We start from the raw sequence: 235,165 nt of genomic DNA on the forward strand, positions 1-235,165 counted from the left end.
CCCTTGAGTGGTACAAGAACAATAATGTGGTATTTGTACCAAGAGAGGCAAATCCTCCAAACTGCCCGGAGCTAAGGCCAGTGGAGAGATATTGGGCTCTTGTTAAAAGAGAATTGAAGAGTACAAAAAAGGTGTCCAAAAGTGTGGTAGATTTTAAACGGAGATGGACTACATGTTCGAGCAAAGTGACAGAAAGCACTATAAAAACGTTAATGGAAGGGTTTCCGAAAAAGGTTCAAAATTTCATCACTAGTGATTAAAACTATAAAAATAATTTTTTTTGTAAATTGTAATAATAATTTCAATCAAATAAAAAAAAAATTAAAGCTGTAAGTTTAGTGGTTTCTTTTTTATAAACATATATGTATGTTAAGAATTTTTCGATCTCACTCCTTATTAGTGGTAGGGCAAACATATTTGCTAGTCGTATTACACGTAACGTTTAGAAGTAACCGTATGAGACATTTTCAGATTTTGTAATAGACATACAGTGATGGACTTAAGTATAGGCAGAACAGCAATTTTGTATTTAAAGATTGCATTAAAAGCAGAAATAATATTTTTTGTATTGAAACTACTATTAATCTATTTAAGGTTGCTACATATTTTAAGATACCAGCAGTTTTATTCATGTAGAAAGATGAGTTAGTCCGATGGCAGATAAAAAGTACAAAAAGATCTAAAATACGATGGACAAAAGTATAGGCACATTTTTTTGGGATCAGGTACTGTTCACAGACGAAAGTAAATTTAATATTTTCTGAAATGAAACTGATGAAGGCAAAAATGTTTTACAAACAGTAAAGTATGGTGGATTAATTAAAGAAGCAATCTTTCCCAATCATTCTGATGGGAATATTTTTGAAAAAAGCTCCTTGCATATGCGGGCGACATCATCGTAAAGTTTGATAGTGAGAAATGCTGCGACGAAATAGTTGTTACCGGTAGAAGTAAGTTCGAGGTATTATTCGAATTCTTTAGTGGAGGAATACACCCAATAGGATTAAAGTCTAGTTGAAGATGATTCCAGAAATGTCACACCCCAAAATAGCATCATTTTTGTTTTTTTGTATATTTGGTCGCCAATTGAAAACCGGTCAAAATGTGTCAAATATCATTAATTTATAGATTTGACTTCTGGGATATTGGAACCGATGTCCCAGAAGACAAATCTATAAATGAAATCCACCTAATGAAAAATTTTGTTAAACAAAGAAACATCAATATTGTTATTTATAAATAGTAGGCGGATTTTGCTGCATTTATTATTAAACAAATCAAAATATGACCCGAAAATATAAATCATATGCACTTATATTTTTGTCAATTTAATTAACAATGGATCGCTACATTTTCTAACAATTTTACTAACAATTAAATAGAGGGTCTTTCATTAATAGCTTCCTATCTTTAAATTTAAATGAAACAAAGTGTGTGTAAGATATCATGAACATTTTTTATTCGTTTGAAAGGCATATCGATGCCATTATATTGGATATAACATCATGCAAAAGTCCGCCCGCTGTGGTTGCGCTAGATGGAGCGCATCCGAAATGTCCAACGACACAATATAATTTGTTCAAAAAAGATACGAAATTTTTGTCCAATATTTCGCAATTTTAAGTTTATTTTGGGAAAATATTTATATTTTTTAATTTTAATCTATAAAAGTCCTTTCTGTGATATAAATTCGGTGCCGATAACAGTGTATGTGGAAACGTAGCTTTAATGGAGAAAACTGTACGATATTTTTTCCAATTTTTTATTTGTTTTTGTTTATTCATATCATCTACAAATAATTCTTATAGATTACTTACATTTAATTAATTAATTGTACAACATAAATAAGTTCAATTTAAATCTATTATAGCTGACATTAAAATATAATATAGGAGAAATACTATTACATAAATTCAAGCATCTTGTAATTGGCTCATTTAAAGCATAATTTGTCCTATGTAAAGTGTCCTCAAAAATGCGGTTTCTCCTCATATCTCTCGGCGTATTAAATAATGTAAAATGTTCACAAATTTCGGTACATAATATTTGACAACAAGATCTGCGATCATCCAATGTTTGAAGACCAAAAAATATTAATGTATTCTTTAAAGAGCTGCAACAAAAATATATACAGTGTTGGAAAAAATAATAGAAACGAATGCTTTTTTTTCAATCTTTGTATGTATATCAGTCAAGTTTAGTTTTGTTAAACAAAATTTATCAGACATACAGCATAAGAAAATACATAATCATTCCTATTTTCATTTATATTTTAATACATTATATGACTAAAAATGTAAAGAGTCAATCACCCTTATTCTGTTAGGCGTCATCAACATCGTCGTCAATTTTGAGTCAACATCACTTTAACACAACGTCAATGCTAATTTTGTATTCCCTAACAGTCTTATGACGAAGTGCCTGTTTATCGATACATACAACACACATATCTAATAACTGAGTCAGCTTATTCATTTTCTTTACTTTTTTTTGGCAAAATTATTTGTAATAAATAAAAATATTGTTATAAATAATTAAAATAAAATGATTTTCATTCCGATTCGGATTCCAGTGACCAAGAAACTAATAGTGGAAAGAAGATTTGTACCGTTCGATAGGAATTTCACTTTTTTTTTGTAGTGGACGAACTTTTTTAAGGGGTTTTGAGAATTGGTTTTTGATGGTTCTGTTGCTGATAGTGTTGATATTATTATTCGCCCTTATACAGGTTGTCGTCGTCGTTTTTGAGTCGACATCACTTTCTGTCGACGTCGACGTCACCTCGACACTATTTTGGTATTCTGTAACCGTATTGTGTCGACGTCGACTGTTTATCGAAAAATGCAATAACACAAAACACACATCTCTAATATTTAAGTCAGCTGATTCATTTTGTTTTATATTTAACAAAAAAAAACTTTTATTTCTATTTTAAATTGTGATACGAGCGTTATTTTTTAAAAATGTTTTATGTTTATGATTCAAAAAAAATAAAGAAAACTTAATTTTCAAAGAAAACAACTCCGGCAAAATTCTGATATCTTAAAACTTCCAGATAATAAGTGAGAAAAAAAATCAAAATATGATACCTCCATATTGCTTATTATATTTTTTCAAAAGATTTGAATGCTACTTTCGACTAAAAAAGGCAGCCTTTAAGAATGTTCTGGAAACAATATCGCTTATTGAAAGATGGAATTAAATCATCATATATTTGAAAACAATAAAATTGACAACAACATTAAGATTTCTGGCACAGGGTTCGTATCAGGTTAGTGTTGGAAACGATTTTAGTTTGGGTTTGTCGCAACCTGCCATTTCTGGCCGAAACTCTGGATGCTTTAGAAATGAGAGTTTTTGGAAACAGAACTGGTTCTTTTCCTTTTCGGAGTACAATATTCTTGTTGAGGATTTGAGCTTGAAGATACTGAATCCACCTTATTTCGCGATGAAGGTCCAGGTATCTCTTGTTCAATGGGGGCATCTATTGTGTCCAATTCAATAACGTCAGACGACACTCCTTCCAAAAATCTTGCCAACTGTTTAAATCTACCGCCACCTGTAGCATTACACTCACTTCTGTTAGTTACCATTTTTTTTTTAATTTAAATTTTAAATCTCTCCATACCTAAAAAATATATATTTATGATATAAACTAATAATATAAACTAATAATTTCCATACATTTTGTCATCCATCGGAAAGTCTCCTAGGTGGGCCAAGAGCATTTAACACTTTGGTCATATCTTCTCATTGAACTTTAAAATTGCTTGGAACATTTCCTCGATTAAATCCTCATGCAAGAGATGGATTTTTACGCAACCCCTCAACAAGTTTTTTAAATTGGTAAGAATTTGTTACTTTAATTTTTGAATTTTTTTCCATTTTGTAATATTTTTTGATTTTAAAAAAACAAATAGTCGTCACCAAAAATGACGACGACAAAATCAGTATCGACACAATACAATATCGACGCCGTATTGACTTATACCATGTTCAAACGACGGCATTATTCGTCATTCAACCCCCAATTACGAACTGAATTACATGATTCGCCATACAAAATTTCAAGTGCGAATTACCTTGTTCGTACGTAATTCAGTTTGAATTACCTTATGAATTACGAACGAATGACTGTCATCTCTAATTTTTATCGATTATTTATGTATAATAATCAGCTGTCCAAACAAAAATGTCAAAAAAAAAACAAAATAAAGAAAAAGATTTTTGTATTAAATAAATAAATTAAAAGAAATAAAAAGTCTGATTAAAGTTAAATTCATTTGTGGAAGTAGCAGCTCTGCCATTCTTTCAGCCTCTAATAAAGCCTGCTCGCTGACCTGGTCCCACTTGCTTGCACTTTTTCTTTTTTCTAATAATGAAAATAATAATTAAATTATATTTGTTTAATTAATAATGCTACAATTTTATGTTTTTACTTACCTTTTTTATCCATTGCCAAATTACAAATTTAAAATTCGCACCAAACAAACAAAAAAACAAAACATGTAAACAGAAGAAAAAAACAAGAAGAAGAAATAAATAAATGTCAAACTGAATTACGAATGTTGTCGTGTAAACAGGTTGATTCGCAATCGTAATTCAAAACGCGAATTAAGTAATTCAGACTGCCGTGGAAACATGGCATTACAGAATACCAAATGTGTGTCGACAGTCATCGATAGCAGTCAATAACGACAAACAGAATACCAATTTTAAATTGTCGACTTGCGTCGACGACGACAACCAGAATAAGGGCGATTGTTGTAGCAACAGTGTTTGCTGAGTTGAAAGCCACCAAAAATGGCGTCGACAAAATGACGTCAATGTTTCTCACAGAATACCAAACAAATGTTGACAGTCATCGATAAGTGGCAATATTGACAACGAGAATACGGATTTACAACAAATGATTAAAAACGGCGTTGTGTTGTGTCGACGACGCCTAACAGAATAAGGGTGAATATTTTTACTGGAAAAAATAATAGAAACGCGTAAAAGGATTCAACTTTTAGAGGCATATCTTTATATTTTTTGTTAAAAAACTATCTTATATTAATATTTTGTTGCTCTACCTTTGTTTTTCACAACTTCATTGCATCTGCCGCTCATGGAATCAACCAATTTATATGCAAATGTCCTTGTCAATGTCAAATCACTCTTCCTAGATTTGTTCCAAATATTTTTCGGACTGAAACCCTCTAGCTTCTTCTTGAGCCCTCCCCAAAGGTGTTCCATTGGGTTAAGGTCTAGTGACTGCGAACGCCATTCTATAAGAGGTACTTTGTTGACAGCAAAAAAGTATTTTGCCAATTTTGAGGAGTGCATCTGACCATTGTCCTGCTGAAACTCCCATCTGAAGGGCATCTCTTCCTCAGAAAATGGAAGCATTATGATTTGCAATATATTTACGTAGTCCAGCGTGCATATTTTGTTCTTAATCCAATATATTGGACCGACACTAGAAGAGGAAAAATACCCCCATATCATGATGGATCCACCGCCATCATGATATGGGATGGGAAACATTATGATAGGCGCCCAGACAACAAGGCATATTATTCAAAATACACCAAGAAGACCGTAAAACAAGGCGGTGGATCCATCATGATATGGGGGTGTTTCTCCTCTTCTGCTGTCGGTCCCATATATTGGATTAAGAACAAAATATGCATCCTGGACTACGTAAATATATTGCAAATCATAATTGAAATTTCGGTAGAAAAAAAGAAGATACGAATATTCTTGACATTTTAAATTTAAGAGAGTAGTCGCAAAAGGAAAGAGCTTTGAAATTGTTTTTTAGCAGGCGAAGTTCAACAACAGTTTGTAGAGCGGGATGGCAAATGAACTTAAAAAATTGTACCATACAGTATTAAAAATTTTACTTTTTCGGTAACAATTTTACTAAAATACATTTTTGCAAATATTTACAAAAATGGTCAAATTAAATATAGCTACCAGATTGATCATAATTTCGGCTTACTCAATATTGTTCTATAAACAGGCTAATAAATGTGAAATATCATAATTTTAGCTCTGCGTCGTATAAACATATTAGTTAGTTAATTATCCGTTTCAGATAATTTTAAGAATTTTGCCATCGATTTAGAGCATATTTTTGTATATCTTCCATAACATGTTCTTGAAAACATGATGTTTTGACTTTAAGCTTTAACATTTTATTAAGAAAGTTTAAAAAGTGATCTTAGAGTAGAGCATATTCAATTCGACATAACTAAACGATTGTAGTTTTTTATTTGCATTTTTTCAATACGTATTATCAGAATTTCATATTTCAAACACAGCTGTAAAGGGTTTCCAATATGTTGCATATGTAATTGAATTGTATACGTACACAAAGTTGTTAAAAAAGTTAATATATTTTTTGATAACATATGTATATTTATTTTAATAAAAAGTTACACGTTACTAAGAAATTTACAATAAATAATTATTAAATTGTATGTTAAGAAATTTTCTGCGGAACAATTGTGTAACCCTTTAACTTTTACAACATCTTTAATTACAAAGTTAACCCTTTCTTGCACGCTGTTGACAACAGGCAACATTTATTTTTAAATCTTAAAAAAATTACAAAAAGTATCTTTTTTTTGGAAACTTGAACCTTTTTCGATAACATATGTATGTACTAAGCCTTTCTTTCGGCCCGAACACAAAGCCTATTAAAATTGGACAAAATCGGTGTATGATTTCACCTAGCTCGACTCAAATAACTCTTATGAATTCCCTTATCGTAATACCAAACTTTATGAGGATCGGTCTATAATCTGTCATACCACCACTTACGAAATATACTTTTAAGCGAATAAGAGCTAGTTTCTGGGATAAAGATGCACTATATTATTCGTTTAAACCAAGATTGAACTAAAAATTGTGTGTTTACTTATTGTTTATTTACTATATAATCTAGGTTTCTCTTAATCATTGGTGAGTTAACCCTAAGTATAAAATGCCAAAGCACAAACAGATGAAAAATAAAATTAACAATTCAGCACAGCAGCTCTTTGTTTTGATTTGCTTTATTAACATCAATATAATTTTGAATATACATTATTGGTTAATTCACAAGGTCTCTTATCATGTCATAACTAATGTCCTAATGTCATAACCAGGGAAACCAAAATATGAAAATGCATGTTTTTTCTGGTGAGTCTAATGAGCACATGGATAAGATATTTACACGTTTCAGAACTATTTAAGAATTTTGGCATCGATTTGATAGTGCATATTTTTGCATATTTTACCCTTAAATGCATATTTTTGCATATATTTGTTTTAAGAGCATATTTATGTAATTTTTTTGCGTTTTTAGAGCATATTTTACTGTTTAATAGCATATTTTGACTTTATCAAACAAATTTTGTCTTACTTATTTTTCGCTATTGTGTTTGTTTAAAATTCAAAATTGAAAAAAAGATGGATTTTCACCAAAAAAAAAAAATTTTAAAAACAAAAATTTTATTTTTAAAATTTAAAAAAAACAATTCGAAAAATTTTTTTTCCAAAAAATTAAAAAACTGAAAAAAAATTTTGTTCAGCTAAAAATATTCAAATTTTTTATTTTGAAGTATAATTTGGTGAAGGGTATATAAGATTCGAAACAGCCGAATATAGCTCTCTTACTTGTTTTAATATAAAATAAGCACTATTTTAATAATAGCGCCATCTAAATATCAACTTTTAGTTCTAATTCAAACTTAACCGTTCTAAGTGTTAAAAAAATATTTGGTTAATTCACAAGTTCTCTTATCATGTCATATTGTCATAATGTCCTAATATTTCACAATGGTTTTTATTGCTTTTCAAGCAAAAAATGTCCTAAAATTATACTACTCTGTATGCTATGTTTATTGTGTTATCGTAACCAACCAGAAAAGATCTGCGCCTAAGAGTCAGTTAAGCCGAGCTGCCGAGTCGTGATATATTGGAACATTATGACAATATTACTGAGATAAGATAAGAGACCTTGTGAATTGACCAATTGTCTTTTAAATTTGCTCCTATAACACCAGTTGATGTTGAAAGAACATTTTCTATGTATAAAAATGTTTTCAGATCCAATAGACAACGATTTATGTTACTTTACCTTTTTAGAAATGAATTGTATTAGCGGTATTCACAATGTAGAGTACTTGGCCTAGTAAAAAAGCAGAAGAGTTATTTATTCACAAACATTTAAATTTCTAATGTATTTTGTTTTTATTTTTTGGATATTGTGCTTTTTTATTACATTGCCAGTCCAAGTACTCTACATTGTGAATACCGCTATTGATTTTTTTTAAATAAAAGTATATTTTTTGGTTAAAAATTTGTTTTTTTAAGAGCATATTTTTTAAATTTTAAGATCATATTTTAAAGTTTTTACTGCATATTTAAAGCGCTTAAAACGCTTTTTTTAGAGCATATTTCCGGTTTCCCTGGTCATAACTAATGTCCTAATATTTCACAATGGTTTTTATTGCTTTTCAAGCAAAACATGTCCTAAAATAATACTACTCTGTATGCTATGTTTATTGTGTTATCGTAACCAACCAGAAGAGACCTGCGCCGAATGCCTAAGAGTCAGTTAAGCCGAGCTGCCGAGGACATTATGACAATATGACTGATAAGAGACCTTGTGAATTGACCATATACTATATACTTTACTGTCACTATTTATTTTACAAAGCTTTTTCTTATAAAATTTAAAGTATTGCCATATTTACATATATTAAAAATTTTGAGAAATAAACATGTGATTTGACTGAAAAGTATGGCAATGCTAACAAAATTAATCCATTAGTGAGAAACACAATAATTGGTTAAATCCCGACTAAATATGTTTGATGTTTAATATAACATCGTGTTAAGCTACGTTTAACTGACATGTAAGACACTAGCTCTAAATCTATTAAATTATACTAAAAGTAACATTTAAATTTTTGAAATACACAGCAAAACCACAGAACACCCAAACCAATCTTAATTTTGTTTGTAGTATTCAATGGTGTAGTCCGTTTTAAAATATATAGTCAAAATCAGGCTAATTTTGTATTGTCTATTGTTAATTTTAATTATATTTTATGTTCTGTGTACGGTGCAGAATGTTGTAACTCGAAATTGTACTTTCTGCAATAATGAACTTAGAAACCAGGGGAATATTTCTTTACACCAATAGTACTTTTCGAATATTTTATAATAATTAATTTGGTGCATATGATTCCGCATGAAGTGAGAACGCACAATTGAAGACTAAGTGCTTTTTTATTAGCATTTTTTTACTTTTCTATTACAATAAACTTAGAAACGTGAAATTCGATACATGTGATCCTCAATAAGTGAGAATCCACAAAGTTGTATTAATTTTTTTTATCTATTTCGCCTATATCTCGATTACTTAGTCATTTACATAGGCTATATGGATATCAAATTAAAAACACTGTGGTCTAGTGTTTTAAAAAGTTTTTATTTTTAAAATAATTTGGCAGCTCGTTAACTCTTAGATATATACTAATGAAAAAATCACAAAAAATTCAGTTCTTATCCGAAAGTTATGAAACTGATTATGTGAAATTTCATTAGGATATCTCCACGAATCATAAAATAAGGGATCCACTTAAAGAACTTAATGGTATATCTTGAAAATTGTCGAAATCGTGCTTACACACGTTCAAATTATGTCAACAATTCTGACCAAAGCAATCGTATGAGAGAATGATTGGCTTTTTTCATTAAACATTTCCAAGTTTACTGCGTCCATATTACTAAATAAGTATTTATAAATATATTATATTAAAAAAACCTCTAACCAAATCAAATTGGGCATTGAAGGGTTAAGAAGAGGAGAGCTAAGAGCGAGATAATAAAAATAAAAAAATACACACATATCGTCACCTAAAATGCAAAATAACGAAACATCACTTTTCATAAGTTTCTAGGAGAAGCAAATAACGATATAAAATTAAAACTACTTGAGATATTGGAACAAAATTTTCAAATCTGAATTACATTGACTCTAGAATATATTTTATGAAAATAAACTAATTTTTTCAAATCACACTTTAATATATGTGGCTTACGTTTTTTTGAATTGTTATTTTCTGAAACAAAAAAACGTATCATCAATATAAATTTTTATGAAAAAATAAAAACTTAAATAAAAATATTTTTTTTTATTTTAAATAAAAGCAGTTAATATATATATTCTGCAAATTACCTTCTGTATGTGTAAGATGTGGAGATATTCATAAAAGTGAAGAATGTCCCCACTCAAAAACAGATAATACAAGAAAATGTAGTAACTGTGGTCAAAATCACACCGCAAACCTTTATATACGGCTTCTAACTTTCCAAGCCTTCCTGATGCTTCTAGTGCTCAATATAGAAATTGAATGTACTACTCGTTTCTGAAACACATTTTACCATAAAGAACTGTTTCAGAATTAACGGCAACTATACTTATGATACAAAACATCCAAGTGGTAGTGCTTGTGATGGAACAGCTATATTAGTGAGAAAGGATATTAGGCATTTCCCAATGCCAGAATATAAAACGGACCACATCCAGGCCACATCTATAAATATACCTGATGGTAGAGTTACAATATCTTGAATATATTCTCCTCCTAGGTATAATATTAATCGAGAGCAGTTTCTCGAATATTTTAGGACTCTAGGTCCAAGATTTATAGCAGCTGGTGATTACAATGCAAAACATACATTTTGGGGCTCTCGCCTTATTAGTCCTAGAGGGAGGCAACTGTGAGAAGCAATATCGTCTAACAGACTAGATGCCATATCTAGTGGCCAACCTACTTATTGGCCTACAGACCTCAAAAAGATTCCCGATCTAATTGACTTCGCTGTAATCAAGAATATAAAACGAGAATTTATTTCAGTGATCCCTTCGCTGGACCTCTCGTCAGACCACTCGCCTACAGTTTTAACGTTATTAGAAGTTACAAGTAAATTGCAAAACTCTTAATCTTGTTTCCCTAACAAGAAAACGAACTGGTTAAAGTATAAAATGTATGATTGTATTTCATATTCATTGAAAAATGAATATGAAATACAATCCGCTGTCGATATATTTACAGACATTTTAACAAACGCCGTTAAAGTGTCCACGCTCCCAGTCACCCTGGGGAATTACAGACATTCAAAATTTCCTTAAAACATTGAGTCTCTTATCAAAGAAAAGAGAACACTCAGACGTCAATGGCAACAATCGCGATCTCCGAACGTAAAGGCTAAACTTAATCAGTGCCAAAGAAGACTTCACGTCGCCTTACAAATTAATAAAGAATCTAACCAAAGAAATTATCTTAAAAACTTAGACCCTAAGAAAACAGAATATAGTCTCTGGAAAGCTGTGAAAAATATGCAATACCCTATTGTATATGAGTCGCCCATACGCCTTCAGAACGGATAATGGGCAAAAAATACTTAGAAAAAATCGAAGCATTTGCCAATCACTTGGAGAATGTATTTACCCCAAATGATACAAATTCATATATTAGAGATAATGTCATAAATAATGTGGTGCCAGCCCCACTAAAATTCCGGTTCTCTACCGTGGAGACGACAATCAAAGGTCTTAAGGCTGGAAAATCACCTGGTATAGATAAAATTACTACCACGATGATAAGTAATCTGCCCAACTCAGCACTGAGAATTATTTTGTTCATATTTAACTCAAAAATTACCACCTGCGAACGTACATAAACTGCTTAAAAATTACATACAAGAAAGATCTTTTCAAATCAGATCAAAGGATGTGATCTCAACACGTCGAAAAATATCCGCTCGTGTACCACAGGGAAGCATTCTAGGGCCGTTCCTATATATTTTATATACTGCAGTTATGCCTACGAGCGCACTGACACATCTACATTTGCGGATGATACCGCTTTTTTAAGTACATATGAAAACCCCGCAATAGCTTCTGAACAACTCCAGTCTCACATCGGCGATTTGGAAAAATGGCTGGACAAATGGAAAATTAAGGTCAATGCAACAAAATGTATTCACGTTACATTTACTTTAAGACGAGCAAGTTGCCCTTCCATACAGATAAATAATATCAAAATCCAAGAACAGAGCCATATGAGATATCTCCGTATCCATCTTGATCGCCGTTTAACATGGTCCCACCATATTGCAAAGAATGCAGTCAGCACTGTTAAGGACAATTACAGGTGCCCAATGGTACATTCGCAATAGTAATATTCATAGGAATCCCAATGTCCCCATAATACGCGATGAGATCAAACTCTCCAGACTAAAATACATTTCAAAACTAATGGATCATCCAAACCCCCTTGCCAGGGAGTTGCTGTCATTTGATGGTCATAGACGACTGAGGCGATTGGAAACACTGGATCTGGCCAGATAATCATTTAACGAGCACTCATGTTGGACAATGCAGCGGCAATAACAACTTTAGTTTTAGTTTAGGTAAAGATTTGAATACTTATTGTAAATTTCTAAAAAGAAACAAAGATAAATATACACAGAAAAAAGTTTCAACATAAATAATCACCCTTATTCTACTTGGCGTCGTCGACATCGTCGTCAATATTGAGTCAAAAAATGGTATGTGTTTCTCCGAAATTGATAACAATTGGTAACTTTTGACAGAATTTTATACTTTTATAAGTCGGGTTAAAGTAAAAAACGCTGTCAAAAGTTACCAATTGTTATCGATATCGGCGTAACATCTACCATTTTTTGACTCAATATTGACGACGATGTCGACGACGCCAAGTAGAATAAGGGTGATTATGATTTGATTTCATGATTTCAATTCATAAAATTTTTTCATATTTTATGTCATAGAATAAACACATAGAACGGAAGGAGAGAGTATTATATATGGAAAAATTACTCTCTTTTCACACATACAGGTGATACAATAACAAAATACATGCAATACATTCTCATGAATTAGGTTTTTGACAACAGACTTAGGTTTTTGCCTCTCAGTTACCTATCTAGTTGTCTATGTTTTATGTTTTCAAATTAAATCTAGACGGCATAGACAATAACTAGATAGGTAACTGAGAGGCAAAAACCTAAGTCTGTTGTCAAAAACCTAATTCATGAGAATGTATTGCATGTATTTTGTTATTGTATCACCTGTATGTGTGAAAAGAGAGTAATTTTTCAATATATAATACTCTCTCCTTCCCTTCTTGTTATTCTTTGCTAGACGGCTTGAAAAATATAATATCAATTTTCATTTAAATTTTTATGTTTTTATGTTGAAAAATGTTTGAAATTTTCTTGGAAAATTTTTTATTTATTTTTATGATTTTCAGCTACAAAATGAGAAAATATGCGCGAAATTGATTGAATTTGTTTAAGGGGATGATATGCTTAATGTTTATGGATATTTTATTATATTTAACTATATTTTTTAAGTTTCAGATATTGTTGATTCATCTTAAAATATTGGTCAATATATGGCTATTATGCAAATAGTTATGAATTAATTCATTAGATAATGCAATTTATTATAAAATATTATTAAATTTATGCAAAAAAGCTAAAATTTCCGTCATGAACAATTTTATAATATTTATGAACATATTATTATTCTGAATGAAAAAGTTTGGGAAAAAAAGTCATGTTCGATTAATAATATTTATTACAAAATTCATTCCAATTATGAATTTCTTTTTTCTGTGTATATATATATACAATTTTAATTTTATAAGAACCTTTTGTAAACTAAAAAAGGTTCTTCATTAAATTTTCATTAAGATTGGAAAAAATATTCGATTGCAACAAATTTATTAAAAAAACAATTAGGATACTATGTACCTAAAATAAGACAAAAACGATTTATTAATTAATTACTCAAAGCGTACACGTTATTGTGTTCAAGAAAATCATACGGTTGATGATACTTTAGTTTCAGTATTGGTTAAAACTTTTTTTGATAGTAAACATTTGTACACATATGTAATATGATGTAGTGAATCGTAATCAATAATAAAATTAATTTCGAAATTTTTGATGATACGTTGTTTTGCATTTTAGGTGACGATATTATATTAAATAAATAAGGAATAAAATGCATTTTGAATGTAAAATTCATTAAGGAAAGCAAATCATTATCGTCATACGTCAAAGCTACGAGTATAACGGCCACCGAACGCTGGCTTGTTGAAGAGTTGATGTAGACCGAAACAAATTTATTCATTCAGTGAGCTCAAATAGGATGGACGTGCCAATCTGATCGATTACAACAAATTAAAGTTCTGATTCATTTACATATTGATTTTGCCAAAAAGCATTTCTAAATAATTATATTTTTTATTTGAATTCTATAAATCTCAACACAACCATTCGAGTGTTATTGGAAAAGCAAAACTTAAAATATTAATCAGTTCTTCTTATCACTTAGCTAAATGTGTAAACTTTTCATATATAAACAGTGAAATTCAAAAGCAGTTGTATTCAAATCATTATTAGAATCTTTAAATATGTACATACGTACATACATATATGTTTACATATATATGCATTCGTTTGTTAAGTGCACTCTGTAAAATATAAAATATTAATTCAATTATATAATAATATTACACTCGTAGCTTGTAATAATAATAACAAAAAAATTGTATTGACAATAACATATACGTAACTCCTACGCGCAAATAATATTTAAAATTATTAATCTGTTCAAACGCTTAAATTTCATTGTAAAATTTAAAAAATAAACAAATAATAACCAAAATGTCTATAAAACATTTAAGTGTTGTAATATTTATTGCCATCAATATATTTTGTCGTACGATATTTGTCGGTGGTTTCGTTCAATTTAAGTTTGGTAAGTGTTCAAAATAAATATCAACTAATCTTTTTTTAGAAGTTATGTTCAAGTTCGATATTATTAGGGCCTCCAAAAATATCGCTTTAGATACCAGCTGTAGTTGGAGAGCATACTGACTTTGAACTAACCTCACTCAGCCATTTTCCAACCGATTTTCAAAGTTCAATATACATATATGGGGGATTTTGAAATCGAAGTCTTCCGATCGGGATGAAATTTGCACCAAAGTTAGTTCTATTGGAGTTACAAAACATTTATTTTGATATACTATATCCCACTCGCATCCCAGTAAGAGACCAAATAGGTCTTAAAGGAAAAGACATAAGCTTTGTTTCTTTTTTTTCAATTTTTATTTTTTATTTATTGAATCTTCATTACGTAATGAACTAACAACAAGTATTTCAAATCTTATATCTAATAATTATAAATTAATTAGTCCAGCCAGTGCCGGACGAAAAATTGTTTATTCATTGTCTTTGGATTAGGTATGCTGTGTCCCTCCTTCTTAATCGAGTGTGGCCAGGGTTATCTAATATGTTGTACATTTTTCAGTTTTTAAAAGGGGCACGTTTAGATCTTTGTATATTCGGTTTTTTGATATACCAGGGAAAAACTGTGATCATTCTTAAAAACTTGTTTTGGCGTCTTTGGATCTTTTAAATTTTGACTCAATTTATATATTAAACCAGCATGCAATACCTTGAGAAATGTCGATGAAGAGTGCGGAACAATATTTCTTTTCTTCAAACGCTTTTCTCACAATATTTACAAGTCTATGGTGTTTTCTTCTAAATCCAAATTGATAATTCGGAATACAATTGTTTTCAGTTAACATCGGGTACAACTTGTTCATAAGTATCTTCTCAAATAGCTTTGATATATTAGACAATAAAAAGAATTATTTTTATTGCTATCCGGGGTAGTTCCATAAGCATCTTGTTACTGATCATGTCAATACCAGGCGCTTTCTTGGAGTTTAAATCAACAGTAGCCTTTTCGATCTCCCGAATATCAAAACGTAGGGGTACGGCTGCTCCAAAATGGGGTACAAGAGGTGGCAACTCAATTGCTTCGTTTGATGTGTTCGGTGTAAATACTTTTTTCAAGTGATTAACAAACAGATTCCCTTTTTCAGTATCATTTCTTGCCCAACCAACACTTGAATTTCGCAAGGGGGGCTTACATATGACAGGTCGCCATAATGAGTAATCCAATTGCGGGGTTGCGTCCAGGCTTTCTAAATATTTATTCAATGATTCCATTTTTCGAAATTCCAAGAGCTTTTTAAGTCTTTTTATGCAATCTTTAAGCTTCGATTTGAGTTGGGGGATGCACAGATTGCCACTCTCTTCGAACTCTTCTTTTTTCATTTAAGAGCCGTTCGACATCTGCAGAATAAATTCTATTATATCTGATTTGTCGGGGGGTTTGGGTAGCATGTTGAGCAGCCTGTTTGAGATTTTTATCGAAATTGATAAGAGAGTAAGCGATGTTTTCTGGTGTTCTTAGCGGTATGTTTTCCGAGCAATGTGTACTGAGATATTTTTTATATTGGAGCCAATTAATTCTTGTGCCTGTCATCGCTAAGTTACCAGTCGGGGATACAATTTCTCGGGGGCTCAATAAAGTAACAATAGTGGGTCACTATTGTTACTTTATTTCATCACGCTAAAATCAATAACATCCTGTATTTTTCGTGGGTCAGTAGGCCAGTTGGTAGGTTGGCTGCTCGAAATCACATTCAAACCCATTTTAGAAATTGTATCAAACAAAACACGACCTTTAGGGGTAATCAGTCGTGATCCCCAGAATGTGTGCTTAGCATTTGATTTAAAAAATCTATTATATTGACTTTCTGCAATTGAAAATCTAGGGGGTGAGTATATCGATGAAATCACTAAGTTTCGACGAAAATCTTCAAGACAGATTGTAATAGCTTGAAGATAATCTTCGCAAAGATCACACATTAACTAGTGTTTGATTCGAGCTTTAATTAAAATTGCCGCATGCTCTACCTCTGGGATCTTTGGTATCATATATTACGTATCCATTTATTCGAAATGAACTTCCGGACGTCAAATGAGTTTCAGAAACCAGCATTACATCAATTTGTTGGTTTCTTAAAAAAATATTCGTGTTTGTGTTGGTGTATACCGTTTGCATTCCAGAAACATATTTTCAAACAGTTCATGGCTTATTTAGGATAGCTTGTAATAACATTGATTGCATTTTAAGCATTTCCTGCATCATATTACTCATAGAGTTGGTAAAATTGTTAACCGATTTCACTAGGGTCTCTATTGTAGCTTCCAGTCGACTAAAATTAGAAGTGGAATGTTGGCCTGCAAATTCCACATTGATATTAGGGTTATTTTCTTTTCCTATTAGTGGGTTTTGAGCATAAGTTTGATTCATTTTTAGAACACTAGATTATGAACCCTTATTATTCATGGTTTGTGAGATTTGGGGGTAATGGGTATCAACTAGGTTCTGTGATTGCACAGGATAAATACCAGGTTTCTGTGTTAATGTTCTTTTAACTATAGAATATACTGGGCATCCTCTGTAATTTGCTGTGTGATTTCCGCCACAATTGCTGCATTTTTTTACTTTTGAGTCGTTTTTGGATTTATCGCATTGGGTAGAACCGTGCAGTTCTCCACAAACCACGCAAACGGGGTTTGTGGACACTGGACGGGTCCTGATCTCTTATGTGGCTCTTCTAACATAATTTTACGATGCAATAAATATTTTAAATTGTAAATTGGGTGTGTTTCATTTTTCTTGAGATTAACATCACCTGGTTCTAGTTCAATTCTAAACAGTGGTTGGGGAATTTTCTCGCGATTTCTAATGTTGACTACATTTTTTATTTTAAACCTGTTATATTCCAAAGCAGCTTTTATATCTTCAGGATCTACACAAGAGTCAATACCCTTAACAACAAAAGGGTTTTTGATTTCGAAAAAAAATGTCAAACATTTGTTTTATTTTTTTTTTTCGAAAAATTGGAGAAATAGCCACATAAACTATTTGGGTCACATTTAGCTAAGAACAATAGGTAATAAGTTACATGGATGAGAAAACAGACCTGCTTGGCCAAAATGTAAATTTTTGACCCCTCTAACTCAGAGAGTTCTCCACCGATCTTGTTGAAAAACTGTGTCTGAATTACTATCCACCTTGGTGCAAATATCATCCCGATCGGAAGACATAGATTTCAAAAGTTGGTTCACTTGACATGAAATCCCCCATATATATGTATATGTATATAATAATATATAAATTACCCACATTTTACAACTCTACAGTGTTTTGTCTCTAGGCATCGATGATTGGTGACCTATATCATATTCTTCAACTCGCAGATTATATTTTAACTTAATTTATCATGTTATTAATAATAGTTATTTAATTTATTTCGCTTTTAGATCCCATAGTTATAAGTAAATTTGAGTTTGATACTATTAATTCGATAACTCCACACGAATGGTTGGATTTTGCAAAGCGTGGCTGTGAATCGAATGAACAAGAAAAAAGGTTTGATTTTAAAACTACATACCTATTACGTATTATTTCACTTTTCTTGATTAATTTTGTTTCTAGTTTGGAAACAAATCTTGTTGCATCAAATGTTGTGGTTCAAAATGGCACAATATCTCACAGTCAGCTTTTAGACACTCTGCCAAGTGTTGAAGCGCAAAAAGATAGCGAAGTAGCAGATGAAATTTTGAAAGCCAGTTTATATATTTACAATTCGAAATGTGCTCCGCAAAGTATTTCTGGAGAGCATTGTGAAACTATATTGAGTGATATTGATCTTCCGAAGGACAGTGAACTAGCACACAAATGTCAAAGCATCGTAAATGGTCGAAATAATGGAGACTATGCATTAAGGCGTCTGTTGCCGCGCCATTATAAGGACGGTTTTTATAAGGTTTAAGATCATAAATAAATAAACATTTTTATTGTTTTTTTTTTAATTTTATTATCCCTTATATTCTTATAGATGTTCTCGGATATTTTGCCACAACCGCTTGCAATAAGCCATGCACTTGGAGGAAATCCAACGAAAGAGAAAAGGGAGTTTTTGGACGACTTCCAGAGAAATCTAGCTGTAGTCCAATGGTCACAATTTGTGGCTAATGATTTGAATAAACCTGTGGTCACAACAATGAGTAAGTCGAAGATTATTATACATACTTATCTTAATCGGTGTAAAACAAAATTACACTGTCCAACCAATTGAGACTTTTTGATTGGAACAGAATAGCGACCCTATAATTCTGAAAGGGCATGTTGAGTAGATCATTTTTGTAGAATAAACGTATGTCCACCTGGTCTGATTTTTTTTTTACAGTTGGTCAAAGTTTTCTTTTTTTGAGTTAATGTCTAATAGAATCGTAATCTACATACATATATATAATTTTCATTACATGGGTCCTGGGGCACATAGTGGTTGTGGAAATTCGTTTCTACACTGAAAGAAAAACGCTTCGTAACCCCAATGAAACTTTTACGTTAACCTGTTTACGTTAATGCAATGAAAAGTTTCGTTAATGATATGAAATTTTACGTTGTATTTACGAAAATTACGTTAATATTACGATTCAGGCAAAATGAGTATTTTTTGGCATTTCGTAGAGTCATTGATGCTACGAAACTTTTTACGTTAATATTACGTAAAACTTTAAGTTGAGATTCAATGTATAAATTGAATAACGAATGTGTCCCAAATTAATTGTTTGGAATAAAAAAGGTTTATTTGGCAAATCCTAATTGTTTTTGTGTAAATATAGTAATATTTGTATGAAATACAGCACACCTTAAAAATTCAATGAAATATTTACGTAGCCATAATGAATTTTTTGTTTTCCATTTTTTTGGATTAAATATTGAAAAATAAAAAAAATAAATTATATAAAACAAAATTATATATAAAGGAATCGAATTAATGTAGTTTTTAATATTTAAATTGCTTAGTTCTTGTTATTTTGCTAATATAACAAATTGTCATTAATGAGACGAAAAACGCCAAAAATTATGTCATTTTACATTAATATTTTAAACAAGTTTTTTAACAATCACGTAATTATGACGAACGTTTAATGAAACCATGTCATTAAATTAATGAACTTGTAATCCATGCAACGTAATGTGTCATTGCATTTCTTTGCAAACAAATCATAACGGGACTTTATGGCAAACATATTTTTAATGAAAATTTGTAGTAAATACAATGATTTTATCATTAATTTAACGTAATGTGTCATTCAATAAAAAAAAAAAAATAAGTATTTAATATAATAATAGTAAATACAACGATTCGGATATCAATACAACGTAAAGTTGCGTTGTATTGAACGTTTCTTAAAGAAATAACGGGACACAAGAGAATGTTGATGCTGACGGACACAAAGAAAAATAAAATACAGTTGGAACATAATGTGGCACGTTTAAAAAAAATACAACAACAACATAAATTGCATCATCTTCTGTTTTTGAGAGTTTCTTTTTATTTAATTTTAGTTTATTTTAAACAGTCAACAAGTGAAGAGTTGTTGTGATAAAAATATAATTGATTTATTTGTTGTTTATAAAAAGTTGAAATTGTGATCAAAATCTAATTTGGTAATAAATAATTTGAAGTGTTTTTTGTGCAAAAATGGATTGAGGAGGATTTATTTCAATCAATTGAGGAAGTGGTTTTCGATTCAAGTGGATCAATGACTCATAAGAAAGGTAAGCTATTATTAATACATCAAAAGGAAAATTTATGATACCCATTAAAGAATACGTTTAAATTTTATTTTTAGATGAAGAAACTCAAAAAACACGTTACAATATCTACTAACTTCTTGGGGCCTAAATCACCTCATAAACTTTTTTCAAGGTAAACATTATTAATAATTATATAAAAATTTAAACAAACTATTAAAATATTTTTTTTTAGAATAAAACATCACAATTTCCATAATGTCTGCTAATGACTTATTTGAAATTACTCAGCAAATAAAAATTGGCTACAAGATCGTTTTTAAGTATAATTTAGAAAAGTGGAGGGAGAAAAACATGTCTCAACAAATTTTGAGTGACTCTCAGGAATCCAAAAACGTTTCATCACCATTTTTCACTATCTCAATCTTCCTGCAACGAAAATTTTTTTTACTGATATTTAATTATTTTTCATTTTAGCGGTATTCACAATGTAGAGTACTTGGCCTGGTAATGTAGTAAAAGAGCACAATATAAAAAAAATAAAAACGAAATACATTAGAAATTGAAATGTTTGTCAATAAAAAGCTTTTCTGCTTTTTTACTAGGCCAAGTACTCTACATTGTGAATACCGCTTAAATTTTTTGTATTTATTTATACAAATGCGAAGTATGTATATTGAAATCGAATTTAAATATAAAAAGTATTTAAAAAGTATTAATACATATGTACATTTAGATTAAAATCCTAATAAATTGTAATTATAAATAACTTATTTTTGTTCATTATTATTATGAAAGGAATCGTTTTTGGAATGAAATCTTTTATTAAAATAATGATTAAGATTAATATGATATATTTCATTTCATTAATGAAGGAGCACATTCTATTTACGAAACAATGTAGGAAAATCAATGACAAAATTCATTTTTGAAATGTAAAAACATCGTTCCATTTATGTAGGATATAATTATATTAATGAAGCAATGTCATTAAACCAATGTCAACATTCATTGCATATATGATAAAGTTTCTTAACATCAATGAAACATGTCGTTATACTATTAATGCAAAATCGTTAAATTAATGATTTTTTTCATATTAGTATTGAAAGAGATTCATTAATTTAATGAAACCCTTTCATTATATTGACGAAATTGTATCATTGGTTTAATGATATTTGACATTGTAAACACGTATGGTGACGTTATTTATATATTCTATAGTAATGACATTATTTCATTATATTTACGAAAATTTTGAGATTAATGAAACATTTTTCGTTAATGCAATGACACCGGTAATAGGACTGATTTCAAGAACAAAATCATTAATATAACGTAGAAAAACGTTGTATTTACGAAGGTTTTTCTTTCAGTGTACTCGAAAATCAATTTTTTAATTTAGTGTCTTTTTTAAAATATAATTCTGTATAGATTTGGATTCCGTTATAACCGTAAATTAAAACCTATTATGTAAATTTAACATTGTTTATGTAAATTTTTAACATTATAGCTACTTTTTACGTGGTTTGTATGTCCCAATATGTTTGTATGTCATAATATTGCAGAGGGAAATTAGTTTGATTTCGATATTTATTGAGATACACATGGTGTATCTTATATTATTACAGGCGGAATTTTTTAATGCGGTTATTTTTTTTGAAAGGTGACTTTTTTAACCTTATTTTGGTATATTAATTTGTTTATTAGGTTGCACATAGATCTGGAGTATAGTTTTTTTGAAATAAGTTTTAGCACTTTCTAAACCTTTTGTGACCAATAAAAATTTAGAAAATTTTTTAATTAAATAATTTATTTTTAATGTGCTTATATTTCACACTCAACACTTTTCAAGATTTCGTTTTATACTTATTTTAAGTCTGTATTAAAAAAAATTTTATAATATAAATAAATTTTATAATTTTATAATATAAATTTTGCATTAAACGAGCAAGTTATGGTAAAATAAATTGATTGCAAATATTTCGCAACATATTGGATTAATTTCGATTTTTAAAATTTTTCTCAACACTTTTCAATATTTTGTTTTATTCTTAATTAAAGTCTGTATTAAAAATTAGAACCAAAACATGATAGGAATATATATTTTTTTTAATTTACGAAAAATATTTTATTTTTGTTTCATTGCGGTGTAACGTGTAGTAGGTTTTTCAAAAAACAGAAGTCCACATAAGTATATTTCAAGCGTTTATTTCCACATTGCAGTACCAAAAATGTCATCGCAAGATTTTAGTTTTGGCTTGGGTTGCGGCGGAATGTAGTTATGATGTATAGAAAATTGATAGTTATTTTCTTAAGAATTATTAGCCATAATTTAAATAAGAACATTTTTTTTTTGCAATTTGCATATGATATTTATAACAAAAAATTGAGTACTTATTATATTGTATAATATAAAAGCCTTTCTGAGTCCATCTTTTTGTCGAATAATTAAAAATTTTTATAATAAAAAGTAGAATTTTTTTAGAAAAGTTTATACAGATACAACAACAAAATACATTGATTAGCATGTATTTTGTTGTTGCAACAGTTAGGTTTTTGACAATTACCCTATGAAATGAGCATAACTGAGTTTTACTCTACAGGTAATGGATCTCCAATTGAATGTTGTAATATACAAAATTATAAACTATCGCCTCGTTATCATCACCCTGCATGCGAGCCACTGATAAGTAAGGATAATGCAAATCGTTATGGCCCTGACACCTGCTTAAATTATGTACGTAGCGCTTTGGCAGTGGGACATAGGTGTACATTTGCAGCTCCAGAACAGGTGAGTTTTAACATAAATGAAACAGCCAACTAAAACATTTGAATGTTTTTAAAATTAGTTAAATCAAGGTACTGCTAAACTGGATTTATCGCAATTATATGGTTTTAACGAAAAGTCTCAAAATCGCATGCGGTTGAAACAAAAAGGACTTCTTAAATCCACCAGCTTAGGAAAATCGCAAGATTCATTATTACCAATGGCTGAAGAAGACACAAATTGGTTTTGCGCACTGATCCCAGACGGTGGCTCAAATTCAACTTGTTTTATGGCTGGTGATTCACGTGTTAACAGCGATCCTTTTGCCATTATAATTCATACCATTATGATGCGTAATCACAATCGAATTGCCAAAGAGTTAAATATCCAACATCCAGATTGGAATGATGATCAATTGTTTCAAAAGGCTAAATCCATTAATATTGATATTTATCATCGAATTGTTATTGATGAATGGTTGCCAGTTGTTTTGGGTACTTCGATGACCAACGAAATAAAAATGATTAAAAGCAGATCTGTAAATAATGAATCGCTACATCAAATATCTAATGAATATGCCATAGCTGCATCAAGATTCTACCTTTCGATGATGCCAAACGAACTCCGTAACTATGCCATGGATACGGGATCTGAATATTCAAAGGATGAGAGGTATGTTGTCAAAGCTGTAATCATAATAAAAGCGAGATCAATGTGCATTCGAAGCAGAAAGATGATTATTCAAATTAGCTGATATCAAGAAAAAAATATATAAAATATTAGAGTAGCTTTATTTTGGAAGGCCTTGCTCATTAGATAAACTTTGCACAGTAGGAGGATTTAAAAAAAGAATAATTTATCTAATTTTGACGTTATATCGTCAGCTAAAAATAGAATGCTAACAAATTGTGTATATGTGTGCCTTGATGCGCTGTACCAATATCCATCAAAAACTCAATTTTGAATTTTTTGGTTGTTACGTCCTTTTGCATTTCAGGTAACGATATGTAGGTCACAAGGTCATAAAGTGGGAATTGACACACGGTTCCAATTTTCTGTTTTCGATCCGATTTTAAACATTTTACTATATATGAAATTTAACGAGATATTCGCAATTTTACGTTAAAATCAGAGACCGAAAATAACGGGTTCACTTTAATTTCAATGGTAAATTCTCATTCGCAGCAATTTAAAAATAATTTTTTGTGATATATCACTGAGAGAGTGATTTATTCGAGAACATTTTAGGTTTGGGGTTAAGAGAAACAGAAAAGAAACAAACACAAATAATCTGGATGAGTGATTTATAATTTATTTTTTTCGTAAAGGTCAGCTTGTGACTTTTATTTGCGAACATGAAAAATAAATCGCAAAAATCCATTTGATGAATGCAAATTTATCGAAAGATTAATAACAATTTAAATAAAAAATCTCATTTCTGTTACTCAGACTTCATTACTTCATACTTATCATATTATTTCCATAATTAGTTAAAAATTACTAGTAATATGTTATTGTATGTAAATAAAAGAGAAAGTAACAGTTATTAGGAACAAGAACAAATGAATTGTTTATCTCACACCAAACCATTAAAAAACAATAAAAACGAATAAAGTCATACCAAACCATTTAAATAGAAATCATTTTATAACTGTTATTTTCAGTGATTTATTTTTATCATAAAAATATAAATCACAATTTGGGTTTTTTGGTATATGGACGAGTTATTTTCGCTTAAAATACAATATTTTGACCTACCCCAGTCTTGTTTACTGCTAATAGTGGAAATATCTTTTTGAATTCTAAACAAACTTTGAACTAAAAAATTATATTTAAATGTTATCTGTTATCTGTAAAATTATTATAAACGAAGGACCTGAGTATTCCAAATTCGACGATTTTTATGAAAATTTCCAGTTTGAGCCTAATTTTGTCTAATCCCATAGTTGAAATAAAAAAATGAAAACCTGTTAAGTACCTTAATATCTTTTGAAAAAATTTGCAAAGAATATTTTTGCCTCGCTTTTTAAAATATATATATTCCCCTCGATCTTATAAGGAGCATAGGTCCTCAACAAACTTCTTCCATTCAGATCTGTTCATAGCAATAGTTTTTACTTCACTCCAGCTTTTATGCATTTTTCTAGCCTAGCTATCGATTTGCCTTCGCCATGTATGTGCTGGTCGGCCTCTTCTGCGACTCCCCGGAGGGTTCCAGTCGATAGTATTCCTGGCAGGAATGGAATGGTGGCTTACGGAGTGTGTGTCCAATCCAGTTCTACTTTCTTCTCTGTATTCTACACACAACGGTATTTGATGTGTTTCAGCCCAGAGATTGTTGTGTGAGATGGTTCGTGGCCAGAAGAACTCTTCGGAGACATTTATTTACGAAAACTTGCAAAGTGTTGAAGTCTCGAGAGGCAGCGCTCGATGTTTCACAGCCATAGAATAGAGTTGATTTTACGTTAGTGTTGAAAATGTTAATTTTAACACGAAGAACGACATAGAAGACGATTTTCATACTTTGCTGAGCTGGCCAAAAGATTGTGTGGCTTTTTTTATTCGGCTTACAATATCTTCACTAGATCCCCCAGTTCGTTTTAAAACAGCTCCGAGGTAACAGAAAGTTTCAACATCTTCCAATATTTCATCATTTATTAGAAAGGGATTCAAGTTTCCAGAATTTATTCGCATATCAGATTTTCAGACTTATTATGACTGAGAACGTGAGGAGAACATTTCAGAGAAGTGTGTAGCCCAGAGTTCAAGTTGTTCGTCTTTAGAGGTGATTAGTGTGCCGGAGTTATCCCTTATTTGTTTGGTAGAGGCTGAAGTGCTGTAACTTATTTTTAAAATATAGCCAAAAAAAATTTTCTTGGGAATTGCAGTATTTTAATAACAAATTTATTATTTCCAATTTAGAATACCAAAAATTCTATATGTATGTATGTAACTGTAAAATTACCAAGGTTGGCTACCGATTCATTTGCATTTACATCGAAAATGTTGAAAAATACATCGAAATGTCTACAAATTGCTTGAGTAAAAGTTCATTTTGTAAATATAAGAAAATTACAGCAAATTTAATAAATAAACCTTTTAACCCAGATATGCCGACTATACTACATGTAGTACACCTTTTAAATTCAGGTTTCTGCGTTTACTGTGCTTTAAATTTTCAAATCTACTTGTTGTTGTGCTTCAGAATATAACGGCCAACAAAGCATCCGTTGATGAGTTTTGTCTAGGGTAATTGCTTATGGGTATTTTTTTAGATCAAATATTTCAGTTTTGTGAAATTGGAAGAGGTGTGAAGATGTCATGTAATCGGTGAGAAAAATATTTATATGCATAATTTATAGCTGTTGCGTTCCTATGGTTTTTTAATTATAATAGTTATAAAAACAAATTCGTAGCAAAGTATATTTGAAAAACCAATTTATATGTGATTTTAGTTGATATATTTGCTGACATACTACAATAAAATGAAAACAATCACCCTTATCGTAGTTGTCGTAAACGTCTTACGCCTACGACTGTTTCGTACTAGATTAAAGATAAAATGCAAACTGTTTCTTTAATCTAGTACGAAACTGTCGTAGGCGTATGACGTTAACGCCAACCACGATAAGGGTGAATAACTTATTTTTTTCCATATTTTTAACATTAAATGAGATAATAAATGCTTTAGAGGAAAGTGATGAAGTGTTTTTGCAAAATTCTTACGACATCTCAATTACGACCACCCAAGGTGCGAACAACTACGTCACAAATAAAGATTCTGGAGAAGAAGATCAAGTGAATTTTTAAAACATACCAACCCTATTATTAAATGTTGAGGCTAGGCTTTATCGAAATTCTGATTCTACTGATTCGGATAGTTAAGACGAAATAACATTTGCGTTATTGCAACGTGCCAAGAAACTTAAATGTATTTTAAGTCATTTGCGGCTTGAAACCAAATAAATTTATAAATGTGTCAAAACATCCTAGACAGCAAAATTCACTAGACAGTCCCAGCATTTCTAGGAGACAGTTCCGAACTAGTGACTTTACCTATCATTTAGGGTGACAACTAGTTACATAACTAACTACGTGACTTGATATTTAACGCATTGGATTCCCATACCGGTTGCATAGAGTAAGTTACCGTACGTACTAACTGGCTACTTGATAAGCTACATAACTATTTATTTTAACATTTACGGGTTCTAATTGCCATCAAATAGTCAGTTAAAAAGACATCTCATAGATCGTCCAATAACCGATTGCTTGTAAACAAATCTTCATCCGATAACTCTCCAATAGATTACTTCTGTTAAAATAACTACTTTTTAAAGTGCAGTACAAAATAAACCTTTAAAGTGACTTCAATATAGGTTACTAATAGACACTAAAGTGACTATTGACTTCATGCTATGTTACATGGGATATCAGTATACTTAAGCAAAAATAAAAATAAACTGTTTGAGAATCATATCAACACAATTTGTATAAAACCAGTTTGTACGATTTACTCACAAACCGCTTAAAGTGACTACACTCCAGATTACTTAGAGACACTTAAGTGTCAATTGTCTTCACGCTAGATTACTTGGGATGTATAAAGTAACCAATTGTCTTCTCTCTGCACTACAAAGTGTACACACGTGTCAAATGAGCAAAATATATAAATTGGAGTCAGCCAAGTGATAAGACATTTGTGATAATTACTGTCTTTAAGGGATTCATTGACTACTTGCTTAACTGCTGGGATGTTATATATTGTCGTGTTTTTATCAATTGGGATATTCACACGGTCTACTATTTGGTCGTATTGTCATAATGTCCTAATATATTATTATAGTTTAATCAAATTTTTGTTGTGTTTGAAACAAAAAAGTTCTAAACTAATAAGACTATTTGAACTATGTTTATTGTTTTGTCATAAAATAATACTTTTTTTTGTTTAAAACACAACAACAGCTGTTATAATATATTAGGACATTATGACAATATGACTAATAGAAGACCGTGTGAATACCCCAAATGTGTATTTTGAAATACAACACTGTGTAAGTGCAAAATAGAGAAAAATCATAACAAAATAAGTTTCATCAAATTAAACATATTTATTATGATTTAAAAATATATTAAATTGATATAAATATAGTTAAAAACAAAAATTCTATAAACTAATAGAGGTTATGTCACACGCAATTACATATGTACGTGTGAAAGTGAAAATTTTGAATCGTATGTATATCGTGAATTTTGACATACACATGGAATTCCATATTATGTCGAATACATGACCAAATACATATGGAATACACACCGTGTGATCCCCTATAACTTAGTAGAATATAAACTGATAGAATAAATAAACTAAGGCCTTTCGAATGGCATATATGATATTTAAGTAACCTTGGGAAATCTGTGAGTATTTGCTTAGCAAACATATATATTTTTAATTGTTTCACCAAAAAAACAACACCAAATTCGGAAAATTGTGAAAAAAAGCAATTAAAAATGTATATGTTTGCTAAAGAAATACACAATAAATGAAATCAAAAATTAGTATTTTATAATTTAAATTATTTATAGAATATTGGCAACGGTATTTTAGCGGTTACAGTAGTTGAAGGTATTTCGGTAACGGTAGCTTTAAAAAACTGAAAAAAAATTATCGCATAATACAACTGAAAACATCACTGAGACACAATAACAATTAATTAATTATTGTGCTATTTACTAAATACTAGGATCGCCTGGTGGCCGAAATTCGACCAAATTCGAAAGATTTTTTTCACATCTAGAGAAAAAACCTTTTAAACCATATATGGTTCATCAATATTGGTGGACAATAACATACTTAAAAGTGTACCACAAAAAAAGTGTGGCCTATTTATATATAAGATTTCAAAGCATTCCGATTTTGGTGAGAAATAATATTAATAACAAAACTATACAAATAAAAGTGTCTGTAAAGATGAATTCGTGCAAAACATCTTTTTAATATAATTTATTTCAGAAAAATAAGTATTTTGGAATTCCCTGCGTAATTCTGCAAACATAAAAATAAGTTAAGCTCAATTAAGAGCTTAACTTTCACTGCTGAAAGTTAAAATACTACGAAAATGTTGGCTGTTGAGTATTAAATATTATTTTTATCTAATTCCAGTTCAAATAAAATTGATACGAATATCTTCATTCTGAAAGACGAAATTTATTCTCCAAGCATTGAATACACATCCAATAAACTGGACCAAATTTTATATTCCGTATTAATGCAACAGGCTATGAAATTGGATGCAAGTTATGTTGAAAGTGTAAGTTAACAAATAATTAGCTATTTTACAAATTGTACTCAATAAATATTTACATTGCATACGTATGAACTTTTTTAATTATCTTCCAAAGTTGTCTTCTGATTTGGCGAACAATAAACGACCTACACATTCCGATCTCTTAGCGTTTGATATACAGCGTGGTCGAGATCATGGACTACAACCATATTTTAAATATTTGGAAATATGCAATAATGTTAAAATAAATAATTGGAAAGACTTACAAACATTTATAAAGCCAGAGGTATGTATTTACACAAATTATGGCGATTATTTTTCTTATTTTCGAAAAAGTTTCTGCCAGAACAATAAAATTTAAAAAACAAATAGTTTTTTTTACTTAATTAAATAACTTAATAAGAATATAAGAATTTTTTTATTTTGTAGGACTTGTCTAAATTAAAAAATGCATATTCGAACTGGCGCGATATCGATTTGATTGTTGGCGGTATTTCAGAAATGTCTGCAAGGAATGCGACAGTAGGACCAACATTTCAGTGCATCATTGGTAAGTTTCTTTTTTTTAATTTAGATACATACACTCCGCAAAATATCGTTTTTGTCATAACTCGGGAACTATTGCTGAAATCATAAAACAAATCGCCGTGTACTTTATTTTAATTGCAAAAAAAAACTTTTCTAAAATTAAAATATTGGGTTCCATTATTCCTACTAAAAAATTACGGTACTTCCAAAAATTAAGTTTCATTCAAACTATATTAATATAAGACCAAACAAACAGAGGTGTTCTAAACATTTAAAATATTCTAATATTAAGCATTTAATTATTAGCTATCAAAAATTGTTGAATGGCAATGTAGCATATAACTGTGTTTTTAATTGCGGTAGACTTCTAAAGCAAAATACATACATATCTAAAATTGTACTTGTTTTGATAGATGTGAAAGATATATTTTGTCTAGACTTTGGGAGTTACTACGTGTTTTGTAGAATAACTTAAAACCTATTAAACATATCTTGATAAAAATTGGTTAGCATATCGTCCATCATTACTGATGCTTTAGTCGATAATAACGTGTATAATATGTTTACGCGGGCATTTGTGCGGCCCATAGAATTTCTTCACCGGCTTCACACTGCAGCCACACGATCAAGTTTTCCTTGATAGTCTTTTACATATACTGTTTGTCAAAATTTATACAAATTTAAAGCTGTGACGTAGGCTGCACGCAACTTGAAAACAATTTTAGTGCAAATTGTGCAAAAAATGTAATCAGCTTGATTGAAAATTGAAACACGAACTTGAATGAGAAATTGAATGCAAGTTCGTTTCAATTCTTAAAAGTGTGAGTGTATTAGTAAAAAAGTGTGAGTGTATTAAAACTTGATCGTGTAACCCCCAAGTTAATTCAAAACTTATTTTATGCGTTGCCTACTTTGGACCAGCTATCAGGCAGTCTAACACAAAAATTACCCTTTTTAAAATAACTAGTCACGTTGCTAGATATGTAACAAATTATATTATAGCTAAAATCACTAGTTCGGGGCAGTCTCCTAGAACTGTTGGTTTACTCGTAATTTGTTTTTTATTTAAATTAGCGGTATTCACAATGTAGAGTACTTGGTCTGGTAATGTAAATAGCTTTTCTGCTCTTTTACTAGGCCAAGTACCTACTCTACATTATGAATACCGCTATTGTGTTTTGCCATACAAATATATTTAAAAAAAATCAAATTAATACCAAATTCAAATTAAACACATATTCAATAAAATATCTCTCACGGCCATTTTCACAATGTACGATTATTTCATTTTTAACGGAAAATTAACTAACTGTCGGTTGACCGAAGTTTGTTCGGTTATATTTAACAGCAACTTTGTTGTTAAATAGTGTCAGTTAAAAATTAATCGTACATTGTGAAATTCAGATTAACCTAACTTGATCGTACATTGTGAAAATGGCCGTAAGGGTTACTAAATAATTTGTTATGTATCTCAATCTGAAAAATTAATAAATAGATCTTGATACTTATGATTTATGGGTCCAAAATGGCCCACTGGCGAATTTTGCGCTAAAATTTTTTTAAACAGAAATTCTTTAAGGAATTTAAGGAATAAACTCGTATTAATGACATTTTAATAAAATGAAAACATATAATTTAGATAAATTTCCATGATAGTATAATGCCTCTAAGTTATTTTTTGGTTTATTATTAGAGTTTTTCACGGGAATTCCCGGGACAGAAAATCCCGAGAATTTCGCAAAATTTTCAATCCCGAAATCCCGGGAAATTTTTCCTTAGTTTTATGTGATTTTTTTGAACTTGTCTTTCTGTAAAAGAAGCTTAAAGCTCCAAAACATGTGCCGAAGATTCATACAACAAAAAAGATTTAACCCAAATAGACCAATAACAAGTACATTATTAAAAATTATTCCAAAAACTCGTGAATGTTCAGGGCTGTCACAGAATTCCATTCCGATCGAAAGTGGAATTATTTCAGTACTTGCTTTTTCACAAAGAGTAAAACGAAAATGTTTGGAATAAAACCACCTTCCATGGAATTGAATTTTGTTTAATATTATTGGATCTGTCTGTATGTAAGTCTGCTTTTACATACAGCAAGTTTACTTGAACAAGTCTCTTCGATTCCCTTTTAATCTTGCTCGACTGTTTACACACAGCAAGTCTGTGTTCAATTTTGTATGTCAAAACCTAATAGACGCCATAATGAAAATGAGAAAACAAAAGAGAATTGAAGAGACTTGCCAGTACAAGGAAGTGTGTACCCCTCTTCTTTCTTCTTGCCTCTCTCTCCTAAACTCTCTAAAATCTAGACTTGCACAAGAAAACTTACCCTGTGTAAAAGCATACTAATTATACCCTTCAGCTTCGTGAGAAGGGTATATATAAGTTTGTCATTCCGTTTGTAATTTCTACATTTTTCATTTCCGACCCTATAAAGTATATATATTCTGGATCCTTATAGATAGCGGAGTCGATTAAGCCATGTCCGTCTGTCTGTCTGTCTGTCTGTCCGTCTGTCTGTCTGTCTGTCTGTTGAAATCAATTTTCTGAAGGCCCCAGATATCTCCGGGATCCAAATCTTCAACAATTCTGTCAGACATACTTTCGAGAATTTTGCTATTTAAAATCAGCAAAATCCGTCCATAAATAACGGAGATATGAGCAAAAATCCGAGACAACCTCTGAAAATTTCATCAAAAAACACAATGTATTGCATGCTTTGACAAAAAAACAACAAAACGTATGTTTGGATGTGCAAGTTTTGTGTATTTTGTTTTTTTTTTGTGTTTTGTTTCTTTTGGCGTTGTTGTTGTTTTTTATACAACTAAACGTTTGTTTGGTTGTGTGTTGGTTTTTTTTACAAAAAAGCAACAAATCGTATGTTTGGATGTGCATGCGTTGCGTATTTTGTTTTTCTTTTGTGTTTTGTTTCTTTTGGCGTTGTTGTTTTTTATACAATTAAACGTATGTTTGGATGTGTGTTGGTTTCATTGGCTTGTGTATTTTGTTTTTTCTTTTGGTGTTTTGTTTCGTTTGGCGTTGTTGTTGTTTGTTGTGTTCTTGATAAATTTAGGATGCTGTACGCTGAAAGTGGGCAATGTACATACATATATACTAATTATAAGAAATAATAATGCATCCACAACAAAGGTGAAGGGTATATAAGATTCGGCATAGCCGAATATAGCACTTTTACTTGTTTTTTATTAATAAGCAAAACATTGTCAATTCAAAATTAAAAAATAAATAAATATTTATTTCTTTTGAAAGTAAATTTTTAATTAGGCTTAAGTTCATTTTTATTATAATTTATTTGTAATAATTCAAAGAATATTCAGTGATATTCTTTGAATTATTACAAATAAATTATAATAAAAATGAACTTAAGCCTAATTAAAAATTTACTTTCAAATTATATATATAAAAAGTTCGAATAATTACCAAAAATCTATAAATATTTATTTCTTGTGAATTAACAGAATTAATTGGAATCTAATGAAGGTTGAACCAAATCTAATGTAAATTTAAGCCATTCCGATACAAATGACAAATGGTTTGTATATAACAAAATTAAAAATCGAGTCAGTTTATCTCTTTATAATTCTGAATAATTTGTTCTAGGCGGGAATTCCCGGGATCCTTGGAAATTTCAAAATGAATCCCGATTTCCCGGGAAATGAAAAAGTGCGGGAAAAGAAAAACTCTATTTACTATGGTCATGAGAAATATGCAGTTAATAACACTACAAATAAGGAAATTCGTATCTCAAAAAGGCTATTGAACAATTTTTGGAACCTTTTTTTAAAATTGATTCATAAAAAGTTTATTTCCAAAACTTATACGAAATGTTTTATAAAACAATTTCATTCAATACTTATTTAGAGACAATTTTTATAAATTAACTTGATACAAATGTTTGGTTTTTTGTGAACAATTTATGTCAATATCTAATTTATAGCATGTACCTAATTGTCGAACAAAAGGCAAAGTCAAATTCGATTGAAATTGGACATTTCTGTACGAAGATTAGGAAATAGTGAAAGCGAATTTTTTAAAAAAAACCTCTAGGATTTCATTCAACATGTTGTTTGAGTCATCGTGCACGCAGGATAATGAAACCTAAATCAAGTTTGTTTCGCTTATAAAACGTAGTTCAAAAATTCTCCAATTTTAAATGAAACTTCTTTCTTAAAGTATCATCATCAAGTGATTATTTTAATTCAAATAATTTAATTTTGATTGCAAAATTTTAGTGAGGCTGGTAATTTTCAATTCAGCTCTAAACTTCAACAAAATTATAATGTACTACCCCAATCTATGGTGGGGGACCATAAAACGTAGGAGTTCCGGTATGAAGGTCGATTGGCAGTTCTTTCTAGGCGCTAGCCATAGGTTGTATTGGCTTTATGTCTTGAACTATGCCAACGGGGGAATGGAATGAGTATTGGATCTTATAGAATGTGTAAACAGGTCTTTTAGAAGGCTTACAAAGTGAAGCGCTAGCCATTTTTTCGGCATTGTGGATTTGTATACATGTACTGGAATATGTATTTTGAGTCTGTGTTAGTAATAACTTTGAACGCGCATAACTCCTAAATACTGAACCGATTTGAATAAAATATATATTGAGCACAACTGTAAATAAATACCTTTCAAATGATATATTTTTTGGCAAAATTTATTGTATACTCTGAGCGTAAATAAGGGCCACAAAAAATCGGCTTGACTATTAATTATATAGACAGCAAAAAACATCAAATGATTTTTAATTGTATTGTTTGGAATTCTGATAAATTCCGGGTAAAGAAAAACGCTATTGTAACTATAATTATGTAGTGTAAACATGTACATTAGGGACGTAACTAATTTTGGGTTAATTTTTGGCGTACCACACCGTATAAGTAATGAAAATCATTTTTTAAGGTCATTTGGAATCAAAAACATCACGCCAACACCAATTTCTAAAATAAACCAAATTTTTTTTCAAGTTTTTAATTTTTTATTTTAGATATTGTTTAAAGAAATAAGTTTTTAATTTATAGTTCTTGGAGATAATGCACGTTCCGCGCAATTGTTGCTACTTGATTTAATTCCGAATGCACATACAATTTTTGTAAAGTGAAACAAACAGTGATTTACAAATTCGATCTATTTGAAAAGTTTCTAAGGTCAAAACAGGGGTACGTGTTACTGTTAGAAATCCTTCACTTTTCTTTAAAATAGGTATCAACTTCTCTGAAAAATTTTATAAATAATTACAACATTTTTTTTGTAAGTTTGTGGGATACTTCCCTAATTAAAAATATTTAATGAAAACATTATTGCGTTTGGTGCCTGAACTTTCCACGTAAATCCTTTTAAGGACTACCCTAATTGGTATGCCTTTGTGAATATGATTATGTCTGTATTTTTTCCCATTGATTTATGGATGACTTCAATTAAATCAACATGTTAATTATTTCATTTATTTTCCAACAATATTGATGTTAATATTGTGACTGTGCGAATTCAGTACATATGTACGATTACATGCATATTTACTTACTACAAGTCTAAGGTCTTTGAATTTTAACTGTTTGATTAAGATTGTTGTATAAGTATCGCGGATATGATGAAAAATACCCATATCTGTATGAATTTGTATGTGACCACGTCGCGTTTTGTATATTGAATTAAACAGCCACGGACGTAATGAGTGCATAAACCTACATAAGTATGTACTAGGGTATTCATTCGAGTAATGATCGTTCGATTAATCGAACAATTTCTTACGAATAATTATTCCAACAATTTAAAAATTACCATTTTCGAATAACGAATAATTCGAACAATTCTATGTAGACTAATCGAATAAAACGAATAAATGTTCATATATATTTAAATTTATTAAATTGCTTAATTCATAAAAATAATTTTCATAATTCCTAATTTAAATAAGTAATAATGACTTACAAAAATTGTATTGTATCTAAAATTCGACAAATAACTAAAGATAAAGGGAGTCTTTCGATCACTGTAGATGAGTGGTCCGATAGCTCCTTCTATAAATATATAAATATTACTAATATTTTTTATGTTATTCGACCTGTGCACTGTGCATTTTAACATATCATAAGGACAAGTTGTTGTGTTTTAATATTTTGAAAAATTGTTACTCATTATTATACTTCCTGAAGATGTTATCCGATGGATAATGAAATATCGAAATAAATAAAATAAATTTTAAAAAAGGACCTCGAGCTTGATTATTTTAATATTGAATAAATATTACTGCAACAAGTTACAATGTCTTTCAAAATGTTTAATTAAACCATTGAAAATAAAAGGTACGGAATAAAATTGTTGTTATTTAGTAAAAAAAAAAGTCTGAATGATTTTAGAATTGATTTCGAAACAGACATTTTAGGGTCTAAGTATGACGAGGCGGCCGTGGTGTGAACATATGCTGGCGAAATATTAGCAGAATCGCAATTAATAATCAAAATATTAACTTAAATTAAATTAAAATGGTGTTGAAAGTGATGGCGAATGTGATTTTGAAACGGTAGTCGAAAGTGATATTTAGGATGACATTTACAATGATTACGTTGAAATAGACGAAGGCCATGATCTTAAAATATATATAAGTGATGTTATTAACCGCGTATGTAAGTGTATTGTTACGAAATTGTACTTGAAGTCAAATATAACGATTTTAACGGCTGATTTAAAGTTGCGTAATGCTTTCAAATAGCAGTATCTCTGTGGGCATTATTAACATTGAATAAAAGCTTTCAGTTGACCATTGATCGTAAGTATGGCAACGCTGTTTGCTGCGACCGTATATTCGAATTCTAATATTCAGTTAAAGAACATTGTAGAAAGTACACCACAGATGGCGTATGTATTAGAAAGCTCTAGAATATACGAGCTTTGATAGTTAAAGAGCAATCTAGAGTGCAGATGGCAGTGTTATAAATAGTGGCAGAGGTTGCAGTCGTGAGTGCGTTTATCAGAGACGCTATTCGAATAAACATCAACTGAGTGCCTTAAAGTGTGCTTTATTTTTCAAGTGAATTCGTGTACATTATAAAGTGTGTCTGTATTTCTGCGAATTTATAAACGTGTATAAAAAACATTGAGTGACTATTTAATTCTGTTGTTGTACATTTTAAATAAATAAAGAGTTGTTACAATTTTCAAACTACTAAACGGCTTTTATTTGCAATCAAAAGTATCCGGTTTATTTAAAGGAAATAAACCAACGTTTTGAAAATGTTAAAACGTAACAATATTTACTTACGTTTTGTTGCAAGAAAAACATGGAGTTCGTCTTATACATGATATTAAACATCATTGAACATCTTTTTCTAAAATGGTAATATACTTTTTGCATATTTATAAATGCGTCAATTATGCACTTCGATGACTTCAAATTAGCCACGTTCACTGACAGTGATATCAAACTTGGGACAGATTTGTGTAATTCCCTAAGATCACTTAATTAAGATTAAGATAGAGCAATAATACAATTTGTTATAAATAGGGGACGGATTTATATGCAAATGTATGTATTTTATTTTATTGATAATGCATATTTTGTTATATTTTACTCCAAAATACATATTTATATGCATATTATACCAATTTTTAATAAAAATATTATTTTTGTCGGGCAATATATTGGCTTAACAAAAATATTTTTGTCGAATTTGTTATAGAACTAGCATCAAATGTTGTCGACTATCTGTTTTCGATATCGGGAAACTGGCAGTAAGTCTCCTATATCAGGAATAAAAATGATCAATCTTTTTTCAAAATAGTTCAGAGTTTTTTTAAGTATCAAAATTTTATTAATTGTATCAAAAACATTCATAGTTGTTTTCATTGTAATTTCAATTTGTAAGAGATTTCGTTACAGAAAGATTTTGAAACAACAAAACTAAAACGCAATAATGAAACATTTATGCATATAACAATCAAGCTACTCTTCATAAATATAAATTCCAAAAAAATATTGTATTTATTCACTTGTAAATGTACAAAATTTTACTTTCCGTACAAACGAGATATGTTCATAATGACTGAATATGGGCATTATGAAAATATCACAAATTAAAAATTCAATAAGTCAAAAATAGTAGCTAAAAATAATGCGATCACACAATCTCCCATGAGGTATTGGTGAGTACTAAGTATGTGAACAAAAAAAATGTTATTTTGATAAACGTGACGTATCCTGTAAACAAGAACTACATGTAGTACAGTGTTCATCGAATTAATGAACGACATAAAAAATTTCTTAATACATTTACATATATTGTACTTGAATTCAGGATCATGTCCATAGCTCCAAAACGGAAACTAACGTGTTTGCTAGTCAATTGTTTTATAGATTGTTCGGGAGGGAATCTGATCAGAATATTTCTGATGAAAATTTAATGGTGGACTTTGTTATCGAATATTATAGTATTTGTTATAGTATTTTTAACATTATCAATATTTGAATAGTTAATTTTAACCTTATTTTTTTTTATTTAACAATAAAATATTAAAAAACCTACATAAAAACTTCATTTTTTACATTAAAAAAATTTAAATTATTCGAATAATTCGATTAATTTTAAAGGTGTAATCGAATTATTCGAACAAGTTAAAATCTCTTATTCGAATTATTCGTTTTATTCGAACAAGAGAAAAATCGAATAATTTGAATACCCTAGTATGTACACTAGGGTGGTCCAAAAATATGTTATGGATGTTCTCAACTAAAATAAAAGTTAAATTCATTCCAAGATAGCGTTTCTCAAAATGCTTGTCCTGAGTTCAGTAATTGTTGAGCCAAGCAGTGGCGGACAATTACTCAATATTACTTATATTCCATAATGACATCGATAGGTCTTTCAAACGATTAGAAAATGTAGATGATGGGATGCGCTTAATGAGAGACCCTGCATAGCAAACATTTTACTTGTTGTTTGTTTTATGCGATAAATGAAAAATTAGTGTTATTAAGTACATAATTCAAATAATATTATGTACTTAATTCTGTCAAAATTTGAAAAAACTTTTAATTTTTGCCAAACAAAATACGAAACTTTGAATATTTTTAGATTTGGATGAGAATTAGGATATGGCTTGAAAGCGCCTTTCAGATACCTTTCACATGATACTAATATTTCATATGTTTCCTTTACGAGAAATATTAAAAAACATTAAAGAATGACCTTTTTATCATTTGATCCAGCTCACCAAATACTGATGCAACGACAAAAATTTTAAGAAATGGTCCCCTCAAACAAACTATACTTTAAATTTAGTTGGAAACATCTACATCATATTTTTCCTTCATACAAATGGGGCCACTCTAATATGTATCTACACTGTAGATTCTACAGTAACCGCGATGATAATTATGAAAAAGAAAGGACAGACAGATAGATAAACAAACACTTCTCACTGAATGCATTATACGTAAGTAGTGTTGCCAGTTTAGGAGATTTGTCCCTTAATAGTGGATTTTTTTGGCAAATGTGGATACAGTTTTTGGTTTGGGGATCTGAGGATTCGTTCGGATTTAAAGCAATTTTTGGGATACAAATGTTTAATTTTTTTCAGCTTTTAATTTTCTAATCTATTTGATTCATATTATATCAAATCTGCTGGAAAGTCTAAAATCTAATTTAATAATTCCCATTATTCACTGGAGCAATTACTTTGCTGGATAATCTTTATTCCTACAAAGATGCCGCGGGTCAAAAACATTCAAGAAGCTTGCTTGAAATAAGGTTCAAGTATGTTTTGTGTACGAACAAGTAACTCTAGCGTTGAACTTTTTTTGAGTAATGGAACCATGAACACAAAATTTTTTCGTCCGGCACTGGCTGGACTAATTAAATAATAATATTAGATATAAGATTTGAACCACTTATTGTTAGTTCATTAAATAATGAAGATACAATAAATAAATGATGAAAAAAAAAAAATGGATATTACCAAAACAATAATCTGCAATATAAATTATTAAAAGCTTTTCTTAGATTGAATATACTTACTAAGTATTAAAAATAATTCAGTTTACTTTTTAAAATAAATGCAATGTAAAACAAAATTTCGGAAACTAAAATTTGCCGGACTTTGATAATGAAATATGGGCAATTCCACGAGAAATTGCCCAAAAACCATTGAAACTTTTTTTCAATATGATTTGAATAGGAGAAAACACTAAAATATTATTATGTGAAAGTATTTAGAGCTTATTACAACCTTTTAATGGCAAAAGTATTAGTTTAAACTGACTATATTTAATTTTTTAATTTAATTGGCGTGTTTTAGGCTAAAATTGCGGCGAAAACTAAGCTCCCAATTAGTATGATATCAAATGGTTTATTGAAAACGAATGTAATTTTGAAAATTACATTCGTTTTAAATTTTCTATTAATTTTTTTGTTTTTTGGAAACTGATTAATATTATTAATTATTTAGGGTCGAGTTTAGTAAATTGATTTCCTTAGAAATTCAATTTATTTTATTAAATTTTCATAATTCTAAAGAATTCTGAAAAAGTTATATTTAGACACACGGCAGAATGGAATGGATTTTCGGGGTTAACGCCTCTCACGATTCGAAAATTTTCGCATATTTCTACATGTACCTCAAAATGACTTCCGTTTTATTTCACTCGATATTTTGGACAACAATGTTTCGAAAGAACCTTTTAGTATTTTCAAATATAGTACAACATAAACACCAAATTATTTTTCAGATACTCTTATTTTTGCAAAATGTATTCCACTCTATAGGCGTACAAATGTCACGTACGATGATATGGAATTGCCCATATTTGATTTGGTTAATATTGACAATAGTATTTTAATGTTAAATAAAAAATATGAAAGAATTTCATAAAAAATAAATTGAATATAATTAATACCGGATGTTTTTAATTGTATACCATGCCTTTGCCATTGAAAATATAAAAAATATCTTTCGAATTTAAAAAAAAACTTGAAACTTTTCTCTAGCATAACAGTTTTTTAGATATTCGAAAACAACAATTTACTTTCTATGTTTTGATACCAAGCATTTGCGTTCAATTGTGCTCAACTATGAAGGGTAACAAAATAACTAAAAAATTTGAGAATCTCACTATTATTGTTCTATATAATTGTTATGGGACAGTGGAGTGGTACACTGTTTTGATCCCATCCATTTCTATATCTTTTATGTGCAATGCTAACAAAATAACTCATCCATAAGCCGAGAGCAACATAATATGGTAAGTCCTTCATCATATAAATGGTTGTCACAAACATATACTTCTATAATGTAACCATATATATGGTTGATACAATCATGTGGATCGTAAATTTACCATATTATGGTTACCACAATCATGTAAATAGTTACTGTGACTATAATATTGTTAAAAATCTTGTAACAATATTGAAATGGTTACAGTAAACATGCTCAACTACATTTTGTCTATGCGTGTAGATGAAAAAAGAAGTGGAAATTTATTTTAGATAACAAATTGGTAATTGGGGATATAAAAACGAAAATTGAGGATGATGACTAAAAAATACTGGCAGCTCTGTATGTATACATGAAACTCTGCGCTGACGAATTCGTTAGCCACTAAGAGCATGATAACCGCCTAAATATCAACTTTGAATTTTATTTTGACTGCCGAAGTTTATATGAAAATATCAGTGATAGATGATCAATTGATAATATTCATTTCTATCATTCATTACGAAAAAAATATATTATTCTTATTATTAGCTAGTGTACAATTGCTACTTTTGAAGCTGTAGTGATGTTTTTTTTCGATTTCATTTTCAATATTGTTAACTAACAATTTAACGCATTGTCTGTCGTCTTAATTCTTGTTCGTGACTATTAATAGTATTTTTTTGTAAGAGACCAAGTTGGTTTACCCAATTGCCACCTGTACCGCAGCAAATGAAATTGTTGATGTTTAGTATGTTGACAATTTTAACCGTTTTGTTCTAAATATACATAAGTAAGTCTGTCTACCCTTTGTGGTAACTATTACAAGTGTATCCTATTGACACCAACATTTTGTTAATAACGTAATAGATTTTGATGAAGAAATCGAGTTGAATATTCTGACTAGGGCATAAGTGGGTACTTTTTTCAAAAGTATTTTTTCCCTATTTTATATTGTGGACTTTTATTTAAATTTTTTTTTCAAATAAAAATTGTTGCGCCGACATTAAATTTCGAAACCAGGTTGTTCGGTTAGAATCAGAAATCTAAACAGTTTGACTACATCACTACGTTAACTTTAATGGTAACAATGTGTCTAAAAATTTGACAACATTCATTTGAAAGATTGTACATTTATGTAGAATTTAAGACGACACTTCAGATTGCCTTATATACAGGGCATGAATATTTTTATATTTATTTTTCTATCTATGGATTGGTACAAATGTTAATAAAAACATTCATAGTACTTTTTTTACTCACAACTGATCTAGTTGATACAGGCAAAAGTCCACTACTACAGTTGCACAATTTTTGTGGGCTATAAGCGAATTAGGACTATAACCGAATATCTTTTTAAACCACTTTATGGATTATAACTGAATCCTGATATAATACACATTTTGGACTATATACAAATTATGTACTTTCTGCAATAAAACCACTTTTTTAAACAAAATAAAAATTTATTTAAAATATAATCAAATATTTATTTAAATAAAATCAATAGTTAAAACAAAAACCTTTACATATTATTATTTATTGTAATTCGAATGCTTCAAAAGCTTATTGTAATAAAAAACAAAAAAACTTAAAGTATGAGATCCATTTTAGGTCTTTGGATGACTAAATCAAACAGAAGATAGATATCAATTTCTAAATGAAATATAAATTGCGAATTGTTGAACGTTTTTAAAAGAATTCCGTAATCTTCGATTTTTTTTTAAAAAAATGATTTTACAATAAATGATTCTATTTTTCCGAAGCCACATCGTCCAAAATATCACCATCACTCATGATTCCATGACAAATAAGTTCGTCATCAGAGTGGACTATATGAAATTTTTTTCTATACAATATTAGTTATGCATGCAAAGAAAATTTGGCCTTTAAACGAAAATGGACTATAGGCAAAGTGGACTTTAGAACACATAATTTGTATGAAATTTTAAAAAAAAAACCTGCAAGTGAATAGGACTGTTTTGGCTTACATCCGTTTTTGGCCTTTAAGCGGAATGGACTATAAGCGAAAAGTACTGTATTCACTATGTAGAGTACTTGGCCTGGTAATGTAGTAAAAGAGCACAATATCAAAAAAATAAAAACAAAATACATTTGAAATTGAAATGTTTGTCAATAAATAGCTTGTCTGATTTTTTACTAGACCAAGTATTCTACATTGTGAATACCGCTATTGTTTTTATGTTTTCGAAATAAAAAGTGAAGAGATTTTATTGATATCAATTTGATACATTGTGACTAGTCTCGATTGAAAATGATTGCAACTAACGGAGGGTTAATGTGTTTTTATGTACAAAACATTGGACGAGCTCTTAAAAAATAGATTTGTTCCGGACGGGTCTAATTTTGTTCTTCAGGACCATTATTTATCTAATTTAGAAAATGTAAATCGATTTCCGGCACGGGTTCTCGCTATCCGCAATTTTGCATAAGTTATTTTTAGATATTAATGAACAAAGCTTTGTTCACATTTCAAAGTGAGATCCATCGAAAGCAAATCTATTTGTTAAGGTCCGGTCTAATATACATACATATGTACATACTATGTATCTATTTATGTATGTGGCAGTAAGCATACAGGTGGACATTGTATGTACGAGTAGGTACTTAAATACCTAGTAAATATAAAATGTAGTTTAATGAAAGAATAATAAAAACAAGACGATTAAAGAAACAAAAAATTAAATTAATACTCGCATTTCGTCAATACTTAATGACCAACATACGAATAAATTAAACTCTTTTTGTTCGATTTTGAATGTTTTTCAATTCTCGTGTTTCTATCATTCGTGTTACAGTTTAGTGCAATACTAACAACAACCAAAATAACAACGATTATTCCAAAAAAAAAAATCTTTACAAAAAATTAAAACTACTTAATAGATGAATGGAAGTTGTCATTACACATTTAATCCATATTTATTGACACACTTGGATCCACACACACTTACATTAATGTATATTAGGGGGGCATAAATATAGTTGTCGATGTGCCCAATTAAAATGAAAGTTCGCCTCTTTAAAAAAGATATAATTTTTACAAGTTTTACCTGCTGTATGTGATACTGAATTTGCATCTTGTTCCTTAATTACACTATGCTACACCAAAAATATGCTGTGGTTCTGATAATTATCAGTACTTTTTTATTAGCAAATGTAGTAAAATAAAATAATGATATTCCCGGGTTTCATACAAATAAAAGCTTGTGTGTTCTTTTTTTAAACATAGCTGCAAGTTTTTTTTTGGGGAGTATTCAGACTTTAAACTACCGTAATTCAGCCACTTTTCAACCGATTTTGGGGGCTGCATATTGAGTGCCGGACTATGCAATTTGTATGTTATCGATGACAAAATGGACATTTTGTCTATCTCATCATTTTGAAGCCAAATTTAGAGCAAAGTGCGAAAAGTGGGTACAGAAAACATCTTTTCCTTTTATCAAGACTACGAACCCAAGCTCACATCAGGTGTTGCAAATCTTTGGTTGGTCCATAACTGTCCCAAACTTGCACAGAGCCTAGACTTTAATGCAATTGAGCATCTTTGGGAGGAATTAACTAGGAGAGTGCATCAAATAAAATTTAACACGTTGGTTCAGATAAAAGAGTCCTTACTGGAAGCATGGACCTCAAAAGAGCCAAATGTATGCCAAAACATGGTAAAATCGATTCAAAAGCGATTACAGGTCATTCGAGACAACAAAGAATATGCAACTAAATATTTATCGCCCACTTTTGAATAATTATTTTACTCTGTCCGATTTTGTGTTTGACCCAAAAAATTGATTTATTTTGGTTTTTATGCAAAAGTTTACGGTTTCAATTATGGAAATTTAAGTTTTTGTTATTTTTTAGAGATATAGGTATGTGGAGTGTAAATAGAAGCGAAAAAAAACAAATTTTTTTGGTACATCCTTTTATGTTTTAAGCACTTTTATATCAGACAAACTCTTGTCCGATTTTACGTTTGAGTCACTGTACATACATATTTATGATGTTTTGAAGTTTAAACTTCAAAACATCATAAATATGATGTTCCCGAGGACGGGCTCGGGAATCTTCTCAGATGAGCTGGACCTTTTGATGTCTCTTCGATTACCCGATACTTGTACGGTTTTCCGGGCAGAGATTTATGCCATCGATACAGCCGCGAGAAGAATCCCGGAACTGAAACTCTAAAATTCGACTATACATATCTACTTGGACAGCCTTGCATCAATCAAGGCTCTCAACTCTCAACGTCGAGTTAATATGGGTTCCAGGACATGAGCGCATCCGCGGAAATGAAGTATCTGATGCATGCGCAACCAACTGGTCGTCCCTGAACGTATCTCTCGCGCAAAGGGATGTTCACACCCCCTTGGTGACAGTATCGAAATTGATAGATGAATAGGCTTTGAGCGAGACGGAACTCAGGTGGTCAAATATCATCACTTGTAGAATATCCAGAATGCTCTGGCTCAATCTGACAGAGTATAGAACTAAAGTACCAGCTGGTTCCCAAGGGGACCACAGGAATCACATAGTCAACGAAATTAAGGATGGAACTTATTGTCACTTTATGTATGAATTTTCAGCATAATAGGGTTTTTACACTAGCGCACATCTAACATCTACCATCAATTTGCAAAGATGTTAACATCTTCCCTTAAGAATTACACAGGGCTGAGTGCCAACATCTTTCTACATCTTTAAAAAATGTTCATATCGCATTTCGTTCCACCTAACATCTTTCGATTATTTTAGTGTCACCACTAATAAAATGGCATTTACATATATTAAAAAGAATGTAACAAATATTTGTATAATAATGAAGCGACATTTTATTTGTTTGAAATGTGCTTGTGAAATTATTTTCTTATTTAATTTGATAGTATAAAAAAGAAAACCAGTCTCAATTCATTTTGTTTTCATAAAAACAATATGATTTTTAATATTTTTTCAATTTTACTGATGGTAGATGTTGCAAGTGTGCACAAATCTTTCAAGTTTTCAACATCTTCCATACGTTTCGCCAAAATCTACGTAAGTGTAAAAACCCTATAAGGGAATAGTATTTCTAAGGGTACCACAATGGGCCACAAGGCCTCCGAGTGAACTCGCTAACTTGCGAGCAACCCACGTAACCTAACCTGACTGATATGTTTCTTAACATTTTATTTTATCCACTGTGTTGCAGATATAGCTATGGAGCGGATTTTCATACATATGCAGTAACTGTTGTTACCAGTGAATTTTGAAATATATAAAAGAACGACATTTAACAGTTTGTTGAAATACGTAAAAGAACGACATTAAAAGTACCTGTTACTTTCTCCATTTGTTACCAGTGATTTTTCAAAAACGTTACCAGTGAATGTTGAAAAATATTAAGGAAAGATATTTAACAGTATGTGAAAAAATATGAAAGAACGACTTAAATGTACCTGTTACTTGCTATATTCAGTAACTGTTGTTACCAGTGATTTTTCAATCACAGGTATGGAAATATCGCTCATCTCTAGTGGAAACATATATTTAAAGTGGGGTCAGACGGCATGTATTGCTTGTGTTTTGTGTCATATATTGGGACATTTTTCCATATGTAAACATATACATACCGTGTTATCCATATGAAACTTTGTGTATGTAAAATACATGTGTATTACTCGTGACATTTTTGGCAATTAGAGCATGTTCTATTTTCGTGTGTATAACAGAGTTGTATTTTGAAATACAACACTGTGTGAGTGCAAAATAAAAAAAACAAAACAAAAAAGAGTAAAGAAAAATCATAACAAAATAAATTTCATTGCATTAAATATATATATTGTGATTTAAAAATGTTTTAAATAAATATATTGTTAAAAACAACAAACATATAAACTAATAGAGGTTATGTCACATGCAATTACATATGTACGTTTGAACGTGGAAATTATGAATCATGTGTATAACGTGAATTTTGACATACACATGGAATTCCATATGTATCGAATACATGTCCCAATACACAAGCAATACATGCCGTCTGACCCCCCTATTAGTCAGCCAGCAAGTACCATTGGAGCCAAGGCATAACTACTTATTATTTGACTGAAACACTACTTATCTTTGTTCGAGATTTTTAAAAAATTCATGGGTCAAGCTTACAAATGTACTTACAATCAGTTGAGAAATAAGTAGTAAATTCACAACAAGAATATGTAGCTAAAAAAAACACAAAAAATATTGCCTTGTGTGGGAATCGAACAGTCACATTATTTGCTGCTCCATGTACGAGTTATTTTATTGTAAGTTAACAATAGTTTTAACATCAACATATAAATGAATATGATATGAATAAAAAAATTAATGGCTTTGACAGGTGGCGAACCACTAACCTCCCGTTTTCCAGTCAAACACACTAGATAGCTGTGCTAAATGCAAAAGTTCATTACCAGCCTGTATAAAAATAAGTACTTATTCTAGTAAATAAAATAATGTGCTGGGTAACCACCACACCTTACAAAAGAATGCATGAAATAACTAGTTGTCATTACAAAAATTCACAAAATTTTTGCTGGGTAAGTATGACAACATTAACTGAGGAACCGCAGAACAAAAGGTACTTTTTTGAAAATTTAAAAATTTTGGGAAAATTTATGTTTTCTAGAAGATTTCAACCCAAATATTATAAAAATACCAAAAATTCAATTTGGAAAAAAAATCGAAAAAGTACCTTTTGTCTGCGGCTCCTCAACTGTGAAGCAGCTTTATAAAGCTCTGGGTGATCATTGTAGAAATAAATATTCAGGTGATATTTATTCTTATGAATTATAAAAGTGTATTTGGATAACTGTTGTTGTGTATATTTTAATAAATAAAGAGTATACTCTTTATATACTATAGTTACAGTTTTTAAACTACTTGGATCTTTTATTTGTAATTTAAATGAACCCGGTTTATTTAAAGGAAATAAACCACCGTTTTTAATAGGTAAAAACTAGCAATACCTATTTTCCAATAAATTTTTCATTATAACTAAATGATCTAACCAACTTTGTTTACAAAATCTTTTAAGTAAAATTTCTTTCCATGCAAACGTATTATCAAACTTAGTTTTATAATCGATATAAACCGATTTATGTTTTGGAAAACGGTATTTTATAGTTAAAAGAAAATTTTTTGTGAAGCAGTCTAATGTGTGTACTATATACAGTCTGTTCCATAAAAAGACCATTTATTAAATTGAAACATACATATAATTCATATGTATGTAAGTACTTATGTCACAGTTAATGATCACGTACTTACTACAATTTGTTGTAATCTCTTTAACACTCCTTTAATATGTCCAAAACTAATTATTTGCAATAATTTAACTGCAATTAATAATATCAACTGTAGATTTGTATTTAAGATATTTCCAGACACAGTATTGGTACTAATATTTTTCAAAATAAAACTATTATTGATGTTGTAAGTTCTTTCCTGGGGAAAATAATCCGGTTGATACAGCTTTTGCTGAGTTGGCAATATTTGGCCACATTTGAACCTTGACACCAGGGATGGTAAAATTATTTCGATCGTACTTTTTTATATGTAAAGTTTTATTAAGTTAAATAAAATTAAAAACGTTCAATATAAAAAATTCTCAAAAATACGTTAATTTATTCAAATATTGTACAAACAATAAAATATTGGCATATTACTCGATATTTATAAATTCATCCACTTTTTCTTTAAATCTTCCCATTAAAGATTTTATAGTTGCTTCCGTTACCTTCTTGGACGATGTGGTCAACTTGCGCTTAAAATCGGACATATGCTGGGTTACCTTTCCTGGATTCTTTAATTCTGTTTTTACAAGAGCCCCAATACCTTTCTAGACAGTTGCTTTCTGTGGTACAAAATTTACATTATTGTTTGAATACCACAAAGGGCCTTTTTTCCAAATCGGGCCTGAAATATGAAAGCACTCTGTGCTGTTTTAAGAAAGTTGAAATCCGTTTTTGTAGACACTCCGTAACACAGAGAAAACAGATTCGTAGTAGCAACCGAATTTGTTGCCAATCGAGTGATTCTATTAATTCGCTTCTCCATTTCATTCTAAGATCATACAAATTTATTTTTCATAATTTAACCCTCCGTTAGTCGCAATGTATCAAATTGATATCAATAAAAAAGGCGCGTTTGAAAATAATTTAAAAGAGTAATAAAAAAAATAGCAGTAAAAATATTATTTTATCAAAAAATAGCTTAAATTTAGGGTGATTAAAAAATTTACAATAAAAAAATGTTTGCCTGTATCAACCAGATCAGTTGAGAGTAACGGAGTGTTAATGTACGAGATTTTTTAAAGACATTCTCTAGATGATTTGCATTATCAGGCACTTGAAATGTATGTCTATTTAAGATGGCTCAAAAAGATGTTACCGATTTTTTTAATTAAAATAAGAGTATAGCTTATTTTAAAAACTAATTACAAAACGCTGCACAGAGGGGCCAAACATACTAATTTTGCGGATTAATTGAAAATACAAATTTCAAGTATCGTGAAAACTGAAAGTGCCAGCTTAAAGAGAACAAAATTCTATATCAGCAGGCAAAAAATTAATGTGAAATATTAAAAGGTATTTTTATAGTCACGTGTTGAAATTACATATTGTGAGAAAAAAAACAAAAAAATTGATAAAAAAAAATAAAAAATTACGCAAATAAATACTATTTGTGATAGGTAATTTAATAAAATTAACAAATCTAATTATGCAACCATCAAGTTCAGGTATTTATTGATATGTTTTGGTTAAATTTAAATTTTAATTATTTGTGGAAGTGGCTTTGATATTAGTTTTTATATTGAAAGTGCAAAAAAAAAATGGATTTTGTCAGTTCAAATGGACATAAAGTTATTAGCTGGGCTCAGCTGGGCAGAGAATTTAATATAATTTAAAAGCCTGGACAGTTAGGCGTAGTTTCAGAAAAAATTAGGTTGCGCATCGCTGCGCCTCATAAGTCATATGTAAATTAGTAAAAGCTTCACCCTTTAAGTCTACCATCAAAAAGCACTTTGCGATTCTGATAAACGTTTTATTGCTGTCGTTGTTGTTGTTGTTGTTATTGTAATTGTTTTTTTTTTTTATAAGAGATGTGCAAGTGTTGTGATTAATAATACGAGAGTCACGTGTGAGTCAGGCCTGGACGTGGTTATATTCTTGTATTATAATGAGATAAACAATAATAAACTTTTACAAATTACTTTTCTTTATTTCAGTTTAGTTTTCCATCCGTTGATTTTCTAATCGTGAATGAATAACACGCGGAATTTTAACAATTTAACTCTCATGCACTCACGCTTGTATATGCTTGTTTAAAAGTTGTTTTTTTGTGATTAATTCGTTTTTTCTTGTGGTTAATACGAAGTCATCCGATAGCAGGCAATTTAGCGAGAATTTTAAAGTTTTATATCGGGAGCCAGTTATCACTCACGTTCAGATCTGTAGTTTTTATATTGTCTCATTTCAAATATTGTGTTGTATTAATTTCAAAGCAGTGCATTTAAACTTTGCAAGTCTTTTAGTGGCAGGAGTTGCGAAAGATCTCTATTATTCAACCTCCCATTACTAGTAATATAATGATATCTTCTTAAAACAATATGGTAGTTTTTTTTTATCAATAACATGCATAAATTTAGTGTGTCTCACTGATGTAGTTCTATAGATATAGGAGAATTAATAATTCATTTGTATGGGGGGAACCCGATTCCACCCTCGTATAATCTTCCGATTTTCGCGTAACGTGTAGTTTGTTTTCAGAGTTACCCGCAGCAAATTTAGTGTGTATAACTATTGTAGTTCTATAGATATAGCACAGTTAATAATTATTTTATATGGTGGGTAATTGACTTCCCCCTCCTATATCTCTAAAATTTTGTTACAATATGCGGATTAGTGTAAGGGCTACCCACGTAAAATTTTGCGAGCGTTGCTATTATTGTTGTTGAGATATTAATAAATCCGTAAAAAAGATGCATTTGACCCCACTGTGCGCTGTATTAATATTTGATTTTGATTAAACTGATTTTTCACTTATAAATAAATATTTTTCACCATAAAACCTATTTATAACCAACAAATTAATTCTAAATTCCTCTTTAAAATAATAAAATTAACAATATATGTTGGCTTCTACTTAAAAAGTTAAAAAATATTATTGTATTTCAGGTGAACAGTTTTCAAAATTGAAACAATGGCATCAAAGTGAAATCGACCAAACTGATTTGGATTTATCCAAATGGAAAACTACATCAGCTGCTGATCTACTTTGTCTTAATTCAAACCTGCAACGAGTGCCTTTAAATATTTTCAAGATATCATCAAAAACGTAAGTACTTGGATTATAATTTAAGTATATATATATATTTTCATATATTATTTATTGTATCTTCACAAAATAATGTGAACTATCAATAATTTGTTCAAATCTTAAATCTAAATATAAATTTTTATTTATGTACGTCCCACCACAGTTGGACGAAAAATGATATTTAATTTATAGATCCTATCATCAGCGCAGGTCTGTTGGATTCCTTCTTCTTAGTCGGATGTAGCCATTACTTCTCATTAATGTTCGTGCAAGTGGGTTAGGGTGAACTTCTAACTTTTTCAAATATGACTCCGCTTGTTTTTTTATTACATTTTTCACCAGGAAGACACCTAGGTCCTTATGAATGTTAATATTTCTCACATACCAAGGCGCTGCTGTTATCATTCTTAATATTTTATTTTGGAATCATTGAATTTTTTCAATATTAGAAGCTGAGGCCGGCCCCATAATTTAATTCCATAGCACCATATGGGTTATATTATTGAGCTGTACAGCAAAAGTTTACAATCTAAACTCAATCTCGAGTTTTTACCAATTAGACAGTAAATTTGTAGTAATTTTAACTTCATTTGAGTCAATTTCGTATCTATATGCTTTTTCCAGGTAAGACGTCGGTCTAGATGCAGACCTATATATTTAACTTCAGTTTGTTGAGGTATTATATGATTATTTATTAGGATTGGAGGGCACGATTCTCTACGCAATGTGAATGTAAGATGTATACATTTTTGCTCGTTTACTTTTATTCTCCATTGATTTAACCACCTTTCTATGTCGGGTATATGGTCTCATAAAAGTACAGATGCTTCTTGGGGGTTTTCATGAATGGCTAGTATAGCTGTGCCATCAGCTGGTTCGACTGTTTGTAGGCATATCACAAATATATAAAAAAAATATAGGAAGGGACCCGGTATACTTCCTTGGGGAACGCCTGCTTCAATAGGCTGTGGTGAACTTATGAAGTCTCCGTCTTTAAGAACGAACTTTCGGTGACTTAAATAACTTTCTAGATGCTTATGTGTGTTTACTGGTAAATATTGTTTTATTTTTATCGATAATCCTTCATGCCATACTTTGTCGAAGGCTTGCGAAACGTCGATGAAGAGTGCAGAACAATATTTTTTTCTTCAAATGTCTTGGATATGATATCTACCAACCTGTGAGTTTGTTCAATGGTGTTATGTTTTTCTCGAAAACCGAATTGATGAGTTGGAATATAATCAAAATTATTCACTATCGGCTTTAACTTGTGCATTAACAGTCTTTCGAATAGCTTTGATATATTCGACAATAGGCTAATGGGTCTATATGATTCTACTTTAGTGTGATCTTTTCCCAACTTAGGTATCATTGTAACTAAAGAAACCTTCCATTCAAGGCGTAATATAGCATTAAAAATAAATAGGATTGTTCTTAATGCAATTTGGGGTAGCTCGAGGAGTATCTTGTTACTGATTTTATCAATACCAGGTGATTTTTTGGAGTTTAAATCAACAATAGCCTTGTTAATCTCTGAAATCTCAAAACGAAGTGGATCAGTTGCAGTAATATGGGGTAGTAAGTAGGTGGTAACTCTATTATGTCGTTTGACTCGTTTGGGGAAAATACATTCTTTAGATGACTAACAAACAGGTTTCCTTTTTCAGTATCGTTTCACGCTCAGCCTCCACTAGAATTACGTAGAGGAGGTCTGCTCATAACAGGTCTTTTTAATTTTTTTGTAGCTCGCCATAGAGAGTAATTTGAGTTCTCCAGATATTTATTAATTGAGTCAGTTTTGCGTTTGTGAAGACGCATACTGAGGCGTTTGCTACATTTTCTAAGCTCTGTTTTAAGTTAAGGGGATCTGTAGAGTTGCCACTCTCGACGAACTCTTCTGTTTTCAGCTAATAACTGTTCAATGTCTGCAGAATAGAGTCTATTGTATCTTATTTGTTGGGTTATTTGAGTGGCGTGTTCAAGGCTTATCGCTCTGACGCTATGCGCTCATTGCGTGGCATCGCACAGTGCGGCCAACGCCACCTTTGTTCGGCCAAAAGTCGAAAAAATGTACAAAATGATCCACAAATTGGTATATGGGGGTTTTTGCGGTCGCTAATTACGAATCCATTATCAGAATTTGCAAATTAAAAATGGGCGACCTAATATGGCGTCATATGTTTTAATTTTTTAACGCTTATCGCTCTGACGCTAGCCGCTCATTGCGTGGCATCACACAGTGCGGCCAAAGGCGCTCATTGCGTGGCTTGGGCCTTAGGGTGTTTTTTGACAACATATACCTCATTCAGGGTGTATACAAAGTTAATTTTTTTCGCAATAATTTGGCCAGTACACCATTATTTTAACTGTTGCTCTATTTTACTTGAACGATCTGTTGAAATAGTTGAATTATTTTATTGAAATTATTTTACTTGAAAAACTAAAATATGTAAAAGTTTTTTGTTAATGAACATACCTAAGGCCTCTGATACACGGTTGTCATGTCTTACAACATTGTCAGAAAAATGTTCAATAAATGGTTAACAACCATATATTTCAACATAAGTTCACATGGTTGTGTTAACCATTTTCTGAGCATTTTTCTGACAATCTGACAACCGTGTACACTAGGGTATTGACCCACGTACGTGGTAAAAAAACGTGGTAAAGCATATAGCAAATTCGTAATCTACGGAAAATTCTATGAACTTTTTCAGAAGAAACCATGGTTCTAAAATCAAAATCGAGCTTCCGGTTTTTTACGAGAAGATTTGGAGCTCAAGACCTCTTTTGCTAGGAGACCTCGGGTATGTTCAATTTTAAAAATAATAATATTTCTTCGTTTGTGTTCCGATTTCAAAAAAAATTACATATATATAGAATCTTCTCGTCGAGTACTACATATAACATCTCGTAGTTTTATACATCTTCTTAGAAATTTTTTAGATAACTTAAAAAGAATAAAAGCACCTTTTTCCCAAAAAAATAACGAAAAATCGCCTTTTTTAATTTTTTGAAATTTAAGCATAACTTTGGACTCAGTCATTATTTTTAATCAATTTTTTCTTTATGTTATATATACATTTCATGTTAGTCCTATAAATTAAAAATAGAGAAAATCGGAAAATATTTGAAACCGCGGTCATCAAAAAACTGGAGTAGGGTGGGTAAAAATGTTAAAAATGTATTATTCAAATGCCAATATCTCTTACGCTATAAGAGATAATTGATAGCTACGAGATGTTATATGTAGTACTCGAAATCGGAACACAAACGAAGAAATATTATTATTTTTAAAATTGAACATACCAGAGGTCTCCTAGCAAAAGAGGTCTTGAGCTCCAAATCTTCTCGTAAAAAATCGGAAGCTCGATTTTGATTTTAGAACCATGGTTTCTTCTGGAAAAGTTCTTAGAATTTTCCGTAGATTAGGAATTTGCTATACGCTTAGTAGTCAAAAAAATTGACCCACCCTAGTGTACACGTAGCTTAATACTATTAATTTATTTATCAAACATTTATATCGTCGCACAGAGGGGCCAAACATACTAATTTTGCGGATTAATTGAAAAAACAAATTTCAAGTATCGTGAAAACTGAAAGTGCCAGCTTAAAGAGCACAAAATTCTACATCAGCAGGCAAAAAATTAATGTGAAATATTAAAAGGTATTTTTATAGTCACGTGTTGAAATTACATATTGTGAGAAAAAAACCTAAAAAATTGATAAAAAAAAATAAAAAATTACGCAAATAAATACTATTTGTGATAGGTAATTTAAAAAAATTAACAAATCTAATTATGCAAACATCAAGTTCAGGCATTTATTGATATGTTTTGGTTAAATTTAAATTTGAATTATTTGTGGAAGTGGCTTTGATATTAGTTTTTATATTGGAAGTGCAAAAAAAAAATGGATTTTGTCAGTTAAAATGGACATAAAGTTATTAGCTGGGCTCAGCTGGGCAAAGAATTTAATATAATTTAAAAGCCTGGACAGTTAGGCGTTGTTTCAGAAAAAATTAGGTTGCGCATCGCTGCGCCTCATAAGTTATATGTAAATTAGTAAAAGCTTCACCCTTTAAGTCTACCATCAAAAAGCACTTTGCGATTCTGATAAACGTTTTATTGCTGTCGTTGTCGTTGTTGTTGTTGTTGTTATTATCATTGTTTTTTTTTTGTTTTATAAGAGATGTGCAAGTGTTGTGATTAATAATACGAGAGTCACGTGTGAGTCAGGCCTGGACGTGGCTATATTCTTGTATTATAATGAGATAAATAATAATAAACTTTTACCAATTACTTTCCTTTATTTCAGTTTAGTTTTCCATCCATTGATTTTCTAATCGTGAATGAATAGCACGCGGAATTTTAACAATTTAACTCTCATGCACTCACGCTTGTATATGCTTGTTTAAAAGTTTTTTTTTTTGATTAATTCGAAGTTTTTTCTTGTGGTTAATACGAAGTCATCCGATAGCAGGCAATTTAGATTAATAAAAAAATCATGTTAGTGAGCGCGATCGCGAGAATTTTAAAGTTTTATATCGGGAGCCAGTTATCACTCACGTTCAGATCTGTAGTTTTTATATTATCTTATTTCAAATATTGTGTGGTATAAATTTCAAAGCAGTGCATTTAAACTTTGCAAGTCTTTTAGTGGCAGGAGTTGGGAAAGATCTCTATTATTCAACCACCCATTACTAGTTAATATAATGATATCATCTTAAAACAATATGGTATTCATATTCATTTGTATGAGGGGAACCCGATTCCACCCTCGTATACCCTTCCGATTTTCGCGGAACGTGTAGTTTGTTTTTAGAGTTACCTGCAGCAAATTTAGTGTGCATAACTATTGTAATTCTATAGATATAGCACAGTTAATAATTATTTTATATGGTGGGTAATTGACTTCCCCCTCCTATATCCCTAAAATTTTGTTACAATATGCGGATTGGTCTAAGGGCTACCGACGTAAAATTTTGCGAGCGTCGCTATTATTGTTGTTGAGATATTAATAAATCCGTAAAAAATGGGCATTTGACCCCACTGTGCGTCGTTGCGACATCAAAAATCATGTATTTTTTAGCTTTTCAAGAAACTAAGAAAACTTTTTTTACTGTTTTTCTTTATTTTTATTTGAAAGCCATGAAAAAATACACATTCATCTTATTGAAAATTTTTGAATTAACGGCACATTTGAGAATATTTTAGCATGTAAACGATCAATTATGTGACCGAAATAATTTTTTTTAAAAATTCCTCATGAGTCCTTTTGCTGTCGCAATGACGATTTGAATTTTCATGTTATTTTTTTTTTTATTTTCAGAAATCCATTGGTTGAATGTTCGGAGCACTTAAAATCAAAATAAATCTTCAATAAATTTGAGGGATTTATGAAATTGCTGATCTATTTCTTTAAATTTAATATTACTATATATATATATTGTTACTATATTACCAGAATTTGATTTTCAATAAATGAAATTTAAATTATGTATCGTCCCCTCAATAAAACAATAGTGTATCAGCATATATACCATTATTTTTTGATTGCATAATAATTCAAAATTTGGTGAAATTCTTCTTCCACAAAGTGGGTCAAAAGATCAATTGAAATATAACTTTTGTTCTAGATGTCTACTAACACTAAAAAATGGCAAAAAAAATTATACACTATTGTTTTATTAAGGGGACGATATATCGTCAGCTGAAATGCAAACGGACGTATGTACACAAAAATTCAAAATCGAGTTTTTGATTGATTATGGTTCTTTTTATCAACTACATGATCACGCGATCAAAAATTGGTTAAAGAAATTCAAAAGGACGTTTGACTTTATTGATTGTATTTTTGTTTTGATGCTCCTGTAAAAAAAATAAAAGTTTAGTTACGTTCGTTTGCATTTAGGGTGACGATATATTTATAGACATTATAAATATTTTACAACAGCACTACAACAAGATGGTTTGATTTTTAAAATGTGGGAAGATAAAAGGTAAATTGTAGTAAACTGTCTTTTATTTAGAGGTGCTTTGCTGGTTTTTACCGTGTGATATCTTATTAGCAGTGCAACCAAAAATATGCTGTAAAAAATGTTTTCTTTGGCACTCACTGTGGTTGCAAATCAAAATCTAGGTGGACAAAATTATTTCACACCACCTCCACTTGAGATGATCATGCCCAAATTGCTCGTACAGAATGTCCAACGTGTTACGTAGCGCCGTCCTGTTAGAACCAACTGTCGCTGATGTACAATTCAGGCCAAAAGAAGTTGGTAATCATCTATCTATAGCGCTCGTCGTTTACGCCTGCCCAACGCACAGTGGTATAGAAACAAAAGAGGGAAATAAATCTGTAATTTGTAAACACTTAGTCCGATCTGAATGAAATTTGACATGCGCAAATAAGAAGTGTTTCCGAAGTGTGTAACGTGCATAACCCAAAAACTTGAAATGAATGGCAGATGTTGAGGTGGAATCATTCTTGAAACGGGCACGCTTTTACACCGGCCTTATAACTCGTCGATAATGGGGGGGTTCACGGTTTCACTAGTCCAATTGCCACACGGTTACACTTTAAACAAATTTTATTATTATGCGTGCTCACAGAGTCTAAAGACATATCCAAACAACAACTATAAATCGATTTAATTTAATTATTTCATTACTAGATAGACTGTAATGTATTTGCCCACCCTACCATGATCATAAACATAATTATTCCGCAAATCTTCATCAATTTATGATCCCTTTAAAAAAAACTCTACAACAACTGTATTTCCTTGATTAAACAAACAAACAGATTGAATTTAAGTTTAGGCATACATATTTAATAAATAAAATTAAATCGATAATGAAAATATAAAATGAAATTCAAATATATAAATAATACTCATTAAGAACTAATAATTTAAAAAAAAATGAAATGCAAAAAAAATGTGTTTCACAGTTAAAACCAAAACATAAAATAAAAATTATAAAATAAAGTTGGGTTCCAGTTAAAATAAGTGAATTGAAATTTAATAGAATAACATGCGTTTAATTAAAAAGATCCAATTTGACCGATAAAACAAATAAATAAAAAAAAAGATCAAAATTTTAGCTGGTCACCCCAAACAAAAAAAATGAATTTAGTAACATCATTAAGTAAACACAATAAAATAAAATGTAAGTGAAAGAATAATAAAACAAAACAAAACTCACTTATTCCAGCGCTCACATATCCAAAGATCTTTGTTGATGTTGAAGCTGAAGATTATCCTTCTCTTACATTCATATGTTAAGAGTGATGTTGCTGAATGAAATGTTTATAAACAAATTAACAGTGTAATATGTTGATACAAATAGTTAACATTGAAGAACTTTCAAAGCACTTTTAAAACTTAAGAATATTTAACATGAGCAAAAGTCAATAAAATAAGAACTTTTCTTTGTATTTCGAATGTTAATAACATTAAAATTTATAAAAATATGCATGCAAAACGTAATACACAAAATTTAAAGACTTTTGCTTTTGCTAATTATTACACTAAAACAACAAAAAAAATAGAATAAAAAAACATAAGAACAAAAGTTGATAAATAACAACAGTTAAATGATTTTTTCCGATTTAACAAAAAAAACACGTTCTTTTTAAGTTTTATGATTGAATTAATTAATTGTTAACAGAAACATAAATTGACACATTTTAAACTAACTATTTTTAACACTTTTCTTTTAAAATATTATCATGTGGAGATTACTGATATATACAAATTTTTAATTTCTCTCTTTCTTTAAATTTTCCTTTAGTATAACATATTAATATCATTTTTTTTCTTTTAAAACTTTTTAATATTTTTCTTTTTAGCACTTTTGATTTTTAAAACAATTCTAATTGGCGTTCAACTTTAAATTTTAATATTATATATCACTTAAATATATTTGAACTATATTTACATATGTTCCTATTTTTTTATTGCTGCACTTCACTTAATCAATTGTTTTGCCATCACTTGCTCTAATTAGACTGAAGAATATTAAATAAATTGTGACCAGTAGAGATTACCATATTGTTGGTGTCATAAAAATAAATGTTGAAGAGAGGATTAAATTAAAGCTTCTTCTTCACCACAGAATCACCAAGAGGAATTTATCAATTTGTTATTGTGTATTAGGTGCCAAATCTAGATTTACAAGAATAAAAGATACCCAATAAGAATTTATATAAAAGAGCAATTAAATAATTAAAATATTACCCTATTGAGATGGCACCAGGGAGTAAAAAGCTTTGAAATTAGGTTCAATTGCATTAAAGTCTATTGGAATTGGGCTTTCTGCAATTATAATGCTCAGATCTATGCTTTATTTATGATGCTTAATTTTGTATCTGGGAAATCCAATCTTAAAGCACTTTTACCAATGTAAATGAAAGCTAATTAAATACATTAATACAAAATAATGCATTTTGGACCAAGTTTCATACTTACAATTTGGGCAAATAATAGAAAATATCGTGGTTATAATTGTTAAGATAAACACTTTATGTTGCTTCAATTTTAATTTTAATAGACGCTTATCCTGAAGTATAATGGCGGACAAATAGCATTTTTCCTACCAAGAAAGCTCGGTTTAGACTCCAAATCTTGGCGCGGAAAATGGTTAGCATTTTCGCTTCAAAAAGGGAATACCAAAATTGAAAATAAAAAAACAGGTAAACGTCAAACAACAGATAGCTCAATAAGTGTGGTAAAAATATCTTTACCTATAGATGGCGTCTACTCATCAACGAAAAGAGCGTTAGCATTGTAGACAATTCAAAAAGAAAAAAAATTAAGCAAAACAAAAAAAAAAAAATACAAATACAAGCTCATTACAAATCTCCCCCGCCAAAATCTGACTTTACAGGTAAATAACCAAAAAAAAAAAGGCAGATCGAGCTTGCAAAAATGAGCTGGTTACAAAGAACTGCATTTATTGGCGAATGTCTTTTGCATGATACCTTCCCAGTAATGTTCCCTTCAAATCTTCTAGCTCATAATAACTATTACCAAGTTTTCGTCTTATGCGGGCCTTTAGAAAAGTTGGGGCTAGTTTTGAGTTATATCCCTGTTCAAAATTGCTCTGTCTAAAGTTTCTACGAAACACTTCCTGGCCAACATCATACGATATTTCCCTAGTTCTGAGATTATAAGTTCTTTCGTTTCTTTCAAATTGTTTATCTATAATTTCAGCAGCTCTTTTAGCCATAATTTGTATGGAATCGTCCTTATCAAATGCTACACCTCTGTCATCCAGCATTTCTAGTTGTCGCAATAAAGTGTATGTTGAACCATTTGTGACCATATGCTGCCCAAATGCAAGATAATAAGGCGATGTTCCAATTGATGAATGAACTGCAGATCGCAAAGCACATGAAATGCTACTAAGTTGTTGATCCCAATCCTTCTGATCACATCTTACATATGATTTAATGGCAGCGAGTATGGATCTGTTTACCCTTTCTGACGCATTAGCTTGTGGTGCGTGAACAGCAGTATATATGTGTTTAACTCCATATCGCTGTAAAAATTTATTGAATTCATTTGACCTGAACTGTGATCCATTATCAGAAACCACTGCTTCTGGAACTCCAAATGTATGAAACAGCTCACTTTCCATATATTTTATAGTAACATCAGCTGTAAATTTCTTTACTGATTTCAAGAAACAAAATTTCGAAAAATGATCTAGTACGATAAATATACCAATATTTCCAGAGCGTGATCTGGGATATGGTCCTAGGAAATCGATATAAAGTTTCTGGAAAAATCTTGGGGTATTCATAATCTTTCCCATTGGTGGCTTCAAGGACATATTGGGGTGTTTTGATGCTTTACAGATTTCACAACTATTCACATAATTCCTAACGTCAACAACCAAATTTGGCCAATAGTAGAATCTACGAATTCTTTCCACGGTTTTGTTAATTCCACCATGAGCTGACATTGGGCTATCATGCGCCTTTTTTAATAATTCTGGAACCATTTCGCGTGGTATCCATAGCTTCCATGCTAGGTCATCTCTCACCTTTTCTCCAGTTGCATGTGTTGTACGTCTGTAAAGGTATCCATCTATTATTCGAAGATCTGGTGTTTTTTCTATAGTCATTCCTATCTTTGCTAATAGACCCTTATATTCATCAGATTGAAAAGTTGTTGAATTCAGATCTACAAATAACCCACTATCGTTATCAAATTCATTCAAATTGTCAATTTCCAATGCGGATAAGTCATCTGTATTGGCCCGTGAAAGGGTATCCGGAACTATGTTCTGTATACCACGCCTATGCTGAATGCTGAATTTATAACCCTGCAATTTTAAAGCCCATCGAGCCAGCCTTGTACTGAGATCATTTTGGGACATGAGCCACTTCAGCGATGCGTGATCAGTGATTACAGTAAACTCATGCCCTTCAACATATGCTCTGAATTTTTTAATACTTAACAAAGCTGCTAAGCATTCTTGTTCGGTGACTGAGTAATTACGTTGGGCTTGATTGAGTTTCTTTGACATGAAGGCAATTGGAATCTCTTCGCCCTCCGCTGTTTTCTGCACCAAGACACTTCCTATACCAGTTCTACTCGCATCACAATGTATGAAAAACGGTTGTGAAAAGTCTGGACTATGTAGAACTGGAGCTGTACTCAAATGGGTCTTTAAAACTTCAAAAGCTTTCTGAGCTTCATCGGTCCAAATAAATTTTCTTTTTCCTTTCAACAAATCAGTTATTGGTGTAGTAACAGCAGCATAGTTGCGGATAAACTTCCGGTACCATCCTGTCATTCCCAAAAATCTACGGACTTGTTTAACGGATCTGGGGACTGGAAAATTTGTTATTGCGGATATTTTATCCGGATCTGTGCGTATTACCCCATTTCCGACTACATGACCTAAATATCTAACCTCATTGACGCAAAAGTGACTTTTTTCAATGTTAATTGTTAGTCCTGCCTCCCTTATTTTCCTAGCTATGGTGCTTAGAACCTCAAGATGCCTTTCAAAAGTTTCCGATATAATAAGCAAATCGTCAAGATAGACGAACACTTCCATCCTGAGAGCCGGAGGTATAACCTTGTCCATCAAACGTGACATGGTTTGTGGAGCATTACATAGCCCAAAAGGCATGACTGTGAAGTGGTATAATGGTCTCCCAGGAACGGTAAATGCCGTCTTATCTTTAGATCCTGAATCTAGGGGAATCTGCCAAAAAGCATCTTTGAGGTCCAAGCTCGTTATAAACTCCGCTTTTGGTAACCTACTCAATATGCCATCAATATGTGGTAGTGGGTAAGCATCTCCTACAGTGAGCGCATTCAATTTTCGGCTATCTAGACAGAGTCTGTTTTTTCCAGGTTTTCGATGAAGAACTACAGGAGATGACCAAGCACTGTTGGATTCCTCAATTACCCCAAGAGCTATCATCCGATCAAGTTCCTCATATATTAGTTTCTCAACTGCTGGGGATACAGGAAAATGTCGCTGTTTTACAGGTCTTGCATCTCCAGTGTCAATAACATGAGATAACATATTCGTCCTACCTAAGCCTTTCTTCGTAAATGAAGGAAACATATTAACAACACATTCAAGGCGTTGTTTTTGAATTGAGCTAAGAGTAAGCTGACCATCCAATTCATTGAGCTCATGAAAAGATTCAGGCTGCACCATTACCGATGGAAGTAAATCAAATGATTCCCAGAAATCAATTCCAAGAAAAAGATCTTTTTCAAGACTTGGGATAATGAAAATGGTTAAGGGTTTTTCCACACCTTTAAAAGAAATTTTCGTATCAACAAATCCAACAATCCGCTGGCTATTTCCATCCGCCGTCTTTACAGATGAGTTTAACTTCTTATACGGATAACCCGCGTCCATATATCTTTCGGCGGCCTTAGACCCCAAACAACTAATAGACGCTCGCGTGTCCATCAAACCTAAGAATTTATTTCCAAAAAGCACTACTTCTGCATATGGCCTAATGTCACCTGGTTTATTTAAAACGGAACAAATTATTTTCTTTCTAGAGCGCTTTACTTTTTGCCAGAATGATTTAATACGTTTCCCAGAACGGTTGGACTTACTGCTGCTATTGTTGTTAATATCGTCTTCACTATCACTAATAATATGTCGACGTATTTCGAAATATTCCTTTAAACGTTCATGAAATGGTTTAAAATGTGTCAACAATATATATTTCTGGTCGGGAATTTTAATCTCATTTTCATTTATTTTTTTGTTGTTTTCAGAAATTAATAAAATATCAGAGGGAGTTTCTAATTCGCTCCTGTAATAGTTTGATCCTGTGATTTCTGTGCACTTCGTAGTGCACTCGCTTTCCCGTTTTTTGGATTACATTTCTTGCAATTTGGTTTATAAGTATCAGGTAAACCGCAGCCGTAACAAAAAATAGTGCGCTCAGATAGGCAGTTCTGATATCCATGACCTGATTTCCTACAATTCCAACAGGTAAAACTAAGCGCAGAAATATCAGGATTATCTACATTTGATTCATCTAAAATCTCATCACAAAAATCGTTCCCCAGTTCAGCAATTCGTCGTTGAGATCCAAATGGACGTGTTACATAAGTGTTATGCTTTCTACGCATATCTTGAATAAAGGACTCACGTCGTCTACAGGTGTCGCGTAAATGCTCAACGGAATAAATTTGCATGTTAAGCATTTCATGTTGGATTTCCGGGAGCAAATTGCGTCGCAAAATTTCAACTAACGTTTTATCAGGTAGAGGTTCGTTAAGACGGTCAGTCAAGTGAACTATTGACTCATAGAAACTATCGAACGTTTCATTTGGTTTCTGCTTCCGGTCCCTAATTAGTTCGCCAATATCAACATCCGTGCGTGAATCACGGTACTGTTGCCTCAATGCATTACACAAGCCAGGCCAGGTTATGGATGGAACAGATCTATGGAATCGCCAGAACCAGTCACTAGCTTTTCCATCAAAAAGTGAACTGGCATTACGACAAAGCAGATCATAATTTCCCTGTAGAGTTTGGATTGTTAAGGCCTCTATCCTATAAATAAAATTTTCAACAGATAAACTGTTGGGCCCCCCACAAAATTTTATCTTCCAGTTTGAGATAATCTGCAAGACCTTATCTGGCCTAACATTAAGATCAGATGGATAAGTTCCATGTGATGAAGTTGAGTTAGGCCCTGTGTTAGGCGGAATAGGATCTATCTGACCCCGCAGATTACCATCACCATTATTCCCATTTGAATCTAATCCTAAAAGTTCCCTAAATGCACGCTCTTCTACAGCAGGAAGAGTCTGCATTCCATGAGGTGGAGTTGGCTGTAATGCGGGCTGGGGAGCAGGTGTTTGTGGAATAGCGGGAGTTATAAGATTTAAACGTGAGAGACTCGTCTGTATATTCGTTTCTACTAATTTAGCAATCTGATTACTTAAGGATGAAAACAACTGAGCCTGTTGAGCGGAAACCAAGGACGATACCATTTCCTGCAGAGATTCAGAAGTAATGTTAGTTGGTAATACTGACAAATTTTGATTTGAAGTCTCAGCCATATTGGCGGTAGAAGTATTTATTGAAGTATTGTTTTGATCCATATTTGGTTCTTTTTCCGCAGAGGTTTTATTTTGTGATCTTGTCGTAGATTGTGTATCATTCACTATTCTGGCATTACATATAGGACAGTATGGTCTCACTTTTAAAATTTTCGATAAACAGCTCTTATGAAATACATGACCACAGATAGTAATATGCATATAAGATCTGATGGTAATAGCACTTTGACATGCGTCACAATTAGGAGTTTTATCAGAAATAGCAATAGGCTCAGGATTTTCAGAAACCTGATCCTTACTTGACATTTTGACAAATAAAATTTTTAAAAACAATTTCAAGACAAAAAAATATGCTAACGCAATAAGTACTCAGTTACGATATAAATGAAAATCAATTAGAAACAAAATAATAGCGGAGTTGTTTTGATACAGTAATTCCAAAAAAAGGAAAATGTATTATCTTTTCGAACGGCTATAAGTAAAATAAATCAATTCCAAAGACACAAGAAAAATTTAAGTTTAGCTAATGAAATGCAAAAAAAAAATATTGATTGAAGTACACAGTAAAAAAAATTGAGAGGTAAATAAAAATATGTAAATTGTTCTGTTTGTTGTTTTTTTCTTGGAATACATTGTGTAGAAAAATATAAATTAAATTTAATAATTCATTGTTGTGTAATTCTTAGATATGTCCAGAACTCAGTATTCTGCTTTGGATAGCTCATCTTATAAAGCAATATTTCCATTCTCAGCAATAAGATAAAAAAAAACTAATTTATATAATGCTAACTGTGGACAGATTTAGATTATTCTTCCAAAAACTGTATTCCAAACAGATTGCATGACAGAAAAAAAAACTGTGAAGAAAATTGAGTATTGAGGATTTATCGGTTGAATATGAAAATTTTCAATTGAATCATAAACAAATTCCAAACAAAATCTCAAAACTCATAAAAGATTACAAAATGTAATAATAGGAGCCGAACACGTTCAATCACTATTTAAATGATTGTGAGAAGATGTTATTACCAAAAATTGCCTACATGTTCGGGCCCCACGTTGGGCGCCATAATTTGTAACGTGCATAACCCAAAAACTTGAAATGAATGGCAGATGTTGAGGTGGAATCATTCTTGAAACGGGCACGCTTTTACACCGGCCTTATAACTCGTCGATAATGGGGGGGTTCACGGTTTCACTAGTCCAATTGCCACACGGTTACACTTTAAACAAATTTTATTATTATGCGTGCTCACAGAGTCTAAAGACATATCCAAACAACAACTATAAATCGATTTAATTTAATTATTTCATTACTAGATAGACTGTAATGTATTTGCCCACCCTACCATGATCATAAACATAATTATTCCGCAAATCTTCATCAATTTATGATCCCTTTAAAAAAAACTCTACAACAACTGTATTTCCTTGATTAAACAAACAAACAGATTGAATTTAAGTTTAGGCATACATATTTAATAAATAAAATTAAATCGATAATGAAAATATAAAATGAAATTCAAATATATAAATAATACTCATTAAGAACTAATAATTTAAAAAAAAATGAAATGCAAAAAAAATGTGTTTCACAGTTAAAACCAAAACATAAAATAAAAATTATAAAATAAAGTTGGGTTCCAGTTAAAATAAGTGAATTGAAATTTAATAGAATAACATGCGTTTAATTAAAAAGATCCAATTTGACCGATAAAACAAATAAATAAAAAAAAAGATCAAAATTTTAGCTGGTCACCCCAAACAAAAAAAATGAATTTAGTAACATCATTAAGTAAACACAATAAAATAAAATGTAAGTGAAAGAATAATAAAACAAAACAAAACTCACTTATTCCAGCGCTCACATATCCAAAGATCTTTGTTGATGTTGAAGCTGAAGATTATCCTTCTCTTACATTCATATGTTAAGAGTGATGTTGCTGAATGAAATGTTTATAAACAAATTAACAGTGTAATATGTTGATACAAATAGTTAACATTGAAGAACTTTCAAAGCACTTTTAAAACTTAAGAATATTTAACATGAGCAAAAGTCAATAAAATAAGAACTTTTCTTTGTATTTCGAATGTTAATAACATTAAAATTTATAAAAATATGCATGCAAAACGTAATACACAAAATTTAAAGACTTTTGCTTTTGCTAATTATTACACTAAAACAACAAAAAAAATAGAATAAAAAAACATAAGAACAAAAGTTGATAAATAACAACAGTTAAATGATTTTTTCCGATTTAACAAAAAAAACACGTTCTTTTTAAGTTTTATGATTGAATTAATTAATTGTTAACAGAAACATAAATTGACACATTTTAAACTAACTATTTTTAACACTTTTCTTTTAAAATATTATCATGTGGAGATTACTGATATATACAAATTTTTAATTTCTCTCTTTCTTTAAATTTTCCTTTAGTATAACATATTAATATCATTTTTTTTCTTTTAAAACTTTTTAATATTTTTCTTTTTAGCACTTTTGATTTTTAAAACAATTCTAATTGGCGTTCAACTTTAAATTTTAATATTATATATCACTTAAATATATTTGAACTATATTTACATATGTTCCTATTTTTTTATTGCTGCACTTCACTTAATCAATTGTTTTGCCATCACTTGCTCTAATTAGACTGAAGAATATTAAATAAATTGTGACCAGTAGAGATTACCATATTGTTGGTGTCATAAAAATAAATGTTGAAGAGAGGATTAAATTAAAGCTTCTTCTTCACCACAGAATCACCAAGAGGAATTTATCAATTTGTTATTGTGTATTAGGTGCCAAATCTAGATTTACAAGAATAAAAGATACCCAATAAGAATTTATATAAAAGAGCAATTAAATAATTAAAATATTACCCTATTGAGATGGCACCAGGGAGTAAAAAGCTTTGAAATTAGGTTCAATTGCATTAAAGTCTATTGGAATTGGGCTTTCTGCAATTATAATGCTCAGATCTATGCTTTATTTATGATGCTTAATTTTGTATCTGGGAAATCCAATCTTAAAGCACTTTTACCAATGTAAATGAAAGCTAATTAAATACATTAATACAAAATAATGCATTTTGGACCAAGTTTCATACTTACAATTTGGGCAAATAATAGAAAATATCGTGGTTATAATTGTTAAGATAAACACTTTATGTTGCTTCAATTTTAATTTTAATAGACGCTTATCCTGAAGTATAATGGCGGACAAATAGCATTTTTCCTACCAAGAAAGCTCGGTTTAGACTCCAAATCTTGGCGCGGAAAATGGTTAGCATTTTCGCTTCAAAAAGGGAATACCAAAATTGAAAATAAAAAAACAGGTAAACGTCAAACAACAGATAGCTCAATAAGTGTGGTAAAAATATCTTTACCTATAGATGGCGTCTACTCATCAACGAAAAGAGCGTTAGCATTGTAGACAATTCAAAAAGAAAAAAAAATTAAGCAAAACAAAAAAAAAAAAATACAAATACAAGCTCATTACAAGTGTTACCAGAGGTGTCCTACTTTGGGGACCCCTGGCCGCACTCCTGGTGAGCCCATGAGGTCAAAATTCAAAACTTAAACTCAAAAACACTTCCTTTTTGCGCATGTCGAATTTCATTCAAATCGCTTTTGTATCTCATGTGGATTGGTATCGTCCCAAATTCGACAATATTATTTGCAACAACAAGCACTAGAGCATTTGACAGCTCGAGCCTCTAAACATGTGAAGAACAAAATATTCATCTGTACTAGGGTATTCAATCGATTAATCGTTAATCGGTTAACCCATTAATTTTGAACGGTTAACTGTTCGAATAATTTAAAATTGCCGATTTTCAAATAACAAATAAACCGATTAATTTGTGTCGATTAGCCGATTAGCCGATTAACCGAAATTCCTTTTTTTTTGCACTTTAAACAATTTTTTTGTATTTACATATTTTTCCCTTAATTAGCGAGTATGTATAACAACTGACATATTTAATTTACATGTCTTTGAAACTTTGTTTGTATTTACATGTATAGACGAAACTTTTTTTTTGAAATGAGTCTTTTATCATAACTAAACTATTAAATTAATCAAAATCTAAAACAATCCGAAAAGGAATATTCTTTATCATGCTGATTTCTGAAACATCTACAATCAGCGAGAGTGTTTTTTTCCAAGAAAAGTTTTATTAAATCTAAAGAAAAAAATCGTTTAAATTACATATATTCTTTTTATAAAAAATTATTTCAGAAGATCTCACTAAAACCCTAAAAAATTCACATATAGCTCATTTGCTACAACAATGTCATAATTAAAAAAAAAGTCATTTCGAGAAAAACATGAATTTTAATTTTGATGTTTACAACAAAAAAACCCTCTCACACAAAAAATAATTGACTTTTTTTGAAAACTGATAAAACTATATCAAATATTATAGAACAGCGCATATTTTATATTACTCAGTTCAAAAAACACCGAATTTGAGTTATGACGTTGTTGCAGAAAAAATGCTTATTTGCTGTTTTTTTTTGTTTTTGCACACAAAATTCGTTGTTGTATTTTCAATTTAAAATTAAAATAGAAATTATTCGGTTAATCGAATAATTTTAAATTAACCGATTATTAACCAAATAAATCTAAACCTGGATTAATATTTGCTCGATTAACCGATTAAACCAGAAACCCGATTAATTGAATACCCTAATCTGTACTATCGACATAATCTTAAATTGAATACAGTACAGATACATTTGGCAGCACTGGTACCCCACATTTTTCTTATTTAACACTCAATTTAGAATCAATTCAATATGTCCGTCCGTATTTTGTAAGTGTTTTTATCTACTAAAAGTTATAAATTGCTTAAAGTATTCTTTGAAATGCATATTAAGAGTTTAGGGTGGGCTGCTTTTTATAAACAAATAAATGGCTTAAGGTAGGATCACACGATTGCCGCAATGCACCAATTATTGGTCTATTTTATACGTCAATCGTGTGATTTCACAACTTATTGGCTCATATGTCAAACCACAACAATATTGTGCTTATTTGGCCCAATCAAATGCAACCCTGGTACGGCAATCATGTGAATGCTTGATAGGCAACATGCACCAATAAAAAAGTTAAAAATACACCAATATTTATTGTGTTCTAGTGCGGCAATCAAAGAAGACAATTAGCGCCAATATTAATTTTTGTAAATGAAATATTGTTTTTGTGAGCCACTCTATGACCCACATACATCTTTTAACATTTCTTTATTAATTTTTTTATATGATAATTAAGGCCGACGCAATTTTCTTTTTTTATTTAACAAATATTTTTTTCAAAAACAGATTGGTTTTACATTTATGTAAACAAAACAAAATTTAACATCTAGCACAACAGCTGTTTCTCTGAGTTGCCGTAAACTAGAACAATCGTGTGACTGAAATGCGACAATTATTGCCACTAAATCGCTTTGCGCCAATTTACGACAATCAAATTTATATAAAATGAAGCAATCATGTGACTGCAGAGAATTTGATTGGGACAATTTCTTTATTGGGCCCCAATTCAGCACAATAAAAATTGTATTAAATTGGTTCATTGCGGCAATCGTGTGATCCTACCTTAAAGGTTAATTTTAATTTTGATGTTTACAACAAAAAAACCCTCTCACACAAAAAATAATTGACTTTTTTTGAAAACTGATAAAACTATATCAAAGATTATAGAACAGCGCATATTTTATATTACTCAGTTCAAAAAACACCGAATTTGAGTTATGACGTTGTTGCAGAAAATATGCGATATGTTTACAAAAATTATCTCAAATAGCTTATTTGTTGTTTTTTTTTTGTTTTTGCACACAAAATTCGTTGTTGTATTTTCAATTTAAAAATAGAAATCATTCGATTAATCGAATAATTTTAAATTAACCGATTATTAACCAAATAAATCTAAACCTGGATTAATTATTTGCTCGATTAACCGATTAAACCAGAAACCCGATTAATTGAATACCCTAATCTGTACTATCGACATAATCTTAAATTGAATACAGTATGATACATTTGGCAGCACTGGTACCCCACATTTTTCTTATTTAACACTCAATTTAGAATCAATTCAATATGTCCGTCCGTATTTTGTAAGTTTTTTTATCTACTAAAAGTTATAAAATGCTTAAAGTATTCTTTGAAATGCATATTAAGAGCTTAGGGTGGGCTGCTTTTTATAAACAAATAAATGGCTTATATATAAATCATTTTATTTCCCATTGTTACGTCAACTTAAATCACAAATGATTCAACGAAAAAACAAATAATGTTAAAAATGTTGATTGTTCTTTAATGAAAATTAATATTTAAGTATTTATTTAATGCTTTAAAGAAAATGTTGGCTTGAAAACTGCTACAACTAATAAAAAGATAAATATTAAACGAAATTAATTCTATTTAATTTTGTTTAAGAAAATCATGTACATGATGATACTTTAGTTTCAATTTTGGTTATAACTTGGTTATTTTTGATAGTAAAAGTTTAACATTTTGTACACTTATGTAATAGGTATGTGGTGTATCGTAATCAATAATAAAATAAATTTCGAATTTTTGTATGATACGTTGTTTTGCATTTTAGGCGACGATATGTAGATTAGATTATGTATATGTATTAGGACGTTTCACTTTGAAATCTTTATAATTTTATTGAAATGGTAAATTTTGACTTATAACATCCATTCAATAATCTAGACGACAGATGTACAATTTCTTTTTTTTAGTGTTGTCAAGATTCTGACTAGTTAAGATACAACAATACTCGAAACTTCAATGAAATATCGGTTAAATGCAATTGATCAAATTCAGAATTATGACGACCAGGCAAATTTATTTTCCTAATATTTATGCTAATGACCCTATAGCTGATGCTCAACTGCGAACGTTTAACATTATTTTTCTTCAATAAGAAGAAAGCCACGACTAATTCCAATGAAATCAAAAGCAGATCCCAAAGTGTATGATAGCGACAATTTTGATTAAATTGTATTTTTGGTTTTGTAAACTGAATTGGAAATTTGTTATCACTTTATTAACATTTTTTTTTGGGTGTATAAAAACTATTGTTTAGTTTTCATATTTAGGTATAATTAACAAAAATGGTTTAAATAGGTGAAATTTTATTCATAATTGGGCTGAATATGTTTACTTTTAATAGACTTTTTTCCCACCATTTGTGAGTGTTGGTGTTTGTCTAAGCTATGTTATTTTTACAAGTAAATTTTGAGTGTTTGTAATTCCCATTCGCTCTATAGTTTTATTTGTATAATATCTTTAACTTTGCTAGAGAGAATAACATTAAATTTCAGTAATTTATTAATAATATTTTAATTGGGAATTTAGTACCTTAGAACTAAAACCTATTAAAATAGACTTTGTATTTCTAAAAATAAATTTTAATAATAATATGATTACTTTGGATCATAATCTGATTTCATAGGATCATAATATGATTTAATTGGGTCATAAATATGATTACTTTGTGTAATATTATGATTGATTTATATCATAATTTGATTATTTCAGAACATGTTATGATTAATTTGTATCATAATTTGATTAATTCAGAACATATTATGATATTTAATGATACTAATAATGATCATAATATGTTTTGGACTACAAGCATAAATCTGATCATAATGTGTTGCTCTTAGTTTATGGTTACCACAACCAGTTTTTTTCTCTGCGTGTAGTTGTGAAATTGATCATTGTGGAGAATATCAAGCCTTCATGTGTAAAGGGGATAATTATTGATATTTGTTATCCATTCCCTTCCAAATCCACGAACAAATATATACTACGTTTATACGTAGCCTATTCGCCAATAAAAATTATTTGTAATTAACTAACTCACTGTTTATAAGTCACTTTGGTTACGGAAAATTCTTGTTTTTATGAGATACCGGATGGTAAACTTCAATAATTTGGTAGCAATGTTATTGGTAAAAATATGATAAATTTTTAATTTTTTTAAATGCGAAAATTAAATAATCTAAATGTCTTGTTTGTCTTGCAATAAAATTAATATAAAAATGCAATGAAACATTTAAAAAACGTCTTAATAAACTAAAAACATTAAAACATATGGCAATGTTTAAAATGTTATTTGCAAATAGTGTTGTTAATCAGGAATTGTTTTCGTGAGTTAGCTATTCGCAAATAAAAAAATAATTCACGGTTTATGCGGTAAATTTTTCTAATTTCAATATTTTTACCCTACACCACCATAGCACATAGGTCTGGCGAACCACTTTTTTTGGCCAAAACTCAAAACTCTTTTTCCTATATTTGTTGTTAGGATGTAGTAGCAAACACTTCAGATAATCAAAAAAAATATTTTGTTTTTACAAACTTCAATTAACCGTTATTCTATGAAGGGAGAAAGTTCAATGTTTTAAGTGCAGTGGTAAACTGAAACACGTGGTGTAATTTTTTGTTTTCTTTGAGTCACATATTACACGAAAATAAATAAACTTTTTAAGTCAGTTAGTTATGGATATTAATGACGATGGAAAGTAGTTAAATTTTTAATAGTGAAATATTCAATAAAAATTATGGTAATAAGAAATTACATAAAAAACTTTCATAACCTAAAAATCAGTGATTTTAACTTTTTATAAAAAAAAAATAGTATATAACTTATATAATTTCAACCGATTTCAACGAACCAAAAACGCACAAAATTACAGTGATATTTTGTGCTTAGGAATCATCCATAACTTTCTGCTAGTTTTTGCTTATTTTTAAGAAATCAATTTTTGTTTCAGGATACTTTTACTTCAAAAATTGTGATTTACTCAGAATTTGGCAGAGTGGAAGTAAAAAACAAAAAAAAAATTAAATTATTAAAAACTTAAAAAAAATTATGTTTTTTGTTATTAATTGTATCATTTGTATGAATTTATGTATATAAGTGAATATTTTAGTTTTGGCCAAAAAAAGTGGGTCGCCAGACCTATGTGCATAGTGGGGAGGGTATTATGCGTTTGTGCTGATGTGTGTAACGCCCAAAAATATTAGTCTAACACCCACCTTAAAGTAAACCGATCGACTTAGAATCACTTTCTGAGTAGATTAAACGATGTCCGTCCGTCTGGCTGGCTGTCCATGTAAACCTTGTGCGCAGAGTACAGGTCGCAATTTTGAAGATATTTCTATAAAATTTGGTACATATAATTTTTTCGGTCCAAGGACGAAGCCTATTAAAACTGGCTGAAATCGGTCCATTATTTCACCTAGCCCCCACACAAATGTCCTCCCGAAATTGAACTTTACGTTCATAAATGTTTAATTTATACATGTATCTACATAAAATTCGCTCCAAATAAGTTTTATATACACAAAATTCATGTCACCAAATTTTGTTACGATCGGTCCATAATTAGTCATAGCTCCCATATAGACCCGCTTCCGAAAATCAGTATAACGTGCATAAATCGCTTAAAAATGTTGGTAATTCAACATAGTAAACTTTCATATAGACATAAATCACACGACCTAATTTCATGGTGATCGGTCCATAATTGGTCATAGCTCCCATATAAGGCCTACTTCCGAAAATCACTCAAAAATATAAATTATTGAAATTTTAAAAGAAAAATGTTGTTTCTCTTTTACTTAGTGTAAAAATACTTTCTTACATGTTTTATTTGCGAATAAGCCGTGCGTATAAACGTTTCTATTGGGTCATGAACTGGGGATAAGGACCAGTTACAACACCATCAAGTATAGATTCTGCTTTTGCGTTAATTTGATTTACTATTCACACGTTTGATTCTGATAACGAGGGTCGTTCAGAAGTCATTTAAAGTTTATGAACAGTTAATTTTTTTGGTTATTTTATTTTCCGTTTGAAATTTTACATTTAATTTCCAAACTATTACATCTTTAAATTTCAAAATTTTAACATTTTTTTTTTAAATTTTAAATTTAATATACTTTCGATTATTAAAATTAAATAGTTTTATTATCGCATGGTCACCCTAAAGAATTAGAATATTTTAAACTGTGAAAATTAATATTTTATACAAAACTTAATACTATAATTAATAACTATGTTCCACCATAAATTCTAAATTGCGTATGAATTAGTATATTACTTATGTAGGTAATAAAATTTCCATACGCATACACACTCAAAATTGACACTTATATCGTAGTTGAAATCAAAAATTTAATAAATTTTATTACACAAATCATCTGCCACCGGGTGCCTGCTGACATCGATGGAACCATAATGTACGTAAGTTATATTGTTAATTTCATTTGTATTTCCACCACTTAACATTCAGTTTATTTAAAAATTTCGTATAATATTGAAATTCATTTGTTTTCAATAAGGGTACTCATTTAAACGCTTAAGTTTCCCATTTGTGCAAATGGGCAAATTTGCGCGACATGTTTCATGAACCCACCTTTTCAATTTTGTGCAAGTTTATACAGAAAATTTATATTTGTCAAATAAAAATACATAAATTCAACAAAAGCTTTAATAATTTTTTTTCAAATTGTATAAATTTTAATTTTAAAATGTTGAATGAAAGTTAAATCTTTGGAACAAACGGTGGTATACATAGTTTGGAGGACTTTGTTTATGTTCTAGCTGTTGGTTAATGTTTTCATACACAATGTCATTTAATACAATCATTCTGTTCCAAAGTTACACAATTTTCACATGCACAACATTTTTATATTTTATTTGATTTTAATTTCTTATAAATAAAAGTAAACAAAAGCAGCTGATTCATCAAATGCACAATAAATTCAAGTTTGCGAGTCTAAATTGTCGCGCAAACTTATCGGAGTTGTGCAAACGAATTTCCATACATTTTTTGACATTTCATTTGCGAGAGTGTAAAAATGCACAGATTGCACAGATTGCGAGGCTTTTAAGCGTTTACATGAGGACCCTTAATATAATTTATTAAAATAATGGAAATTTAAATACTTTTACTTACATATCGCTCATTTGCTGCAACAACGTCATAACTCAAAATCCGGGTGTTTTGAACTGAGTAATACAAAATATGCGCCGTTTTTTAGTCTTTAATATAGTTTTATCAGTTTTAAAAAAGTCAATTATCTTTTGTATGAGAGTGTTTTTTTGTTGTAAACGTCAAAATGAAAATTCGTGTTTCCTCGTATATTTGACAAGTAAAAATTTGAGTTAAATACAGATTCGAAATATATTAGTATCTACTATTTAAATCATGGTTTATTTCAGAAATCGCATGATTTGTTAACAATTTATTTAGGAAATAGTAAAATGTCATAAAACATTCAAAGTCGTTTTTCTCGAAACGACTTTTTTTGAATTATGACGTTGTTGCAGCAAATGAGCGATATATTTATGTTACGTTTATAAACAAATATACTTACAAACTTATATGTAAATACCCTATATACTGTGACTAGACACGTTCAGAATGCATTGATATGTTCACAAGAGTTGTTCAACTTTACCGTACCTACAACTTTGCTAAATATTGTTATTGAAAAATTAGGAGTCCCTGGAAGTTATTCTAAAAAAAGTAAAAAAAAAATTTCTTCCTATATTTTTTCAACAAAAGTGCACAAAAAGCTATTTTTTGGTAAAAAATTTTAACAAAATTTATTTGGCGGACTCTTAGCTATATTATTGCCATATAAAGTTAAGCCGTATCACAAAGTCTGAATTAGCTGTTAACCAAAAACTGATGACACCTTTTTTAGAGGCCCCACTGATTTTCAGAAACTTTGGGGGCCCATAAAAAAAATCGGTCACCACTCTACTACCACTTTGGTAGTAGAGTGGAACCTATACTGTCATGATCTTGTGTTTTTCCAAAAGTCTTCATTTGTTGTACGGTGTTATGGACCGATCATAATATAATTTGGTGACTTGAATTCCGTATATATAAAACTTATTTGGAGCAAAATTTGTGTAGATACCTATATAAATTAATTTGTATGGGGGCTAGGTGAAATAATGGACCGATTTCAGCCAGTTCCATTCAAATTATATGGTATAAATATGTTTTTTATTGTGAAATTTTTTTAAACACGTATGAAACACAGCAATACATTAAAACCTTGTATGTTTTTCCAGAATGTCATATCGTTGTATTGAGTGCCAGTACATAATACAATTATGTCTTCTTAATTCGAAAATTCGAGTTATTTTGTTTTAACATAAAAAAATAATCTTAAAACATGCAAATTTGAGTTTTTTAATGGTTACATCAACAAAAAACATGCAAAATATGTACAGAGTACAGATGGATTTAATTATTGTATTGAGTGTGAGAGTGTAAATTTACTTATTTACATAATTTTAATAAATATTTCATAATATTTGCTATTTATTTTTTTTATAATTAAGTACTTACATGCATATTAATGTGATGTAGTACATTTACAAGTTGTCGTGTAAACTGCTATTAATTACATCTGCAGCGATATAAATAGCTATAAAAAAGCTATGATGTTTAAGAAATATTAATATCAGTTAAAATTCTCCTGCATATACACACATACATACTTTTTTAATAAACAACACTACTGATGTGCTACATTTTGATAATAAAGTTTCATGTTTGCAGAGATATCATTGAATAACAGACACATAATTACTGGGGTTGACATTGGACTAATCGATTAATAAATATAATTTTGATTCGAATAAATAAAATTTTTCAGTTTAGAATATACTGAGTAATTTCAATAATTTATTTTCGGAAGTTGGTCTTATATGGGAGCTATGACTAATTATGTACCGATCATTTCATGACATGACTTCCATATATACATATAAAACTTATTAGTGGCGAAATTTATGTAGATACCTATATAAATTAAACAGTTATGACCGATAAAGTCCAATTTCGGGAGGACATTTGTATGGGGGCTAGGTTTAATAATGGACCGATGTCAGCCAGTTTCAATAGGCTTCGTCATTGCGCTGAAACAAAAGTATGTACCAAATTTTTTTTGCGCACAAGGTTTACATGGCCAGCCATCCAGACGGACGGACATACGGACATCATTTAATCGACACAAAAAGTGATTCTGAGCGATGTTTCCATCGGCTTGTCAACCATCAAACTCAATTCTTCTCAAAAAGCTGCTTGTATATTTTCTGTATGAATGTAGTAAAAATTCAAAGCACCTAATCCAACAATTTAAAGTTGTACAAATATTAAACGTGCAGCTGAATTTTATTTATTTGTTACAGGAAGGAACTAGCAAGAAAAAAAAAGAATTCACTCAATCATAACCATGTTTGCAAAAATAAAAAAAAATCCTTACATATCCTTTTCTGTCTTTTTACTATTTAGAAATTTACATTCAGATTTAAATTTTACTTATTGTACTGACATTCAGCTGTAGAATACATTTTGTTTCGTTTGATTTGCTTGATTACAAAATCTTTGACACGTGTTTAACGGAAGCCCCTACTAGTCGATCTTTCCTACGGTAGTGTGCCATTCGTCTGAAGGTCTCATTCAAACTAAAATTATGAAGGGCATTTGAGGCAAGGGGCCTTACTATGAACATTTTTCAACTCCTAGGGTATTCATTTAACCAACACAATGACAGCACAAAGGGCATTTGGCCGCACTGTGCCATGGTACGTAGCACAGTGGTTCAGAATCGTATTTTTTGGCAATAATTCGGTATCTCGGGAACTATTAGAGATATTATTACGAAATTTCACATGGTTGGAGCTGAGGTGTTTTCGAGTTGATTTACAGTTGTTCAGCTTCCTAGGGGTAGTGGGGGCCAGTACGTGGACCCTTAAATTTGGAACCTCGGTCTCATATTTTTTAAAAAATCGCATAGTTGCCTGAAAATGTGCAGCATTGGATTAGTATTTTCCAATATTATGGGAGCACAATAATTGTGAAAGTCTTAAGCACGGATGTATTCCTTACCATTAGAAAGAAAATTGTAAATTCGAGAGTCTTTAAGATTTGTCTAAAAAACTTTCAAATCTTATTTATGGAAAATATTTTTTAATCTATTATAAATTCTATAGATATGTAGTACATATTTTAAAACAACGAAAACTGTTCAGTCATTCACAAATAAAAAAAGAATATTGTGAAACATTGTTTGTATTTGTTGGGAATTCCATAATTTTGTCAGAACACATATTTGTGGGAGATTAATTTATTATAACTGTTTTTGAAATATAAAATATCAATACAATATTTGCATTTGTTACATTTTTACTTTTTAAATTGCAAATAAAAAGCGCCAAGTAGTTTAAAAATCATAACCAGCTTTTATTTATTAAAATTTACGCAACAGCAGTTTAAATAGTTACTTTGTGTTTTTATAAAAATATACTTTTATAATTTACAACAATACACACACTTAAATTACTAAAGCTACATATTTCGAGTATTAACTAGCGGAGACACTCGAATGTTTTTTTTAAAACTGCTTCACATTTAATGTTGTCATATTCCGCAACAATGTTAATAACAGCGTGCCATCAACATTGTTTAGAAGTCTCCACCAGTGTAAATATTGATAACACGATGAGTGCTGAGACCAGCCGTTATAAAACATTAAATTCAAATCGTTAATGAAATTTCAAAATACATATTATCATAAATACAAAGTGCTATTAAGTACATAGTTCCTTCATATAGTGTATAAGTCTTTAAATTTAGTAATAGTGACACTACAAGAATTAACTTTGAAAATAATAATTATGTTGTTTAAAGTAAACTTAAAACGAATACCAAATTATAGGCTTCCTTGAAATTCAAGTTTTGGTATAATCTGTTATTCCCCGTAATAATACTGTTATTTCCTGTTATGAACCAATATTTCGTTGAAAGATGTTGAATCCTTTTATTTAGACAAATTGTATCAGTACTAAGATCATTATTTTTAATCGATTGTAAGTAACTGTTTAATTCTTTAAATTTTCAACGGAACACTATAAACGTTACGATTGTTTACTTTAAAATTATGAATTTAGCAATAAAGTATTAATTAATTTATTTATCTATTTATGAATTTTCATCTTACATATTTAAACTATTTACGAGTACATTCTTTAACGTACAAACCTTTAACTCACATTTTAAAATATCCAATACAATTTGTTATTGAGCAAAATATTTCTATAGTTTCGCTTTTATTATAAATATTGCGATAAGATACTGAGTATAATTTAATGATTATAATTCTAGTTAAAGATAATAGAAATTTATAAGTTCATACTGATTTAAATGACACCTTACAATACTCGTACATTAGTAAGTGCTTTGTTTTCCAATAGTACATTTGATTTTATACAATAGAAAAGAGCGACTTTATGGAAAATTTTTAAATAGTGGCCATTAACTAGCTAGTGTTCCACAATTAGGGTTTTTTTGTCGGTAATCTCGGGAATGTACAGATCAAAAAATGTGAAAATGTCTTTTTTACAGTGTTTTTTTTTATTATATTCTCGGCAATAATGGGCCGATTATTATAAGTTAATTGGTACATTATAATTATATATTTCGAGAATTCCTGGTTACAAAAAATTGCCCGATTCCTGGAAATCAAACCCTACCCACAATAAATTTTGAATTAAACATACCAAACACATGTCCGGTATAGCTCATACATAGTTTGGAAAATAACAATTATTTTAATATCTTGGTATATTTATCATATGAATTGATAAGTTTTGTTTTTTCTTTTTTTGCGTTTTGATAAGAATTCACCTGTTGAAAAAATCCTAAAAGAAAATATTGACAACAGTTCGATTTTTGACAGTGACCGTGTAAGAATAAAAAAGGCGAAAAATTAACCTATGAATTGATAAGTTTTGTTTTTTCTTTTTTTGCGTTTTGATAAGAATTCACCTGTTGAAAAAATCCTAAAAGAAAATATTGACAACAGTTCGATTTTTGACAGTGACCGTGTAAGAATAAAAAAGGCGAAACGTGCATAAATTGTTTTATTTTTCTCGATTAACATTCTCCAATAATAACTACTAATAGTTTTTTTGTATTAAACTTATTTAAATAGGTAAAATAATATAGTTATACTTACGAGTACTCGCATGTAAATATGTATGTTTAAGCGGATTCAGAAACTGAAAATATATTTGCCGAACATAAGCAAATAAAAAGTTGTGAATTATTGTATTTATTACTTCATTGTTAAAGAATTTTATAATATTCCTATTATATGCCATTGTGAACTTTTTCAAAAGCTCAAAGTGACAAAAATTAACCTTATCTAAGAATACATATATTCAAACATTCATATACATACATATTTGTAGAATGAGAATTATTTGGTAACCATTTATAAATAAGTGTAAATGTATCTGTAAATGATAAAGAGATACAATAAACTGTTTTCACGTATAACAAAACAAAAATAAACCAAATACAAATCAAAGTATTCAGTTTAGAAAACAATATAAAACAATAATATTCGATATAATAGGTGGTAAAAATTTAATATGACAGCAATTCACAAATTCATAGCTTTAAGCTTACACATATGTAGTTGTTAGAAATTACCATGGGAAATGCAACAAAACTGCAATTTCTTGATAAAAGCTGTTTTTTGTATAAAAAGTAAGAAAGTGTTATTGATCATGTCCAACAAAAAACACAAAAAGATTCGAAGAAATGTATGTGTTATTAAATGATATTCAAAAGTCGGTATAATATCGGTGATATTATGATCTGAATACATAAATATGGACTGGACCTCTTAAATTTTGTCAAATTTACATGATCTATTCAAATTTAATTTAGTAGCTTTAAAATGTTTTTCGGAAATGGCCATATATATAAGACCCTTTACCAATTCCTATACGTTCTTGTACCAATCGAAGGTTACTTGTCAATTTATAATAAATCAAAGTGAATCTGAAGTGTTCTATTAGTTCTAAACTAATAACACTATTTGAACTATGTTTATTGTTTTGTCACAAAATACTTTTTTTTGTTTAAAACACAACAACAACTATTATAATATATTAGGACATTATGACAATATGACTAATAGCAGACTATAACGATATCAAAAAGATATCATCTAGGTGATATAAACTATCATAAACGATAGTATTTTCGGACTAAAATGTACCTTTTGTCATAATACATATATTATTTCCATGAAATAAAGCTATCCTAATTTATTTCATCATAATTTCCAATAAAAACGATTGTAAAATCGCCATACTACAAATTCTATTCTGAATGCTATTTAATACCAAAAGTGATATTATTTATCATTATACTATATACTTATTTCGCTAAAATAATACAAAAACTAGAAAAGGAAACATAACAAATCATATTTTTTATCACATGTACATATTGTGTTGCAAATATTTGAAAGTTTTAAATATTGCATACAGGTCAATTCACCATAAAACACAATTTAAATTACTTAATAATCATTTTGTTTTCATATTTCGTATGTTGTTTGAAAAATTGTAATTTTTTCAGGTTGAAGGTTTTTTTAAATGTTTGTGTTTTATTTATTTACATACATAAGTATTTCATTTTTCAAAAATAAAATATGATATCATAATCGCTCCCATAAGGTAATACATATTGTTTTCGCTATCATATAGTTTTCTGGTTTATTGGGTATGAACAATTCAGAAGTCAGTTTATTTCTTAAAGAGAAGCAAGGTGTTGTCTGTCCCTTTTGTCTCTACCCACCCATGACCTATGCTACCAATTGTATGTTTTGAATAGCCCACTGTATTCCTAATTTTTGGTACCTACATTTTTCTTGGAATTATTTAAAATTGCATACTCGTATTTACAATGAACATACTTATTTATTTTATAAACGATACATACATATGTATGTATGTGAAAATATGTTATTTTATTCACTCTAAAAAATGCATGTAAATTTATAAAGTATGTAAGTTTTCATGCAAAATTACAGAAAACGCGTAAATTTTACGCTTATCCAAATTATTTACATACTTTTATCTGGAAAAATACATAAAAATATAGTATTTTGAATGTTTCAAAACATGTTTATAATATAATAGGTATTTTAACTTTCAAATTAATCTGAGTAAATATAATTTTTACACACAAAGTGTGTAATCGTACTAACTTTGAATGAGTAAAGGCCCAACTATAATATGCATAAGCTAGCTTAATGTAATGTCAAAACCGAACGAAAAGTCTGTCATATGCTTAAGAAAATCCGAAGAAACCTTTAGGTGGCCATAATGTACTTAAGAGCATTAAAAAAAATGTATCCCAATTTGCACGTTTGTGTGCAATACGTAATTAACAAAATACGTATTTCTAATTATTTTATGAAAATAAATTAATTTTCTTCTTTTTAATTTTTTCTTTATTTTCTTTGTATAAAATAAACAAACAGCTGATACCGTATGGAATGTGCGACCAGATTCGTGATTTTTACTTTTATTTTTCTATAAAGTATGAAATATTTAGTTGATTTTTATTTATTATATTTCCTTTAGCTTAAGTTTGATTTAGAATTTCGTTAGCTGAAACTTTTCGTACTCCATTTGATTTTTCTGAATTAGAATAGGCGTTTTTTGAATGCACCTGGTCCCCTCGGTATCAAAAATTATTATTTTTTTTTAATTTAAAATACTTGGTGTAAAGTTAGCTATTAAAAAACTATATATTCTTTATACATCTTCTTAGAAATTTGTTTAGATAACTTAAAAAGAATAAAAGCACCTTTTTCCCAAAAAAATAACGAAAAACCTTTTTTAATTTTTTGAAATTTAAGCATAACTTTGGACTCAGTCATTATTTTTAATCACTTTTTTCTTTATGTTATATATACATTTCATGTTAGTCCTATAAATTAAAAATTGAGAAAATCGGTAAATATTTGAAACCGCGGTCATCAAAAAACTGGAGTAGGGTGGGTAAAAATTTAAAAATGTATTATTCAAATGCCAATATCTCTTACGCTATAAGAGATAATTGATAGCTACGAGAAATCGGAAACACAACGAAGAAATAGTATTATTTTTAAAATTGAACATACCCGAGATTTCCTAGCAAAAGAGGTCTTGAGCTCCAAATCTTCTCGTAAAAAACCGAAGCTCGATTTTGATTTTAGAACCATGGTTTCTTCTGGATTACGAATTTGCTATACGCTTAGTAGTCAAACAAATTGACCCACCTTATAGATAGCGGAGTCAATTAAGCCAAGCCGTCTGTCTGTTGAAATCAATTTTCTGAATACCCCTGATATATTCGGGATCCAAATCTTCAATAATTTTGTCAGACATGCTTTCGAAAAGTTTGCTATTTAAAATCAGAAAAATCGGTCCACAAATGGCTGAGATATGAGGAAAAAACCAGGACAACCTAGATTTTTGACCTATATCTGCATTACTAAGTCATTAATATAGACAATATGGATATCTAATGATAGATATTTCAAAAACCTTTGCAACGACGTATATAAGACCATAGTAAGTTGGACCTACAATGGGTCAAAATCGGAAAAAATATTTTTTAATCCGAATTTTTTTTTCACCAAAAAAAAATTTAAAATACAAAATTTTTTTTTTAAATTTAAAAAAATTCGAAAAAAAATTTTTCCAAAAAATGAAAAAACAGCAAAAAAAATAAATTTTGTTCACCTAAAAATATTTACAATTTTTATTTTGAAGTATAATTTGGTGAAGGGTATTTAAGATTCGGCACAGCCGAATATACCTCTTTTACTTGTTTTACATACAATGTTTAGGCACAACATGCAATTTTACCCTAATTATAGTAGGAGAAAAGTTACCTACTATAAGTAGAGTAAAATTATTCGAAAATTTATTAGAGTGTAATATGCAATTTTGTATTCATTTTCTTAACAATAAAGTAATTAACAACATATAAAATGTGTAATAGTTATGTTTTGACTGAGTGACAATGTTGAAATTCATAAAGTTTTAAATCATATTTTTTTATTCACCAAATATCTTGTTGCGTAGTCCGCAGGCCTGTTTTCGAAGGAGCTTGATGTTTTGATTGATTAGTTTTATAGTAGTCAACGCATTGTCAACTCATTGGATTTACATACTGGTTACGTAGCGTCAGTTACTTTACTAGCGACCTAACTGGTTATTTTAATATATACGGGTGCTAATTGACCTCAAACAGTCAGCTGTTAAGCAAGTAGTCAATTTATCCCTTATAGACAGTAAGTGTGTTCGCGTACTTTCCAGTAAAAATGATCCAGTAACTTTAATTTACCGCATAAAAATACATTTACTTTCAATCTATAAAAATATCCAAATAAGTACGCGAACCACAATTTGTAAAAATAAGTTGTATTTAATTATAAATCAATTTAAAACATTTGTTTTATGTTATTTTACTTCTTTTCTTTGCAAGACTTGTAAATTGTGTTAATTTTTAACATTTTTGTTTGGTTTACATTTGCAACAATGTGTTTTAAACATATTTTTTATGTTGATATCTTTTACTGGACAAAAAATGTCCAGTAAAAAATATCATGTTCTCTATCTACGAACTGTCACTTTTAACACTCTCTTGAACTCTCGTTACAAGTTTTTAACGGAATCCCGTGATAATTTGTACAAATTATTACAAATTATCGAGTACGCGAACACAACTAGTAATTGTCACTAATGTTCTATCACTTGGCTTCTACAATTTATATATAGTGCAGAGAGAAGACAATTGGCTACTTTATACATCCCAAGTAATCTAGCGTTAAAACAATTGTCATTTAAGTAATCTATAGTGTAGTCACTTTAAACGTTTTGTGAGTAATTCGTACAAAATGGTTTTATACAAATTGTGTTGATATAATTCTCATACAGTTTATTTTTATTTTTGCTTTAGTATACTGATATCCCATGTAAAATATCGTGAAGTCAATAGCAATTTTAGTGTCTCTTAACCTATAGTTAGTCAGTGTAAACGTTTATTTTGTACTGCACTTTAGAAAGTAGTTATTTTACCCACCAGAAGCACTCTATTAGAGAGTTGTCGAAGGAAGGTTTGTTTACAAGCAATCATTTATTGGACTGTCTATGATATGTCTTTTTAGCTGACTATTTGAGGTCAATTAGAACAAGGTCGCTATTTAACCAGTATGTGAATCCAATGCATTGACTACTTTGGACCAGCTAGACAGTCTCATTGTAATCAAAATGAGATATCGGTCATAAAAATGGATGGATTATTTTCGAATTTATTCACAATTAATTGAATCGCTTATTTTCAGAAAATTGTATGTGTGTACAAGAGTGCACATTTTACATGTGTTCTGTTTTTGTTAAAATTTTCTTTACAATAACAAAACACATGTAAAATTTACACTCAAAGTACTCTCTTGTAATCACATACAATTTTTGAAAATGAGTGAATTCACTTAATTGTGAATAAATTCGAAAATAATTCATCGATTTTTATGGTAGGTATCTCATTTTGTTCCTATTACATGTGGCTTTGCGATAAATCATTAAATCTGAACCATTTCTGCCATTATCGATTTTTCATGATTTTTTAAAACAAAAAAATTTGCTATTTTCACGTACAAAATATATTTTATTATTCAATTTGTTATTATAACTCCGAAACTACTGAGCCGATTGAAACGCAATATATGTATATGTGAAAATTTGTACATAGCATGGGGAAAATGTTCTCAAAATTCAATCAATCCAAAGATGAACATTAACTACTCAATTTTATGTATATCAAACAAAAAAGTAAAATTTTTGTGAAAATTATCGAATTCACGTAATTGTGAATAAATTGGAAAATAATCAATCGATTTTTATGATCGATATCTCATTTTGTTGCTATTATATTCGGCTTTGCGACAAAGTAATATACCTGAACAAGTTCTTTCGTTTTCATGAGTTTTTAAAAACATAAACATATTTTCACTTAAAAAATATATTTTTTGCTTCAATTTGTTATTATAACTCCGAATCTACTGAACCGATTAAAACGCAATATATAAACAGAATAAAGGTTATGTAAATTTTGACCCTTTTGAGTTATCATATTTGTACTGCTGGAACCACAATACATCAAAATTGTGTAGTAGTTTAAAAAGCGTCTAAAATTTTTCGATTTGGTTGCCCTGTGTTATTTTTTCTAGTTTCCGCTCTATGTGTATTTCTCTATGTATTTAAAATTCAATTAAGTACAGTTCCCAGAACTTTCCCTATACAAAAAACGATGTACATTTCCGAAAAAGCATCTGAAAATTTAATTTTCATTATGAATGCATTTTCTGAAAACAAAAACTTTTTAAATTATAAAGAAAGAATATTTAAAGATACACTGAATGTTATTTTTCTTGATTTTTAAACACACTTAAATCGCGAAAATTTAATAAAAATATAAAGGGAAATGATCGAATATAGTAAAAATCAAAAGACACAAGCTAAAATATTTGTTTTGTCTGTGAAAATCGAAGTTACTATTTTTAATGCTTCAATGGAATATTAAAAAATGTATAAAATAATTGATTTAAATTACATACATACTATGTACATAGTATTTGTGTAAGCAAATTATGGGATATATTGGAGAATACAATAATTTATCTAATTCTTTTAATTATTTTCATGATATTTGTAGCAGAACACACGCTGCCAACAATGGTATTGAACGGCTACGATAATGGCAACACGAAGCCAAATGGACAACAAAGCTCATCTGATATTAAACCAACTTATGCCCTGGAGCATTTGGCAACATTTAAAATAAAAAATGAAGCCGAAATTAGAAGACCAAAGGATAAATTGAAAACGCTTGTGGAATTGGACAAAACCGGTGGCGTCTGGCCAATGAAAATGTACATGTGTTTTAGTGGACAATGGCTTGTTATGTTGGACAGCGACATGAAAGAAATTGAAAATTTTCCTGGAGCCCTAATAACAGAACCTACAGCTTTCATAAGTGAAGATCCAATGGAAATCTACAATAATATTTTGATATTTACCGTGCCAGGTATTTCACTTGGAAATGCTGAAATGCACGTTTTCCAGGTAAGATACCATACATTGTTCTAATCAATGCAATCACAATTTATTTTTAATACCTCCAGGTGAGTGATGTTTCTGCAGTTCACATGGTTGAGGATTTAAGGACTCTTAGTACGGGCAAAATGGTAACCATAGATCGCAACAAGACGCCTATTAAATTGCCAAAAGCAGACAAATCAATGCAACCTGTTAGGGATCAATATGGCATTGCTGTTGCGGCGGCCGAAGTGGCAGCGGAAAAAAATGCCCATGACCAAGAGCAAATAGCTAAAGATATACAAGTTTTAAATCATTGTTTCGAGGACATTGAACGTTTTGTTGTTCGCCTGCAATATGCTGTGGAAGCATTGCGTGAACTAGATCTTCGCAAAAATGAACACAACAGCCATGGAGAGGGTCTTCTCGTAACCCGCTCTCGTCCACCCACCGAAAGCGAATTTATAGATATTTTGGCAAAACACAAATTGGCCTTCAACTATGTTACCAAATTGGAAAACCACTTTCAAGACCCTTCCGAGCCCATACACAATTCGTTTGTTTCTCTGCAAACAATTGTTAATGTGTGCAACGATGTTTATATCGGTGCGAAAATTGTAGAAAACGTTGTCGATCCATTGTTAAGACGCGAAACGGTTACATTCCTCAATGCACATTTGAACGATAGAGAATTGGAATTTTGGAAATCGCTAGGACCAAATTGGACTCAATCCAAGGATCAGTTTAGCAATCACAAGAGTGCATATCATCCTACATTTTACGATGAGTGGTCACCCGATTGGGTTGTAGACGAGGAAGTAGCATTCATTCCACCACCAACTACATACACACAATCCACAAACGGTTCCGGATCTCCAGGCCTTGGCTACAACGCAACATGGTTGACACGTTTGCAGTCGAGAAATGTCAAGATTGCCGAAGTCATCTATAACAAAGTCGCCAACAATGATAAAGAATTGAACGTCACGAAAGGTGAACATCTTGAGGTAAGCGTTAACGCTATCCACACAGTCACACATTCTTAACAATTGATTGATAATTTTGTTTTTATTGTCTTATCAAAACATACAAACCTACATACATACATATATACTACATACACATAATATACATATGGAGTTAGATAATCGATGATTCACGCAACTGGTGGAAGGCACGCAATGCTGCTGGAAATATTGGCTATGTACCACACACTATTTTGTCTCCGATGAATTTTGATCAACACTCTAGTTATGTAGGCCGTGACACTGATTCCTTAAGTTCATCTGTTTTTGAACACGGTAAGAAAGATATATTTTTTTTGTTTGCCATTCTGTTTATTCAAAAATACAAATATGTAGTATTGATTGGTACCATTGGATTAATTATCTGTTGCTCAAACGTTGTTCAGATAAGAATCCTTTGCTCTTATTTGAGTGCTGTTAGTTCTATTTATAAACCGAAATATAAAAAAAAATTCATTTTAAAGTAAGTGAAAATTATAAGGTCAGTGCTACACGCAGAGAAAAAATATAGTTGTGAATGTTTACTATAACCATTTCAACATTGTCACAATTTTTTTAACAGTATTATAGTCACAGTAACTATTTACATGATTGTGCAAACCATAATATGGTTAATTTACAATTAACATGATTGTATCAACCATATATATGGTTACAGTAAACAAGTATATGTTTGTGACAATACTATGGTTACCACAATCATGTAAATAGTTACTGTGACTATAATACTGTTAAAAACTTGTAACAATATTGAAATGGTTACAGTAAACATGCTCAACTATGTATATTTTTTCTCTGCGTGCAATTTAGGATACTCTGTTATAAGGTGAAACGTATCCCAGAGAGAGCGTTCTGCATCGATGCATGTGATGGTCTGGCCAGATTTCAGGAGCTCATAATAGATAGCACCATTTTTCTTCCACCAAATACAGACCATTACATTAGCGCCAGCTGGTAAAATCGTCATTCAAGGTCTCTCGTTTTCAATTCGTATGGTATCCAATTTCCCTGATTTTGGATGAATCCTGCTGCTCGCAAACGTTTTGAAATTGCTGTTTGAGTAGCTCCCAATGATTTTACAAGCTCTTGTTGAAATTTACAACAATCTTAAAACTTTTTTTGCTGGTCAGGATAATATTTGTCTTGCGTGCCAGAATCACTATTTCTAAATTGAACAAACCATCTCTTGCACGTTGAAACAGATGGAACACATTCACCATTAAATTTGGTGAGCATTGAGCGGCACCTTTTTCGACATTTTTGAAAAAAACAAAAAAAAAAACTTTGTTGTTTACACTATAATGTTCAATAACTATGTAAATGAGGAAAAATGACAGATATATATGTACCCTTAAAAATGGCATATGGGCAATTCCACGAGAATGACTACCACTTCCGAAACATCTGTCACGTACGGTATGTCACGTACGATATTAAATTTTATTTATTATAAAATCATCCAAAGATTGTTTTTATTTAAATATGACGGATTGTAAAGGAAAAATATTTCGTTAAGTGTAAGAAATTAAAAGAAAACATAACGCATTTAGCTCAAAATTACTTCCATTTTATGTCACGTACGATATACCCTTATTTCGCTCGATATTTTGAATAACAATGTTTCGAAAGAACTTTTTATTTTTTTTAAATATAGTAGTACCCTTTGAATGGAACATAACATAAGAACAGAAAATCTTATTTTTGCAAAATCTATTCCACTCTATATTCGTACAAATGTCACGTACGATGATATGGAATTGCCCATATACGTTATGAAAAACAAAAACCGCTTTCAAAAGATACCGCATCTATTGTAAATCCAGCATTTTTAAATCATACACAAAATAATTTAATTATGATTTTAGAATAATATTGTAATATTGTTTAATGTACAACTCCAGCAAAATTATTTTCTTAATTCGGTTATAAACACGAAACTAAATTAATCACTTGTACGTTTCTATTCCTATTAACAGTTGCAGTAATTTTTTAGAATTTTAACTATAGTTAATAATATTATTTATCTGTTTTAAATGTGATTTAAAGCGAATGAGTTTAAGTTTTTACCAACTAAGGATCAATACATAAAGCTTTTTCTAATGAGATTTTAATTAGTTATTTATGTTGATACAATATTCCTAAGTGCTATTTGTTCTCAATGCCAACATATTTATCATTTATAAAATATTTGCAAGCGGTCCTTAGATGGGAGATATGAAAAATAATGGACCGATCGGTACCAAATTTAGTAATCGGAGATTAAATATATTAGTAGCTTAGTATAGCTACCAATATATTTAAGAATCAATTCTAACCAAGTTCATCTTTGGTACAATATGCCAAATTTCAATGAATTATCTTCCAAATTACGACCAGTAATTTGCTTACAATTGTCACTCCAATTAAACTTTGGTTTAGATTTAACTTAGGAGGACTTCTTAAATACTTATTTTCTATTTAATATTTTATTTGAAACAATTTACTTGTTTTGATGAGCAGATTTATTTAATATTTCACGATAATGGGAAAAGTCCGGTAAATTACGAATCCTAGAGCAAACGGATATTAAATACCCTATTGTGTAAAATATAGTTGATAATAATTTTGTGAATATTATTTCAAAGTTTATCAACATATTTTGTCTGAGACATTTTCAGATCATCAACAAAATGCCAACAATCGCAATACTTTAAGTACGTATGTTGCCCCATCCGAGCGAGATGCGCCATTGCAACAAGCTAATCCTGCCAGAACATCGATGCCAAGATCTTATAGTATGCCAAATGTGCCGATACCACCACCAATGCCCCCACCATCGGATCCAAATACTCCAAGTGGAACATTGAAACGTAACATGGCCGTAACTGGCACTATGGCAGGTAGGAAATTGACATATCATTTATAATTAAACATGCTCTACTCAAAATCTATTTTTTTTAGCTATGCGAGCCCGTAATGATTGTGATACCGATGATGAAGCTCTGATGCTACAAAGTACAATAAATGATGAGTTAAAATTTACTCTAATGCAGCGAGAAAAACGCAAAGATTTGGAAATTCTTAAAACTCCTCTAATTTACATCAATCAACATTCCAGCCCTAGAGAAGTAGACGAATGGTTGCGCGGAAAGGGTTTCTCAGATGTTATCGTTAAAAAACTTCATGGCCTTAATGGTGAGGAATTATTTGCCCTATCGCCCCATGTCATAGAAGGATATTTTGGCCAAAAAGAAAGCCGTCGTCTAATATCACAAATAGTTTTGCAGAAAAATATCTGTGAGGTACGTGAACAAACAACCTTCTCAAAACTTATTAATGGTAACAGCTTCAAATTAATTTTCCTTTCTTTTCTTCACTTGGTTTAGTACAAAACGATTCGTTCATCTGAACTGTCGGCCAAATTGGCAAAAGCTAGACAAAAAGCTGATAATAAGGGTTTCGATCCAAATGAAGTATTTTAATTTGTTCTTAAACAAACACATTTTCAAAAAAATAAACCATGGATTATTTAATAATTATTTTACTTATAATTTCATATCATTTTAAAGTCTATTCTTGTATTTGCTTAAATAAAAATTATTATCTTTGAATTGCCCTGTTTTATGCACATACTTACACTGTAATAACATTTTCATTACGGTAATTGAATATATTAACCGAACGGTTCAGTTGAATCCATTAAGTAAAAGTTCTCCAAATCAGACCTGGAAAATGTCATTCCGAATTACATAAATTAATATGTATTCATCATGTATTCTCTGTGTATGTATGCGAAATTTTACTGGGTTTACTATTAATTTAATTCTATTTATTTAATAATTTGTACTGATTTTATTTCATAATTAAAATAAAATATAAAGTTATTTTAAAATAAGATTATTCGTAAAAATTTATTATTATTGGGATTACCACGATACCTTATATTGTTGTGTGATGGGGAATACAACATTTATTTTAATAAGTTTTTGTTATTCAACAACTATCTTTCAAGTGGTTAAAATATACTTAATTGTTGTATAATAATATTATTGGATAAATTCACTGAAATTTATTGTTGGGGGATAAGCACAATTAAATTGGGTTCGATATAGCTTTTGAACATTTTTTGCAAATATCAAAATGGCCCTAGCATAATCGAATAGACCATTGAAAGTTATTTAAACAAATGGTATTACTTTATCGAGGTTGTCAAAAAAAGTTCACCCACAAAACGCAGTAAAATTTGGAGATAATTTTTTTTATTTTTTTATCCATAAATATAACCCTGGCTCGAATCTATATTTAAAATTTTCTCTAGAAAATTAGACTTATTTAAAATGTTTAAACAGTTTTGTTTAGATAGGGAATTTTTTAAGATATAGAAAAAACTATCATTATTTACCCAATTTTCAATCGATTTCCGGCACAGGTTCTGTTATCTTCTCAAGGACTATTTATATTTTAAATTTCAGCTCATTCGGATCATAAATGAATTTTTGGGGATTTTTTAAAAATTTTGAGACCCGAGGTGACTAACTTTGAGGGGGCACAAACTGGCCCGTATTACCCCTAGGAAAACACCTCAGCTCTAACCATGTGAAATTTTGTAATAATATCTCCAATAGTTCCCGAGATACCGAATTATTTCCAAAAAAAAAGTTTCTAAACCACTGTGCTTCGTTAGCAAAAGTTTAATGATTTCTTGCGAGCTTAAATTTTCTGACATTCTGGGTGGTAGGAACAAAAATCTGTTGGATAAATATACTTGAGGTCAATGGCCATTATAGCAAAACATTGGTCTTCCCGAGACAAAAACATTGATATATCAATACTTTAAGATCCGACTGTAAATTGCAAAGATATAACAAAAAATGTAAAAAGGCGACGTTCGGCAAAAAAAATAAATTTTTTTTTGAAAATGTCTTGCAGAACTGCATTTTGTTAGGGGCTGTACGGCGAATTTTGTTTTTGAGGTACAGTCTAATGTACATATCGCACTGGTTCCTCTAAAGAGAGTCAACTCAAAAAAATGTTCAGTAGAAGCAAAAAACTATTTTTTTAATACATTACAATGAAACAACTGTACGGATACAACTGTATTTTTTGGCGAAAGATTAGAGAAAATGATAGCAGATTTTTACAGTGAGTAGATATGACCACTGCTCATCGATTTCTTGCAAACAGTGAAAATTGGAAATTTTTGAGTTAACGCTCTTTAGAGGAACCAGTGCGTATGTATTTTTGAACACAATTTATTAATTTTTATTTTATTTGTTTCAAACAGTTACTGTCAAACAGTTACTACCAAACGTTCGATTTGGAGTACAGAATGTGGATTATTTTTATCATGAATGTATTATAAACATGGTTAAACCAAATATAATGAACTGTGGGCTAATTACCGCAGTCGAACACGATCGAATACTTATCAGAACGTGCAAGTTTTTTATTTTTCTGAAATTTCTTCACCAAATTTTATAAACTTATTTAAATAGAGAGCATATTGGTTATAATAACTTATTTTACTCAACTTTTAGTTACATTACAGGAGAAGGAAAAAAACTCAATAATATCAGAAAGTGAAATTGAAAAATGTGTAATATATCAAAAAATATATTTAAAAGAGTAGTTTGTTATAATATAAACCAAAAAAATATGCATTCCACTTTAAATGAGTTAGGGGTTTTTTTATAATTACTGTAAATCTGTTATTCGTCAACATAGGAAACTGAATATTTTAAGGGAGGTCTATTTGAGTTGTCTACCAGAATATTTAAAAAACCCGATTTTGAAAAAAAAAAACAAGATACGAGATACGACCTTTCTAGCCATCTATATATTCCAGTACTATTATGTCCATTCGAATACCCAGAAATATTAAAAATTTATTATGGGTATCCATAATTGCAATGAAATATTTATCATTACATAAAGGTATTATAGTGAATATGGGTACAAAATCATTTAACTAAATCTTCCGCCGCACAGTGGTATGAGAAAAAAAAGGAATATAGAATCTCCTCATCGTTGGTGATTTGAGAATATCTTTTTGGACTTTATTTTTCTTGCGGTTGCCCTTTGTAGGGAAGTTGGTATGTTTAGGGCAGTAGGGTACTGTAACTTTTACTCTGACTGCCTAAGAGGTCGATGATCTGTCAAAATTTTGTTTGTTCAGAAGGATACGAATGAGACAGTCTAAACATAGTATGTAATAAACCATTTGACTTTGAGAGGTCGTATTGGATCAGGGTTGTCGCATATATATATAAGTATATAGCATGTAAGTACATTTTTAAGTATAGTTTACACATTATATCCAACTAGCATATTCACTCATAGATACAAACATATGTATGTACACCCAGCAGTTCTAGGAGACAGTACCGAACTAGTGATTTTACCCATCATTTAGGGTGGGAGCTAGTTACTTCAATATCCACGTGACTAGCCATTTTGATTACAATGGGACTGTCCAATAGCTGGTCCAAAGTAAGCAACGCATTGAATTCACATACTGGTTACATAGCGTCAGTTACCTTGCTAGCTTTGTAACTGGTTACTTGATCAGCTACTTGACTAGTTATTTTAACACGTGCATGTCCTAAGCAGGGGGTCAATTGACCCTTTTGATTACAATGTGACTATCGGATTGCTGATCGAAAGTAGTCAACGCTTCTGGTGGGTAAAATAAAGTGCAGTACAAAAAAAGTTTGAAGTGACTTTACCATAGGTTACTAAGAGACACTAAAGTGACTATTGACTTCATGCTATGTTACATGGGATATCAGTATACTTAAGCAAAAATAAAAATAAACTGTATGAGAATTATATTAACACAATTTGTAAAAAAAAAACAGTTTGTACGAATTACTCACAAAACGTTTAAAATGACTACACTCCAGATTACTTAGAGACACTTAAGTGACAATTGTCTTCACGTTAGAATACTTGGGATGCATAAAGTACCCAAATGTATTCTGTCTGCACTACAAAGTGTACACACGTGTGAAATGACCAAAATATATAAAATGGAGTCAGCCAAGTGATAAGACATTTGTGACAATTACTGTCGTTAAGGGATACATTGACTACTTGCTTAACTGCTGGGCACACATTCGTATACGTATTTATATCGGTATCTTCCGTAATTAACTTGTAGAAAATATTACAATAACAGTGTATGTATGTATATTATCGCACGACAGATTACATTCATCATGGTCATTACAAAAGTCATGGTGACATAAGAAATCAACAATTTTCCAAGATGTCGTTGATGAGCAAGTTATGAAAAGTTGACAGGCAGCTATGATAACCACAATGACGACGACAACAATAAGCGTTAAAAGCAAAAACATGTTGCACTCAATTAAAATACAACAATTAATTAGCTGCTACTAAAGGATTGACGCGTGAGTATTTTAAAAACAAAAGAAATTCATACAAAACAACCAACGATCCGTACTACTACTACCAGCAGCATATCAGCCATCTACGGGAACGAAAAATAGTAAAAAAAAAATAAAGCTTTAAGTTAAGAAAATAATTAATGAAATTTCACAAAGTTAAGAAAACTAAAACGCGATGTGTACACTATTAAAATGCTACTTTTGCTGAAAATAGCTTCAATGAAAATGTGTTGTTCAAGAATTTTTCAACATTTTTCCAATTTTTCACATAAATGCAGACTAGTGCATTACATATGTACATTAGACATATAACTAATTTTGGCGAAATTTTTGGCATACCACGACGTGATGGCCAATGTTGTATAAGTAATGAAAATCATTTTTTTAGGTCATTTGGAATCAAAAACATCACGCATCAATACCAAATTCTAAAATAAACCAAACTTTTTTATCTCTGAAAATTTATATAATTTTTTTTTTCATATTTTACTTATTGTATCTTCACAAAATAATGTGAACTATCAATAAATTGTTCAAATCTTAAATCTAAATATTAATTTTTATTTACGTCCCACCACAGTTGGACGAAAAATGATGTTTAATTTATAGATCCTATCATCAGCGCAGGTCTGTTGGATTCCTTCTTCTTAGTCGGATGTAGCCATTATTTCTTATTAATGTTCGTGCAAGTGGGTTAGGGTGAACTTCTAACTTGTTCAAATATGACTCCGCTTGTTTTTTATTTAATTTTTCAGCAGGAAGATACCTAGGTCCTTATGAATGTTAATATTTCTCACATACCAGGGCGCTGCTGTTATCATTCTTAATATTTTATTTTGGAATCTTTGAATTTTTTCAATATTAGAAGCTGAGGCCGTGCCCCATAATTTAATTCCATAGCACCATATGGGTTTTATTATTGAGCTGTACAGCAAAAGTTTGCAATCTAAACTCAATCTCGAGTTTTTACCAATTAGCCAGTAAATTTGTAGTAATTTTAACTTCATTTGAGTCAATTTCGTATCTATATGCTTTTTCCAGGTAAGACGTCGGTCTAGATGCATATTTAACTTCAGTTTGTTGAGGTATTATATGATTATTTATTAGGATTGGAGGGCACGATTCTCTACGCAATGTGAAAGTGAGATGTATACAGTTTTGCTCGTTTACTTTTATTCTCCATTGTTTTAACCACCTTTCTATGTCGAGTATATGGTCTTGTAAAAGTACAGATGCTTCTTGGTAGTTCGAATGGCTAGTATAGCTGTGTCATCAGCAAATGTTGATAATGTTTTCATGGTAATTAATTTTTGTAAATGATTGAAAAATGTAAAATTCATGTTCAGCATTCAAAAATTAGTAAGAAAACATGAATTGCAAGAAGAAATTATTCCAAAAAATTATTTGAAAAGATAGAGTCTTTTGCATTCGGAAAAAATTAATTGTATAACATAGAGAAATAACAAAAATGCAAATAAAACAGCAAAAGACAATGGCCCATAATCATAGTCAAACACTAAAGTCGGTTCTTTTTAGAAACAACTTTAAAATAAAAACCTGCTTTTAATTATTTTGCAACTATAGTCAAAATTAAAGTATGTTTTAAATTGAACCGACTTTAACTGGGTGCCACCGCAAATGTAGAAAATGTTTTCATACAATATATAACAAAATACAGACAAGTGGCAACGCTGAACAGCTGACATACAAAATTAAAAAAAAAACCAAAAAGGTAAACAATAAAAGTAACCGGGACAACTAAAGAAAAAAAATTGTTTGTTGTGGAAAAATGAAATATATAAGATGAATATCATAATTAGAATATTTTGGTACTAATTTTATTGATAACTGTGCAATAATTGCAAAATCTCTACCAATATCTTGTAACTTAAACATTTTTTACATTCTGCCGAACTGTTTTACTTGGTGAAGAACAGCTGATGCTGTTGTTAAACGAGTTAATAACAGCTTCAGCTAGTTTTATATTTAAAGTCGACTTCAACGTCAGAAGTATACTTTAACTTGTCTATGATAGACCTAAAGTCCACTCTTGAGTAAAGTCGAGTTTAATTCTCTTAAAGTATTCTTTATTTCTGACTATGATTATGGGCCAATATGTTTGTAAGAAATTCACACCATAGATGAGTACTGTTTTACTGAACATTTTACTATCAAAAAGTAATTTTCGAGAATATCAAAGATAGTGGGTTTTGAATATAGGACTGTTTTGTAAAACAGCAGAATGCCATTTTTATCAACTTTTTCGTTCTTCAAAATGGTACTTTTTGAATTTTCTATAATATTGAACCTATTTCACTTTGATTTCAAACTTGATGGGGGTTCAATTGTGGAAAATTGGTACTTTATCTTCTAATTGTACGTTTTATTATATTAAATTATTTTACTTATGTACATAATAGTTGGCAATAGTACTATTTCCTTATTGTAATAGTACTTTTGGAATATTTTATAATAAACCTAAAAATTAGACACACATAATTCTGAATGAGTTAGAATTCGCCAAAGGTGACTTTAGTGGTACATTTCTTTTGCATTTTCAATAATAATGGGCCCAGAAATATGAAATTAGGCATTCATGATGCTCAGTGGGAATAGAAAATGTGGGTCTTTATGGTACTTTTTTAATTCAAATAATACGTTTCGAATGAACTAAAATCCATATTACAATGAACCAATAAACTTGAAACTAGGGACATGTTATCCTGAATTATTAATTCACAAAGGGAAACTTCGCCATCCCAATTCTTCTAATTGGGATGGCGAAGCGCACCGGATCAACCAGTATTCCATACTTTTATTACATATTTGAAAACAACTAAGTATTTGTTAAAAATACTTTGCATTCATTTTTTTAAATTAAATAAATAAACAGTCATTTGAATTTTAATTGTCAGGAAATACTTGGATGAATCTTTGGATGATAAGGTTTGTTTCTCATTTCTAAATTTTGAATTTTTCTACTGAAAATAGATTAAAAGTCGGTTTCGGTTTTAGGCCTTAAAAACCGCGGTTTCGGTTTCGATTAAAACCGAACACGAAACTCTAATTGGATATATGTCTGAACGTTTAGGTCACCCGTGTTATTACTATTGTGGTGGGTGTTTTCATTTCATATGTAGCTTAATTGAATTCCATACGTCCAAATTGACATTATAGTCAATGCTTAAGTACGCCGTATATCTAGATGAGTACCAAGCTATGGGACACAATCAGAATGCGGTATATTAACATTTTTTAGTGTGACCGATAGACAATTTCATCTTCTTAGAGCGGATGTAACAGCTTACTTTTACTCATTCTCCAGTTAAATTGTTGTCTGTTCAATGGTACCAAACTGGGATAATGGGGGAATATTTTCACGAATATCTTCCATAAATAAGGAAGTAGGCTAATAGGTCTATATAAATATGGTTAAATATTTACCCGGTTTTAGTATCATTATTATTTGGAAAACTTTCTATTAGCACATTCTACTATGTTCTCTATGTAGCTTTAAGAATATATTAAGAAAATATTTTAGACAAACTGAGATATATTTGGGGTACTTCTTCAAACTCGAAAACTTCTCTGCTACGTCTGAGTGAAATTTCATGCTAATCGGATCAGCTAATTAGAAATGGCAGATTTATGTTTTGATTTTGCTCCACTGTGTACCGGTGGCTTAATTTGCCTTCTAAAGGAAGAAATTTGTGATTTCTCATTTCTCTGTTTATGCGATTCTCTTCTAAATGAAGTCTCCGTACTGCTGTGGACAGCCTCAGCTTTGCGGCTTTGATACCATTATCTTCTAAATCCGAATTTGAAATAAACGTACATATTAGGTGTTGTAGGGATTAGGATGTTCCAGATCCGAAGTTATCAATGACATAAAGTCACTTACATTTTTATCTAAATATTTTTCACACTGTAAATTAGGATTTATGTGGATATGACTACTGATATATTTCCTATATTTTAGCAAATTTGTTTTAAAGTACAAAGTGTTCTTAGAAAATCTTGGCATGTTAGATACATATTTCGCATTAAGTATCTATTACAGGAGAGAATGGTCAGAAGATATACGTATTATAATATATTTCTGTGGATATTGAATTTCGACTAATATTCCTAGATATGGTGAAGTCTATTAAGATCACGAATTTATCTAGGATCAGTTGGTCAAAAAGTTGGATTTCACGAAATCTAAGCTATTTTTGCGATCAACTAGAACTTTGTACAGCTGTCTACCTCTGGGATTCATCGAGAATATAAAAAATTCAAAGTTTATTCTTCAGTTGGGATTTCAAGACGAATAGATGTTGCTTGCATATAATGCTCATTTAGGGCGTAGTGTCTCAATCGGTCTCTAATTATGATACCAGTGCCGCACAGTGGTTTAGAAACTTTTTTTTTGGAAATAATTCAGTATCTAGGGAACTACTGGAGATATTCTTACGAAATTTCATATGGTTTCGGTATTTGAAAATAAAAAATGTGAAAAAGTCTAATGCCATTGATTTAAGGACATGAGTCTATATTGTTAAAATTTTACATTAATTCAAATTTTATATTTTTATTTGTGGAAAATCACCATATTGTAATTTTTTTAGTTTTAAAATTATTTAATTTTACTAAAATATCAATCCTCAAGTCCTAAGGTTTTCAACAATATCAAATACTTATATAAAAATCCTTTATTTACTCCTCAGAAGTTCCACAAACCTTGCCCCTTTAACAAATTTGTCATATAAAAATTCTATATAGTCCCGAAGAAATTTTTTTTCTACAAAAGAAAAAAATATATGGGCTTTTTTTGGGACAAAACGTAAAAAATACGGCCCTTTTTACAAGTTGTAACTTTGGATGCGTACAACTTTTTATAGGCAAGAGATAACTATTATTAACTATTGTTTTTATTTTATTTACTCCCAGTAACACGAAGTCTGGTTATATGTTAGCTAATAGTTATACTGACAGTTTTCATATAAAAATAATTTTAACCGACAGTATAACTATTAGTTAAGGCATAACCAGACTTCGAGGTGACCAACTTTGAGGGGCTACGCACTGGCCCCCATTAGCGGTAGGAAGCTGAACAAACGTAAATCAACTCAAAAACACCTCAGCTCAAACCATATGGAATTTCGTAACAATATCTCCAATAGTTCCTAAGATACTGAATTATTTCCAATAAAAAAGTTTCTAAACCACTTTGTGCCGTCATGCATGGTTTGTGTAATTGAATGAATAACTTCATATACAGAGAGCCTCAAAATGGAGTAAACACCAGTGAATTTTTTAAGATCATGAAAATCATTATAGTCCGACTTAAATCAACAAACCGAAACTTTTAAATTTTAATCGATGAATACGATTTTAGGTTTTCATTATCTTAAAAAAAATCAAATAATTTGTGGTGTTTACTCACTTTTGAGCAGGGTATTCATTCGACTAATGATCGTTCGATTAATCGAACAATTTCTTACGAATAATTATTCGAATAATTTAAAAATGGCCATTTTCGAATAACGAATAATTCGAACAATTTTATGTAGAATAATCGAATAAAACGAATAAATGTTCATATATATTTAAATTTATTAAATTTGCTTAAAATTTTAGATAATTCCACAATATAGATTTGATGCAAAAAGGGTTAGTCCGATATTATTGAAGTAAACTTAAAAAATTTACATAATCGTTAATCTCTTTATATATGTTGCGTTTTAATCGGCTCAGTAGTTTCGGAGTTATAATAACAAATTGAAGCAAAAAATATATTTTTTATGTAAAAATATCCAATTTTTTTGTTTTAAAAAAATCATGAAAAATCGAAAACAGCAAAAACAGCAAAAATTGTTTAGATTTATTGCTTTATCGCAAAGCCACATGTAATAGGAACAAAATGAGATATCGATCATAAAAATCGATGGATTATTTTCGAATTTATTCACAATTAAGTGAATTCTCTTATTTTCAGAAAATTGTGTGTGCGTACAAGCGTGTACTTCGAGTGTACATTTTACATGCTTTGCGACAAAGTAATAAACCTAAACAAGTTCTGCCGTTTTCAATTTTTCATGTGTTTTTTAAAACACTTCAATAATATCGGACTAACCCTTTTTGAGTTAACATAAATATGTGGAGAAACATTTAAAAAAAATTCACAATTTTAGAAAAAAAAAAATTTTAAAAAATTTTACCATTTTTGTACTACTGGAACCACAATACATAAAATTGTGTAGTGGTTTAAAAAGCCTCCAAAATTTTTTCGATTTTGTTGCCCTGTGTAATAAGTATGTATACAGCAAATTAAACATCCCTTGTGTATGGGGTCAATAGATAATGGGCCGAAATGGAACCGCAAAAGAAACGAGTTTATATTAATTTTTTGTAACAAACAATTGCATTAAGGTAAGTTGGTATGGCATGTAGGAAAAAAAACTCTAACAAAATTCTGTGTGAAAACTTTATTTAGCAGTAAGTTTAGTAGTGTGTGTAATTAAAACTATTTTAATGTAAAAATTACCGACATTTACAAAAAATGTTAAATTCTTTATTAAAAACAAAATTGCAAAGTAAACAGAATCATGAACAAAGCTTACTCTCTTGCGCATACACACATCCAAACTCCCTATAGATTGCAAGTCCGTAAAGCTCTTTTACAGTGCTGGCCAAAATATTCATACGGCTAGATCTCAATTGCTCACAAGAATCTGTGTTAACTGTGTTACGTTTTTAATTGTTTGTTTTATTCAATGTATTGGTTACGAGTATTTATGTTCATACTATGTATCTGTACTCGAAGTATTTTTCATTGATGGCTCCTGTTGAATTCAGTGAATTCATAAAAAAAACAAAAAAAAAACATACACAGTTAAAAGATAACCAAACCAAAACAAAAAGAAACGGATTACTGGTTGTGAGTGAGTGAGTGAATGAATGAGTGCCGGTATTTGATGTTTCCAACACAATGCTGCAGAGCTGCGAATGATTTTTGCGCTTGCGCACAGACAGCACAACAACATACTACAAGTATCCATTCGTTCATTCATTTAATCGGTTGGGCCAAGTGCTGCAACGGATATAAATAACCACAAATCTAAATCAAAAAGTTAGTTCGTCGTTGTAACTATTGGAACTCAGTGCCTTGTCAAGAGCCTTTTAATTACATTATACATATATTTGCCTTTTTTAATACAGTTTTGAATTTTTTTGGATTAACATCGATCGATTGATACATTTTTTCCAATTAGACCAAAAAGAAGTGTTTTAATTTTTCAGTTTTGAAAATGTTACGCTTGAAATTGTTAACGTGTATGTAAAATTATTGTTGCATGGAATATTGAATTCGTTCGTATGATTCGTTGAAAGTGAAAAAAAGTAATCCACCTTAAAAAAAAATACTTACCTATAAATAAATGTACGGACGTATGTATATTAAATGAATTTAATTAAATATTCCTAAAACGAGTTAAAAAAAATATAACAAAAACTAAAGAAAACAAAATAAATTCATAAATAAACATAAATAAATATACAATATACTCGTACTCGTACTCAGTTACTACTTAGTTTAAAAATATTACAATAACTCTGTTTTATTTCTATGTAATAAATACAATTCACATTTGTTGTAATACTTTACAAGGAAGTGTAACACTGTTGTTTTTGTTGTTTTTATATCACAAGTGAACAACAAATATTTTATAAACAATTTGATCGTTTAAAACAAAGAAATTGTTCAATTCAAATAAATATTGAATTTAAAAAATTATTAAAAAGAGGAAATTCTTTTTAAATAACCGTATGCACATACAAACGAATTAATTTGTTGCATTTTACGCCACTGAACGATTTCAAATTGAAAGCAAAAAAGGTAAGTAGGTGTCATAAATAACACTAAATAACACATTTACAATAGACACATGTCAAAAAACAGTTCTAAGCCTATAAATTACTTTTTGAATTGGTTCTGGCGTTCTAGAGATAATCAGCCCAATTATGAAAAAAAAATCCCCGGGAGTTTTTTTCCTTTTCTTTTTTTTAACATAGAATTTGAATAGGCAAAATGAGAAAAGGGAAAAAAACTCCCAGGGAATTTTTTTCATAATTGGACTGAATACCTTTAAAAAAATTCATATGACCGAAATTACCTCCACATTATTTTTTTTAATCTGCTCAATAGTTACAGAGATATTCTGGAAGTTGTGACAAACAAATTTTTTCAATCTAAATTTAAAAACGTATGATTTTTAAAAATTCCTTCTGTTAGATTTCTGAAATTATTATTTTTATTTAAAATGAAACGAGGCATATTTCATTAGAATTGAAATTTTGCTAAATATAGCGAATTAAATATAGATAATTTTTAATTCGCTTACAATTTTATAATTTTTTTTGCCATTTATTTGTATGCTATATAAATAAGTATCTAAATGTCCTTCAAGTTCCAAATAATTTTTTTTTGCCCTTTTCATGATTTGTATGCTATATAAGGATCTAAATGTCCTTCAAGCAGAGAAGCAAGCCGTATCGGCGCAGCTGACGGCTAGCCGCTCAGCCGAATTTTTTCAACAAGCCACGCCGCCGCCGAATTATTCGGCTGGTTGTCGGCTAAATTGCTAGCCGATTCCCATTTTGTTCTATCGTATTTTATTTAATATTAAGTTACAAATTTATTATTTAATTAATTTTTGGTTCTTTTTTAATATCAGTGAATACTAACGAAAATCGGTATTTAATTGAATTAGCGGCAGTGTTACCATATATATGTATTTATCTTATTTTTACTGTTTTGTGTGAAGCTTAATTAAGATATACATATAAAATCTGAACACATCTATTATTGTCAGGAACCGTAACAATTATTACTTTTTTCATTAAAGTCATATTTTTTCCAAAAGAAATAACTTGTTTTTTGATTTATTGGTTTTGTAATTAATTTTAAATAAATAAAAATATTTTTATTTCAGTATTTATTAGAGTATTCAATCGATTAACCGTTAATCGGTTAACCGATTAATTTTGGACGGTTAACTGTTCGAATAATTTAAAATTGCCGATTTTCAAATAACAAATAAACCGATTAATTTGTGTCGATTAACCGATTAACCGAAATTCCTTTTTTTTTGCACTTTAACATACCTATTTTATTGTATTTATTTTTCCATTTCAATTCAAATACAAATTTCAAATTAAAATTATATATTTTTTCGAACATCCAAGAAAAATTTTTAGTGAGAATGACAACTGACTTATTTAATTTACATGTATTTGAAACTTTGTTTGCTTAACGAAATTAAACGAAACTATCAAAAGTATTCAATATCTAAAACAATCCAAAAAGGACACCCACCAATGGTATAACGAAAGATTTGATATGCTTAGAAAAAACTAAAAAAAAACTGAGATATTGGATATTTTTTATCATGCTTTCGATTTCTCCAACATCTACAATCAGCGAGAGAGTTTTTTCCAAATCAATTTTTATTAAATCTAAAGAAACAAAAACGTTTAAAAGGAAAAATATTAAATTATATTCTTTTTTAAAAAAATTATTTCAGAAGATCTCACTAAAATCCTAAAAAAAACTCAAATGTGTATACAAAAAGGATCTCAAATACCATATTTGCTATTATTTTTTGGTTGAATTGTTATGTTTTGTTTGTTTTTTATATTTCTGTACACAAAATTCGTGGTTGTATTTTCAATTTAAAATTCAATTCGTTTAATCGAATAGTGTTGCTCATAAGCCGCCGCCGAAATTTTTGAATCGGCTTTCTTCTCTGCCTTCAAGTTCCAAAATATTCTATAGTAAACGACTAAAATCTGGCGATGGATCGATTTTAAAATTCTCGAAAATTCGAATCATTCGGAAATTAGAAACAGCGTATAAAAACACATCAGAGCGTTTTTATTTTTTGATTTTAACACTGAAGAAATGTCCTTATAGATTTTGTATTACTAAGTCATTAATATAGACAATATAGATATATAATGATAGATGTTTCAAAAACCTTTGCAACGATGAATATGACGCCATAGTAAGTCGAACCTACAATTTCGCGTGATTCGCGTTCGTATTCGCATTTGGTGGCATTTTTGTAAATTTTCAGTCCAACAAAAATTTGTAAACCAATTTTATTCTTAGAAAAAATTCCAAAACCCTTGTTAGTTACTAATTTGATTTAACTTATGAATGAAATGAAATAAGTTCTTTTATTTACATTTAAATATAATAAGGACCTTGAAAGCCAACATTAGATAAAATCTAATTAAAATAAAAAAGAAAACATTTAAATAAAACCGTTATTTTTATGAATTCACTGTTATTTTTATTAAAAGTGGAATGGGGCGAGTTATTCAAAATATTTTTGTTAAATAGATTTCTCATGGAATTTTCATGAAAACTTTTTATCATAGATTGAAAATATTAAAGAAATTTTATAGTACAATGTTGCACCTTATTAACCGCGGCCTACTTGTTTTATCGAACGATATGAAAAATTGGTATATACTGGAATGTATTCCATTCTTCGCGTACACCAAATCATTCGATTCGGAGTACACCACTGTGAATTAAAATTTTAAAATCAGACCCGGTATGGAAAATAAATTTTGTTCATAATTTTTTTTTCGGCGATATTTCTTGTGTATTCTTCTTGTTTGGCCGGAGACCAGTCCGAATTGGCATTCTTGAGTTATAAGTAGTAACTAACATGACTTTCTTTTATATATATGTAGATTAATAAATTAATAATAAATAATAATAATATTAAATAATTAATAAATTTAAAAAATACTACATTTCTGTTGAAAATATATGTACATACATACATATGTACAAAAATTAAACAAAACAATTATATGGACCAGATATGTATTTCATATGAGTAAATATTAAAATAAAATTCTTGGTCAACTCCGAGTACTTAACAAATGTTCCGCATTTATTTTACAGAATTTCTGCTGATTTTTGTATCGCTCAATAATAACGAATCATAAGGATCAATTTATTAAAATTGATGTCCTACAATCATTCTATCTGCTGGCTGCTAAACTTGTGGTCAAATATAAACTGTAAAACTTGTGGTCAAATATATTATAATAGTTGTTGTTGTGTTTTAAACAAAAAAAAGTATTTTGTGACAAAACAATAAACATAGTTCAAATAGAGTTATTTGTTTAGAACTTTTTTGTTTGAAACACAACAAAATTTTGTTTAAACTATCATAATATATTAGGACATTATGACAATATGACCAAATAGTAGACCGTGTGAATACCCCAATAAGTTAATATTATTTGGAACATGTCATTATTTAGCAACAAAGGCCAAATCTATCGTAATGATTGATTTATTATTTCATCAGCCCTCCAACAAATATCCTTTAAAACTAAGGCTTTACAAATTCTAGATTTCATTTACACAATTACTCACGTCTTTCAAAAATTACTTTAACGCCTTTACATAATTGTAACTGGTCTGATTTTAAAATTGATATAATAAAAAATATTTAAATATTTGAAACGAAATTTCTTTAATTTAACTGACATTAATTATAATAAAATTTAGATTTTTATTGGATTAAAATACAAGATAATATTAAGTACGTTTGAAAATCCCGCAAGTTGAATAACAGAACTGATATTTAAGTTCTTCAAAAACTTTTAGTTTCTATAAAATTTAACACCAAACAGAAATGTTTTTTAGAGATTAAAAAGCTAGATTCAATTTTGCCAATCTCCTTCAAAAATATAATAGTTTTATAAACAAATATTCACATATCAAAACGCTTCAATTTAAGACAAAAAGTGAAAGTACTTATGACCTTTCTCTGTCAGTTTAATTTTTTAATATCAAGTAATTAACATAAAATTCAAGGAGTGACCATTAAAAAATCTACACGTTTTAAATTATCATAAAATATCAAAGTTTAACAAAACTGCCAGTCATCCTTCAAAAAAAACTAACTTTTTGTTTTCTCATCAGTATTGTGTTTGACATGTACATATGTATTATGTTTTTGAGATTAAAGAAGCATGCAATCTTTCTTTAAAATTTAAAGTTTAAATAATAAATAACTTAACACTTTCAAACTTAAAAGATAAATACAAATTTGGTTAGAGTTCGGTACTATTATGGTGGTGTAATGCATAGTAAACAAAATGTTTACTAGAGAAAAAATAAAATAAAAGTTGAATAAATATTTGTCAACAAACAGAAAATTGTATGTTATTCGTAGTCATCACTTCTATAAATATTAATTCAATGTGAGTATAATTTAATGATTTATTTTTCTCTAACTTTAAATAAGAAACGATGATAAATAATAAACTCAAAATATTTTGTTCTATTAAAATTAAGACAAGCCATAGTTCAAAATAATTACTAAATATTCTATTTATTATGAATTTAAAAAAAAAATAAGTTTTGATAATACTAAATGTCGGACTTGGTCCTTGGTTATTAATATTTAATTTTGTTAAACAAGTAAAATTTTTAATTTAATTATTTCGGTCTATGAAGACTGTCATACATATTTCATATTTAATAAAAATATTTTTTTTATAAATAAATCGTACATCAAGGTCAGTTTTCTGGTGCAGCTGAGTTGTTGTTTGTCATCATTGATTGCATTTATCTTTTACATTTTTAAGTCATAAAATTATAAATTTATAATATTAAAATAATCATCAACTTTTTTGTTAAACATTTCTTTTGAAATGTTTGTGTATTATTATACAACATATTATGGACTCTTTTTATTATTATTTTTAATTTAGTTTTTTGTTTTATTTTATTTGAAAACCTTTTACATGTTTAAAGGCAATTTAGTTTCTTTTTGCAACATAAACAAAACACATAAATAAATAAATATTTACTCTTAATGATCGACCAGTTACTAAATCGAATTTGAATATCCAATTGCATACACTGACCTAATATTTTTTTATTTTCGTGCAAAGTTTGACTGGATAAAAAAAGCACATTTTATTTTAGAAATGTTTTAATTCGTTCGTATCATGAAGATTCTACTACAGTAGGTCTTTAGTTATCTGAAAACAGTGTAATTACCTTAATTTTTTCACATTTAACTACTATAATGTATTTACATATAACAATGATGTATTATTTTTTTGTTTTTAATAATATTTATGTCTACATTTTGTTAATTACATAATTTGCCATACAAAATAAATACAAATTGTAACAATCGGTCTGTCGTCTTAATTTGGAATTTATTACTTCTCTTTTATTTAAAAAAAAAACCATCTGAGAAAAACAATTAAAAAAAATGAAAGTTTCAAACTTTCTGTCATGGTAGTACGATCGAACGAACGAACAAACGATCTGAACTATCTCATTCACTGTACCATGGCAAAACGTGTGTGTGATTAAAGACATGTGTAGGTTTGGTGTTGGATTGTATATGTAAATAAGGTCAAATGCCAACAAATAGTCAAACAATGAAATAAAGGGTGTTTCTTAAGCCCAATAGAACTTGAAATTTTAAAAAATAACAAACAATTAACTTTCTTGTGTTATTTTTTACAATTTCAAGTTCTATGAAAATGATTTCGGATATATATCTGCCGCGGTTGTTCTTGACGACCAATTTTGGGCCACTTTTTCTGGAATTGACATGGCCCCATAGAAAATAATGGAGAGGTGTCATATCGCATGACCTTTGAGGCCAATTGACAGGTCCATTCCTCGAAATCAAGTTATCGCCAACTTTGAATTTCAATAAATCGATGGTTGCGGTCGCCGTATGGCACGTAACGCCATCTTGTTGAAAGCACATCTCGCCCAGATCAATGTTATCAATATTTTCAAACAAAACATCATTGATCATGGTGCATTAACGATCTCTATTGACCGAAATTTTTTGAAGAAATAAGGTATGGTGATGCCAAATGGTGCATGTATGTTGGATGTAATGGAATCTTTTGTGGATTGGTCCCACTCCATTTATTAACAAACCCATTAAGCCAAAACTGAGCCTCATCGTCGTCTATAAGTTGGCCGAATCAACAACCGATTTTCAAAGTAAATTTGGATAATTTGGTAGAGTTGTTAAAGCGTCAATCTATTCATGATGATTTGCCAGAGTATACTGATCATAAATGTAAAAAAGTGAGCAGTTAATCCTTTCGTAAGTTATATCTGGCTTAAAAAAACACCCTTTACCAAGAAAAACAGCAGTCATGAGAATTTAAGAAAAACGACCAAATATACATAAGTCTAGATACGAGTATTACAAAGTTTGTAATACAAACCCATATTCGTATATATGTTTCGGCTGTTTGTTAGTACCACACCTTTATTTGTATTTAAATGTTACGAATTTAACATTTTTCATTTTTCATTATTTGTTTATTTTTTATTTCAGTTTAATTTATAGCCTTTCAACGAGTTTTAATTGCAATGATTTTGTAATAAGACTTAAACCTCATCCAATATTAAACGGCAGAAAATAAACAATTTTAATCGTATCATTAGTAATTGATTTAATAAAGAAAATGTTATAAAATATTACATTCATCTCTTAGTTTAAAGTCAATTTAACGCTTAATAAAATTATAATTTTTATACCCTTCACCTTCGTGAGAAGGGTATATACAAGTTTGTCATTTCGTTTTTAATTTCCACAATATAATTTTCCGGCACTATAAAGTATATATTCTGGATCCTTATAGATAGCGGAGTCGATTAAGCCATGTCCGTCTATCTGTCTGTATGTCTGTTGAAATCAACATTCCGAAGCCCCCAAATAACTTCCATACACGATTCATACATCAATATCTCCGGAATTCTTCCGGCTCGGTTGCTATTTAAAATCCGTCCACAAATGGGTGAGATATAAAAAACCAACTTGGTTTTTTGACCTATTTTTCACTTGTATCTGGATTACTAAGTCATTAACAACTTTGGAAAAAAAAATTTGTTTGCCTAAAAATGTTTAAAATTTTTATTTTGAAGTATAATTTGGTGAAGCGTATACAAGTTTCAGCACAGCCTAATATAGCTCTCTTACTTGTTTTTTTTTATAATAAAGTATATATTCAGAATTCTTATAGTTACTGACGACAATTTATCGCATATGGGCAATTCCATTCCTTGTACGTGAAATTTGTACGCCTATAGAGTAGAGTAGGCTTTGCAAAAATTAAGTTAGCGTCACACATAGGGATGACAGATTCAGATTCGCAAATAGCTGGACATTTGGCTTTAAAAAGCTGGACAAATCAAAAAAAAAAACTGGACATTAAAAAAAATTACTGAGAAAATGTTAATTTTGGTTTTGTGTAAATAATTATTTTCAAATATATTTTTAACTATTGTAATCAAAATATATTTGTATTACACTGTGAGACAATGAAAAAAACTTGGAAAACGACCTAACGTGGGTATAGGTCTTGTTGATAAACTACCTCTAATTCAGAAGTTATTCGAAAAAAGCGTTTTCAGTGATGTTCGTCAACATAACGAACAGTAACTCAATTAGTTTTTGTCCGATTTTAATTTTTTAATGGGTTTAGAATAAAAAACTGATTACGCTTTAAATGAATTTTATGCTTACATTTTATGAAAGTTTAATTCTTTGCCTTTCCGTAACTGTTTAAAATTTGTTTCATAATAACTTAAAATTTCGAGGGCGTTTAAAAATCTTTGAAAACGGTATTTGCATGTCCTCACTTGTTCGCTTTTCAAGTTTAAGGTTTTATTAGCTACTAAAAAAAACCTTAAAATAAAAGATGAGAAAAGGTAAATTTTTATACTTTTTCTGAAATTTAGGCGCCTCGAAAATTATTTTTTTGGAAATTCTTTTTTCTCATGCCAAAAACTATCGAAAAATCGATGGCACAATATCGATTGCAACATAGAAAGAATTAAAAGTAATAAATTAAATACTAAAAACAATTCAATTCAAACCTTTAGCTCAAACCAGGTCCAATGATATTCGGTTTCTTTCTATAGTATAGAGATTGTTTAAAATAGGAAAAACTCTATCACAAATAGCGTTGCTTATTGGTATTGAAAATACGATACATACAACTTTTCTGAAATTCTCGAAATCATTATTTTCACCTTTGATAAACAAAATGGAACCATATCATTTGACAAATTTCTTGGTATTTGTTTATAAGCTTCACGAAGGAGCAGTAATCGATACATATTTTATAGTTATCTAGTTCTTCAGATATTTCAAGCTTTTTGTAAATCTTCCCAAGAAAATTGGACGTTTTATAAATTTAAAAATGCTACTTTTTAAAAAAGAGGAGTCATCACCAAAGTCGTAACGATTTTCTAAATACCTAACTGCTATTTTTAAAAAGTCTTCTAATTCCGTCTTAAAAGTTTTATATTCATTAAGCGACATTTTTTTCAAAATGCTGTTAACTTTGGTGCCAAAAAATGTGTTATGTATTCCATATTTGAGGCTATTCATAAGTACGGTCATTAAATCGTGCAAATCTAAAACTGTACAAGAGTCAATCTCATGAGTTGTAAATTCCTGCATTAGGTTTTGCATAAAATATAAAAATGCTAACTTAGGATGATTCAAAATAAAAAATTTAGTTACAGAGTAGGGTTCCTAATTTCTCAGACTATTTTCATTGCCGAGAATAATAAAAAAATCTATTTCATAATGTTCATAAATATAAAAAAACAAGTAAGAGAGCTTTATTCGGCTGTGCCGAATCTTATATACCCTTCACCAAATTATACTTAAAAATATTTTTTTTAAATACTTTTATTTAACAAAATTGTTTTAAAATTTTTTTTCCAAATTGTTTTTAAATTTTTCCAAATTTTTTTTTTTAATTTTTAAACATTTTTTTTAAGAAAACAAATTTTAAAAAATATTTTTCCCGATTTTGACCCATTGTAGGTCCAACTTAGCCTTAAATACATCGTTGCAATGAACTTTGAAATATCTATCATTAGATATCCATATTGTCTATATTAATGACTTAGTAATCCAGATATAGATCAAAAATAGGCCTAAAATCGAGGTTGTCCCGGTTTTTTCCATATGTCGATTTTAAATAGCAACGACTTTAAATAGCAAGATGTATGAATCATGTATTTATGTTATTTGGGGGCTACGGAAAGTTGATTTCAACATACAGGCGGACATGGCTAGATCGACTTCGCTATCTATAACGATCGCTATATAGCCACTCATGGCAAAGGGTATACACATAACCAATATTCCAACTTTTGGATTTAGAGTTGTACATATTCACAATCCGGTTGAAAGCAATAAGGTGCTAATTTTGAAGCCAACATGTACAGGTTTTCACCAGGCACAATTCTTCCAACAAAATTTTCAATATTCTAATACAAAAAAATATAATTACTATCAATAAATCTTAAACAAATTTGAGTATCAAGATGTATGAGATAAGTTTAAATAAATATGTATGTATATTTGTCAATTGGAAATAAATTCCTATGTAAAATCTTCAAATTAAAAATCTAAGTTAAATCTACAAACTCTGTAAAGATCTTTTCGAATCAGAATTCGAATCAACATGAAATTTTCAGAATTAAGCTTTAAGTCAACTTATGTTATGTTTCAAATGAAAATTTAAAACAGACTGTTATTAAATTTTCCACCAATATAATGATTCCGACATAGTTGTCAACATACAAAAAAATCAAAAATACTTTTCCAACATATGCTGAATTTAACAAATAAATTTAGTTACATAAAATTCCATATATTTTTTTTAGCACATTTATATTCAAAACACCCACGTGAAGAAAATACTTATAATGTTTTTGCGAAGCCTGTAAGATACAAACACTACCGCATGAATTGTCTTAAAAAGTGAAAATTGTCTGAGATTTTTGCATCTAATCACTTCAGAGATGAATGAATGAATGAATGAATGAATGTTGGAATGTGTGAGTATTTCTTCGGTGTCTATCTGATAAATTCATAACATATGAATTTATACCCCATATAAAACTAAATTACTTGCATTTTTTTACATACAAAAATTGTTCATATAATCGTAAAATTTCAACAAAAAATAAACAATTTAAAATAAATAGATTTAAAAGTTAAAGAGAAAGGATCATTTCGGGTGATAACGAAAGAAACGGTTTGCAAAAAATAAAACGCATATTTATGTGCAGCTACATAATAGATACATAATACATTCATGAATTACATATGTACATATGTATATGTATGCATATTTAATTATTTTAACTTTTCGTTAAATTTTAGCAATTTTAAATAGATATGTATATGAAACTAAGAGTATGTGTTTTATTGTTTTCTTGTTACACCTGAGCTTTTTACAATTTAACGACTCTAAACACTAATTTACTTTTGAATAACTTTATATTATTTGAACCTTATGGTTATAATTAATATGATTAATTAGATTTAATAGTTTAACGACACCATCAGTCATGATTAGTGTCTTATAGCAGTGTGAATACCCTACATTATTTCATACACACACGTACACTGTCTTCGCTACATGTTCAAGACAACATGTTGCAATATTAAGATTCCAAATCTTCAAATCTACACAAAGTCAGCATGGGCATTATCATTTAGCATTTTTGGATTTTATCAATAAAAATTTGGTAGACATTTTACTGAAGCTAAATAACAAACTACATACATATGTTCTTTTTCACTATGACGGACTGATACTCTGTTTCACTATACTGGTTTCGCTGGATAAATTAATTTAGATTAAACATTTTGGTTATTATATTTTTGAGCAAACATGTTTTTACATAGGGCATTTATGACGTTAATTAAGCAGCTACAGTTTTATTTAGAATTTTCCATTGACAACATAAATAATAAATTCAAAAATTTGTGCTGAATACTTGTTTAGCTTTTTTAAAACCATTATCGTTTCAACAAGATCATTATTTGATCTGATCTAAAGTAATTATTTTATTAAATTACTGCCACCTTGATACATTTTTGTAATTGCCGCGATCATGTTTAAAATATCATTTTTTTTGTTTGTTAAGTTTAATATCAATTGGCAAAGAGTTGTGGGGTGAGTATATAAATATGTAGTACTAATGTATGAAATTACATATTTTTGAATTCTTGATGTTGCTAATCAATAAGTAATTATCATCTTAGACTTATAATTTTCTAAATCGATTTCACTGCACGAAAAACTGTCATATGATAACACTAAATATGTTTCATCTGTTTATGGGACAGTAGAGCAAAACATGACTATTGGATCAATAACTGGCCTCTGAGAGAAAACATGACGGTTGGAAAACAAAATGTTATAAACCCGCCTTTCCAGAGATACGATCATTTTGCCTACATTACACATCAAAGGAAATGTTTAAAATTATGATTCCCAGAAAAACTTGAATCGTTTTGATCTTAGATAAATTTTATTTTGCGCTACACTATGCATAATTTTGTATTTTATTAAATTCCATTTTAAATGAGTTTCGCTCTAATTGTTTGATAAATTGAGTAATAAAATAGCAATTATAATTTGACATATTTATCTTATTAATTTAAAATACATATATCGCTCATTATCATCAAGAGTGTCGTAACTCAAAATTTGCAATTTTTGAAGTTAGTTCTAGAAAGAAATTTCCTTGACTAGACTCTTATAGATCTAATCTATTTACTAAAATTCCCGTTGTCTTCCAAATTTTTTTTACCTCCAGTAACACGAAGTCTGGTTATGTATTAACTAATAGTTAAACTGACAGTTTTTATACAAAAATATGTTTAACCGACAATATAACTATTAGTTACGACATAACCAGGCTTCGTGTTAATGGGGGTTAAACGTTTATTATAATATTGTTCCTGCCCTTAATGTCTAGGCCTTACAATAAGTAATTAAATCTTATAACTAAACAATTATTGTTCTCTCAGTGGAGAATTATATTTGGTATATTAGAGTGGTAAATCAGCTCTACGCTGCTTTGATCTGTCTTGCGTTACTGTACATAAGTAGCCTTGCGAGCGGGTTCGAAAGCTTCTCGAGTTTTTCTAAATTCGTCCTTGACCAAAGTTACATCTAAGTCTTTGTGGATGTTCTAAGAATGTACTAAGAATTTTAGATTGTGCCCTCTGTATGAGATCTATACTGGTATTACTTGTTGTTCCCCATAATTGGATTCCGTATGTCCAAATTGGTTTGAAGACCGTCTTATACAGGATGACTTTGCAGTTAAGGCTTAATTTCGATTGATGGTGGATTAGCCAGTGTAAATTAGAAGCTTTTAGTTTCATGTGGAGCCACTTGGCTTTTATGTGCCGACGCCAAGTAAGACGTCTATATAAATGAATGCCAAGGTATGTAACGTGATCAGATTGTGGGATGTTCACACTGTTTAGTGTCACTGGTGGACAATTTCCTCTCCTAAGTGGAAACGTTATGTGCTTGCTTTTGATTTCATTCACTTGTATTCTCCAATTATTTTTAACCACGTCTCCACGTGCCTGAGATAATTGTCAAGGTTTCTAGATGCTACATTTAAGTCCACATGAGAACTAAGAATTGCAGTGTCATCTGCAAAAGGTGGAAATGGTTAATTCTTCGGACTCGGGCAAGTCTGAGGTGTATAATAAGTACAGGGTTGGTCCTAGAACACTTCCCTAAGGTACACCAGCATTGATCGCATAGTCGCTTGTCACATAATCGCCGCATTTTATCCTAAACAAGCTATCCGATAGGTAAGACTCTAGTATTTTGTGTGTACTAGAATGCAGTAGACCTTTACGCCAAACCTTGTCAAAAGCCTGGGCAACATCTAGAAATATTGCCGAACAGTACTTTTTTAGTTCGAAAGATTTTCGTATCTCTCCAGTTAGACGGTTAACTTGCTCAATTGTTCCGTGTTGCTTACGGAATCCGAATTGATGATCTGGGATAATGTTTTGACTATTTAAGAATGTTAAAATTTTCCCTTGTATTATTCTCTCAAATAGTTTAGACAAACAAGGCAATAAGCTAATAGGCCTGTAGAATGAAGCCAATGTCAAATCCATTCCTGGCTTTTTTATAATTTGGGAGATTTTCCAATCATTCCAATCATAGAGACAAGATCGCATTGAATAATACTGTGAGCACAATAATTGTTACATCTGGTAAGTTTCCAATCATGGAAGGTGTAATTAAATCATATCCTGGAGATTTTTTTAGTTTAAATTGATTTGATTGAAATTGATTATTTCGGAGTCTGTTTCTATGCGAACAGGTAAATCCCCCAATACAAAATTATTTTTGGGGGGTTTGGTTGGAACACATTACTTAAGTGTTCAGCAAAAACTACGGCTTTATCCTTTGCACTACGTGCCTAGGTACTATCAGATTTTCTTATCGGACTTTGACCCTCTACCGGTGGCTTAATGTCCTTAGCTGCCTTCCAAAGGGAGAAGTTTGTGTGCTTAGTACTCGTTAAACTTTCAATATAGTTTCGATATCTACGATCCTCTTCAGACTGAAGGGCTCTTTTTAGTTTTTTTACTTGCAGCCTCTGCCTAGCTGCGGGGAAACTGTTGTGTTGCCAATCTCTTCTACATCTCCTCTTTTCGAGGAGGACTCTATCAATTTCTACATTAGAAATACACATTTTTGGTTTAGGAAGAATTTGGCACTTAGAGTGATCTAAGGCCGAAAAGATTAGAGACTTGAAGTCTCTGATACAATCGTTGATATTCAGTGTGGATATGGCTGCTGATGTATTTCCTATATTTCAACCAATCAATCTTAAATAATGAAGCTTCCGTATGAGACGATTGATGTTGGCCGAAATAGTGCAGTATAACGGGAGAATGGTCAGAAGATAGTCTTCCAAATGAAATTTATTTTACATGTAGACGTGATTTTTATCGAGCATATTAATGGAAACATTTTTTGGAGTTATGCCTTTTTGTAGCACGTATTTTGTATAAACTAATTAAAACGGTGTCCTTATTTCCAAACAAAATTAATAATTCCTTTCATTTTGATCAATAAATTTTGTATTTCTGTGTTACATTTCAATTTCAAGTCAGCATTTAAAAACATGTGTTACAAATCGATGCATACATGTACGTATTAATTTCTAATAGCAATATCAATTTAAATACATAATAGCGTACTTAAAGTATGAAACAGAAGCACTTACTATTGATATATGATTGCTTTATGTGTCTACATGTGGTTTCATTTCAAAGTCAAGGTCTGTGCCACATACAACTAAACAAAACAGAGAAAAATAATGGAAGACAACAAATCCAAGAAAATAAATTAATTTTATCCAGTGAAACTGAAATACAGACAGACCGAAAAACAGACAAACACCCAGATCACTAATTACCACATTTACTTCTAATTTGATCGTGTGTATTACTCTTTCTTCAGGTTTTTTCCTCTCATGAAATTCATCATTCATTGCAAGTTGTATTATATTGGTTGGTAACAAACATATCAGCAGATAGATAGACATGTGTACAATACAAATGTGGATACCCAGATCTTTACTATTGGGAGTTACACTACAATTCGTTGGCATTAAAAACTTAATTAAAACTTTATTAACTATTATTATTTTAAATTATATTTCATTACTTGTGGTTGTTTTAGGTTTTTATTTTCTTATTATACAATTATTCACTCTAATGGGGTATCTCCTCTGGAAACGTAGCAAGAGAAAAATATATGTATTGTACATTCATTTACAGTTTCATTGACGATTTTATTATTTGTTAACTTTACCTTGAATTTTAAGGAAATAGATTACGCTATAACTGCACTACATAGATCGTTAAAAATAGGTTAAGTAAATAAACAATAATATTTTTGCTAATAACAAACAATTACATCTTAAACTATCAAGGCTATGAGAATTAATGTTAATTTGTCCATTAGTATTATTGGGTTTATTATGAACATTCATTTTAAGTTCTAATAAATAAATAATAAAAAAAAATCTTTAAAGTTTTTATGATTCCACATTAAAATGTAATTCATTATAACGGAAATTATAAGCAATAAACAAATGTTAATGATAAATTTGTATTATCTGGTAAAATCTGTTCATAGATTTATTAGACACTCAAATGAATTTTTAATAATCAATTTAGTTAGAATCAACTATGATTGTTGTTAGTTTAGATCAATCTATAAATCTATAGAGAAAAGCTGGACTTTTAAGTTAAGAAATAGGTTTAAAAAGGGAGTTGTATAAGTTATCTATCAAATAATTACCAAAAAATCTATAAAGTTATCATCGACTTTATTTTAATTTACAGGTTCTCGTGGGTTTTCTAAATATGTGGTATTTATCAAATTTGATTTCTTGATTAATAGATCGACGAACTATTTACATCTAAAAATATTTATTTTGATGGTTCTGTATTAAACACACCCATTTGCACTCACTTGTCTTTTTCAGAAAATTATATTTTCTATGATTCCCGTTAATGTAATATGCGACAATATTTTTGGTTCCTAGTCTTCAGCGTAAACGATTTTAATGTGAAATGAAAGTCGATTAGTTGGCAAAAAATATCCCTGTGTGTTTTTGCAAATTTGTTTGGAATTTTATTTTAATAGACTCTAGAAGATAGTATATTTTTAGCTAAAACCACTGTATGTTTGAAATGTTTAAACTAGAACATTTCATTGTCGATTTTTCAAAAGATATAAAGTATAAACTAGGGGTAAAAACTTAACAAAATAAACGTTGTGAATACAAGAACAATGATCTAATGTTTTATTATTTTGAGAAAGTTTTTTTTTTGAGTTAATTTCTAGTTTCCGCTCTATGGGTATTTCTCTATGGTTCAAATCAAATAAATTTATTTAAAATTTAATTTTTTTTTGGATGAAACGAATGCATTCAATAATTTTAATTCATGATGAATTCATTCAAATTTTAATTCAATTCATATGTATTTTGAACAAACTGAATAGATTTAAGAATTTTAATTCATGATGAATCCATTTATATTTTGATTCAATTCATTGTTTTGGTAAAATTACTGCAAGATTGAATTCATTCAAATTTCATTAATCAACATTTCTGATTAACCATCAATTAATTTGAATTGAGATTTTTAAAATTTTAATATTAATTAAAAGAACAAAAAAAAAGTTTCACAAAATTCAAGTAATTTATTTGAAATTATACAAATTTGCTTTAACAATCAAAATCAAAAATAATCACTTAATTACACTGTGCTAGTTGAAAAAACTGATAAGCTGGGCACCCGGTGGGTTAAACTAATTCGGGTACGCTGAATTCAGTTAGCTCTTATTTTCGAGATATACCGTTATTTCGAAAATGAAGGAGGTTGCATAACATATATTCGCGTAACTCAAAAACGGTTTAGTTTTTGGAATAAACTGAAAAAAACGAAATTCCGCAATAAAATTACCTTTAAGTAATCTTCGTAATCCTTTTAGAAATATTAATTTCTTTGACTGCATTTTCCAATTTTTTATGCCGTTTTAAAAAACAAAAAATTCGAAATTTTCCTAAAAAAAACTTATTTTTGTTTGCCAAAAAAAATTATATTTCTAAAACAACTGCGCAGATTAAAAAAGGTTTTAGACTTTCTTAAAGGTAATTCTATTGCGGAATTTCGGTTTTTAGTTTATTTAATAAGCTAAACCGTTTTTGAGTAACGCGAATATATATTGTGCAACCATCTCCATTTTCGAAATAACGGTATATCTCGAAAATACTTGCTGACCTTAAAAAACGGTTGGCACCACTGAATTCACCGGGTGCCCTACTTGACAGTTTTTTTCAACTAGCACAGTGTTATTAATATGAACAATCAAAATGTTTGATTAATTAAATAATTGATTAATCGGAGTTAGATTAATCGCACATCCCTAATAACTATGTACTTAATAAATATTTACTTTATACGTATGTATGAATATGTATGTATTTAATTATATATTGTAATATATATTAGACATGTGCTAATCGTCTGTCATTAAATATTCTACCACGTGGCACGAGTAATTTATGAATCAATATTTCACTTAACTTTCAACATTTAAATATAATAACGTAAAATAATACATACATATGAATGTATATAGTAAAATATCATTACAAATCATTATTACTATTAAATTTATTGCAAATATTTACTAAACAACAAATAAAATAATTATTACAAATTAACGTAACTCCACCATTCATTCATAAATTTGTTTGAAACATGGAAACGACCGACAAACATCGGACAGACTATTTAATCTGGTACTAGATTGTGTGAGTGTAACTTGTTTAGTGATCAAATGCATGCAAACTTGAATACATAAATGATGTATTTATTACCAGTTTCCTCTTGTAATTGTTGATAGTTGTACTACAACAGCAATACATTAAACAAAAAAAACGTGCTGCAATCGCCACAATTATGACATCACAAGCATGTTGCATCCAAATCAAAAATTATGGTTGAGGTGCTTGCACAAACATGTAGATACTAAATGCATACATAGATACATTTGTATTGTATGGATATAGTAGAAGGTGGAAGTAGAGTTTGTTATTGTTTTTCTCATTTAGTAATAGTAACAATGCATAACAACAACAACAAAAACATATCAAAACAAATAGTTTACCATTGACCATAACCTCGCCTTTAATGGCCACAGTGGCGGCAGCAATTGCAAAAACAGAAAATGAGAAACAAAACAGGTTGATTGGCTGGCATTTAGATGGTCCACACAAAGTCTGTGTACACAAACTAATATAATCTTGATTATCACAAAAGCTACTACAATTCATTAACCTGTCGGTAAATTAAAAAAAAAACATACATGGATGTCCTCACTTGCTACGTACAACTGTTTATATTCCAGAGTTGCCTCATTTGGTATATGGTTGAAGCCAGTTAGAGACGATCCATATATTCCAAATTACTAGACCTCCATAATAGAGTATATAAATAACTAGTTTTTCGGAAAACTCGTTTTCGGGTTAATCGAAAAATTGCATTTTTTAAATACATACCCGGTTATGAATACGGGTTTAGCTGAAAAAATCGCATTTTCATTATATGCAGTATTATTTCAGTTTTTTATTATATTTACTAGAAAACATTTTTTGAATTAACAATTAAAATTTTCGCCATAGATCATAAAATCTATTCCAGATCGGGAAAATTTGTCAAAAGTATTACCGAATATAAAATCTCAAAGGATATCTAAATATTCTTTATAATAAAATTGATTGTTAAAAGAAAATACAATTATTTATTGCGAAGTCATTTGGAATCGGTATTGGAACCGAAAATGGTATGTTAATGAATAGGGGGCGGATTGATATGCAAATGCATGCTTTTTCTCGATTGTCCAAATACAATGCAGACTAATTACACAGGGCAACAAAATCGAAAAAATTTTAGAGGCTTTTTAAACCACTACACAATTTTAATGTATTGTGGTTAGAGTGTCCAAAAAAACCGGTTTCCGGTTTAACCGAAAAAGTGTGTTTTTGAAAAAACCGGTTTCGATTACTGTCTTTTAAATAAACCGGTTAAGCGGTTTCGGTTTTTGTCTTCAAAAAAACCGGTTAACCGGTTTATATTAAATTTTTATTTAATGGAAATTTAGCATTTTTGAAATCTTTATGCAATTATTTTATATATTTTAAGAAATGTTGTCAATTGCTAAAATTTTCTATAAAATAAATCAATATTTTTAAAAATGGTATCAAAGTTTTTCATAAATATGTTTGAATGAGCTTTAGAAAATATATTTCATTTAAACCGGTTAACCGTCTTACAAAAACCGGTTTGTCAGAAAACCGAAAAGTTAAGAAAACCGAAACCTGAAAAAACCGGTTGACCAGTTTTCGGTTTTGGATACTCTAATTTTGGTTGCAGTAGTATAAATATGGTTCAAATTTAAAATTCTATGGAGAGGTTTTTTTAAAAAAATGTTAAGTGAAATTGTGAATTTTTTAGACGTTTATCCACATAATTAATGATAATTTAAAAATGGTAAGTCCGATATTATTAAAGTAAACTTAGAAAAATTATAATTTACATAACCTTTTATCCGTTTATATATTGCGTTTTAATCGGTTCAGTAGTTTCGAAATTATAGTAACAAATTGAATATATTTTTTACGTGAAAATAGATAATTGTTTTTGTTTTGAAAAACTCATGAAAAATCGAAGACGGCAGAAATTGAGTTAGACCCCTTTCACACTAGGCAATTTAGTTGCGCAAGTCTCTTGTATGTGTAGATGCCAGAGGTATTGTCGGGTTAAGGGGAAGAAAATTTTGCATGCTGTTTTGTTGCTGGGCAAGAGACTTGCGCAACTAAATTGCTTGATTTCTCGATCATATCGATCATAAAAATCTATTGATTATTTTCGAATTTATTCACAATTAAGTGAATTCGCTCATTTTCACAAAATTTTAGTTTTTTGTTTGATATACTATATAAAATTGAGTAGCTAGTGTTCTTTTTTCGATTGATTGAATTTTGAAACATTTTCCCCATGCTATGTACAAATTTGCAAATGTCACACATTTTGTTCAGAATGGTTTCAATTCCGTAGTTTTTATTCCGATCGATTTCGTTTTAGGTTCTTCAGATTCCGTGTAATTTATTAATTCCAAAAATATTTCATAATTCTGTATTTCTGAATCGAAAACTGAAGGTGGTTTCATTCCGAAAAAAAATTTCGTTTTACTTTTTCTGAAGAAGCAAAATACGGAATTAATTTTACTTTCTCATCGGAATGGAATTCTGTGACAGGCCTGAAATGTTGCGTTTCAATCGCCTCAGTAGTTTCCGAGTTATAATAAGTAAGGAAGTATGGTCGGTCAAGCCTGACCATATAATACCCTACACCAAGTAAATGAGCAAAAACATTTTTATTTTAAAATATCAATCATTTATTTGGGAGCTGTGACCAATTTATATGGGAGCTGTGACCAATTATTGACCGTTCACCATGAAATTAGGTCGAGTGATTTATGTCTATATGAAAGTTATTTATATTAAATTTTGTGTATATACCAACATTTTCAAGAGATTTATGCACGTTAATGTGATTTTCGGAAGCGGGTCTATATGGGAGCTATGACTAATTATGGATCGATCGTAACAAAATTTGGTGACATAAATTTTGTATATATAAAACTTATTTGGAGCGAAATTTGTGTAGTTACATAAGTAAATAAATTAAACATTTATGACCGATAAAGTCCAATTTCGAGAGGACATTTGTATGGGGGCTAGGTGAAATAATGGACCGATTTCAGCCAGTTTCAATAGGCTTGGTCCTTGGACCAAGTCGATCTAAGTCGATCGGTATACTTTAAGGTGGGTGTTAGACCAATATTCTTGGGCGTTACAAACATCTGCACAAACGCATTATACGCATATATTTTTTACGTGAAAATACCAAATTTGTTTGTTTTAAAAAAAAATCATTTATTGCTTTATCGCAAAGCCACATGTAATAACAACAAAGTGAGATATCGATCATAAGATTCGATGGATTATTTTCTTCTCATTTTCACGTGTACTTTTTGTGAAAATTTTACACGTGTTTTTGTTTTTGTTACAATATTCCATTGTTCATTATTTTATGTTTCTGCACCAAAATACAAGAAGAGCATATTTTTAACATTTTTAGATCATATTTTGTTTTTGAAGCATATTTTAGGCGCATATTTTCCAATAATAAATGCATGGAAATCTGCCATCTAGTAATGAAATAGTTAGCAATAGAACAAAATATTCGGTCTTAAAACTATTTCAATGTAAATCAAAATTATGCAAACAATCGGCTTTAAAGTGATTTCAATGTAAAATTGGTAACACTGGTGTCGACACACACATTCAAAAACAAACGAAAAGTTAACTTTTAATGCGATGAAAAATTTAATTTAGCTTGAAGTTGTTGATGATGATCATTAATATTTGTTATTACAGCTTATTTGCTTGAGTGTGTGTTTGTTTGTTTGCATTTCTTGCAGCACAACAAGTGCAACAAGATTATGAACGTGTTGTAATTGACGTATATTTACAATTGTTGTTGGCTTTTGTTGATTTTGTTGTTGCTGCTAATGTTGTTGGAATTTCAATTGATTGGGGAAACACTTTCATAGATGAATGCAACATTTGATTTGATATTCTGCTGCTGCTGTTGCATTTAGGAATTCGAAATACAAGACACGCAAACATTTAAAGTCATACTACAATACAAATAATAACTACAGAATGGTGGCGTTAAAACGAACGAAATGGAAAATCATAATTGAGATACATACCAACCAACATCACACAATTTGCCTCATTATTAAAATAAACAAATTTGGATGAAATTGTATAGCTAATTAATTGCGAACATATTTTTCGGACATATAAACGGGCCTCCCTAATGTATATGACACCATTTGGTGTCAATAGCTTACCAAACCTTTATGGGCAAAATCGTACACTTAACTTTTCATCATTATTTTTACCCTTATTTAATAAGAAACTTGAAACTGTCCCTCATTGATCTTATTAGTTGCACTGCATTTTTTCCTCACCCCTTTTGTTCACATAACATAATAGTTTTTTTTAATACTGATTAACAATTTTAGTGTATTTGTGCTCTTCGAAGTTGAACTCACTCACTAATTATTTCATTAATAAAATTTTGTTATGCAAGTTAAGCAGAAAATTTAAAATGTCTTAAGTTTTTTTTATATTTTTATTAAGCTGTAAAATCTATTTGCTTTATGAGCCAAGAAATTAAAACAAAATGTCATTTTAACTGCAGCAACAAAAACACTGTAAAAAAATTGTGGTTTGTGGTTATTAACTGTTAATTGCTGCAATAATATAAATAAAATTTCTGTTAATTTGACGAAAAGTGAAATATTTAGTATTTAACAGGAAGAAATTTCAGTTATGATTCATTTAAAGAGCGTCCGTATACATTTGTTTTGACAATAAAATAGAAACGATAACGATAACCCCCATTAACATCAAGTCTGGTTAAATGCTAACTTATTGTTTAACACATAATCAGACTTCGTGTTAATGGGGGTAAGTAGAATAACTATAAATAAATATTTTAACTAAAATACAGGTTTTATTGATTTCCAAAAGTTTTTTTCTATTTGAGAACCTAGTTCAGGATTGTTGCAAATCATTTAATTTTAAAATTGATTTTAAAATTAGACTTTAAACTTTTTGTCACTGAGTCTATTTTGTTAATTTAGGTAGATACATATGTTTTATATACATATATCGTATGTAAACTAGATTTAAAAGTTTATCCAACTATTTATCAAATGGAAATCCATTACACTTGTGATTTTTTTCAAGTGTAATTATTATTATTATTGTAAACAATAATATGTTTTAATGTTTTAATTTAATTAGTTACGGTGGTGATTACTCATCATCAACAAAAAATTTAATAATTTTAGTTTCATTTTAGTAATTTTATTTCAAAATCAACACATACAAAATATTACTGCTGCTACTTTAACCAACAACAAGTGGCAATGACAAATATTGCTAATAAATATGTATTCGAATGTTAGTGTGATTAAAAAGGTACCACCAACATGTAGCTGTTTATGTTGTTGATGGATTTTTGTTTTTATACCCTACACCTCCATAGAGGGGAGGCTACATTGAGTTAGTGCTGAAGATATTTCGATAAGATTAGGACGAAGCCTATTGATAATTATCAATAATTATAACTTTGAGATCAGGGTATACTTTCCGGCTGTTTCTTTTGACCCTAAAGTGAGTGTAGTAAAAATAATAATTGACATGTACCTCGAAAACTAGACGTGATGGATACCACATACGTTTGGAACATTTAATCTATGAATCATTACCTATTCATTCCACCTAACAGGGTACCAAAATCGTGTATCGTTGTGTAATCGTTGAAATCGGTATATTACTTCACCAAGCCCCCATAGAAATATCGTCCCAAAATAGTATTTTTTGCCATAAATATCTGGTTCATATGGATGTCTACACAAATTGCACCATAAATAAGTTTTATATAAAAAGAAATTACATTTAAAAAATAAATTAGATAATTGACAATAGCTCTAGGGTTTTTATCCCGGGAATTCCCGGTACAAATTTCCCGGGAATTTAGCCAATTTTTCACCATCCGATTCCCGGTATTTTTAGTCGGGAATCCCGGGAATTAAAAACTGACGAAACTACAAAGAAAATAAGTTGAAAAGGTTTTTTACAATTTTTCGATTATATCTCGGCAGTAATAGACCGCTTAAAAAGCCGTACATAAAATGTATTTTTTCATAAACTGTATGTTTTTCTGTTTTTACTGATACAGCTTCTAATTAGTTATTATCTGTGTTAAAATATAATTTAGAATTTTAACACATTACTTGGTAATGAAAGTTTGTTCTGGGAGGGTAATTTGAAATATGAGAAACTAAAAAAATTGGAGGTATGTATTTTATTACAATTTTTTTACGAATATCTGAAAAGATTGTATTGGAAAAAGTCATAATTTTGACAATTTATTTTCCTGAATACGTACTGCTGCTGCTTATCTAATAAAATGTGTTGGTAACAATGACAGAGCAGATATTGTATTATTTATGGCATTTTCTTTTCTGGCATAAATGATGCCTTTATTCTGCCTTTTACCCTTTTCTGTGTTCTTTTCTAAAACAAATGTAGTTTGGTAAGGGTATAACGTGTTCTTTTCAAATAATGTTGCCCTAAAACCCCAAAGATATGCTACAGGTTTCACCCTCAATTTTATCAAAGGGTTAGAAATGCTGCACTTTTTAAACAGCAAAATGTATAGTTTTACAACATTTAGAAGGTAAATAAAAGAAAATTGCATAAATGGTAATGGTTTTTGTTCTATTGTGATCGTTAAAAATGTAAAACATTATGAGGGTATGGGTAACTTTTAATAAATGGTACAAAATATATTGGCAACATTTTGTCTCAGAAAAGAAAACGCCATTAAATTCATAACCATCTTGATTTGGTGAATGAATACCCATCCAGTCGTAAAGTAGGTCTGTGTTGATTAACAACTCGCGCTTCATTGCAATTATTTTTTAAGTGCAATCAGGCCCGTTTGTGGTGTTTTCTTTTCTGACACAAAATGTTGCCTATATATTTTGCTTCCATAAAAAGTAGTGCATTTCGAACCCTTTGATAAAATTGAGGGTGAAACATGTAGCATATATTCAGGGTTTTAGGGTAACATTATTAGAAAAGATCACGACCAAACTACATTTTTTTCAGAAAAGAACAAAAGAAGGGTAAAGGCAGAATAAATGCATCATTTATGCCAGAAAAGTAAACACAATTAGTTTTTTTGCCTTCGACAATTTTGCGTCTCACTCTGGCACGTGTGTTATGATAGGCTTCGTATAACGGTTCCTGTTTTACGCCGTTTGCACCAACCGCGTGTCTTTTAATTTTATAAACCCTGGTGGAGACCATTAAAAACTCTTCGTTACTGGTGGAGTACCAATTAAAACTCATATCGCGAAGTCTTTTAAGCGTTCCAGCTTCCTATATGAAGATATAGGTCGACTAGGGACTTACTTAAATCGTGTGGGATACCCTGGCGTTTTGGTTACGTACCATTGCCAACAATTTTGAGAATTCAAAATAAAATGAACACCCATCAATCTAATAATTTGGTCATTTTCATCTTTATTTGTAAAAGCTTTTATAGTTTGTAAATAATAAGAGATTAAATGTAGACTTTATGTATTAATTCTTAATTCCATTTTCGAAATCATAATAAATTGTATCTTTAAACGATTCAGTTAATGAATTAATTCCTATGTACTTCAAATGCATTGAATTCCTTTCCTTTGAGAATTCATTATTTATAGAATTTATTACTTATTGAATCATTACAAATTTCTTGAATTCAAATTTATTACGAAATAGTTTAAAAATTTGTCTTCAATTTAAATCTATTACAAAAAGAATTAAGGCTCAATTATTTTTGTAAATAATTAAAAGCAAAACAAAACTGAATGAAGAAAATCATTCTAACACAATTTGTAGTAGATTTGAATTAACAAAAATTTAATCATTCAATGTTAAATTAATTATGTTCAAAATGAATTCAATTTAAATAATAGCGTTTGAATGAAGCTAAAGAATTAGATGCTGGGAAAGGATTTATAGAATAAAATGCTGACTTTTTTAATTAAGAATTAAGATTTATTTCTGATATATAGTTATAATAACACTAACTTTTTTCATTAAATTCGGCTATAATATGCCTCATTTACATTATAATTATATATTTCGGGAATAGCCAGGTATCCGGAAACGTAAAAAAATGTCCCTACATAGCTCCCATATAAGGCCCACTTCCTAAAATCCCTTTAACCAGCATACATCTCTTAAAAATTCAACAGAAATAAGTTTCATGTAGAAATAAATATCTTAATCTAATATCATGGCGATCGGTCCATAATTTGTCCCAGCTCCCATAAAAGGCCCACCTCCGAAAATCACTTTAACGAGCATAAATATCATAAAAAATTTTAAATCCTTATAAAATTTAATAAAAATAAGTTTCATGTAGAAAGAAATCACGCGACCAAATTCCGAAAATCACTCACGAAAAAAAATTATTAAAATTCTTAAGGGAAATCGAATTTGTTCATTTATTCATTGTAGGGTATTATATGGTCGGGCTTCACTGGCTATACTTTCTTACTTGTTGTTTTTTGATATTGAATTGTTGTAACACTAATGGATGTAGTTTGAGCAGTTTACAATGGAAACCAAGATAATTTTCTGCAACAGCACCAACAACTCTTAATGAAACTATGACGATATTGTCTGCAGATAACAGGAAACAATTTCATGAATTTGTCTTTTTTTGTTACGCTCCTTTCTACCATTGCATTGGATAAAACCACGTAAAATATTTGAAATTTTTACGACTAATTTTATTTTCTATTATTTACCAAATATGTAGAAATTTTTTTGTTTTTTTAATAAATTAGCATAAACCGCGAAATTTTCTTGAACGAAATGAATATGCATTCATTTTTATGGATGGAAAGCAGAAATAAAATTAATTATACATACATATGTATCGGTAAAAGTAAATACATACATACACATCTATACATAAATATATGGAAGTTTTATAAAAATATTTAATTGTAACAGACGAGGGATTTAAAATTCAGTATTATTGTATATTATGGCGGTTCGATTTAAAAATCGCCCAACTGACAAGGAAAATCGTAGTCTAGGGATCAAAATAAGAAACTTTGCCCAAGGAACCATACCTCTAAAATGAATTCTGATGTTCCTTATTTTGACCCAAAGGACAAATCATAATTTCAAATGAAAAAATAGATAAAACATGTCTAAAATTTTTTAATTAAAAAAGCAAACTCGTTATTTGAAAAAAAATTAGAATGTAATATTTGGCTGTGCCGAATGAAAGATGGAAGAAAATAGATAAATATGGCCGCACATACATATATCCTGTACCGATGTTTTTAAACTTCAATGCAAAATACTCCTGGGAAAACCATACTAAATTAAACTTCGGAATCGGTGGAGAATATATTGACAATTGAATATATGGATCTCAAATTCTAATTTAAACAAATTACACGAGCCGTCGCTGGCAAGAATACAATATGGAATTTGAATGTGTCCTTGTTGCAAATAATGAAAAAATTCAAACACAAATTTAAAGATATAATTTGAGAATGGGAATAATTGTGGAAGATGTACATACATATGTATATAAGGTAACAAATAAGTTTTATACATATGTATATACGGAAGTCATGTCACCTAATTTTATAATAATCGGTCCATAGTTAGTCATAGCTCTCACATAAGACCCACATCCGAAAATCAATTTAATGAGCATAAATTATGGTATCAACATAGAACTCAACAGAAATAAGTTTCATATAGTCATTAATCATACGACTAATTGACTTTCGAGATATGTATATTTTTGAGAAGGTACTCCCGCGACTTTTTTGATATTCTTCAACAATTTAAATTACATATATAAACAATATAAAATTGAGTTTGAAACACTCGTATGTACTTTCAAACACAATTTTTATTCAACCGATTTGTTATTAAATTTTGCACATACATAAGTACCATGAGAATTATAAATTCATTTAATATTTCTTCTTTAATTTCTTTCAGCTTCAAACATAAAACTTATTGCGCTAATAGTTAATTGATATTCCAGTCCTTTTTGGTTTTTAAGGGTAAGTACTGACAGAAAATAATGTAAGACATTTGGTCATTTCACAAGGCCTACTATCATGTGATAAGTTCGCGTACTTGATAATTTGTAATAATTTGTACAAATTATCACTGGAAGTTACTGAATTCCGTTCGTTTACTTTTAAAAAACTTGTAACTAGAGAGCAAGAGAGTGTTAAAAGTGACAGTTCGTAGATAGAGAACATGATATTTTTTACTGGACATTTTTTGTCCAGTAAAAATATCAACAAATATCAAAACAAACGTTTTAAATTGATTGATAATAGTTGTGTTCGCGTACTTGATAATTTGTAATAATTTGTACAAATTATCACTGGAAGTTACGGGATTCCGTTCGTTTACTTTTAAAAACTTGTAACTAGAGAGCAAGAGAGTGTTAAAAGTGACAGTTCTTAGATAGAGAACATGCTATTTTTTACTGGACATTTTTTGTCCAGTAAAAAATATCGACATAAAAAACGTTTAAAACATATGGTTGCAAATGCAAACAAAACTAAAAAGTTGAAAATTAATACAATTTACAAGTTTTGCAAAGAAAAGAAGTAAAATAGCCCAAAACAAACGTTTTAAATTAATTTATAATAAAATACAACTTATTTTTACAAATTGTTGTTCGCGTACTTTTTTTTGTTACTTTTCAGATTGAGAGTAATTTATGCTCTCAATCTCTTACTCTCTAAAATAAAGTTACTGGATATTTTTTACTGAAAAGTACGCGAACACACCTATTGTTGTAGTTACGCTGCCACCTTGTTAATACATCTTGCAGAGGAGTATTATTTTAGGACATTTTTAGCTTAAAAAGCATTAACAACATTTTTAAACCATTGTGAAATATTAGGACATTTTGACAATATGACATGATAGGAGGGAGACCTTGTGAATTGATCAATTGTATGATTAACAACTGAAGAATTTTAATTTTATATAAATAGGAATATAAATTTTAAAGTATTTTTGTCATTTTGAAATAACATCATATACCTAGTGATCAGCACAATTCATTTTATTCAATGTCAAATAATAAAAAACAGTGGAATTGATATTTGCTTCCCAAATTTGTTAATTAAATTCTTTATGAACAATAAAGTTTTGGTTTTACAAAATTAAAAAATGGAAAAAGAGAATGATTACATTTTTTGGGGAGAATTTTCAAAATTTAATGAAATCCTAAAAAAATAAATAGATAAAATAAACTACGGAATCAGAACCATTCCGAACGGAATGGGTGACAGCCCTGTATGTATTTCTATATGAATTAAAACATGTTGTAAATATCGTACTAAATTTTGAGTGAGGATGAATTTTTAGGTAGAAAAGCCATTTATTTCATTAAGCCAACGATATGTACTTATTTCTTTTTTTTTCATTCGAAATTATTGTTTTATACCTTGTTAGAAACATAATTTTCTCTAGAAGCTTAGGTTTATTGGAAATGTTTAATAAACAGTATTCAAATAGGGAATTTTTTTAAGATATCGAGAAAAGTACCATTATTTACGAAATTTTACAACTTTCAATCGATTTCCAGCACGTGTTCTAATTATCCGATTGCACTTAAATTTTGCAGTAGTTAGTTTTAGCTGCTAATGAACAAAATAAGACCCATCCAAAGCCAATCTATTTTTTAAGGGCATGTCTAATGTACATACAGTGGTTGACAAAACAATGGAAACTTTTCCAAATATTCCATATGTAGCTCAAAATTTAAAATATTTTTTTAAAATAAAAAATTTTTTTTTTTAGTATATTACTTGTATAGTTTTATTAACTGAAAAACAAACAACATAATTAATTATATTCTGAAAAAAGGGAACAAAATTAAAAATATTCACTATTTCGCTACTTACAAAACAATGGAAACTTTTAAACTTCTGCAAGAAAGAAATGTAAACGAAAATAATATTTAAAAGAACGATATAAAAAGCATCCTGTTTACAGTTATTTTATTTTATTTTTTAATTCTGGTAATTTTTCACAATTTCTTTTTCTAGTTTTTCGCATAATTGTTTTTTTTTCAAAGTTAAGGAAAATGGCTAAAGTTAAGATTTGTGAAGACTTAAAAAATAAAATAATTAACGATTTTAACGCTGATTTTAAACAAAAAAGTATCTGTGACAAATATTCAATAAATAAATCAGCAGTTTCAAAAATTATAAAGAAATTTCGTGAGACCGGTTCTGTAAAAACTCAACATTTAGGTGGAAGACCTCGTAAGTCTACTTATAGACAAGATAATTTAATAACGAGAGAGTTCAAGAAATTCCCAAAAATAACTCCTCAAGAGGTTGTTAATAGCCTACAATTAGAAATAAGTACCCGAACAGTTAGTCACAGGGCAAATGAGGCTGGTCTTGGTTGCTATCCTCTGAAAAAAACACTCATTTCTAAAAAGAACCGTTCTGCTCGTCTACAATTTTCCAGGGATCATTTAAACTGGTCGATACAGAAATGGAATACTGTCCTCTTTTCCGACGAATCCAAATACAATTTAAGAGGCAGTGATGAGAGAACATTTGTAAGACGACCAAAGGGAAAAAGATTAGATCAAAAGTACACAAATAAGACTGTAAAGTTTGGCGGTGACAATATTATGGTATGGGGATGTTTTTCAGGGCAAGGTATGTGCCCAATTCATATTATCCAACGAGGTACGTGTTTTGAAGTGGCCTGCCCAATCGCCAGATCTCAATCCCATAGAAAATCTATGGGAAATTGTAGATCGTAAAATAAGGACCCAAAATTACACCAAGAAGGAAGATTTATCGGAGGCGGTTATAAGGGAATGCCAAAATATTTCAAAGCAGGCCATTGACTCTTTAATTGGTTCAATGCATCGTCGATGTGTAGCAGTTATAAAAAATAAGGGATACCCAACAAAATATTGAGTTATTGCAAAGTTTAGACCATATTTGTTAAAATAATACCTCAGTTTCCATTGTTTTGTCAATGCCGTAATAAAGAAATCTTTTAATTTTTTTTTCTCATTTTTAGAATTTATGTCCTTTGTTTTTTGTTAAATTAAGTTAATAAAAGTATACAAATAAAATACTACAAAAATGTTAAAATTTTTTAAAAAATTATTTCAGATTTTAGACCACTAATGAAATATTTGGAAAAGTTTCCATTTTTTTGTCAACCACTGTATGTATACATATGTATATTTATATTTTAATTTTATGCTTTATTTTTTATTCATATATTTTGTAAATCACAATAGATTTTTTAACATTATTCATAGTGACATAGGTAAATGTTGAATACAGACATAATTAACGAAAAACAAACCAAGCATTAAATTAACAATCTATAAAAGTTGTTTGCACTCGTGTTGATTTATTAAAGTCAAATGTACAAAAGACAAAAACAAAAATGACTGGAATTGATTATGTGTTGGAAAATTAAGACATTTTATAGATGAAAATAAGAAACAAGAAAAAAAATTATCAAATATTGAACAAACAAAACAAGAAAACAATGGCATGTACGAGTACTTACAAACATTCGAGTAAGTACTTGTCAAACTACTGCAGTTTGCAAATTTATTCCAAGAACATATGTATGTAAGTGTGTACAATAGGCTGGGTCGATTTGTATGGACGATCAATACGTAAAAAATCGTATAGCAGAAACGCAATCTACGGAAAATACTAAGAAAGTTTCCTCAAGAAACCATAGGTCTAAAATCAAATCCTATATTGCGCATTTCGTCTTTTATACAATAAAAAAAACTATTAAAAAAAATTAATACTGAATTTTCATTGGATAAAAGACGAAATGCGCAATATAGGATTTGATTTTAGACCTATGGTTTCTTGAGCAAACTTTCTTAGAATTTTCCGTAGAAAGCGTTTCTGCTATACGATTTTTCGTGAAAAAAAATCGACCCACCCTAATGTACAACCATAGATACATACATATATATTTATATATATATATATTTATTTGGATTTTAAGAGACACAATGAAAACAAGATTCAGATCAAGCTACACCATAAAAAGATTGCACTATTTATTGGAGGTAAATGTATGTACATACATATGTATGTATGATCAATATTGCGAGTAAAACTAAAAAAGTAAAAACAAATAATGACCATTAAAGGTACCATAACTTTATAGATATGTTCACAAAAAATACATAAATTCATATAATAAATAAGAATAAAATAATTTTTTACTCCAAATCCAAAACATGTCCGATTATTATAAAGAAAAATAAATAATAAATAGCAATTAATTTATAAAATTTATTCTTTCGAAAAGTTCATTACATTGGATTTGGGGTTTTAATCATTGAAAATACCGAAAACCAACCAAGTAAATATGTACATACATATGTATCTACAAAAATAAAATGCAACTATTTTCAATAAACATTGACTACCGAATTCTATTATAGTTTAAGGCTATTGCTACTGAATATGGGTGAATAGCACTTAATGTATTTACAGATAAATTTACTTTTATATATACCCCATAAACATTCAGTTTGGATTATTTTTGCAGTACAACTCGGCATAAGATTTGTCATCTAATTAATAATCTAATCTAACAACTGGGAAAAACGTTTCAGTTACACTACTCGACAGCCAAAAAGGACGCTGTCAAATTAAAATCAGAAATACAGAATTATGAAATATTTTTGGAATTAATAAATTACACGGAATCTAAAGAACCTAAAACGAAATCGATCGAAATAAAAACTACGAAATTCAAACCATTCCGAACAAAATGTGTTACAGACCTGTATATTCGATAGATTCATGCATTCAAATATTATCGGGAACAAAATATATGAGTACAAATTTGTAGAAACTGATTCTTACAGAAACTCTTATATTAATATCGTACGTGACAGAAAGGTTTTCATAAAGTAATATTATTAGAGTCCAACCGAACATTCGATTTCGGTTGCAAATAAGTAACACTAGAATACGGTATTTGATAAAAATTCGAAATATAATACTAAAACGTATATTTTATTGTAAAATGTCTAAACATCCTGTATACAGGTTCCGATATTAATTGTACATTTGAAAAATTTTGAGTTGTTTCGGAATAGGCGGAATAATGATTTTTGTTGACCGATTGATTTCGTTGGTTAATGTGAAAACTTTTTCGCTGTGAGAGTTACAGAAACTAATCGCAGCCACTCTACGTTAATTTGTTTTAAATAATGGTTCTTAACTCAATCATTATGTATCGAATCTAAATGTTTCTTGGTTTACATAATATGAATTTAGGATTTGGTTTATGGTTATTTAAAAAAAAAAACTTTACCTTAAAAATGAAAACAACTCAACTAACCAGATTTGCTTTTCTGTGACAGAAATCTTAAAGAATTTATTCCCTATTCATATTTTGAAGCTATCTTCAAAACATGAATGAAATTTTTCTCAACACTATTAAAAATATCTTATGAACTTAAGGGCCTAAATGCGAACGAACATTTTCTTTCTTATTTAATATTGAAAACAATAAAAAAAATTCAAATTTATTTCTTATAAAATAAGAAAGAAAATGTTCGCTCGCATTTAGTGAGCCAGGCCCTAAATATTTGAAAACATCGTTTTTGTATACATATGTCAAATATTTTAATATCCTATTTACAGTTTTAGGTATTCACTAAATATGTACTCTGTTATTATCAGTTTTATCTCAAGATCGTGGAATTAAATTGCATAATTATACATGGAATTGAAAAATTCTCATTTTCAGTTTAATGCCAGTAGCTTTTAACACACCTAACTAATGTATTTACGTTTTGTTAATACTGCAGAAACTAGACAATTTTGTGATTAATATTTCGTATTGATATTGCAATTTTAAATATTTCATAAAATATTTAAAAAATAACTCGTAAAAATTCGAAAATAAATGCAAAATAGTCTAGTTGTTGTTGTAGCAGCAGTGTCTGCTGAGTTGACAGCCATTAGCCGAGTGAACTCGGGTCATTCCGGTGCGTAGAACCGGCTGTCGTGAGAATGTAATAATAAATAGTCTAGTAAATATATTTACTGTCTCAAAAACTGCAAACAAATAAGAAAATTTGTCGTTTTCAATTAATTCCATAAAATTGTACTCGATTAAGAGCTTAACTTCCGTAGATTTTAAATTCATTAATGGTTTTCAAAACAATTAAATTCCACGTTCTTGAGACAAAACTGCTAAAAACTGGAGCAAATTCCAGCACTCGTAATCGAAATAAATTCGAGTAAAAACTAGTTCGTTATCGAACACATTCATTATAATTTGCTATACATTTTATTCCACATCAAATAAGAGAATCCCAAAAAGTATTCGATCGTGTTCGACTGCGATAATTAGCCCGCAGGTTTTTTACTGAAAACCTAAAAGTGGAAATATCTCGAAAACTACCCGTAAAATTTTAAAATGTTTGACATATTTGTAATCAACATCCCAAAATGATTCAAAAAATGTATTTTTACCGAGGAGCCCTTTTTGGCTGTCGTGTAGTTTTATTTTTACTAGTTCTAGAGAACGAACTCGAATGAAACTATATATTCAATTTATGTTTTTCTTACGAGGACTATGGTTGGTTCCATGTACATGTAGGAATATATATGCACATACACACGTATTTATTAAGTTACTTACTAGCTACAGCAAATTAGTAAGAAATAAAAACATAAACTGCCAGTCCGTAGCATTGGTTAGAAAAATAAATATATGTACATTTACGTACTATAAATAAAAAACATTTATTAAAGCAGATTCGTACAGACCCCAAATCGTGATGTGTCAAGCGGTTGTAAACAGCTACAATAACAAAAAATATAAATGAAAAGAACACAGTCTCGACATTAAACCATTTTTAAAGACAAATAAATACGTATAGACAATTATGTGAATAAAAATGTATGTCTGAATCCGTATGACGTTGTTTGTTGTTTTTCTAGCTTTAAACTCAGTGGATGTTCATAAAGAGCTTGTTGATCTGCCTCCATGAGACGCTGTTAAAAAAAATGTGTTTGTTTTTTTTTCGTTTTATTAATTTGCGATAACCCCGATTCAATTGAATATAGCAAATAAATGATTTGTTTGTTATTATTGTAATTGTAATTATTTGTGGGATAGAAAAATAAAGTAAATGAATTATTCCATAACGGTTTTTACGATTTTGAAATTGATGTGATATAGACAAAATAGAAACCAGTTTCAAAAATGGTTTGTGTATCTCCATTAACATCGCATTTGTACAATTGTTAAAAACTATTTTTAAATGTATGCGACAGACACATTACACATGCCGTCCTTCTGTGCCAAGTAGTAAAGCATAACAATAATTCAAAATTAAACAAGACATATTTAGATTAAAAAACTCTAATCATTTATTTATCAGTTTAGCTCGGCTAACATTGATAATCTATTTGATGGAATTGAAATTATTAAGGCTTTTAAATATTTAATTGAACAATTTGAATGTTTTTCAAATTCTCCTTATAACGTTCCAAAACACTGTCGACTTCTTCGGCAATAAATTCATCAACTTGATCACTGGCACGGCCTGTGAATGTTCTAGCATCCAAAATAGTGTCCAAATGATCGAGTATGGGAGCGAAGTAAGGATCCTTACGGACACGTTCTACTAAGTCGTTGTCCTTGCCATGTTGTTTTACTTGAGCGCCTGCTTCATGCGAAAGTACACGAATTTTTTCGTGGCACACCTGGCGATCACCACCAGCCTTGACCATGGCCATAATAATATTTTCGGTTGACATGAACGGCAACTCTTGAGAAATGTGACGTTCAATAACCTTTGGGTAGACCACCATGCCCTGAGAAATGTTCAGCAATGTAAGAAGTGCAGCATCGGCCGATAGGAACGACTCGGGCAAAGTCAAACGACGATTAGCCGAATCATCTAAAGTACGTTCCAGCCATTGTGTAGCATGCGTATTGGCGGCGTTAGAGAATAAGGTGATGAGGTGACGAGCCAAGGCACAACAACGTTCCGAACGCATAGGATTTCTTTTGTAAGGCATGGCCGATGAACCAATCTGTGTTGTTTCAAAGGGTTCTTCAAGTTCCTTGCGCGAAGCTAAGATTCTCAAATCTGAGCACATTTTATGAATACTTGTTCCCAAACTTGCCAACGCACCAATAACTTCAACATCCACTTTACGACTGTAGGTTTGGCCGGTTACTCCATACGGCTTTTGGAAACCCGCTAATTTGGTCACAAGCAGATCCAGCTGCTTAACTTTTTCACCATCCCCATTGAAAAGTTGCAAGAAAGATGCCTGCGTACCAGTGGTGCCCTTAACACCACGACAACGCAAATCTTCACGGCAACGGCGTAAGGCGCGTTCATCCATGACTAAATCCTGAATCCAGAGACAGGCACGTTTGCCAACTGTGGTCAATTGGGCGGGTTGCAAGTGAGTAAATCCCAAAGTTGGTTGAGATTTGTATTTCAAAGCAAACTCTTTAAGGCAATAAATTACCGAAGCCACACGAGGCAGAAGAAGATCCAAGGCATCGCGCAATATCAAGAGATCAGTATTATCGCCCACATAACAGGAGGTGGCACCCAAATGAATAATGGGAGCAGCCAAGGGACATTGTTTAGCAAATACATGTACATGAGCCATTACATCGTGGCGTGTTAAACGTTCCTCGGCGGCAGCTGCTTCAAAATCGATATCCTTGACATTGCTCTTCATTTGAGCAAGCTGCGCATCGGTGATATCCAAACCCAAAGTCTGTCAAATAAAATTAAAATTTCAGTACCGTGTTTTCGCAACTCATTTTGTGTTCACATGTACCATGTACTACATACCTTTTCAGCTTCGGCTAGCCAAATCCAAAGTTGTCTCCAGGTTGAGAATTTGTGTTGATCACTGAACAAATATTGCATTTCTTTGCTGGCATAACGCGTGCTAAGCGGCGATTTGTAACCTTCATAACTGTTCATTTTTACGGATTTTTCTTTTTAAACCAACTACAAACTTTAACTTGAACACAGTTTGATAATTAAAATGCAACTGGCAAATTTGCGTAATTACAATTTTACCGAATTACTTAATCAGCAGGCGGCACAAATAATTCACAAATCAAAATGTGATAAGAAATCCCACCAGCAAATAAATGCAAAATAGAAATAGCAAAAAACAAGTTAAACTTGTGCTTTATGCTGATGAAAAAGCAACTTGGGAAATTTAATACAATCAGCTGTATTGAATAGATGTAAGCACATGTGTTTAGTGTTGTTTGTATTTTTTTAGGTCCTCATCCCCAGTTAATGTTTTTGTATCCCCAAGATTCCTCAACAAGATGTTGCTAGAGCCAATTATGAAGTGGTCTTTATATAGAAGCCATAACCAATCGTGAAACGATCGTCATAAAATCGTGTTGAAGTGAGATTTTTAATTATGTCAAGCTTTCTTGAGCCAGTAATTACTAAAAAAGTTTAGAGATCTTTTAGCTATAAATTAAACGATGAAAAAAAAAATTGGAAAACGTCACAGCGTGGGTTATAGATTTTGCTGAGTACATAACAAATTGTGTTTAAAAATTTCAGAAACACCCTCAAATTCAGAATTTATTCTAAAAAACCGTTTTCAGTGATGTTCATCAACTTATTGACCTGTATTTTTTTCGGCTTGAACATAGCCGCCGTTTATAATAAAAGTTCCTTAGTATTTTCGTAAAATTTTCAGAATTTCAATTTTTAATTATTTAGAATTTGAGTAGTTACTCTATAGTCGTGAAATTGAGTCGGCGCAGGTCTCTGCCTGTAACTCATTCAGTTTTTGTCCCATTTTACATTTTTTAACGGATTTGGAAAAAAAAACTGATTACATATTAAAATGTCGTGCATTTTTTGATACATTTTTAAGTTTTGGTTTTGTTAAGAATATCTAACAACGTTTTTGATTTCAGTCGCTTTTCATTGCTTATATTGATATGAAATAATACTTAATTAGTACGAGTTATATATTTATAAATGTTATTTGGTATTATTAATTATTCTTCTTCTAGATTATATTCGTGCGGAATAAATGAAAATTTGCAACATCTAATATTATGAAAATTATAGCTGATTACGTTATTTTTAGTTAGGAAAAAATCCTCTATTTGGGGATAAATTCTCTACACTGGCAGCACTGCATGTGGTTGACGTGTGCGTGTGTGTTTGTTGGTATGAAATTGTAAACAGACAAGCACTGAACACACCCCACGGAAAATAAACAATCAACCAAAATGTGTTTAGTAAGCATTCATAAATTCAAATATTTAATAATAATAATACGTTATATATTATTACATAAACGTACATACATACATACTCACATATTTAGCGGTTTTGCAAAAGGGGGAACAAAAAACAACGTGTTATTTGGTAGATATGTTTGTATAAAATCATATTGCTTTATTTTACTGGTCTTTTCTGTTTTTAGAAAGGCATTTAAGATTTAATCAACTATTTTTATTAACAAAAATGCACCGACCAGTGTTGTTTTTACAATTTCAACTTCTATGTTGACCGCGTTTGGAATGTTTAAATGGAATCTGTGCGTGCATGTTCCTACGGTGTATGCTTATAAGTAGCAATATATGTATGTTTATATACATAATACACATTTATTTATAAGTAATGTATAAATGTAAAGTAATTCGCAGTAAAATCTTATAACTACTTATTTATTTATTTTCTTATAAAATATGTATACTGAACTCACTTCAAACTAGAACATTGTTCTGTAGACCAAACATTTAGCCTTGTGTTTTGTAGAAATTTTTTTAATTTATAGCTACAAAAGTTTGATAATTTTGTAAGTTATTGAAAACACAAGTCTAATCACTTTTCAAATAATTATATACTTACATATGTATGTATGTACATATTTTTTGCTTGTTTTATTTTTTGGCCCAGGTATTAAAAGAATAAATATTCATTATCATCTTTTAGCAAAACGTGTATTAATTAGATTTAGCGTTCATTTAAATAAATTAAACGTACTGAAAATTACAGTTGTGTGTTCCAAATTAACACATTTTTATGGGCACCTGTAAATTAGAAAGCTAATAAAATTGCAATTTATTGCTAAACAAAACAAAAAATTCCAACAAGTTTGCCGTTCAATTTTATAACATTTATTTATTTTGGCTTGAACGAATTAAAAACTCCTTCTTCATATTCAACATTTAGTACATTATTTCAAGTGCTTTTTGTGTCCTTAAATTGAATATGGAAAGATCATTCATTGTCATTCAGTTATTTAGACATATAATTGTAGAAAAATACTATTATTTTAGTAACAGTTATATCAAACGAGTTATTTTAACAGTAACAAGTTATTTGCGGTAGATGAAGCCCACCGGAATACTCAAACACATACATATGTACATTAGGGATATAACTATTGACAATTTTTGCAAATATGCAAATTGGCATAGCAAAGTCGAATAGAGCATTTAAAAATATAAAAAACCACGAAATAAGAAATCCTATGTTGTAGTTTAGTTCAAGGAAAAATTAAACAAGTATTTATATGAATTATGAACAATTCATATTCAAAACTAAAATGATCAGTTGTCCATTTCATACCACTTCACAATTTCTTTTATTGCTACATTTTAAATTACACTTGAAAGTGTGCAATAAATAAATTAAAACCTGACAGGATTATTGCGTCGAACGACTAAAAAGCTATATTACATAGTTGCGGCTACAAAAATTACCCATAGTCAATAACATTTATGTACTTACACAACACATTCAATTTATGTACAAGTTTTTAAAAAATGTATAAAGAGGAAAACAAGATTTTTTATAATCTAAAATAATGTTTAAATTTTATAGATTCGATTTGATGTTAATCTTTCAGGTAACACTTTTTGTGTATATTTAAATTTTAAAATAGCTGAATAAATATAAGCTAAAACTTATTATTTCACAAATTAAATTATACAGATACTTTTTAATGCTACGAAATTTTCGTTCGTCCTTTAAATCAGCAAATTACAAATTTTTTGAAGGACTTACTATTGAATTCAGTTTTTAGAACTTTCACGAAGGATCTTTGATTGACAAAGAATACTGCATTCCCGCAATTTTATATATGTAGTTCTGTGGATGTGCCTCGTTTGTCCGTCTGTCGTTAATGAGGACTCATCAGTGGCATATACATATTAAGGTGGACCTTATTTGTTTATTTTCGTTTTGTGTGAGGTTAGGATAAAAAAAATTGACAAAAGTTTAGAGGGTTAAAGTTCGTGAGAACATTTACAAGGGGAAAAAATCTATTTTTTCAGTTTTTGTAAAAATATTGCAATTCAATAATTACTTTTGCAATTTAATATAAAATAATCGAAATGTGTACATAATTGTCGTTGTAATGAGCTATAAAATACAAAAATTGGTTAAAAAATGTTAAAGTTATTAAAAATTGCCCAGGTCATTACGTGTCTCAGGCCACTAGAACAAGAAATGTAGAAACAAAATTAACATATTTTGACAAATATTTAATTTTTACTTAAAATACATATATCCATAGTTACTTGTATGCTAGTTTTTGTCTTCGTAGGATAACGTGAACCTATTCGCAGGTATGACCAAACAAATTGAATTTTATTTAACGGCAGTTTCAAAATTCCATTTTCAAATTTTTAAAAATTTTGTTAAACAAATTTCAGAATTAAAAATAAGTAAAACCTATAGAGAATATTATAAGCCAGATAATTCTAAATATACTCAGAGCGTTTTACTAAAATCGGACAACTTTAACCCTTAAATTGTGAAGGTCAAAGGTAAAATTTTGGAAGTTCTAAATGAATGATAGCGAAATATTATATATATATATAAAGTTATATAATATAAAGTTGTGAAAAATATAACTTAGAAAAGGTTAGATTTACAATAACAGTGAAAAAATACATTAAACGAAGCTTAATTACATATATCTTTCCCACGACAGCCGGTTCTACGCACCGGAATGACAAGAGTTCACTCGGTCAAAGGCTGTCAACTCAGCAATCACTGCTGCTACAACAACATATATCTGTTTTTAACAGTTGGCTTTGCGTCTAACTTGGTTAAGGGAACCACATACACTGGTCAAGAATCAAATATAAAATCACCAAAATATTGGCTTCAAAATATAGCACCTTATAACTTTCTACCGAAATGTGATTGAGTAATATTGAGTCGTTTATACATCTCTAAATCCTAAAGTTGCAATTTGTGGTGAGAAACTAAAAAAAAAAAAAACTGATAAATAATAGACCTTGAATTGTGAAATTTTGCAATTTTGTCAAAAAAAAAAAAATAAACACTTAAGAATTAATGTACAGTTTACTACACATATTGTTGTTTTTTGCATATTTTGTAGTTTTTTGCTATAAAAATTATACGGAATGAGCCAAAAATTGAATATGAAATCCATCGAAATTCATCAGACCTAAATCGTTTTTCATCACATGCCTGAATATGTCATTATTTTATACTGTTGGCCAGTACTGCAATCATTTCACCACCGGGATTAAATTTCAAATTTGATAACATTTCTTTAAAACTCAGTAAAATGTTATGTATTTATAGGTGGATTTTAATGAAACTTAGTTAATTTAATTTTAGTGTTGAAATTGTGGCATATTGAAATCACTAAAGACAAAATAAATCGAATAAATCTATCGAATTCTTATCCTTTAGAGGAATTCATAAATTTTTTGAATTTAATTAACAAAATATTAAAAAGTTTTAATTTGAAAATGGTCTAAATTTATATTCCTTGACTACAAATTGAATTGAATAAACGTTATCCTAGTTACACAATAATTTATAACAGACTTATTATGAATCTTAAGAAAGTGAGAATAACGAGCCCTTGCGCCAAATTATTGTAAGCTACATTTTCTAATTTTTTTTATTGCTAAAATTAAAATTTTATGAACCGACTGATGTTTTAGCGTTCTCAGAATATCAAAATTGTTAATAACTTCAAAATTATAGGGTGTAAGATTTTATCGTAAGTCAATGTTTAAATTTTACAGTTAACGAATTTTATCCTAAGCGATACACCGTGGTATAGAAAAAAAAGAGGGAAATAAATCTGTAACTTCTAAATGGTTAGATTGGTTTGAATGAAATTTCACATGCGCAAAGAAGAAGTGTTCTCGAGTTTAAGTTCTGATGGTGGACCTCACGGGCACACAAGCGGCGCGACTAAGGGTTATTAAAGTAGGACACCTCGGGTATGTTACATTTTTAAAACGATACTATTTCTTCGTTTGTGTTCCGATTTCAAAAAAATTACACATATAGAATCTACAAAAAACCTCATCGTAGCTATCAATTATCTCTTATAGCTTAGGAGATATTCTCATTTGAAAATTAAATTTTAAACATTTTTACCCACCCTAGTCCAGTTTTCCTTTATTGGACTAACAACATATGAATGTATGTGTCAAATAGAAAAAGAATTGTTTAAAAATAATGACTAAGTCCAAAGTTATATGCATTTGAATTAAAAAAATTTAAAAAATGCGATTTTTCGCTAATTTTTTTCCGAAAAAAAGAACATTTTTCTTTTTAAGTTTTCGCAAAAAATTTCTAAGAGGATGTATAAGGAATTTATACTTTCTGAAAGAGTTTTCATAAAATATTTAAAATAAAAAAAAATTTAAATTGTTGTTACCGAGGGGACCAGGTCCATTCAAAAAACCGATTTTAGATGGCTTAATATCTTCTTAATTTTTGTAAAGCGTTCTGATAACCCCGACCCTGGTATTGATATTATAGCCAAAAAACTAAAAATTTCCATTTTTCAACACTATTTTGGGAATTGTGGGTACACAATTTAACTTTAACTTCATTTATAAAATTCAAAATTCGTTTTTATTTTTCCATTTTAAATAGAAAAATCTACATAACTGTGAAAATATATTAAAAGCTATTCATAAATAAAAATTTAATTTCAATTTGAAAAATTTGTTTCGATGCAAAAATTCAATAAACAAATTTTTTTGTAATATTTTTCAAAAATAGACAAATAATAGCTTGAACGAAATTATATTATATCGCATCATAACATTTTTAATTCTATGTAAAAATTTCAAAATAATCAAAAAACCTTCTCCTGTAAAATGTGTGTTTTGTCGCTTACGATAATTTGGCGCTAAGGGCTCGATATGTACATATGTATGTATATTGAAATATAAAGTATCCTATAACCAGCAACCATTTTTATATAGCTTTTTTCTTTACATTTGTATAATAGAGAAAAAACCTAAAGATATTTAAAACCCTAAAACATAGGGCAACATAGAGACGAGACGGAATTGTCAAAAACCTAAGTCTGTTGTCAAAAACCTATCTCTTGCAACAACAAAATACATGCTAGTCAATGTATTTTGTTGTTGTATCAGAAATATTATTTGTTGTATTTTTGTTTGACAAATCGGAGTGTCTCGTCTCTATGTATAATTCTCTATGCCCTAAAATCTTAAAAGGAAAAAAATCCCATATCCCGAGACCCGTTTGGCATTCCTAAAATATTAAAAATCTATGATCCATGTTTATTCGAAAATAAATTTGATAACATAAAATAATGACTGATTGTTAAATTCGTTTGTATGTGTACGGATGTTGTCGTTATATAATATCTATTAATTAAAAACCTCCTAGTTATACATACATAAATACTTCTGCAATATACATTTTGTATGTTTGACACAAATTTGAATACTTTTATTACCGATTTGTTACGAAATTGTGCATTATGAAAATTTTAAATAAAAAATTATCACTGCACATTCAAGGCATTATAGCGAATATAGTTTTTAATTAAAATGAAAAATTAGTTAAAAATTTAGATAATATCCCAAAATTTTACATCCTAAAAAACAATTTTTTTTATAAATAAATTTTTAGGTAGTCATCAGTCTTAGTTTTTAATACACATTTAAATCTAACTACAGCAATGTAAATACTTCATTTGACGTTTTTAAAATATTGCGAATTTTGTATTTACGTGATTTACAGCGTTTTTGGTGAAAATATCTTTAATTTTTTTTTAAAAACACTAGTATTTTACAGAAAAAAATAAATTTTTACAAACATATAGATTTATTTCTACATTATATATCCAGGAATTGCCTATGTTGCGAATTTGAATACCAAAGTAAGCAAAATACAATTGGAGAACAGTGTTGTAATTGATTTTCGCTGATCTTTTAACATATATTCGTCACAAATGTAACAAAACATATTAGGATCTTTAACACAGCATCTCATCTTACTAGCCATAATGAAATAATATAACAACTGAAATTATATTTATAAAAAAACAGGTGTAAAACATTCAAGTTACGAACATTTATATAGCTTTTTTAATATGAAATACATATGAAAAATACTGTAAAACTTTGAGTTATTTGCCAAATAGTTTAGTATATTTTCAGCGAATTTTCAATATTTTTATATAAATTAGTTTACTGATAAGTTTTTACTGTATATAGTGAAAAAAATTTTAACCCTTTTACCATAGGTCAAACTTATAAGGATGAAACTGAAAAAGGTAATTTTCAACATCCTTTCGATATCACCAATATATCCTGAAACTTAGATAAACAAAATTGATTTCAAAGAAAAGATAATTTTGTGTAGAATACCAGTACAAAGATGCGTTTTTAATTTTAGTCTCCATTTATGAAATAACCCAACAAAAAGAGAAAAAAATACAGAATAACCAAAAAATTTAAAATCGCGATATCTTAAAAATAAGAGCTCCTCAAAAAAAACTAAATATAGTTTTGACTATGTAATGTCCCATACATGTTTTATAAAAAACATTTTCCGCGGCACCAAACCAAATTGTCAATTTTGTTCCTCTGTGTTATCATTAAATAAATATTAACAATTATTGTTGTTGTTTTGCTTTCATAACAATAAGAATTAAAGTATCAAATAATATCTGTTCAACTATGTATTTTGAAAAGAAATCAACAAATAATTGTAAAAACATAAAGCGGGAAATTTACAATTTAAAACAAGTAAGATCGTAATTATATTCGGCTGTAACGAATTTTATATACCAACCATCAACTGACAGATTTTTGTACATTTTGTATAAAAACATTTATTTTTCTGAAATTTTGCCTATTTAGACTTAGACATTTATATATAATAGATCCCTAAAAATATCAACTTTTTGGAGGTTTTCTCCAATTTGATTTGACTTGACGGATATTGCCCATTTTCAATACCAAACATATCTTATCGACAGCGAATATTTGAGAATAATTCCAAGTCCTTCCCTGTAGGTCCTTTGTGCCTTCAATAGTCAGACAGACACCCCTACGAACATAGCTAGATCGTCTAAGAATTTTGTAAGGACTCAAAATATACATATGTACATATGTATATTTTGTTACAAACGGAATGACAAAATCATTCCATCATTTTGGCGGTGGTTATAAAAATTATGTTTAGAGTACTTTAACTTCATTTATTATTGCAAACTCATGTGTGTACTTTGTGAGAATGTACATTTATTAATCACATGACACTTTTGAGAGCAAAATCAAATTGAGCCCACATTCCAACATGAGTACATTTCATAAAAAAGGCCTCTAGAGCATGAGTTACCTAGAAATATGTATGTATGTACTAATCTTACGATTACATATGTATATACATACATACCGAGACTACGTAGTACATAATGTTGTAAAACTGGTGCAATGTCTATCGGTCATTAGAAATAAATAGAAATGTTGACATATGTGTAATACAAAAAAAAAAAAACTACAGACAAAATTTAAAAAAAAGGCAGAAAAACAACATACATACTTGCTAAATTACAAAGTGCTAGATACATATGTAGGTACATTTTATGTATGTACAATGTAGATAAATACTTAATTATATGTACATACTCGTACAAGAATATTTATTCTATAGTAAATGAATTAGTTAGATAAACATAAATACCCAACTCATACCTGTTTAATTTCAACACATAAAATATTGCAGAATATTTGAAATAGTGAAATTTTTAGTTAGAAATAGTTAATGTGCCATAATAACATTAATATTAAATAAATTTACATTGCGTAGAACTGCACACATACATTCTTATTAATTATACAGTATCTTATTAATTATTTAATAAGAAAATTATGAATAGAAGTAGTTTAGTAAGTCCCGATATATAAGTAAAGGGTATTTTTTTATAGAGGTGAAGATGTTTAAATTTTAATAAAACGTTATTAATAATTGGTTTTATTAATTAGATAATTTTATTTACTTTTTACTCAGGCAATAGTGTTAGATTTTTTTTATATATTTTTTTTTAAAGATTATGCCTTATTTAGTAAAAAAAATAGCAAAAAGTTTAAATAAAATATTTTATAAAAAAATTTTCACAAAAGAAACAATTTTCATGTCCATTTAAAAAATTCCGATCGGAACGTAATTTGCACATTTGTTAGTCCTATTTGATAGTAATTTAGTAATTAATTCCAAATTTGACACTTTGACCAAACAGGTGTTTTTTCTCATCCCAGTTACCTCCAAATTCAAAACTTAAACTCAGCTACACCTCCTCTATAGCCATGGGTAATTTTATTAAAATCCGACAATAGGTTTAGAATTTACAGATTTATTTCCATTTTTTTCATTTATTTCCATTATTTTCATTTATTTCCATTTTTTATTTTCCGCCACAGTGCAGCTCGAGTCTTTTCATAAAATCTTAATTTAAAGAAAGGCGAAATAAGGCAAATATGCGCAAAATTTTTTTTGTTAAAATAAAAGCCTAAATGTTGTACTTTTTTTATTATTTAGTTTAAAAACAAACCACTACAAAAATATTTAAATTTGGAACATTTAGAAAAAAAAATACTTTTCCAAAAAAAATCTAAATAAAAGATTCTTATTCATATACTCAAATATCTGAAATTGCTGGTTCATCATCAAAAGTTAGCTTTTAAATGTTTTAAACAAAAAAAAAAATATTTTAATTGTGTTTAATTTAAATTTTTATTACTTTATCTAAAAATACGAAAAATTTATCCACTTTGACAGTATACTGCAGAAAAAGTATGCAACCTTGAATAATGATTTTAGCTATTCTTTATGCAGAATTTTGTCTACTTTGACCCAGTACCAAATTTCATAATTAAATATTAATTCTAAAAAATCAATCAAGCGCCACTTTGAACATGATTCAACCCAACGTGCGCCGCAAAGCGGCTCTGAACTTAATTTCATCGGCCAAAAGTCCAACTTTTTGTTAACACTGATATCTAATTTGTTAATGCCATTTAATAGTCAATATATTGAAACTAAGGTAGCAAAAAAAAAAAAATAGATAAAAATATTGGCAATTGTGGGCGTGGCATGCTGTTAAAGACAAATATTTTATGTTATTTTATAAAAAATGTGATTTTTGTAAATATGATAAGAAGTAAATTATCATTACTCACAAACTATTATCGATAATTGCCTTTAAGAACTAGTATGATGTATCACTGTACCGTTTATATCTGCTGTGTTATTAATTTTATTCTCAGGAACTATATTCTAGTACATTTTTTTTTTTAATTTTAGTGGATTAGAATTCTTTAGGGTCAAGGCAAAATTGTCTGAACAAAACAATTTTGTCATAACGAAGCAATCATACTAAAAAATGGAGACTATACCATTTTATTTAACCAATCATTTTGTCGTTTACCATGACAAAAATGTATCAGGTATTGACATAGGGTTAAATGTCAATAAATGTCAACCCTGGGTATCTCTGATATATACATACCCTTAATAAAATCTAATTCGTACATTTTTAGAATTTGTTGAACAAATCTTAATAAGTTTAAAATTGAAAAGTATTGATTTAAAAAAATTTAACTTTTTCGATTTTTGGTTCCCCCAATAAATAATTTGTTCCCAGTCACCTAAAAAATTAGTCTAAAGTTTGCAAGCATTTCTCAAATTCCAAATTTCACTTTTTGAAAATTTTATTAAACAAAATTTAAAAAAAGGATTAGCATTATTATTCAAATTGTTGAAATAACTCTTTGTTACTTTGTCCAACTGATTACCAATTTGTAATTCTTTTGTGATACAAAAAATGGTTTGTTTAAACATTCGATTGACAATATATTCATTCGGTTGTGGCAATAAAACTTGTTTTATAAGAGTATTTTCAATATTTTTTTTTTTGACAAATTCTAGTATGAAAATAACCACTCTGCAGTAATTCATGCTACATATTTAAGTATGTTGAATAAAATGCTATCTATCTAACACATATTAATTTAAGTAACGTTTTTATTTTCTTTCTGGCATGTTTACTTAGTTGTAATTACAACTAACCTTAATCAATTGCTGCACAATGTTTAGTGTGGAAATCATTTCTTTCATACCGGTTGTTAGGCCCACTTTTTCTTTCAAAAACTTGATTTGGTTTGTGTCACTAAGTTGTTAATGAATTTCATTATTAACATTATTTTCCTGTGATCATAACACAATTTTACGCAGATGCAGTTTATAATCCAGTCGTATTTTACATCGTTTCTGGTCGAATAAATTTTAATATTTATGTATGCATTTATTTCAACATTTTAAGTTAAGTGAAAACAAATGTATTAAAAGAAACTGTATGATACTAACCACAAGTTTCTATATCCCAAGCGAGTACTTTGAGTGAAAATGTAACATGTGTTATGTTATTGTAACAAAAAACTAAAAATTGGCAAATTCTTTTGTGTGTAAATTTCCATAAGGAAAAGTATGGCACTTTTTTGAATACATATTTTAAATTTTTTATAAAAATGTATCGAATTATTTTAGTCAAAATTAACCATTAAAATTTAAATTGGTAAAAATTTAACTTTTTATCTTTGACCCCGTCGCAAAGTGGTATGAGAAAAAAAAGAGGGAAATAAATCTGTAACTTCTAAACGGTTAGTCCGATTTGAATAACATTTCACATGCGCAAAGATGATGTGTTGTTTTGAATTTGCACCTCATGGGCCCACCAAGAGCGACGCCAGAGGTCTCCAAAGTAGGAAACCTCGGGTATGTTAAATTTTAAAAATTATCCTATTTCTTCGTTTGTATTCTGATTTTAAAAAATTTATGTCTGATTTTAAAAAACATAAAACCTCTAGCTATCAATTATCTCTTATAACTTAGGAGATATTCGCATTTGAAAATTAAATTTTTAAAATTTTTACCCACCCTACTCCAGTTTTTTAATGACCGCGGTTCCAAATATTTCCCGATTTTCTCCATTTTTTTATAGGACTAACAATAAATGTATGTATCAAACATATGTATGTTAAAAAAATTTAAAAATGCAATTTTTCGCTATTTTTTTGGAAAAAAGTACTTTTATTCTTTTTAAGTTATCTAAAAAATTTCTAAGAGGATGTATAATGAATTTGTATTTTTTGAAAAACTAACTTTACATCAAATATTTTAAATAAAAAATATTTGATGTAAAGTTCATTAAAAAAAAATTTTTTTTATGTAAAATTCAACTTTAGAGCAAAAATTCTCAAATCGCATAGTCGATATCAAAATATAGTAACCTATTTTAGATGGCCCAATATGTTCTTAATTATTTTGTAAAGGGTTCCCATAACCTCGACCCTGGTATGGATATTATAGCCAAAAAACTAAAAATTCCCATTTTTGAGATTTTTTAACACTTTTTTTGGGAATTGTCGGATTGCTGTAAATAAATTTCAAAATTTGTTTTTATTTTTCCATTTTAAATAGAATGCTGCATAACTGTGAAATTTCACTAAAAACTATTATAAAAACATAAATAAAAATTTAATTTCAATTTGAAAAATTCAATAAAAACCATTTTTTGTCATATTTTTCAAAAAAGTATTCCATGAATTTTTTAATTGTCAAAAGTTATATACATTATTGAAAAGTAGACAAAATCCTCTATCCATTGATATACAATATGTAGCCCTTATGTTTTTTCGTGGCAAATGAATTAGGGAAAACTTATAAACTCGCAGAGAATATCATTCAAATAGGACTAACCGTTTAGAAGTTACAGATTTATTTCCCACTTTTTTTTCTCATACCACTGTACGTCGGGTAACAAAAATAACATTTTTCCCGAAACTTACCAACATTTTGTTTGGTTTTTTTTACAAATCATTTTCATTGAAGTTTTTTCATTTACAAAATATTATTTATACTTAATTTTGCATAAAAAATTCTTAAAAATCAAAGTTTTGCAATATGCTAAAAGCTTACAGCATAATTTACTGTCAAATGTCAATTCAAAAGCATTTTAATGTTTTAACATAAATGTAACTAACGTAGTCCAGATGGTTGATCTTTAAATTAATTTATATAAATAACAATGTGTAATACCTATCAATGACTTAATAAATATGTATTTATGTATCTTAAATATTTACTAAAAAACATTTCGCCACTGATGTAATTAATTGAATAATAATATAAGCTTTTGACATTATATGTTTGTTTATTCGAATATTTGTTAATAAATATTTCTTAATGCAATGTATACATGTAAGTATCTATGTGTATTCGCTTTTGGCAAACTATACAATATTTTCGAATTCAAAATTGTGGCTAGACAGAAAAATTAAGAAGATTTCGTCAAAAAATTCAAATGGCAATAAATAATAAAATTTGTAGTTTAGCTTTTTGTTAAATTCAAGTTAAGTTTACATCTTGTTTAAATATGTAAGTACATTTTCATGTTTTTTAAGACTTTAAAGTGAAGAACATTTGTACATTATGTATATTTTACATACAATGTAAGTTTAATTTTAACATATGAATATCTAGTCATCTCTACTTAATCAAATAATTTATGTAATTGTTTCACTCCAAATAATGAATTTCATGTGACAAGACCTCATTTTATAAGAATCAAATACAAATTTGTTTATTTTCCAATAATTTCAATAAATCAGCAATTAAAATTATTTATAATAAGATTTGAAAAAATGCGTGATTACATTTATATACATATGGGCAATTTCACGATAATCGCTACCACGACTGAAAACTCAAAAACCCTTGAAACTTTTTTTCAAGATGATTTGAATAGAAGAAAATAATAAAATGTTACTGTGTGAAAGTATTTAGATCATATTACAAAATTTTAAAGACAAAAATAATAGTTTAAACTGATTGGCCCATAATCATAGTCAAACACTAAAGTCGGTTCTTTTTAGAAACAACTTTAAAATAAAAACCTGCTTTTAATTATTTTGCAACTATAGTCAAAATTAAAGTATGTTTTAAATTGAACCGACTTTAACTGGGTGCCACCGCAAATGTAGATAATGTTTTCATGCAATATACAACAAAATACAGACAAGTGGCAACGCTGAACAGCTGACATACAAAATTAAAAAAAAACCAAAAAGGTAAACAATAAAAGTAACCGGGACAACTAAAGAAAAAAATTGTTTGTTGTGGAAAAATTAAATATATAAGATGAATATCATAATTAGAATATTTTGGTACTAATTTTATTGATAACTGTGCAATAATTGCAAAATCTCTACCAATATCTGGTAACTTAAACATTTTTTACATTCTGCCGAACTTTTTTACTTGGTGAAGAACAGCTGATGCTGTTCTTAAACGAGTTAATAACAGCTTCAGCTAGTTTTATATTTAAAGTCGACTTCAACGTCAGAAGTATACTTTAACTTGTCTATGATAGACCTAAAGTCCACTCTTGAGTAAAGTCGACTTCGTGAAAAAAATCGACCCACCCTAATGTATGAAGATTAGAATGTTTTTTTAATTTTTCTTAAAGTTCGCTGTATAAATTGGCTGAAATTATTAAGTCAGCAAAAAGTTAAATTTGCCATTTTATGCAATTATCCTCTTGTCGCAAAAGAGCGAAATACTTCACCACCTAAAAATGTGTTTTGACCCATTAAATTAATGACAGAGGTTTAGTTCCCAAATGTCTACTGTTCTAAACAAAGTATACCAAGTAGTCCAACTCTCAATTTTTTAAAATTACTCTCCCACATATACGGGTACCGTGTGAATTCAACACCCTTGTGAGAGAATTGAACACATCAAAATACTTGAAATTTTAACTACTATTTACCGACTAAATAAAGACCGAACCACGTATTACACTTCTACACAATATTTTACGAATTTTTTGAACACTTTGCTGGACACTTTTATTCCCGAAACCCGTTAATTTTGCTCAAATGAAAAAAATATTTTTTTATTAATTTTTGACACATAATTTTCTTTGTGGTGAATTTAATTTATTGAACAGAGTTTCAATTTTTGTTATTGGAAATAGAAGAAAATTGAAATAAATTAAAATTTAAACATTTTTATAGAACTCTGTTTGTCTGGTGAAAATTAAAAAGGCACCAACACATGTACATTTTTGTTACTAACACATATTTAGACTTAGGTACTTTTTCACTAACACATGCTTAGAGTTAGGTACTGCTGTCAAAGAGTTGGACTACTTGTTATACTTTGGTTCTAAACATAGTTCTATTACAAAATACATATATTAACAATTGCCATCCATAGTTCCAAACAAAGTATAACAAGTAGTCCAACTCTTTGACAGCAGTACCTAACTCTAAGCATGTGTTAGTGAAAAAGTACCTAAGTCTAAATATGTGTTAGTAACAAAAATGTACATGTGTTGGTGCCTTTTTAATTTTCACCAGACAAACAGAGTTCTATAAAAATGTTTAAATTTTAATTTATTTCAATTTTCTTCTATTTCCAATACCAAAAATTGAAACTCTGTTCAATAAATTAAATTCACCACAAAGAAAATTATGTGTCAAAAATTAATAAAAAAATATTTTTTTCATTTGAGCAAAATTAACGGGTTTCGGGAATAAAAGTGTCCAGCAAAGTGTTCAAAAAATTCGTAAAATATTGTGTAGAAGTGTAATACGTGGTTCGGTCTTTATTTAGTCGGTAAATAGTAGTTAAAATTTCAAGTATTTTGATGTGTTCAATTCTCTCACAAGGGTGTTGAATTCACACCAGTGTTGCCACTTCATGTGTAATTACACATATTGTGTGTAATTTTAACTTTTATGTGTAGCCCATGTGTAATTGATTGCATGTGTAATCCATGTGTAATTTTAAATTCCATTTATATCCAAAAATGGATTATTCAATGTTTCTTAAATTTACCTCACCACATTCGGATAAAGTATAAAACATCATCACTATTTAGTCGTGACACTTTAAAGTATCTTTCAGTCCTCCAGCACTCTGTTGCTGAAGAGTTAAAACACTGGATCAAAAATGTCTTCCATTTACACTAAAATATTTAAAAATATATACCTCTAAATGTATTCATATTTATCTTCTTTATATATGTATATAATTCTTCTGTTAGTAACTAAACTCCTTCTTAACGGCTGGACCGATTTCGATGAAATTTGTTGTGTGTGTTTGAGTGGGTCAATGGATAGTTTATATTCACAATTGACCTATATAGGAACAATAGGCATGGCACCTCCCATACAAATTAAAAATTTATTATTGCATATGTGGAGTACTATTATAGTGGGAGTCTTCAAACTTTGTGTGAGCTTTGACAGAACAACGTTTGCAGGGACAGCTAGCTAGTTATATTATATGTTTTGTTACTCAGTATATTGGAACATAGAGGTTTAACATAGAGGTTTACAGATAAATACGATAACAAATGGACGCTTGAGATAGTTTGATTTGTCTAAAATTAGTAATTAGTAAAATTGTTGTTTAAATTAAAGACATTTAATTTCAACAAGGACAAAATATTAAATAAAACAAATATTATTCATATAAAGTCTGTTCAATAACTACACATTTTTACGAATTATTACTGGAAAAGCGTTTATTTACTCTAAAAACTTTCAAAAAATAAAAAAAAAGCTTAGGAATTTTTGAGAGAAAAATATTTTACAATTGTTGTTAGTTATTTTTTCTACTTGTAAGAATTATCCAGTATGAAATGCTGCAACTGTTATGTGTTTATGTTATTGTATGCCTATTTTAAATGCAAATTAAAATTGACTTACTAGTATTTAGTATTTTTTAATTTTCAACTAAAATTTTTAAAATATAAACGTTAAAAAAATTATAAGTTTGTTGATTTACATGTTTTTACTCGAAATGTGTTTTTATACATTTTCCTATTTTTGAGTATTTGATAGACAAATTCTATAAATTTTTTACCCGTAGATATTGATTTGAAGTTAGTGTCAAATTTCCGTTTAGGTAAATTTGTCTGCAGAGTATTTTACACCGTATATACCTATTTGTAGAAATAACGGGCTTATTTGGTATCGGCATATTGACGGATCACAATCATTAATTAAATTAGATAATTTCACGAAAAAAATACAGATTGCTGACTTTTATACCCATAGTTATCCAATTCCTGGATAAATTGAAATCACTGCAAGTGAAAATAATCCACAATTTTGTCCATTGTCACTAAAATGGTCGTATTTGCTCCAACCATCCCAGAGTCCACTGCATTGGCGTAGATGCCCACCCCAGATAAAAATTTGGAAAGTCGCAGAGAGATTTTTTTGGATTTGGTTTTTGGAATACTTTTGGAATCTATAGCTGGTTTTCATGAAAAAAAATTCATTTAGCGGCCTAATACAAAATTAAATCAAAACAAAATAAGATTTTGAATAAAAAGATATGTTGTAAACTTCTTAATCATTTTAAAAGTAGCTAAAATAGCAATTTGACGTTATTTTTAGACGGAAAATCACAAAGCTTCACATAAATTATTTGTCGTTAGCTGCTATTTTGGGCAGTAAACTGTAAATGCACTTACCAGCATCAATGAGCAGGTAAGTACATTAAGGTTAACTGCATTTTTAACTTACCTGCACAAAATATCGTGTAAAGTTGGTTGTGCAGGTAAGTCAAAATTACTGTATATATATGTATACAATATTCCATTTTTAAATATAGAGAGTTTAGATATAAATAAATCTTTTCAACTCAAAAATATTATTTTGTCTAACTAATATAATAAGGAACAAATAACCGTTTAGGTCAAGAGGAAAATTAAAAAACCCCATTTAAATATACATATAAAAAAAAAATTATAAAAATATTTTTTAAAATAAATTAGCAGTTTTAAATGTTGAAAATTAAGTTATGTTATCAAACTGAATTTTTGCGATATTTTAGTTTTGTTTTAATAAAAAATAATTTTTTTTTTATAAAATTTTTTTTTACTTACACTTGCCCACCCCAGAATAATAGTCTAGCTACGCTTATGGTCCACTGTGACTAACATTTTGAATTCATGAATGTACTATTTTAAAAATCTTGTATTCACAAAAGAACCACCTTTTGACAAATTCATAGATCATGAAAATTTATTTACATGTGTAATTTTTTGTCGAATGTGTAATTTAGGTATGGGGCATGTGTAGTTTATAATTTTCTTGGTGGCAACACTGATTCACACGGTACCCGTATATGTGGGAGAGTAATTTTAAAAAATTGAGAGTTGGACTACTTGGTATACTTTGGTTCCAAATGTGTTAATAAAATTGATATTTGTGTAGTTCATTATCAGGTGGTGACTATGATGCAATTTTATTGGTCAATCAATCTATTGAATAAAAGGAGTACAGTTCCATATTAATATATTTTTTTGCGATTATTAGCTATTTCTTTTATTGGAAAAATTTACCAAATATGGAAAAATTATTAATAATACGAAATGTTAGCTAACATATTTACACGAATGTTGTACATGTGTTTGTACACTAATGATCTTGTTGAATTTATTTTTTTAGATACAAATTGACACCAATAATCAATTTATTATATTTGGTGCAAGACTTATAATTTATATCGTCCCCTTAATAAAACAATAGTGTATAATTTTTTTGCTATTTCGAAATAATTGAGTTTAAAATTTTTGTGTTAGTAGATATCTAGAACAAAATTAATAATATCAATTGATCTTTTGACCCACTTTGTGGAAGTAGAATTTCACCAGATTTTGACCACATATAGAATCAGTTATTTAGATTCTTAAAAAAAATAATGGTGTATATGCTTATACATTATTGTTTTATTGAGGGGACGATATATATTGCATTTATTTTGAAAACAAAAATAATTCTAAAACCAGAATTGCATTTAATATTCGAATAATTACATTATTGTCAAATAAAATTAATGGAAAAATATGTATGTAAAAACAACTTGTTGCAAACTCAAAAGTGATGAGAATGAATTACATAGAACGGAAGGTGAGAGAAATTCAATCACTCTCTTTTTACACATATTGTGATTAGAGTTTTTCTTTTCCCGCACTTTTTCATTTGGAATAATTTTAATAATGAAATTGTTATTGGTCTATTTGGGTTAAATCTTTTTTGTTGTATGAATCTTCTGCATTTGTTTTGGAGTTTTAAGTATTTTTTGAAAAGTCAAGTCCAAAAAACATCATATAAAACTAAGGAAAATAATTCGCGGGAATTCTCGCATAATTTCGGGATTGAAAATTTTGCGAATTCTCGGGAATCTCAGTTACCAATCTAATTGTCAACCATGATAAATAATAATAGTGAGGAAAATAATATTTCAAAATATACGTTATGGAAATTTCATATTATAAATTTTGTTAAACAAATTCTAAAAATTTAATTTTTTTCTCCTGAATTTTAATAAAGCAAATTCAGAATATTATTACTTAATCCATAGAAAATATATACTGAAGATTTTACTATACATATAGAACTAGGTTTAGAATATATAATGGAATTAAAATATATGGAAATTTCGACCTCAAGTTCATCTTTTAAACATTTCAATTAGACAAGCATGATATCTGAATACACCAAACTAGTTTGTTAGTTGTAGTACATACAATATTTTATTTGAATAACAAAAAAAAAAACAAGTAAGAGAGCTTATTCGGCTGTGCCGAATCATATTTACCTTTCACCAAATTATACTTCAAAATAAAAATTTTAAATATTTTTAGGTAAACAAAATTTATTTTTTTCCAAAGCTGTTTTTTTATTTTTTCCGATTTTGACCCCTTGTAGGGTCCAACATACTATGGTTTTATATACGTCATTGCAAAGGTCTATCATTAGATATCCATATTGTCTATATTAATGACTTGGTAATTAAAGATATAGGTAAAAACAAGTAAGAAAGTATGGTCGGTCAAGCCCGACCATATAATACCCTACACCAAGTAAATGAGTAAAAATATTTTTCTTTTAAAATATCAATAATTTATATTTTTGAGTGATTTTCGGAAGTGGGTCTTATATGGGAGCTATGACCAATTATGGACCGATCACCATAAAATTAGGTCGTGTTATTTATGTCTATATTAAAGTTAACTATGTTGAATTTTGTGTATATACCAACATTTTTAAGCGATTTATGCACGTTAAAGTGATTTTCGGAAGCGGGTCTTATATGGGAGCTATGACTAATTATGCACCGATCGTAATAAAATTTGGTGACATGAATTTCGTATGTATAAAAGTTATTTGGAGCGAAATTTGTGTAGATACATATATAAATAAACATTTATGACCGATAAAGTCCAATTTCGGGAGGACATTTGTATGGGGGCTATATGAAATAATGGACCGATTTCAGCCAGTTTCAATAGGGTTCGTCCTTGGGCCGAAAAAATTATATGTACCAAATTTTATCGAAATATATTCAAAATTGCGACCTGTACTTTGCGCACAAGGTTTACATGGACAGCCAGCCAGCCAACCAGACGGACGGACGGACGGACATCGTTTAATCGACTCAGAAAGTGATTCTAAGTCGATCGGTATACTTTAAGGTGGGTGCTAGACTAATATTTTTGGACGTTACAAACATCTGCACAAACGCATTATACCCTCCCCACTATGGTGGTGTAGGGTATAAATAGGTCAAAAATCGAGATTGTCATTTGTGGACCGATTTTCCCGATTTTAAATAGCAACCGAGCCGGAAGAATTCAGGAGATATTGATGTATGAATCGTGTAAGTTATTTGGGGGCTTCGGAAAGTTGAAAACTGCAAACATTTTTTTCAACTTTTAAAATTTATTCAGAACAAAGGTTCTAAAGAATCAATTCTTAATTCCATTTTCGAAATCTAAATAAATTTTATCTCTTATCCATTCCGTTAACGAATTCATTATGAATTAACTAATATTCTTAATTCCTTTGTACTTCACATCTGATTAAAGTATTAGATTTGAATTAACAAAAATTTAATCATTCAAAGGTTGAATAAAGCTAAAGAATTAGATGTTGGGAATGAATGGCTGACATTTTTAAATTCCGAATTAAGATTTCAGAGAATCAAGCTCAAATTGAATTAATTAATTCGAAGCTCTGGTTCATAATATTTTTTTTTTTGATTAATAAAATATTTTATATAAAAGAAAATTTCTCGAGAGGTATTCATCAACTTTGTGATAAAGAAAGAGAAAAAATAAGGTATTTGCAAAAATAAATTAAAGTCAAGGTAAAAAACGAAAATTTCAAAATTTAAACGTAAATATCTTTTAAACTTTAAGGGATAACTTATGCCCGTAATTTCAACAAATAGATATCTACGGTGTTAATTACCCAGCAGATAAATTTACCTAAAAGGTAACTTTACATTAATTTCAAATCAATTTCTACGGGTAAAAACTACCAAATATTTTTACTCCGTAAGTAACTAAGCACTGGTAGATACCTATTTATTGAAATTACGGGCATTAGTGGAATAAAAAGGAATTTCTGGACTTCTCACTTGCTTTATCACAAAGTTTCACTCACTGAAATCTGTCCATATTTGTTAAGGTATTTACAGACGACAATATTGTTTATTAATACATACATAGGGCCTTTTCAGAAATGCATCACTGCGCTGCATTTGATGCGCATCTGTGATTAGTTTGCGATGCTCATGCAAATCAGCTGATGCTGATGCGCAGACAATGCATCAGCCATTTTTGAGATGTTTGTTTGATGGGTTTTTGCGCATCATATGTTTCACTGTTGCTTTTTAGAACTCATGACATTTGCAGTGTTGGCAACTTTTGCATTTTAGAATGTACTGCGCATCAGATGCAGCGCAGTGATGCATTTCCGAAAAGGCCCATACATACATATAAAAATTAAAATATTATTGAAATCATTCGGCATATCAAGAAATCGTTTCGAATAATAATTTTCAAAATATATTATTTTTAGTTTATTGTTATTTTTCTGTAAATTTTTTTTTATTTTGTTGCCTTATTTTTATTTAGTTTTTGAATGGTTTTAAATAATTTTTAATAACGATCGTAAATCAAAAAAAATCATTTGCATTTTTTGAAAGTTTAATACAATTTTTGTTTAGACGACGAAATTGTATTATGATACTTGACTTTTTGACAATTTCTGTACCAAAAAATTCACAGTTGTTTTAATATAAAAAATGATGTAAAATTAAAATCAGAAATACAGAATTATGAAATATTCTTGGAATTAATAAATTACACGGAATCTGAAGAACCAAAACCGAAATTGATCGGAATGAAAGCTACTGAATTTAAACCATTCCGAACAAAATGTGTGACAGGCCTGTATATATACAAACATACATTCGTCTTAAGGTCCTTAAGAAACTCTTTCGCAATACAACCATGTCCGTATAAAGATTATACCATTGTCCACAATGCGAGTCCAGTTAGCATTGCCCAAATTGGCTGAAATTTTCAGCACTAATGTTTTAGAGCAAAAGGCATTTTGTTTAAACAATCGGCGGCCACTCTAATTTATAGTTGTATGTTGTATGTTGTAATTTATAAATAAATAACGACAGCATATTGATGGAATGAATGAACGAATGGGTGCACATGGCATTTTGTTCGACTCTCATAATTATTCCATACAAATACGCGTCCAACGAATTAATAATGTGAAGAAATATCGTCGATTGAATACTTTGAGATAAACTGTATAAATGAACTCGTATAAAAAAAACAAAAGTTAATAAATACATGATTTCCAAATGCTTTGTTACATTTTTTCTTCGCCAATAAATTATTAACAACAATATTATAACAATTATGTATTGTGATCTTGTTTTTTTTTTATTTAATTTTTTTGTTTTGTTTAATTAAAAGTATGTACTTAAAAAATTTGCTCATATTAAGTTTTTTTATTAGACAAATAACTGCCACCAACTAGATTTAATAAGCGGTGGTAGTGAGTTAAAAGTGTGTAATTATTTTTTGTTTTTCAATTTGGGTATTTTTATTTTGATTTAATGTTTTTCTCTTTTAATTAGTTTTGTCAATATATGATTGTAGTAACTGGTTTTATGGTCAACTAAAATGACCCAATTTGTAAACAGTTCCACTTTATGTTTTTTTTTGTTTTGTTGCTTTACAAAAATATCACATGGTTAGTTTTTTAACTACGGTGTAATTTTTTTTATGTTAAACAAATGATACACCCAGTTGTACTTATCTGAAATGCATTTTAAATCAAACGTTAAGTGTTTTTTTAAATATATTTAGGAAATATTAAGCTAATATCAATGTCTTTTACAATTGTAATATTCAAATAAATAGCAAGATATATGTATTAATGTTAAAATGAATGGTATGAATTGGTTTTATCTTTATTTGTCCATTAGTATAATTTTATATTCATACATAAGTACTGTGGGGAAATATGATATCCCCATATCTTGCTGAAGCTCCCCAGAGAAATAGTTAACATTCAACATAATTAAAAAACAAGTGGCGCTTCAATCAAAAGCTGTTTTTCTTTACAAATTTTAAAAACATTTCTTTATGTTTTTGGCATTGTATATTTTTTTAATTCCATTTGTTTGAAACTAAAAGGAAAATTTGATAATGTATTTGATGTGAAAAATGTTTAATTTTATTATTATTTGAATTAAATAAATAACACGGTGCTACAGTGAAAAAAAAATGCTTCAGGGGAGGCGCTATGGCGGCTCAAAGTAGGTTACCTTCGACATGTAAAATTGTTAAACACGTGCCATTTTTTTGATTCCCATCCGTGATTTTTATATTTTTAAAAGTCTCAAAAATTACGAAAAAAAAATGAAACTCTTTTGCCTATCCATAATTGTTTAACATTTTGTATTAAAATGTATTAAATGTGTCAGCTAGAGGTACTAAAGTACTACAACGTACCCTAAAATAGTTTTTTCAAAATAACTCAACATTTTGAGGGTGTTTCAAAATCTTTGAAAACGGTTTTAGTATCGGTCGCTTTTCAAGTTCTGACAAAAAGTATTATTTTATAGCAGAGTTTAATTAAGTTTTAAAGCAAAAACTAAACCCCATTTTCTCAATCTCTGGTTATCAGTTTACGTAACGATACACTTCCAACAAAAAAATAACCAGAGATTTTTAGAAATATTTTTTAATTTACCTACACAGAAAAAATTAAAATTCGTATTCAATCACAAAATTTGTAAAACCAAACAAATTTTTTACTGAAATAGGACCTATCACAAAAATTGTAAAATCAAACATAACAAATCGTAATTTATTTATTGAAAAAAAAAACATTTTTTTTTTATTAAATTATTTGTACTATTATTGAAAGAGAGTATTTGAAAATAATTTAAATTTCAAACAATTAATTTTATAAAAACAATGAACAAAATGTTTGGTTTTAAATTTTTTTTCCATTAAAAAATTATTTTTATTTTTATTTTGGTTTCTTTCTTTAAACAAATAAAAAATAACAATTATTTATAAATGACATGTTTTTTAATGATACATAATTCCTTACAATACATTTATCATGTTACAAAACAAAAATATCATTCGCAGATTCCTAACAGATTGACTTCCAACATTATTGTCTTTCCAACATTAGTCCATCTGGAAATTGCGAAAGTTTTTATTAGAAATTTGGATAAAATTCAATTAATTAATAAAAAAAATACTCACATTGTGTCCCAGTTGTTTTTGGTTGTCTAATTTCTGCCAGAGATTCCGGTTTGTTATGTTGGAACGGCCATGTCTTTAAATAAAATTATAATGTAAATAGTTTATATTGCAACAATAATTTACACAACTTACCTCCAGAAAACGACTAAAACTCCTAAAATCTTTGAAGAATCACAAAATATGTTGACAATATGAGAAAACCGATATTTTATTTTCATTTTACAAAATTTGTACTTTCAGTTATTTTCTTTTTTGTTGTCAAAATTTACTTTTATGAACTATTTTTGAAAATAGGAAAAACAATGAAAAATGTTTATTGAACCAAATAAAATTGTTTATGAAATACAATTTAAAACCAAATAAAGTTTTGTTTGGAGAAAAAATAGTAATAATTTTTTCTGTGTAAATAAGGAAAATTTTAAAAACAAATGAAAATTTTGGGTATTTTATGAATTATAATGATTCAAGTGTGGTTTTCAAAAAATTTCCAAGCTAAACCATAGTAATTCACTAATCGACTTAAGTTTTAAAAGAAATTGTACAGAGATGCAAATAAATCTTAAATTTTTTAAGAGTTCCCTTGATTTTAGGATAAAGTTTGTTAAAAGCTTACTATTTTACATTCAGTTTTAAAAACTTTCACGAAGAATCTTGGATGTGCCTCAGCAAAATGTGTTGGGATAAAAGTATCTCGTTTTCCGCATACAAAATTAATTAAGGGCTCAATCAATTGTTTAATATTTTTCAACTTTAGGTATTTTGCAATTTTTTTTATTAGCTATTTTGTCAAAATCATAAACACTTAAGAAATAATAAACAATAGAGGTTTCATAGATTTTAAAAATTAATGGGCCATAATCATAGTCAAACACTAAAGTCGGTTCTTTTTAAAAACAACTTTAAATTAAAAACCCGCATTATATTATTTCCCAACTATTGTCAAAATTAAAGCATGTTTTAAATTGAACCGACTTTAACTGGGTGCCACGTCAAATGTAGAAAATGTTTTCATACAATATACAACAAAATACAGACAAGTGGCACCGCTGAACAGCTGACATACAAAATTAAAAAAATAAACCAAAAGGTAAACAATAAAAGTAACCGGGACAACTAAAGAAAAAAAGTTGTTTGTGGTGGAAAAATGTAAAAGATAAGATTAATATCATATTTAGAATATTTTGGTACTAATTTTATTGATAACTGTTCAATAATTGCAAAATCTCTGCCAAATTCTTGCAACTTAATTTTTTTTACTTTTTGCAGAACTGTTTTACATGGCGAAGAACAGCTGATGCTGTTGTTAAATTAGTTAATAACAGCTTCAGCTTGTTTTATATTAACAGTCGACTTTAACGTCAAAAATATACTTTAACTTGTCTATGGTAGACCTAAAGTCCACTCTTAAGTAAAAACGACTTTATTTCTATTAAAATATACTTTATTTCTGACTATGATTATGGGCCATTGGCCATGTGTTTGGTTGCTTTAATGGTTAATAGAATTACCAGGATCCCGGTAAACTTCAATAATTTCCGTTTTTTCATGAAATAGAAAAGTCCGATAAAATAACTATTCCAGTCCTTCGCATTTTTGTGACATTTGACCTCCAATACTTCAAGTAGGGAATAGTTGATTTATGATACGTGTCTCGTATACGAGTGGCTTTAATCGTCTTATTTATCATCTTATAAGGAGGAATGTCTAAGCTTATTTTACCCTTCACCTTTGTGACAAGGGTATATATAAGAAAAATCAGGTTTAAATTTATCAAATGATAAATAATCAGCCTAATTATGAATAAAAAATTCCCCGGGAGTTTTTCCCATTGAATTTGAATAGGAAAAATGGGAAAATGGGAAAAGGTAAAAAACTCCCGGGGAATATTTTATTCACAATTGGGCTGAATATCAATAATTGCGGAACTGTTTCATCATTTCGATTCTTGATCGATGATCTACTCTTTGCTTTAATTGATAAAAACGCACAAATGCTAGTTTCACAAAAAAACTGTATTAAAGCGATTTTAGACGATTTTTTTCAGATGCACTTTGGAAATGTTTGTTGTCGTCTTTCGGACGACATCGCAATTGTTAAAATCAGATTTTATTGCAAAGTTATACGATCCTGAACATGTTCAAATTAAGATGGCTACAACATAAGAGTCGTATAAGATATGGGTCTCACTTATAATGCAGATAATAGAATACAAGATTTGAATTTTTGCAAAAGCGAATAACAATAATTAAAAATTATATTTTCTGGTTGATGAAATTAGATTATATTATAAATATGGAATATAAGTATTTTCTAATGAAAATAATTTTTTAATTTCAGCATTTATGGATAACCTTCGATGTTGTTTTGTTGAAAATCCTGCTCAGATCTAATCAATCCTGGGTGATTAGAGCTGAGCATAATGATTAGTCTGTCCTTATGGTCCAGACCAAATATGACAGATACTAGACCTATATAGAAGTAGTTAGTATTAGTTTAATAATAAGTATGGTTATGGACCCTACTCCTGACTCGTGAGGAAGAAGACGAGTTAGAAACTGTGAAGCATTCTATGGGGCCGTTTCGACAATTCCACTATCGATTAGTTTGTATGTCAGAGAATATTTTCTGCTTCATCAGGGGAATACAATGACTAATGGTATATAATAGGGTATTTGTGGAATGCTTTTTGATTCTGGTAGAGAATCATTTCTAACGCCCTGCAACAAACAGCAGCCCCATAGAATAGAATACTTAATAAAAATTAATGTGAATAGTGTTCAATAGGAGTTTTTAAAATTACCTTCAGTTAAGCAGTTAAGGAATTTAATAAATTTGTAACCTTTATTTTGTGTTGTTTCTTTTTATTTGATTACTTCATTAAATAAATTAACAACGAGTATGAAATACTAGAGTGTGGCACTGAACTTTATTTAACTTTTTAATATTATTTTTGTATGTTTTTGTTCAACAAGTTGCATGTTTTTAAGTTTAATTTAATATTAACCAATTAGCAAATGGTAAATGTGTTTTAAATATCTATTGAAAGGAAGTCAAATTAATAAATTATTAGTATATACTAAATAGTGGCATAAATATTTGCTTTATTAAATTCATTTAAAAAACAAATAATATCATTTAAAATCGTCCAAGGTTTTAAGTCATTGTTGCATATTTTCAACAATTACTCCGCGGTTTAATGGAAAATTTTTAATAATCCAATTCGAAAGAATTGATCAGAATTATTATTTTGTTTGTTGGTTTTAAAATTTAAAACAAACATTAAAATATTTGTTTATTGCTGCAAATAATTAAACAAAGAAACAATAAAATTTCAAGATATTGATTTTAATTGCAATTAGGTGGGTGACTAACAGCAAACCAATTGTGATTTAATCAAAGACAATTAACATAAATCTATTAACAAATACCGTATTTTGAACACAGAATTCGTTGTGGTCAAGGTCGTGTAAATTGTTTTTAAATAATCACTTTATTTATTTGCTTAATATTCGTACATATATAAATATTAACTTTGAATCGCTGATTTCAAATAAATAATTTACTTAACGGCTAATATTGACAACAATAGCAGCCGGCCGGTCATACATGATTTATTTTAATGGTGCAGAGTTAGAACAAAATTTAATAAATTAAATTAAATGTCAAACATGCACTTGCAAACAAAAAAGACGATCATACTGGAATTAGTACATTCTGCGACATATATAAATTATACAAATTTATATTGCCTTGGAGTTGTATATTTTTTTTTCAAATTAACGTTAATTTTATTAAACAGGAATTATACTTGTTGCTGGATTGAAATACGATCATGTTTGAACAATTGTGGAATTGTGGCGTGTGTTAGTGCACTTTAAATTAAAGCAATCCATTCCGGAATCACTTTATGTAAATATTAAAATACAGATGTAGTATATTGTACCTATAGATAACAATATATGTATGTACATATGAATATTTTTAAAGCAGTCGCCTTAACAACATTTATTCACGAATCAAATTGGAACACCTTGAAATATAATTGAACACTTTGCAAATAGACTTTACCCTACACATCAGTAAAGGCATCCTGCGAAATATAATTCCTTTTTATGAAAATTCAACCAAATTAAATATTCAAACAAATGTTTACTCGCAATTAATTTTAAAATCAATTCCATTTTAACTTAATTTACATATGTTATTGATTTTTAATAAATCTGTTTTGAAAAACTGAAAAAATTGTTTTCCTTTGAAAATAAATATATTAACTTCAGAGCTTATGCAGCATTGTATTTTAATACCAAGTGTAACACTAATTCGAGCCGCACTATTCAAAATAAAATATTAACCTGTAGTTAGCGCAAATCAAAGGCGTTGATTTAAAATTATCTCAAACGCAACCTTAATTTTAAAATATTGTCGTTTAACATCTCTCAATAAAGTTAAGTAAATGTTTATGCAAATGATGATCGTTTAAATATTAAGAAAACATATTAAATTGTTTTTTAGTTTATAAATAATATTTTATTAATCTCTATCAGTCCAATTATGAATAAAAATTCTGGTGGAGTTTTTTCCCTTTTCTTATTTTTAACATTGAATTTGAATAGGAAAAATGGGAAAAGGGTAAAAATCTCCCGGGTAATTTTTATTCATAATTGGGTATATATTGCTATAAAAAATTTAATGGGTTAATTGATATCAGTTTAACATAAAAACTACTTTAAATAAAAGAAAAGCGACTGATTCACTTTATATTGAGAAGAACGGTTATCCCTTGATCCAAAATATTGGGGGATACATGATATTTTTTGTGAGACGGCCTAACGTGCATATTTTGTATTGAATACGGAAATGCGCAAACAAACTTTATACAAACTCTTGAACGATTTGAATTTCTGTAAAACAAATTATGGTCTTAAAAATCAACGTGTGAACGTAGCATAAGTGTTGGCAAATGTTGCAATGTGATAAATATGTTTGAAACTGCTTAAATTGCAAATAACAACCAGATTTGCTGTTCTCTAACTAAAAACTATTGCAAATTAATAAAAATTGTTATTGAAAAAGTAGTTTTTTATTACTAATGTTTGCTTCAATTATTTATGTTGCAAATGAACACAAAAAAAAATTTCCCCGGAATACTTACTATAATAGTCGCTATAGGCGAATATTTAATATTATTGCAATTGACAATTGAATATTGACCACAATGAAACACAAATTCCCAACGCCCTCGTGGATAGAAATTAGAACATTAGTTGTGCATGATTTCTTTGTTTTACTAGTAACATTTGACAACAGCGCTTATTTAAAATACAGAATGAATTTTTTTTTATTATTTTGTTTTTTACCTTTATCATGTTGCAAGGCTACAGCTGCAATATTTAATCTCATACCCAAACATAAATGCATTCACACAAATATGTACATAGACATTATTATTATTATTTTAATGTTGGCTTTATTGTTGGTTTTTATTTGTTTTTTATTTATTTAATAATTAAGAAAAACTTACTACTACCGTGTTCACAGTAAAAAAATTACACATATTGAAATTGAATTTAAATTTAAATTGTTTAATGTCGTGATATTATATATTCATATACATATTTATGTACAATACATTTTACATAGAATGTACATGCATGTATACATACATACATACATAAGTAAGAAATATAGGAGTAAAATAAAAAAAAAATTTCTTAGTGTAAAATATTCTAATATTTCTTGATTATTTAATAATTACTACTACTATATGACAATTAATTAAATTAATAGTTTTGAAAATTATTTTTTATTTTTTTACAAAATACATCAGAATATTACATCCTGCCAAAGATTAAATTCAATTGTCAAAAACCTTTATTTCATTTTATTTCCTGTACTATTATTAAACTTCCGATCTTGCTTCACATTATCACATATCTTTAGTTAAACTCCTTCTTTCATATACATACATAACACAGTGCAACACGAAAAAATATAACCATATACGGACACCACTACGTGATAAATTGCCAAAAAAGTCATGCACTTTTTTATGGGCCCCCAAAGATTTGGGGCCTCGGTGTCATTTTTGCAAAAAAAGTGATAATTTTCTCAGGCTCATATCTTGCAAACCGTTCGGAATTTTATATCCTCTCTGAGGTAAAGTTGTAGTCCTTGTCATATATTGTGAACATATAAAATCAAAAAACTTCATCTTCAAGATTAAAATCGCAAACACTTTAAAATATTCGATTTTTCTTTACCTTTTTTCCCTGTTCAGGTCCATAGGTGGCAAACCGTTCAAAATTAAAGAAAACAATCCACTACAAAAATGTACCTAAGATCTCAATAAACAACTTTCTAGAACATATGAACTTCCTAGGAATGATTCTTAACACCGTTTAGGTATATCAATATAAGTTAGTAAGAAAAAAGGAATTAAGCATACTTTTTTGTAGTTACTTACATCTTCATAAAATACTGTTAAGATGGAAATGACCTGATTTTATTAACATTTCTAAAATTTACATTTATTTTTATTACTGATTTATACGTAAACCAGGGTAGCGCCTTTTTGCATTTTTGATACTCCATTTAAAAAACGTAATGCTGAAAATTTGAGCAAAATCGGATAACGTTTAGAGGTTGCACATTTTATTTAAGATTTCGAGCTTTGGTTCATATTAGTAATATTATAAAACAAATTTGTATTCTATTTTATTTGACTTTTTTTATTATGTTTAAATATTATAATCTATTGAGCTTTTAGGTCACTTTTTTATTATATTAATAAAAATTACCTAAAGCTCAATAAATTATAACATTTAAACATTATAAAACAAATAAATTTTGAAAAATTAAATAAAAAATTCTGTATTTTCAATTAAAAAAAATGGTCCTGATTCTAATAAGTGCTAAATGAGGATGTAAATCCAAAACTGTTATATATATTGTGGGGACCGATTTGAAATTGGCGTATTTCGAGAAAATTTAGTTTTTAATCAAACATTTTTTGAAATTATTTCTTAAAAATTCATAAATAAACATTAAATTCTAATTTTTACAACAATTCTTATACAGTACCATTTATTTATTTCAAATGAAAATATTGAACTTAAAATTTTTAAATTCAAAATATAATCTTAGGGATGTTTAGATAATTTGCTGATTTTAAATAAACACGTTGCAAAAAGTTTTAAATAAATTTATAACAATATTACGGGCAGAGATTCCAATTAATTAATTTATTAAATTATAGACTTAATTCAGAATTAAAAAAATATGTCAGCAATTCATAAAACCAATACCAATTAACCAAATTATTTAACTTTATTGAATTAATACGTAGTAAAATTCACTCAACCTTTACTCCCCGTCTATACCGGATAATTTTTTATCATGATTAACGTCAAAATGGTTGTCAAGATAAAAAAATTATCAAGTATAGTTTCTACATTAAACATGTGTATTTTTTCGATTCCCGTAATATGAAAGGATTTAGGGGCACGTGATAAAACAAAAATCTTTAATATATTCAAAAATTTACGGTTCATATAAAAACACACTATAAATTTATATGTTCAATACAGGTACTACATACATATGGGCAATTCCATATCATCGTACGTGACATTTGTACGTCTATAGAGTGGAATAGATTTTGCAAAAATAAGAGTATCTGAAAAATAATTTGGTCTTTATGTTTCATTCAGAGGGTACTATATTTTAAAATAATAAAAAGTTCTTTCGAAACATTGTTGTCCAAAATATCGAGCGAAATAAGGGTATATCGTACGTGACATAAAACGGAACTCATTTTGAGGTACATGTATAAATATGCGAAAATTTTCGAATCGTGAAAGGCGTTATGTTTTCTTTTAATTTCTTACACTATACGAAATATTTTTCCTTTACAATCCGTCATATTTAAATAAAACCAATCTTTGCATAATAAATAAAATTTAATATCGTACGTGACAGATTTTTCTATGATAATAAAACAATATATATTCTGTAAATATATGTATGTATACAAAAACTAAAAAATTAATACAAAATATACATTCGGTTTCAATAAACAATTTTATAATAGCAAATACACAATCAGAGTCAAATTCATTTCAAACTATATGCTAATTGGGAGCTTAGTTTTCGCCGCAATTTTAGCATAAATCATGAAAATTAAATTAAAAAATTAAATATAGTCAGTTTAAACTATTATTTTTGCCAATAAAATGTTGTAATAAGCTCTAAATACTTACACATATTAATATTTTAGTGTTTTCTCCTATTCAAATCATCTTGAAAAAAAGTTTCAAACGTTTTTAGGTTTTCAGTCGTGGTAGTCATTCTCGTGGAATTGCCCATATATAAGAAAAAACCATGTTGACATCAGATAAAAATCTAAACTCTAAAATAATTGTGATGGATGGATGAAAAACAAAAAACGCCAATAGGTATTTTGACATGTATAGCAATAGCATTATGTATGTCATCGCATTACTAAATCAATTAAATATGTATCTACATATATGTTTTGTAAATGGTGTAAATAAAAAAAAAAATTAATGCTCATTCTAAGACAAGTTGTGCTGCAATATTTTCAATATTCGGTTTAGATCATTTTCTTTTGAAATATGTGTTATTGGTTTTTTATGTTTAAAACAAAGTTATTCGAAAAGCATAAAAAATTTAATGACATACATTTGATATACTAACATGTGAATGTCCAGTCGTCCACAAGAACATAAATAACTGCTCAATTCATCTTGTTAACAAAAATTTACGAAAAACCCGAGTAGGTTAACTTTTTTTCTTGCCACTTTAAATTTATATAGTGCAAAAATAGTAATACACCACAACAAATCGAACGATCGAACGAACGAGAAAACCACGAATAAATAAATGACCCCAGCTGAAAAAAGACAACGTCGACGCAAGATGTCTCCAAAGTCAATTTAGAATAATTTTGTATGCCACTGTGTCAGTGTATGGAGCATATCGCATAAATTTGTATCGCTGAACCATGCTACGTAAGAAAACTTATTGTGATGAACAAAAGTTTTCGGATAGTATACACATACTTATGTGTGTTTTCAACTAAAGTACCTTGAAAATTTAACAAAAACTCAATTCAGATTGGTGGATTGATTTGACCTAGAAAATTGACCTAATATTTCACAATGGTTTAAAAATGTTGTTATTGCCTTTAAAGCATTAAATTTCCTAAAATAATACTACTCTGCATGCTATGTTTATTGTGTTAAAACGCCGAACGCCTTAGAGTCGGTTAAGCCGAGCCGCCCAGTCGTGAAATATTAGGACATTATGACATGATTGGAAACTAGAGTGTCCAAAAAGCCGGCAAATTTAAAAAAAACCGGTTTCCGGTTTAACCGAAAAGGTGTGGTTTTGTAAAAACCGGTTTCGATTATTGTCTTTTAAAAGAACAGGTTAAGCGGTTTCGGTTTTTCTCTTCAAAAAACCGGTTAATTTTTATTTAATGGAAATATAGCATTTTTGAATTCTTTGTGCAATTATTTTATAACTTTTACGAAATGTTGTCAAATGTTACAATTTTCTATAAAATAAAACAATATTTTTAAAAATGGTATCAAAGTTTTTTATAAATATTTTTGAATGAGCTTTAGAAAATATATTTCATTAAAACCAGTTAACCGTATTACAAAAACCGGTTTGTCTAAAAAACCGAAAAGATAAAAAAACTGAAACCGATGGAGTTTACAAAGATGAAAAAACCGGTTTTCGGTTTTATATACTCTAGTTTGAAGTGACTACACTATAGAATTCTTAGAGTTACTTACATAGGATGTATAAAGTAACCAATTGACTTCGCTCTGCATTACAAATAGCACATACATGTCAAATGACCCAAAATATATAAATTGGAGTCAGCTTGGATCAGACATTATTGGCAAGAACCGTCTATAAGGGATACATTTACTACTTACTTAATTGCTGGGTTATTACGAGATGAAAATTAAGGTTGGATGCTACTTTACAGCACGATGTAAATATTGATGATTTTAAAAGAAATTCACTATATAAAAGCTCTAAAGATTATGGCTGTAAACAAGTATTCAAACCAAGATATTACAATTAATATATCAATCTTTTTTTTCAGAAGAAAAGTTATTTTAAATATAATTTTAGAACTTTAACTGTTTAATTCCTGGTACAATTTAAAGAGTCCTAACTGCTGGGAACAGTGTTGTGTATTTTTTGGACATTGCGAAATCCATAGATAATTATGTTATGTTTCTTCAAAAAAATATAAGTGCATATTTTTTTTACTTTTTAGGTCATATTTTGATTTTTTTGAAGCATATTTTAGGCGCATATTTTCCAATAATAAATGCATGAAAATCCGCCCCCTAGTAATGACAATTGACTTATAGTAAGGAAATTAATGAACAATCTAATCGGGCGACCTTTATAACTGGGAAATATAAAGGGACAGATGTATTGCTGCACGTATTCCGATTGTAACTTCAGAAATGCCATTGATTTCAATCGATTGCTTTTTTTTATTTGCTTAGCATTTGCAATGTCAATTGCAAATGTCCGCAAGTTTGCGGACTAAGTCTAGAAAATTTATGTTTTTCATATGAACAGCTTTCAGTTGCATGTTTGCGAGTAAACCCAGAGACTTATAGGAATATGAAATAAATGATGTACTTTTTATTACATTAGAAAGTAATTTTAGATATACTAAATATATTGTATAGCATTATGGTACGGGTAGCGAAGCACACCTGGTTTTAGCTAGTAAATAATAAACATAAGCACAATAACACTCAAATTTGCACTAGTTGAACAAAGATAAAATCTATAATAAATAATGGTAACTGTTCTAAATAAGGAATATTTGCTTTGAAACGCCTCTAAACATCATAGAATACTACTTATGGTATATGTATACATAAATAGATATTTTATAATCAGCCCAATTATGAATAAAAAATTCCGCGGGAGTTTGTTCCCCTGGAGTTTTTTCCCATCGAATTTGAATAGGAAAAATGAGAAAAGGGGAAAAACTTCCGGGGAATTTTTATTTATAATTGGGCTGAATATGTATTAATAATAATTTCACTTTTATTAGTCACTGTACAATACCATGATTGCAAACAATGACATACTTTGCAACTCCTAATAAATATCAATGGACGCTTTTGTTTGCACTCCATGATGAAGTAAAGTGTAAACGCTTTAAATTGAATTTACTGCCACCATATGCTTTATGTTTAGTTATACATAACAGATCAAGCAAACCTATAAACATGCATCGATGGTATGTATGTATGACAATGGATACCAAGAGGCTGCTTGTTGCTCTCTTTACATTCTAATAGTACGAGTATCCAAGCCGTGCTGCAACAAAAGGCAAAAACATAATCATTGTTTTATTGCTTACTATGTTGTGGCTGCTGGATTGTTGTTTTTATTTATTTATGTCTGTGATCAATTAATTGAACGAACGGCAATACGGACGATAAAATATGTTTAAAAAGTAAAAACACTTGTGGTGCATTTTTGTGGAGGACGATGCTTGCATGTTGTCTGCTACAATTTGGAGCATATATTGAAAATGATGTAAAGCATATAAAGTTGTGAACATTAGAATGGTAACCAAATTTTCGGGCTAATGAACATTGTCCGCATTATGTTTGCAACGTCAAGAAGATATTTTGGATCATATTTATTTAGTATCTAAAACTTACTAATGCAAACAGTTAAGCTCATTCGGTTAACGAGAACGCGTGCCGGAAATCGATTGAATGTTGACAAACTGCTTAAACCAAGGTACTGAATACGATTTGACTTAAGAATTAGTAAAACTTATTTCAATTCCAAAGCAAAAATATTTTGAAAACAAAAACAAAGCAATTAAAAAATTACACAGGTCAACAGCAAAAAAAGGCTTCACTAACCACTATATAGATTTGATGCATCATGGTTACCTAAGTACAAAAATTGTAAAATTTTTTAATTCTACGATAGATTTTTTTTAAATTTATTTCTATAATTGCGAATTTTTGTAGATGTTTTTTCTTCACATAATTTATGATAACTCAAAAAGGGTTAGTCCGATATTATTGAAGTAAACTTAAAAAGTTCCAATTTACAAAAACCTGTACAATTTCTGCCGTTTTCGATTTTCATGATTTTTTAAAACAAAAAAATTTAAACGGCGACAGTTTTATCCGGCATTTAAAAAGTATATTTGGACCACACTAATGTATGTAATTGAATTCTCACAAGTGTTCAGTGTTGCAGAGATTGGTGTTGCCCAGGGATGTGCCGATTTTATAGCATTTGTCGATCTTTAAATTCTTCGTTATGACGCTATGGCATTTCTAAGATCATCAGCTTTAGGTGTGGTCATGTAACATGGCGTCTCAATTTTCGTAGGTTATTGGAATTTGTTTAAGATATTTCGGATGATATGAGCGGTATTTGTCTTTAAAAATTATATTCGGACCACTCTAATGTATGTAATTGAATTCTCCTATATTCATATAATTTACTATGTGAATATTAAGTTTTTTGTTTTATTTTTCAATCAAAAGTTTACTTATGTAAGTTTTTTTTTTAAATTTTACTGCAGATACGAGTATTTGTTAATAAATGTAAAAATTTTGTAGATCAAATGATTAAAGTGGCTTTAAAAATAACTGGAGACGTTAAACCTTTTGTTAAACATTATGGCCAAAACAATATATCTACATTTATTTCAATAAACAATCAGACGATGGGTGAGATATGTATTAGAGAGGGTCGGTGGTCCACATATAAAATACACACCCGAAAATACCGTCCTTTTCGTTTTTTATAAGTATATTGCGTCGTCATTTGAAAACCGATCAAAATATATCGCACATCATTGTTAATGGCTTGACAAGAGCTACATTTCCTCTTTAGTATTTAGTATATTTTCAATCCCACATCAATTTATAGATTTGAATTCTGGTATATAGGTTTCTTCCCCCATAATGTAGAAACTATTAAAAGACAAAAAAAATCAAAGTAAAATTTCAAACATTTTTGAACATAAAAATATAAATGCATATCGCTCATTTGTGCAACAACGTATTCAACAAGTAAGAGAGCTATATTCGGCTGTGCCGAATCTTATATACCCTTCAAAATTTTAAATATTTTTAGGTAAACAAAACTTAAATTTTTTTCCAAAGTTGTTTTTTTAATTTTTTGGAAAAAATTTTTTTCGAATTTTTTTTTAAAATAAATTTTCAATAATTTTTTGGTTTTTTAAAAAAATTTAGCGAAAAAAAAAACTTTGGTGAAAAAAAAATTCGGGTTAAAAAAATATTTTTTCCGATTTTGACCCATTGTAGGTGCAACTTACTATGGTCTTATATACGTCGTTGTAAAGGTCTTCGAAATATCTATCATTAGATATCCATATTGTCTATATTAATGAATTAGTAATCCAGATATAGGTAAAAAATCGAGGTTGTCCTGGTTTTTTCCTTATATCTCAGCCATTTGTGGACCGATTTTCTCGATTTTAAATAGCAACCGATCCGGAAGAATTCCGGAGATATTGATGTATGAATCGAGTAAGTTATTTGGGGGCTTCGGAAAGTTGATTTCAACAGACAGACAGACGGACATGACTTAATCGACTCCGCTATCTATAAGGATCCAGAATATATATACTTTATAGGGTCGGAAAATTATACTGTGGAAATTACAAACGGAATGACAAACTTATATGTATATACCCTTCTCACTAAGGTGAAGTGTATAAAGAAAACCCCGCATTTCGGGTCAATAGCATCATTTTATATTTAATAAATTGTTTTAATAACTGACAAAGTCATGTGAACTAGCTTCTAAAAATCGACATAGAAGCACTTTGTCCTAATTTCATAACATATTATTACTTGCAACAACGTATTAATTTAGTTGAGTGTTGCTGTTTATGTTTTCATATCCACCAGACCACCAAAAATTTGTCTTAAATAACAATTTCCTTAAAAATTAAAAGATATATATCGATTTAAAAACTAAAAATACGTCTCCTATCTGCAGCAAATGAGCGATATTTGTTTTTAAACCTTCTATATTTCATTTGAAAACAAAATTTATGAATGGAAATCAAAGAAATCAAATCATACCATTTATGTTGAAACTTTGTTTTGTGTAAGCTTTCCTGAATTAAAATAAGGGCTACAGTTCAATATGATTTTATTCGAAAAGGTATATCAACGTAATCTATCAAAATATACATTTTACCATTTCCTACCACTTGGAAGATATAAGAATGACGTTAATTTTAAATTGAATTCAGGTGTTTAACAGTACATATCGTAACCTAAAATGCAAAATAACGTAACAACAAAAATAGCAAAAGCTAATGTTTGATAGATAATGAAGTTAAGAAATAACAAATAAAAGCAAAACTTACATTTGGAAATGTGTTTGTCATTATGTTTAATGATCAAAATGGAAGAAATTAAGTTTATATCATAGATACTTTTAAATTTTCAATGGTTTTTTGCCCATCACTTTAAACATTTTAGAAATGATGTTACCTTATTTTGCATTTTAGGTGACGATATGTATTTCGAATCCTGAATAGATTGGCATCAAAAACTCTTTTTCGTGAATATTTAAGATAAATGGTATTGAATATAGCCATCGTTATATTTATAGACTTACCATTTTGAAATTCGAATTATATGACAATTTGGTTTAAAGATTCTGGCGTTCAATCGGCCTGACATTATTGGACTCATCGGCATTCCATGTAAAACAACTGTTATCCACAATAGGACCACTTTTTTTTACAAATTCTTAGATGTAATTAATCACATTTTTTAATAAATTGTTTCCAATAATGGACAAGTTCTGAGATTTCCTTAAAATATTTATAGTTCAATACACCTAATGGGTCGAATAAATTTAACCTCCATTTAGTATGCAGCACTAATATGAATTTTATTTGCAAATTTATTACGATACATTCTTCATTTATTACAGCTGTTGTAATTATCGTAATAATCAAAAATCATCAAATACATTTCGCCGATTTAAGGATTTTGTTTATAAATTCCGCAACTATTGCTTAATTATTGTAATTTGATATCAATGTAATAAAAAATATTAAATGCAATGAAAAAAAAAATCATTTTAAATGTACATAAATACATACATATGTATCTATTGAAGTACATTCTTCGCAGACGTTGTGTCTTGATGATTGGATGCATTTAAAATGCAATTGATTTCAATTGAAATAAATCAAATTTTCTACATTTTCATCTTGCTCGCGCATGTCAAATATTTTAGCAGATTTATTGGCGCCCGAATGTTTTGTATTTCTATCTTTTTTATCTGATGAAGTATGAACGTGCAATACATTTTTCTTGGTTTTGATTTTCTAAAGTATAGAAAAATTAATTAATCGTACATTACTTTAAAACCAATTTTGGTCATTATTTGTGGTCAGCTGCAAACGTATATACATTAACGTATATGGGGCATTTCATGTCAAGTGAACCAACTTTTGAAATCGATGTCTTCCGATCGGGATGAAATTTGCACCAAGGTTAGCTCTATTGGATAGTAACTCAGACACAATTTTTCAACAACATCGGTCGAGAACTCTCTGAGTTATAGGGGGTAAAATTTTGACAATTTGGTCAAACAGGGGTTTTTTCTTATCCATGTAACTTATTACCTATTGTTCTTAGCAAAATGTGTCCCAAATAGTATAGATAGCTATTTCTTCGATCTTTCGAAAAAAAATATTTAAAAAAAAAAATAAAAAATTTTTAATATTTTTTTTCCGAAATCAAAAACTTTTTTGACTTTTTTTAATTTTTTTCTCTTTTTTTTTTTTTTTCTTAAAATAAAGTTTAGATATTTTCCTTGAACACCTACTTGGTCGCTTAGTGGGATGCGAGTGGGATATCTATTAAAATAAATATTTTGTAACTCAAAACATAAAATTTTTGACTTTTTTTGCAAAATCAAAAACTTTGTTGACTTTTTTTTTTCAAAATGGACCCTTTTTTAATCTTTTTTTTTAGGTCAAACAAAAGCTTAGATATTATCCTTGAAGACCCTTTTGGTCGCTTAGTGGGATGCGAGTGGGATATCTATCAAAATAAATATTTTTTAACTCAAGACTTACAATTTTTGACTTTTTTTTTTGCAAATACGATTTTTTTTCCAAATGGGCCCTTTTTTTAAAATTTTTTTTGTTGTCAAAAGAAAGCTTAGGTCCATTCTTTTAAGATATTTTTAGTCCCTTAGTGGGATGCGAGTGGGATATCTATCAAAATAAATATTTTGTAACGCAAGACATAAAATTTTTTAATTTTTTTTTGCAAAATCAAAATTTTTTTCCAATATGGGCCCTTTTTTAATTTTTTTTTTGCTCAAAAGAAAGCCTAGGTCCATTCCTTTAAGATATTTTTAGTCCCTTAGTGAGATGCGAGTGGGATATCTATCAAAATAAATGTTTTAACACAAAAATTGTATATCTTGAGTTACAAAATATTTATTTTGATAGATATCCCACTCGTATCCCACTAAGGGACCTAAAATATCTTAAAGGAATGGACCTAAGCTTTCTTTTGACTAAAAAAAAATTTTTAAAAAAGGGCCCATTTTGAAAAAAAATTCGAATTTGCAAAAAAAAAGTCAATAATTGAATGTCTTGAGTTACAACATTTTTATTTTAATAGATATCCTACTCACATCTTCCTAAGTGACAAAATAGGTCTTAAAGGAAAAGACCTAAGCTTTCTTTTGAGCAAAAAAAAATTTTTTAAAAAAAGTCCCATATTGGAAAAAAATTTCGATTTTGCAAAAAAAAATTAAAAAATTGTTACAAAATATTTATTTTGATAGATATCCCACTCGCATCCCACTAAGGGACTAAAAATATCTTAAAGGAATGGACCTAGGCTTTCTTTTGAGCAAAAAAAAAAATTAAAAAAGGGCCCATATTGGAAAAAAATTTTGATTTTGCAAAAAAAAATTAAAAAATTGTATGTCTTGCGTTACAAAATATTTATTTTGATAGATATCCCACTCGCATCCCACTAAGGGACTAAAAATATCTTAAAGGAATGGACCTAAGCTTTCTTTTGACTACAAAAAAAATTTAAAAAAAAGGGCCCATTTGGAAAAAAAATCGTTTTTGCAAAAAAAAAAGTCAAAAATTGTAAGTCTTGAGTAAAAAAAAAGATTAAAAAAGGGTCCATTTTGAAAAAAAAAAGTCAACAAAGTTTTTGATTTTGCAAAAAAAGTCAAAAATTTTATGTTTTGAGTTACAAAATATTTATTTTGTTAGATATCCCACTCGCATCCCACTAAGCGACCAAGTAGGTGTTCAAGGAAAATATCTAAACTTTATTTTAAGAAAAAAAAAAAAAAAAAAGAGAAAAAATTTTAAAAAAAAGTCAAAAAAGTTTTTGATTTCGGAAAAAAAATATTAAAATTTTTTTATTTTTTTTTTAAATATTTTTTTTCGAAAGATCGAAGAAATAGCTATCTATACTATTTGGGACACATTTTGCTAAGAACAATAGGTAATAAGTTACATGGATAAGAAAAAACCCCTGTTTGACCAAATTGTCAAAATTTTACCCCCTATAACTCAGAGAGTTCTCGACCGATGTTGTTGAAAAATTGTGTCTGAGTTACTATCCAATAGAGCTAACCTTGGTGCAAATTTCATCCCGATCGGAAGACATCGATTTCAAAAGTTGGTTCACTTGACATGAAATTCCCCATATACATTAAGATGGAACCTCAATGTATGGATAAATTTAAAAATCTTCTGTTTTAAAAACGAAGGGCAATTTTGTGACTGGTTTAGATAAAAATAATGTGACAATTGTTTGAGTTCGATCGGTTAAATAATGCCGTGCCACGCGAGGTTTAAAGTTCGTGGGAACGAAATTGGGGGAAATGGACTGGAGACACCCCTAGGGTGTTCACTAGAACCAACATACCATACCCTCTATTTCCAAAAAATTGAATTTTCACAAAATTGGCCAAAATAGAAAAACAAAATATATACAATTATTGCAATAAAATGGTTATAGATGTTATTTATATTGTTTATTTTTTTCAAAATTCGGAAATTTTTATCAATCAAATATTGCTTCTCCTCTTCATTCCTGCACAATATTTTATTGTAGTTCTACATCATTATCACGCCTCTTTCCGCAGTGTCGTTTAGAACGTGAATTTTCTCTACAATTTTTAATACTTGCTGATAATCTTCGCGCTATGGACACGTTTTCGGTGGATATCGTTTAAATTAATTCGACAAGTTGAAACGTTGAAAAATGTTTCTAGTTTTCACAGTTACCAAAGCGCTCAAGTCATTCGACAAAAATTTCTCATTTACTGCTGCAAAATTAACCACAATTTTTCGAATAGGACCTTCAACAGTTCAGAGCCATCGGAGTTATCAATTTCTTTTTCTAGTTGAACTTACTTTTCCTTTTTTTCAAGGCTTTCTTCTCCATCATCTGTGCACATAATAGCCAACAGTATTCGTTTTATGTCAGCTAAAATTGGTATCTGAACATAAATATTTTTAACGAATAAATTGTCTTGGAAATCCATCGCGATGCATCGTGTGTGGTGAATGGGTAACATCAATAAACCATTTTATTTTATTGCAATAATTGTACATATTTTTTCGTAATATTCGTGAAAATTCTATTTTTTTTGTATGGCGACCCCCTGAAAGGTAAGTTTGTTCCAGAGAAATATTGGGGATACAAAAATAATGGAAGTTGCTCATACATTTTAAATCCCTAGGGTTGACTCCTGAGTAGTTACGAGCCTTTATCTATCCATTTTCCCCGAATTTCGTTCTCACGAACTTTATGCCGCACGGGAGGCACGTCAATTTTTAACCGATCCTGATCAAACTCTTGTCACATTTTTTCTATCCTAACCTCACACAAAATTGCCCTTCGTTTTTGGAAAATCGAAAATAAAAAATAAGGATAACTTTAATATACATTAGGGTGGACCTTATTTTTCCTACATAAGAACGGGGCGACGCTAATATACATAGATCCATACATATGTATGTATGGATCTATATTAGGATGGCCCAAGTCAAATTAGAGTTTTTGTTTTGTCTATGTATTTAATATGTAATCATAATCTTTAATTTTTTTTCTTATAATTTTCCTTTTTCAGATGATCAGAAGAATAGGAGTAGGTCTTCTTATTCTACTGGTAGTCAGTAGTAAAACATCAAGTGTTAAAGTATCCACCACTGGCTATCACATAGTACACAACGAACACAATGGCAACGGATTTCATGGTTATAAATATGGAGCATCAGCTCCACCCCTAGCATTGCCGTTAATTGGGTATTTTAATTTTGAAAAATTTTTTAAATGTTTATTGTGATAATTTTTGTTTATTAATTCGACAGAAATGAAGTGCCACATAATTTTGGACCAACTTCCCCAGCACCGGGAAATCCTTTCGTATCATTGTCTGGCGGCAATCCATTGTATGGACCACGTTACCCACAACCAGGTCAAGCAACATGTGCTCAACCTCCATCAGTTTGCGAAAAATCGGCATATCGTACACTCGACGGTTCGTGCAATCATTTAGAGCAACCACAATTGGGCATGGCCAATCAAAGGTATGGACGTTTGCTCTCACCAAAGTACGCAGATGGGATTTCAGCCCCAACTAGATCGATAACTGGCCAGGATTTACCCAATGCTCGTTTAGTATCGCTGGTGGTATTCGGAGAGATGGATGTACCCGATCCCGATTTCACTCTAGTCAATATGCAATGGGGTCAGATAATAACGCACGATATGTCTATGCAGGCTGGTGGTACCCAATCGAGTAAGTTTTTTAATGTTTGCAAACTATTAAATAATTATTTGTTGGTATGTCGAAGAAGTTAAAGTCACTTTCAGCTTCATTATTGTTACTGTCATATTTTCAACATAGTCTTATTAGATGCATTTGAAAGATTATTATTTCCCCTTTGGACTATATAATTGAAAAATATTTATTTATATTTTTCGAAAAATGCATTCATGATGCAAATGCAATTTTCATCATGAATACATGCAAATTTTCTTGATTTTTACAATAAAAATGGAAATGTTCAAAGGACTCCAAAGGGTATGTGTTTACCGAATATGGTCATAATTTTAAGGCTCAAGGTCAAACAAATTTCCTGATCTCCTTGGTGTAATTTGCATGTTATTTTCCGAATAATGTTTTAAGTTTTAAGATTGATTATTCATTTCATAATGATTAATAAAATTTTTTTCAAACATTTTAGAAAAACATCCAACACGTTGTTGCACCGACGATGGTCGATTAGTTGGCAATGAATTGGCTGACAAGACATGTTATGCGATTTTAGTGCCACCACATGACCCAGCCTTCTCCCAAGTTGGCACCGAATGTTTAAATTTCGTACGTACTCTAACGGACTTGGATGCCAATTGTCCCGACAATCATGGAGGGCCAGCTGAACAGCTTACAGTCGTTACGGCTTACATGGATTTATCGTTGGTTTACGGCAATTCTATACAACAAAATAGCGAAATAAGAGCTTTCCAAGGTGGACGGATGATTGTTGAAGAACGTAATGGGGCTGAATGGCTGCCGTCGTCACAAAATGTTACGGGCGATTGTGATGCCACCGAAATCAACGAAGTTTGTTATAGAGCTGGCGATATTCGTGTCAATCAAAATCCCGGTCTAACAATTTTACAGACCATTCTTCTTCGTGAACACAATCGCATTGCTGACACCTTGGCCAAACTCAATCCCCATTACGACGATCGTACCCTGTTCCAGGAGGCTCGTAAAATCAATATCGGTCAATATCAGCACATTAGTTATTACGAATGGTTGCCCATATTCTTGGGTGCCGAAAATATGTTAAAGAATCGTTTAATTTATAAAGTACCAGCGGACACTCATGTTAATGATTTTGATAACAATATTGATCCATCTGTTTTGAATTCACATGCTACGGCTGCTTTCAGATATTTCCATTCACAAATTGAAGGAAGATTAGAGTAAGTATTCTGTTTCAGATTTTTGCAACTAATATTCAAAGTGGAATATGAATTCGTATGAGTCAGTTATTGGAAAATATGCTTAAAAAAAACTCAAAATATGATTTTATAATTTAGAAAATATGCTCTTATATTTTTGTGCAGCAACATAAACCAAACCAAATCGTTAAAATTTTAAAATTATAATTGTTTTTCTGTGAAAACTATTAGTTCTACAATAATATCTTGAGATTCATAGAGCCTCCATCATTATGCCTTTTAAAATCATTTAAATATTGATCGGACTGTAAAGTAACATTCAACCTTAATTTTCATCTCATAATAAATGACTATGAAGAGCGGTAACCGTGAAGTGGCAAAATCTCTTAATTACAATAAAAAATATGAATGTTGTCGATACTTACAGAAAATCTCTAGATTATTTTCTGCTGTTGTCGATGTCGAAAGAAGTTAGTCGACAATACTTTATGCTATTTCTATAGCAAATTCGAGACAATTGGGGTATTTACACGGTCTACTATTTGGTCATATTGTCATAATGTCCAAATATACTATGATAGTTTAAATTTTTGTTTTGTTTCAAACAAAAAAGTTCTAAACTAATAATGTATCATAAAATAATATTTTTTTTTGTTCTAAACACAACAACAACTATTATAATATATTAGGACATTATGACAATATGACTAATAGCAGACCATGTGAATACCCCAAATATATTGCTAATTGACGACAAAAGATAACATTTTTTAAAAAAATCAAAAACATGCATTTGCAGAGATTTTATGAGAGTCAAGGTCGCCCAAATTAGTTAAAGAGTATTTTAAACCTTAATAACTCCAGGGGCCAAATTACCGCATTCGTGATCGAATGTGCTATCGTATCGAAAAATGATTATGATAAAATGTACTAAATTTCTTGCTCGTTATCGAATGCCATAATCTCAAATAGGAAAATTACGATAAATTTTACTCGATATCGAATGCGGTAATTTGGCCCCAGAAATACATAACATGTTGGGATGAAATAAGACTCGTTAGAAAGGTCTCAAAATATCTATAATATCTTATATTTTTCTCAAAAAACAACTAATTATTCACATACGTACATATTAAAATTTATACTTGAGTAGCAATTTTTATTTATATCTTTTAATTTTAATAATTTCTTAGAGATCCATCATTTTCAGCCGATCCAAAAACTTATTGTCTGGCTATTTCTTAACTTAATGGTGGACTGTCTGTTAAAATAGTTTTTGTATGAAAAACGGCAGTATAACTTTAGGTTAAAAAATATCTTTGTGAAAATGGGGTTTAATCTTGAAAAAGTAATATTTTGATTAGAGTTTAGTATAAAAATGGAAATGAAACTACGTAGATAGTTCGATTTTAATAAAATTGCACATGGCTATAGGAAAGATATAGTTTAGTATTGCTTGCACCTCGGTAATGAGCAAAATTTAAAATTAATAAATTAATTCCAACGGTATTGTGATGATTTCGTTTATGGATGTGGTGCTTAATAAATTACACTGCCCAACAGCATTTTTGGAACATAATAGCGACCCTATAATTCTGAAAGGGCATGTTGACTAGAGCATTTTTGTAGAATAATCTTATAGTCCAGCTGGTCTGAATTTTTTTTTTACATTGGGTCAAAGTTTTCATATTTTGATCGAAGGGAGCATTATACTAACTGAAAAAAATTTTGTATGTTAATATCTGAGAGAATTCTTATGGTCAGAGTTATATTATGGAATTTTATGGGGATCATTTTTGTGGAAGATCTTAACCCTCTAGCTCCTCTCTTTAGGGATCAATTTGACCCTTTTTTGAGAAAATCAAAAAAGTCCTTTCAGAAAGGACATCTAAGGATTCAAATATTTTACGAAAATTTTTGCCGGAAAATTTCAGTGGGGGTCACCAAAGTTGTAAATAAAGCACTTTACTCTTAATTAGCATTTTTAAAATTTTCTTAAAAAAATCACAAAAAATCTTTTTATGATCCGAATTAACTGATATTTAAAATATAAATAGTCCTAGAGAAGATCTACAAAAAATATATATGTACATATGTAAATTATCACTTTTAGGTCAAGAGTTATATAGGTTTATTTATTTTTTTTTAAATTTGTTCCATCTTTTTATAGTTTTTTAGATATGTAGATCCTACGGTGGTTCAAAATTGTTTTTTAAAATATCACCAATATTTGCGATTAAATTTCGAATACTATAAAAATAACTTGTTAACAGTTATGCCGTCCCTATATAAAAAGTTACACGCATCCAAAGTTGGAACATGTAAAAATGGCAGTATTTTTTACGTTTTATTCAAAAACACATTTTGCATGGAATATTTAAAAAAAAAACGTTAAAATTTTTCAAAAGGGAGCAATACTTATACAAAAAGCTTTAAATATAGCTTTTTGTAGTTGGTAGTTGGTGAAAACCTTAGGACTAGAAGATTAACAGTTTAGTAAAATGAAATATTTTTATAAATTTTTCGGACTTCATTTACCTTAGAAACTAAAAAATTTGAATATTGGGATTTTCCATGAACAAAAATATAAAATTTAAAGATATTACAACAAAATTGTGGAATTTGAAAAATTACGAAGAAAATAAAAAAAATTAAACTTTTTATAAAAAATTTAAACAATTTCTTGGAATATACATTTTATGCATACATAATTAATTTTCTATTTCCAATTGTTTAAAATTTTCAAATCGGTCTAAAAATGTGTGAGTTAGAGGTACTAAAGTACTACGACCTACCCTAAAACAGTTTTTTAAAAATAACTCAAAATTTTGAGGGTGTTTCAAAATCTTTGAAAACGGTTTTAGTATGTCCTCACTTAGGCCTATAACCCCCATTAGGTCGCTTTTCAAGTTCTGACAAAAAGTGTCATTTTGTAGCAGAGTGTAATTAACAGGGAAACCAAAATATGGAAATGCATGTTTTTTCTGGTGAGTCTAATGAGCACATGGATAAGATATTTACACGTTTCAGAACTATTTAAGAATTTTGGCATCGATTTGTTAGTGCATATTTTTGCATATTTTACCCTTAAATATATATATTTGTTTTAAGAGCATATTTATGTCATATTTTGCGTTTTTAGAGCATATTTTACTGTTTAATAGCATATTTTGAGTTTATCAAAAACAAATTTTGTCTTACTTATTTTTCGCTGTTGTGTTACAGGTTTTTACTTCCTTTGTTTAAAATTCAAAATTGAAAAATAGATGACTTTTCACCAAAAGAAAAATTTAAAAAACAGAATTTTTTTTTTAAATTTAAAATAACAATTCGAAAAAATTTTTTATCCAAAAAATTAAAAAACTGAAAAAAAAAAATTTTTTTTCACCTAAAAATATTTAAATTTTTTATTTTGAAGTATAATTAGGTGAAGGGTATATAAGATTCGGCACAGCCGAATATAGCTCTCTTACTTGTTTTAATATAAAATAAGCACTATTTTAATAATAGCTCCATCTAAATATCAAATTTTAGGTCTAATTCAAACTTAACCGTTCTAAGTGTTAAAGAAATATTGTCTTTTAAATTTGCTCCTGTAACATCAGTTGATGTCGAAAGAACATTTTCTATGTTTACAAATGTTTTCAGATCCAATAGACAACGATTTTTATTTGAAAATTTAAGTAAATTTTTTTTGGTTAAAAATTATGTAAACGTTTGTTTTTTTAAGAGCATATTTTTTAAATTTTAAGAGCATATTTTAAAGTTTTTACTGCATATTTAAAGCGCCTAAAACGCTTTTTTTAGAGCATATTTCCGGTTTCCCTGGTAATTAATAATATTAATCAGGAATAAACGTTCGACAAAGTAACCACTAATAATTAAGTAAATAAATAAACCTTAAAAACTCTTGACCTAAAAGTGATAATCTACATACTATGTATATATATTTTTTGTAGATCTTCTCTAGGGCTATTTATATTTTAAATATCAGCTTATTTGGATTATATATATATTTTTGCCGAGTTTTTTAAAAATGTGAGACACAAGGTGGTGTGTAATTTTGCTAATTAGGGTTAAGATCTTCCACAAAAATGATCCCCATAAAATTCCACAATATAACTCTGACAATAAGAATTCTCTTAGACATTAACTTACAACATTTTTTTCTGCTCCCTTCGATCAAAAAATGAAAACTTTGACCCACTGTAAACAAAATTCAGACCAGGTGGACTATAAGTTTATTCTACAAAAATGCTCTAGTCAACATACCCTTTCAGAATTATATGGTCGCTATTCTGTTCCAATCAAAAAGTCTCAATTTGTTGGACAGTGTTATTAAATTAAAATAAATCATGTGAATTTTGCAATTTAGTAATGATTTTTTTAACTACGATTAGATGTCTTAGATTGGACGTAGTATTTGTAAAAACGCTCTAAGTTTGTATAGATAATTCCTGCACGTTTTTTTTTAAATTTTAGTAACATATTTTTATACCCTTCACCTTCGTGAGAAGGGTATATATAAGTTTTTCATTCCGTTTGTAATTTCCACAATATAATTTTCCGACCCTATAAGTATGTAAATTACTTACAACGAAAGTTGGATTTTGGCCATTCTCACCCCCAGGTTGGTGAACATTAGTAAAAAAATCATCCTGAAAAAATTTTAGGTAAATCGGTTCGGGTTAAGACGTGCAGCAAGCCTTCTGAAGTTTTGAGATGCGTTTACAAGGGGAAAAATGCATTTTATATAAATAAATAATAAATATAAATAAATTTTAAAATATAAGCTCATTTTTACTTAAAATTTATCCATATTTACTAGTTTTTGTCTTCGTAGGTTACCGTTAACCTATTCGGCAGTTTCAAAACTCCATTTTAACATTTTTAAACAAATTTCAGAATTTTTTGATGTTCTCATTGAGATTTATTGAGAATATAATAGGGAATAAAAATATGAAAAAATTAAGAAAATATCTCTTATAGTTTTTCCGTACCTGCGATTTAAATTTTGAAATTTTCGAGAAAAACCAATTATTTGGACATTTTTTGGCGAATGAGCTTTATTTCCTTACTGTTATGAATTTTAAGTAAAACCTATTCAGAATATTATAGTCCAGATAATTATAAATATACTCTGAAAGTTTTATTAAAATTGGGAAACACTAAACCTTAAATCGTGAAGGTCAAAGGTCAAATGTTTCAATATTTACGTCTTAACCCCAACCGATTTACCTAAAATTTTTTCAGGATGATTTTTTTTACTAATGTTCACCAAACTGGGGGGTGAGAATGGCCAAAATCCAACTTTCGTTTATTAAGGGCCACCCTAATGTATATATTTTCTGGAACCTTATAGATAGAGGAGTCGATTAAGCCATGTCCGTCTGTCTGTCTGTTAAAATTAATTTTCTGAAGACCGCAATATCTTTGGGATCCAAATCTTCAATAATTCTGTCAGACATGCTTTCGAGAAGTTGCCTATTTAAAATCAGCAAAATCGGTCCACAAATGGCTGAGATATGAGGAAAAAACCAGGACAACCTCGATTTTTGACCTATTTTTAACCTATATCTGGATTACTAAATCATTAATATAGACAAAAAAAATACCTTTGCAACGACATATATAAGACCATAGTAAAGTTGAAGCTACAATGGGTCAAAATCGGAAAAAATATTTTTTAACCCGAATTTTTTTCAACAAAAAAAATTTTGTTTAAAATTTGAAAAAAACAAGTAAGAGAGCTATATTCGGCTGTGCCGAATCTTATATACCCTTCACCAAATTATACTTTAAAATAAATTTGTTTAAATATTTTTAGGTAAACAAAATTTAATTTTTTTTTCTAAATGTTTTTCAATTTTTTTTTTTGAATTTTTTTAAAAATTTTTTATTACAAAATTTTTTAAAATTTTTTTTTTTTAAAAAACAATTTATGACAAAAAAAAATTTTTTGATAAAAAAAAAATTCGGGTTAAAAAATATTTTTCCCGATTTTGATCCATTGTAGGTCCAACTTACTATAGCCTTATCTACATCGTTGCAATGGACTTTGAAATATCTATCATTAGATATCCATATTGTCTATATTAATGACTTAGTATGCCAGATATAGATCAAAAATAGGTCAAAAATCGAGGTTGTCCCGGTTTTTTGCTCATATCTCCGTTATTTATGGACCGATTTTGCTGATTTTAAATAGCAAACTTCTCGAAAGCATGTCTGACAGAATTATTGAAGATTTGGATCCCGAAGATATCTGGGGTCTTCAGAAAATTGATTTCAATAGACAGACGGACATGGCTTAATCGACTCCGCTATCTATAAGGATCCAGAATATATATACTTTATAGGGTCGAAAATGAAAAATGTATAAATTACAAACGGAATGACAAACTTATATATACCCTTCTCACGTAGGTGAAGGGTATAAAAATTAAAAATGAAATTTTTAAAATAACAATTGGAAAAATTTTTTTCCAACAAATTAAAAAAAAAAACAACTGAAAAAAAATTTTTTTTTTGTTTACCTAAAAATATTTAAAATTTGTATTTTGAAGTATACATAATTTGGTGAAGGGTATATAAGATTCGGCACAGTCGAATATAGCTCTCTTACTTGTTAAAATTAAATATAATCAAATAACAAAGTTGTTAAAAAAATTTGAAACATTTTAAATATGACTAAAGAAAATTCGATACATTCATTATTAAAAACAAGTAAGAGTGCTATATTCGGCTGTGCCGAATCTTAAATACCCTTCACCAAATTATACTTCAAAATTTTAAATATTTTTAGGTAAACAAAATTTAATTTTTTTTCCAGTTATTTTTTGAATTTTTTGGAAAAAAAAAATTTTTCGATTGTTATTTAAATTTTTTTTTTTTTAAAATTAAAATTTTTTTTTTTTAAATTTAAAATTTTTTTTTTTTAATTTTAAAATTTTTTTTTTTTTAAATTTTAAAAATTTTTTTTTTGTTTTTTAATTTTTTTTTTTGAAAAAAAAATCTGGTTCAAAATTTTTTTCCCGATTTTGACCCATTATAGGTCCAACTTTCTATGGTCTTATATACGTCGTTGCAAATGTCTTTGAAATATCTATCATTAGATATCCATATTGTCTATATTAATGTCTTAGTAATCCAGATATAGGTAAAAAAATAGGTCAAAAATCGAGGTTGTCTTGGTTTTTTCCTCATATCTCAGCCATTTGTGGACCGATTTTGCTGATTTTAAATAGCAAAATTCTCGAAAGCATGTCTGACAGAATTATTGAAGATTTGGATCCCGAAGATATCTGGGGTCTTCAGAAAACCGATTTCAACAGACAGACAGACAGACGGACATGGCTTAATCGACTCCGCTATCTATAAGGATCCAGAATATATATACTTTATAGGGTCGGAAATTAAAAATTTAGAAATTACAAACGGAATGACAAACTTATATATACCCTTCTCACGAAGGTGAAGGGTATAATAAGAATTTTTGTATAGCGCTATATCTAAAGACTTTATATCATCAGAGTTGGGGGTAGTGCACAAAATTTGCAGTTTCCACTAAAAGTTAGTGATAATGCCAAATTTTTCAATAACACTAATAGCTATTTAGTGGTGAGTTGAAAAAAAAACAGCCTCAATAAGCAATAGTGGTAGTGGTACAAGAAAATTTTTCACTAAAATTAATTTAGTAATAGTGAAAAACCTTTTTTACAGCTCAGTGCAAATTTTTTTTTTCCACTAAAAGGATAGTGGAAAAATATAATCATTAACTAATGTTAATGGAACTCTAATACATATCATTATATTGAATTATTTTAAACTTTTTTATTTTTATTATTTATTAAATTAATTAATATTAATATTAAAGTAGTAACAAAATTAAAAAACTAAAGGAAATAGTAATACAAAAAAATAAGGAAGTTTCATGAATATATTAAGATTTTAATTCCCGAAATTTACTATATATGACAAAATCAATTTTGATCTTATAAATATTTCGGAGAGTATATCGATGGCTTAATATAAAAAAGGAGTAACTAATTTTTTATTTTCAAAAATTTCATTGAACAAATAATTATATTAAATAACTTCATTAAAATAAAAAAAATAAATTTTAAATAAGAAGTAAAATGTGATGTCTCTTCTTATTAAAAATAGCATTTAAACTTTTTTTGTGTCTAAAATTTGATGGATTTATTAATTTTTTTCCTTCTCCTGTAAAATAACAAAAAATCGAGTTACGCCTTTTTTATATTAAGCCATCGATATGTATTATTTTAAATGCCACATCCAACATTTAAATAGTGAAAATGTGCAAACTTTAATGATGTGTGTTGTTTGTTTCTGTTTTTTTTTTTGCTTTAGTTGTTTCTACCAATATCAGAGACCCTTCTATTATGACAGCTTAAACTAACTTACACAATAGCTAGAAAACATTGCTAAATGAACTTAAATTAACTAACACAAAAAAAATGTTATTTCTTTTACCTTTTGTTTGTTAACAAAAAAAAAAATAATTATAATATAAAAACAAAATAAATGATTGGTGCTGTTTCTATTTCATGTTTCGTGCAGTTTATTATCAGAACTTCGATCTGTTTTGGGCTCTTTACGTTTAAGTGACTGGTTTAATCGACCTGGTATCATTGAAGTTGGCGACAACTTTGATTCACTAACACGCGGTCATGCCACACAGCCAGAGGAATTAACAGACATTAACTTTGATCGAGAGGTAAAGTAACAACATTTCCAGTTGGTTAATTTGTTTGGTCTTTCGTTCGTTCGTTTGTTTTGTTTATTCCGTAATGAACATGATTTATTGTTTATTTTTATATTGTTGCAAACCAATGGACGAAGAACATGCATGTTGACAAATTCTCATTGTCTTTAGATTGTTTTCAGTTTCTAAAAGTTGTTATTGCATTTTTTTCTTCTTGGTTTTTCTAGATTAAACACTTTTTATTTAGACGTAATATGCCATTTGGCGGCGATTTGAGAGCTATAGATATACAACGCAATCGTGACCATGGTTTGGCCTCCTACAATGATTTTAGAGAGTTTTGCGGTTTGAGACGAGCTCACAGCTGGGAGGAGTTTGCTGACCTTATTGATCCACAAGTATGTAAAAAAAAAACACCAATCAAATTAACTAAGTAAGGAGTTAAGAGTGAAACCTAATCGTATTTTTCAATTTATTCCAGATCATTGAAAAACTAAAGAATTTATATGTCAGTCACGAGGATGTTGATGTTACTGTTGGTGGTTCACTGGAATCACATGTTGCGGGAGCTTTAGCTGGTCCAACATTCCTGTGCATATTAACTGAACAATTCTACCGTACACGAGTGGGTGATCGTTTCTTCTATGCGAATGGCGATAAATATGCTGGTTTTACTCCAGGTACAAATACAACCTACAAACATAAATATTTCAAGCAAAACCATATTAAAATGCTTCATTTTTTGAATTTTCATTTTATAGATCAATTAGCTGAAATACGAAAAGCAAGTATGGCACGCCTTTTGTGCGACAATGGTAACAATATTGCATCCATGCAACCACAAGCCTTCTTAACTATTTCGAAATCGTAAGTTGTTATATAAAAATAAACGACCGTATTTAAAATAAATTCTTATTCATAACAAAAAACAAACCAGCCACTTTTCAGGTTTTTGGAAGCGGTTGCAAAATACAGAATTATTTTCAATATTTTTAAATTTAAGAATTGCTTCCCATAAAAAAAATAGTGGAAGTAGTTCAAATTGAAGGTCATGTTAACGACTTCTTAAACAATAGTATATTACAATTCATTCACCCAAGAACTGTATGTAAATATGATCCGAGAATTGAAATATTTCCCTTTTTATTTAAAATATTTAAAGTGTTTTTAAACATACGTTTGTTTAGTTTTAACGATAGTCTGTCATTGGAGATCATGTGTTTCAGTTTTATATGTACATTGTGGAAGATATTTCAAATAATTTCTGAGAAAAAAGTGAAAAAATATATTACATAACTTTAAAACTATTTTTATTTAAAGATTTTTAAGAGAAATATTTAATTGAAAATATATTTTAAACATTTTTACAGAAATCCTGTTGTGCCATGCTCTAATATACCACAAGTAGATTTAACGAAATGGATTGACCAGAAACCGTATTTGGCAGCATCCTCGGCACCCTTGCATGGTTATGGAAAGTAATAAAATAGTTGTAAATTAATTTTATTAATGTGTGCTCACTTACTTGCGATTTGTATACTTTTCCTGAATCTTTTGCTGAAGACATTTCAAACTTCGAAGGCCACTTAATGTATGATATGTATTTTTTTTTTATTTAATTTTTCTCTTTAATTTTGTTTATTTTATTCTAAATATAAATTTATATATTTCCAAATGTACTCGTATTGTTTTTTATATTGTATATTTAGCGATAACTACTTACTACCCACATCATGTATCAGCATTATTGTTTTTATTTGTTTTAGTTTCAATTGTAAATATTAATTTTAATAAGAATAACATCAATATATAATTTTTTAATGTACAAAATAATATGTCAAAAATTTATTTTTTATTTTTTAAATGGGACTGATTCAGAAACACGAAAGGAAAACAATTAAGAATGTATGTTCGGTCAAGTCCTACCATATAATAACCTACACTATAATTTATTTTCGTGAATGATTATATGGAAGCTTTGACTAATTATGGACCTACCGCCATGAAAATAGGTGGTGTGATTTATGTCTATATGAATGTTATTTCTGTTGAATTTTATGTTTATACCTGTATTTTTAAGAGATTTATGCACATTAAAGTGATTTTCGGAAGCGGGTCATTAGAGTGTCCCAACATTTTTTTTTTTTTTTTTGGAATTTTGGAACGCATTTTTTTATATATTTTATAAGTGAATCAACTTTTGAAATCGATGTCTTTCGATCGGATTGAAATTTGCATCAAGGTTAGTTCTGTTAGTTGGATAGTAACTCAGACACAATTTTTCAACAAGATCGGTCGAGAACTCTCTGAGTTAGAGGGGGTCAAAATTTTACATTTTGGCCAATCAGGTGTTTTTTCTTATCCATGTATCTTATGTTGACCCCCTCTAACTCAGAGTTCTCGACCGATCTTGTTGAAAAATTGTGTCTGAAATTTCATACCGATAGGAAGACATCGATTTCAAAAGTTGGTTCACTTGACATGAAATGCACCATTTATAAAACTATAGTTAAATATGAAATTTTGTCTTTCTATCATGATTGCAACCCGTGCCGACTTGCGATTCAGTTTTGAGGTGCATTTACAAGGGGAAAAAATGCAATTTTTTCAGTTTTTGTAAAAATGTTGCAATTAAATAGTTACTTTTGCAATTTAATTTAAAAGAATCGAAATGTGCACGTAATTTTCGTTCTAATAAGATATAAAACACAAAAATTGGTTAAAAAATTTTGAAGTTATTAAAAAATCGCCACACCATTAACGTGTCTCAGACCACTAGAACAAGAAATGTAGGAACAAAATTAACATATTTTGATAAATATTAAAAAAAAAAACTCATTTTTACTTAAAATATATCCATATTTACAAGTACATGAGTTTTTGTCGTCGTAGGATACCGTTAACCTATTCGCAGTTATGACCAAAAAAATTTAATTTTTTTAACGGCAGTTTCAAAATCAAAACTCCATTTTCAAATTTTTAAAAATTTTGTTAAACAAATTACAGAATTTTTTAATCATCACATATGGATTTATTGAGAACATAAGAGGGAATAAAAATATGAAAAAAGTAAGACAGTACTTCCTATAAGAGAAAAACTAATTTTTGGCCATATTTTGGCGAATGAGCCGAATTTCCTTACTGTTATAAACTTTAAGTAAAACCTATTCAGAATATTATAGTCCATGCAATTTTAAATATCGAGAAGGTCAAAGGTAAAATTTTTCAATATTTGGAATTTCAACGCAAGGCTCCGTTCTTTCTCCTACTCTATTCCTTATTTTTCTAAATGACCTTCTAAGTCAAACTTCCAACCCTATCTATTCTTTTGCAGATGACAGCAACATTTGCCATTCATATTCATTCAACTATAGGCCAAGCCTTTTGGAGATTGGGGCAATGAGGCAAAACATGAATGATACACTTAACCAAGATCTTGTGACAATCTCCGAATGAGGTCATGCACGATTTTAATGCATGTAAGACTCAATGTTGTATGTTAACACACAAACGCACGACAGATCATGTTGCTTCATCTGTTTCTATGGGTGGTGTAAATATTAAGGAATCAGAAGCTCTCGATGTTCTAGGCATGAGAATTCAGTGTGATGTTCGCTGGACAAAACATATTTTTCAAGTGTCGAAAGAAGCATTCAAGTGTCTCGGTTTTCTAAGAAGGTGTAAGAAATGCTTCTCTTCATCTGATCTCCTTACTATTTACACCACTTATATCCGACCAAAATGGGATACAACCCTCATGTATGGGCCGGTGCTTCGAAGTCTATTTTGGAGTTCGACCGCGTACAGGACAGGGCGAAGGTGCTTATCGGCGGCAGTAGGGTATCCAGCTCTATTGATTCTCTGGAGCATCGCCGGAATGTGGGTTGTGTTTCACTGTTCTATCGATACTACAATGGAATGTGTTCTGATGAAATTAGGGAACTTGTTCCCGATACCCGTAGTTTCTTACGAAATACGCGTTCATCAGCGGGGGCACATCCACTGGACCTAAACCCACCAGAACACCTTTGGAGTGCTCAAGAGGAAGATGGAGGGTTTCAGTCCGACAAATAAGAACAAATTATGGGAAAAATCCAGGAAGAGTGGTTTTCCATTGACAAAGACGTTTGCTAGAAATTTTTTTGATTTTATGAGTTGCAGATGCAATCAAGTTGAAAAAAACAAAGGTAGATCAACAAAATTATAAAATAAAATAATTTTTTAACAAAAAATATAAAGATGTGCCTTTAAAAATTTAATCCTTTTACGCGTTTTTATCAGAGACCGAAAATAACGGGTTCACTTTCATTTCAATGGTAAATTCTCATTCGCAGCCATTTAAAAATAATTTTTGTGATATATCACTGAGAGAGTGATTTATTCGAGAACAGTTTAGGGTTGGGGTGAGATAAACAGAAAAGAAACAAACACAAATAATGTGGATGAGTGATTTATAATTTATTTTTTTCGTAAAGGTCAGCCTGTGACTTTTATTTGCGAACATGAAAAATAAATCGCAAAAATGCATTAAGAAGGAGGGACACAGCAGACCTAATCTAGAAGGAAGAATGCCAATTTAAACAAAACAACCATGAATAAACAATTTTTTCGTCCGCCACTGGCTGGACTAATTAAATAAAAGTTATTAGATATAAGATTTGAATCACTTATTGTTAGTTCATTAAATAATGAAGCTACAATAAAGAAATGAAAAAAACAAGTAAGAGAGCTATATTCGGCTGTGCCGAATCTTATATACCCTTCACCAAATTATACTTCAAAATACAAATTTTAAATATTTTTAGGTAAACAAAACTTATCTTTTTTACGAATTGTTTTTTTAAACAATGACCCAGGTCCAACTTGCTATGGTCTTATATACGTCATTGCAAAGGTCTTTGAAATATATACAGTAGCCCAAGAAAGTCTACATACAGGAACAATTATTATGTTACTTTAATTTAAAGCAGTTTTTTTAGTTTTTTTTTATGATATATATAATAATACAGGTCTTATGTCGATTTTAGCAAAAAAAAAAATCAAATAACGCCCAAAAGTTCACCTTTATAAGAGTTATTGATTCTGAGTAAAATAACGAAAAAATTTATTCTTGGTCACGCATATTTTTGGGTGGGCGGGTCTATTAAGTTTCATAATATTTTGAAAAAACCAAAAAAAAAATTTCGTTATTTGACTCAGAATCAAAAATTCTAATAATAGTGAAATTTTGGACGTGATCTCGAAGATCTCCGCCTGGAAGACGCAACACTCATAAGAGAGTCTATATGAGCGCTTGATATCATAGTCGACCAAATATACGCCGGCCCCTATACCAGAGTCCATCTTGGAACCGTCAGTGAAAACTGCGCACCCATCAAACAGTTGATCGGATCCAACCCACTTATCCCTATTGGGGAACTCTACTTGGGGTGATGCACCGAAGCTAAAGGTCGCGATCTTATAGTCAGAGATTCCAGAAAGAATAATGTAATGACCAATAAGACCAGCCTCAAGGGTTTTACCAAAGAAGACTCGTAATAGTCTGAGTAGGTTCCTTGCTGCCACACTCTCAACATATTTCTCAGGGTTCTGCGGGTGCTACCTAAGGCACCTGTAATCAGAGTTTGTTTTTGCTTCACTGTGTTTCAGTTTTACTTATTTTCTTAACTACAACTACAAGTTTGTAGTTGCAAAGTTAAACAGCAAAGTCAAAAAATAATTTCAAGCAAGCAATACAAACACTGCCTGTAATGCTCAGACATGCACACCTTTGAGCTTTATTGAGTATAGCCCTGTAGCTACGTTTCCTCATTGCCTCCCACCACACTGTGCAACCATAAGTAATAATAGGTCTAACAACAGAAGTGTAGATCCAATTTACCATACTAGGTCGCAAGCCCCAGTTCTTACCAATTGAGTTCCTGCATGTACAGTGGTGGCCACCAATTTAAGACAAATACTTGAATTTTTTTCATCAACTGAATTTTAAGTGCGATAGAGCCAAAATAAAAGGACCCCTAAGGGTATGAAATTTATTATTGTTTCTAGTTTCTGAAAAATGTTTGGACAAATCGGCAAAACATATATGGACAAAGATATGTGGAAATACGTTGACCCACCTCAGCGAACATTCGCTGTTAATAACATGATATGACCGAAACTAATGGAACTAAAAATACGAAATTTGGTCCGAATATTTTATAATAATAAAAATATAAATAAAATTTTTTTTGGTCAAGTTGTAGAAAAATTTTATGTGTTTGTGGTGAATATGTATGAATTGACACAGTCGAATAAAACACACATGTATGTTAAAACAGTCCTCATGCATACATATTTGTGGAAATATTTGAAAAAATAATTGACAATAACGTGGAATTTAGCAAACAATTTTTGTCTTAAATTCCTGGCCACCACTGTATAGTAGGCATTGAGGCCCTTTTTTAATCTCTCCTGCGTATTTATTTTCCATGACAGTTTATTGTCAAGGAAGGTTCCTAAATACTTGGCTCCCCCTGATAAACTCAGCTCAACACCGTCTAATTTCGGCAAATTGAAGCTCTCTACCTTGTACTTCCTAGTAAATAACACCAATTCCGTCTTTGTTGGATTTACCCCCAGCCCGTTAGTTTTCGCCCAGGACGAGAGATCGCCAAGCGATTCCTGCATGATGTCTCTGATAGTTGAGAGAAATTTTCCTTTGATCAGGATCACCATATCATCCGCATAGGCGACTATCTTCCTACTAAAGGCCTGCACAAGACAACATTTTGTAGAAAAATGTCTTACTTCAAAATTTGATGCTTTGTTTTGTTGTGTCGACGCGCACATCGTGTTGTTCAATGTCATCGCATGAAATTGTACATAACTGCTGAACTGTGAAAATCTGAGAACTATTATTATTTAGCATTATATTTTTTTTTTAAATATTTAGAACAAATAATATAAGGATTTTTAAAAATATAAATAATAAAGTGTAACACAGGAAAAAGAAATTCATAATTGAAATGAATTTTTTAATAAATATTATTAATCGAACATGAATTTTTTCCAAACTTTTTTCATTCAGAATAAGAACATGTTCATAAATATTATTAATTTGTACATGAAGGAAATTTTTAATTTTTTTACACAAATTTGTTGCTATTTTATAATAAATTGCATAATGTAGTTCAAATATTTTTGTATAATATCCCAATATTGGCCAATATTTCTAAATGTATAGAAAAGTCTGAAACGTATACATATTTTCTCATTGTATAGCTGAAAATCATAAAAAAATTAAATATTTTCCAATTTAATTTATATTTTTGTAGCAATTATGCCGCGAACGATTCAGAGACACATCATTAAATTTAAACACGTTTTTACAACGAGTATAATAAACACGTTTGTCTTTAATATCATTAAATATATTATAAACTTCACCGTTAAGGATTTATACATTAATTTAATTTTCTTTAATTAAACACCGTCTAATAGGCCAATTGGCTTTGTTCATGAAGTTTTATTTTATTTAGCAATGTAATTATTAAATGTCCCGTTAATAATATTCGAGCGGTTGTACCTAAGTCAGGTAGTATTTAAAATATGTATGTGAAACACATTACATTTTTAATTCCATGAAAATTATTGGCATTTTATGGCTTATATTCCACGTATTCCTTTTTAAGTAATAATATAACAGGTAATATTACTAAATATTGAAAAATTTTCCAAAACAACATTGAAAAACCCATTGGTGTACTTTCGTATTTTTATTTTGACCTACTATATAATATAAATATAAATTTCAGTTGTATTTTTATAGTCAACTAGCTTGACTCGGTGCGCTTCGCTAGCCCTGTCGTAGTAAAAAATATATAGCCTATTGACGCTTCCCAGTAAGGATCTATCTACGTTCCAAATTTCAATAAAATCGGTTCAGCCGTTTAGGCGTGATGCTCAAACAAATAAACAAACCAACAAACTTACAAAGACATTTATATATTAATATAGATTTTTTCTTATTGCACACAATAAATACTACAAGTGAATTGAAATCATCTCATACAAAAAAGGCCTCATACATGATTTAAATGACTTGAAATTATTTTCCATGTCATCCATGCATCTGTTAATTTTTTTAATGTTGTGTGTGTTATGATGTTGTTAAAATGATGCTGCGTTTGTTTTTTGTTTTGATATACATTGCCTTTGCGTGTTGCTGTTAAGTAGGTAAAAGAACATAACATGACATGACAAAAGCATCATGTGGCAATTGTCTTCGTGTTAAACAATGCAGCTTGTGCAGGTCTTTACTTCCTACCCTTAGATTCGAAGGTCCTAAGAATAGAATTAACCGCCAGTAACCACGAAAGAGGAGAAAGCACTCCACCTTGTGGTGTTCCTCTGGTAACCCGTTTTCTAATCACATCGTCCCCTAGGGTTGAGTTGATAATTCTGCTTTCCAGCATTAAGATTATCCAACTCACTAGGAAGTCGTTAACCCTAAGTTCTACTAACGAGTCCCTAATTGCCTCTGTCCTAATGTTATTAAAGGCGCCTTCTATATCAAGAAACGCAGCTAAACGCAGATCTCCCTTGTATTTATTGAAGAACACCTTGTAGTTGTTCCAGTCTCCCTGTAATCCAGTGAGCTTCGCCCTATTAAAAGATTTCCTAACCGTCGACCTCTGAACTCGAAGTTTCTTAGTCCACCATTATGGCTGTTTACGCCTCCCGGGAAATTTTATTTGGCATGATGGATCTGCTGCCTCATACGGCATATACACCGAAGCCAATGTCAGCGTCCGCTCACCCCTGGTTTCTCTGTTGACGACAGTGATGTCACCGATCCTTGACAGGATACACGTTCTTACCTTGTCCTCAGTGGACGGAATAAATAACTTGTATCCGCTATCCCCAACCCGCAAACCTTATTTTGATTGATACAAGGTTCTTGGATCAGGGCCACGTCGGTTTGGGATTTGGTGAGAAAGTTTGTCAATTCTGTCGAGGCCGCTTCACAATGATGCAGGTTTATCTGCACCAGTAACAGCCTCTTTGGTAGTGTCATGTTTCGAGCACCGAAACCTGACAGTGCCAAATCCAAAATTGACAACCCCTTTCACCTTATCCAGAATCTCGAGGGATTTGCGATCCACTGCGAACCGGAAATCCCTCCCGTTGTTCTCCTTGCACACCATCGAGGCTACAGCCTTCCATTGATCTATAGGGAGATGAACGTTCTGTTTTTTCAATAATGCCAGTATGGTTTCCACCGGTCTTACGGGTGGAGGAATCCATACTGTCACTATTGACCTTAATGGTAGCTCCGAAGCGCGTATCACTTCTAGTTTTAAGACTGGATTTAGGTCGCCAAGTTTCCCAACCACGGTCCTTAAAAACTCAAAGGAGTTTTTATTTCCGCAGTTTATGACCTTGACTCCCTTAGCCCAGTCAGCACCTTTGAAAGATACATCTTCAGAGCTACCACTATAGAAGGCCATCTCGTCAAGGAGTCTAACTTCAAGCAGCTGCCATTGGTCGGTACTGATCTTCCCATCCGGATCATTCCGATCAATTATGGCTGCCTGAAGATATACATCCTGACTCAAGGACTTCTTAACCTTCTTTCATCTGATAGCAGAACCAACTCCTCCAACCTCTGAGTTGCACAAGTTTCCCCAAAGGAGTCTTTCGACAGTCCCAAAAGACCATTAACATCAAGTTTTAACACCGGTCCTTCATGCTCCAAGATCCTGGCATGAACGTCCGTCAGGATTAAATCACCTTCTAGGGTGATGTCCGATACCCCCCCTTCCGATTCCTTAATATCCCTGAAATCGGAAGTCTCCTTAGTAGTTGTAAGATTCAAATTTGTGTTTCGCTCAATTTTGTTCCCACGAGTAGGCACGTAAAAACAACGGACCATCCACGCAGTGACGGCGTGCGTGGACTAGGCAACTACTTACAACAGCGTATTACCCTGACGCTGAGGTGAGCTGTTAGCGGCTAGTTTATTTCTACACTAACCATCCAGGTCCTCGGCACAGCTTCCACTCACCTCGACCTTAAAAGTGCATATTTTTTGTGGTACCCCCGGTAAAGCCTCTACTATACAAGTGGCGAACACAAGTGTGGATATCACGAGAGGATATATGTCATAATATTTGACGCGACAGCTATGGAACATACTATCGCCTCAATATCTTGACAAGATGAGTAACCTTTTGTTAATACACTCCCTTAAAGTCGCGACCTCCTTTATGAAAGTGCCAGAAGAACATGCTCAACCACAAAGGGGGTCTTGACCACAGAGTGTATATAAGCCCTCGCATCGCTACAAGATCGTTACCCAGGCGAAGGACTTAACAACATGTGAAGAGTGCTTGTGGTCGTTATAGTGCTGAATAACTCATCGAAGCGGAATATTATCCTCAGCATTTGGAAGCATTACTCTTTTCTCTATAGATAAATTCATCCATTATTTCATTAATTTTGAGCAATGGGCCAACTCCAACAGCTAAAACACAACCCCCATACCATTACGTTGCATCCTGCTTGCTTCACCGACGTCTTTCCTACGCGCAAAAAACCGCTTATATCAAAACGTAATCAAAAGAAACGTTGGACGTTGGACGACGGTCCTATTTATCGACGAATCCGAATTTAATATCATCGGAAGTGATTTCATGTGTTACGTAAGACGACCAGTTAACACGCGGCTTCAAGAGCAATACTGCAAAAAGACAGTGAAGCATGCAGGATGCAACGTATTGGTATGGGGGTTGTTTTTCAGCTGCAGGAGTTGGCCCATTGCTCAAAATTAATGAAATAATGGATGGATTAATCTATAGAGACATCTTGGAAAGAGTAATGCTTCCAAATGCTGAGGATAATATGCCTCTTCGATGAGCTATTCAGCACGATAACGACCCCAAGCACTGTTCACATCTTGTTAAGCCATGGTTAGCACAAGAAAGAGTTTCGGTAATGGAATGGCCACCACAATTACCAGATCTAAACGAGATTGAGAACATTTGGAAAATCTTTAATCAAAGAATCGATCCCGAAAATTGCACTAATTCAGATATCATGTTTCAAGGATTGCAAAATGCTTGAACGCTATTCCTGCAAATTTTATTGCCAATTTGATAGCTTCACTGCCTTGCCGATGTAAGGCCGTCATTGGAAATATAGGATTTGCCACGAAATATTAAGTTTTATGGACATAAATATTTTCGAAGCACTATGGTGGTATTTTCCTACCTCTGCAGACACTGAAATCGGCCTGTCAATCGCATTAGTCAATTTGTTAACCGCGATTTCGATGTCCTTACAATCCCTAATGATCGGAGGGTTGGGGAGAAGGTGACAGAGGATTGCATATTGCCCAACACAATCAATTACCCCCTTTTCACGAACTTCTATAACAAAGTCAATGTGTATATGATCAGAGAATGAAAACAAGGTGGCTTTAGCCCTTTTAACATCGCAGTTGTGTTATTGTTTGGAAGTAACATCTGGTACTGTTTCTTCGTCTTTTTCTAGATTGGAGAAATTACTCAATGCTATTGTTCGCTTTGTTTTCAATGTACGAATAAGGAAACACACATATCTTCGTATGTAGTAAATATTTTAGGTTGTTCATTTAGAAAATTTGTAGAATATAGATTGTTACTATTTTTTATAGGCTTATAGTGAGTACGACACCACCTAACCTGCGGAATACTTTTCACTTTTCTAGATCAAGTAGGAATGTACAGATTATTGTACCACGTATTACCTGTTCTACTTATGAACGATCTTTTCTGGTCAGAGTGTCTCGTCTATGGAATAAATTACCTATTAATTTGAGGAATTTTCAATATTCAAAAAATAATTTTAAAACTATACTTATCTCATATATTTGTGGATCGTAATGCTTTAGCACGTAATGAACCGGTTTTCTCAATGTTTGTTTTTATTTAAAATTCATTAAAACTCTTCTTTCCAACAAACCCGGTAGAATTATTAGAGAGAGTCGTTAATATTTACCCCTAAGAACGTCAAACCATGATTTTTTTTCACTTTTTTCATTTTATATTTATAATAAAATACAATTTGCTAATTTTTGATAAAAACTTTTCAAAATTGAAATTTTCAAATAACCTTTTTAATATTTTTTTCATTATCATTTGCTTTGGCGTTATAGAAAATGTAAAATTGATAATATACTTTCTAATAATAGTACCTTTTTAATTCTGCCATGGATAATATACAGTTTTTCGCTCACATGGACCTTTTATATTTTTTATTATTTGTGTGAGAATTATTCTCGCAGTGATGTTTTATACTGCTTTTTTTTTTGGCTGGGGGCCATAGTTCTAATATCTTTAAATTTATTTGATAATGTACAGTGGTGGACAGCAATTTAAGACAAATACTTGAATTTTTTCCATCAACTGAATTTTAAGTGCGATAGAGCCAAAATAAAAGGACCTCTAATTATATGAAATTTATTATTAATGTTTCTAGTTTCTCAAAAATGTTTTGAAAAATCGGTAAAACATATTTGGACAAAGATATGTGGAAATACGTTGACCCACCTCAGCGAACATCCGCTGTTAATAACATGATATGAGCGAAACTAATGGAACTAAAAATACGAAATTTGGTCCGAATATTTTATAATAATAAAAATAAATTGATATAAATGTGAGAAAATATGTTAATTTAAAAAAAAAAAATGTTGGTCAAGTTGTAGAAAAATCTAATGGGTTCATGGAGAATATGTATGATTTGACACAGTTGAATAAAACACACTTGTGTGTTAAAACAGTCCTCATGCATACATATTTGTGGAAATATTTGAAAAAATAATTGACGATCACATGGAATTTAGCAAACAATTTTTGTCTTAATTACATGGCCACCACTGTATATACATATTTATTTTTTAAGGCATATGAATTTGTTAAACTTAGTAATATTTAGTATTAATATTGAATGTATATTAGTATTAGTATAATTGGCCAAATGTGGCTTTCAATATTACAATAAATGAAATGAAAATGAAATGAATGAACAGTCATTCGATACCCTCCATTCACTTTAAATGAAGAACCTCCCTTCTGTTAGTAACTACATAGGTTGGTTCTGAACCAATATTGACTATATCTATGTTATTGGAAAGAATGAACTCAAAAATGGACTCACCCCATGCGTTGATGTCAGTGCTACCCCATACAACATGGTGTGCATTGGTATAAGCTCCAATAATAACCGGCAAATTTTCAATTCTCGCCCTTTTAATAATGTTGTTGTAGCATCAGTGATTGCTGAGTTGACAGCCCTTGGCCGAGTGAACTCAGGTCATTCCGGTGTGTAGAACCGGCTGTCATGGGAATGTTTTTAATAATGTCGTGGATCTTGCTGTTTTGTGGTAGTTCGCTGTGCTCGTGTGCCATATAACTTGAGATAACTAGCATAGTTCCTACAGCAGTCCCCCAGGCCGCTACCACAGTATCTTCATCGCTGTAATCAGAATGATGATATTGAGATTGTTACTGGCTACTATACACGATCTGATGTTACCTGTGCCTTTTATGTATAGTAGCTTATGGCCTTTGGCACCAAGTCCGCGAACAGGGTTCTTGAATTAGTGCGAGCTCCACCCCTCCCTCACACTTCCGGAGGAGCTGCATTGGAGTGGTGAATTTGTGTAACCTTTACCATCTCCATTTTTGGAGACGACTGTGATGTTGACGTCCTCATTGTGCGAGGCCAAGAGGGCGTCCACGTCAACTACATCGTCCAATTGCCCAAAAAATGCACCCAACAACTCAGAGTGAATGTGGGTGTCCTCATCAACACGAAGATGATTGATTACACCATTAGTTATAGTCAAATTTTAGTCACATATATTTTATTAATATATTTTCACATGTGTACATACTATATTTTTAAGAAAGCACTAATATACTAAACAAAAAACCATTCAGTGATTAACGAATAAAATAAATAAAAAATGGATACAGCAACAAAACTTATTTAAATGCATAGATACTTAAACAAAAAAATTTAAAGAATATAACATAAAATAAAATTAATATTCATTCATTTTGGATAAAGCTAAATTTGTTGTTTAACCTTTTCCTTAACTTATAGAATAGTACTTATATTTAGTATTTAACCAAAAAAAAATATAGAAATTTTCTTCAATTTCACAAATAAAAATTTAATGAGCTATTGAATTTTTTGATCGGGCATACTTAAAAAATTTGCCAAAGGCAAAAATTCATTACATATAATCTTGTCTTTCCATTTCAGCAATACTTTAATGTCATCTAAAACATTCGAACATTCGGAATCAAATAGTTCATAAAAGTCTATATAATCTTTTTGACCAGTGGCAATATGTAAACCGAGTGTACATAAATCATATAAATCTGCTGTTGGTAACGAAAGTAGCCTATTGAAATATTGATGTAAAAGAAATTAGTTACGAAGCTATAAACAAATACAGTACGTATCAGAGATGTACATAAGTTGATTCGCTTTTTTTCTATATGAATGAAGTCACTGCATTTGTTGTGTTTTCAATCATCAACATGTGCAAATTATATTGCTTGCAGTGCTTGTACTCTCACAATTGATTGCCATTTACACAATCATTTTTGAAATGCCGTTAACAATAACAACTCAAAAATGATTACTGTATTTTGATTTGTATGCAAAGCATTCAAATGATTCGATGATAAGTTGAATGCATAAGACAAAATCAGTGCATTAATTTGTTTTAAATAAATTTTCGTGCGTGGTTCAAGAACAAAATTTCATCTTATTTTGATACAATCTACTGCGAATTAATAAAAAATATTGAAAAAATTTAAATATGCAAGAAAAATCCTTCTAAATACAGTCTTAAATTAATTCAAACATACTCATATAGGAAAGTGTATATTTACTCAAAAAACTCTGCGTATATTCAAAACCAGGGTTGCGATATTCAGCTCTAGCAACATATTTCTTACATTTGACTATGCAATAAATATGAAATTATCTCATTTCATCACAATCAGCTAATATAAATATTCATACTGTTCGTTCGTATTACTATTAAAATTGCAATGCTAGTCTGCAATTTTTAGTAGCAAACACAATCCATTGCATATCCACCAAAATATATGTTCGTGCTTTAGTAGCACACACAGTTTTTTTGTCGTGCTAATATTGCACTCCATTCGTTTTATTTTGTTGTGCTGGCAAACTTTTCTAGCAAAAATACACACTTCTGTAGTTGTGCTATAGCACAATTGACATTTCTGCAATTGATGCTATCAGTTGCTGTTCTTGATAAGTGCATAACAACATATCAGTAAACACATCCAATGTACAGTTGGGCAGAATCAAAATTTTTTTGAAATAAATCTGGCATTTCTAAACGGCTGATCTGATCAGGATAAAATTTGACGCGGGCGTAGCCAAGGAGTATTCGAGTTTAAATTATTGAAATGGGCTCTACAAATGCCCTAGGGGCGGCGCTATGGGGGCTCAGAATAGGGTACCTTCGACATGCAAAATTTTTAAACACGTCCCATTTTTTTGTTTCCCATTCGATTTCAAAGAGTTTTATATGTTTAGAAAGCGCTCGCCTATGTCTTGAAAAAATATGCTTGCGTGTGCTATTTATCTCTTATACTTTTCGAGTTATAGGCATTTCAAAATTGAAATTTTAAAATTTTGCCATACCTTGGTCCGCTTTTTTAAAAATATAGGTCGTACTTTTGTACCGAACGGGCTTGATTTTTTTTGTTAGTTAGACAACTAAATTATCAGTAATATACAAAATATTTCAGAGTAATATCGATTATAGATCCAAAAATAGACGATTTTCAATTTAAGAATTCAAAAAAATAGTAGATTTTTGCTGTTTTTTGGATGAAAAGGTGACTTAACTCTTTTTTATTAAAAAAAAACTTTCTTTAAGAACATATAACAATTTTATGTTTTTCTGTAAGGTAGCTTTACAGAGAACATTTTGGTATAAAAAACTATTTTTTGAACATGTTGCCCTTTCGTCCTGCGGAATTTGACCTATTTTTTGATCAAAATTTCAGCTTTGGGCCACATGTTTTAAAATCCCAAAGTTGAGATCAAAAAACGGAAAGCAGCTTTAGAAACCTTGATGTGTTCCCTATTTATCCCCAAAGTATTTTCCCAGCCCCGAAGGAAATGTAGACCCTATGGTTAAAATTGTAAAAAATACCATTTTCAGGATTTTCGCTTAAATTTTTAGGAATTATGGGATTCCTTTTGACCTTTTGAAAAGTTTTTTTTACACTTTGTAATTTGGAATGACAAATTTAAAAAACGTTGAAAATTTCATTGAGTTTTGCTAATAAATAAAGATTTTATTACATATTACATATTTATTGAGTTTCTAAAACTAAAATTTTTATCAAAATTTTAATAGGATTGCAAATACATATTAGGAACAATTTGATCCACATTTATTCCGAACATTTTTTTTCTTGTTTAGATATTTTAATTTTTAGCCTTACAAAAAAAATTCAAGTCAATATCTCAGTTAGATTCAAAAATATTTACACTAATGAATAATCGTTATTTCGTATTACATACTTGACAATAAAATAACTAGCAGCATCGAAATAGCCAAAAAACAAGAAAAATCAATGCAACCATAGCAGAGCAACCAAAGAAATGTAAATTGCTGCCAGAGAAAATTGCTAGCACAACAAAACAAAAACGAATGCTGACGCGCAATATTAGTTCGGCAAAAAAGTGTGTATGCTGCTATAGCACAAACATATATTTTGGTTGTTGTGCTACAATAACAAGTTGACAACTGGTTGTATATGCTACTAGAAATTGCAAACTAACATTGCAATTTGTATAGTAATATATGAATAGTAGCAGCAAATTTATATTAGCAGAGTTATACAAAATTATAATACTAATTACATTTTTAGTATGCAGATTGATAAAAATGTATATTTACTGCAATTGACGGCTAATATAGTAGCAATTGTAAACCCTGTTCAAAACACTCATATTGATTCGCTGCTTTTGTGAATGGTAAGAGATTACAGAATATGCAAGCAATTACATGCATTTTGTAACAAAACACTTGCTGTAGTGAATCATGCAATAACAGTATTCGTTTAATTTATGTATAGTGATAACTCAGTATTCACTTTTGCAAAATAATAAATATGTAATTTGAATGGTATTCATGCACATCTCTGGTACGTATCATATATCTTTAGTTTAAATGTGAATCCAGTGAAAACAATACGTTATTATTACTTCATCTAAAGATCAGATTACATAAACAATTTATTGTAATTTTGACATCTGGAAATACATGTTTACTTTGTTGTTTGGATAAAAAAATTAAGATAGTTGTGAATTTTTGCATAGTTGTCTCAGAATTATCTGATATTCGTTACATTTTTCATGAGCATATCTAATATATTGTGACCACATATGGCTTCGGAAAACTTTCCTATTACCAGATGTTAAAATTAAAATAACTTGAAAATGTCCCGAAAATAACTTTAAAAACGTGGGTTATGTATAACGTACTATATATAAAATTCACTGTATATTCACAAAGTAATATATTAGTGTGTACTTACTTTTCTTCCAAATTATTCCACATTATAATTTTTATTATTAGTAAAATTTCGGCATAAAACGTAAACCATACTAATTGTTCGTCATAGGTTTTTAAAATATTGTTGTGTATTTCTTTTATTAAGTTATACGATTGCTTTGCAAAGTCTAAAATGTTTAAATATCAAACGTTATTGGAAAACAAGTCAGATGAAATAGATAATTCTCATGTATAATACTCACTTTGTATGGCGAAGAAGTACGCCATTCTCAATTCTATTGCAATGCGAAGTTCATTTTGGGGGACAAAATACAGTTTAGAATATGTATATAAAATTAAATGTAATATGTAAATATCCCGTTCTGTCGATTCACAGGGGTTTAACTCGAATTTCAATTCATTTTCCAAAATATAGATTATCGTTCGGTATTTATTAAATAGATTATTGAATTGCGTTTTACACAAAGGACAAACACCTTGACTAGGTGTGATTTGAACACCTTTGCACGATTCACAATAAATACCAAGACGTAAATTCTAGTGATAAAAAAAAATAAGAAATATGAGCTAATGTAATATATGTATAACATGAATTCAACTTACAGTCGGTTCTTCAATATCATCTTTTTTACAATATTCACATTTGCAGTATACATCGAATCGTTTAATGAACTGTTGCCTCTCCACTCTAGCATGACGCATGTAGTTGGCTTTGTATGACACATAAAGTTGTTCGCCTTTTTTGATTGTTCTTAATGATTTCCCTATTACAGCTCCATTATCCAATACTCTGGACGATAAGGAAAAACATAAATAAATATGCCCTAAAGGTAAATGTGTTCGTACTTACATAACTTCTACGTTTGGCTCACAAGAATGTTTAAATTTACGCAGTGTGGGACAATAGAGTGTTAAAACCTGTTGTATTTCTTCATCTCGATTGAACATTTGAAGAAAATACTCAGCATAGTGAATGTGAAATAATCGGGCAAATCTTTTGACGAACATACAACGATCTATGTCTGACATATCAGCAATACGACTACAAAGTATTTTCGCTGAAACGCTCGAAGTGGGTTGACTAGCAGCCTCGCCATAAATAATGCTATGCATTAGTTCGGATTGGAAGTACAGCTCAGAGATGTTGTCCTTGTATGTTGACAGAATGCGGTGTATACGTTTGCAGGGCATTACATGCCTTAGAACTGTTAGATGAGATACAGACATTTCTTTTATCGATTTCTTTGAATTAATTATTTGTGCAGATCGTTGCTCTATATCTCTATTTGCATCAATGCCATAGAATTTATCAACGCTTTTCACAAAATACTCTCGTCTCTTGATGGTTTTCATCATTTCTTCGATTTCCTTAATACTCATATAAAGAGGTAGCGTATTCTTTGTTTTATCGTTATTTACAGTTTTGGTTATTTCAAAATCAAATGAATTGAGTAGAATATTGCAGTGTATTCTCATCAGTATCGAACCAATTAGGATTAATTTTTGCTTGTTTGAAATACGAAGTATCTTGTAATATCTCTCAATCAAATCGGTTTTCTTTTCAATGAACAAAGTCAAACGAAATGATGTCGCCACTAGGGTAGAGTATTGCATCTCGGATAAACGAAAATAGCCTGGTTTCATCTTAAGCAATGCCAGATCAGTAATGCCTGACCCTTGTACATTCTTCAGCAATTCCAGCACTTTATCCCAAACCTCTTCAGCGGTTTTTAGTTTCCGAAATACTTGGGGCTTAAAAATGTGTTCGTGTAGTTGATTAGAAATTCGTACAAATAAGCGGAAATTACTACTCGCGTCCAGCGCAAGTATAGTTAATTGCTTATAGCCTACACACTCATCTCTGTGCGCGGCTCTGTCCCTTTCCAAACAATGCAACGAACAGTAAGTTTTATATCGACACTCCAAACAAGAGTAAATTTGATTTTGAGACTGCTTGTAACAAACTTCGCACTCCAAGTACGGAATATTCAAAGACTGCAAAATGGGATCTTCTACGAACATTACTGATGCTTTAGGAATATCATCCTTGACATAGATGCCATTACTTCAATAATAAATGAAAGTAAACAAAAATATATCAAAACGAAAATTTGTTTATACTATTTTAATGTCTAACTAACTTGTAATAGAAACACATTGTAGATGCGGCTTGTATTTCGGCGACTGAAGAAAATCCTTTATACGGTATACCTCTGCATTTGACTTCTAAAAATTTTGGTACAACGTTTTCAACATCCTCGATTTCATCTATAAACTGTTTTATATAATTCTCAATTTTCACTATAGGTCCCACATACATACATGCAAGTAAACAAGGTAAATAGCAATTACAAAATATTCAAACCAAGTTACTTCAAGATTTTACACAAACAATTTAAGGTGTCTGTTGTTAATCCCTCTGTACCGCAATTCTGTAACTTTTTATATATTCCTACCGATGTCGTTAAGTAACGAAAAATATCGGTTGCTTTAACGAATTTAATATTCAGTATTTGAAGTTAACGATTTCTCTCGGTAATACATGTTAACGACAAATATAGTTAAAAATATAAATTTCAATATTTTTAAAATTCAAAAATCATTTTTATTTATTTCATTAATTTTTCGTGTTTGCAGATAAAATTGTAGTCGTGTGAATAATCGCATTTATATATAAAAATCAAACACCAGCTCCACCAAATATGTTTGCAAAACCTACTGAAAACAGAAGAATAAGAGTTTTTTTCTAAAATCCACAAGTGATCATTGATTCAGAATTTAGATATGTGTTGTTATAAGTATTGTAATTGAAACAGCGATACGTTTATCCAAATAGATACAATAAGTATGAAAAGTATATTTGAAGTGATCGAAAATTTTCATTTTACAAAAAACATATTTAACAATAAAAACTTGATCAAATTCATTATGTTGAATACAAAGTATTTTACAGTATATAACAACATGCCTCCTCAACATTATGAATTTATAATTCCAAAATTATTACAACAAAATACATGTTTAGGTTTAGGTACAGGTTTAGTTAAAACATCGGCTAACATTTTATCAGTTGGTAGATATTGCAATTTAATTATATTTTGTTCTATGGCATCCTTCACAAAATGATACTTGTAATGTATATGCTTAGTACGAGAATGATGAGCACCAAATTCTGCCATTCTTTGAGCACTTTGAGAATCTGTGTTTATCATCACTGGAGAGTGGTTGGAATAGCCAAGTTCATTCAAAATATACCCTAAATATGAGGCTTCTTTAGTTGCTTCGGTAAGTGCCACATACTCAGCCTCTGCACTAGATGTTGCTACCACCTTTTGTTTCTTTGATTCCCAGGAAACGAGACCACCTGCGAGAAGAAAACAAAAACCAGATTGAGATTTTCTATCATTTACATCTTGAGCCCAATTTGCATCACAAAAACCAACAAGTGGTAAACCACATTTTCTATATGTGAGCACCGCATTTTTAGTATGACTTAAATATCTGATGATATGATATGCTGAATTAAGGTGTTGTTTACGCGGTTCCTTACAAAATTGCGATAGCATATTAACAGCACACGTTATATCAGGTCTACTATACAGTGACAGATAAAGTAAAGATCCAATAATTTCTTGATAAAACTTTTCATCAACTTTTTCTGCTTCTCCGGAAATTGTTGGCTCTTTTTCCAATTTAATACCTGGATTCATCGGAATTTTTACAGGTTTGCAATTCTCCAAACCGTATTTCTTAATCAAGTTTGAAATATATCCTGGTTGGGAAATTGAAATTTCTCCATCCTTTACATTTACTCCAGGCCAATACAATGTTTTGGAACTCCTAAGTCTCGAATATCAAAATTATGTTTTAATTGACTTACAAAATCTTCTATAAAATTCGTATTATTAGAAGCAATTATAATATCATCGACATATAAGGCGACAATCATCATTTTTCCATCTTTTTTAACAAAGTAAATACATTGGTCATATTGTGATTGTTGTAAACCAAAATCTTTTATAACAGAATCGATTTTCTTGAACCACTGCCTTCCAGCTTGCTTGAGACCGTAAATGGCCTTATTTAATTTGCATACTTTTTCTTTTGTTGCCTTCTCAATAAAACCTTCAGGCTGTTCCATATATATTTCCTCTTCCAAATTTCCATTCAGGAATGCTGTTGATACATCTAATTGACGCAATTGTAAATCATGTTCAACAGAGAGAGCATATAACAATCTGAGTGAGGTTTGACGAACTACAGGAGCAAATGTATCTACATAGTCTAATCCAAATTTTTGGGAATAGCCTTTAGCTACTAGCCTGGCTTTACGTTTCTCTATTGTTCCATCAGGTCTTATTTTTGATTTGAAAACCCATTTGCATCCAACTGCCTTTCGCCCATTTGGCAAATCTGTTAAACACCAAGTATCATTTTTTAATAATGACTTGTATTCATCTTCCATAGCTTCTTGCCAATCTTTAGAACAATCGGATGACAAAGCTTCTGTTACTGTTTTAGGATCTATTATGTTCTCCTTTACTATTTGAGTTGTCTCTTGATTTTTTCTACTTCTAAGTCGATTTTTAATAGAATCTTCGGGTTTGTCATTAGCTTTTGGTTGCTCTTTCCGATCACTAGGGTTTGTAGATTTGTTATTTGATTCTTGTTCAATTGTATTACTCATATTTGGGTCATCTATAATTTTATCTGATTGATCTCGTATTTTATCATTAGGTACAAACTCATAAAAACTCGGAATATTATCTACTGTAGAATTGTACATCTGGCTTTCTATAAATTTTACATCTCTACTTGTTACTATTTGTTTGGTTCCAGCTTTCCACAATCTATACGCTTTTGATTCCTCTGAATAACCAACAAGAATGTGCTCATTGCTTCTAGGATCCCACTTAGATCGTTTAGTTGTTTTATCTAACACAAATGATATGCAACCAATGCATCTAAAATATTTTACATCTGGTTTTTTGTCTGTCCACAACTCTTCTGGTGTTTTAGTACCATTTAACTTTGTCGGACAACGATTTCTTATATATCCCGATGTATTAATTATTTCGGACCATAGACTCATAGGTAAACCAGATTCTATCATAAAGCAACGGGCCATTTCAACTAATGTTCTATTCATTCTTTCCGCGATACCGTTTTGCTGTGGTGTGTAACTTGCTGTCAACTGCCTTTTGATTCCATTTTCTTTCAAGAAATTTGTGAAATTCTGACTAACTAGTTCTGCGCCATTATCACTTCGTAAAATCTTGATTTTCTTTCCTGTTTGTGTTTCTGCCATCTTCTTAAATTCTTTGAATTTGTCTAAATACTGACTTTTGTTTCGAATAAAATATAGAAATACTTTTCGAGAATAGTCATCAATAAATGTTGCAAAGTACAAACTACCACCCATCGATTCAGTCTTCATTGGACCACAAAGATCTGTATGAACAAGCGTAAGTACTTCAGAAGTTGATTTCTCATTTTTATGAGGAAATGGCAAACAAGTTTGTTTAGCACGAATACATGGAACACAATTTATTCCAACATTTTTCATACATACCCTTATCGATATACTGCTGTAATGCATTCATTTCTCGTTCAAACTCACGTTCCTGTTCAGCCGTTGGATTTTCTGGAAGTTTTCTTACTCTTGGAGTCTTTTCTTTACCTAACACGATATTCAGCAATCTGTTTTTGTGTAGTACCGCTTCCATTTGAGCCTTCCACGTTCCATAATTTGATCCATTTAATAATGGAATTCTACCAGCCATTGAATTCATTATTGGATTCCTGAACTCCGTGTTGAGAAATTTCTTAAATAATTTTAAATTATCAGCCTCTTTATCTCTTCAATTTAAATTTCTTTATTGTATCCGTATGGGATCTGGGCCCATAACTATTGTAATTGAAACAGCGATACGTTTATCCAAATAGATACAATAAGTATGAAAAGTATATTTGAAGTGATCGAAAATTTTCATTTTACAAAAAACATATTTAACAATAAAAACTTGATCAAATTCATTATGTTGAATACAAAGTATTTTACAGTATATAACAACAATAAGGACAGTCGACAAATTCGGATGAATTTCCTTCTTAGAATACGGTCTTAAAACCATTTTTTAAACTTTTATATACATAAGTCTATACTCGTATCACATCGCCAAATATGGTTTAAATTTGTCACTAGGAAATTTGAATATAGGGATAAACATTATACACTCCAGAAATGTGTTAAACATGGATATTATGCCCCCTCTTAAAATTCGAATACTATTTTCTAAAAGCAATATAATCTATGTACAAATTTATCTTAAAATGATAATTAAGGCATGTTAATTTGTATATTTAAAACTCAAATCAGTCCGTATCTAACGAACACAAAAAGGTTGACCAATCGTACTTTCAAAGAACAGCTTATTTCGAATATTTATGTTACAAACCTAACTTCTAAACAATTATAGTTATGGCTTAACTAGAACATTCTATTTGTCGTTAACCTACCGACAAATGTCGTTATCTATCGACTATTTTCAACGAAAATAATCCGTAAAATTTAATTCGGAATATCTCTTAACGATAAATATTGTTAACTAACGAATTTTGATTACTTAGCGACAACATTTTGACGTTAAAAAGTTACAGAATTGCGGTACTGGAATTGTTTAGAATGTAAAAACATGTTCTAGAAAATATTTGGATGATTTAATATCATTAACTCGTGCCGCTTACCTACGAGCAGTGTTGCCAATTCTTGGTGAACAAAAAGGGCTAAAATTTTTAATTAAAAAAATACATACATTTGACACAAAAAACAACTTAGAATGTTAAATTTGGTTATGCCGAATATACAAACAAAAATGTATGAATATAACACACGTTCAAATGCAAGAAAATAAGAATTGTGTATAAAGTAATCCTTTGTGATAACTTCGATGGAGAATATTTTGATAAGTGAATATATTTCAAATATGCCTCTCATATAATGCAGAAAAAAAATATTCTAAAAATTATACACGTCGCACAGAGCACAAAATTCTACATCAGCAGGCAAAAAATTAATGTGAAATATTAAAAGGTATTTTTATATTCACGTGTTGAAATTACATATTGTGAGAAAAAAACCTAAAAAATTGATAAAAAAAAAATAAAAAATTGAGCAAATAAATACTATTTGTGATAGGTAATTTAAAAAAATGAACAAATCTAATTATGCAAACATCAAGTTCAGGTATTTATTGATATGTTTTGGTTAAATTTAAATTTGAATTATTTGTGGAATTGGCTTTGATATTAGTTTTTATATTGGAAGTGCAAAAAAAAAGGATTTTGTCAGTTCAAATGGACATAAAGTTATTATCTGGGCTCAGCTGGGCAGAGAATTTAATATAATTTAAAAGCCTGGACAGTTAGGCGTTGTTTCAGAAAAAATTAGGTTGCGCATCGCTGCGCCTCATAAGTTATATGTAAATTAGTAAAAGCTTCACCCTTTAAGTCTACCATCAAAAAGCACTTTGCGATTCTGATAAACGTTTTATTGCTGTCGTTGTTGTTGTTATTGTCATTGTTTTTTTTTTTTGTTTTATAAGAGATGTGCAAGTGTTGTGATTAATAATACGAGAGTCACGTGTGAGTCAGGCCTGGACGTGGCTATATTCTTGTATTACAATGAGATAAACAATAATAAACTTTTACCAATTACTTTTCTTTATTTCTGTTTAGTTTTCCATCCATTGATTTTCTAATCGTGAGCTCTCATGCACTCACGCTTGTATATGCTTGTTTAAAAGTTTTTTTTTTGTGATTAATTCAATAATTTCAAATATTGTGTTGTATAAAGCAGTGCATTTAAACTTTGCAAGTCTTTTAGTGGCAGGAGTTGGGAAAGATCTCTATTATTCAACCTCCCATTACTAGTTAATATAATGATATCATCTTAAAACAATATGGTAGTTTTTTATCAATAGGTTAGGTTCCATGGGCTGCTGCTCCTCAAGCAGCTCACTGGGGTCCATTCAAATCTGATCCCATTGTGATACCCAGGGGGTAGACATCAGGGTATTTACAATACTTCCGTTGCCTCCAAATTAAACCAGCCAGATTCCCGGATGAAGGAGTAGATTCTTTTCAGACTCAACCTTGATAGCTCGTCCAAGCATGATAGGACTGGAAATCCGAGGATGCGTTCCCTCATCCTTTATCAATAACATGCATAAATTTAGTGTGTCTCACTGATGTAGTTCTATAGATATAGGAGAATTAATAATTCATTTATATGGGGGGAACCCGATTCCACCCTCGTATACCCTTCCGATTTTGGCGGAACGTGTAGTTTGTTTTTAGAGTTACCCGCAGCAAAATTAGTGTGCATAACTATTGTAGTTCTATAGATATAGCACAGTTAATAATTATTTTATATGGTGGGTAATTGACTTTCCCCTCCTATATCCTCAAAATTTTGTTACAATATGCGGATTGGTCAAAGGCATTGGTAGGCGTTCATATTGTTGAGATTACGAACATTTTCGTGAATTTACACGTACACAACCCGAAAGTAAAAAAACACACAGCAAGATCGTAAAAAATACAAATAACTCATTTAGTTGCAAACAATAGAGCTTAAAAATACAAATATTTCATTCTGTTGCTTGATGTTGTTGCTAATTTTTTATTTTTAACCCATACATGCACACAAACTACAATTTCTCTTTTTGCACTTCCCTGGTCTAAGGGCTAACCACGTAAAATTTTGCGAGCGTCGCTATTATTGTTGTTGAGATATTAATAAATCCGTAAAAAAGATGCATTTGACCCCACTGTGCGTCGCCGGACAGAATTGATTTTCATTGATGTCTTTGAAAACGGTATAAATGGCATGTATAAGGTGTTATAAAATATTTTTTAAAGTACTATATTTACGTCAAATTTCAATTTTAGAGGAACCTAACCTTTAAGGATCAAAAAATACATCGCCCAGATAAAATTAAAGGTATTCTCTTTAACCCTACATATGATTTTATAAACGCCCGGACCCGCGCGTAAAACATTAACATAATTATTAACAGTTTTCTCTATATTAGTTATGGCATTTTAATTTAATTCTTTGTAGTCGTTTTTATTTTACCTGCTTATATTTATAAGTCTAATAAATAATGTATGATTTTAAGACTATTTAACTATGGGTGTTCAAGAAGTTATCTGTACATTAAAAAAATAAAAAAAAATGTGTCAATCGTTTCAAAAGTTACAGAGATTTGGCCGTTGAAACACAATTCTGATGCAAATAATAAAATGCTTGAGCAAAAATTTAAAGATATTATTTGAGAACTAGAGCATTTTTAAAGAATGTATGGAAGGTTCCAACAATTTGTATGTGCTTAAATTGTTTACTGTTTCAACATTTTTAGTTAATTTTTGTTATAACATTCCTGCCAATTTTTTGAACTGATTTTACTAATTTTCAACAGCAAAAATTTCAGATCATTAGAGTAAATACATATATAAGTTTTGATTTAGTCCTAAAAATGGCTAAATGAAAATAAAAAATGGCTAAAGTCTAAATTAATTTTTTGTGTCTAACTAAGATTGAAAAGGGCTAAATTTAGCCAGAAAAGGGCTAAATTGACAACAATGCCTAAGAGAAGCATATGTATTGAAAGATATTGACGTAGCATCACATAACAAGAAAGGTTTATATACTACTAGCTGACCGACAGATAGAAAAAAACGATTTTTGTTAAGAAATATGAGTGATCAGAGAGATCGAGCTGCTTTTCTTGATTAAAAGCTTATTGGCCAAGTTATTAGCGAATTTAGATACTTTGTGTTTTTATATAAAAATCGATTTTTTGTTAAGAAATATGAGTGATCACAGATCGAACTCCCTTTCTTGATTCAAAGCTTATTGGCCAAGTTATTAGCGAATTTAGATACTTTGTGCTTTTATATAAAAAATCGATTTTTTGTTAAGAAATATGAGTGATCACAGATCGAACTCTTTTCTTGATTAAAAAATCGATTTTTGTTAAGAAATATGAGTGATAACAGATCGAGCTCCTTTTCTTGATTAAACGCTTATTGACCAAGTTATTAGCGAATTTAGATATTTTGAGTTTTTATATAAAAAATGGATTTTTGGTCAGAAATATGAGTGATCACAGATCGAGCTCCTTTTCTTGATTTATCGCTTATTGGCCAAGTTATTAGCGAATGTAGGTATTTGGAGTTTTTATATAAAAAATCGAATTTTGGTCAGAAACATGAGTGATCAGAGATCGAGCTGCTGTTCTTGATTAAACGCTTATTGGCCAAGTTATTAACGAATTTAGACATTTTGAGTTTTTATATAAGAAATTAAATCGAGCTCCTTTTCTTGATTAAACGCTTATTGGTCAAGTCATTAGCGAATTTAGATATTTTGAGTTTTTATGAAATGAAATTTCACAGTTATGTAGATTTTTCTATTTAAAATGGAAAAATAAAAACAAATTTTGAAATTTGTTATCAAGTATCCCGCAATTCCCAAAAAAATCTTGAAAAATCCCAAAAATGGAATTTTTTCGTTTTTTGGCTATAATATCCATACCAGAGGCGGGGTTATCGGAAGCCTTTACAAAATAATTAACTATATTTTGATATCGAGTATGCGATTTGAGAATTTTTGCCCTAAAGTTGAATTGTACATAAAAAATAGAAATTTTTTGAATGGACCTGATCCCGTCGGTATCAAAAATTATAAATGTTTTTTTCATTTAAAATATTTGGCGTAAAGTTAGCTTTTCAAAAAGTACAAATTCATTATACATCCTCTTAGAAATTTTTTAGATAAATTAAAAAGAATAAAAGTACTTTTTTCACAAAAAAATTGCGAAAAATCGCTTTTTTTAATTTTTTTAAATTCAAATGCATGTAACTTTGGACTCAGCCATGATTTTTAAACACTTTATTTATTTGATATATAGATCTATTGTTAATCCTATAAAATGGATAAAATCGGGGAATATTTGGAACCGCGGTCACCAAAAAACTGGAGTAGGGTGGGTAAAAATGTTGAAAATTAAATTTTCAAATGCGAATATCTCCTATGCTATAAGAGATAATTGAGAGGTTTTATGTAGTGCTCGACAAGGAGATTCTATATGTGTAATTTTTTTTAAATCGGAACACAAACGAAGAAATAGGATCATTTTAAAAATTGAACATACCCGAGGTGTCCTATTTTGGGAACCCCTGGTCCCGCTCCTGGTGGGCTCATGAGGTCCAAATTCAAAACTTAAACTCAACTACACTTCCTCTTTGCGCATGTGAAATTTCATTCAAATCGGCGTAAGGGTTTAGAAGTTACAGATTTATTTCCATATTTTTTATTCTCATACCACTGTGCGATGTAATAAGTGGGGGTATTATTGGACGTGGACAATTTTTTTATGTAAAAACGTTTGCGGACTATGTATTGCGAACATTAAAAAAAAATAGTTAAATCGGTCCAGGCGTCCTGCAATTTTAGATATATCGAAAAAAAATTGGCGTGGTAAATTTTTCTTTTAGTAAAAACTTAAATTGGTTTACTATGATCACTAAACAAAAAATTAGCCAAATCGATGTAGCCGTTTTCCGATTTTAGATAAATCGAAAAAAGTGGGCGTGGTCAATTTTTCATTCCGTAAAAATCTAAGATGGGCTATGACCAACATTTAAAAAAAAAATTGTATAAATTGGTCCGGCCGTTCTCTACTGATGCAATTACCAACGAACGAAATTTGATTTTTATTTATATAGATCGATGAGAACTTAAGTATGGGTAGTTTGAGATATGTCCTGTTATTGCTAAGCCACTGTTATCCCTAAAATACCCTTTCAGCAATACTACCGTTACTTAAATAACTGCAATCATTACATTTACGCTTCATCGATATGCCATTTGTTGATATTGTTGTTTTAATTATTACAATATTTTATTATAAAGCATGTCAATTGTAAACACATTTAATTAACTTCCTTTATTTGCAATTTAATTAAATACTTGATAATTCAAGCTTTCTAGTTAAATTTCGACCAATATTGAACAAAAAAACTGAAGACAAACTTTTTTTTAAGAATTTTTTTCCAAATACTTAAGGGTCTGTTTCGTCTGTTCCAAGGTTCTTATATTTTTGATTTAAGTGCGTTTTTTATAAACGCACTTGTGTGTATTAATAACGTTTCTTTATGAAATATTTAAGTTTATGTTAGATTCTGTGAGAGTAATATAACTGAAGTTCCCAGTTATTCAGATCTATCAATTTTTAATGATAGTAGATAATTGAATTTCGTAGATTTTCGGTGGCTTCTTGTGCTGACAAGTGCACAAAAAACCACCACCATTTTCGATAATCCAGAAACTAAATTTATGTGTGATATTTTTTTCCAATAAACGATATTTCCATTGAAAACTTTTAAATTTCATATCTTCTTATTAAAAACAATAATAAAAAGTTAAATTAAACATTAGTTTCATATTAAAAAAATTAATTTATCCATTGTTTTGCAAAATATTATATAATTTTTGAATACGTTAAAATCCAGCAAATAATTTATGTCAATCCTGTCACAGAATTCTACACAAATCGGCACAATCTAAAAACACAATCCTGCCATCAACACCATTGCATTCAGAATACAGATTCATTTTTATTTAATTAAAAAATAATAAAGACATAAATTAAGAAATTGCTTATTAATAAATAGTAATTAGAATGATGAATATTTCCACCATTACATCAAAGATTAATGGGTAATTTAAAAAAAATAATAAGTGTTCACCTATACAAATAAAAGAGAAACGCTAATTACTGTCTGACTGATTCTTCATCTCACAGCCAAAACGACTGGAGCATGAAATTTTAACTCTGGGTTCCTCCCTCCCCAAAATCCACTAAGGAATTTTTGGAAATTCGAACGTTTAGAGGGTAAAAAATGGTAAATTCGTTAACTTTATATCTTCAAAACTAATAAATATACAAAAAAACTTAAAATTGCATGTTTCTCCAGGTGTTTTTCGAAATTTGAACCTTTTAGGGGAGAAAATGGGTAAAAACTGTATAGTGCACTCGCGATTATATGAACTAATTAAAACCAGGCCAGTTCACTTTTTCACGATTGTTCATATTTGCGAATGGCAGCTAATTCCCATCTACAGCTACGGAAATTAACAAATTATTATGCAGTTGAATTAGAAGTTAGCCACTACCCTGGGAAGTAAAAAGTGTTCATATTTATGGGTCTTCATATATTATCGCACTGTATTTTGGTACTATGTTTTGCATCATATGTATCTTTTTAACCAATAAACATTGAATCAAATTTTACCCTCCATTTTCTCAATCTCTGGTTATTTTTTATCGTGACGATATACTGACAGTTCTCATACAAAAATGATATTAATTGGAAGTATATCGTTACGAAAAACGATAACCAGAGATTGAGAAAATGGGGGTAAATCGTATTCGTTACTTATCAAAAAATAACAAATATGATTTTGGTACTTTTTGGAAAATCGAACCCTTTTTTATAAAATATGCTTTTCTATAATATAATAAATATAATAGTACTTTTTGAATAATGGACATAGAAATGTGAAATTAAGCGTATTTGGTCCTAAGTGTGTGAAAATTTAAGGGGATACTCCATGGTACTTTTTCTTTATTCGAATGGTATTTTTATATTTTCCTCACCAATGAACCTAAAACATTATGTTAAGCTTATATGGAATCTACAAGTAGTGACATTATGGAACTTTTTCTTTATTCTAACGATATTTTTGGAATTTTCTACAATAATAGAATTAGATATATCAAATTAAGCATATATGGTCCTGAGTGAATAAAGGTATAAACTTTTTTATACAAATTGATGGTACTTTTTCTTTATTCTAATGGTACATTCTATATTTTCTTTACCAATGAACTTTACCAATAGAAACTTGAAATCAGCGAGTGGGAATCCACACAATGGTGCTTTATGGCACTTTTTATTTATTATAATGGTACTTGTTTAATACATTTATAATAATGAACCTAGACAGAATCATGAAATTAGACAAAAAAAATTATGCTGAATGAGTTAGAATCCGCAAAATGTGGATTTAGTGGTACTTTTCTTCTAATGCTACTTATAGAACTTTCTATAATAATGGACCTAGAAACATTCAATTAAGTAAACTTTTTTCCGGGTATAAAGTAGTTTTTCCATCTTTATCAGATTTTCTTGAAATTATTTGCTGCGAGACTATTTATTTAATACATTACATCAATCATTTTTAGCTTGTGATGCATTTCAGTACATCTGGTTTTTGCAGTGTTACTAAAAGTCATGCCCACTCCAAAGGAGGCGTTCCAGGAGTACTCACATTTCTATACTTTGTTTGAGGTAAAATTTTGAATGCTATCCGGTTAGAAATAACAGATTTATTTCACCATTATGCGACATTTGAACGACACTCAAAAATATTTCAAAATGTGTTTTTACAATACAAGGAACAATTTATGGGAGTTATGATAATTCATACATATAAGACTTTAAAATATTTGAAAGGTTTAAAAAAAAAAAACGGAACTTGTATTTTTCTTTTAATACAAAATTTTAGGCAGAAATGTAAGTCCCAAAACTTTTAAATTTTTCATGATTTTACGTAATTCAAACAATTAATCGATTATTACAAATTCTTGAAATTTCTCATATCTATTGCATATTTGCGCTTAACTTACCAAAAGTAGATTTTTGTAAAATATCTGGCAATAACTTAGCTATAAATGAAAAAAGTAATTTGTAGTAAATTTAATTAGTATGTATAAGAAACATAGTTGGGGGTAGTGCACTAAATGTTGAGTGCAATCAACTTTTCACTAGCACTAAATATTATTTTAAAAAATATATTTTTAACTAATTTTCATCAGCTTTAGTGGTAGTGAAGCTTATATTTTTATCACTAATATTTTTTAGTGATAGTGATATTTTTTTAACTATAAATCAATTGAGTGGTAGTGTAGAAATAAGCACTAAACTCAAATAGTTAAAAAAATTTAACAATAACTAAAAAAAAAGCTTCAATAACTTTCTTTGCACTAATATATTCAAAATAAGTGATCATGAAGTTATTCCAGTTTAAACTAGAATATTAAATATACAGATGTTTGTTGAGCAAGCTTCAAAGTGTTTTTCAGCATCCGAAGAAATAACACAAAAAAAAACTGATAATGTAGGATTCTTAGATTTTGGGGAAATTCACAGTAAATGAAAAAGTTATTGAAAAAATTACTTAGTTTATTAACATCTTCAATATTAGGACCTTCAACCATTGTGCAGAAAGATAGCATAGAAAGTGAAATACTTGCGTTCCTTTTAAGCTCGGACACTGATATTTGCAGTCTCAAAAAATATCCAATGATAAGGCAAATGTTTTTTAAATTTAACACGCCTTTGGCTTCTTCTGCTCCAGATATACCGCTTTTACGTTTTTTTCTTTAATAATTTAACTTAAACTATGAATAGAGTAAAACATTTCTTTGTTGAAAAAAATAGTGCAGGAATATTTTGTTAACTAAAAATTTTAGTGTAGAAAAAATTATTTCATTAGGCTGCAAAAAAAATATTTTAACTATTTTCAAAATATTATTAGTTAAAAAAACTTAACTACACTATCACTATTATTGAGTGAGGCTTATATTTTTAAACTCATCACTAAACATTAAAAAAATTAGTGAATTATTTTGCACTACCACTAACTATTAGTGATAGTTAAAAATTAGTGTACTACCCCCAACTATGATAAGAAAATATATATGAATATGTATTGGAATACCTTTATACTTTTTATAGGATCTGAAGTACTTTTTAGCTTTTAAAAGTTGTCTCATCATGTACATACACACAACCAGGTGACCATATACTTCACAAACTTCTTCATGCGGTGTTTTTATCTCTTTATAGACTTCCAAGTACATTTCATAATCCTTAGAAGACTTCTGCAAATAAGTAAATATAAACAAATTATTAAAATAAAGCTGTTGCGATGTTCTTTATTTGAAGTCAAAACTGACTGCCCTGTCTTTTAGTTCCAAGTGTTCAAATATTCTAACTGCCTGTTTCTCTAAATGCGAACGAACATTTTCTTTCGTATTTTATGTTGAAAACAACAAAAAAATTTAAAATTTATTTATTGTTTTCAATTTAAAATACGAAAGAAAACGTTCGTTCGCATTTAGAGAAACAGGCAGTAAATTGTGATCATGAGACTAACATATAGGTATGTATGTATACCTACTTATTTACTAAATTCAAAAATACATAATTTTATGTACATACCTCGAAAGTACAATCATGATAACTTAAATTTCCTCGAATCTTAAGAGCACTTGCCAAAACAGGAGAGTCCTTTGGTGTCCGAATTATAATGTAGTTAATATAGAAAATTGCCTAAAATATATAAAAACTTTAAATTTCATGCTGTGTAACAGTAATCGGTTGTATAGTAACCTCTTCTAAAGAGTTGGAATTGTTATCCTTTAGATATTGTTGAGCTGTCGAAAACATGTCTTCGCCCATTCTGTAACAATTACTTTTGTAAAATTCAGCTTCTGAATCCAATATAGAAAGGAACGCATTTGTTTCCCTAATATTAATACAAGTGTAAAGGTATAGATTTGAAAAATAATCAGAGGCTTGGTATAATCCAATTAACTTACTCTACGTTGGGCTTGTTGAGAGTCCTTTCAAATAAAATCCATTCCGGTAGATTCCGTTCCCAAAGTATGGATGGAGTAGAAATTAAAAGTGGTATTCGATGCATTTTCTAATATTTACGTGAAAAATATAAAAAAACAGAATTCAATTAAAATATAACGGGATCTAAAAATGCTCAAGGTTGCAATATTAATTACCAACACGCCATTAATATAGTATTGCCAACTTAAAATTGTACACTAAAAGAAATTTTCCTATAACCAATTACATATATTGAAAACTATAAAAGTGTTTGCTCGCATTTTACCCCCCGTTACCACATGCAAGTGCAAGTTCGAAATATTCAATACACTCACAGTTTTTTACTAACACATTTAAACACAAGAGAAACACATAACAGCACACATGCAATTACCTGCAGCTCACTACCTACTGAATTTAGGTGGACAGTGATTTTCGACACTTTCATACAAGTGAAGACAAATACAATTGCCAATAAATAGTTTATGAAAAATTTACCAGAAGGAAGTAAAATAATAATTATAATCATGAATCATGTAAATCATGTAAAATAAAATAGTAAAAATGGCCACTAATGATTATCGTTTTCGTAAAAATAGCAATTTCATTACTTTTCAGAAATAAAATTGTTACTAATATCTATAAAACATTTTCCCCAGAAATGTATGTATTTTAATATTTACCATGATATTAAAATACATACACTTTATTGTTATTAATAAAAATAATAAAATTTGGTTTCAAGTCGCAAATGCACTTAAAAATAACAAATGCTGATATATAAAAGGTTTATTTATCAAATTAGCTGTAATTTTCTTATATTTGTGGCATTTTGAAGACATCATTCTCCTTCGCTAACATTTACAAAATGAACTTTTACTTGCATGTGTAAACGATCAAGCAACTTGTAGACATTTCGATGTATTTTCGACATTTTCGATAATAATACGTATTCTCAACTTTCATCAATCTACTTGCATGTGTAAACGCAGCGCTACCAAGAATGAGTTTTATATCAATTTACCACAACTTAGTAAAAGAAAATAGCAGATTTTCTACGTATTTAAAAAAATAAAATACAACAACACATATTAATGATATTTTTAAAAATAAATTTCATTAATTTAAAAAAAAAAATTAACTAAAATATTAACATAAACTACCCCGGGGTAGTTATGTTATTCTCACTAATACATTCGCAATACGAATGCTCTGAGTAAAAACACAAAGTAAACTCAAAACAAAAACAATTTCATACAATTTTTGCAGTGCAAAGCACACGTATTTCCACTTGTGTACTCTTTTATTTTTCCACTACTACATATGCATTTTAAGCACTCTCTCGTTGGCTACCACTGGTGTAGACACACAACTAGAGATGCTAATCGGGACTGATTTTTGAAAATCCCGAGGTTCGGGATTTCGGGAAATCTAAAATCCCGTAAATTATAAGAAAGAGACGTACATAATTATGTCTTTACAATTGAAAGAAAATTTTTATTTAGCAATTAATTTTTATTAGACACTAAAAAGCATAAAATACTTGCATGAGTACATTATATAAGAATAAATAACTATAAAGTATGTACATTAGGGTGGGTCGATTTTTTTTTCACGAAAAATCGTATAGCAGAAACGCATTCTACAGAAAATTCTAAGAAATTTTCCCCAAGAAACCATAGGTCTAAAATCCTATCTTGCGCATTTCGCCTTTTATTCAATGATATTTCAGTATTTATTTTTTTTAATAGTTTTTTTTATTGGATAAAAGAAGAAATACGCGAAATAGGATTTGATTTTAGACATATGGTTTCTTGAGGAAAATTTCTCAAAACATTCCGCCTTACGCTTTTATTTAGGTAGACCTGTTAAAAAAATGTGAAGAATTGATTTTCTAGAGCCCCACTCAAGGAAGACCAAAAATACAGTTTTCCTATACATATTGTAGCAGGAGTTGAGCTTAACAACTTTGCTGAACGTCACTTTGTGATATTCGGGCATGAAAAATTCACGCAAAAATTTAATTTCCCATATTTATTTATGAAAAATATTTATTAATGTAAACTATTTTTTTAAGTAGAAATTTATAACCGATTATGGCCAATAGGCTATGTTGTTGAAAATAAATAATAATAAAAAAAAACAAGTAAGAGTGCTATATTCGGCTGTGCCGAATCTTATATACCCTTCACCAAATTATACTTCAAAATTTTAAATATTTTTAGGTAAACAAAATTTATTTTTTTTTTCCAGTTGTTTTTTGAATTTTTGGGAAAAAAAAATTTTCGATTATTTAAATTTAAAATTTTTTTTTTTTTAAATTTTAAAAAATTTATTTTTTAAAATTTAAAAAAAAAATTTTTTTTTTAAATTTTAAAATTTTTTTTTGGTTTTTTTCAATTTTTAAAAAAAAAAAAATCGGGTTCAAAATTTTTTTTCCCGATTTTGACCCATTGTAGGTCCAACTTACTATGGTCTTATATACGTCGTTGCAAATGTCTTTGAAATATCTATCATTAGATATCCATATTGTCTATATTAATGTCTTAGTAATCCAGATATACATATATACCCTTCACCAAATTATACTTCAAAATTTTAAATATTTTTAGGTAAACAAAATTTATTTTTTTTTCCAGTTGTTTTTTGAATTTTTTGGAAAAAAAAATTTTCGATTATTTAATTTTTTTTTTTTAAATTTAAAATTTTTTTTTTAAATTTAAAAAAATTTATTTTTTAAATTTTAAAAAAAAAATTTTTTTTTAAATTTTAAAATTTTTTTTTGGTTTTTTCAATTTTTTAAAAAAAAAAAAAATTCGGGTTCAAAATTTTTTTTCCCGATTTTGACCCATTGTAGGTCCAACTTACTATGGTCTTATATACGTCGTTGCAAATGTCTTTGAAATATCTATCATTAGATATCCATATTGTCTATATTAATGTCTTAGTAATCCAGATATACAGTGGTGGTCAAAACATATGCAACCAGCAACAGAATTTTACATCTTAAACTACTTTAAGATGTAAATAAAAATATTCATTTGCTTATAATATTTTTTTAATTAATGCTTTAAAAATAAGAATATGAAATTTAATTCAGAATTTTTTGCATTGAAAAGAAAAAAAATTAAAAAAACTACGTATGGGTTGATATTTCAATGGTGCTAACCACGATTTAACAACATGTGAAGAGTGCTTGGACAGACAGACAGACAGACAGACAGACAGACAGACAGACAGACAGACAGACAGACAGACAGACAGACAGACAGACAGACAGACAGACAGACAGACAGACAGACAGACAGACAGACAGACAGACAGACAGACAGACAGACAGACAGACAGACAGACAGACAGACAGACAGACAGACAGACAGACAGACAGACAGACAGACAGACAGACAGACAGACAGACAGACAGACAGACAGACAGACAGACAGACAGACAGACAGACAGACAGACAGACAGACAGACAGACAGACAGACAGACAGACAGACAGACAGACAGACAGACAGACAGACAGACAGACAGACAGACAGACAGACAGACAGACAGACAGACAGACAGACAGACGGACGGACATGGCTTAATCGACTCAAAAAGTCGACTTTTTAAAAAACGGAAAAGCCGAAATGTCGACTTTTTGTTTCAGCAATAGAATAGGTTCTATAAGTCGATTGTTCGAACAATCGACTTTTTGCTGAAAAAAGTCGAAAAGTCGAAATCGACCTTTTGGATGGAAAAAAGTCGAAGAATCGATTATGTTATCTCAAAAGTCGAATAGTCGATAAAAGTCGAAAATAGTCGATAAAAGTCGACTTTTTAGATTGTTAAAAAAAAAATTTAATTCCAACATTATACTAAAGTATATGCTAATATAAATAATAAATAAATATTTATAAATTAAAGCTTTTTTCTACACAACATTCTTCTAACTATTATCGGCTTGATAAATTTCATTTTTATTGCTAAACATTACAAAAGGCGCATCAATAAATTTTTTACAAGAAATGGTAAAAAGTTGAAAAATGTCGAAAATAGTCGGAAAGTCGAAAATAGTCTAAAAAAGTCGAAAAGAGTCGATTTAACTAAAAAGTCGAAAGTTCGTAAAGTCGACTTTTATAAATTACCAAAAGTCGAAAGTTCGAAAAGTCGACTTTTTAAAAAACGGAAAAAGTCGAAAGGTCGACTTTTTGTTTCAGCTATAGAACCCTAGTGAGAACGATTCAAAATTTTCAGGATATGGTTTGAGTTTTACCCGGAATTTTTTTTGAGTCCAAATTTAGCATTTTTATTTGCAAATAAATAAGAACAGGCAGGTGTATGTGGGTTGGAGCAACTTGAAGAACTAACATTAGTAAATGCTACCGGGCGAAGCCGGGGCGGTCAACTAGTGTGATATAAATGCCAAAAAACTTGAACAAGAAATTTAGGGAAAAAATTAACATATTTTGATAAATATTAAAATAAAATGTAATTTTTACTTAGCACTTTCCGGTTTTGTGGTCACCTTTCTTACCACCTTTTCTAGAGTCTTTACAAAATTGTTAGTGACATTGGCATTTTCGTAAACAATTAAATCTTTTTAAGTCATCGTTTAAGTTTTTTGCCAAAATTTTACCGTCAGGTTCCTCTGGTTGTATTAATATATTAATTTGAAAATATTGTAAACCGCAGTTTTTTTAAGGGATTTTCCCGGATTCAATAAAAAAAGGTCAGAGTGTTTATTGTTCATCAAATTCAGTGTTACTTTGTGATTTAGTGTTTGTTTGGTTGACTTGTGCTAACAAAGTAATATATTATACTATACTCTTTGATAAATAACTAAGGTAATAAAGTGGTTAGATTACTAACCACTGTGACTGAAATAGGTTTTATATAATGTGTTTCTCTACATAATATTATGTTATTTTGTAAGGATGCGGCGCGTACTCAATGAAGGTTAAACTGAAGATATTTTGTCTTGAACCCGACGAAGGAGAGAATTATTATTGTCAAATGTTATATATATTTTTGAAAAATCCCCTATCCATTGATATATAACATATCTTCCTTATGTTTGTTACGTGGCAAATA

At 29.7% G+C, this 235,165-nt stretch overlaps 5 protein-coding genes across 5 annotated transcripts; 3 read left to right on the forward strand and 2 right to left on the reverse strand.

The window, feature by feature from the left end:
• The first annotated feature begins 14,213 nt into the window (after positions 1-14,213).
• On the forward strand, positions 14,214-57,672 carry Irc (Immune-regulated catalase). Its single transcript, XM_065515031.1, has 11 exons — positions 14,214-14,839; positions 18,274-18,382; positions 18,449-18,779; positions 18,852-19,020; positions 23,167-23,354; positions 23,413-24,002; positions 29,494-29,641; positions 29,733-29,903; positions 30,047-30,167; positions 51,565-51,724; positions 57,038-57,672. The coding sequence occupies exons 1-11, from the start codon at positions 14,746-14,748 to the stop codon at positions 57,078-57,080; spliced, it is 2,124 nt and encodes a 707-aa protein (XP_065371103.1). The 5' UTR covers positions 14,214-14,745; the 3' UTR covers positions 57,081-57,672.
• Positions 57,673-81,182: 23,510 nt separating this feature from the next.
• Positions 81,183-93,186, forward strand: LOC135963253 (epidermal growth factor receptor kinase substrate 8). The gene is made up of 7 exons (XM_065515032.1): positions 81,183-81,329; positions 87,905-88,314; positions 88,374-89,294; positions 89,432-89,588; positions 91,970-92,191; positions 92,253-92,593; positions 92,678-93,186. The coding sequence occupies exons 2-7, from the start codon at positions 87,925-87,927 to the stop codon at positions 92,771-92,773; spliced, it is 2,127 nt and encodes a 708-aa protein (XP_065371104.1). The 5' UTR covers positions 81,183-81,329; positions 87,905-87,924; the 3' UTR covers positions 92,774-93,186.
• An 11,231-nt stretch (positions 93,187-104,417) lies between these two features.
• Positions 104,418-197,557, forward strand: LOC135963256 (peroxidase). The gene is made up of 10 exons (XM_065515034.1): positions 104,418-104,579; positions 131,889-131,953; positions 185,150-185,325; positions 185,391-185,821; positions 186,270-187,017; positions 195,580-195,736; positions 195,952-196,122; positions 196,206-196,404; positions 196,486-196,591; positions 197,095-197,557. Exons 3-10 carry the CDS (start codon positions 185,150-185,152, stop codon positions 197,204-197,206), a joined length of 2,100 nt encoding a protein of 699 aa, XP_065371106.1. The 5' UTR covers positions 104,418-104,579; positions 131,889-131,953; the 3' UTR covers positions 197,207-197,557.
• Positions 139,304-141,126, reverse strand: AdSL (adenylosuccinate lyase). The gene is made up of 2 exons (XM_065515033.1): positions 140,779-141,126; positions 139,304-140,701 (listed from the first exon to the last, which is right to left on the reverse strand). The coding sequence occupies exons 1-2, from the start codon at positions 140,911-140,913 to the stop codon at positions 139,394-139,396; spliced, it is 1,443 nt and encodes a 480-aa protein (XP_065371105.1). The 5' UTR covers positions 140,914-141,126; the 3' UTR covers positions 139,304-139,393.
• Positions 197,558-209,930: 12,373 nt separating the features above from the next.
• Positions 209,931-230,195, reverse strand: LOC135963257 (uncharacterized). Its single transcript, XM_065515035.1, has 11 exons — positions 230,066-230,195; positions 229,857-229,992; positions 229,686-229,796; positions 229,183-229,345; positions 228,089-228,127; positions 215,471-215,630; positions 214,180-215,394; positions 213,933-214,119; positions 213,572-213,866; positions 213,352-213,496; positions 209,931-210,161 (listed from the first exon to the last, which is right to left on the reverse strand). Exons 1-11 carry the CDS (start codon positions 230,167-230,169, stop codon positions 209,936-209,938), a joined length of 2,781 nt encoding a protein of 926 aa, XP_065371107.1. The 5' UTR covers positions 230,170-230,195; the 3' UTR covers positions 209,931-209,935.
• Positions 230,196-235,165: the final 4,970 nt, after the last annotated feature.

The sequence above is a fragment of the Calliphora vicina genome, chromosome 1 (assembly GCF_958450345.1).
Source record: "Calliphora vicina chromosome 1, idCalVici1.1, whole genome shotgun sequence".
NCBI lineage: Eukaryota > Metazoa > Arthropoda > Insecta > Diptera > Calliphoridae > Calliphora > Calliphora vicina.

Excerpts from the sequence above, each read along its gene's own strand:
- LOC135963253 (XM_065515032.1), top strand. The coding sequence starts at position 87,925 with ATGGTATTGAACGGCTACGATAATGGCAACACGAAGCCAAATGGACAA. Across the intron at positions 92,192-92,252 it reads CGTAACTGGCACTATGGCAG|CTATGCGAGCCCGTAATGAT; the intron begins GTAGGAAATTGA and ends TATTTTTTTTAG. Across the intron at positions 92,594-92,677 it reads TGCAGAAAAATATCTGTGAG|TACAAAACGATTCGTTCATC; the intron begins GTACGTGAACAA and ends CACTTGGTTTAG.
- LOC135963256 (XM_065515034.1), top strand. The coding sequence starts at position 185,150 with ATGATCAGAAGAATAGGAGTAGGTCTTCTTATTCTACTGGTAGTCAGT. Across the intron at positions 185,326-185,390 it reads CTAGCATTGCCGTTAATTGG|AAATGAAGTGCCACATAATT; the intron begins GTATTTTAATTT and ends TTAATTCGACAG. Across the intron at positions 195,737-195,951 it reads ACATTAACTTTGATCGAGAG|ATTAAACACTTTTTATTTAG; the intron begins GTAAAGTAACAA and ends TGGTTTTTCTAG.
- LOC135963257 (XM_065515035.1), bottom strand. The coding sequence starts at position 230,169 with ATGCATCGAATACCACTTTTAATTTCTACTCCATCCATACTTTGGGAA. Across the intron at positions 228,128-229,182 it reads ATCCTATAAAAAGTATAAAG|CTAAGTTATTGCCAGATATT; the intron begins GTATTCCAATAC and ends TTTCATTTATAG. Across the intron at positions 213,497-213,571 it reads GTACTTCTTCGCCATACAAA|ACTTTGCAAAGCAATCGTAT; the intron begins GTGAGTATTATA and ends TAAACATTTTAG.
- AdSL (XM_065515033.1), bottom strand. The coding sequence starts at position 140,913 with ATGAACAGTTATGAAGGTTACAAATCGCCGCTTAGCACGCGTTATGCC. Across the intron at positions 140,702-140,778 it reads GGCTAGCCGAAGCTGAAAAG|ACTTTGGGTTTGGATATCAC; the intron begins GTATGTAGTACA and ends TTTATTTGACAG.
- Irc (XM_065515031.1), top strand. The coding sequence starts at position 14,746 with ATGTCTATAAAACATTTAAGTGTTGTAATATTTATTGCCATCAATATA. Across the intron at positions 14,840-18,273 it reads TTTCGTTCAATTTAAGTTTG|ATCCCATAGTTATAAGTAAA; the intron begins GTAAGTGTTCAA and ends TTTCGCTTTTAG. Across the intron at positions 24,003-29,493 it reads GAATATTCAAAGGATGAGAG|TTCAAATAAAATTGATACGA; the intron begins GTATGTTGTCAA and ends ATCTAATTCCAG.